The 288,358-nt window shown below is 39.3% G+C and overlaps 6 protein-coding genes and 1 pseudogene across 24 annotated transcripts; 5 read left to right on the top strand and 2 right to left on the bottom strand.

Annotated features, from left to right (window-relative positions):
- Positions 1-29,329: 29,329 nt before the first annotated feature.
- Positions 29,330-29,471, bottom strand: LOC118995621 (uncharacterized; annotated as a pseudogene).
- A 35,113-nt stretch (positions 29,472-64,584) lies between these two features.
- INTU (inturned planar cell polarity protein) lies at positions 64,585-111,953 on the top strand. The gene is made up of 16 exons (XM_037058571.1): positions 64,585-64,796; positions 71,463-72,004; positions 78,852-78,937; positions 83,485-83,691; positions 87,951-88,069; positions 89,725-89,814; positions 92,298-92,375; positions 95,599-95,788; positions 98,836-98,889; positions 102,454-102,516; positions 103,238-103,459; positions 104,082-104,555; positions 105,886-105,983; positions 107,494-107,683; positions 110,008-110,165; positions 111,077-111,953. The coding sequence occupies exons 1-16, from the start codon at positions 64,654-64,656 to the stop codon at positions 111,186-111,188; spliced, it is 2,826 nt and encodes a 941-aa protein (XP_036914466.1). The 5' UTR covers positions 64,585-64,653; the 3' UTR covers positions 111,189-111,953.
- Positions 111,954-116,385: 4,432 nt separating this feature from the next.
- SLC25A31 (solute carrier family 25 member 31) lies at positions 116,386-135,799 on the top strand. Its single transcript, XM_037058214.1, has 6 exons — positions 116,386-116,656; positions 125,373-125,500; positions 126,320-126,437; positions 128,963-129,117; positions 131,213-131,338; positions 135,599-135,799. The coding sequence occupies exons 1-6, from the start codon at positions 116,413-116,415 to the stop codon at positions 135,797-135,799; spliced, it is 972 nt and encodes a 323-aa protein (XP_036914109.1). The 5' UTR covers positions 116,386-116,412.
- Positions 135,800-142,975: 7,176 nt separating this feature from the next.
- Positions 142,976-193,061, top strand: HSPA4L (heat shock protein family A (Hsp70) member 4 like). Of its 3 annotated transcripts, none has more exons than XM_037058569.1 (19): positions 142,976-143,352; positions 154,386-154,443; positions 156,481-156,621; positions 159,808-159,930; positions 165,354-165,453; positions 165,920-166,053; positions 167,823-168,067; positions 168,192-168,268; positions 169,400-169,551; positions 170,014-170,120; positions 172,317-172,450; positions 174,276-174,472; positions 177,840-177,935; positions 180,461-180,598; positions 182,291-182,416; positions 182,707-182,814; positions 185,097-185,216; positions 186,649-186,810; positions 189,277-193,061. In XM_037058569.1, exons 1-19 carry the CDS (start codon positions 143,246-143,248, stop codon positions 189,466-189,468), a joined length of 2,517 nt encoding a protein of 838 aa, XP_036914464.1. In that variant the 5' UTR covers positions 142,976-143,245; the 3' UTR covers positions 189,469-193,061. The 3 variants fall into 3 exon arrangements, with proteins under 3 accessions (XP_036914464.1, XP_036914463.1, XP_036914465.1); XM_037058568.1 differs by having other exon boundaries at positions 142,977-143,352; positions 174,276-174,475; XM_037058570.1 differs by lacking the exons at positions 154,386-154,443; positions 156,481-156,621 and having other exon boundaries at positions 143,267-143,352; positions 174,276-174,475.
- Positions 193,062-198,442: 5,381 nt separating this feature from the next.
- PLK4 (polo like kinase 4) lies at positions 198,443-220,958 on the top strand. Of its 4 annotated transcripts, none has more exons than XM_037058566.1 (16): positions 198,443-198,453; positions 204,370-204,465; positions 205,188-205,279; positions 205,359-205,473; positions 208,513-209,536; positions 210,280-210,380; positions 212,111-212,478; positions 213,286-213,390; positions 213,763-213,865; positions 214,916-215,065; positions 215,639-215,772; positions 215,863-215,954; positions 216,096-216,228; positions 217,261-217,401; positions 218,491-218,597; positions 220,329-220,431. In XM_037058566.1, the coding sequence occupies exons 3-16, from the start codon at positions 205,199-205,201 to the stop codon at positions 220,429-220,431; spliced, it is 2,757 nt and encodes a 918-aa protein (XP_036914461.1). In that variant the 5' UTR covers positions 198,443-198,453; positions 204,370-204,465; positions 205,188-205,198. The 4 variants fall into 4 exon arrangements, with proteins under 4 accessions (XP_036914461.1, XP_036914460.1, XP_036914459.1 ...); XM_037058565.1 differs by having other exon boundaries at positions 198,449-198,453; positions 205,184-205,279; XM_037058564.1 differs by lacking the exon at positions 198,443-198,453 and adding an exon at positions 203,611-203,735 and having other exon boundaries at positions 205,184-205,279.
- A 5,779-nt stretch (positions 220,959-226,737) lies between these two features.
- MFSD8 (major facilitator superfamily domain containing 8) lies at positions 226,738-245,781 on the bottom strand. 2 transcript variants are annotated; one of them, XM_037058547.1, is made up of 12 exons: positions 245,585-245,781; positions 243,439-243,530; positions 242,441-242,484; positions 239,221-239,461; positions 238,304-238,417; positions 236,040-236,184; positions 235,257-235,312; positions 233,997-234,105; positions 231,714-231,848; positions 228,868-228,971; positions 228,536-228,780; positions 226,738-227,678 (listed from the first exon to the last, which is right to left on the bottom strand). In XM_037058547.1, exons 1-12 carry the CDS (start codon positions 245,647-245,649, stop codon positions 227,472-227,474), a joined length of 1,557 nt encoding a protein of 518 aa, XP_036914442.1. In that variant the 5' UTR covers positions 245,650-245,781; the 3' UTR covers positions 226,738-227,471. The 2 variants fall into 2 exon arrangements, with proteins under 2 accessions (XP_036914442.1, XP_036914443.1); XM_037058548.1 differs by lacking the exons at positions 242,441-242,484; positions 245,585-245,781 and having other exon boundaries at positions 243,439-243,524.
- Positions 245,669-281,403, top strand: ABHD18 (abhydrolase domain containing 18). 13 transcript variants are annotated; one of them, XM_037058552.1, is made up of 14 exons: positions 246,041-246,125; positions 247,659-247,803; positions 253,510-253,618; positions 255,933-256,017; positions 258,680-258,780; positions 261,678-261,756; positions 261,856-261,940; positions 263,756-263,783; positions 267,288-267,426; positions 271,002-271,091; positions 271,949-272,050; positions 276,632-277,010; positions 277,861-278,023; positions 280,379-281,403. In XM_037058552.1, the coding sequence occupies exons 3-14, from the start codon at positions 253,527-253,529 to the stop codon at positions 280,428-280,430; spliced, it is 1,395 nt and encodes a 464-aa protein (XP_036914447.1). In that variant the 5' UTR covers positions 246,041-246,125; positions 247,659-247,803; positions 253,510-253,526; the 3' UTR covers positions 280,431-281,403. The 13 variants fall into 13 exon arrangements, with proteins under 13 accessions (XP_036914449.1, XP_036914448.1, XP_036914445.1 ...); XM_037058551.1 differs by having other exon boundaries at positions 253,497-253,618; XM_037058554.1 differs by lacking the exons at positions 246,041-246,125; positions 247,659-247,803 and adding an exon at positions 245,669-245,743.
- Positions 281,404-288,358: the final 6,955 nt, after the last annotated feature.

Genomic DNA, 288,358 nt, shown 5'->3' with positions numbered 1-288,358 from the left:
TGGCATATACTGTATTTCACCCAAGACTTCAGCAACTTTAAGATGCACCTTGATTTTAGAGATGTTTGCATGTGAGAGAAAAATACGTACCTCTCAGAGTCAACAAAATACGGTGGTGAACACCTCATACATATCAGGTGTGTTATCGTCACATATTAGCTCATTTTTTATGAGTCTGGTGTTGAAACCCAGGAGCAGGGATCGGGAAGGTCAGCAACTTTAATCCTAGAAAGCTAAATGACATTAGGAGAGAGAATGCTATGGCCACGATATAGCATTGTGATTGGGGTAACAACGGAGGCATATCCCTGGTGTGGAGACGATGGAGAAGAAGCCGTGATGCACTCTGGCCTAGGATTGGGGCGGGGAATGGGGAAGGTGAAGATGGGAAGGAAAAGCTTCGCTAAGACTCAAATCGTAAATAAGGTTTGGGAGAACGAAGAATGAACTCAGTGTCTAACAGCTAGAAGGGGACGTGCCAGGCAGAGGGGAAAGCAACGGAAAACTCAGCAAATATTGGAGCAACGCAAGATAGCTCTGCATTAGTGGAATGCAAATCATTTTCCTGCTGGATGAGAGAATTCACAGGAATCCACGTGGCCAGCTAAGATAAGCCCTCTTTGTTCCCGAAGGGATGGCTTCTAAGTAAAAAAAATTTAAATCCACTCTGAGAGGAAACACAAAATAAATGTACCTAAGCATCTAACCCTGCAGGATAATACAGGAAAGATGAGTGAAATCTCTAGGGCAGAGAGAAAAATTGACTTTGAGTTTCTGCTTGCTGAAGAAAAGTATGTACTAATCAAAGAACAAATGATGGCAAATTTGAGTATCCTTCATGTTCCCAAGAAAGGAGCCCCAGAGAGATCCATGAACAAATAGGGCATTCTTAAAAAAAAAAAGAAAAGAACAAAAATGCTAATTTAAGCATCTTTTATGTTCATTCTGAATTTTAAAATTTACTATGAGTACAAAGACCCCATGGTCTTAAAGGGCACTGAGGCTTGTTTCAGTTCTCATGCTAATACCAGTTTTTAAATCACGATTGGATTTCGTACATATATGCAGTTACTACATCTCTGACAAATGTGTGGGAGGTAAGCTGACTACCAAATTATTTGGAATCAGTAGATAGCTGATCTTTGAAAAGTTCCCATCAGAAGAGTCAAGATAAGAACATATTCTCATATCAAGAAACGAGTAATCCTCATTTGGCTGTTTAATGTATAAGATAGGGAACCAACCCCCCCCCCTCCCGAGTTTCTTCTGCACTGTTGAAACACGACACCCTCAGGCTTTCATGGGTGCCCATCTGACCACTTTGCATGTAAAATGAAAATTCTGAAGGACTAAGCAGCAAATGGAAATTGCTAGTCTTGCGCTTATTGACCGATGGTTTGGTTGCTGAATGCCTCATTTGGCCTGTCTTCTGAAGGAGGCGCCGAGACCCTCGCTGAGTCGGGTCAGGGCCACGTGTGGGGAGGTACACACAGTGAGGAGCCCAGGAGACGTGACACCCTGCTGTCGGGAAGGGTGTGTGGACCAATTCACGCAATGAAAACCAGCAGCACTAAACTGTGAGAATAAAGCCCACCCTGCGGAGTGTACTCCCTGCCTCCAGCCTGCTTCTCCCATTGGAGCCTCCTGGACCCCCAAGCCGCTAACACCAACGGTTCTACACAGCCTGCATCAGAGTTCGGACCTACCCGTCTGTTCCTGCCGACTTCGCTCCTCGACCTGGAAACACAAATACCCAAAGGGACCAGCACCATTTCTAACTGCTCTTGACTATCAAACTCCTGGCTGGGAGTATTTGATCGGTCACTGTGAAAAAGAGTGAGACTCGGTGGGGGGTCAGAAAGGCAGAAAAGGAAACGCATAGCAAGGCGAGGCCTCATCCAGCTCCGGGCTTCCCTTGCCAGGGTCAGGAGCCAAGTGAAGGCGTTCTCAAAATGGTCTTTCTCCTTTAAAAAGAACCGGCTCCCCCTTGGTTTCCTAATCCCCAATCACAGGTTGAGGTTTTTCTATTTCATTCTANTGCTCTTGACTATCAAACTCTTGGCTGGGAGTATTTGATCGGTCACTGTGAAAAAGAGTGAGACTCGGTGGGGGGTCAGAAAGGCAGAAAAGGAAACGCATAGCAAGGCGAGGCCTCATCCAGCTCCGCGATGCTCAGGTCCTTCCCACTCCAGGCTTCCCTTGCCAGGGTCAGGAGCCGCGTGAAGGCGTTCTCAAAATGGTCTTTCTCCTTTAAAAAGAACCGGCTCCCCCTTGGTTTCCTAATCCCCAATCACAGGTTGAGGTTTTTCTATTTCATTCTATTCCTTTTTCTTCTCCAAAAGAATATCCTCAAATTCCCAGCACCCTCCTTTGTTATGTTGAGATTCCTTAGCAATCAGTGGGGGTGGGGGAGCAACATTTAATGATTTACAGCTTGGCGGCTTTCTTTGCAGACTATTTTAGGCTAGAGAGGGAGATTTTCCTGTCACAGAATTGAGCTGTTACAGAAATAGAAGGAGGGAAAGAAGGTAACACCTTTCACTACACCCTGCTGTTCCAGCCCCTGTGTCTGGGTAGCAGCTCTCTCCCCAGAGAAATGGCAGGTCTGGACCTGAGGCCCAGGCAGCTGAGCAGGCAGGGAACAAGGACACAAGTAGGCAGGAGGAATTAGCAGGGAATTAGTAATAACGAACCTCTCCCTCCTTCCCCTGCCTTCTTGGTCTTCTGAGGGCACATCCATGGCTTAGGAAACCGTTTTCTAGAAACAATGGTTGTGCATTCAAAGTTTTAAAAAAAAGGATTTCTTTTAAATTTTCACTTTCCAAAGTGGCAGTAAGTTTTACAATGGAGGCACAATGAATAAGCACAGAGGTGAGGAGACGGGGCACCCGGGGCAGCGGGTGAAATGCTGTGGAGGCGACTTGGCCAGAGTTGCTCCTTGAACTTGGGAACAGAAAATGCTGTTGATCTCTCGGTAGATACTGTTTTAAAATTCTTTGTCCTTGGGGGAAAATATTATCTTCCTTGGTATGAGTGTCCTTACCCTCTTTTCTGGTGCCCTTAAAATACGATCACACTCCCACAGTCTGAGCCTGCACCTCGGCCTGGCCCTCAGAGGCTGCCGAAATAGCCCTGGCTGAGTGTTGAACTTGGTGGTCCGGAGCAGGTTAAGGAAGGCAAAGGCTGAATTACGCAAACTGAGAGTATGTGTGTATTTGCAGAATCCCTCAACCCTTTCATTTGTGGTGTGAGGGGCAGCACAGAGGTGAACACATGGCAGTGTTTCCTAATTCCTTTTTCCAGAGACCTCTTGATCTAAGCACCTCGTATTCCCCACCCCTCCCCATGAAGGAGGAACACGTGCCGAGAAACATTGGGTCCTCTGATAAGTATGTACTTATGTCCTCTGATAAGTATGTACTCTGATGGAGCACAACGTGTTGGTTTCGGGACACCTCTGCCTTCGTAAAAAGTATCCAGGGCACCAAAGAGCTTTTGATGTTTGTTTGTTTTTGTTTGTTTTTTTGTTTGTTTTTTATAGTAAGTGGAATTAATTTTTATTTTTTTATTTAATTCTTATTCAAGTACAGTTTTCTGTTTTATATTCCCAGCCCTGGCCCCCCTCCAGTGCTCCCCACCTCCCTCCCATTTCCGCCCCCCACCTTAATTATTGTCCATGTGTCCTTTATACTTGTTCGTGTGAGTCCTTCCCTTTTTCCCCTGTGATTCTCTCCCTTCTCCCCTCTGGTCCCTGTCAGCCTGTTTCGTATTTGAGTGTCATTGGTCATATTTTGCTTGCTTGTTTGTTTTGTTGTTTAGATTCCTGTTAAAGGTGATATCATATGGTATTTGTCTTTCACTGCCTGGCTTATTTCACTCAAGCTTTTGATGTTTGATGTTTACCATACTGGCAATTAAAATTGAGAAAATTTAGATTTGTATTAATTCACTTAAAAATGAATATAAACTTTTTTACATGCTAACATAAATAATATTTTCCTTTTTAAAGATAACTGTATTTTCCCAAACAAAGATATCTTGTGGGAAGATTGGCATTGTCTCTTCAATCTTTTGCAATTTTTTCTTCTTTTTTGCAAGTCTCTTTAATGTCTGGATTAATAGAAGACAACTAGATCCTCACAGCTACTTCTGCATCCCATCTAGTCTGATAAGTCATGTAGTTTCTGGAAAACTCCAAATGCACTCGTGAAAGAATAAGAGTGGAAAAGACATTTATGAGTGTCTACCAGATGCTAAGGAACCTACTACAAATTGATTAATATTCATTCACTTCACTTAGAAACCATTTCAGGAGGTAGTCATTCTTTCCTTTGGCTATGCAGGTGAGGAAACAGACTCAGAAGTGTGCCAAAGTCAGAGAGCAGGTGACAGGCAGAACTAGTTCGAAGCCGATTTAGGGACATCAAGCTATCTTAAGGAAAGAATTTTCAGTATTATGTATTTCTATTAATTTTCTGATGCTGCATAATAACTTATCGCAAATTTAGCAGCTTCAGAACACCCACTTATTCCCATAGTTATGTAAACCTGAAGTCCTTCCTAATGCTGCTCAAATGGATTCTCCCCATGTTTCACAGTCAAGCCTGAGCCCACCTGAGCTCCCACCTACAGTTCCTGGGGAAAAAGTGCTTCCAGCCTCTGGAGACTTTGGCCACTTCCTCACAGTTGTCAGACCGAGGTTCCCCTTTTCCTGCTGGCTGCTGGCCTGGGGTTGCTCTCGGCTCCCAGAAGTCATTCTGAGGTCCTGGCAGCCTGGCCCTGTCTCCCTGCTCACCCCAGCAATGGGAAACCGTCTTTGCACAAGAGCTCTGCTATCTCAATGCTTCCTTCTTCATGTCCTGGCTTTCCAGAGTCCTCTCCATTCCGGGATGAATGCATCCGTCTACGGTCAGGAGCTTGGTCCCCGGGGCCAGCCTCCCAGCGCACATCACAGGGCCGGGCAGATAAAACCCTGCCGCTCACAGCACCTGAGCCTGTCCCCATGCACCTTCCAGATTCAGGAAGTCAGCCAGCCTTGGCTTCTCCCGCTTTGGTCCCACGTCCCCAGTTCTCTATGAGGAGGGGATTCACTTCTACGGGTCACGATGCCAGCTCCTCTTTCGCCTCCTCTCAGAATGTCTTTTCCCCTTTTTCCTACTCTCCCGGTACGGGTCGCTTGAGGCACTCTGCTGTCCCTCTTCCCACCGAGTACTAAACTGAGAGATCAGCTCTAGAGAACATTGCTGCAAAGCCAGCTTCATCAACTGTGTGATACATGCTTCTAGGAGCAAAGGCTTTGGAATTCCACAAATCGACACGTATTGTACTTCGAGAATTTTACAAGAGAGTTATGGAAAGCTTTTGAGCCACTGAGACTGGACTCCATCCGCTTTCCCTGCAGGGCGGCTGTAAAATTAGCGCCATCCAAAAAGGGTGTCAAGCTTTACGGGCAAATGTTGGTCTTTTGTTTTCTTATGGCTTATGTAGTTTTTCACTTGTAAACTTTTTAAGGGAAGACATTCCCAGGATAATAATGCTAATTGTTTTCCACATGCACATACAGCCACTGGGAATGGCATTAGCAACAAGGATTCATGAATTGCATTGCAGCAGTGACAGACCATGCAAGGGACAGGGACAAGGAGACGGGAGGAGAGAGCGGCGACAGGCAAGGCGAGGCAACAAGAGCCTGGAAGAGCCCTGGCTGGTGTGGCTCAGTGGATTGAGCACCAGCCTGCAAACCAAGGGTCACCGGTTCGATTCCCAGTCAGAGCACATGCCGGGGTTGCAGGCCAGGTCCCCAGTAGGGGGCGTGTGAGAGGCAACAATGCATTGTTTTTCTCCCTTTCTTTCTCCCTCTCTCCCCCTCTCTAAAAATAAATAAAATCTTTTTTGAAAAGAGCTCTGAAGAAAAAGAACAGACGACAGAACATTCTCATGCCATAAAATGGGCAAAGATACTGGAATCGGTATTCCTTGGCTAACCAATTAATAATATTTGTTGGACAGCTTTAGGAACTTCTATTTGTATATCTAGGGACATACACATGACATAAATACAGTCATAAACCTACCAGTCAGACCTTTAAAAAAGCCACATACTCAGCCCCAAGTCACTGGTCTAACTCTCAAGGTTTGGGTCTGAGAACCCTCTCTGGTAGCATCTGAATCCACAGTCCGTATGCAGCTGCCTTTTTTATTTATTCCCATGCATAGGTAACCATAATAGGCTAAAGAATAGAAAAATCATTCTTTTTTAGGCAAAAAAAAAATTATGTGCTGTGCTCACAGGGTAATGTGATTATGGTTACTGAAGAACGAAAATCACACAAGGTCAATGCCATCTTTTTGGCAGCCCTTGCCCTGACTATTCTCAGAGGAAACTAAAGGTACAGACCTTTTCCTTAGTGTGTTCCTTTCTTGTTCCAATCACTCACAGGTCCCCCATTTTTTCACGAGCCTGCTTTGTCCTCTCAGTAGGTGTTTTGAAGTCGGTGTGTTGGGGCAGCCATTGCAAAGTGCTGCAGACAAGACGGCTTAGAGAACCGTATTGGGTTTCCTCGCCGCTCCGGAGGCAGAAGTCCAAGATCAAGGCGTCGGCAGCGTTGGTTACTCCTGAAGGCCTCCCTCCCTGGTGTGTAGGTGGCTGTTCCTCGCTGTGACTTTACCCGGTCCTCTCTGTGTGTCTGTGTCCTAATGTCTCTTCCTTCAAAAGTAACAGTCATACTGGATTAGGACCCACCCTAACGGCTACATTTTATGACAATTACCTTTCTGAAGACCTCATCTCCAAATGTAGCCCCATTCTGAGTAATGCAAGTGAGGCCTTCAGTACATGAATTTGATGGGGGGCCCAGGGTGGGGGGGTACACAATTCAGCCCATAACAGTGATGTTTGAGAAACTTTGCTGTGTTAAAAGAAATTCTTATCAGTGGTTGTAAGTCATCTTCATCACCTGCTGCTGTCATCTTTAAGGCATCTTTTGGCATTAAAAAGAAAAAAAAAAAAAGGTTTTCACAAGTAAAAACTCTGAAAGGAAGCTTTCAGAATGGAGAATGGACAAGCCGAGCCTCATTCCTTCCCTTGAGTTTCAGCTCCTATGTGTGACTTTCTCACAATAATTCCAACTACCACCATGCCAGCCATGAAGTAAACACCCCTGTGGTCTTTTCATTTCATTGTTTGAAGTTTCATTTACTGACTTTAGTAAAAGGGGGTCGGAAAACATTGGAAACCTGTGGAAACATAGCTATAAACTCAGGTGAGCCCTAAAAAGGCCCGAGTGATGGATTACAGACACTAGTGTTTAAGTCTCACTTCTGCCACTCATGAAATGCTAGGTGGCCTACCATTTATTTCACTTTGTGCCTCGGTTTCCTAATCTGTGCAATAGAAACAGACATTCCTCTGTGGGGACCTGGTCTGAAAGAAACGCCCAAACCTGGCTGTTTCAGGTACCTGGCACTGGCGCACTCCTGCCCCCTGGTGGCAATTTTTTAGAAATATGTGGGAAGTGACAAGGGCAAAAATAAACTGGACACTGAGACAAAAACCACGCATGTCTTCCTTGTAATGCACACTAGCTTTTTAATGGTGAACTTTCTTGCCTACTCAGAGCTTTTTCTCTTCTACTATAAAGAGTCCAAAACAAACAAGGCACAAAATCCCAGGAGATACCCAAGAGAAACTACAATCCACTTCCTCAATGTCATTATTTCTCCTTTTATCCTCTAAATCACAAGGATTTGTAGCGGATATCCATGTCTTGTATCATTAATGAGGCCTCTTTTTAAAAAGGTGATGAAATGCACATAACATAAAATTTACCATCTTAACCCTTGTTAAAAAGAGCACACAGTTCATTTGCATTAAGTACATTTACATGGTTGTGCTCACTGAAAAGAAAATAATTTTATAGTGGTTTCCTAATTCAAAAAATAATTATGATCATTGTAAATAGTCCACAGGGATGTAAAAAAAATTACCCCAAATTCCACCAACAGGGAAAAAAACACATTTTTTGTATTGATGAACAACTTCCATGAATATCTAACCTCAATATTCACTACAGCCCTGGACTGGAAAGAGGACCCCGTTCCAGCTCTGCCCCTAAGTGCACTGCTTCCCCGCCTCTGCTCTGTGCTTTTCCACACGGGGACAGGGCTGGCCCTGCCCTGCCCTGCCCCTTCACGGCTTCCTAAGGCAGTCTGTGCGGCAGATATGACTGACAACCACTGTGGGGCAGCGGAGGAAGGAGGTCAGTGTGCAATGACATCTTACACACCTGTTCTCACAAAGAAGTCTCTCAGCCTTTTGGGCCCCAGGGAAACTTTCTCCCAGCCCCATCCCCTCCCCCCCGCCCCTTGCATTTCCCCTCACCCCACCGCCTCTAGCTAGCATCTAATCCCAAAATCCCACTCAATTTCCCGGGCAGCAGAGCTCCGCTGTTTACCCCTTCCCTGCTCCTCCCAGGTGTGGTGAAGGCGGTTTATTTGTATAAGCAAGCACACCCATCGAGCACGATCACTGCTTTCACCCAGAGAATTCTGAGGTCATCATTTAAAATTATAGTTGTCTGTCTCTACAAATATATAGATTTTTTTAAACGGCAACAACAAAACAATAGTACCGCGCTATCAGGGCTGCTACCTCGCAGTATACTGGGACCACCACCCACATCCCAGTCTGTGAGGATGGGACCCCGGCGGTCATGTGGCTCCGTGTTTCTGCAGGAAGAGACACCCAATGCTCTGCTCGTTACTTTGTAACTCCCGGTGCCATGGACATTTCTCCCATCGCCAAAGACGGTTATGTATCATTACTTTCAACAGCTACATAGCGTCCCATACTAGGTAAGATTCCGTTGTCAGCCACCAACATATATACCTGACCCTTGATTCCTCATTCTTACCAAGAACGCTGCGATTAACTCTTCAAACAAGCCTGTGTGAAGAAATCAGATTACGTCCTTAAAAAAATTTCCTAGATATAGAATAAAAGGTATATACATGATACATTTATGCCACACGTGCCAAACGGCCCTCTTACGAAGTGCTAGATTTTACTACCTGGAAGTTGGTTTTCCTACACCAGGTTTCCACCCACGGACATTATTATATTCTTTCTCCTTTCTTAATATGATAGGTGAAAATGACATCTTAATATGTTTTTCTTTTCTCTGATTACAAGCAAAGTTGAACATCTGTTTTATATATTTACTGGTCACTTTCATTTCTTTTATGAATAACATCTTTATCTTTATCTTTTGGTCCATTTTTGTATTGGTGGGTTTATCTTTTTCCTATCAATTTATAACAGCAATTTAAAAATTAGCCATGTACTTATCTACTGCTGGTTTTTATTTTATTTTGGAAATTCCCTTTCCCTCAAGGCCACTCCACCATTAAAAGTGGGCCATGAGAATGAGGTATGACTTCAATAGAGGGAGGGATAAATGGGGGAAACAGCAAAGAAATTCAAATTCTTGACTTCGAGTTCCAAAATAAGCATTCGATATCTACAGTACAGGATGCAATTTCAAAAGTCAAAACCTTTAACTGCAAAAATTAAAATGTAAAAAAATTTCCTGGCCAATATCTATTATATATGTTGCAATTTTTTGCTGCTGTTGTTGTTGGCTTATAGATATTTATTTTCTGGATTAGATATCATGCTTTGAAAAGTTTCTGCAGGCCTCACATCATAAAAATATTCAACAATATTTTCTCCATTATTCTTATGGCTTTATTTCTTGTAATTAAAACTTTGGTGCATCTAATTCATTTAAAAGCAGAAACTGAAAAAAGAAATACAGCTATTTTTTCAAATGATCATCAGCTCTCCTGATATGATTCAATAAATAGCTTATATTTTCCTTACCACTTTTAATGGAAGCTTTATCGTTAATTTCTTTTCTCTATATATAAAAGTTTACATCAGAATTCTGCTTCATTGATCCAAATCGCTGCTATTATATCAGACAATTTTAATGGCTAAAGCTTCATAAATTATTTTAATATGTGAGTGACCAAGTGTTACCTCACTTTGAGAAATGTCCTGGACATTTTTCAAAGGACACAAATGTCCTGGACAAATTCTCACATATTTCTTCTTTCAGATAAAATTTAAATTTGTCAAGGTTTACCCAAAATGTACTTTAACCTTTTTATTTATATTTAATGAAATTATAGATTATGGCACTCTTGTGACTTCCTATTCCAAATAACTTATGAATTAACACGTGGAAATTAGTAGTTTTCACATAAACAACCAATAATCAATGAGATGCCATAAGGGTAGAAAAAAGCCCATTTACAATAGCAACAAAGAAATTTAAGTACTTGGAAAAATTTACCAAGAAATATGCAAAACCTGTATTATAAAAACTTTAAAACACTCCCGAAACACGTCAAGTCGAGCTGAATAAACAGAAAGCCATTCTTTGTTCTTTGCTAGGAAGACTTAACATCTTAAAAATGTCAGTTGCCCCTAAGCTGATTTACACATTTATACAATCTCTCAATTAAAACACCAGCAAGCTGTTAGGTGAAACTAAACTAGACAGTTGATACTTAAAATGTCATTTCCGTTCACTATAGAAAAGTGGACTTTTTCATAAATGGAACAGAAATGACTGTCTAGCCATTTGGAAAAAAAAGATAAAATTAGATCCACACCTTGTGGTGTCACAATACACACGCACTTGTGCACACACACACACATCTCCAAATGGAGTAGAGAGCTAAGTGTAAGAAATAAAACTCTGCAAGTACGAGACAAAAACACAGTTGAGTTCTTCATTAACCTGGTATAGGAAACAATATTCCAACTGCAACTAAACACTCAGAAGGAATTTTTAAAAGATTGACAAATTTGACCCCATAAAAATTAACAACTTAGCTGAAGGGGAAAAAAGGCAAAATGAAGACAAATGACAAACTGAGAACAAATATTCAAGGGCTAATGCCCCTAACATATGAAGAACTCTTAAAAATGAAGGGTGATAGATCAAAAACACTATAGAAAAGTGGGCAAAAGATGAGGACAGAAAATTCACACACACGCATACACACACACATATGATATAAAAAATGGCCCTTAGCTTTAAGAAAAGACATTCATCCTCATACATGATACGAGAAACGGAAATGAAAACACCGGCTCTCCTGGTGGGGCTGACCAGTCACTCTCGTCCTCTGCTGGTCAGAAAGCAAACACAGCAGTGACAAGAAGGACATTGCCGAGAGGGAACAGCCTGGCATATAAACATGAGTAAGGCACACTCCCTGCCCCGGCACACTCTGTCTCTGTCCCCTGCCTTGGAGAAGAAACCAGTGCAGGAGACCTGGACACACAAAATATAACTTCAGTTCGGTGTGCAAAGTGCCAGTCCTGAGCACAAAGGGGAGGGAGGGCACTTCTCAGACTAGGAAGGGAAGGCTTCCTGGAGGGAGTGGCACCTATACTAGGCAAGGGAGCCAGGAGGAGGAAGGTGAAAGGGAAAGACTAGTGCATTGAACTTGTGTCTCATCACATCAGCAAGACGGAGCCTTCACTGTCCCTTAGGAAAAGGGGGAGTGCTTACTTCCACAGCAGATATAATCCTGCCGATGGGACCAGCACAGCTGGTGGCCAAGAGGCCATCATTCCTCAACAGCGCAGGCTGACCTCTCACTCTCCTTTTGCCGACTTCCAGGACTGCCCAGCGTTCTCCGTGAGTGGACACATTCCATTGGGTTGCAGTGATATCTGCCTCTCCTGGGGCCGTGCAGATTTTCACAATCTGATCATCTATGTTGGAATTAAAGTTTCCCCCCCAAAGTGTAACCTGATTTCCCAACTCTTGGGAACACCTCACCGCAGAGCCCATCTCCAGGTATAAAGGGTCGTGTGTGCATTCCAATACACGTATCATTCTCTCCGTGATGTACATAGTAGGTTGCAGAGAGCAATGACTGACCACCATGGAAGCCAGGTAGCGGAATGCACTACCAGGTAGTGGAATACAGAAACGGTCCAGCAGAGAGGTGATGAGGGTGCAATGAGGGCAACAGTGGCGTGGATGGAGACCAGGCGCCAGAGTCGCCTGCAGTCACAATCCTTCACCCACAGACAGAGGAATTATCATATTTCAGGCTGAAGCCTGAAAATACCTCAATCTAGCATTAAATGAATACAATAAAAAAATCATGACTACAATAAGAAGGCTTTATAACCTCACTTTTTTTTATCAATTCAGAATTTGAACACTGTTTTAGTATTTTTCTTAAAAGAAATAAGCAGCGTCAGTGATAACGTTCATCGAGGTGGGATTTACTGGGCAGCAGAAGCGTGCACACCTCCTGTCGATCGTGTGAGGTGGCAGTGAAAACACCACCATGGAAGTGGAAGGATTACCGTGATGACCAGATTTCTTACTGTGAATGAGCCCTGTGAAATGAAGTCGGTCACTCCTCCAACAATGGCTGTCAGCCCTTGTCATGGGGAAACTGGAAGAGCACAGAGCGCCGCAGAGAAAACTGAGCTTCTTTTATTTTCTCTCAACCGTGCTATTTTCCAGAAAGAATTTTCCCTCTTCTCTTGTTTTTCTTGGCAGCAATCTGTCCACATTGCTTATTGTAATAAATCGGAAATTGCTTTCTATTTACCTACTGCTTAAATTAGTTTCTTCAGTTATTTTCAGGTGAGATTCTTCTCTCTCTTACATTAGTGCTGTTCTAATGTGTGTGTGTCGCATACATGCATGCATGTACACACATATGCACATATACCATGTGTTTTGCAGCACTACATGTCCGGTGAATACATAATATAGGCACATCACGAAAAGCAAGATTTCTTCTGTGACTGTGTATTTAGCAGCTTTAGTAAGTGATCCCTGCAAATGTCCACACTTGCTATTGAGTTTCAGAATCCACAAGAGGTCGAGTTGCAGGGGCAATAGTTAACTCCCACAGCCAAGAACTGTCCTACATGTGTGAGATAAAAATCAGATTAAATCTGCAAAAGTTTCCCTTTTAGAAGAGATATGCATTTTTGAAACTTAGCTATCTGGTATTTTACGACTTGCTTGAGAACTGCTTAAAGTCCCATATCACGACAGGCCTTTAGATTTAACAGTATTTGCCTCTTCCCTAATGCCATCTGGTGTAGATCAGCTTATTATATATCGCATCATCCCCAAAGAATTCTCTGTATTATATATAAATATTATAATATGGATTGTAATAAGTTATGAAAAATGCAAACACATCTGGAGGTCATTTAACAAAAAATCAATAAACCCTTTATGAATCGAAGCATTATTCATATGTTAATCTGATCGGCTCATTACGTATCTTCATTGTTTCACCGAACAGTGTGGGTGTGCGCAAGCATGCCTCGGGGTCGATCAAAAGGCTCAGTGGCTGCATAAAACACCCAGTTCTTCATAGCGCCATTCCTTAGAAAGCTGTAACCCTCTCGCATTGGAGGGTCTTGATTTGGGGAATAGAAATGTGAGCCCTTCCAGCTACCCCAGGGGAGGGAATGCAGTCAGAGAGGATTACAGCGGTCTCTCGTCTAGGCGGTCCCCGTACGAGAGACCACTCATTAAAGATGACTCTGCTCAGGTTGTCTAGATCATTACTTCAAACCTCCGTGTCCCTTCGTCTATGCCAATATAACCAGTAGAGATTTCCATAAAAGGAGTCCCTTACACGTTTTCAGGCCACCAAAACCGCAGTCACACACAGTTAGAGTCCCGAAGGACTCGCCCTTGCAAAACTCCTACTGATTTCAGCAGGGCACACCCCGACCCCAGAGTACAGTCAGCTTTTCTCATCTCTCTAATGAGAAAAAGCATTTTATTAATAAAGCAGGTGGCAACCATTACAAATGTCTTATGAAATATTAAATAGTGGAGGATTTCTCTGAGCCAAGAAACGGTAATAGGCAATATCCATTATGTGTACTGTACTGGCAAAGCCGTTCTTTTATAGACTCTGGCCAGAGCTGCGTGGCTTAACATTGCACCCTAAAAGACAGGAAGGTCACTGTTTCTGACAGCCGACCTTGTGCCAAACACAGCACGAGGTATGTCATATGTGAGCACATTATTATTTTACAAGGCGTAGATAGACAGGTAACGAGGTTCTTACGGATCACAAGAAATCGCCTCCTGAAGGACACATGATTGGGAAGGGTCGGGCTGACTTCAAAGCCCAAGCCCTTCCCAGTTTATCACACAGCACAGGGCCCTGACTCTGGGTGTAAAACACAAAAATGTAAAGGCGTTCTCAGTGAACTCTCCTATCAGCCCAAGTGGGCAGAGAGGAATAGCTCCCCAACTCTGAAGCTAACATGGTTTTTCCAGGAGCCCCCTGCTCTGTGGGTTGTACAGGGAAGGCTCAATGTCAATCTGGTTCAGACCTCAGTCCAATCCAGGAGTGGGCGCTGTCTCCACAGGTAGCACCCTGTGGTCCTTCTACCATAGAGCAGCGAGACTCATGCTCTAGATTGTTCGAGATGACCTGGCAGTGCCATCCCTCCCCAACGGAATGCTTCAAAGTTGCCCCCGGGTATACAAAAGAGGGAGATTACGGGACTTCACAAAACCCTTTCTTGTCAGTAGCCTGGCTGCCAGGACTGGGGTGTTGGTGCAATTTTTTGCTCAGGAGCTATATTCCTGCCCTTCCTTCTCTCCATCCCCACCCCAAGGAAATGGGTTTCTAGACTAGATGGAACTAAGGTTTTATATTCTGGGGCGGAGGGAGAGAAAAGCAGATTCATAAATTTCAAACTAGTTTTATCAGTCATACAAGCATGGCTGAATGCAACTAGCGTACTAGAACCCCAATTTCGTGAATTTTTTTTATTTGAAATATAAACTTTTTATTACAAACGTATTATATACATTATTTAAATAAGATGGATAATAAATTGTTATAAAATCTTTTAAAAGAATTTTCCCTCAAATTTCTTTATTAAAATGCTTAACTCACATAATAAATAAAAATGTATATGAAATCATAATAATTTCCCTTGGACCCCACCCCCAGTTAACAGGAGTAATGCTCACTGGGGTCAGTGTGGATTTTTCCACACCTGCATCGGCGCTCACGCAAACGTGTACAGACAGGCAGGCATATGAGTGAGGATTTCTGCATCATCCAATACATAACCTATGCACATCACTCTGCGACTTGCTTTTCTCACATAACATAGTTGTTAAGACCTAATTCACAAACCGCTGACAGCAGAGCCCCATGCGGAAGTAATGGCCACAGGTCAGAGTTTCATGTGGCTCATGAAGGAGGAGCTCAGCAGAAGGATAGCACTGGTTCAGTCTGGCTATGAGAGACTTGGACTTACACAAACAGCAAAAAGAGGAATGCTATAAATAAGGCTGCTGGATTAAATGTAAAATTGGTCATTGTCCTACAGGGAAATAAATCATAACCTTTGGGGTTATCTCTTCTGCTACACAGAAAAAAATCACTGCCCCTTATTAGATTTATACACGTTAAACATTACTGAGATGTAAAACGCTGGGCCCTGGTCGACTGTGAGCATTACGTCAAGCCAAGTGTCTCCACATGCCCCTCAGACTGGCTTGTTAGAAAATGCTACAGCAGGATATAAAGATCACGCAGTCATCTTTTTTTGCTTCATTTCCGAGTTTTGGAAAATTTTCCTAGGTATAATAGGCATGGCTACGCCTCTGGATGAACAGATATGGCTTCAATTCATTTTTAATAACTGCCTTATCAATCATCTATAATCTATAGTATAAACGCTCTACAAATAATACAACAACTCCCCTACTGAAGGACATTCAAGTTTTTCCCAACATTTTGGCCACTACAAATAATGTGTATGTTCTTAGATATGGGTCCTTCTATTCCCAAAACACAGTCCCCAGAACAGGGCCATCGAAATCTGAGAAAATAGATCTTTTCATTGAATAGCTATCGTCACACTCCTCCATGCATTCTAGCAGTTCGGGATGCAGCCTCTGTCCGAAGTTCGGGGCAGCTGTGCCTGGCCCTGTGGTCACAGCCTGCACGACAGCCTGCAGGAGAAAAACCAGGGAGGTGGAGGCAGCAGGTCAGGGACTTGCGTGTCTGAAGCCTCCTTCACTTAACTCCACTCTTTCCTCAGTCCGCCCGTCTCCCTCAACACACATCCACAATGACTGCATTTGTAAGTCCACATTTATTTTGATTACACATTCGTTCGACCTGTAAAACTATAAACTCTCCCAGGCCCGAGCTTCGGGGTTTTTCACACACACGCCCCGCATTCAGGGTGTATTCCTTGAGCTCTCACCAGCCCCTTGCTCACTGAACCTCTAATGAGGCTCTAGCCCTGGTTTCAGGGGACTGGAAGCTGAAGAAGTAGAACCTCGGCCAGCACAAGGGACAGCCTGCCCGCCCCCACCCCCACCCCCACCCCCGAAAAAAAACAGCGATCTGCAGTGCTCTACTCCTCCGATTTCTTCTGGTTTTGAGTTTTCAAAGAGCTTACCATTTCAAAAACATTCCCAGTGTGGCTCTCCTCAGCAGGACACAGTAGCCTCCCTCCACAACACCCAGCCCAGCCCTAAATCCTTCTGTCCCCGGGTCACAGATCAGCTCCAAGATCTACCCAGAGTGATGCAGGCTGGAAACAGAAGCCAAACACAATGCCCCTCCCCCCTAGTACTTTCTCCTGAGTGCGCTTCCTGCTGTTAAACAGCTAAACTGAGACACAAAAACTCTGAAGACTTTGAGTAAAATTTGATTCAAATTGGGCAATGCCAAACCAGATGTGGTCATGAGTTCTCCACCAATGGCAGCTGAGGACAGATATTTATAGAGAAAAGATGGAAGCCATGTAAGGAAATTCTTCAGGCCTAATTGGCTGCCTGCAATTGGTTGTCTTTAGGTTTTAGTTTTGTAACATTGAAGCATTTACGGGCTTAGATTTAGGCTTGCTTACGCAGGACACGGTGCCATTGAAGCCACCCCCGTCTAACGGCCTCCCTATTTAGTTGTGGCTCTCTGAGAAGACCCCTGCATATCTGAATGAGAGGTTCCAACAGTAGAGTAATTATCTGGTCAGTAGCAGTCTTGAATGACGTTTTGCAAACTCTCACCCGATTTGGAAGTACTGGCCTATAGGTTACAACAGCTTCCCCCATATGTATGGGTCCTGACCACTAACTTGAGGAAAGTGCCTGCTCTGTGTAGTTCACAGGATCTGGTCGGGGCCATAAGTTCACACTCAGCTGGTGAGGAGGGTTTCTCCTGCTTCGTTACACATGCCACATTGTTATTCTGCATTTTAAAGTGGGGATGATGAAGAAGCATGAGATAAAGAACAGACTGACACTGGGAAGGGGGATAGTGGGGAAGAAAAGAGGGAGAGTCGTCAAGGGACGTGTACGAAGAACCCAATGGACGAAGCCAAAGACGGGTGGGATTGAGGGTGGGAGGTGGGGAATGAGTGGGGCAGAAAGGAGTGGTGAGGGGGGAATGGAGACAACTGTGCTTGAACCACAATAAAAAATAGAAAATAAAAAGAATCCCATGTTATGCCTGTAGCTCAGAGGTGCTAACTAAAACTAACAATAAAAAATACATATTAGGGAAAAAAGTGAGTAAATACAAGAGCCCAAGAGACAAGAGAGCTTGAATAAACAATAAAGATTGCCATGTGGGCATGGAAGCAACTGTCACTGGCCCTGTGGCATGCCCATCTCTTCTACTTCCGCTACTACTTCCTCTCTCCAAGCTTACGGAAACTACTGCCCTCTTTCTCCAAGCTATATTTGGCCAACGTTCTGGGAGGTCAACAAATACAGGAACCGAATTTAGAATCCTGGGCAGATGAAATACTGTGGAGTAGTGGAAGCCATCCCATACACCCTTCGGTGGCCTTTATCCTTTTTGTGCCCTTGGCCTGACCTCTGTATCTCTTGGCCCAAGGGTTTTCTCACACGGGGAGAGGAAGTATCAGGGAATTAACACCCTCTGGCAAAAGCCTTTGTCCGAGAATGGATGAGAGTGGGTGTGTAAATACCCAGCTGCTTTGCCCCTTGGGTGGGATCCCTGAAGTATGTTTGTTCTACATTGGCTCCCTGCGTTCTCCATTCTCAGGTGGATGGAATGAAGCTCTGGTTTTCCAGGAAGGTAACCTGCTTGTATCGGCCACCTTCCCTTCCCTATTTCACATCCTTATTTCCTTAGTGGTGTTTCCTGGGATCGACGCCAAGTTAAACTACTTGCTATCAGATCTTTCCTTCAGGGGTGACAGCTAGTGAACCCCAATCCTGACATATGGGAATAGTAACAGTTATCAGTCATTTGGTACATGCCGTGGGGGAGACGCAGTTCTAAGAGCTTCGTGTGTATGAAACCACTTCACTAGCACACAACTGGCTATGGCAGAGACTCTGATCGTGGTCCCAGATGGGTTACATACCTATCATTGGAACCCAGCACAGCTCTGGAGCCTGGGCTCCTGTCCTACCCTATGCTACTCGCCACCTCAAGTGGCCTTTTAAAAACGAATGAATAACATCTATCCATAAATAAAATCAGAAATCCAGAAGTCACAACAATTTGTAAACTCTAAGGGCCTGACAGAGAAAGAACCAGCAGCCTTGGGTGCTTACTGAGTAAGAGGTAAGGAAGAGAGAGGAGCAAAAATTAACAATTTTTGATGACAGGAGCAATGATAACAGGGGGCACCCCGAAGTACAATCATTACACTGATTCGGAACACGCAGGGAGGCTGCAACGGCCTCGCTACACCTCTGTTGAGAGGTGAGGCTCATTTCCCTTCTCCTTGGATCTGCACTAGACTTGGAGACTTGCTTGACCAACACAGTGTGTGGAAAGCAAAATTTTGACCTCCAAGGCTAGGTCCAAGAAACCTTGCCACCAGCCCTGCCTGGGGTGTATAGAATACCCCTGGGGGGAGGAGGGGCCTTGCACCACCTTGTGAGCAGTCTGGTCAGCCTGTGGCTGCCGTGCTGAGGAGGCCGCAGAGGGTGCTCCCATCAAACTGTCAGATGAGCACAGCTGTCCAGCCTCCCTGAGAAGGCCCACCCTCTCGGACCCTCCAGACCTAGAGCGTGCCAGTCTGTCCCAGATGCAAGCAATGAAGGGGCTCGTTATATGTACAGACTTTTAAAATAATAATAAAACAAATAAAACGTTGGTCTGCTTTTTATCACCATGAGCTAACAATTCCAAACAATGTCAGTAATAAAATACTACTACCTGAAAAAAATCTTCTGTTGGTCTAATTTCTGAACAGTTTCTATGGTTACTGTTTAATTTTAATAGTATGCATGTGAATTTCAAATTAGCACATTTGCATTACTTATGTTTATATAAACATTATACTCTACATGGAAGTTAATGTGGAGAACTTCCAGTTATTTTTATGATTTCATAAATTGATTATTGTGACTTCTCAATTCCTGATTTTATTCTTTTCTCATTTTTATTATACATATATACACAAATATTCATGGCTGATTTTTTTAGAAAGGTACAAAATTAATTTAGTTGAGGGAAGATAACTGTTAAAGGGTGTAGAAGCAACTGGATATCCACAGGCAAAAACAAGAAAAGTTAACTTAGGCCTAACCTCACACCTTACACAAAATTTAACTCAAAATGGATCATACAATTAAATGCAAAACCTAAAACTATAAAACTCTAGAAAATAAAAGCATAGGAGAAAAATTTTGTGATCTAGGTTAAAGCAAAGAGCTTTGAGACTTGACAGTAAAGTCAAAATCCACAAAAGGAAAAATCGATAAATTGAGCTTCATCAAAGGTAGAAGCTTTTGCTGTGCAACACACCAGTGGAGGGGATGAAGAGATACCACACACACACACACACACACACACACACACACACACACACGGGAGTGCAAGTAAATCTAAGTAAAATCTGTGGGGTACTTGTAATATTATCCCATAGTTTTGGAAGATACTGCCATTAGGGAAAACTAGGTAAAGGATACCCAGCATCTCTCTGTATTATTTCTTATAACTGCATCTGAATCTACAATTATCTCAAGATAAAAAGCTTCCTCTTGAAAAAGTTTCTCTAGATTTTAGTCATCAAAATAATGCAATCTACTGGAACTAACTCTTAACCCATGAAAGCTGTCGTGAAGTTGGGACAAGGACCCCAGGTTGCATTAACTCTGCCCAGCATTTTATTATATGATTACAATCAAGAGAATAAAGTCACCTTGGTTGGACTGCGTGTTGCCGAGTAGGGAGCAAGCGGAAGGGGAAAAGGGAAGCGTGTGTTCCTGACTCACCAATTGGCGTCCAGCAAGTCAATGATTAGAAGGCAGAAGAGGTCATTGTCTGCGGAGGAGCAATGGCCTATTCAGAACAAACCAACAGAGACGAAAACCCTGGGGCTGAGCCTGTTGTTCACCATAATGAAAAGCTACCACTAGTCTGAACGGCCTTGGACTGGGACACTGTGCTGCTGTTCCGCACGCCCACATGCAGCGCAGACTTGTGGGCGCAAATACTGCAGCTGCCTCCTTAGAACAAGGCCCAGAAAGCCATCATTTTACCCATCGAGAAACCGAAGGGCAGGAGTGGGAAGTGCATTGCCAACATCCCCGAGTTAGTAAATGACAAAGCCAGGATTCCAAACCAAGTTTCTGAACTCCAAGGCCAGTATGCCTTCCAAGGCCAGCTTCAGACAGTCGTTAGCTAACAACCCTCCTGAACGTCTCAGCTGGCCGAGAACAGCTGCCTGATCAAACTGAACGTTCTTACCTTTCATCATGTGGATTCTCAATATTAGCTGCAGAGATAAACCCTTGGGTCCCTATGCAGAAAAAAAAAATGTGTTGCCTATGAATATTTCATTTCATTAGTAGCGTAGTAAATGTGTTCAAGCACATATGACCCTCACACAATCCTCTAAAATAGGTAGGGTTTGTTATGGTCATTTATTAAAATGGAAAAAGTCAGGCCCAGGGAGAGATCTGCCAATGATGACAGTTTTCTAGTAGAGGTGGAACTGGAACAAAACGCTTTCTCTATCCGCACGGGTTTTCTGTACTTCTTTCCCTATTTTATTTTCTCTTATATACAGAAGGGTACATATTATGATCAAGCACTCAGCTTAAGAACCTGAACCTTACCAATGACACTGAACCCTCTGGGATCTCCTCCCCAAGGGCCAGGCAGTGTCCCAGCTCCAGGGACCTTCCTTCCCACAGGATGGGTGAGAAAGGAGGCCCCGGGCGGTGCCCCGCCCCTTCTCCCCTCTCCCTCCGGTCCTGGACCGTGCTTACCCTGTCTCCCTTTTCTTGATAGTTCCCCGCATATCTGCATTGCTCTAAAAATGTATTGTTGAAACAAACAAAATAGAGACAGACTCATCGGGAACAGACTGACAGCTGTCAGAAGGAAGGGGGGTTGGGGCTGGGTGAAAAAGGTAAAGGGATTAAGAAGTACAAACAGGCAGTTACAGCATAGTCAGAGAGATGTAAAGGACAGCGTAGGGAATAGAGCCAACGCCATCTTAATAACTGTGTGTGGTGCCAGGTGGATGCTTGAGACACTGGGGGGACCACTCTGTAAAGAGATAATTTTCTAACCACTATGCTGTACATGTGAACCTAAAACAAAATAATGCCAAATGTAAAGTGTAATCGAAAAATAAAAAGATATATCAATGCATTGTTGAATGTTGCCTGGTTTGTTTTGTGTTTGTTTTTGTATTTTTCAAGACTCACACTGTTCATAGTCATCTAGAACTTGTTCTTTCACTCCATGGTTTGTGTGTGAGCTGCACCTGCAGCTGTGAGTGGCTGTACTTCATTCATTGTCCACTGCAGTACAGTATTTCCCATGCGAATTTGCCACGGTGCGTTTGTCTAGTCTCCTGCCATTGAACCTCTGGGTTGCTTCCTGGGCGGGGCTATCATCAACAGTGCGGCTATGGACATTCTTGCACATGCCTCCTGATCCACACACTGGCAAAAGGGTTTCTCCTAGATACAAAAGCGGCGGGCTCATTGCTGACTTGTCAGATTTACACATCTTCCACGTCACTAGACCATCCCAAAATCGTTTCCAAGGTTTCGTACAAACTTATATTTTAATCATCAGTGTACAAGAATGTCTGCTTTATCCGCATCTTCAGTCACCCTTGGTATTATGCATCTTATTATTTTGCCACTCCAATGGGTATAAAACAGCACCTCACTGTACCTCATTGTGGTTCTGATTTGTATTTCCTGGATTACTAATGGAGTTGAGCATCTTTTCACCATTTTATAATCATTCCTATCTCTTCTCTGTGTAATGCCTGGTCATGTCACTGGCTTGCTTTCCTGGTGGGTTGCTTGCCTTTTTCTTATTGATGTTTTCAAAGGAATTTTTATATTTCAGGCAACATTTCTTTGTCAGTTATATATGTTGCAAATTTCTTCTTTCAAGTTAACTCTTGCATGTCTCTTCATGAACAGATCTCAATTTTAATACAAGCAGGTTGCTCAATCTTTACCTCACGGGTTCATGTTTTCACCTGTAATATATGGTATAAGACATTTAAATGTAACATTATATAATCTATGCACTATACTTTTCATACTACTGGATTTATGAGTCTGTATAGAGCTTTTACATTTATTTTTATGACTAAGATTAGTCTGCAATTTATTTTTCTCCCACTCTTTGTTTGGTTTGGATATCAAGACTGTAGCATCCTTATAATATGAATAGGACAGGATTTGAAAGATTGGAATTACATCTTCCTTGCATGTTAGCCGTGTCTCAACAGAAAAACTCTCTGGCTTGGCGCTTTCTTTGTGAAAGATATGCAGCTACTGAATCAATTTCTTCGATGGTTATAGGTTGATTCAGGTTTTTAAAACCTTCTTAAGTCAATTAAAATAAATATTTTTTTAGGAATTTGTCCTCTTTGTTTTAAAATGTATTGGTACAAAGTGGTTTGTAATTCTTTCATCTTTTTAAATTTCTCCTGCATCTCTACTGAGTCATTTTTCATCCCTTATTGTTTGGCTGTGCCCTTCCTCTGTTTAATATAAATCTTACTGTGTATTTGGTAATTTCACTAGTATTTCAGAGTCAACTTTTGACTACTTGATTCCCTTTATTGTATTTATTTTTAATTTTATTAATTTTCTCTTGCTTTTAATATTTCTTTCCTTTTTAAATGTAAGTGTACATTCCTGTGCTTTTTCTAATTTCTAAAGTGAACTGATTAGATCCGTATTTCTTTTAAGTTTATTCTTTAATAAAACAAATATTTAAACCTACGCATTTCTCACAAGGTCTCTCTCATTCATTCCACAATGAATTTTTCTCATTCTCATTATTTCCTCTTTGATCCATGAACTACAGAGTGTTCTTTTAAGATCTCCAAATATAGGGGGTTTGTTTTGTTATCATATTGTTTGATTGACTTATTGATTTCTAACAATTGTCTTGAGGTAAAAAAAGTAATCTATATGACACTGACTTCCTGAGTTCTTGATCTATGACCCAGAAGAAAGTCAGTTTTTATAAATGATCTATGAGCTTGAGAAATGTATGCCAATTGTAGGGTTCCAGTAGATTTAGCCTGGCAATTGTGTTATTTGAATCTTTTATATCTTCACTGAATTTTTTGTTGCCTTAATATAGAAATTACTGAGAGAATTAATAGAATTTTCCATGGTGATAGAAGATATTTACCAATTTGATAAAGGGTGGATACATACGAAATACATCAGTGTCGAGGTACAATTCCATTAACTTTTTAAAATATTTTATTAATTTATTTTTAGAGAGAGGGGAAGGGAAGGAGAAAGAGTGGGAGAGAAACCTCAATGTGTGTTTGCCTCTCATGTATTGCCTGCTGGGGACCTGGCCCACAACCCAGGCACGTGCCCAAGGAATCAAACCAGCGACACTTTGCTTCACAAGCCCTTGCTCAATCCACTGAGCTACGCCAGCCAGAGCCAATTCCATTAATTTTTGCTTTATATAATTAGCTATATTATTACATACCTATAAGCTTGGAATGATAAATTAGACCTTTTAAAATTAGTTATGTGATCTATTTCACTAAACTTAACATCTTAACACATTAAATATTAACACATTTAACATTAATAGACTATACCAGCTTTTTCACTAATTAAATTCTATTTTGTCCAATAGTAATATGGCTATACCAGCTTTTGTCTCTTACATACTTGCTTATCCTGCCCTTTTATTTTCAACATGTTGGTATCCTACACTCTCATACCTTCAACATGTGTGTGTGTGTGCGTACATGTGTGTGTGTGTGTGTGTGTGAGAGAGAGAGAGAGACAGAGAGAGCGGGCATGTGATCTGGGCTGACAGTGTTTGCTTTTAATTATAAAATTTAACTGATTTATATTTATTGAAAATACATATATTTATTGAAAATATATTTGGACTTGTTTCTTATTTTGTGCTTTTATTTTATCCTGCTTTATCTAGTTCCCTTTTTTATGTCTTTTTGGGGATTCCCCGCCCCTACTTCATTTCTTTATTCTGCTCTATTTATATATATATACTCCATTTTTACTTTTCTTCTGCCTCCCCAGACACTTAAAATACATATTTAATCTAACAAAATCTGGTGTTAATGAATGTATTAACTGTCACTCAAAGAACACATGGACTTTGGAGAGCTTTAAATGTGATGATCACCATCTCACCCACCACTTAAATAATAACACATTGTCCAGTGGGATACACTAGACCACAGCAACAGGGATCAGGAGTATGGAGAAGAATACAATTTTAAATTCAACAGTTAGTTCAGTCCTCATTGAGAAGATAATTTGAACAAAGATGCAAAAGAGATGGAGTTAGCCCTGTAGAAACTGAAACTTAGTACCCTTTGGCCAGTCTCCTCTCATGTGCCCCACTCCCTAGCCCCTGGTAACTACCCTTCTACTCTGTTTCTATGAGTTTCTCTATTTCAGTTTCCACCTATAAGTGATATCATACAATATTTGTCTCTGATTTATTTCACTTAGCATACTACCTTCAAGGTCTATCCATGTTGTTGCAAGTGATGGGATTTCCTTCTTCCTCGTATGTAATATCTTTATCCATTCATCTGTTGAGAGACACATAGGCTATTATAGGTTCTTTCTATATTTTGATTATTATGAATAATGCTGTAATTAACATGGGATGCAGATATCCCTTTGAGATCATGATTTCATTTCTTCTGGACAGATACCCAGAAATGTAAATTCTGGATCATATGGCATTTATATTTTTATTTTTTGTTTAGGAACCATCATTCCATTTCCCATAGAAGCTATTCCAAATTAGATTCCCACCAACAGTGCACAAGGGTTGTATCTCATTTAAATGTTTGGTAGAATTCACCAGTGACATCATCTGGCTCACAGTCCAGTACTTCGATGGGCCTAGAGAAAAATACGTTTCTCATGGCTCCTATAAAGGCACTATTGTCCACAGTTGAACGCCAAATTATTGGTGTGGGGAGCAGGACAAAAATGAGGAAAATCTTATTTCACCATGATGCTTATATCACACACATAATTTATTTCAAAAACATTTTAATTCCCTACATGTTCTTGTATATGTTTGTTTCCTAATTTTGCTATTATAAATAACTCTTCAATGAACAAATTTGCATTTATAACTTTGTTTACTTGTTCTATTATTTCCTGAGCATAAATGTCTAGATGTGGTATAGCTAAGTCAATTTTCTAATTTTCAAAACTCTTTAACTCTTTAGAATCTTCTTGCTCATTTGAATTTCTGAAAAATGATAGCATACATTCTTTTGACACAGCACTCCCCCAACCCGTTGGTCCATAAATCCAAGTACTGCCCTGAGCTGTATTGTGCCAAAGAGTATTTAGCCAGGCGTAGACAGAGAAAGAACAAGCCAACTATCCTGAGTCCTCTGGGAGGCGTGCATAATGGTCTTCTCCCATAAGAAAAACAAAACAAAGACACAGCAAAAACTCAAAGAAAGCTCCGGAAGGCTGTAACCTGCCAGTCTTTGCTTTCAGCCTTCCTGATGTTTCCTATGTCATATGCAAATGTCGGTCCAGGTTATTCTGCTCAGATCATGCATATTTCTCTTCTCCAAAGAGGTGAGCCTTTCATGCCTTCCTTCTAAAGGTTCTTTAAAATGTTGTCTCTGGAGAAAAGAATTAAAAACAAGGAAGAACGTCTGGCAGAACAGCATGATCCGCACCATTAAATGTGTTCTGTCTCTCCTCCAATTTCCCCCCTAGTTAATAACTCTTCAGAAAAAATCACTGATAGAATTATTTTTCCCATGTAGTTTACTTTGGAAACATTCTTGGACCAACAGCCAAACTACTTTACGGCAAGTGCAGAAGGTAAAGTTGACCTTGACCAAAATTCAAGCAATCACTCATGCTTGGTTCTGTCAGGGGACCTGGTGATTTGAAGACAGGGCTATGGCAAGGCTTGAATGTGACACCCCTTGCCCTCCCTGAGTGGTCCCTGACTTGATTGTTGGGGAAGTGGGGGCCAAAGGTATTCGAAGAGTGGGGTAGCATCGTACAAAGAACACCAAACTGGGAGTCGGATGGCTGTGGTTTATGATTTGAACCCAGCTATTCCAACTACCAACTTGGAGCATATTACCACTCAGAAGCAGTAGGACATATTGGTCAAAAGCCCAAGTTTGAGTCAAGCAGGGGGAAAACAGAAGGCCTTGTCCCAAAACTCAAGCAGCCTGGATACTGGGATGTTTTAGGATCTAAATATAAAACATCAGTTGTCCAAAAGCTTCTGCCAGGCAAGAGGGAGATTGCATCTGCCTTTGACTCGTGGCTCTGCTGCTTAGTAGGGCTCTGATCTGGTCTAAGTTTCTTCACTTCAGGCAGCCTGGGTGTCCTTAAAATGAGGGTGCCGATGCCTATCCCACAGGTTTGCAGTGGGAGTTGAATGTATAAAGTGCTTGGCAGAATAATTGACATAGTAATGATTATATATTATCTTTTTTTCTGAATCACAATCAACTCATCTATGAAACAAGATGTTACCTGATGATTTTTTTACAGTTTCCTCTAATTCAATTCTAATTCAAATACCTCACATTTAAAATACTGTGCGAACACAAAATCCACTTCTCCATTTAAGGTTTGATCACAGTACTTTAGATTTAAAAACATGTGTGTTGTTCACTTATAATCCGTCCTCACGTAAGATCATCATGGTTAAACACCTGCCTCCATGACTAACGACTGAGCCCCCCATTCCCCGTACCCCAGAGAGGTACAGAGCACACACTCAGACATGTGATCTTGACCCACACCTCCCTGAGCTCATTTCCTGCAACATTTCCTCTCCCCAGACTCACTAGTCTCCTTGTTGTTCCATTGAATACTCAGTGCACAGTCCCAACTCAGCCTTTCCACTTGCCGTCCCCTGTTCCCGGAGTGTCCTTCCCCTAGGTGTGTACACAGTTTGCTGCCTCATTTCACACATGGGTCTCATCAGAAAGGTTTCCCCTGCCTACAGCCGCCCCCTGCACAGGCTACCCGTCTCTACGCCCATACTCTCAGTATTGACTGCCTGCATCTCACACGGATGTTTGTTCTTGTTTATGTCTCACAAAAAGAGGTATGTCCCATGAGGGAAAAGGTTTGTTTATGCTCCTACCTTGATTCCCAGAGTTTAGAAGTATGCCTGATATATTGTGGCAACTCAGTAAACATTCAATATTTGACAGCTGAATGTATGAATGAAGGAAGGAGAGAGGGAGAAGGAAAGGAGGCAGGGATGGAAGATAAGAAAGGCCCGTGCAGAGCAGATCATGTATTAAAAGGCTAACCTATAAACCTCTCTCTTTAAAGAAAAGTGTTCAGTCTATTAGGAGTCTTAACTCCTTAGAATGAGAGGAACCACCCCCTACCTTGTTTCCTTCTAGCTTTATTGAGCAGGAACATTTTTAATGCAGCCTATGTTTGACTGGCTGTAGAAACACTGGGAGGAAAGATTTTAGGCTGGGCCAGAATGGACTCCGCCAACTCTGTGAGGACCCCCAACTTGAGAGGCCCTGCTATGGAATAAAGAGGAGAAAATAGGGGCTGTGAGCTTTTTGGACACATGCGAGCCCTTCTCCCGGCTGGCTGCCTGCCTGGAACCCTGCTGTCTCCCTCCCTTTCAACGGGCCACTCACTCTTCTTTGAATGGCAAGCTGGATGGGAAACGGCTTTCAACATTTCTTCTTCGTCTTCTTCACTTTGAGCTAAATGAAGATAAGGACTGACTCATAGCATTGAAATACACTCACTTTTGCCTCTATTCACAGTAAAATGTTCTAATTTCTTTTTTAAGTTTTAAGTTAATGACCAGGGATTGAGTTCATTTTGCTGTAATAGTCCACAAGAGTTGTACACTTAATTCCAGGTCCAAGGATAATTTGTAACGTGAACTCCTTTCACTGTGCTCCCAAATAGAGAGCTGATTTTATGATGTCCCTGCTGGCCTGAGAAAGGTCAGAATCTGGCAGGAAGACCCCATTTCAGTGGGGGGGGGGGGTGCATAGTCTAGGGGAGAGGGGGCCAAATATATGGCGATGGGAGATGATTTGACTTTGGGTGGGGGGCACACAGTGCGACATGCAGATCATCCTGTATCAGAGAAATGTACACTTGAAACCTATTTGATCCTACCAACCAAAGTCACCCCATAATTTACCTAAAAAAAGAATTCCTGGTACCATGATCTAGTCCCATGGTCCTTGTATCTTTTTGTACTGCTCCTGCTAATGACTCCAACAAAGAACAAGAGTTCTTGATGTTGAAGACAAAAGGAGCAGTCATAAGGGGGAATATTTATGTTTATGGACATAAACATAATATGTCCTCTGATATTTATCATTTTGACAAAAATAAAGGCAACAACTTATTTCAGCTACTCCTTACTAAGTACCAATATGGTCTAAGTTTTGGGCCAGATGCTAGAAACACTGGACAGATCTGAAGCTGCCCCTGCCCATGGGAAGTGGTCAGCCCAGGAGGTAAAATGGGAGTGTGGGGTTAGAGGGAGGGACAGGGTATGGACAGTAGTCACAGGACTGGAAGAAGGTGGCGCGTCACACACGCAGGGGCATGTGGAGATCATTCACTCATTCAGCACTTCGGATGGCTTATCTGCAAGTCATTGTTATAAAACAAATATTCTCAGCTCTTGTTCTAAAAGTCCTGAGTCCCACTTACAAGATACAAACAAGCTCATCATCTTTTTTTACACAGTACTTTATAGATGCTTTTTACATACCAGACACACACTTTAAAAACTTTATGCATGTTTTTAAAAGTTATGAGAATTTTTAAAGCCTACTTTTAAAGCACGATTATATAATTATAACAGTAATACACTCGAATGTTTGGAAAGTAGAAAAAAATATACTACACTTGATCTTAGCCAAAAGGCCGAGAAGCGATGGAAAGTAGAAAAAAATATATAACAATAATTTCATCACCCACACATAATCTCTAACAATTTCTTATACTACACACACACACAAACACATGCATGCACACTTACACACTCTTCATACATAGTTGAAATCATACATTTAATGTATTTCCATTTAAATATGAGATATCTTAAAGGGGTACACACAACCTTTCCATGTGACCATGTCTGTAATGATATGATCCATTTCCAGGATGTCTTTGTCATTTCTAAGAAAGTAGAATATGCATTAATTCCTCAGTTATAACTCTGAGGTCTTCTCCAGCAGGCTTTCTTAAAACAGAATGCATTTGTACAAGTAAGTTACGCTGAGAGGTTCTTGTTTTCACCTGTGATAAAAAACACCCGCCAACCTGAGATCCGTATTTTGTTTCTGTCTTTCTTAAAAGGTCATCAAGCAAGTTATATCATCCTGCCCTAATTTATCATAATGGTCATGCATAAAAGTTTAAGCATCTTTATTAACAAACTTTACAAACAAATTAACTGGCAAAAGTAAATTAGAAAATCAACTGGCTTAATGGAAATAAAATGTCCTTGACCCAGCATGATATTTTGAAAATTCAGAACAAGCATTTTTAGAACATTTAGTCTTCCTATTTAGAGATAATTTGAATAAAGTTAGCAAATAGTGTTACCATGCCAAAATACCTTTTCTAACATTTTGCTGATGTCCATTTTTTTCATTCACATTATTAAAAAGTTATAATCACATTTCATGATTTTTTAATTTTGAAAATTTTAAAATACATATAATTTAAAACATTTTAACAACATAACAACCTTCATGTAAATGTATCGTAATTTAACCATTTTCCCATTAATCGGTACTTTAGGTTTCCAGGTTTTTTAGCGGAAGTGAACAGATGAACAGATGAAGCTTTTCTGTATTCAGGCTTATTTCCTTTGGTTGATGTGATGGTCTTTTTGCTATAGCAGCCTGGCTAGGCTCTAGTCCCCAGAATTCAATCAAACACTGATAGTCTGGGTGTCACTGGGAAGGCATTTTGTAGATGTGATCGAAGCCCCAATCACTGGACTTAAAGAACAAAAAATCATCCTGGGCAACAGGGGTGCGCCGCATCCAATCAGTTAGGAGGCTGTGAGAGCAGAGCTGAGCTGACCCCGGAGAAGGGCCACCTGTGGACCGCAGCATCAGCTCGTGGGCGCCAGAACTTTCCAGACGGTCCTTCCCTACAGTCTGCCCAGCCAGCCCCCACCACCCCTAAGCCAATCACTTGCAATACATCTCTTAAATCTTACATCCTGCCAGTTCTGCTTCTTTGGACGACGCCTGGCAGATGCACTCACATTCTCAGACGTACACACACAACATCCCAAGGCTCACCCGGTTGAAAAGCCCATAGCACCACTACTGTGGGTCCTCCCTCCCGACTCCCTCCATGGTATTTTAAATATTAAGATGCTGTCCTGCGTGCTGACTAATCGCACATAGCCTAGAATCGAGCAAGTGGCTGAGATCATGTTTGACTGAAGACCTGTTTCATGGCTAAGAAAAATTATACTCAGAATCAACCAGATGGGTGGCATTTGTTCAAGTGGTGCGCTCAGCAAAGTGGAACCAAGACTCGGTCCAAACCCTTCCCCAGCACAGTTGGCATCTATTCCGAGTGTCTCAGCTAACACTTCATTATCCAGGCAATCCAAGGACTGCTGTGATACCACTCTCTCCCCTGGACTGATCTTTGAAACGGACGGTTTCTGTTTATAATGTAATATTAAACCGGTGCCAAGCAAAAAGATCTCACATACACCTATGTGCATATATATATATATATATATATATATACACGTGTACCAACCCAAACACATATTACCTCCTACATGTTCCTTATTCACCTTGTCTTATGGGGTTTCTGTGGTTTTTCGATCATTCTTTACAATCTCTTTTCAGACTTCATTTAACTTTATATATGAAGAATTGCTTAAATGACTTTAGGGTATTCAGGAAATGCTACAACATTTAAAAATTCACATTGATGAATAGTATACACACTGATTTCTTATAAACTGCTGCCTATTATTCTTATTCTGGAAACACGATACCACCATCACCACAAGACTTAATCAGTTTATTGTTTTTCTGCAGAGTGTATGTAACTGGCCCTGTATTTCCATCAGGAACGTGACCACATAACCACACAGAAGAACCTCTAGAGAACTGGGGTTCAGGTTTTAAGAGTCTAAGTGTTAACAATTGGTCTTAAATAAAAGAACTAAACCATTCGTGAGGTGCCTCCTGTTTTCTGAGGAGAATGGTTTTACGCACTTGAAATCATTCAGGGGAGGGAGATGGGGATGGCTTGGGTCGGGGGAGTGGTAAGGGTGAAATGGAGACCACTGTCCTTGAACAAAAATACAAAAAACTTTTTATTTTATAAACAATAAAATAAAATGAGTAGGATCCTCTATCTGCCTAAGACAATAAGCAAAGTGAGGAACGAGTCGCCATGAGATGGTTTATAAATGTGATTCCATCATCACTGGAGCCTAGGTAGCCAGAGAGTGGACAGACAGGAAACCGAAGCCGGAGAGGCCTATACTGCACACCAAGAACGCCGTGCAGACGCCGTGTAACTGGCAGCTAGGCACTTAGACAAGGACTGCAAAAGTGAGGTCGATAGAAGTGGGATTGTAATGTGCCTACGTGAGGTGACGCGGTGTGTTTTAGAGTCCAAAGGCCCCAAAAGCATGACCTGCAGACACCAGTTCATGTGCAGAATGACTGAATCCATCTTTTTTCCCTCTGCTGAGCAGTTTGTGCTACAAAGAGCAGATGATATAGGAAGAAAGCCCTTTCCACTAAGTTTTCCCCATTGGGACATATTTTGTGGTCTACATGGATTTGGGGGGGGGGTGGGGAATTAAAGGAAAAGACTTCAGAAAGAGGGTGCCCTGTAAAATTAGTGGAAAGGTCACAAGTATCCAGAGCTTGACAAAATTCCTTGGGATCATCTCACTCATAACAAGACCATGATCTTCGAATAACTGCCCAGTGCCAACTTGATTTAGGACATTTTCCTACTGAGAGGAGAATAAAATAACCAGTCAATAATGTCAAGATTTCTAGCCATGTAGGAGTTACATTCTTCAGTGTACACACGGGCCTCCATTTACAACTTTGATTTAAATCTAGAAGTGTCCCCACCTCCCCAAAGGTGCGCTAAGGAATTCAATATTCGATGGAGACCAAAGTCCGTGATGGAGGACACACCGTGTGCCTGAGGACTACACCGTTCCAGCACAAAGCCTGAGCTCAGTGATGGCTCCTTTTACCATACGGTTTCCAGCACCGCAATGTATTTTTCTAAGTCAGTCTTTAAAGTCACCCCAATTAATCAGAGAATAATGCAGAAAAATTCATTTCTGATTGCAAAATGACAGTAAAAGGGGTTCCTCAAGAACACATTTTTTCATGAATCATTGGAATGCATACTTTAAAAGCACCTGTAATTTCAGGGGATTTCACTAATCTAAATGTATGGGAAATGACCAAGTAGGTAGTTCATGGGTAGATTGGGGAGTTAACCTCAACTCAACAAATATTTGTGGAGCACATACTAAGAGCCTAGCCCTGTTTTTGATACTTCATGAAAAGATAAAACTATAGATAAAACACCCCTTCTGTCCTCAAGGACAGAATAGCATACAACAAATGGAAAATAACCACAGTATGAAACATGTCATAAGACCTAGTAACGACATAAGCTAAATGCATAATTCAGAAAAGGGAGGTATCACATCCAAATGAGAAATGGGGGGGGGGGTTTCATCAAGGACTTGGTATTTGGATGCATCTTGAAGATGACAGAACTTTGGCAGATGGAAATGGAAGAGAGTATTCCTACTGAAGAGAAAAATGTGTGAAGGTAAGAAAATGTGGCACAATTTTAGGGGGAAAAGGGAAATCAATGAGTTTGACAAAAGTGTAGAGAATGAATAAAAATACCTGAGACATTATATTGAACAAGTTATATGAGTATGAGTATTTTTGGAGGGCCCTAAATACCAAGCTGAAGGATATGTACTTGATTTCGGCTTAGCTGGTGGGTCATGGAAGATTTTGGTCAGGGGTAAAGGGCAGGCTGAGGGTAAGGGAGGTTCAACACGACCTTGGTAGCTGTAAAAGACAGAACGCTGTCTAAGGATTCTGGGAGAAGCTGTGGTGTTGGCCCCAGGCTGTTTCCCTACATGCCTCATTTTCTCTGGTCGTTATCAGAGCTAGGAGTTGCCCAGCACATTATCAAGATGGAAAAAGAAAATAGTTCCAGATATGCCTCATTTCCAAAGTAGATACAGTCCCTCCCCAAAGGTGGATAAATAAAATGTTAAAAGATCAAACTGTATTCCGTTTGCCCAGGAATCCTGCAGTGCTCTCATTTGCAAAACAAAGGACCCTTTGTGCTAAGAAAGCTGCCCACAATCCACCTCTCACCCTTTTTCTAGACCTGTGGCCCCTCTCTAAAAAGACTTAGAAAGGCTCAGCCTCTTCTTAAATGTTATTTGAAATCTCAATGTAAAATAATAAATGAGAATACATCAAAGTAATTATACATTTAGCTATCCTTTTTTAAACTAAATATGCTTGTGTGGATTCCAATGTCTCTACCAGCAACCTCCCAGAATACACTCCTCTGTCCCACACCAAACGCATCTACAATACTTGAACAAAATACTGACTCTAAACCAGAGCTATCGTTTAAATAAGCAGTGCTTTGCTGTCTCAGACCTAATTCCACACTCGAAAAAAAGGGGGTAATTTATTAAACTTCTTAATTATTTATACCAAAGGCAGGGGAAAAGTGAATAATCCAAAAGTTGTTTTTCTTTGGAATGTTAACTGCTACACTTTTCTAAGTATGTTTAACTTAATCTGTTATTGCATTTCCTAATCCCGTACTAATTTACAACCAGGAGACAGACTGGAAACAACACTGATTGTAAGAAGCCAGTGGACATTCCAAACTGTGTGGGAATTAACTATAAAACAGATAACCCTCAGACAGAAATGTGATGACTGAGATACTGCGAGGGTAGTGATGTAAAAGAGATGCCCCTTTGTCCCTTTGTAATTTTTTGTCTTACCTTTTAGGTTGGGAGTATTACATTACAATCGAAACAATCATTGTCACAGTGCTATCAGTTTCCCTTGTTTGACATAATTTTCCCTTGCTTTTATCTCTCTTGTTCCTCAGGTGAGGTACCCAGACACTATACATCGACTGGACTGGCATTTCTCGGGCAAGTACTGAGGCAAAGAGAGAGGAGGGAGTCCCCAAATACACTGTCATCCCCATTTTTACAGAGGAAAACCCCGAGCTTGTACATATCCAAGTCAGAACTCAGAGCCCAAAATGACAACTTCTTGCAGATAAACAGTACTTTCTACTTTTTAAAGGATTTCCTACATATAATACTCAACTATCATTAGGCTCTTCCTTGGTCTGAAACAATGAGTTCCTAAAGGCAGGGCAGGATATATTAAGATTTATGTGTATGACACTTGGAGTAAAAAGGCTTTCTTGGCTCCATAGCTCAGGGGTTGGAGCACTGGTCTTGTAAAAAAAAGACTTTCTTCACATATAAACACAAAGATTTGGGTAAAAATGCTAAGAAAGTGTTTTCTTGGATCTTTGTTAAACCATGTGTTTTTTTTTAAGTTACTTCTCTATGAAATTGAGTATTGTTATATATATTGTGGTACAAAATCAAGCAAATAAATACTTAGCCACACATATAGTCTAACACAAACCTATCCAAAAGACATTGAGGCTAAAGAGAGCGCTGCTTTTTTCAGTTATCTGCACGATAAAAGTTCATGAGGATCTGTACTTAGTTCCCGTTATTTGGGATCATTTCACGGTGGCACAGAAGCAACATTTTGAGAATTGCAGCGCCCAAATGAATACCTGTACAAGGAGAATATGCCCAATAAGTGAGCTGAATTCATAAACGAGTAAGTTAAGTTGTAGAGAGAACAAGGTTAGGTGTAGCAAGACAGACTGAGAATAGAAATACAAGTGGGGCCATTTGGTGATACTTTATAATAAAGTGATTATGAATAATGTACAAATTCATTGAACTTGAAATTACCTCAACCTCATAATTTATTTTTGTATTTTTTAATTCTGTGTGCATTTAAATAAAGGTCTAAAGTTATGTCAAATTTGTTTTTCTATCTATGCTAGAAATTTTACAAGCTTGATATTTTGTATTATTCGATGATGTATTTTAAGAGAAATTAAGTCACATTAAAGATTATTTAAGGATTTGTTTTCATTCTGACCTCAGTGTATACTGGGTATTCTTGTGCCTCATGGCTACTTATCCATTTTTTTGTTTTTGCTTTTGTTTATTTTTGGATTATTCAGTGACATATTTCAGAAAATGCAAATTTTCATATTTTATCTCTCCAGCATCTGAGCAAACTACATTGGAAGGTATAAAAATAAAGTGCGCAAATGCCTTTCAACAGAGCAGTGAATGCCCTCTAGTGTTTCTTGCTAGAATGTCAGTTTTAATAGTAAAAATAAATTGAATATGTAAACAATTTTTTCACAACTACTCAAGAGGTAAACTCATAAACAATAAAATGTAAATGTGGATGATGTTTTCAATGTTACCAAAAAATGAAGTGTCAGGACATCTGGTTGAGTGCTGCCCCACCTAAATAATAGGTATCGTTGTGATGTGCACACAGAGAGGACAGAAGCCAGAGCAGTTCTGAAATGGGGCAGCTGACACCCCAGAAACACACCTTCTACCTTTTAGAACTACCTCCCTAGACAACTTCAAACCAAAGAAATTACAGGAGTCATTCCTCAAGCAGAACACACGGCAAATTAGTCCCCAAAGCCACATTTGTGTGGCATCCTCCCGCACGCACAGGCAGACACAGAGCTTCTGTTCCTGGAAGAGAAAACCTGTTTCCATGGGCATCTTCTGCCTCTGCCCAAGTCCCCCTGTAGGCGTGCCATGGTGAAACCAGAACGCAGTAAAGGCACACAATTCACCTGGACACATGTCTCACCTGCAATGTTCCTGTGCGCTATTACATCCACCAACCGCGAGAACAAATGTCGGAGACTTTCGGGGTTCCAAAAATGTTACTTTATTGGCCAAGTTTAACCTGCACAGGGGTGAACTCTCAAAGTGTCCAGCGACACAGTGCCCACAAGGGCTGCAAAGGAGAGTCACACCTAGCGCTTACAGCTAAGTCCTTATATAGAGGCAAGCAAGCAAGCATTACACAGATGATGTGGCAGTTAGCTATTGGCTTACAGATCCCGCGCGCGCGGGAACAGGGTGGGGCCTGTCTCAACTGAAGGGAAAATTTTGAAACTAAACAGATGGCAATCAACTTACAGGATGTTTGCTAGGGACGCAGGCTCCTTGGGGCTGAGACTATTTTTCTTGTTCCCAACATGTGCCTTGCCTTAACGTTACACAGCAGCACTCATACCAAGAGTAAGAAATGCCCGCATGGTCACGAACCAGCGCCTGGCCTACGGAGGCAGCATTTGCTTAGAGAGACGAAAGAAACGGGATCCTCCAAAGCAGGTTATGGACACCCGAGCTTGTCCCAACCTAACAGATCACTGCATATCATCACAATAACTAGGAAAATGATAACTATCATAACCAAAAAAAAAAAAAAGGCATTGGACCCTGGCTGGTGTGGCTCAGTGGATTAAATGCCCACCTGTGAACCAAAGGACCAGTGGTTCAATTCCCAGCCAGAGCACATGCCTGGGTTGCGGGCTAAGTCCCCAGTAGAGGACAAAAGGGAGGCAACCAAACACTGATGTTTCCCTCTCGTTCTCCTCCCCCTCTCCCTAAAAATAAATAAATAAATAAAGTCTTTTTTTTAATCATTGGGAAAATCTTAAGTTGAATATGTCACTTAGTGGGTATTTGTTCCTTTTGTCTTACGCAGTATCCTCTTGCCTTCTTTTGGGGGCAGCCCCTCTTCTAGTGTATGGAGTTGGTGTTGCATGGGGGTCATTTAGAACCTTCTCAGGAGTGAGGGATGAGCATGGAACACCACCTTGACCAGACTGAATCTGAGGAAGAGGAATCTGGATGGAGAGAGGTGGATCAAAGGTCACTCCCTAGCTCCCCAGAACTGCCTGTTCCTGCACGTCCACGGCCTAGGTGTTCAACTCTCCCTTGGAATCGGTGTGAGGTTCCAGTATCTTACCATTTTCTCTTTTTGGTTAAGGTAACCAGAGTAAGGATGCCACATTGAAGGACTTCGTGGTAATAATGTGACATATTTATGGGTGCATAAAACATGAAGACTAAAGTTGAATGTCATAATTATGTTGTGTTTTCATTATAAATGAATAATTTATGGGTATTTTGTTATAGAATAACATTGTCAGCTACAGCTTTAAAACAGAATTTGTGGAGAAGTTACATTTTAATGTACTTTCATAATAAACTCTACAAGAGAATAATAAAAAAATTAGAGCAAAATATTTTATTCCTATTGTTTACAAATCAATAAAATTTTCTTAATTCTTTAATTGTCAGGTAGGTATAAATAGGTCTCTTCTCTGTCACTACCAGACAAAATCAAAGAGTGAGAATTATTTCTCTATCTCATCCAAACCCTTCAATTTAAATTTATACTCACTTTTGTTTTCTACTTTTAGTCTTTCATAGGATAATTAAATGATAAAATTTTTTTCTTTCTTATTAAATAATTTATATATTTTATGCAAAGGAAGCAAAGTAAAATGAGGTCAATTTTGTTTATTTAAATAGATTCAGAAACAGTATAGAATTTTCTAAGAAAACTAAAAATGAACATGCCTTTTGACCCAGCAATTCCACTGTTAGGAGTATATCCTAAGAACCCTGAAACACCAATCCAAAAGAACTTATGCACCCCAATGTTCATAGCAGCACAATTTACAATAGCCAAGAGTTGGAAGCAACCTATATGCCCATCAGTAAATGACTGGATCAAAAAACTATGGTACATTTACACAATGGAATTCTATGCAGCAGAAAGAAAGAAGGAGCTCCTACCCTTTGCAACATCATGAATGAAACTGGAAAGCATTATGCCAAGTGAAATAAGCCAGGTGGTGAAAGACAAATACCATTTGATCTCACCTTTAACAGGAACCTAAACAACAAAACAAACAAGCAAGCAAAATATGAGCAAAGACACTGAAATACAGAACAGGGACCAGAGGGGAGAGGGGAGAGAATCAGAGGGGAAAAGGGGGAGGATTCCCAGGAACAAGTATAAAGGACACATGGGCAAAAACTAAGGTGAGGGGGTAGAAATGGGGGGAGGTGGGGAGCACTGGGGGGGGGGGGGCAGGGCTGGGAATGTAAGTCAGAAAACTGTACTTGAACAATAATTAAATAAATAAGAAAAGGTTTTTATTTAAGAAATCTCTTAGCATGGACTGTGAAATCCATAACTCCTATATAAGGTCAAAACACCCATTTGCCTACTTTAGCGGATAATTTCATTACAAATACAATTAAACAACCTGATAGGTGATGTGCTTTAGCTCACCTGATGTTTCCGTATGCATTATCTCATTTAACCCTAATGACTGTGAAAGAGTCAGAGATTTGCGGCCCCATCTGACAGACAAGGAAGCCCACGTGAAAGAGGGTTATCGCGCAGGGAAGCCCACTCTGCTGCAGACACTCTGTCTTCCAGGCCGCGTTNAAGGCATTGGACCCTGGCTGGTGTGGCTCAGTGGATTAAATGCCCACCTGTGAACCAGAGGACCAGTGGTTCAATTCCCAGCCAGAGCACATGCCTGGGTTGCGGGCTAAGTCCCCAGTAGAGGACAAAAGGGAGGCAACCAAACACTGATGTTTCCCTCTCGTTCTCCTCCCCCTCTCCCTAAAAATAAATAAATAAATAAAGTCTTTTTTTTAATCATTGGGAAAATCTTAAGTTGAATATGTCACTTAGTGGGTATTTGTTCCTTTTGTCTTACGCAGTATCCTCTTGCCTTCTTTTGGGGGCAGCCCCCCTTCTAGTGTATGGAGTTGGTGTTGCATGGGGGTCATTTAGAACCTTCTCAGGAGTGAGGGATGAGCATGGAACACCACCTTGACCAGACTGAATCTGAGGAAGAGGAATCTGGACGGAGAGAGGTGGATCAAAGGTCGCTCCCTAGCTCCCCAGAACTGCCTGTTCCTGCACGTCCACGGCCTAGGTGTTCAACTCTCCCTTGGAATCGGTGTGAGGTTCCAGTATCTTACCATTTTCTCTTTTTGGTTAAGGTAACCAGAGTAAGGATGCCACATTGAAGGACTTCGTGGTAATAATGTGACATATTTATGGGTGCATAAAACATGAAGACTAAAGTTGAATGTCATAATTATGTTGTGTTTTCATTATAAATGAATAATTTATGGGTATTTTGTTATAGAATAACATTGTCAGCTACAGCTTTAAAACAGAATTTGTGGAGAAGTTACATTTTAATGTACTTTCATAATAAACTCTACAAGAGAATAATAAAAAAATTAGAGCAAAATATTTTATTCCTATTGTTTACAAATCAATAAAATTTTCTTAATTCTTTAATTGTCAGGTAGGTATAAATAGGTCTCTTCTCTGTCACTACCAGACAAAATCAAAGAGTGAGAATTATTTCTCTATCTCATCCAAATCCTTCAATTTAAATTTATACTCACGTTTGTTTTCTACTTTTAGTCTTTCATAGGATAATTAAATGATAATTTTTTTTCTTTCTTATTAAATAATTTATATATTTTATGCAAAGGAAGCAAAGTAAAATTAGGTCAATTTTGTTTATTTAAATAGATTCAGAAACAGTATATAATTTTCTAAGAAAACTAAAAATGAACATGCCTTTTGACTCAGCAATTCCACTGTTAGGAGTATATCCTAAGAACCCTGAAACACCAATCCAAAAGAACTTACGCACACCAATGTTCACTGCAGCGCAATTTACAATAGCCAAGAGTTGGAAGCAACCTAGATGCCCATCAGTAAATGAATGGATCAAAAAACTATGGTACATTTACACAATGGAATTCTATGCAGCAGAAAGAAAGGAGCTCCTACCCTCTGCAACATCATGGATGGAACTGGAAAGCATTATGTTGAGCGAAATAAGCCAGGCAGTGAAAGACAAATACCATATGATCTCACCTTTAACAGGAATCTAAACAACAAAACAAATAAGCAAACAAAATATGACCAATGACACTCAAATACGAAACAGGCTGACAGGGTCCAGAGCGGAGAGGGGAGAGAATCACAGGGGTAAAGGGGAAGGACTCACATGAACAAGTATAAAGGACACATGGACAATAACTAAAGTGGGGGGTGGAAATGGGGGGGAGGTGGGGAGCACTGGGGTGGGGGGCAGGGCTGGGAATGTAAGACAGAAAGCTGTACTTGAACAATAATTAAATAAATAAGAAAAGAAGGTTTTTATTTAAGAAATCTCTTAGCATGGACTGTGAAATCCACAACTCCTATATAAGGTCAAAATACCCATTTGCCTACTTTAGCGGATAATTTCATTACAAATACAATTAAACAACCTGATAGGCGATGTGCTTTAGCTCACCTGATGTTTCCATATGCATTATCTCATTTAACCCTAATGACTGTGTGAAAGAGTCAGAGATTTGCGGCCCCATCTGACAGACAAGGAAACCCAGGTGAAAGAGGGTTATCACGCAGGGAAGCCCACTCTGCTGCAGACACTCTGTCTTCCAGGCCTCGTTCTCACCACTACACCACGGGGGCCCACAGCACTTGGAGTCAGTCTCATCAAAAGGGGCGTGAACCAAGGGCGGGCCAGGACGCAACCCCCCTGGGCGCTTTGCAGGAGTTAGAAATGACTGCCTCTCACTGCCTCCCTGTCAGGAGCTGCGAAGTGTCTCTCACGCCAGAGTATGGATTATTTTCCAGAATATTCCAGTAACAAATGTCCCTTTTCAATGGCAAAGTCAAACAAATCCTCACCAGCACTTAATACTGAAATGTAATGTTGAGTATAATTTAGTGTGTATACAACAAGGACACTGAAGTCCCTCTTCCCTCTGTATTTTTTTAAATCCATGAAGGTATTTTTTAGAAGCGGTGTTGGATTTGCCTTGATTCATACCACTCTTCCCTAAATATCCCATTGACTGCTGCAAACCACAAGACGGTGGGCTCATTCGGAGGCCGTGGAGCATTGAAGAACCAAGCGGCCTCACAAGACACGTGCCTTTTCCCACACATGCACCCATCATCCAACTAGGGGACCCAGACCTGAGTTTCCTGTCTCCAAATCAAATTCAATGCATAGGAGCCACACATTAGACAACCCAGACACACGAAATGAGACAGCCGTCTCCATTTCCACGTCTTCCCTGACAAGTCCAGAACGATATCATGTTAGTCTAGGGTCCCCCAGGTGCCAAGGCAGGATTTCAGGAGAGGAAAATGAATGCCTCAGTGAAAAAAACAAAACTGGGGGTGGGGGATGCTGGAAAGGCTGGTAGAGTTGTCAGGCTGCGTGTGAATCTAATTCAAGGGAATGCGAGATTGAGACGTGGTTTAGTGGACACATTCCACACTGCTGCGCAGTCAAGAAATGGTCTGGCAAAACCACGGGAAGTCCTGGCGCCAACGTGGGCTAGCAAACGAGTCCTACCTGTCTCCGAGATCCTGGTGGGCCCCACTTTATCACTGCACTCATCACTGCGGGGAGCAGCCAACGGGGGGTGTGGCCTACGTGCAAACCAAGGGGTGGATGGATTTTAACACACAGCCGCGGGCCCAGGGGTCTGTGAGGAGCCTTCTTACTGCTCCATTCACAGAGAAACTAGTCTGAAACACTTACCACTGAAGGGAACACCGGTTTTTTATCAGAAATCCTTAGTTCATAAAAGAACCAATTTCACATTATTCAGGAACAATATCAATGGCATCGCTGTAAGTAGAACAGAACCCTGACAAAAGCATTCTGAATTACAATTTTTACGAAAGGAACAAGTGTAACTCATCAAAGTTATTCAGTTTTGTTCAACACCAGGTGGAGCTCTTTTGCTTTTTAAAACAGTGAGCGAGAGAATACTTCGTTCTTAAATGTAATACAGGCCTAGACTTAAAATAGCTTTTAAGCCATCTTTTAAAACCACCTGAGTGCCCTCACGCTGTATTTGTTACCATTGTAAACCTGGTAGTTGTTCCCAAATACCACAGACTAGTTCAAACTACAATACTAATAAAATAAAACCAAGACTAAAAATATTGTTAGATCTCAAAATAAAATTGTGAATAATACCACCTCAAATGTGTGCATCTTTTCAGAGGAAAAAGTTAAGAACCTAATTTAAATGTCATGAAAAATCCTTAAACAAATTAACAACTATGGAAAATGCTCTCCCAAACCACCACCTGGCTCACATTCATTCTTGTGGACCCAATACACCATCTCTGTGGGAAAGATATTGCTTTAAAACAGGTTTCAGGCTATAAAGATAACGTATACAATTTTTAACATGTTTTCTATGCCCATTCTCAAGAGAAGCTAAAGGACTAAATTAACTCTACGACGTGGATGTGCTTTTTTACAGGTGCATTGTAGCAGCCGGGAGGGGTCATCGATTCTGTGCCTACAGAACCTTTCCTGGGAATTCTTTCTTTGGCATTGCAGGGAGACAGACACAGATACAAATAAACAAATGTTTGCGTCCAGAAAACGGTTTTTGTAATGACAGGGTTGGTGTACCTTAAAGGAACGCACAGTCAGCCCTCCGCGTCCTCGGGTTCTCCATCTTCGGTTCTGCATTCGGGGTTTCCACTGACTTCCAATTAAAATAGGAGGGAAAAAAACCTTTACACTGTCGCTAAGTAGTCAGCACTACGATGGTTGCTTGCATCTTTTACTGAACATGTTTAGATTTTTATTTCTAGTCATTATTTACTAAATGATGCAGTGTAACAACTACCTACATAGCATTTGGATTATTATTAGGTATTGTAAGTAACCTAGAGATGAATTAAAGTGTACCGGAGGATGGGTATAAGTTCTACACAAATAATACACCGTTTACGCAGGGGCTTGGGCTTCCCCCTTTTGGTATGAAGGTGTGTGTGTCTCAGAACCCATCTCTTGCAGATAATGGAATAGTTTGTGTACCTACTTATTTTTTCATCCATTCTAAAATAGGTACAGAGAGCTTGCATGTGCTGAAAACAGAGGAATGAATAAGACGAACCGTGCCTGCCCTCCTGGAGCCTGAGAGATCAGAATGCAGACAATGAAGCAAGCAATTACCTGAAGGCTGCTGTGAGTAAGGAACGCAGAGAACTGTGGGTGGGCGCACACACCGCCAGGAAACCTCGTGAACGGCTGACGGGGGAGCCAGGGAAGACGTTCCGGAAGGATGAACGTCCAGCTGAGACTCCTCAGGAGGAGAGAACAAGATGAGAAACAAGACAGGGGGTTTAAGGTGAAGACACAGATTTCAGAGGCCCGGAGGTGGTCACTTCATATGTTATATAAACGTTTAATCACTGAGTTCTAATACCTGAAGCTAATATAATATTGTATATCAATTGTAATTTAAAAAATGGAAACTTATTTTTTTTAAAGGCATTGTAATGTTTACTTTTTATTTTTCTCTGAAGGTGCTTTTAGTTGCTATGTCTCTATTTTTAAGTGCAAAATAATCATGAGCTTCCTTAAGGTAAAAAACAAAAACAAAAACGAAGAAGACAGTGAGAAAGAAGAACGCGCCTTCCAAAGAGTGACTCCCTTATGCCTCCTCCACCCGCTATGGGATCATCTCTTCCTCCTTCGAAGAATGTAAGAAATCCTCATTAAGCTGTATTTTATGTACAATCTGAATTTATTTTCTTGCAAGATTCTTTTATTTATATTTACATCATTCAGTTGATATTTTTTTCTACCCATGAAAACTGTTTCTCACCCCATTGTAATTTTTCCATCAACATTCACAGAAATGTCTATAATTTATGGCATGTTTTTAATTTAATGTTAGGGTCTTCGGGAATAAAATAATCTCACTAATGAAAAAATAGGCATTCATCAAAGGACAGAGTTGAAACCAAACATTTGAAGTGTGACAGTAAATATAAATAAGCTTCCACAAAAATAAGAAATTATGATGGGGAAATAACCATTAAGAGAGGATAATGTTGTTAAATTCATAAGAGATTACTTTGTAAATGAGTGTGGAAACCGAGGTGAACTGAATAATTCCCCAGGAAAATGCAATTAGCAAATTGATCTCAGAAAAGGCAGAAAGTTTGAAAAGATGTATAGAAAAAAAGTAACATTAAAAGTTATGGAGGAACTACCCCACATGAAAGCACTAAGTGCAAATGATGTCACAGGCAAATTTGACTGAAAACATCAGACACCAGCCAACCCCAAGGGCATCTGTGCTGCTCCAGTGTGTGGGAAAGACGCAAAATTCCAGGCCCTGCTCACGGAGGGGGTGAAACACTGATACCCACACGGCAGAAACATGGGACAAAAAAGTAGCAGACAAATCTTAGTTATGAATTGCAATGCAAAAATCCTAAATAAAATATTTGCAAACAGAATTCAAAGGTACACTAACAGAATAATACATGGTAATCAAATTAGATTTGCTTAGTAATGTAAGAATATTAGAAAATCCATTATTGGAATTTCTCTGGTTATGTAATAAAGACAAAATTATTATTGTCTCTGTGAATGCTCTTAAAAGGTCTTTGAGGCCCGGAGGGTGTGGCTCGCTTGGTTGAAGTGTACTCCCATGGATGGACAAGACACAGGTTTGATTCCCAGTCAGGGCACATGCCCAGATTACAGGTTTGATCCCTGGTGGGGGCACGTATGAGAAGGCAACAAATCTCTCTCTCTCTCTCTCTCTCTCTCTCTCTGAGCAATGAGAAAATGTCTTCAAGTGAGGATAAAAAAAATAATTTAAGTCTTCAAAAAGTTCTATACCCTCTCCTCATGTAGGTTGCCATAGGCTTAACTGTGTACCCCCAAAATGCATATGTTGAATCCAGCCCTACCCTCCAAGAGTAAATTAGAAATAGGACTTTTAAAGAGATATTTAAGTTAAATGCATGTTTGGGTGGGCACTAATCCTGATAAGAAAAGTGTGTTCTTGTGAGAAAAAGAGATTAGGAAACAGACACGTGGACCGAAGGACAGCTGTGTGAGGGCACAGTGAGAGGGTGGCCATCTGCAGGCCAAGAAAAGAGGCTTAAAACAAAACAAAAAAGTGCCAAACCTTCATCTCAGACTTCTGGCTCTCAGAATTGTGAGAAAATAAATTTCTGTTAAGCCACCTAGTCCCTAACAAACTAACATAGTTTGCGCCACCCCCCAAAATAAATACAATATGATTTTATACAACTCAGTCTGAAAGCCAGAACCTTGTTGACTAAAGCAACACTCAGGCATTCCCACAGGGACCAAGAACCAAGGCAGGATGCCCGTGGCCTCCACTGCTATTCAAGATCGTATTGCAATGAAACCAGGCGATGGGATGCAAGCAGAGGTAGCACTCGGAAGAGAAGTAAAACAATTTCTGCATGCAGATGGTACGATGGTATACCCACTGGCCCAGGAGAAGCCCCAATAAAGCTAACCCAGACAACAAAAGTGCTCAATGATACAGCAGGATATACAAGTGGCAGGCCAAAATCAACAGCCATTGATTATTAGTCAATAGGCAAACAATAACCAGTCAAAAGAGCACCCTCGCTTTGCTCCAGGTCTTTGTGGCAATGACTCTACTGTTCCTCTGGCTATAAAACCCTTTATTTATTTTAGGGGTGTGGAGACCAAAAATGAGTATAAAATTATGTCAGTCTTTTTTGGGCATTAATGGCTCAGTTGGTTAGAATATAGACAGGCCAAGGTTCAAGGTTTGATCCCCAGTTGGGGCACATACAGGAATCAACCAATGAATGCAGAAATAAGTGGAACAACAAACTGACCTTTCTCTCCCTGTGTCTGTCTGTCTATCTGCTGCTCCCTTCTCTCTCTCTCTCTAAAGTTGATTTTTATAAAAACTTATATTTTTAAACACTTATAATTTTAAACTTAAAATTTTTAAACACTCCTAAAGAATGCAAAAACAGACCTGAACTAGTAGACCTGTCTTCCTATTGGGTAAGACGAGTAAGATGAGACTACATAATAAAGATATCAATCACTGCTCCCCAAGTGAATCTATAAATGCAATGGTTGCCAATGAAAATACCAAAAGTTAGTTTCTGTGTGTGTTTAGTTTTGTTTTTAGAGCTAGGGTATCTGACACTAAAGCTCAAAAAGAAACAGGAACAGGAGGCCCCACACTGCCCCAGCCACAGGCCAGGTGCTGGCTATACCTCTACAGGCTGGTCCTAGTGGACACGGGCCATTGGTCAAGGCCACCATCCTGCTCACAGAGAGCCAAGGTCAGCATCCCAGGGACTGGAGGTCGTGACCTGCTGCTACCTGACTCTCCTGGACCAGGCTATCTCGGGAGTGGAGAACAAGCACCCCAAGTCCTGCCTCCATGCGCAGCATGACTGATCTGACAACTTCAATGTGGTGGTGCCCTCGCCCAGCCTAGTGGTCCTGTCCCAGCCTGAGGCAGCTCCAGCACCTCCCTCAGCCAGGTCCAGGCACCCAAAGCAAACCAGGCCTTCCCCAGTGACTAGACTGCTTCCATGGGTACACAGAGCACCCCACTCATAGCCCAGGTCATGCGGGCCAGCCTCTGTGACCACCCACCCTTGACCGCCTGTGCCCCTCCAACCAACATGCACTGTAGGAGGGAGACCCCCAACAGAGGACCCTTGAACCAGAATCTCAGGACCAGCCAGGGAGACTGCAGTAATGGCTGTAAAGGAACGTCTTCAAGAGGGGTCCAGAATACCCAAAACCACAAGTCTGGACATTTGGAGCAAAGCTCCCTCGAGATACCAATGTGAGTGGGATTTGGACCTTTGATGGGTTATAAGAACTCAGAGCTCCCACCAGCCTGTCTGTACCATGGGTCATGCCCGCAGCCCTGCCAACTTCCACTCCACAGGAGGTGTGCCCACCAGAGCCACCTGACTTAAGATGGACACCCATTGCTCCGCCTGTGGCCCAGTCAGTGATAGGGGCTTCCCACCCATGCTCGCTCTGTCCCCTTCCAGCCTGTGAGCTCCCACTCTCTGGGTGTAACCTGCTCATGACCACTGGCTTATTGGGTGATCTCCACTAGCAAACCTGGCACTGTGGACGGTCACAAACAGGTGTGAGAGGTTCCTCCCGGGGAGCTCCCTTGCTCTGGACACCTGCCCACCGCCCCTCACTCCCCCAGCGTCTTGCAGGAGTGGGGGTGCCATACCTGTGCACCTGGAGGACCACTGACCCAAGACCACTGCCCTCCCCTTTGGGCTTCCTTTACATTTCCTCCTTTTAGTCTGAGCAGTGAATATTTTCAACCCTGTGCATTCAGCCAGCTCTCCTGATGCAGGGACTCTTTTCCCAGGGGGTCCCCAGCACTGGAGGGTGATTCTGTGCAGGTGTTTCCAGACTCAAGCTCTGATAGACCAAATAAAAAGGTTTTGTTTTATTATATATATGACTTACATATATTATATTATATTATGTTATGTTATGTTATGTTATGTTATGTTATATTATATTATATTATATTAGATAGATAGAGAAGTATACATGGCAAAATGAACTAGAAAACTCTGAAAAGTAAGAACGAGGAGAACAGAAACTGAAATCCAGTAGAAGGCCCTAGAACGGAAAGAGCGGAGTGTCAGGGATCGTTTGAAAGAGGTAAAATTAGATCCATATTTCTCACCACACACCAAAATAATCTTCAGGTGGATAAAAGATCAAACCAAACGTAAAGAGAAACAAAGAATCCATACAAGTAGTAGAAAAATGTAGGTAAATTCCTTTATAATCTCAATGTGGGAAAAGCTTTCTAAAAAGGATTTGAAATCAGATGCAACAAAAGAAAATGTGAAGTTAATCTGCATAAAAAGAAAAAGCTTTTGCTTGAAGAAAAAAAAGACACCATAAGCAAAGTCAGAGGATAAATAAGAGGAAATACTTGAACAGATGTCATAAAGAGCTGATCTCACCAATATGTAAAAAAAAATTACGCAAGCTAAAGAGGGACAGTCCCCATGATGGGTACTGTGGCCATAACAGGGCAGAAGAGGCTAGATTACCCTTCCATCTCAAACAACTGAAAAACCAGACAAAACACACGAGAGAATGGTTTTCAGTCATGGTTTCAGAGAACGGGCCACGGGCAGCATAGGGCATGAGTCCTGAGAGAAGCAAACAAATGAAGTCATGTCTTTGATGGCTGCAGTTCACTGCCTGGTGGGAGTGTCCAGGCCACAGCAAAAGAAAGGGAACCCAAACAAAGCCAGGCTGCCTCCACTGAGTTGCGGAGACAGGCTGAGGAGGTCCAGGTGGGGCAGAGTACCAGAGAGGGGAAGGAAGATGCAGAGGAAAGGGTTGTGCAGCTAGAGAACTCCAGACACTGTAAGGATTCCTTTTTTTATTGATTATTTTTTTAGAAAGACATTGACTTGTTGTTCCACTTATTTGTGCATTCATTGATTGATTCTTTTACATGCCTGACTGGGGAGTGAACCTACAACCTTTGTGTATCGGGACAATGCACTAACCAACTAAGCATCCTGGCCAGGGCCCAGAGGATCCCCTTGAGTCTTCCACTAAATACTGGTAAGAACATACATGTGAGGAGACCTCCAGAGGCCAGAGGAAGACCCAGGGGAAAGGAGTGGATGAAACAGTCCTCAGAGCTTACGCCGCACTGGGAATAGCTGATGTCGCCACCAGCAGAGTGAAGAATCCCGGAAGTGATCAGTATACCAATCTGCAGTGACAGAAGGGAGGTAACCAGGGATGGGAGTGCAGGAGAAGAGAGAGGGGCACTTCAAAGGGCATGAGGAGACTTTGGGGGTAATCAGTATGTGCATCACACACGTACACATGTTAAAGCTCGACAAATGGCATAGTTTAAATGTGCGCGGTTTATTGTATGTTAACTATACCTTGATAAAACTGTAAGGATAAAAGGTTTTTTAAAAATTAAGAGGGATAGAAAAGAGACCAAAACCCCCATAGAAAAATGGGAAGACCTGAGTAGTCAATAAGTAAATAAATAAATGCCCTTGAACATATAAAAGGTCATGTAATCTCACTTCCCATAAAAGAAATGCAAAATACTGATGCTATTTTTTTTTACCTTCCACGTCGGCAAGACTTCAGGAAGCTTTCACTACACGCTGGAAGCTGCGCAGACACATCCTCACGGGCGCTCTCAGACTTTCCGGGTGGCCGTGCACAGCGGTGCGGCCCATCGGGTGGGCGGGGAATGACTGTGTCCCCCGAGACTGTGCGGGTGTTCGTTCTCTGTTCCGGCATTCTCACTTCTAGGGATTTACCCTGAGGATGTGCCTCAAAAAAAAAAAAAAAAGACCCAAAACAACTCACAAACCAACAAACGAAAAGACAAGCCAACAGAAGAAAAACAAAACAGAAGTTTGTTCAATGTGCCATTACAGGTCATAGCTAAATATCAGGAATAATCTCAATGCACATGGGTAGGAGCCTGTCTGAGTAAACTATGGAACACGCACACCATTGAGTATTATGTAGTGCTACAGTTGAATCTTAATATAAACAAATTAACTGAACTATATATTGCACTGATAACATAATCATAGAAAAGGGGAATTAAAGTCTCTTTGACGTACGACAGTAACCTCACTGTATCCTTAGTGTGACAAACTCTATGGACAAAAAGAAGCGCTTCGGAGATTTGGCTTGGGTAGTGGACCTGGCATAAAAATTCTAATCTCAATTTATACGAATTGTAGGGGAGAGCGAAGGAGGGAATATGTTGATGTTTTCTCCCCAGGGGAGAAGAGAGATATACCTATGGATTAGGGGAAGGAGAGGAAGAACCTGTGGCGTTGTTTTGGAATAAGAGGTACTAGTATATAGACTTGTTTTTTTAAATATATGTATTTCTCAGTCTTTTCCAGGGGGAGGGCAAAGCAGCAACAGCACACTTAGCAGTGAACACACCTAGTTCCCAGTGTCGGGAACTGTATAGGGTCTGAGATGTTTATTCTACCTGCAGCCTCATCAGCTTACCTGACACAGTTTCACGGATGCTGGCAGGACACAAGATGCTCCTGGGTCAGCAGCAAAGGACTTGATTGCTCTCAGTAATCGCAGTCGCCAGAGTGTCAGCACTTGTGGCAACAGCCCAGCCCTGATCCCACAGGGCAACATGAGGGGCCAGGTGAGGCCTGGACACACAATAGGTTCTGCTACAGGACCCTGCACTGCGGGAAAATCAGAATCCGGTGGAATGGGAAGACTGTCTTAGGTTTAGCCCCAAAGGGAGTCATTATCTTTGTTACACTGGACAGTAGGCAGACCTGTCCTTCGATCTGGAGGGAGACAGTATCAGTATCTTCTAAAGCTGTTCACTCTACATCCTTGAGAAAACGGTTCAGAACAAGGGCAGTTGCTGCGTCACTTGCCAGATGGACTGAAACACGAGAGAACCATGGAGCATTGTCTCCCAACACCCAGGCCCTGGTGTCTAAATACTGTACCCCACTTAAGAAAAAAAGAAAGAAAGAAAAGGACTCCTTTGATAAGTAGCTGATTAGGGCAGAGAAAGTATAGGTGAATCTGGAATATCTTACTGTGTCAGAAAGCGAGGGAATCCTGAAACACTGATGAAAACATTCAAAACAACACAGGAACTAGAATAATATGGGCATCAAAAAATTGTTGTGGGATGGATCATAAGATGGTATATATTTAAAAATCCAAGAGGCCATAGTAATCCTTCAAAAGGGTGTTGGAGGGAGCTTGTGTTGACAGAAGGATGCCAGCTAATGGGTGAAGAAGCAATGAAAGAAAGAGAAACTGAGTATGGCTCATCAGTGGGTGCTTCTGGCTTTGCAGACTTCCCCCTGCACACAGAGGGCAAGGAGAGACTGGACAAAGAGACTGAGCAGTCCAGACTGGTGGTGGCAGGTTTCATAAGCAAGGGAACTTATGAGGCTTGTCTTGGGCATCTGCAAGATGACCTCTGCACCTGCCAACCAGAACCTTTGGAGCTTATATAGAAGCCTCAGGGGGTTCAGTCATCCTCAGTCAAGATAGCTTCAATACTGCATGGCTATCTCAAGACTGTGCCCTTGGGTAGAGGCGCATCTACCTGGAGGGAGACAAGTGGAATGCACATTCCACGGACAGCGGTGGAGGGGACCCTTCCATTGCCAGGGGACCAGCTAGAGGGCCAACCTGAGGTCATATCTTCTATTGACCTATTCCAACAATGCCAAAACTCTAGTTAAAAAAGAAAATTGTTGTAGAACAACTTGACACATCACTCCAAGGATTGTTCATTGACTACAAGTGGGAAGAGTAACCTTCATAGCGAAGAATTCTGACAAGCTCCACCTCACCCGAGTGATGGAACTTGAGAGCACCAGTGAGGAGGCAAACCGACCCTGCACGCCTCCGGTTGCCATGCTCCGACAGCAGTAGCATCTCTGCAGTGCTCATGGCCAAGGTGTTTCATCCGAACCCAGGCACAAGGAGACTGCAGGTAAACCCGGACCGTGAGCCATCCTCCAGCACAACTGGTTTGGACGCTTCATAAATGTCAAGGCCAAGGTAAAGAAAAAAACCAGGCTGCTATTATGCTCAAGATAAAAGATTGAAGAGACATGACAACAAAGAAGTGTTGTTTGGGTCCTGTTTTTTTTTTAACAAAGCTATTAAGATATTACTGAACAATTCGGAACTATGAAGACATTTATTAGATAATAATGGTGTATCAGTAACATCGTGACAAAGGTATTATGGTCATGAAAGAAAATGTCCTTTTTTGGACATACATGCTAAGCAACATGCTATCTGCAACTTATTTGCGAAACGATTTGGAAAAACAGAGTGCAAATGTGGAAAAACACTAATTGATGAATCCTAAGTGAAGGAGATATGGGTGTGGATTGTACTGTCCTTCCGATTTTTCTGTAGGGTTTCAATTTTTCAAAATAAAAATTCAAAAAAACAATGAATTAATCATATTCCCTGGCCATCTCCCCAAATTGCAGTCCTCATCCCTTGAAAACTTTCAACCTGCCCATCTTCAGGATCATTTAAAGTGCTTTTTTTGGAATTATTTGCTGTTTTTCTCATTACTTTACTAAAGAATATCATCCAAAACTGTGCATGGAACTCTCTTAGAAGAGCATCCTACCTTTGACCTAGAACTGATAATAACCTTTATTTTGTATCCAATATTAACATATTTCTGAATCTTGCCTTTCTAGACTATACTATACACATTGAGAACATAATCTTAATTGCCTGTCTGGTCCCTTGTCTGACTTGTAACTGACGCGTATAAATAAATGTAATTTGGGCAAATTTCCCATGTATTTTCTATCAGTGCAATTTAATATGCCTTTTCTAGTCTCTTTATATAGTTATCAAAATATTCTTACACTTTATTCCATAGTCATTAGAATTTGCAAAATAGCTTAGCAACAAGTGGTATCTTCTAGTACAAAGATATTGGTGCCTGTGCCTATTCTCTGTTATTTATAACCTGTTCAACCCAACCAGCCTTAGCTCTGCTGTTGGAGGCCCCTACTGTTCAGTTCCCTTCCCAGAGACTACCTGTTATATGTCTCTAATACTATTCTTTACACCTTTGAAATTGTCTACCATGAAGGGATTTTTGAACATAATGAATTATATATTGTTTCTGTGTCCTCATCCATCTACACCCCCATGACGTAAACAGGAGCCAGGTGTGATAACCACTGACTACCTGTGCAGCCATTACCTTATTTCCTTTCAGGTTTTTGCTCTTAGGTTTCATCTCATTTCCCTAATTCTCAGTTATGTGGACACAAACTCCTTATTTTTCCCACTTCACCATGCCACTACTTATACTTGGACCCCAGCGGACTACAAGGCACTTACCAAAAGCAAGGGGGGCTCTGTAGCATTTCTGTCTGCTCCCCCTTCCCACACAGGCTCTTACACATGATTATGGCAAACGTCACTTGCAGCTGTGTGATGCCCTCAAAAGGCGAAGGGGTGGTACAGTCAGCAGCTCCCACAAACACGCAGAAGAGCATGTTCAAAACACATCCCTGTATTCTAGGACCAAGTTGCATCTTCCACCTCAGTTGCATCTTTCCACCTTGGAAATAAGGTGTCATTGGTGGTCTCCATGACACTCAGCTGATCCCCAGCTCCTGAAGAGAGGTTACATGGCAGGCCCTAGGGAGAGGACTATGTGGAAGAAAGGTCCCTTCTCCCTTGTTTTGTTTGTAAGATTTGCACACAAAAAGGATTTAGGTCCAGGCAAATCTGTTGTATCACTCCACATATGTATTAAAATGTTTAGGATGAAAACAAAACCTAAACGTACACTCAGTGGTCTGGGAAATGGTAAGGGCATATGAACAGGTTAATAGTGGTGGAGACACAGATGTTCCCACTCTGCACTGGCGGAGTGACAGTGGGGACAGTCTGGGATAGGGAAGAGTTCAGCTGCTCAGAGCTTCCCAACTCCTCAGGAAGTGAAACAAGACGCCTCCACTCACTAGGAAGATGAAACTGGAACCAAGTGATAGAGGGCTTTTTAAATCATGTCTAAATAATAGCACAGTGATGTGCACTTAAGAGTGATCATTAAATATTTGTTAGGTAAATAAGAAAATGTCAGAGATGCTACGTTGTTACCACCTTGTCATTATGCCCCCCAGTGTCTGGAACAGTACCAATTATCAGCAGAAGGAACACAGTCGTGACCACGGATTCCAGAAGGCACCGGTTTCCTACTTACTGCCCACTTTCCACAGGCTGTGCGTGCCCGGAGCCCTGTTCTTCTTCCTTGTTCCTCCTCGGTCTCCTCTGCACCTGCCTCTCAGTCCATCCTGCCTCTGACTAATGTCTGCTGTGGTCAGAGTTTTGAGGGCTGTGTTTGTTCTATTTTCTAGTGTAATGGTGGATCCTCAAATTCTTCCTAAAGGAACACCTACTCAATAAGTAAAACCTTCCTGCTAACTGATAGTAATTTCAACCTGCCTTTAGGCCAAAAGACCCCTCTTAAATGATGAGGTGTAAATGAGATAGAGAAGCCTGTTCTGTCCCTGGTAAAAAGCAAATAAAGCTAATCTCTTTAAGAGTGAAGACCAGATCAAGGTATTTCTGTCACGTAAAACATCTAGCCATCCTATGTATGCGTGCTCTGCAGGGTAGAAAAAAGACACTATTCCACGATTCTGCCCATGTTGTATCTTCTTTTTATCTTGACAGCATCTTTTGAACAAGGGAAGATTTTAATTTTAATTTTAATTAAGTCCAGGTTTTTTCATGGATTGTACTTTTGGTGTTTTATTTAAAAAGTCATCACCACACCCAAAGTCACCCAGATTTTCTCCTATACATCTTGTGTAGGGTAGAGTGTATTTTTTTTAAGCCAATAGATCCCCAAAGGAGAATATAGAGTCCACACTAGACAGGTTGGCGACCACCTTTTAGTCATCCTTTTATAGACAGAAACTCAGAAACTAGAACTCAACCTGGTACATAGGTAATCAATATATTTACATGGATGGATGGATGGATGGATGGATGATATGGATATGGTATCTTTACGCAGAATTTAAATTCCCACCGAGAACAGACACCTGAACTCATCTCTCTTTCCCACTCACTCTCCAGTCTTCCGAGGAGCCCCTCAATATTCCTAGCCCTCCAGGCTGCAGGTGGGAGCTTCTTTAGCTGGGGGCGGTGCCTGACGCCGCGTCCCGGAGCCAGCACTAGGCGGCGAGAAAGCGCAGCTCTGGGTAACCAGGCCAGAAGCGCCCGTCGGTGGCTGCTGGTGCGCGGTTCCTTCCGAGAGCGATTGGACGGTAGTGGAAGGCGGGTACCTAGACTCGGAAAAGGGGCCCTCTGGACTTGGTCAGCCCCGGCCGGGTAGCGGCCAATAAAGCACCTATCTGCCTTTCTGTCTTGGGACTCCGGTGCCAGGGTGGCTGCGCCCACTCGGGCTTCGCGTGGGTTATCCAGAGGGCAAAGGAGATGCCCAGCCGCTGCCCTCCAGTTCCAGGTTGTCTGGCATCCAAAGCTTCCCGGCTTTTCCATCAGCTCCTGGGTTACCAGCCGCAGACTGAGCTGCGTCCCGGGCAGGCGGCGCCACCAGCGCAGGGGTGAGAGCTGGGCGCCCCCTCGCCTTCCGCCCGGTACCTGCGGTGGGCCTTCGCAGCGCCGGTCCAGCCGGCATGTTTCAGGCGGGCAGGTCCAGTGTCCCCAGACCTGCGCCCCGGAGTCTGGAGGACCTGGACTCAGTGCAGCGCGTCCTCCTGCACAGGTCAGTGCTGGCCGGGGCTGGGGGACAGACCGCCCTGCCTTCCAGGTCCCGGGGAGGAAGGGGCAACGCTTCCCGGGATCTTGCGGAAGTCTCCTTGGGGTGCTCCGGGTGCGGGGTTCGCGTGGGAGAGACGGTGGGATCCACGCCCATGTGTTCCAGAATTCAATGCTCCCGACCTGCGGGCTCTCATTTCGGGGACTCTGGTCCCACGCGGTCCGTCATACCCACCCACCCACCCAACCTCCGCCAGAAAACACCACTTTCTAAAGAAGAGAAAAAATGATTAAGCAGCACTGTTCTTTAAACATCTCTAGACTTTCTCCAGGAAAAAAAAAATAGTCAAGAGTTTTGTTAGGAGTTTGGTTGTGTTTGGCGTTAGAACGAGCCATTTTGGAGAAATCTAATTTTAACACCTCCCCACCCCCGACACCGCACGCACACGCGCGTCCACAAAAGAAATTTTGTGCACAAAAGAAATTTAAGAGTTCCTCTGGAGGGATGAGAACCCCAACTTTCCGTAGACTGCTGGTGTATTAACTTACTGCTGGTACCTTTGTCCAGCCTTACCCTTTATGCAAAATAGACCAACAGTAAATTCCCTGGTAACGGCGATGAGTTTATAGAAGAGGAAGAAATAAGAATCCACAGGGAAAACAAGTTCCTTTTCCACTTTGAGATGGAGAGGAGGGATGAGGCGCAGGCATGTAAAGCTGCTTTAACTGTAGCAAAGCCCGAGCTCTGCAAAACGTTACGTGGGAGCAACTCTTCCAGAAACACAGCAAAAGCATCTGAATACGTTTGTGGTGAGAAAGAGTGAGTGGCGCTTAGTAACTGTCTGGGAGGTTTATGCGAGTTCTCTCATCTGTAAACGTTTCAAGTGACCCTTTTAAGTCTGTGCAAAACCGTATGAGCCGTAGAAACCCAAGGGTGAGGCGAACAGAAACACATCGTGCAAGGAAGGGACTGCGGCTCTTCGGCGAAAGAGCTGAAAACCCACAGTTTTCCACCGGTGGCTTCCTTCGCCCTCGGCCCAGGAGAGCCCCTGCCATACACAATAAAATATTACCAAGTGAGCCGCTAACGGGGGATTCTGCTAAATTCCCAGAGACAGTTTCCCCTGCGAGTGATAAAATTACTGTCCAGAAATAATCCCCCAGAAGTATTAACTAGAAACTCATTCACAGTCTGATAAAGCTGGAAGGGGTGTTTGTTTCAAAAGCTGAAGACCTTCCTGCAACAGAATTTCTTCACGTTTTAAAGGTCAGGTGCCAAAAAAAAAAAATTCTTAACTGATAACACTACAGTGTTTCAGATCCAAAGCACAGACCTGTCTGAATGAAACAGGGCAAAAGAATATGTTTGAGATGTACTCATCGAGATGATTCTTTCAGAAGTAAGCAGTGGCCAGTTTCTGGGGGGAAAAAACCCTGCTTGGTAAATGAAAAGCTACTTTATCTGAATTACAAATAAGTGCTCCCACATGCTATAGGAACCGATGGAATCTGAAACCATAAGTGCGTGTGTGGGTATTACAGTGAGCAGTGCTTTCCTTTTAACAGTATAGGAAAGCCTTTGTGCAATGCATTATTTTTTATCAGTGGTTATTTATTTGTTACCTAATGTTTTCAAACACAGTTAAAAATTTTAATACACCTATAGAGGTTTTTCTTTCATTTAATGGAGCTATATTTTCATGCATGTTCAAGTATATTTAATCAAATACCTTTTGCTTGTAATATGAGACATAACATAATAGAAATTAGATAACTTTTAAACCACACTCATCTATTCACCATAATTCTCATTGTGTAGTCCAGTACATGGCCTATTATTTTAGATAGGCTTAGCAAAATGTTTATATTTTTCCATTAAAACATCCCTTCTAAGACTATCCACAAAATGTTGGAAATTGCATTAAAGAGACCAGGAGCCTGGAGTCATAGAAAATTTATAGACAAGAGAAACTAGCAGACAGTTCTATTGGATTTTTATGCCTTATTTTGAAGGATGTCTTCTGAGTGTTTATTTTTTAATTATTTGTATATTTTTCTGTTGCAAATATGGTTTTCAAAATGTAAAGCATTAAATTGCTATGCTTTTGAAAAAGATACATCAGCCAAACCAAAATTGAAACAAAGTTGCAAACTTTTCTCTGCATGTGGTGTTAGCTTTAAAATATGTCAATGCTAAAATAACATCTTGGCAAAAAAAAATGTTCAGCTATCCTACTTTTTGATAAAAAGTTACACATAGGTTGTCCAAGTCAAGGAAAAGTTTTTGCATTTCTCAGTTACTTTTTCTTAAGTAAAAGTAAAATCATTAATGCATCTGTGATCTTGATTATAAGAAGTACCCAAATACAATAATATCAGCACTCAGTACTTTCAACGATTTTTTAAAAAAATTTTGCACAAGGCTATTGCAATTCAATCATTCCCTTGGAGTCCTATTTCAAACTTGGTTGTGTGACTTGGCACGATATTTAACTTGTCTGTATTTTCATGTTCTTCTCGTAATAAGAAAAGTTAATACCCACCTTACTGGGTGGTGGTGTGAATTTCAGATGACATATAAGTGCTCTAAATATGTAAAGTTCTAGCCCTGGCTGGCATGGCTCAGTGGATTGAGTGCCAGCCTGTGAGCCAAAGGGTGGATGGTTCGATCCCCAGTCAGGGCACATATCTGGATTGTGGGCCAGGTCGCCAGTTGGGGGCACATGAGAGGCAACCACACATTGATGGTTGCCTCCTCTTGTGCCTCTCTTTCTCTCTTCCCTTCCCCTCTCTAAAAAATAAATAATCAATTAAGAAATGAAAACATAAATGTGAACCTAAGGGATTATGTTAACAACTGTCCTAGATATTAAAATGAAGCACAAAGATAGCTATCCTAAAGGCTGAGAAAATTCACCTAAGTGACTTGCAAGGCCTAATGGCTGTTTGGTGCCAGTTCAAGCCAGAGTGCTGTTGTGTTCTGACACCTAAGCCAGTGGGGAAAGTGGGCTAGAAGTGAGCCTCTGAAAACGGTCGATGACCTACATGTCATTCTTTTGTCAACAGCAAAATGTGTGTATTTATTTATTTTAAAGATTTTATTTATTTATCTTCAGAGAGGAAGGAGAGAGGGAGAGAAACATCAACGTATGGTTGCCTTCCATGCGTCCCCTGCTGGGAGTTGGCCCGCAGGGAACCAGTCTGCAACCCAGGCATGTGCCCTGGCTGGGAATCGAACTGCGATCCTCTGGTTCGCAGGCCCGCGCTCAATCCACTGAGCTACACCAGCCAGGGCAAAATGTGTGTATTTAAAATACCTTAAATAGGTAGAACTCTCAGGGGTAAAGGTTTGCTCCATTAGATATTATTACTGATAAGCAAAATATCCTTTTATATTCAAAAAGTATTTTAATTGGGCTTTGGTTGAATCTATAAATTGCTTTGGGTAGTATGGACTTTTTGATGATGTTAATTCTTCCAATCCATGAACACGGTATATGCTTCTATTTATTTGTATCTTCCTTAATTTCTTTCTTCAGCAATGTATAGTTTTCTGAGTACAGTTCTTTTACCTCCTTGGTTAGGTTTATTCTTAGGTACTTTATTGAAACAGCCTAAGTGCCCATCAGTAAATGAGTGGATAAAAAAACTGTAGTACATTTTCACAATGGAATATTATGCAGCAGAAAGGAAGAAGGAGCTTCTAACCTTCACAGCAGCATGGATGGGACTGAAGAGCAATATGTGAAGTGAAGTAAGTGAGGCAGTGAAAGAAAAATGCCATGTGATCTCACCTTTAAGGGGAATCTAATCAACAAAAGAAACAAGCAACCAAAATGGAACCAGAGATATGGAAATACAGAACAAACTGACAGTGATCAGAGGGAAGGGAGGAGGGGGATAACGGGGAAAGCCGGGCAAGTGTTGTCAAGGAACATGTATAAAGGACCCATGGACAAAGACGAGGAGGGATTAGGATTAAATGTGGGAAGTGGGGGTGGGTATGTCGGAGGAGAGTAATGGCGGGGAAATGGGGACAACTGTAACTGAATAAGAATAAAAAAAGAAAGAAGTGACAATTCAAAAAAACAAATTCAAAAAATAAAAACTAAAATGAATAATGGACTCCAAACATTTAAAATATCTAGCACACACTGCTCTATTTCTTAGGGTACAAGGTATGCCGTTCCGAGGGTTGTCTCACTCGGTTCTCCGCAACGCTGTGTAGTAGGCAGGGATTCTTATCCCTGTATTCCGATGAGGAAACTGTCTGAGTTCAGGTGGTTTAGTGCCAGAATCAGGATGAGAACCCAGCTCCTCGGACTGGGGAATGCACAGCACTCATGGCTGGTCACACATTTTCTCGGCTGTCATCAGCTTACTGTAAGGTTACACATCTCAGTGACCTTCTCTTTTTTAGGTGCTACTTCGGGCACTTAGCACTCATTTACAAGCTATGATTTTTTTGGTAATACATCTGTCTTCTTTTGTTTCCTACTTTCCTGTTCGTTGGCAGATGGTCAACCGTCAGCAATTCCTGCCGCTGTTGTCCCCCTTCGTGTCCGAAGGGGGCCTCCCTTCCTTCTGGGTGGCAGCTAATGATCTCTGGCTGCACGACACTTCGCTGGATTTGTTGTCATTTCTAAATGCAAATGCCAAGCGAGGATAATTAGGAGTAAATGCAAGGTCTGGGGCTTGAACTTTGTGCCATCTGCTTCAGTTCCTTTTCTGTTTGCTTCTGCATTCGCATCTAGATTCCATTATTATTCAGATGGAAGATGCATGATCTTAGAACAAGTTTCGTACATTTTTACAGATCACTCCATTTTATATAGGTGAATGATAATTTTAGATCATAATGTAGCTCTATAAACTGATGATTGCCAAAATGTTACTTTTACATATTATGTCTCTACCCCAGATTTCTAAGATTCCATATTACAAGTCTCGGTTTTTTTAATGTAATTTGCTGACCTACCAAGTTATTTATTCATGATTTTAAAAATTGTTTGATTGTCAGTGTTACCCCATAGTTCATGAATTATTATTTCCATGTTCACAAGTAAAGCAATATTAATTAATCTCTAACAAATTTTTTAATTTTTTGATGGCCATGACCTCCTTTGGCCTTGTTTGCATTTACTTCTCAATGCTAGCTTCTATTATTACTAGGGAAAGAGCTCTTGAACCTGCTAAAGGTACTAAATATTTAATTATGTTCTTATCTGGTGTATTTTATGTCAGAATTGTATTGTTTGCCTAATTCAGATGATAATCTATGCAAATAAGGACTTTAAGTCACATATATATGCAACTTAAACTAAACATTTTTGGGCCTCAGAAGATGGCTGGTCATTTGTGAGGCAGAAAACGAGACTATACCCCAATCCAACTCCTGTAAGTCTTCCTGCAATTGCCGATTAGGACACAGACAAATGTAGTATCTTTAAAAGGCCCTGAAAATGGAACGTATTCTTTTCCTTTCTTTATCTTCTCCAAACATCTAAGGTTGTTAAATATTAATTTAATTAGTACAAATATGACATCTAGAGTTAGAAATCTGATTAGCTAATACCATACCATGAAATAATCATTTAAAATGATGGCTATTATTTCTTCTTTTGGGAACGATCACAGAAAGTGGTAACTTTATGAGTAGAGAGTATGTTGTCTATTAAACTAACATATAGAAATAAATTAGCCAAGGAAGTTGATAGATCTCGGACATATCTAGTGTGAAGGAATATTTCTTAAAAGATATTCTTTTCTGTGGCATTCCTTGCTCCCGTTCAACCTTGTATAAGAGGAAGATTTTTTTTTAAAAAAGCGATCCAGTCCTTTTTTTCCTGGAGCTCGTCATTTGGCAGCAAAGGCAGACCATCCCTAAATAATTTAGACACTAAGCACACTGGTACTTGTTATTAAAGAACTTCATGGGCTCCATTGTGAGGGAAGGTGGAACCAGGAATTCTTACTGAGATAGGAAAAGAGTCTGGGAAGGCTTCTTGATACTATTTGAATTGGATCTTGAAGGGAAAATGTGGTGTTTTGGATAAGTAGCATCCCACAGTGAGAAACTGTGTGAATTAAAAGGCCCGTAAAATAGTTTCCTGGACACTTTCTGTGCTAGGTATTTAACATGTGTGAACTCACTGGACCCCACGCAGTCCTGTGAAGCAGGACCCAATACCCACACTCACAGATGAGAAGTGAAGCTCGGAGAGGCTGCTCTGCTCAAGATGACACAGATGATGGCTTCTGGAGCAGGCAGAGGCACGTCTGCTAAACTCAAAATCGGGAGGTGGGCGTGGGGCCCAGCTCCTGGGGCAATGGGCAGTGGTGTGCAGCACAGAGCTGAGGACAGGCTTAGGGCAGCGTTCCCAGGTTGGCCTCCACCCAGGCACCATGGGGCACGTGTTTAAAGTATAGGTTTCCAGGTGGATGGCCCTGGAAACTCAGATCCTGCTCAAGCAGGGCAGGGTGTTAAAACGTGTATGTCTGTCTAACAAGGACCCTCGGTCATCTTTTAATCAAGCAAGTTGAGTACACCTTGATTTAACCCGATTTAACCCCGTTTAACCCGATTAATGTATAGCAGGAAATAAAGGCATCTAACTCTGTAATTGCTGCTCCACTGTTTGTAAAGGTGTACTTTAAAAAAATGAAACTACACAGTTTGCACTTCGTGCTCTAATGGGGTAGCACTGAAGGTTTATGAGCAGGGTATATAATTATTAGGTACCTATAGAAGAATGAAGTCTTGATTATAGGAATAAAATGGATTTTTGTTTAAACTTAAATATCCTTTAAAAATCCAATAAGGTGCTTTTAAAATGAGGAAAGCTTAACTTATTAAACAGGTACCTAAATAAAAATACTTTTTTTATAAATTTTACAATGGAATCTTAAGTAATTTTTAACATTTGAGATTGTGGTGAGAATAAGCATGTATGTTTTAACATGAAATATAATATAACTACTATAGCAATTCCAACTTTTAAAATAATATTGTTTCTCTGATTTTACAATTAATATCTTTTGGGGGACCTCAATCCTAAAAATATTTGGAAATACTTGTTTCTCTTGCTTCCGGGACCCATTCTCCTCAAACTTCTGCCCACCTTGCTTCCTCACTTTGAGCTGGCAAGGTTGCTCCACGCTCCTGTTTACCAGAGGAAAAAAAAACCATCATCTCATGGAGACTGGCTCAGCGTCCTTACTGGAACGGGCACGTGGACATCCATGCCTGCACCCTCCTTTGGGAAGTAGTGTTGAGGAAAAGGTGTCAGCAAGGTCATACCATCTGTCGGTGCCTTGAGTGCCATCCCCTCCTGTCACCTCACACACTTCCTTGGGCCATTATCCCTTTATGAATTAGTCCCTTGGTTCTCCAGTTTCAGTGATGTGTGGACCTCTTTTAAGGGAAATGTGCTACGGCGCTACACACCCTAGTTTGTTTTCCTTTGGGTGTTTCTTTAGAAATCTGTGCTTATCCTGTAATACTTATCACTGTGTGTTGTAAAATGCCCATTCACCTTTCAATCTCCACCATCTGCCCCTGTACTTCAAACCAAATCCCCAGCACCTATTCAGTGATATCATAAAATAATGTTACGGTATATCCTTCACTTTCTTGTTGTAATGGGAATATTTTCCTTATGCATTCCTCTTTTTAAAAATTTATGTTAAGATCATAATATTCATATATGTAAGTGTATTAAAATTTTCCCACTATTGCTGAACATTTAGATAGCTTTCAGTTTTCCCCTTTTATAAATTTTATTTGCACTCCTTACAGTCCAGTGGTTATTGACTTTTAAGTTTGATTCTTGGTTGGATTTAGTTTGTGTAGGGTATTTACTTCATAATATGTGACTACTTAGCACAGTATGTAAATAGAACAAATAATTAGAGCAATGTCTAACTCAATAAATGCTAGCTATTTTGTGCTTAAAAAAGTACCTGGTGTAGGTTTTTGCAAGTGACAGGTAAAACTTACTTGTTTTAGTGATGAGAACACTTTATTACATTTTAAAATTTTTACTTAGAAGATGAACACACAGCTGATTTCACAATATTGTCACCTTTTGAAGTACCTGTGTACAATGTCTGCTTGGGAGAACTGTAGCAATGTTTACAAATGCAAAACAATAAGAAAACCAGAGAAGCAATGGCGCGTATGCATTGCGCATAAAGCAATGTTTGCATTAACACCTGGAGAGTATTGCTTAACAGCATCTCTTCCCAGATCAGACGCAGAAGCCCTGAGGAAGGCAGAAAGTAATTTCCTTTATCTCAAAGGAAAAGCAGGCTGAGCGTCTCTAATGTTCCGACAGCTCTTCGGCGAAGAAAAAAAGTGCTAACCGGAGGGGGGAAAAACTGGATCTCCACCTGTTTTACTAATTGCACTGCTCCAGAGAAGTGCGCTCAGAGGAGAGCATGAGGAATTTTAGCTACTTCCATCCTCCGACACGCCCTCCCAGAAGTTTCAGCTCATTGGCTCCTTTCAGTCTTCCTAGCGTTCCCGGGGAAGCTTCCCCGTCTCCCTGGCAACCTGAGCTGCCACCAATTGCAGCCAAGGATTGTGATCACGTGGCCCGTGCCGCGTCTCTAGCGAAGGAAACATGGCGGCCCTGGCAGGTACTGGGTGTGAAATTTGAGTTGCTCTACTGTGGCTGCTGCATCTCCGCTGATGGCGACTGCGGCTTTGTGCGGTTCCGGTCAGAGCCCGGAGGGGCTCCTTGGAGACCTCTCTCCGCAAGAAGATGAGGACTGTGATCCTGAAGATGGGGCGAGCGACTCGGGTTCCTATTCGTCCGCCAGTAGCGATTACGAGTAAGGCTCTGGAAGAGGGACAATGAAATCCATCCCTTCGGTCCCCAAAGTGGAGTGTGCACCTGGGTTTGGGGGACTGCGGAGTGTTGGGTGGTTGGGACTGAGTGACCTTCAATAGCAGCAATTTTCCACCGTTTTCATGTCATGACACACACAAACTAATTGCTAAAATTCTGGGCACACAAAAATATTTTTTTGCCAGTCTGATTTAAAAAGTAGGTATGATTTTGATTCATTGACGCTGGATGGCTGTTGTTGTGTTGGCTGTTGTCATTTTTTTATTTGGCAGTCCGAGGGAAAGAAAAGGTCAGTGTCCCTGGCTAAATAATCAGGTGTTGAAGGTTTTAAAAATTCTTGCCGCACATCTGTTGAAGATCGCTGTTCCATAGTAAACGGGATTTATTTGTGCCACGTTACAGTTGTGTGATATCATGAGCCCAAATGAGGTGCCATTCTTTGCTACTGTAGGTTTTTTAGGATTCTCAGATGAGGAGTCTCTCCTGTTTCTGGTGGATTCCATAGTGTATGAGGGTTTGTCTTTTAGAGCAGGGGTGTCAAACTCATTTTCACTGAGGGCCACATCAGCCTTGCAGTTGCCTTCAACAGGCCAAAATAATTTTGGACTTTATTAATGTAACTAGTCCTTAACTGTTGAGTTGAAATCACATTCGGCCCTCTGAAGGCAACCGAGGCTGATGCGACCCGTGAAAATGAGTTGACACCCCTGTGTCAACTTGCCTTTTTAGCATCATGGTGTTTGTGACTTCAACCTCATTAGTCTTGAGAGCGAAAGGACACCTTATACATTTTGTAAGACAGCTATTTAAAGTATGTAGTTTTTCCTGTTATAAAAATGAATAGATGTGTAAAAGAAAGAAAATCCACCCATTGTCTCACAGTGAAGGACGACTGCTCTTACCATTTTTGGAGTGTTTCTCCTATATTTTCCTATATATCCTCGTGGTTTTCTTGTTCGTGTTCTTTTACCATAATGTAATTTTTAAAATGCAGAATACCTAAGTATTGCTTTCCACTTTTTTTAACCCTAATAATAATGAAAAAGTTACTTTGCTTCACAGTACTTTGTGCTGCCTCTGTTTTAAGGGAATCTCTATCCATTATTACTATGGATTAAGGACTTGTTGGAAAAGTCAGTTAGCGGTAGCTTGAAATGACAAAGACTGAAAGGTCCAGGTGCCAAGCATCAACCAACCCACCCTATAATGGACTGCCATGTACATCAGTTTTAGGATGACATTTTTTATGTGTATTAGGAGTAACAGTTACATGGCAATTACTGTCATCTGTAAGTTTGTAAACATTTTTCATTGTCTTTAAAAACATGGAGGGAAATCATTACTAATAGCTACTTAATATACTCTAGAGCAAGGGTGTCCAACCTGCGGCCCATGGGCCACACGATGCCCAGGATGGTTATGAGTGCAACCCAACACGAAATTGTAAATTTACTTAAAACATTGTGAGGTTTTTGTGTGTGTGATTGCATNGGATGACATTTTTTATGTGTATTAGGAGTAACAGTTACATGGCAATTACTGTCATCTGTAAGTTTGTAAACATTTTTCATTGTCTTTAAAAACATGGAGGGAAATCATTACTAATAGCTACTTAATATACTCTAGAGCAAAGGTGTCCAACCTGCGGCCCATGGGTCACACGATGCCCAGGATGGCTATGAGTGCAACCCAACACGAAATTGTAAATTTACTTAAAACATTGTGAGGTTTTTGTGTGTGTGATTGCATGTTGCAATGTATTTATATGTGGCCCAAGACAACTCTTCTAGTGAGGCCCAGGATGCCAAAATGTTGGATACCCCTTCTCTAGAGGCTTAATGAGGGCAGACCACGTTCTTGAAGACTTGAACAAATTTAAGAATATCACATATTTTGCATAATCTAGTGCTCTCGTTATTTTAAAATAATTAGAAAATTCATGGTTATCAATCGAAGCTGCCGGAAGGAAGTCTGAATTTCATGGAACCCGTTTGGTCTTGCTATGGGAGCTACAGGCAGTGAGACTCAAAGTATTGGTTTGTCTACATCTTAAAGTCATACATTTCTAGCTCAGAGAGACTCTGTCACTTGCTCATAGCCACGCAGCTGAGTGTTGTCAGTATAGGAACTCAGGAGACCTGATTTCAACTGGGGCACCCTGATTGGAATAGAATTGAAAGATGAATAAGCTAGTCGTGTTTCCTAGAAAATGAGCCATCTGAGAACCTTATGTTAGGAAAATGTGTTACTTCAAAGTATTTTGTAATTCAGAAAAAAAATATATATATCCATCAAACTTGGAGCAGACTATAACTATACAATAATTTCTGGTTAGAGCCAAATAGACTAAACAAAATAAGAACGTCACTAAGAGGCACGTACACAATGACAACTTCGCAGCTTGCACCATGGGCATCTCAGAAAAGAGATGAAAGAATATTTATATTAACATTGATTATTGTGACCCATATTTTACAAAAATCTGAATTAAAACTGCTAGTTTTAATTCCTTTTTTAAAGGAAACCTTTTGTTTTAGAGTGAGTTTAGATTTACAGCAAAGTTGCCAAGATAGTAGAGTTCCTTCATGTCCTTTGGTGGGTTTGCCCTGATGCTGATAACATCTCATGCAGTCATGGCGCATTATTCAACACAAAGAAGTTAGCCCTGGTACTGTGCTGTTGAGTAAACTCCAGGCTTTCTTTGGATTTCACCATTCCCCTACTTGTGCCCTTGTTCTGTTCCAGGATCCAGTCCAGGATATCGTATTGCAATTAGTGATCAAGTCCCCTTAGTCTCGTCTGGTCTGCAGCTGTGCTCGGCCCTCCCTTGTTTCATAACCTGCATCTCTTGGTTAGGGTGATGTCAGCCAGGTTCCTCCGCAGTGGTTGCTGTTTTTCCTTTCCATGCTCTGTTCTTTGGAAGCACGTCACTAAGTCCAGTCTGTGCTCAAAGGGAGGAGAGATTAAGCTCCCTCTCCTGGAGTAGAGACTCTACGCAAAGAACCAATGTCTCTGTGTCTTCTTGGTTCGTTTTCTTTTCACTGTACCGTCTCCTTCTTTTGCAGAGACTCAGGTTTATTTCCTGTCATTATTCCTGTCTCTCTACTTCCTTCCTGTAATTTTTCTTTTTTAAAAAATTTCTTCTTCCTCTTAAAGTGAAGTGTTTTTACCCTAAAGGTTGAGGAAATGGATCTCATGCGTTGTGTTGGACGTGTGGATGGGTCTTTTGGACAAAGGTCTCTGCGTGCACAGACGTGTAAAGGTGATTACCGTATTGTTGTCCATGGTGGGGGGTGGGGCTAGAAACCGAACACAAAGCCCATCAGTAGGTGAATAACCAAATGTGTTACTGCACTGATGTGGACAATTAATGCAGCCATTAGGGATTTCTAAATTGTATTGTTATATTGATAAATGAAAATGATACAAACATACATTTCTACTTTTTAAAAACGATGACAGAACAGCCCTATGTGCTTTTATGTGATTATAAGAACATAGATTTTTAGCACTGTTTCTGTCATGAAATGTAGGGAGGGAAGATGCCGTGTGTGGTGACTGCGTCCCATCTACGTAGAAGGAGTCTGTGCATCTGTGGACGTGCGTGAAAGGTGCACGAAAGCCGTCGCCAGCTAGAAATGGTCAACATTCATCCTTTCCTCTCTGTCATCCTCTCACCTAATCAGTCTCATAGTCTGGGTGATTTTCCAGCATTTCTTAAATGTTTTTCCTGTTTTTCATTTTTTTTCTGCCTTTGCCTTCGTTATTGTCTCTGCTTGGATGACAAAAAAAGCCCCCTCAATGGTTTCTTGTCTTGAGTCTCAGCACCTCAAATCCTTCTCTGCCCCCTTGTCAGAGCAGATCTATCCAAGGATAGCTGCTGTGTAAACCTGAACTTGATCGATGCCCTCTTACCTCCACTACAAAACCCAAACCCTTTGTCATGATCCAAAGGCCTTGCAAAATTGGGACTTGGCTGCTCCTCCTGTCATCCCTCCCCACCTCCTGAATTAAGCTCCGGCCACCGCAGGCTCGCTTGAGTGGCCCAAGGCCTTTGCTTACGCTCTTGCTTGTTTTTGGAGTTCTCTTCTCCTTTTGCTCCCCTGGCTCCCTTCCCTGCCCCTTATTCTTTTAACACTTAAGTCCAGTGGACAACAGTGTGGTGATTGCTGGGGTGGGGGGGGGGCGGGGTATAAGGGGACTAAATGGTAATAGAAAAAAAATGCAATGAAGATTAAATCAGTGAGAAAGAAAACCTCATGTCTGGGGTCTCATCTACCAGAAAGTCTCCCCGACACCCCCCCAGTCTCTGGCTCAGCGACCCCCTTCGAGTACTCACCATGTGTGTCGTCACGAACTCTTGCTCCTTCCCCACCAGACAAGGGAAGGGACTGATGTTTTCGTTGCTGTGGTTCTAGATCGCTCTTGTGCCTGGCTCCGATGATCTGTTCTGTGGTTGAATGCCACCCCCTGAGCACACCCCCCCCCCGACCTGCACAGATGTTTAAATCATAACCAAAAAGTGGTTTCACATTTAGATTTTAGAGATTGAAATAAACTTCACATTTAATGGACAGGGGGAAATGTTTCGTTTGGGTCTTGTATTGTACCTGTACTGCAAATAACAGCAGATTAAAGAGTGAGATTTGGGCCCTGGCTGGTGTAGCTCAGTGGATTGAGCGCAGGCCTGAGAACCACACGATCGAGGTTCAATTCCCAGTCAGGGCACATGCCTGGGTTGCAGGCCAATTCCCAGCAGGGGACGCACAAGAGGCAACCATACATTGATATTTCTCTCCCTCTCTCCTTCTCTTCCCCTCTAAGGATAAATAAATAAAATCTTTAAGAGTGAGGTTTGGGATTATAAAACACACATGTTCATTCATTGTTGAAATCGGTCTATATCTTCTTTAAGTAGTTGTATATAATCATGGTATTTATGTTGTGGCTTTTAAAATTATGGTACCATTGCTATCAGAAAGTTTAATGGTGGTGACACAGTTGTTTAGATTGCCCCTTCAGAGCGAGTGCAGTTATGAAATACTGACTTTTGCAGGTACACATGGGGGGTTGAAACAACTGATGTCTGATTAATAACCTGCCGGAGGTGGTGCCTAAACGATGCCACACACCGGCAACCAACAAGTGCCAAAGAAATACTGGGTTGGATATTTGGGGCTAATTGTGCCCCTTTTGCATCTTTCGTATATAGTTGAAAATGATGTATTAATTGCCAACCACAGACTGAGGCAGCGGTTAGTTTCAGCATTCAGTAATAGAGAAGTGCATTTTGGACCGATTTTCACAGTACTTAGAAGGAGACTCAAGTTAAAAGAATGAGAATTGCTGGTACACACCAAACTGTCGTCTCTGATTGAACTATTAGGATGCAAAGTACATCCTTTCATGCCAGGATATTACAGGTCATGTTTCCAAAAAGGCTCTCTCCACTAGTGGTTTTTCCACTGTGGCCAGTTTTGCTTTAGAGAATGGCAGTCTGAAAAGTGCTTGTAACATTGGACAGGGAGGAGTATATGATTAGGTATGTTAGCTTAAGATGAGTATTTTTGTTTTTAATGCTGTGTCGGTCATTTTTAGTGGCGATAATTTTATTTCTTTCAGTGGCCTGCTTCTCAGTTAAAAGGTTTATTTTTACAATCACATGATGAATTATGTGATATGTGGTTTACTTTTCCTACTACAATTATTTGTAAAAAGTGTTACAGAAATTATAGGTTCTAGAAGAGATTGATTGTAATTATAAACTGGTTGTTTTCAGCAATGATTTCTATTAACAGTGAAGGGAATGTTTCTTGTATTACTAAATAAAGTCTATCAATATTTGTCTTCAGCCTTCATTTTAACATGACAGCCACACTGAAAAATTTCTCTGCAAATAGTGTATTTATGTGTACAATTTCCAAGTGGCTTATGTCTGTGAATAGAATTGCATAATCAACTACTAATGTTAATTATTATCCAGGGACATTGTGTGATGTGAATAACAACCACACAGGGGCTAAGTGAAATTTCTTTTTTTTTTAATTCTTATTTTTATTTAATTCTTGTTCAAGTACAGTTTTCTGTATTATATTCCCAGCCCTGCGCCCCCAGTGCTCCCCACCTCCCTCCCATTTCCGCCCCCCACCCTAGTTATTGTCCATGTGTCCTTTATACTCGTTCATGTGAGTCCATCCCGTTTTCCCCTGTGATTCTCTCCCCTCTTCCCTCTGGTCCCTGTCAGCCTGTTCCGTATTTGAGTGTCATTGGTCATATTTTGCTTGCTTGTTTGTTTTGTTGTTTAGATTCCTGTTAACAGTGATATCATATCGAGCAAAACTTCTTTAAAAAACGAAAACTTAGATTCTAGAAGGGGACCATCTCATTTTTTTCTTTGCTTTTCGGTCCTTTTAGATTCCTTCTCCAAAACCCACTCTTCAAGGTGCTACAAAAACCATCCTCCAGAATAAACTACGGGTGCTGACAACAAGTTGGGGATAATGAGATTCTAATGATCAAGGGACTTTTACGGCTTCCACCTCCCTGCACCCTGCCCCCGCCCTCACCCCTGCGCCAGGAGGACATCGCTGTTTCTCGTATGTTCTGCTACTCTTCAGATTATCTTTTCTTTCTTTTTTTCCCCCCGCAGTGACCTTGAGCCCGAGTGGCTGGACAGCGTGCAGAAAAATGGAGAGCTGTTTTACTTGGAACTGAGCGAGGGCGAGGAGGAAAGCCTCCTTCCCGAGCCGCCTGTGGTGAACCATGTCCGGTTCAGTGAAAACGAGATCATCATTGAAGAGGATGATTACAGAGAAGGAAGAAAGTATGAGCTCAAACTCAAGCGGTTCACCAACATTTTAAAGAGTAAAAGACTTTTACCCAAGCGCCACAATAAGAAAAACAGCAAAGACAGTGGGCCCGTCTCCATCCTGAAGCATCAGCCCCACCAGAAGACGGGGGTCCTCGTCCAACAGAGGTACAAGGACGTGAACGTGTGTGTGAACCCCAAGAAGCTAACGGTCACCAAAGCCAAAGAGCAGCTCAAGCTTCTGGAAGTGCTGGTTGGGGTCATCCATCAGACCAAGTGGAGCTGGAGACGAGGCGGGAAGCAGCAGGCCGGCGGGGAGAGGCTGGTGGTCCACGGCCTGCTGCCGGGAGGGCCGGCCATGAAGAGTGGGCAGGTGTTCATCGGTAAGTGCCTCTGCTGACCGTCCGGGCTTGTTTGCAGCGATGCGTGGGTAGTGACGCCCTGTGAGGCCCGTGATCAAACAGAGTTACCGCCAGCGTCTGAACAGACCCTGGGCTGCCTGGTGACAGGGGGGACAGGAGTGGCATCGTTCAGGGCGCTGTGCGGCCAGGCACAGTGTTCCGGAAAGAAACGAAAGTGCTCAGTGCCTTCAGTGTGCATGTGCGCCTTGCTCAGGCCAGGGGAGGGCTTAACTGACTTTTGAGTTATAAATTATATAATTTTAAATTATATAATTTAAATTATATAATTTTATGTCAATTATATAAAATTATATAATTATATAATATAATTATATAATTTTATGTCAATTGGTTATATTTGCTGACAAGTAAAAGAAAATAAGCTGATTGCACAGTGATAATTTAGGGTGGAATGACCTATATCCAATAACATGACACAAAAATACATAATTTATGAATAAAAATACTTGAAAATTGTATGTTTGCACTTGAGTACACTAAGATCTTGGAGTGGTTTTAACTGTTTCATTTGGCATATTTAGCAACAGTGGTGTTGTACAGAAATTTCCTTTTTCGGGTGCTTGCCATAAAATGTTCCTCCAGTTTTGAGGAGGAAAAAATAAATTCACAAGTTATTCTGAATATATACTAAGATGAGCATTTGGTGTTAGTAGTAACACCAAATTCAAGTTAGTAGTAACTTTATTACTTAAAGATACATTAGGCAAGTGTGAGAATATATTATTAGTAAAACTTAAAGGTATTAACAATGCTAAAAGCTCACAGTCTTAAGTTGATCTAGCCTAAGAGATTTAGACAAAGGAACTTTTGTTGATGCTTTAGAAACATTTGAAACTATTTTTAAATTAAGTCTAAATTTGACATCTGTGTTCACTGATTCAACAAACGTTTTTTGAGCATCTGCTGAGTGCCAGGAATACAAAGGCTAGTGACCCGAACACCCCTGTCCCAGAGCTCGTCCTGGAGTGGAAGGGTTGGGCCGGAAATCGGCTGGCAGGTCCACACAGCAGGGCAGGTGCCGTGATGGGGGTTTGCAGGGACCACTCGTGTGGGAAGGGCAGATGGGCAAAGTGTGTGTTACAGTGGAGGGTTGCGACAAGATCCCCACACTCTCCTCTTACAGTGTCACGCTGATTCTCATCCCCTGGAGAATTATGGCCTGCGTGTCTCCCCCTGTCCAGCCCCCTGAATCTGGGTGGGCCTGCAACTACAGCTTAGGTGCTTCTGGGTGACTTAGGAGGTGGGACCATAAAAGCAAAGGTGATGCCGCTTCTGCCTGGTTTTCTTGGAACCTGGTTGCCCTTCTGTGAGAGAGGCCAGGCCGCGTGAAAAGGCCATCAGCAGAGTCCCGTCCAGTGGCCCCAGCCACCGTCCAGCTGCCACGACAGGAGGAGCCCCGAGTGAGAACCTCAGCGGAGCCCAGTTGATCCCAGAACCGGGAGAGATGATAAATGGTGGCTGTTTGTTTTGTTTCGTTACTGAGATATGGTGATGGATAACGTGATATCAGTTTCAGGTGTCCAACGTAATGCTTCGATATTTGTGAAGTGATGACCCCAGTAAGTCTAGTTCATACCTATCACCACACGCAGTTAAAAACCATTGTTGTTTTAAGCTACTGAGTTTGGGGGGAGTGATTCATTATACAGCAATTTACATTCTCTCAGATCCTCAACTTTCTTTTTGGGATATGATAGGCCTGGGCCAAAATATCTCTACAGTTGTTTCTTTTAGTTCTGTCAGAGGAGGCCAGGATTTGTGCTTATGAAGTCCTGCCTGGCTGTCGCTGACCCCATAATTTTTGGGGTCCGCGCGATGGGAGTTCCCAGCTAATGCCTTCTCTCTCTACACGCAGCCCTTCATACCATGGGTTCCCCAACTGCGGATCCAACCAACCTCTATTGTACCCAGTACTGCTAGTACCCCAGTCCTCCCAGTACCTCTACTGGGAGGTACTCCAGCAATGGTTACTTTGTTGCTGATGAGTACTGTGTCGTTGGGCCTGGGGTGGTTGTATCTGTACGAACATGTACAGACTTTTTTCTTGTCCTTATTCCCTGAATACTACAGTAGGACACCTGTTTACAGAGCATCCACACTGCATCGGGCACTACAAGTGATCTAGAGGTGGTTCAAAGTGTGCGGGGTGAGGTGTACAGGTGTGCAGACAGCCCGCCGTTTGTATCAGGGACCTGGGCATCCACAGAGTTTGGCAGTTGTGACAAAGACCGTATGGCCTGCGGCACCCAAAATACTGATCTTACCCTTTATAGAGGAGGTTTGCTGACCCCAGATATAAAAGGAGGGAAAACTGTGCTAGAAATGTTTGTCGAACCATTTTTTAGTAATAATAATACAAAGCATGAAAATGTCAAACAAGGTTATTGTTGTTTAAATTATAATTTAATAAATCTATATGTTACTCGACTGGTAACAGTATAATTATAAAAACTATGTACCAGTACAAAAGTTTCTGTTTTTTGAGAGGCTTAAAAGGACAAACGTCTTTGATGCCTCATTTGTGTGAACACAGGTAAAGACTAAAAATAATTTGCAAGCATGATCGTGGCAATAGTGCTCGGGTCATCGATGATGTTTCCAACATGTCTGCAGTATTTTCTGTTTCAATGAGAAATAAAAGCTGCATTACCTTGCGCAGCTTCACCAGCGAATGGAGTCAATTTTGCTGAGTCAGATGTCCCGATTGATAGCTACAGTGTATGAGCTGCCGTTATTCAGGAACTTCTGGAACGGTAGAGCGGAGAGCCCTCTGTTCCCTCTGCTTTAGCACTTGCATATTATAGATGAGGGGTTGCTACTCCAACTCAAAAAATATAGTAAAAATCATCTTAAAACTAAAGGATTTGTCAGTAAATGCATGGTAAATGCATTAACTTAAATGTGTAGAATGTCAGTATGGTAACTATGTTTCAAAACCCAGGTTCTCTTCCCCCTGAAGTCCAACTGGGCTTAGTTTAAAGGCTCAGTGTAGAGTGGCAGTCTGATCCCACCCCGCTGTTCCATGCCGCTTTCCCAGTCCTGTGCGGAAGTCCCCCCTTCTAACCAGACTGATTTATGTTTTCCCCATGACCACCAAAGGCACCTTGTGTATCCATCTCTGTTCTTTAAACGTTCGTGGTCGCTGACTCAGTTCGTGCTTAGCCAGCATTGCTCTGTGTGTCCAGGAGGCTGTATTCATTTCTATTGCTGCTATGACAAATCACCACAAACTTAGTGGTTTAAAAAGGCACAAATTCATCATCGGGCAGTTCTGGAAATCAAACGTCTAGAATATTTCTTCCCGTGCAAAAAAAGTGCTCACAGGGCTGCATTCCTTACAGAGATCCCACAGGGAATCCCTTCTCGTGGCCAGCTTCCAGAGGCCACGTGCACTCCTTGTCTTGTAGTTTTCTTCCTGTATCTTCAAAGCCCATGGCGTAGCACCCTCAAGTTTCTCTGACTCTGACCCTCCTGTCTCTTTCCTATAAAGACCCTCAGTTGGGCTCACTTGGGTCTTCTCCCCACCTCAAGGCCCTTAACCTAACTAAGTACACCTGCAAAGTCTCCGTTGCCACGGCAGGGTAACGCATTCACAGATGGTGATGTGGATATCTTTGGACGACGGTTACTCTGTCTGCCACAGTGGGTTGGTGTTTTTTTGTGGTTTCTGTTTGTTTTGGTAAGATCTATTCTTTCTTTTCCCTACATTTATGTGTCATTTTTTCCAAAGTAATTTCTTAAGCTGTATACTCATTTCATGTAGTATAACAGAGCAGGACACAAACAGGGTGGTAAACAAACTTTTGCATATTTTCCTAGCCCGTGGTGCCTCACGTAGTAGCCCTTCAGGACACATTTGCTGTTTGCCAGATGGTGAGGAATTGATAGGTCTTCTCAAATGATTAACTTTACATTGAGGAATTGATTTAAGCACTGTGATAATAAACTGATCTCACCTCTTTATGCTTTATTTGATTCTCGACTGTATCTCCTGATAAATATTTCTTCTTTTTTCTACCCACCACTAATCCCTAGACCATTTCTTATTTAACAGTTGAAACCAGTTCATGCAGCTGGGTTCCTTTCAGCCTTTGAGATGGGACAGTGCGTCCTGGCGACTCCCTTGCGCTTGTGGAGAAGGAACTTTCCACCAGTGCAGCTGCTGGGATGTGGCGCCTGGGACACCTGCCTTCTCCGAGTCACCTCACAGCAGGCTCAGGACACTGGAAGAGACAAATCTCTAGAAGGAGAAGCGGGTGTGACACTGCTTCTACAGAAATAAAACTTTCCACTTGAAAGTATTTCACTACACTTACTCTGAAATGTATTTTCAGATCTTCTATGCTGATGCCAGTCTCCTACTTTCAAAGGCTGAGGAGACGTGATGCTCTCAGGGGACACTCAGCTGCAGAACTGAGTTTGTCACGGTTTGGAGAGGAGTCATTTGGAACATTATCCAATGGAGTTTTGCTTTAAAGGAGCAAGTTTTAAATGGTGTCACTGTGTAGGTGTTCTGATCATCTTATGGACAACGGAGCCCATGGATAGGATGGTCTAGAAGTGGTTTTGTCTTGTGTCCATACTCCAGTATCCTTCATTGTTTCTTTTTAAAAAATCTACAGTTACAAATCATTTGATATAGGGCACTTGTTTAATCTCTTATTTAAAAAAAAAAAAAAATGGGTGATGTGTTGCTTCCCACTACCACCGGGTTAAACTGAAGTTGGAAGTTTAGTTTGCAAGTTCCTACTTTCAAGAGAAGTTACCAGGCTGCTTGGAGGGCTGCGGTGGTCGGCCATCAGACTGCCTCAGTGCCTTCACCTGCTTCTGCAGGTGGAACCCTAGGGCAGGCTGTTGACGGCCCTCATGGTGATGACCTGCAGGGTCCGCTGCTCACTCTGCACCTGACCCCTTCCCCTGTCCTAGAGGGTCAGGGAGAGCACGGGAGGCCAGCAGAGAGGGAGGAATGGCAGGGCTAAAGGGACAGCATTTTCACCTGTCCTGTAACCCTCACTCCAGGGCAACGTGAAGAGGGCCAGGTGGCCCTACACACATACCTGTAGTGAGTTGTGTTAGAGGGAGAGGGACTTTGACCTTAAGGAACATGAATCTTCTGTAAAGAACAAGTACTGGTAGTAAGAATATTGAGAGAACACTATCTTTATAGTGTACATTGAACAAACTTGACCTTTTCTCTGGAGGGAGACACTACCTTTGTCACCCAAGGCTGTTCATTGTGCAGGGGGGGGAGCACCCAAGCACAGAACTTATTTATAAAAAACTGTGCACTCACATGTTTACACTTCAGTCACCTTCAGAGTCCTCTCCATGTGATACAACACACCTATCGAGACATTTTTTCCACTGCTCAAAATGCTTTTTGAACTCGTCCATTTTAATGCCTTTTAGTACTTCTGCCTTTTTTGGTTTCACCTCTTCCACACTGGCAAAGCACTTCACCTTGAGGACTTTTTTCATTCAAGGAAACAAGAAAAGTGGCTTGGGGTGAGATCAGGTGAATAGGTGGGATGGGGCATAGGGGTCATGCTATTTTGGGTCAAAAACTGTGGGCAGGTGCACTTGTAAATCACCCATCATGAAATGGGCAAATGTGTTGAATGAGTCTCCAAAAAAAAAAATTCAGTGAAGCCAGACACAGCTTCTCACAATAACGCCAGCTGGTACACAGATACAGATGGGTTCCCAGAACACTTACCTAGTGGAGGAAGCCTGTATCATAAGAGGCCTGCCCTCCAGAAGGTAATTCAGGGTTTTTGGGGGGTGGGGGGTCCCGCTCGTGCAAGCATCCTTAAATGATAAACCAGAACAAAGACTCTCAGTGCTGTGGGTTGCAAGATATGCAAACCATGAGACTCCAATGGAGAATTGTCTGTCACACTATTTTATCTATATACATGTTTATTATCCATCTTCCCCAAAGAATATTAAGCTTCATGAAGAGATTTATGTCTGTGTAATTCAGTTCTCTATCTGCAGTGCCTGGCACACAGTAGGTGCTCAATGAATATTTGTAGGATGAATTAATGAGTGGGTAAGTGTGAATTATTTGATCAGACTCATAATGGTACATCTATGATGAGAAATAACCTTGTTATATGTGTATTTCTATTACTATAGCTTACTGGTGTTTTGAAACTACTTTTAATTGTGATGTGAAAGTAAATTTCCATCTTAAGACTGATCCTTTTTATATCAAAGCCCCCAAATTTATAAACATGCAAGTTTAAAGAAAAACCATTTCAAAGGAGATTTTTACCAAAACATGCTGTGGATTTTGATATGGGGGGGGGGCCTTTGAAACACAGAGCTGTGTGCAGACGCAGATCGGTAACAGCGAGCACCACAGCATATCAAGTTACCGTGTGCCACAAGGATTCATTTGAATTGCTGCTGTACTTCTTTTCTTTACTGTGGATGTAAGTGGTTAGATTCAGTTTTGTTAGGTGCAGATGCTTAGTTTATGCTACAAATTTTCCACTTGTCATCTGGGCTTACATAATTCCTCCACTTGTCTCAAAGATGAGAATATTCCTGTCTTTAAGTCCTCATAGGTTGTATTCAGTCGTGGTGCAGCGTTGGCTGTATTACAGTTTAGGAAAGCGCGGAGTCAGAGATTTGCTCTGCCGCCAGTGAGCTTTGTAGCCCTGGACAGGCCCCTGAGTGTCTGCACCGTATTTCCCACGGTCCTTCAGAGAGGCCGTAACGGATGCTTTGTAATGCTCCCATTCTAGATCTCTTTGGTGTGGGGGTGTTCACACAGCTATCCTCTGTTGTACGTTTTTTCCAGGCGATGTCCTTGTTGCTGTGAACGATGTCGATGTGACTTCTGAGAACATAGAGAGAGTCCTGTCTTGCATTCCTGGACCTATGCAGGTATGGACGCTCTTTGGGTCTTACGATGAATTACATAAATTAAGTGCATCTTGCACTATTTTCTTTTTTTTTTTAAGTTTCTAGAAATTATCATGCTTAGTGGGTGAGTTCTACTTACATACTTGGGTATTTAAAACGTTTTAGATCTTATTAACATTTTTAGGTCTTGGGGAATGTGCTTAAAAGAGAACAGTATGCCCTGACTGGTGTGGCTCAGAGGGTTGGGCGTCGCCCTGCAAAGCTAGAGGTTGTTGGTTTGATTCCCAGTCAGGGCACGTGCCTGGGTTGCAGGTTCAGTCCCTGGTTTGGGGTGCATACAGGAGGCAACTAATCAATGTTTCTCTCTCTTGCATTGATGTTTCTTCCCTTCTCTTTCTCCCTCCTTTCCCCTCTCTCTGAAAAATAAATAGATAAATATTGTTTTAAAAAAAGAGTGAGAGATAGGATTTTCAAATAAAACTTATCCTAAGTAGCCCTGGCTGGTGTAGCTCAGTGGATTGAGCACGGACCTGCGAACCACACGATCGCAGTTTGATTCCCAGTCAGGGCACCTGCCTGAGTTGTGGGCCAGTTCCCAGCAGGGGGCTCATGAGAGGCAACCATACATTGATATTTCTCTCCTTCTCTCCTTCCCTTCCTCTCTAAAGATAAATAAATAAAATCTTTTAAAAAAACTTATCCTAAGTAAAGCAGGAACAAGAGCAAATAAAAACATACATATTGACCAACTTGTCGTTCTAATACCATTTGTGCTGATGAAAAGCCAGTTCCTAGAAAAGTCATTTTAAACAGTCATGGAACTGTCTGTTCTTAGACTTGGTAAAATTATTATTGCTATCAAGTTTTTTTTCTGTGGCTTTATTTGTTTTAAAAACCATACTCTCCTCTTGATTTTTCTGTTATCTAGTTTAGCCTTACTCCTGAGTTTTTGTTTAGCTATTTAATGAATTATGTTTCATTTCTTGCAGGTAAAAATAGATCTCTTTCATAATTAAGGGGTTTTGATACTCCAAGCGTTGACATTTTTGTATCAGAGATGGCATTTTCAGGTCATTAGGGGTATTTTGAAAGTGCTGTACCTCCTATGTAAGAATGTTCTGCTCTCGTTGGCCTCAGGAATTCGCTTTCTCCCTTTCGAGGGGTAAGGAGGACATACGTCTCTGATAGGTGACACAGTTTGGGGGACCGATCAGGATGAACAGACTCCCCGACAAATCAGAATCTGATCTGCATCTGGTCTGAGATTCCGATGATGAGGTTTCTTGTTTTCTAAGAAATAGGGTTTCCCTATACTCACTGCCTTCTCTTAGATCAGTCTCCCTCTCCTTCGCTCTGTCTGTTTCTCTCCTATGCTCCCTCCATCCCTCTCTCTCTCTCTCAATTCAGCTGTCTTTGGAAATATAAAATTAAAAGTTTAGCAGATTTGCATTTTAGGAGTGTATCGCTCTGGGCGGGACTGGAGGCTGGGCACCAGGTGGTCAGCTTTGGAGCTGGAAGAGAGGTGATGATGGCTCAGGTGAGGTGTTGGCTGAGGGTGTATATATGCGAGAGGAGGAGACTGCATTTCAGACATGTGGGAGGCGAAGAGGATAGTTCCTCTGCAGGACAGGGAGGGTCCAAGGTGCCTTCCAGGTTGCGTCTGGAGTAATTCAGAGAGACTGACCAGAAGGGCAGAGGGTCAAGGAGAGGGAAGGCGCTTGTTAAATGGGATGAGTTGCAGATAGACGTAGAAAGAAGGAACATTAAAACAATGAGATTTTGGAAGTGATGAGTTGTAGAGAACCTGTCCTCAGACCCGAGGAAAGGCATATCTTCTCCTGAGCTGGGAGAGGAGGAGAGAAAGGACGGACAAACTGGGCAAATCCGAAACCATTTTGAGGGAGACAGGAGGTGGGGAACCATGAAACCGCTCATGGTTCATGTCTGTGCAAGAACAACAGGAACCTCTTTTTATAAGAAGCCTCATGTAAACTATCTTACATGAGATGTTTTGAAAGGTTTCTTTTCCTGTAAAACACATAGTATCCTAACATTTACATGTATCAACCCCCTTTTCAAAAACAGCACTTAACTCCTTATTTGGTTCTCTATCTCCCTCTTTATTATTTTATCAAGGCAACCAGGTCTGCCAACACAGCACTTAGCATGTAAGCTCCTTCAGAATGTCTTGCTGAAGCGTAATCATCTTTGAGTTACAGAGCCAACCTGACTTAAATCAGAAGAAGGGTAGCTAAAATAGTTCCCCGAGGAACTTTAATGGCTGGCCCTGTGGTGCGTGTATTGGTTGGAGTCTGTCACGGTGGGGAAAGGTCCTCGCACCACAGAGAAGCGCTGCTGTTTGCCAAGTGTAACCTTGACGCTGGTTTTCCAGAATCTAGTCTTACGTGTTAGGTTGCTGCTGCTGCCTGAAGTAAAACTGGTGAAGTGTTACTTTAAGTCTACAAGTCATTTCCTTTTGTCTTTGCTGGGGAATCACTGCCTTCCCTGTTCCGAGGTTGCAGTCTCCGAGGACCAGCTATCTGCTGCTTCCCAGTGCTGCACCCGCAGACCCAGCCCATCTCTGACACCTGCTTCACTAGGGCATTGCTCCTCTGTGCTCCCAACAGCCAGGTTCCCCTGCCCCCGGGCCTTTCCGAAGCCCAGCACCTGAGAACCGATGTCAGAGCTCCCGTCTGTCCTGTCTGAACTGTCACAAAGTCTGGGCTCAGGATCTCCCCGAATTCTAGATTTCTTACATTTCCACGGAATACCCTTGGAGGCTCCGGTTAATTTTCTTTTGGACACTCCCAAATCATTCACAGATAAAAGAGGCCCCCTGACCACCCAGCCATTTACTTCATCAGAGCCTGCTCAAGGGTTTTATGTGTTCACGACTAGGTTTATATTTATATTCGTGCGCACAAATATTGAGCATCACCGACCACAACAGATGCCATCCTCAGAGAATGGTCTTTCGGGCCACATAATGCTTACATGTTGCTTATTTGGGTCGAAACCACATACCAAACACTGTTTTCCCGTTCTAAACTCATTTCTGAAAGTGTCTTCAACTTTTCCTCACCTTAACCATATTTTAGTTTCCATCACGTACATCTTGATTGTTCCCATGGAGAGTCTGTATTTTTATTTATTTTTTTAATTTGCCTAATATTTCCCCCCCCCCCCCCCAAATACACTAATTCTATACTCAGCGTTCTAGTGAAAATTTCTTTTAGTCAAGGCACACACTGGTGCTTTGAGAGAAGCGGGCGATCTTTGGCCAACCCAGCGACATGCCTCCGTTTCCAAGGAAAGGTGACTGGGGAGTGGAGGCCACCTATCAGCAGCGGGGAAAGGGCCGAAACCGGGCCGCCCACCAGTCCAGTTTGACATCAGGCCTGGAGATGAAAACCGCCCTGGTAAAACTGACAGAGGATCTTTCTTAGGGCCGTGGGCCAAGTCCCGGCTCGCTGATTGTTCTTGACTGTCCTCAGCGCATATTCTAAAGGGCATCTAAGAGAAGAATACTTGAGTCTTGCTTCACTTGGAAGGAGTGCCAGTTCTGGTTGTGTGGGGTCGCTTTTTTAAAATAATATATTTTACTGATTATGCCGTTATACTTGTCCCATTTTCCCCCCTTTATTCGCCTCCACCCTGCACACCTCCTACCACCCACATTCCCCCTTTAAGTTCATGTCCATGTGTCACAAGTTCTTTAGATTCTATATTTCCCCTACTGTTCCTGCCCTGCCCCCTATTTTCTACCTGCCGTCTATGCTACTTATTCTCTGTACCTTCTCCCCCCTTCTCCTCCTCCCACTCCCCTGTTGCTAACCCTCCATGTGATCTCCATTTCTATGGTTCCACTCCTGATCTAGCTGTCCTCTTAGTTTGTTTTTGTTTTAGGTGTGGTTATTAATAGCTGAGTTGGCTGTCCTTTCACTGTTCATATTTTTTATCTTCTTTTTCTTAGATAAGTCCCTTTAACATTTCATATAATAAGGGCTTGGTGATGATGAACTCCTTGAACTTGACCTTATCTGAGAAGCGCTTTATCTGCCCTTCCATTCTAAATGAAAGCTTCGCTGGATAGAGCAATCTTGGATGTAGGTCTTTGGGTTTCTTGACTTGGAATACTTCTTTCCAGCCCCTTCTTGCCTGTAAGGTCTCTGTTGAGAAGTCAGCTGACAGTCTGATGGGGAACTCCTTCGTAGGTGAGTGTGAGGTCGCTTTCAATCCCGAACCTCCTCCGTCACTTTCCCCAGATGAGTCAGTGCTATCAGTGCCTACAGTGTTGTGGTGCTAGCCTTTCTCACACTCTCAGATCACACTGATTTTTGTCTTTCTGGAGCATTTCCTGTTTGTGGGGTAATGTGTGTGGGACACTGGGCCAGAGCTGAGATACAACCGTGAGCAGAGTGCGCGGCCCCTGCCCCCCAGGAGTCCACACTGTAGGATGGCGTCGCTGTGCGTGCCTGAGAGTGTGTGCGTGTACAGATCCTCCTTTGCAAAAACTATGGCTGATTTCCCCTTGGTGACACGTGAACACATGGTTTTAATGTGTAAAGGTGAAACTGACGTTTGAAAATGCGTATGCTGTGAAGAAGGAAGCGACGCAGCCAGTACAGAAAAAGGCACAGCCCAACACAGAACGGGATCTGGTCAAGCTTCTCTGGGGAGAGGAGGTCGAAGGCGCCGAGCAGAACGAGCTCCGCACACCACACGTCGTCCTGTATCTCACCCTGGAGCTGGACTCCGAGGCTTCGAAGGAGGAGGTGAGTGTCTGGTCCAGGTGCTTCTCCAGGTGCGAGGGAAACACGGAACGACGACCTGTGTGGTCTCCCAAGGGAAGAACACGCAATTTCTCAGTCATTCCCTGTCTTTATGTCTTGGTTATGTTTCTTCTTCTAACTGACAAGCTCCATGAATCTATTTGTAGAGATGTGAATTTGTTTCTGCTGTCTTCTTTAAAAATTCGGTTTGAACGGACTATTTCATGGTATTTTCGTTGCTTGTGTCATTATTATTTTTGTTCTATACCCTTTCTATTTTTTGCGTATACTCTTAAAATTTTATTATATTTGTCTTTGTACATTCTAAAGTTAAACATTACCTTTACCCTTTTCAGAATGAGTCAAGGCCTTTAAAGTGCCTCTGCTCAATCATCCTCCTCTGCCCACACGCTGTTGTCTTCGATATTTTAGTGCCGTCGCTTTTTAAATTTCACAAATTGGGTATAATTGTACTATTATTAATAATATTATTATATTTTACACTTTATAAAATATAAATTGTATATAACTTATCAAATTCATGTTTCATACATGTGTTCTGGAGATGGAACTTCTTTAAATTTATGTGCATGCTTACTGATTTCTCCACTCACTACTCTTTCTCACATCCCAGACTGTGCTGTGCTCACTTGATCATTTTTTCTTTTTCCCAAAACATGTATTTTAGGAATTTCTTTGTGTGTGATAAGTTGTTTTTGTTATCTACCTGTTGATGTGGTTTTCACCCCTCCTTCCACATTGAATCAGTCAGAAGAGGCCACTCGCCCTCCTGTCTCAGTGATGTACGCACAACTAGCGTAATGCGAGTTGACTTAACACTTCAGTGTGAATGTTCCTGCCGGTGCAGTTCAGTGTTTGAGCCCTTCATCTAGTGGTTCCCTTGTTCCCAAGAACTTCCGAGTCCTCCGCTGTGACTGTGGCCTCTGGTTGGCTGTCACAAGAAGAGAGGAAGCACGCAGTAGCACGTGGCACATTTCTGAGGCTGCCTGGCTTCAAAGTAGCACCATCACTCGTGTCCCAGTGCCTAGAGCTAGTGACATGGTCTCCCCTGATGCAAGGAGGTAAGAAATGTAGTCAGTCTTCCTGTGTGGCCAGGAAGGAGATGAGGTGAAGGCGTGATCTTGCTTATGCTGAGCAGGCAGAAAGTGCTTTCCTCCAATCTGTTCAAAGGTAGTATTCCTTTGTCCTCTGACTTCCATAATTGCTGTTAAGAAGTCTACTGTCCATCATTCCTCTGTAAGGAATGTCTTTTATTTTCGTCGTTCAGTTTCTTGATTCTGCTCTGTTCATACTGTTTTTTACCTCTCCATTGTGTTTTCTATTTTAATAGTCACAGTTTTATTTCTAGAAGTTTCTGAAAATCTGCAGTACTATTCCTGGCAGTCTCATTGCTTGCTCATCTTAGTGAATCTCTGTTTCTCTCAGCATTTCATACAGAGTTCTTCTCTGTTCTGGTTCTGCCCATCTCACTGTCTCTGAGTCCTGAGGGGACTCTGACTTTTGGTGGCATGTCTTCGTTTGTCCTTGGAGGTCATTGGCTGAACTTACTCTTGCTTTCATCTTTGGGAGTCCTGTGTTTCTAAACTGGGAATGCTTCTAAACTGCTGCTTCTGCCACTGACCTGGGCACTTCAGCCTGACTCAAGGATCTGGGTTTAACACACGGGTCTTAGGCTTCGCTCACCTCCTGAGCCACTAGCCCAACACTCAGGGTCTTGATCAAAGCTATTGTAGGCACCCACCCTTGGGACAGCCCTGCCTCTGCCTTTCTGGCCCACTCACCACTCCCAGCTTAGGTCCCAGCTTGCTTTGCAGTGGTGGGGAAAGGGGCGTGGAAGGGTGTGGAGAGGGCGTCCTTGGAAACCTCTCTACTTCTTCCATGCCCGGCAGTTCAGACAGGCGTGTGCTGGCCATGCATCTAGTTGTTTCATAGCACAGGGGTCTCTCAAAGCACCTACTTCACCATAATGATTCTGCTTGGAGCAGAAGGGAGATCTGAGAAGTTTCTACCTAATTGACATTTCTTTGTTTTTGAAATCCTTGCAGTCTGTATTCTCAGTGCCAAAGCCATTTTATCCCAGCGTTGTATTTTCTTGTGTTACTTCTTCATATGTCAACATTTAGCCAGTAACTGAAGTGGGAAAGAAGGGATTCACTCATTCGTATTTTTGTTACTTTTCTGTGTTCTGAAATGCGCAAAACCTAGAGTTAATTATTCTGATTTCTTGCATGCATGATTAATCCTTGGTATCTCTAAAACAAATGAGAAGTTTAAACATCTAGTATATAAAACACAGCAAATTTCTGGGATGGCAGCACCCCGACCCTTCCCGGGCTGTCCTCAAGAAGGATACTGCTGAGGCCTTTTGTCATCCTGGCCTGTCTTCCCATGGGAAAATGTGTAGACGGTTCCCCATGAGCAGGTTTCTGTCTGTGGACGGCCCTGTATCAGCACTGTGTTCAGCAGAGGCTTTCTCTTCTCGCTGAATAGAATGGGAGCTGCTGCAGCTGCGTGCTGCTAACAAGTGCTGGAAAACGCAGCTAATGAAGCCGGTTAGAAATTGTGGGGCCAGCCAGGCCTTTCACGGCCAGGCTCCTGGGGCCGGCTGCTGCAGGCAGTGGGAATAGAGGTTTTCTCAAAGGACCTTTTTTACCAGTATGACTTATTTTACAATAAAGTGTCATAGGGTCCTTTTGTTTTCACATGAGTTACATATTTCAGAAAAGCTTGTGTGTTTTGAGTTACATGATTTGGAAACTTAACCAAAAAAAAAAAATTATCAAAGGAAATACGGTTATTTGTTTCAAGTGCTATTTGTTATTTGGCCAAATGCAATAAGTTTATTGACTAGCCAAGTTTTAAATGCATTACATAGACATAACAGAAGATTTAACTGATATTCGACTTAATTTCTAGAGATAAAGCATTTAACTGTTTTTGCACTATAAACACTGTGAAGAGATTGGAGTTGTTAGGCAGAGTTATATTTGGCCAGCATATTCCATAGCAATTTGCATATATTGAATGTGCTTATTATTAATAAGTATAAAAAGCAGATGTGTACAGTTTATTTATATTTTTCCTAGTGTAAAAGTTGCCAAGACATACACACCATGTCACATAATTAGTTCTTGTAAAAAGAGGCCAGAACAAGATATAGAACACTCAGAGAGATAAAGAACCAGGGGAAAGATCTGGTAATGTTTTAGGAGATTGGGCTTTTATAGTGGCTATATTGATATTTATGTACATTGCCATTTAACTGTGTTAGTGGAAGCTACTCTGAATTCTCCAAGGCTTCTATCTGGAAGTTTTTGTTTTGCCTTCTTTTTATTTGCCTTGTAAGAAAAACGTCGTGTTGCCTTAAGTAACAGCAGGTAAGTGAGGTCCGGGATGATTCAGCCCTTTGTGTAAAAGCGCGGGCACAATGCACATCCTGATTTTGGAATTTGTCGTTTGGTTAAAACTGCATGTTTCCTGGGAACGTGCTTTTCTTGAAAGCAGAAAAGTAGTTAGCATTTTGTGATTATCTTATGGATCTAGCATTTTTCCATAATTTGGAATGTGCTGTCTTTTAAAGATTTCTTTCAGATTAATTGTAGTGTGCAAGCTCTTTCAGATTTAAGACAGTACAATTTTATAACATCATAGGCTTCTTTCTCCGTATCTGCGCTGCTCTAATGTGCTTCCATGTTCTCACTTTTTAATTTCAGTGTTGTCTTGGGTTTAAATAAAGATTTAATAATTAATAATGAATTCACAAAAAATGGCAAAAATGATCTTTTCAGAGTGTAAAAGTAATTAAATTTAAATATTCCTAAAAGTTACATGTGGTATCTATGTGAATATTGACTACAGAAGGTAAAAATATTTGTATAATGAAATATAATAAAAAGTACTAGAATTTGTTATAGAGGAGATTAAAGTTTAAAACAGTGTTTGAAATCAGTTGACATTATTCCAATTAATTAGTGTCCCGCTCAGTATATATTTTGGTATTGTGACCAGCTTTGATATTCTCTAACTTATTTTCAAATGTAATATTTTAAATGCTAATTAATGTGTTAAAATTCCAGGCATATTTGTCTTCTTATGTTTGAATAAAACTCCCATGGAAGCTGAAAGGATTCTTTCTGTTGTTGCTGTTCTTTCTTAATACAAAATCTGAATTTTGCATGACAACAAAATAGCGGTTGGGATATTTGGGGAGTGTGGTCATGTTTGTTTGTTTTCATTCGCAGCAGGAAATTCTTTACCGTTACCCGGTATCCGACGCGTCTCAGAAACTGAAAAGTGTGAGAGGGATATTTCTTACACTGTGTGACATGCTGGAAAGTGTAACTGGGACACGCGTTACTAGGTGATGACTGGCTTTTATTTGGCTTCAGTTCTTTTTCTTTCAAGTTCTTTGTCTTGATTCTGACAAAATGCTATAGAAGTATCTATTATCCAGATATGCTTATTACATATTATACAAATATGCAGGTAAAACTACATTGCGTGCTTGTGTATACAATAGCGTGTACACAAGCACGCAATGTAGATTTATCTGCAGATACTTTGTTTTTCGGCCAAGTCATTTCAACCAGTCGCATGTGTGAAGTGCAGGTTCGCAGCACCACTTTTGGGCTGGGTGTTTTGGTGCATTTTCAGTCGCAAAGCCGGGCCAGCGACCTGTACTTTAGAATCTGTTTTGTGTTTGTGATAGATATCTCTGAAGCTTGGCATTATAATGAACCTAGGCTTTTTCATGTTTTTATCTTGATTGTTAACTTTCTGGGTGGGTAATACCTTTGTGGTTGGTAAGAGTGACTAAATGCTTATTCTGTATTTTTCTGTCATAGTTCTTACCACAATGATAGAGAAAACAGTATCCTTTAGGAGGCCTACTCAGAATGTAGTATCATCTGTGCAGATTATTTCAGTGATGGATAAGCAAGACTGAGGTCAAATCATTTTTGGAAAACTAAAATACATCATGTCATCAGTTATATAGCGAAATATCCCATTCCACGGGTCTTATGCAGCCCGGACCTTGAAATGCCAGAGTTAACTTACAGGAAGAGGGGGCTCAAAACTCTTAAGTTTTATTTAGGGGCTGGTTTCTCTTTTCATAAAATAAATTTATGAAGTACAAAATATTCCTTAATATTTCAACAGTTTTTGACTTTACAAAAAAAGTTTGTCTCAAAGTTTAAGAGCCCTCAAATACTGATAAAATATCAGATTTTCTATGCTTCAACTTTACTTTTTCATTTTTCTGGCACCTCTATGGTTTTACAAGAAGTGGGATCTGCAAAACAACAGGAAGAAACATTTTCTTATTTTTCTAAACACAAGTCATGTTTAGCTGTAGGACTTTTACTATAGTGTATATGTAGAAAATACTAATTTTCAAGACACTAGGAACCAAGGTTTATTTGGTGTATACATTTTGTATACATTCGCGTTCATAAACTCATGCTGCAGGTGCCCTTTTTTTTTAAACAGCCTTGTTGAGATCTGGTCCATATTTCATACAATTCAGTGGTTTTGCATATTATCAGATACGCACAAGCATCCAGATCTAGTTTTAGACCATTTGGATCACCTCAGACAGAAGCCCCAAGCCCTGGGCTGTTGGCCCGCAGACCCTTCCCTGAGCCCCAGACCACCACTCACCTGCGTTCTGTGTCTGTGGATTTCCCTTTCCTGGACATTTTGTGTGGATGGAATCATGTGGTTATTTGTCACTTCTCCCACTTAGCATAATGTTTTCAAGGTGCAGGGATCCTGTCTAACTTCTTTTTTCTATAATAGGTCTACCTTTTTTTAGTTTTTGTGGGTTTTTAAAAAATATTTTGGAATATATTTTTGTTGTCATACAATTCTTTGGCAGCTAGGAATATGAAAAGAAATATGCTTATTCATACATTTCTTAAATCATACCATATGCAGTCTTTTCTGAATGACTATTTATAATTTTATAATGTTTAAAGATGTGCTAAATTTATTTTGACTCTATTTTTTTCTTAGCTCATCCCTTCTTTTAAATGGGAAACAAATCAATGTGGCTTATTGGAAAGAATCAGACAAGTTGTTGTTAATTGGCCTGCCTGCTGAAGAGTAAGTTGAGATTTTTATTTACCTTAAAAATCACTTCTCAAACATTGCTTACAAAGTCTGTTTCATTAAAATTATGGCATTTTTGACATTTTCGTGAACTCCTTAAACAGCTGTACCATCTAAAGGTCTGTTGCGCTGGTGTGATAGCTGGAGTGTTCCTGTGTTAAGAACCATGAAGACAGGGCTGGGAGGGCCCCCTGGTGAAGGTGGGAGCTGTCAATCACTCTTTTCGGCCATATGGCCGGTAGAGGTAACTGAGAGACGAGCTTGTCCTCTGGCTGACTTTGGACGATACCATGATTAGGATTTTGCCTGTCTACAGTTTTTCTGCCACTAAGACTTTGAATTGTGGTCAGCAAAAAGGTGTTTTGCCCTGGTCTTGAGCACCTTTGGCAAAATAAGGAATATTTAACCCTAAAGTGACTTCTCTAATAGTACATCCTATAATATTATCATGGTCTCCCTCTTAACTTGTTTGGATTTTTAAAATATATCTTTTTCATTTTAATAGTTTACGGTAAGAGCAGGGTTAATATCGATAATGATCTGACCGTGAACCTAGGGACTGCGTTAGGTATTTTACATTCATACGTCAATCTCCTTTACTCTTCAAAATCAGCTCCAATGGACTTGATGATTGCTGGCCCCATTCTATAAATGAGGAAAGTAAAACAAAGAGAAGGTTAAATAACTTGCCAAAAGTCACATAATCAGCAAGCAGCAGCATTGGAACTTGAACAGGTGTCTGAATTCTTAGTGCTAGGGCACTTCCTAATGTCTTATTAGCACGTGGGAAGCAGGGGAAGGAGGTGGGACTCTGGAGCACAGCCCCGAAGAGGTGGATTTACCTCCTGGCAGACTGGTCTGTGTCCCTGTTCAACGATTTAGAAAACTTGTAATTTAGACGCTTGCCCACTTTAAGAAGCAATTGGGCAATGTCTGGGAAACTAATTTTTTTATTTAATTCTTGTTCAAGTACATTTTTCTGTCTTATATTCCCAGCCCTGCCCACCCCCAGTGCTCCCCACCTCCCTCCCATTTCCACCCCCACCTTAGTTATTGTCCATGTGTCCTTTATACTTGTTCATGAGAGTCCTTCCCCTTTCCCCCTGTGATTCTCTCCCCTCTCCCCTCTGGTCTGTCTGGGAAACTATTATGTGGACTTTAGTTTCCCATCTTGGTCCGCAGAACCATCATATGATGTCTAACAATTAGGAATCAAGTGTAAAATGGATAGGGTAGCATGTAACTGACACAGCTTCAGAGAACACCATTTTGGACAAATTTTCCAGTCAATCTCTACACAAGTATGACTATATTCTAGTTACTAATGACTGTTAACCAGATTTCTTTCATTATATAACAGTGTATTAGTTACTTATTCCTGCATAACAAATTAACCCAAAGCTTAGGGACCTAAAACAGGAACCATTTATTATCTTGCAGGAATTTTTGTGGGTAGGGAGTCCCTGAGCAACTTGGCTGGGTGGTCCTGGCTCCGGCTCCCTTTCTGCAGCTGCCGTCGAATGGGAGCTGGGACACAGCCTGAAGGTGCCTTACGCTCAGGGCCACCGTCAGGAGGCCTCGGCCCCGTGCCACGTGGACCTCTCCGTGCAGCTGCTTAAGCCTCCGTATAACGTGCCAACGGGCTTACCCCAAAGCAAGATCCAAAATAGAGGGGGGGGCCCAAGACCTTTTATGACTTAGTTTTACAGCAGATACCCTATCATTTCCACTATTTGCTATTAGCTAAAGTGAGCTTCCAAGGCCTGCCCTCATTCAAGGGGAAGAAATTAACTCCGTCTCTTGTGGGGGAAGCCCATCAATTTATGGACGTGTTTTAACACCACAAACAGGAGCTCCAGAGTAGGCGACAGTGGAACACATTGAAGGGGTGGGTTTTGAAGGTGACTGCAGCCTTCACCCGAGATCTGATCAATCGTAAATGAGGGTTCACACTTCTTCACATGAAGGGATGATGGTGCTGTGGCAAGCCCTAGATGGTAGCTGTCTTTGAACAGCTGGTGTGTGCTTCTCTGTCAGAAAGGGAGCCATAGTCGTCCCTTGACATCCCCAGGGGATTGGTTCTGGGACCCGACATTGGATACCAAAATCTGCGGGCATCCAAGTCCCCCACATGGAATAGCATAGGACCCTTCTAGGAGGCTGCCCAAAGCCCGCAGGCTGGGTTGTGAAAAGCTAGGTTCAGCTAGCGTGGCTTTACAAGGATTGTGGAGCATCCATAATGTGGCCCTTCAGGATGCAGTGGCGGCAGGAAGCATTTGTCTTTAGACTCCCGGAGAAGCCCACAGACAGAAGACAAATGGCATGCGATGGCAGGTACAGGCACCATGGGCAGTTGGAGAGGGAGAGGAAGGCCCAGCCTAGGAACGGAACAGAGGCTATACACTCGATCTACTTCTTTTAGATATATGTCATGTGGTTATGTTACAAATACACAAATGTGTTTATGCCTTTTTTAGAGTTCCTCTTCCTCAGCTAAGGAATATGATAGAAGATGCTGCCCAAACCTTAAAATTTATGTATGGTTCTTTAGATAGGTAAGTATGTCTTTGAACTGAACCTCAAGTTTTAAGTGTGTGATTCTAGATCAGCTTTTGCACTTAACTGCTATTCCTCGCTTGGCAAGTTAGTTGTTTGAATTGCTCACCCATCCCCCACCTTTCTTATTTACAGCTCTACGCAGTTTTTCATTTAATCCCATACTTTTTCTTTTTTGGTCTTGTATGTTACTTGTTACTTTAGTGAAATAAAGATGTAACCTTAATTCTGACTTGATATATTTCTATAGGGGCAAATATAAGAACATTTTCATAACAGAAGATTTTAAATATTTTTGTATGTGTGTGTGTTTCTCTGATTATAACACTATTGTCAGATTCACTATTCTAAAATCTGATACTTCCTTCTAAAAAATGTAAGTGAAAAAGTATGCACTGTTAAAACAAAGAAACGACACAATACAGAAGGTATTGACCAGTTTCCTGTGTATACTTCTATATGTTTTCTATGTATATATGAATATGCATGCTCTCTTTTTTTTACACATGGGTTCATACTGTACATAAATTTCTGTCTCTTGCCTTTTTAACCTTACAACATAATATGATGCATCTTTCTTTATCTAAAGAAGGATTTTTGAGGAAACTGTTCAATATTTGTTCACATAAAACTATGGGTGGAAAATAAATTTTTCTCTTTGTGAGATTTTTATAGGTCCCAGTATTTCAGAGAGCTATAGTGATACCTGTACTTTCAGGGCCTTAAACATGTATCAATATATGAATCCAAGAACAGTGTATACATTTCACCAAACCACAGCGGCGTCAGCTCTCTATTATCTCTGTGGATCTCTGCTGTCACTGTTCTCAGCACAGCCGCCAGGAACGTTCTGTGACTGTGCCATCTGGGAGAGTCCTCTGGTTTGCAGTGTCCTCCCCCAGAGCTGTTCAGGAGACACTTCCTCTGAAAACCAATCACTTACTCATTAGCATTTTCCAAATGTGTGAGCCACGAAAGGCCAGGCAGCTACAGACAGGGCTTTCACCTGTTACTAGTAAGGAAATTTTAGCCAATGAAATGTTAGGGTGTGGTTATAAACTACCCCCTTAAATTTATACTGGATAAGCAAACATTACTCTGTTTTGCCCTGATTGAGCTTTGTATTTTCATAAAATGAGATAATCAAAGAATATATTCTTGCAATGACTTCTGTTCAGAAGATAATCAGTTGGAGTTATGCAAATTTCAGTGGAGTAGGTTGGAGGCAGAGCGTCCATCGATTTGGAAGTATCTCCAAGTTGGCAGCCATTTAACTGGTTTCTTCTTGTTCAAGTGAGAATTTGAAAGGCAAAACTAAGCAATACATGTGAAGATACATTGAGTTCTTAAAACCAAAAAGCACTATGCATCCAATATGTTGTTAAGAGTCATTTTGCAATAATTTTTTAATAACAAGGATTTTTTTCTGATCATGGAAGATATGAAAGGCCCATTGAGCCACAGAAAACTGATCATACATGAACAAAGATTAGTGTTGTGACCGAAGTAAGGATCGCAGTTTCCCTCACCGTTCTCAGCCAATCCACCAGCAGGTCCGTCCGCATCAGCCCATCACCCATTTCTCCTCGTCTTCACTGTCTGGCCATAGCCATCTCTCACCACTCCAGTAACTCCCAACTTGTTTTCCTTCCCTGCATTCTTGCCACTTTAACTCGTTTATTTTTTTAAGCCTGATTTTTTATTGAATTTATTGGGGTGACATGGGTGACTTTTATAGGTTTCAGGTATATGACTCTATAACACATCATCTGTACATTGTGTTGTGTGTTCACCACCCCGAGTTGAGTCACTTTTATTAATTTCCAAATGCAGTTTGAGTGGTCTTTCTACATTGTCTGGCTCCTGTCCACCTTCCCAATTGCAGATCTCAAACCCCACCCACCCCTCTGCACCGGTCTGCAGGTGTCCTGGCCCCCCTTGGTCCCCCTTTGGCCTTTGCAGTCTTTCCTCTCCTTGGACCTTCTTACATTAGGATCTCATTCTAATGTCGAGAAGGTTGGGGAAAGAGTCCTCCTCAGGGACTCTTCCCCCACCATTCAATCTAGAATAGTCAGCTGAGGCCCTGGCTGGCGTAGCTCAGTGGATTGAGCACGGGCCTGCGAACCAGAGGATCGCGGTTCGATTCCCAGTCAGGGCACATGCCTGGGTTGCAGGCCAGTTCCCTGCAGGCCAACTCCCAGCAGGGGACACACAAAAGGCAACCATACATTGATGTTTCTCTCTCTCTCTCCTTCCCCTTTAAAGATAAATAAATTAAATTAAAAATAAAATAGTCAGCTGGTTACATCACATGTTCACACGGTCCCGTTCTCTGCAGAGTCCATTGTCAGAGTTCATGTTCTTACTGTTTGTTCACTCGTCTTCCTCCACTAGAACATGGGCTCCACAGGAGCAGCGGCCTTGTCTTTTGTCTTGGTATTTTCATTGCTGTACCTCCAGCAATGAGAATAGTGCCTGGAGCACAGCAGGCGCTCAAGCAATTTGTTGAATGAATCGATAAATAGTATTCTGACATATACCAGTTATTGTGTTATCCAGTGGGCTGTTCCAATGCGTGGTTGCGGGTGATGCTCTATTAACTTTTACATGGCTAAAACCAAGGCTCTCTCTCCCCCTCTCAGAGTTTTCCAATAGTTATGCCTTCATTAGTAAAGAGGGGAGGAAATAACTTAGGCTAATTTATGTGCTTACTAAGTAAGGGGCCTACTATGTGCTTATACTAATTATATACCAGATACTTTAAATGTGAATGTAAAATGCAGAGAAAGCTTAGATGGTTATCCTGTGATAGCCACCTTGTAAGTGCGATAAGATTCAAAGCCAGATCTGTCCTATTACAAAGCTCACAATCTCTTTATTTTTCTATATTGCCTGCAAGATATTGAGAGTTGTAAATGGTTGATAACCAGAGGTAAAAACAACTTACACTTTTTGCAAAAAGGGTACCTCAGCCCTTTCTGTTGTAGATAAATTATTTATAATTGTCCCGTGGTGCTTCCATAGTACCATCTACTCAGCGCATTTGAGATTAAATTTTAGGGTAGAAACTGTGACAGGGTGGATTTCTTAACACACTCCAGCAGTAACACCATGGCGGCAATCTTAGGGATGTGGTGGGAAAGACCCAGTCCCCTTAGCAGTGTGCAAAAGATTGCCACCATTGCCATGTGCCGTTCTAACTCAGAGCTCTTGGTCCTTCAGTGCCTTCGGCCAGGTTGAGAACGCCCCTCGAGTGGATCACTTTTTCGAACTGTTCTTTCAAAGAGCACTGCTGCCTGCCAGGCCGCATGCCAGGGCCAGTCCCGAGGCGCAGCAGTACGAGGCCTCCAGTGCGGTTCTTTTGGATGGTCTGCCCGGAGTGCGGTGGCTCCCACTTCCGCAGGAAATCAAGGTAATCGAAGGTGTCACAAAATAAGAATCAGAACCAGCTGTCTTTTCTTTCTCTGTCTTCTCCCTTTTTCTTTTTCCCTTAACTTCTTGTTCTTTTCAAGATTGTGGGTCAGTGTTAGGAAGGCGTTAGATGGTGAAGAAGGTGGTCCAGTGAGTGAACTTAAACAAATTTGCTTTTCTAGATAGAAGTGAGCTCTTTCATCTTACTACACTATTTAAGCTTTGTCCAGACTTGGGATACTTTTCAGAAATCATAATTGTAGTATGTATCTTACTTATGAACTTTGTGACTTTGATTTTGTAATGCAGGGTTTTATTAGGGTTTGTTTATCATAGATTAAAGCTAGATGAAATGATTGGTTAACAAACAATATTCTTAGCTAAAGTACAGATCTCCACTAATGAGAGCAAAATCTTTCTGTGACTACAGGTACTTACTGTTTTGGGGAGCAGTGTCTTTAGACTTTTGACACATTAAGATTAAATATTATCTTACCCTAAGAAAATTGAACACACTTTAAAATGTAGCCTGTTTTAGTCTTATAAATTCCATGTGAAGGCTCCCTCTTATATTCGGGTTTCTTTTTTATTGTTCTTTTTTCTTAATTTAGCATGCATTTGATTAAAAAGACTATATGCTTTTATTTATCTCAATGTGAAAGAAGATTAGACTGAGAAATCACTCTGTGAATTCTGGTGTGTATTTTTTAACTTGTTGTTAATTTTTTAATTTAATTTAACTAACCCCAAATCATACCAGTTGCTTATCTCACCAAAGCTTTCATTGCTTTGACCCTTGTCAAGTTTAACGCTGCTGTCTGAAGATCAGTCGTCTTGTGCCAGGTTCTCGGATCTGTGCTGTGCTTTGGGGAATCTGAAGTCATCCCCCCCCCCCATGCTCACAAGTCAGACGGGCAGGCGAAGTTCATACACAGAAGACACTGAGGATATAGCTGAGACTTTTTCTGTATTTTGTGGTCTAGTTAAGAAAATTAGGAACAAACTTTCTGGAAAGAGAGAGAGATACCTTCTATAAAGTGACCTAAAGGTCTCTGGTGAATGTAAGGTTTTGATAACTGATAACTCTTGAAGTTTTTGTTTTTGTTTTACCAGCAAACTCAGAGAACTTGCACTCTTTCTTCTCTTCGCAATTGCTTACTGTGTTAAAAATAATAGGGTTTGGTGACTCTGTATCTTCTAATGAAAAATATTAAGGAGTTTTATGTGTTAAAAAAATCAAGTTGAGCCCTGGCTGGTGTGGCTCAGTTGCTTGGAGTCTCCTCCTGGAAACTGAAAGGGTGAGGGTTTGATTCCCCGTCGGCCCAGGCTGCAGGCTGCAGGTTCAGCCGCTGGTCAGGGCACGTGGGAGACGCAACCCGTCCATCTTTCTTTTGCTCATGTCGGTATTTCTGTTCCTCTCACTCTCCCTCCCTTCCCCTCTCTCTAAAATCGATGTCCCTGAGTGAGGATTTTTTTAAAAATCTAGTTGAAAACATATGTATGCGAAGTTCCTTGTGCCTGATAAATTTTAGGTAGAAAGTCATTTTACTTGGAATAAAACTTGCTCTGAGTTTAGTATACAATGAGGTCTTCAGTTTTCTTTCCCAGGTGTTTGAGGACTTCTTTATTTTGTTTGTTTGTCAGATGTTCTCTTTTTCAAAATTCGTTTTTCCTAAGTTACATTGGAATAATTAAGAGAAAAGACACTCTACCTTTTGTCTTAAAGAACATGAGGGAACACTGATAGCAACCTCGTACATTCACCTATGGAGTCCTGTAGCAGGAACAGCAACTCATTAAACAGTAACGTTTCTGAAATCAGAATCTCAAGTGGGTAACTTCCTTTTTGTCCTATAGTTTTTCTCAAGAGAAACTGTAGCTGCCCAAAGGAGAACGTGAAGTATTTGCTGGAGGCAGAAAAATGTAGGTCACAGAGGAGTAATAAGCCATACCGCGGGAAGCGCATTGAAAGGCATGACCAATGTGTCCAAAGGGTCCTCATCTCAGACACACACAGTTTTGGAGCAGCCTTGCGGAGAGGGCCTCGGACTGTAAATAAGATAAAAAATTTTTAAAAAAGGACTCTTTTTGCAAATAGCATATGTGCTACAAACTATAATTACCAATCATTTTTAATTGATGTATGTGCATTACAGATTAAACTGCTGATCCTATTTACTATTTTTAAATTGTGAATGCTTTAGAGAGAAAAAAATGAATAAAGGAGTTCAGACAATTTCTATAGAAACAAGAACTAAATCCTAAGTAAAAGATTTTTTCTAATAACTCTGTAGGGTGGTTAAGCTGTGCCGGATTCCAGGGGGCACTTGCCTTCATGTTTCAATTTATGAATAAAGATTAATAATCCTTTTAGCCCTTGCTGTTATAGCTCAGTGGATTGAGCACGGGCCTGTAAACCAAAGGATCACGGTTCAATTCCCAGTCAGGGCACATGCCTGGGTTGCAGGCCAGGTCCCAGCAGGGGTCCCACGAAAGGCAACCATACATTGATGTTTTCTCCCTCTCTTCCCTTCCCCTCTAAAGATAAATAAATAAAATCTTTTAAAAAAAGATTTTAAAAAAAGATTAATAGACCTTTTAAACAAAACATAGGCGAGAGACAGGGAAGAACACTGATATTTCCCAAGAGTCTATCTATTGAGAAATATAGAAGAAATAAAAAAGCAAAAACTCAAAATAGATAGGCTATATTGTGATTGATTTTTTTTCTAACAATTTTAATACGTTAAAATTTTTTTAACTTAAAACTACAAGCAATTTGTTGGTCTCATAAATTGTTTTATATTGAGTACAGAGTGAAACTCATTTTGCAATTGTGCTTTAATCAAAAAATGCCTATATGTTAAATTAATTTTTTTGTATTGGAAAGTTTAAAAATAAGATGTTCTGTTTGGGACAATTGTTAAATAATACACAGAAGAAAGGCACTCATTCAACTCTTCAAGTAATTATTAAACACTTTTATATGGCCATCATTAAAAAGTAACTATGAGTTGAATGATTGTGTTACTCTTTTATTCCTCATAGGTGGAATTAGACACAGCATTGAGTGACTTGGAGGCTGCAGACTTTGCAGAACTGGTAAGAGAAGCAATGAATTTTAGGAAAGACTCGATGTTGATTTGTCATTTGCAAATTAGTCATCATTCTAAATATTTTGTAAGTGGGAATGTAATAATCTTGAAATGCAAAACACTAGGTCTGTATCTTGACGAGGACAAAATCTGTTTTGCTTGCCTTAAGATGTTCTACTCAGTTAAAAATAGTTGTTATATAATGTATATGTAATGATTAATTACAGTAGTATCTTAAGAACTGGGCTTTGTGAGGCAGGACATACATGTAATGTGGATTAAATCAATTAAAAACCCTGTAGATCTGAATTTAAATGGAAAGTATTGATATGATTTGTTTTGTTTTGTTAAATGTATAATCTTTATCATATATCTTCCCATCACCATTTCGTTTTCTTATGTCCCCTTCCCCCAGTAATCACCATACTGTCGTCCGTGTCCTGTGTCCGTGAGTCCTTTTTCCTTTTTGCTCGATCCCTCCAGCCCCTAACTTCTCCCTGCCACTAGCCATCATCTATTCTCCGTCTGTGAGTCTGTCTCTCTTTTGCTTGTTAGTTCAGTTTGTTCATTAGATGTGTTCAGTTTGTTCCACAGATGAGTGAAATCATATGGTATTTGTTTTGCTTTGAGTGGCTTTTTTCACTTAGCATAATGTTCTCTAGGTCCATCCATATGTTGCAAAGGGTAAAATTTTCTTCTTTTATGGCCAAGTAGAATTCCTTTGTGTAAACGCCCCATCGTTGTTTTATCCACTCATCAGTTGATGGACACTTGGGCTGCTTCCATATCTTGACAGTTGTAAATAACGCTGCAGTGAACATAGGGGTGCTTAGGTTCTTTCGAATTAGTGTTTTAGGTTCCTTTGGATATATTCAGAAGTGGGATCACTGGGTCAAAAGGCAGATCCATTTTTAATTTTCTGAGGTATCACCAGACTGCTTTCCACAGTGGCTGCACCAGTCTGCATTTCCACCAGCAGTGCAAAGGGTTCCCTTTATTCCACATCCTCGCCAGTTTTTAATACTTAAAAAATGTATTTCCTAGCTCTGCCCAATGAAAAAGCGCAGACATTGTGACCATCCCGGCACTCATGAGCACCACTAGCATCCAGGCTGTGGTGCATCAATAATATTTCTTGCCAAAAGGAGCCAAGACTCCAGAAAATGTAAATGCCGACAGGAACTAGTATAAAGGACACATGGACAACAACTAAGGGGGTGGAAATGGGAGGGAGGTGGAGAGCGTGGGGGGATGGGCTGGGATGGGAGTAAAAGACAGAAAACTGTACTTGAACAACAATTAAATTTAAAAGATGTAAATACCAGTAACTGGATATTAGGTGAGAGTAATCCTTTAGATGTGGTGATGGTATTAGGGTTATATATGTATTTTTTTAAGTCTTTCTGCTTTAGAGACACCTTATGAAGTATTTACAAATGAGATGACGTGACATCTGGGGTTGATTTTGAAAGGATTCAACAGGAAGCAAGAAGGAGGAGAAGGGGACATAGATGTGACAGAATTGATTGTGTACTGGTCACAGTTGAAGCAGGTGGTGAGGGGTACATAGGAGCTAATTACACTATTCTAGTTTTATATCTGCTAAAACTTTTAATAATAAAAGTTTATAAAAGCACATGAGAAGTTAGGGAGTCGAAGCAATGGGGGTGGATCATTCTTAAGAAGAATACTGTAAAAGTGGGGAAAGGATGTTAATTTGGAGGGGTGACTTAGTCTTAACTAAGATCCTGAGCAAACGGAAGGGTATTTTGTGAAGATAATGGAAATTTAAGTATGTGAACTCTTTATACGTCATAATTTTTTTTCACCAGTGGAGATTGTTTAGATAGGTGCTAATCACTAGGAGCAGTTTAGATCTAAAGAATTAAAGTTTCTGGGTTTTAAGAACTTACATCCAATAGGTTTAATGAAAACTCTAGTCTCTGCCTTTATTGGACATCATTTTGAGGAGCAGTGGAACTGGCAGTATTTTCTGTGGTTAGAAAAGGATCTGTTGTGGGAGAGGGGAGAGAATTTCAGGGGAAAAGAGGAAGGATTCACAGGAACAAATATGAAGGACACATGGACAAAAACTAAGGTGGGGGGGAAATGGGAGGGAGGTGGGGAGCACTGGGGGGGTGGGCTGGGATGGGAATATAAGACAGAAAACTGTACTTGAACAATAATTAAATAAATTTTTTAAAAATTAAAAAATAAAAAAAAAAAAACAGCATGAAGACAGCCTGTCCCTAAAGTAACATGCTCGAAGAGAAGGTGATTAAATAACATTGATGTGAGTTTAATTTGGAAGCAGTAATAAATTACCTTCATTAAAAAAAAGAAAAGGGTCTGTTAGGATTCCTTGGATATAATATCAAGACAATTCATTAAAGAAAAAATGGTAAACTGAGAATATAAAATGGTACAGCTACTTTGAAAAACAGTTTGGCAGTTTCTTAATAACCCTTTTAATGGTTATTTGCCTGGTTTTTACCTTTTCTGCAGTGTCGTATAACTCAGATCACGCAGGAGGTAGTTTGAGGAGTTTGACTTCTTTCATTTAGTATAATGCATTGGAGATCCACTCACATCACTGAACGTATCAGTACTTCGATCTGAGGAGTATTCCACTGTGTGAGCGTATCATTGTGCTATCCATTCCCCAATTGGAGGATATTTAGATCATTTCCAGTTTTTAGTCTTCTTTAGGTTTTATTGTTTTCTTAATTACAAAATTAATGCATACATATTAGATAAAAATCCAAACCTGGTTATTAAAAGCAAATGTCCTCTCTCCTCATCCCTCTACCCAGTTCCATTCCCAACTGTAACTGCTCTTACAGTTTTGAGCATGTTCTTCCTGACCTTCTTCTGTACACATCCCCACACACAAGCCAACCCATGTACACATACACACGTGTGTCATCAGGGCTGCTGTTACTAACGAAAAGTGCACCATGGTGGTGTTTTGTTCTGCAGCGTGCATTCTTTGCTGAACAGTGTGTCCTAAAATATTTCGTACCTGCTCATATAGATCGGCCTTAGTTTTCAACAAAGGTATGATATTCTCTTATGAACATCCCTAATTTCATTAACCATTCTCCATTGTTGAAACTCCCTTTATCTTCAATTTTGCATATTACAAATAATTAATTATATGATTAAAGAGTATATATATTTAAAAACAATTTTGCATACTACTCAGTGGTCTCCAAATAGGTTGTGCCAATTTGTACTTTAAAAAAATAGTATATGGTAATATTAGCTACTCTAAATGATATATAGTGTAGAAGCTCTTTGTCTTGGTACATTTGTTTAATGGTAATTCCTCCTGGTGTACCAGATCTTAAGTTTATTCTCAGGTGTCTCTAATCAACAGTTTCCTGTAAGAATCAAAAATAAGACTGCTCTCAGAGTATTTATTTTGTACATTATCTTTCACTCTAATGTCCTAGATTATTGATTTCTAACAAAGGTACTATAAAAAGTTCAGTGACTAAAGAATGTAATTGCCATTTTAACTGTTGTTGCTTAACTGGGATTTTTAAATCCACTGTGTTTTTTCCCCCAGTCTGAGGATTACCACGACATGAGGCGGCTGTATACGATTTTAGGGTCTTCTCTATTTTACAAGGTAAGTTGAAGCTTGAGTCTTTTATGAATATCAGAGTGCTATATGAACAGACCTAAATTTTCTCAGATTTTTACAGCATGAGAAATACATCTGTTGTTTTCTTCTGAATGTAGGTACCCTAACACTAACTTCTTAAAACTTATAGCTACATATTTACAAGTTCAGTGACCATTCTGGGTTCATTGTGTTCTAAAGCATTTGAAAATTTGTAAAGGAAAAACTGTACTCAAAGAAGCAAGTGTGTGAGAGAAGAGAGAGTACTTTCTGAATTTCTTGATGTATGGGTATGCTGGTTTCTTATTTTCAGACATAGCCGTGTATCTTTTTAATAAATCTTTTAACATTAAATAGTTGACTTCCAAGTAAAGCTAGTTAAGCATCAAACGAATTTAAGTATTTTTACTTTTCAACTCCTGATTCTCCATTTTCCATCCTCAGAGTTCAGTTCTGTTCTAATTTTGCCAAACACTCAGGTTTGACACTACTCAGAGGTAATCTTGCTTTGTACTGCTGCCTACCTGTTGTAGATGTATATTATCATAAATATTTGATCTCTAGTTGACCTCGAGGGAAAACAATTATTTTTATTATGTCTTTATTCCATTTGGGACTGGAATATTTTAAGCCAACTGAAGGAGCACCTATAAAATATGACAAATATATTATGGGATTATTGCTCAATGCCTCTGGTTGACTCCTGTTCTTTGTGGTTAAATTCAAGGGCTATTTGATCTGCAGCCATTTGCCTAAGGATGATCTTCTCGATGTTGCTGTATACTGTCGTCACTACGGCCTGCTGCCGTTGGCAGCAAAACAAAGGATCGGTCAGCTGGTGATGTGGAGAGAAGTGTTTCCTCGACGTCACCGCCAGCCTTCCACAGACTCGGACCCTGAAGCCTTCCAGGAGCCTGAAGGGAGATATTTTTTGCTAATTGTTGGCTGGGTGAGTTCACCTTGGTTTCTTTCTTAGTCTTTTTTTTTTTGCCTTTTACTAGCTAAATACACAAATATTAGGATTTAAAATTACGAGCTTGTCAGTTACCAGTATTTGAGAAATATTACATGCCCTTTATTTCTTTTCTTTAGCATCCATTTCATTCATTTAATACTCATGGAGAACCAGTAATGAAACCCAGGATAAGATTTTTAGCAGGTTCTGTAGTCTTTTGTTCCCATTTCTATAGTGGTTTTATCCCCTGGTTTGTTTTGGGAAATAGAGGGAAACATACAAAAAAAAATATAGAATCAGAGTAAGTATGTGATTATAAATGAAAGGACTTCTAGTAATTGAGGCTCTTTGAAAGCTACGTTAGAGAATTCCGTGTGCCAGAAGTAGTGACTGATAGATAGCACGTCAGGATAAGGCAATATGAGATTGTTCTCCAGGGTGGTCAAGAAGGACTAAGAATTACTAAGAAGGAAATGGAGGGAGGAGTGTTTAATAATTTTCATGTGGTTATGCCATATGCCCATATGTCTTCAGTACTCATAAGTTGATACAAGCTTATTGCATACAAATATCTTCATGTAGCTAAATGTATCCTAATAGCTCTTTCTTCTTATAGAGGCATTTTATATTGTGTGTACTATTAGAAGCTGGAGGCTGTGCCTCCAAAGCTGTTGGCAATCCCGGACCAGATTGTATATACGTGGATCAGGTCAAAACAACTCTTCACCAGCTGCAAGGAGTGGACTGCCACATAAATGAACAGCTGGAATCCTCTCCAAGCCCCTGCTTGTCTTGTGCTGACTGGTTCCTTGCTGGGTCCCATGAAAAATTGGATGGTTTGACAACCTCACCGATCCTCAATAGGCTCCAAGGTACTTCCAAAGTAGCGACCTCGCCGACGTGCAGAAGAACTCCCTTTGGTGACTGTTCCCTGAAGACACGTAAGCCCAGTCCTTCCCGAAGTGGTGGAGGATCTGACAACGGTTGTGAAGGTGGAGAAGGCGGTGGCCCGAGCCCCCACACGACACCAGATGCAGAGCGGAAGCAGAGAGAAGCTGACGGCTCCGAAGAAAGTGGGGCCTTGCTTAAGGTGTGTGTGCATTCAAGTGTGTGCCTTCTGGGAGCCGAGCTTTCTTTCCAGTCCTTATTTTATAATCGTGATTATACAATCTAGGATTCTATAACAATCTAGGACTTTTAATGGCAGATCATTCTTCATTTGAACTGGTGGGGGTTTTGGCCACTGTTGGGAAACCAGTGATTCAGAACCAAAAAGAAGGAGAAATAGCGGGTGATATCCAGGACATCTGCTTGGACACTACTTACAAGAAGGGAATTCTTTAGTCCTGCCTTCCCTGTTCATCTCTTTCTTCTCTGTTCAGTGTTAACAGGGAACAGCCCAGTAGCGGGCATTTAGTGATCTGACTACATAGCCAATAAAAGGTTCAGCAGAAACAAAAACAGAATCAGTAACTTAAAATATATGTGAGTGTCTTGTTCTATTTTTTTTTAATCCATACCTATGAAGATCGGGTCTCCATACTCAAGAACTGAAAGTGTGACTGTTAAGGGAAGAGAATGTTCGTTTCTCAGACTGCTTATCTATCATTTCCTATGTGTGTTTTTCCCCATGAAAACGCCGTACTGTATCCAAATGATTATCAAAGTAATCACCCCAAGAGGTGATTCCTGCCTATTCTAGTAGTCTTGCATTTTTGAGACAATTTTGGAAGTTATCGTTTGGGTGGATAGAGGTGACAAAGCATGAAGAAGGAGGGGTCGGAGAAGGGCCAGGAATGACCTAGGAGATTCTGAGTGCCGTGGCATAGCCAGCCGTAGACTTGACCTCCCAGTTCCCAACAACAGAGCCTGAAGTGCACGTACTGAGGAAGTGCTCACACTGGTACTGTGCTTAGTGATCCCAGTCAGTGAAATGGGTAGGAAATAGAGTTTAAGGCTCTTTGGAAAGCATTAAGAAGCCATGAACAACTCCTAAGAAAAATTGAACTAATCTCTAACCTTTAGCCATCCAACAAATATTGAGTGAACCCTACTCTGTGCCCAGGGCTATGTGACACAAAGGAGATATGACGGTGACTAAGACACAGCCCCTGCCTTCGAGGAGTGCCCTCTGGAGAGGGAGACAAGTACATAAATATGTAATTATAATGGAACTTGGGAAGGGCTCCAGAGTGGCCCTGGGAGGGAGGGAGAACGTTCAGGTCTTCTTGTGACATGGCCCCGGGGGTCCCTGACAGCAAAGACAGCTCAGGAGACACAAGTTAGCATTGAAAGTGTTAAAGGTAACATTGCAAAGTAGCGAAGAGTTCTCTCTTAGAAGGATATTTCGTTTTTACAGTATTTCTGCTATTTGACTCCACTCTTAGATATAAACTGACCTACTTAACTGTATTTTTCAGGTCATTAAAAAGAAGTCTGCTCTTCTAAATCCATTTCATTTGGGGAACTTGAAAAAGGACCTTTCAGAAAAAGAATTGGAAATATATAACACAATGAAGTAAGCAACTTCCCTATACTATTCTTTTCCCTTAAACTCTGCCTTCAAGGAAATTTTACAATGAGAAAGTACAAACCTATAGAGATTTTATTCAACAGTTGTAGTTACAGTGTTTCTTGCATATCAAACGTAATATCTATGCTATTTCTCTCACGTTCTTCATTACACATATAGGAAACATAAGAGATAAAAAACACACAAAGTAATAATTCAGATGTGAAAGCCGCCCTTTCTCTCTCTCCCACAGGTAAGCTCCCCTTTGCGTGTCTGATTTTTAAAGTAGAGTTTGCTATTCTCAGACGGGGTGCCGTGGTGAACTGCCCGGAGCAGGACACTCCTGATCCGGCAGCGCTGGCTCCCGGTGCCCAGCAGGCGCGACCAGGGCAGGATCCAGGCTCAGAGCGGAAATAGGCCTCTTCCTCGCCTCTGCGGCCAGGGCTGAAAAAATAATCAACTGAAGGAATTTTTTACTGTAGACATTAGAATCAGAATGGGACAGCTTGAGCGTTTGAGTTGCCAATGGGAAATTGCTGTCGATATATTTTTAAAGACTGCCAATCAGAAGTCAGCGGTGGAGAGAAAAAAGCGAAGTTCAGGGAAGCGAGTTTCAGGGAAGTGAGGTTCAAAGTCAGCAGAGCTCCGCCACTTTGCTATGGGACGGCCTGGTTAAAACAGGATGCTACTGTTTAATACGTGCAGGGTCAGTGGGAGAAGTGAGACCCAAGATATTTTAAAGTACCTGTCTTCTCACACAGAGGGCATTCAGCATATTATTTTGTTGTTCTTTGGCTCCGCTCACTAATGGTAGAAACAAGCAGTACGTATAAGTTCTGCTGGCCTGTCTGAGACCTAACCAGGGGGAGAAAGGATGGAGAAGAAGAATGGAGAAGTGAAAATAGCAAGAGAACACAGAAAAAGTAGACTGCAGTAATGAGAGATAGACTGCAACTAGTAATTGCCATGGTATTTGAGAATGTTAACCAAGCTTTGCAGTTGGTAGTACTTTTATTTTTCTTCAGGACTGTCAGTTTAACTATCAGGGTTTAAGGCTTTAATGCTGCTAACTTAAATGTGTTTATGTGTTTAGTTTGGAAGATTTTTTTATGTATGTGATCTACCTTCGACTGGTAGCATGTTTCTGACCTGTAGAGATCTGAGCCAGGTGTGGGCTGAGTTACTCAGTACCAACAACGGAAAGAGAGGAAGTTGGCCAGTTTGGATTGTTTTGCAAAGGGACGATTCGGTTACTTGCGAATGAATTGGTGTTTCTTTATCCTTGCATAGTATGCAATGCTTGTCCCCATTAAGGGAACTGATGATAAGCCTAGTCTGTACTCCAGTTAAGGAGGAAGAGGGAATTCAGTGTTTGGCTTTGTTTCCTTTGCCTAATTCCCCTCCCAATATTATATTGTAGTTTTTTAAAAAACTCATTAGGAGTCTTCGCAAGTTAAAAGGGAGCAATATTTGTAAGTTGACTTCAGTATCTTTTTTCTTGTACTTTTTTTTCAAGATTGACATCTGGTCCAGAGAACACACTTTTCCACTACGTTGCCTTAGAAACAGTGCAGGGGATCTTTATTACTCCGACCCACGAAGACGTGGCCCGGCTGGGCGGCTCTGTCCACCCTGAGCTAATAAAGAATTTCCATCAGTGCTGTCTCTCCATCCGTGCAGTTTTCCAGCAGACCTTGATGGAAGAGGTAGGGCACTGCTTGAAATACAGCGTTCTGTCAGTTTCATTTCCAGATCTCCAGATATTCTCTCTAAAAGCCCTTTCTTTGACTAGTATGTCCAGTAATGACTGTTCTCATTTAAATTTTTTTTAAGTCACCCACTCTCACTTGATGGCATAAGGATTTTTATACTCACAGTCCTTAACTTCAAAGATCTGTTTTATAATGCTGAGTTTGATGTCCTAGATTACCGTTTCAGGAAATGGTGGGCCTGCACTTTTACATGGCAAAGTAGCGTGTGGTAGCTTAGAATGTAAGTTAGGCTCCCGTGTTTGATATCTGTGACTCAGCCATTACTGGGACAGTAATATCTACCAGTTGGCAACACTGATAATTCCCTAAGTAGTCAACCAGCAGTGTAAGGTGTTTTGGAACATAATGGGATAAGGTCCAGCAGTAGACACAGTACTGTTACAAATGTTTTAGCCACTTGGTTGATTGGTTGCTTGCTTGCTTTTCCATCCAGAATGAAATTTCATTTAATATTGTACCTTCTGGATAAGTAGTAATGTGTATTAGTTAAAGATAAGTATTAATTTCTAGAAAAAGATAAACTTATAGAGGTTTAGTTGTGATTCTTCACTATCACAGACTCACCCCCCAAAAAACTCTCTGAAGATGATTATGATGTGTATAGCTGTATGTGTATTCAGGATGCAAATTTGTGAAGAAGTGGGGTTGAAAGGTGGAAGAACATTGGGCTAGGAGTAGGAATCCCAGGCCGAGCCTTGCCTTTTCCTGTTCCCTCAGCTATAAAGTGAGTAGACTCAGTTATATAATTTCTTAGGGCTCATTTAGCAGTAAAATTCTGTATCTTACAGGATTTCTTCTTCAAGCTAACAGAAATTGGTATTCAGCAAAATGTTATGTTTAACTGGATGTCCATGTGCATTTTGCATTCTTATGTTCCTCCTTTCCTGTTTAACACAACTGATAGAGTCTATAAGGGAACATTGCATTTGCTTATTCAATAATATTTAGTAATATAAATTAGCCTTCCCCATATAATTTAAATATCGGGGCCCCCACTATTCACCAGGCACTGTTCTGGGTACTGGCAGTGAACAGAACAAAGTCCCTTTCCTCACGAAGCCTATATTCCAATAGGGGCCACTAACGAATTAGCAAGTAGTGAAATATGTCAGGTAGGATGAGTTTGCAAATGAATAGTAAATGAGGATGAGAGGTGTCACTGTTTCGGAAGATCCCTCTAAGCATGTCAAGTCATATGTGAACAGACAGCTGAGTGAGGTGGGAGAACGAGCCTAGTGGTGAATCTGGCGGCAGAGCTTCCAGACAAGAGGGAACGGCAGGCGCAAAGCCACAGAGGCCAGAGTAGCCACAAGCACCAGCGCGGCCAGGTGGGCAGGAGAGTGGTGGGCGTTGTGATGGCCAAGGCCGCAGGGCCGATCATGTGTGGCCTGACAGGCGTATGGACTTTGTTCTGAGGGAGATGGGAGGTTCTCGGACAGTTGTGGGCAGAGCAGGGACTCGATCCTCGGTTCTGAAAGGATCACCCAGGCTGCTGTGGGAGAACAGGCGCTACAGGGTAGCAGCGGTGGCAGCGGGGACCAGTCAGGAGCTATGGAAAATCTCGAGGCAAGGAACATAGTGGCTTCTGGACTCTGGATGCATCCCGGAGGGTGAGCCCAGAGGGTTTGTCGTTGGGTTGGGTCAGGGTTTGGAGAGAAAAAAGACCGAGGACCACTCCACTGTTTTGGCTGTAGCCTTATGAAAAGTCTTGATATTCCACAGAAGTCATTGTTTTGCTAAGGATTTAATCAATGGGAAATCTAGAGAGCATGCATCAGAGGAAGAGAATGTACTGCTTGAAGGTGAATGTGTTTTAAGTTTTTATAAAAATGATCTATTTAGTAATCTACTCATTATGCTCCTACTATGTACCAAGCACTTTTAAAAAATACAAAGACTTTTGTATGTTGTGCATTGTTTTGTACTTTGTGTATTGTCTCTGCCCTGAAAAAGAATCGTATGTGCTGGGGAAGAAAGACCTATAAACTGCTAATACAATGCAATATAAATACTGATTTAGAGCTATGACCAAAATGTTCCCTGGAGAGTCAAGGGATGCTTGCTCCATCAAGTCTCTCTTAGCAGGTAGTATTTGAAGTAAGTATGAGGAAGAGGGGAAATCTGCCTGCAGGTTAGGAGGAGAATGTCTTTGCAGGCTCTTAAGTGTTAGGATCGGCCAATTCAGACATATATGTGAAGACATTTTAAAGTAACACTGTTAATACTGGCTCACATTAATAATGCCTATTCACTTACAGAAAAAGAAAGCACCGAATGTTGCAGACCGTTCAGACTCCACGGATTCGGCCTCTGCTCCGAACGCTGTGAAAGAGCACGGGGTGCTGTTTGAGTGCTCACCGGAACACTGGACGGACCAGAGGAAAGCGCCACCGATCGTGGCGTACTGGGTGGTCGGGTGAGTGGGGAAGCATTGGAGGGGGAGGAAAGTGCTAGCAAAATGAAAGAAAAGTAGTAAAGGAGAGAAAGTTTTAAGACGTAGGCATGTAATTATTAATCTAACTGTCATATTTTACTATATTTTAGAATTTTATTTTATTTGCTAAGTATGTCCTTTAAATTCTTCCCAAGTCGTCTTCTACTAAAGACAAAAGTGTACTCAGTTACAAAATTATATTAGTAATAATCTAAAAAAAAACGATTTCACAGTTTTACTGCTATTTCCTTCCTCCTGTCCCTACTTCCTTCTCTCCTTCTCTCTTCCCTCTGATCTCCTTTCCCTCAACCCCACCAGCTGCAAGCCCCTGCCCGGCCTGGCTCCTGCCCACCTCTGTTCCCACTGCCCGCCACTCTTCTCCCCCATCCCATATGCACAGCACATGGGCATCATCGAATCTCATGCCTGCTATTCGTTGTGTGCAGGAAGTTCTGCCTCTTAACCTTTGCATGTGGCTCCTTGATATTCACACCGGTGCCAACAGGTCACCTCCTCAAAGAAAAGATCCATACTCTCTTCCCTGCATTAAAAGAGCTACTCAGTGAAACTCTATTCTATAACCTGTATTATTTATTTTCTTGTTGGTTGTGGTCTTCCTCCCCCTCAGACCAGAATATCAGCTTTATGAGGTCTGCCTTGAATGCCACTGGCACCTAGTGATTAGACTGATAAACATAGAACATTTAGTAAATGGAGCTGTGCCTGGCAAACTGTGGTAGCGGGTGGGTGGTATGGCGGACAGAAAAGTGAAGTCACACTCATTGTATCTAACGGTTTGACATCTAGCAAAAGAAAAAAAATAAAAGTGAACATTTTTTTCCTTTGTTTTTTTTTTTTTTTTGAATTTCTAACGTAAGTGTTTTTCTCTGCAGGAGACTCTTTCTTCACCCCAAAGTTCAAGAACTTTATATCTGTTTTCATGACTCAGTCACAGAAGTTGCTGTTGAAATGGCGTTTAAGTTGTTCTTTGGGTTGACCTTGTAACTGTGTTTTCTTGCTGCACAGCAACACTGTGCGTGGAGCCCTTGGCAGCCTTAGGATTACTGAGATCCACACACAGATGATAAGGGTGGATTCTTTTCACTGTTCAGTGTTGAACATAACATTGCTGAATATCAAGAGCATTTCCCATTGGATTTTATACACTTGATCTTGTGTAGTATTGTGAGACTTTTGAAAAAAGATTCATAATCAAAATAGGAAGAAGGAATTGTTAATTTATTTCCATTTTGGTATATAACATTAATTTATTGACTACTTTGAAATAATATTAAGTGTTTTATATAAGATTAATATAGGAAATATTTGTCTTGGAAAAGTACTCAATTCATTGTATATTTATCTCAATACTAATATTGAATTATGAAATTGGGGAGCGTGACCAGGTCCCGAAACTGCGTAGTGCCGTGACCGTGATCAAGTCTTTGTACCTCTCTGAGCTCAGGGCATTGAGGGATTATGGGTGTGAGGCACTTTGTTTAAAAGTATTTATTAAATGTCTTAAATTCCTTGATGTTTTCCCCCAAATGCCATGACCTAATTTAATATTGAGAATTATTAATAAACGCAGCAACTGATCACCTGAGATTTTCAAACAGACTGAAAGCTATCATAAAGGACTTTTTTTGTATGTGCTTCATTTAATGAAATTTCAGTCTGTTGAACAGCTTTTCTGGTGTCAAAGAATCATATTGGCCACCGCTAAATAACTGAAATAAAAAGACAAAGTAAGCTCTGGCTGGTGTAGCTCAGTGGACTGAGCGCAGGCCTGTGAACCACATGATCGTGGTTCAATTCCCAGTCAAGGTACCTGCCTGGGTTGTAGGCCAGTTCCCAGCAGGGGACACACGAGAGGCAACCATACATTGATATTTCTCTCCCTCTCTCCTTCCCTTCCCCTCTAAAGATAAATAAATAAAATCTTAAAAAAAATAAAAAAGACAAAGTAAACTACCAGTGTTAAGTAGGGGAAATCATTTGCTGTACTATAGGTATATACTGTAATATCCATGCTGTAGTTTTTTTAAATGAAACCAAACATCATCTTGGTTTTAAGTACACATTGCAAGTAAATTTAGCAGACTATTCCCCAAATATGGTCATAGCCACATCTGAAAGTAGATCAGTCTGTTACTGGGTAGTAAATGCCTATCTACCACCACCTCATTCAATAAAGTGGACACAGCGACGGTGCCTGTACCACAGAAGTGTATACTCTTTAGCAGGTACAGAAACATTCTGAAGTTGGATTTTGTTAGCATCCTGCAAATGGTCCCTTTCACCAAGATTATTAATGCAAAAGATGATATAACAACCATTTTTTTTAAATATTAAGTATTGTCTTATCACCATGTTATGTAATATGTTGTATATATTGTATTATCTGCCATATGAACAGTTGTTCTTATGGCAGATAATACAATAATCAACAAATAATAATATAAGAATAAGCTGTGTTTTGTTACTCACAACTGTAAACCTACTTTTGCCCCACCCTGTATTTTTAGTCCCCCCAAATCCCCTTTTAGTGTCTCCTTCTTTTCCTCCCTCCTCCTCCTTTAACTGTCATTGGTCCATTTTTGTGGGGTTAGAGAACTGTACTTAGCAAGGGAGAGCTGTTTATTTGTGCCAAGGGACTGTTAATGATGATGCATACAGGCAAGATAGTACATTTCCAGTGCCTGCTTTTTTATATTTCTAATACAAGGGAAATGCCTGTGAAATCAATTTAGTAGGTTTGTCTGCTTTGAACATTCTTGAAAATATTACGAATAATTGTTTGTTGTGTGTGTGAGTTCCCTCTAAATAGTGCCTGGCACATGTTATGTGCTGTAAAAGTGTTAGCTGCTGCTACTGGTATCACCAAATACCCATTGGTTGAAAACCAGTGTTTTCAGCTAAATCATCCCTGCTACTGCGCACGAGATGTTGGAAAGAAGCTGAGGAAAAATATTCAGCATTAAACACTTTAAAGAACAAGGATTTATACTTTGCTTATTTTTAAACATATTGTTAAATATTATCAAAACTTTATACAGTAAACTGTGTGAAAGTAATTTAATTTGTATAGCTATATTTCTATATTCTATATCATCGAAGCTATTTTTATACTATATTGGTAGTTTTTAATAAAGATGGTTTGGAGATTTGTTTGTGGTTGTGTTGCCTCTTCATGCATTGGCCCAAAAAATTTTTATTGAATTTGTACTCTGTGCCAAGCACTGTTCTGGTTGCTGGGGATGCAGCAGTTGGGAAAAAATTAAAAAAAATACGAAAACAGCTAAAATCCCCTCCCCTGTGAGAGTGAGGAGCACAAAGGTCCTGAGACTCTGTATTTTTAATATTAACATTAAATCACCAGCACTGTGTTTGTCCCATCAATTAGTCAATAAAATGCAATGCAGCAAGTTAAAGTAAACATTTCAGTTCAGTCTATTGAAAAGAGCTGATCTAAAGCATTTAAGGTAAAAAAAAGCTACATTTCTAGGTACTTTCATTTCTGTTGTCTTCTAACAATGAATGCATATCATAAATCAGCTTGAGGATATCATAAAGAAATATGTTGTAAACATCCTCAACCACTGAGTCAAATTCTGGGGTAGGGGAAAAGGAGGCAAGGAAAAAAAGAGGGAACTGCCCTAAGGAGTAGCTTGTCTGTCCTCTGAGATATTCACATTCTGTTTAACCAGAGATGTTGCCTTTGACCTCTCTTGGCCCCTTGGAGTAAGATTTAAGTGATCACCCCCTTAAGTTTCTCCCTATGTACTTGTTAACGTTTCAAACTCCCTTTAAGGAGATTGTAACCTTTCATTTTTCAGATATTTGCAAATAAAACACCAATCATTCATTTCTCGAATTGACAATGGATTTCACAAAGGATTTGGAAGTCAAGGCAATGAAAGACTTTAAATTTTTTAAGACTAGAAATAGTGAGTAATGCAATTGCTTCAGAAAGATTAATCTGGTGGCAACACGTAAAATGAGAGACTCCGGCTGAAAAACTAGCCTCCGCGGAAAGGAAAGTAGCAGGAAGCACCAGACCAGCAGGATGTGCCAGCTTGTTTCGTTTGTGATCAAAATAGTGACAAAATTCCTACTCGAATCCTTTTGGCCTACAGATTTGGTTTTTTACTAGCATGAAAAGTGTTGTAACACACTTAATGAAGGAAAAATTAAAACCCAAGTTCAGAACTGTCAATAACTCAGGTTTTCTGCAGGTCCTACAGAGAATGAGTCTCTGTGAGAAACCATCCAACAGGCTAAAAGAGGAATTGGGAATAGTTACAGAGGGATCGCTAGGATACACGAATTTTTAAGAAGGAGGGAGAAGGACATGATGTACAGAGTATTCTTGCCCAAAGAAGTCACACTCAAGTCTGATCAGCCTCAGAGGTTTCACAGTACGGTCAGCAAGAGGCCTCGGTGTCACCAAGACATCTGGGCCTCCATGAGCTCAAAACTTTCCTTGGCATGTAATACTGAGACAGTGGCTGCCAGTTTCATTCTCAGCCTCTCATTCTCCTAAGTGGAGTTTTCCAGCTGCTGCATGAGGCGTGACATTGCAACTGCCTGAAAAGCAGTTATTAGGGGGACCCCCAAAACCCTGAAATGTATTTATTAAAAATTGTGTATTTATTTTTACATGTTTAAACTTCAGTTTCCTTTAAAGTACTCTCCATTGGATGCAATCCACCTATCCAGACATTTTTCCCACGGCTCAGAACACATTGATTTTGATACTTGCTTCTACCATTTTTTGACTTCATTCCTTCCATATTCGCAAAATGTTTCCTTTTGAGTATTTTTTTCCTTCTGGCGAAATAAAGTCACTCAAAACGAGATCAGGTGAATGGGAAGGGTGGGGCACAGGGGAGTCATGTCATTTTTGGTCAAAAACTACTGAATACAGCACAGTGTGAGCAGTTGTGCTTGTAAATCACCCATCATGAAATGGGTAAACACTGTGAAAGAGTCTTCAAAAAAAATTCACTGAAGCCAAACACAGCCTTTCACAACAATGCGAGTTAGTACATTTGGTACAGATGTACCAACCTGGGGGTACATCTGAGGGTTCCCAGAACACTCACCTAGCTGGGGAAGCCTGTACTTGAAGGGGCTTGCCCTCCAAAGAGTAATTCTGTTTTGGGGGGGGTTCCCCTCCTATGTAAATCTAGCTGTCCCTTTTTCAGATATTAAAGAGATTTCCAAAAAATATCAAACAAGGCTATTCTCACTATATATTTTTTGTTTTGATAAAAGTTTTAACTTTGTTTAATTTTTGTTAAGTACAGTTGTCTCCATTTCCCCCCACCATAAGTTATTTTAAATGTTGTGTATTTTTAAATGAATAGTTTTAAATTATGTTTCAGTTTCTGAAATGGGACATAACAATTTATGTAACACAAAAACAGAAGCTTCTTTGTGCTCTTAATTTTTAAGAGTGAAAAGGGGGTCCTAAAATCCAAAAGTGTGTAAACCCCAGTTCCAGAATGGGTCACTGGTAACCTGCACATTAGAATTCTCCCAGTCCAAGCATTAAAATTAAACGCTATTCCCCCGTCTTCTTTGATGGTGAAGTCTGGACAGAGAAGCACTGCGGTTGATAGAACACCAATTTCAATAAAACAAGGGAGCAAGAGGGGCATACTGAATTATGCTTTCTGGGTGCAATGATGATGTGAGTAAACGACCCCTGCAAAAGAAAAGAAGCAGAAACTAAAGCGGTTTCTAAGAAAAAAATTCAGAGTTACCCTGGGAACACTCTGTTATTAAATAATAACACTCTGTTATTAAATCTACACTCCATTAACCCCACACGTTCGCTGACTGCCCTAGTTTGTACACTGGCGATACTTATACGAAATAGCTCTGCCGACTCCCTTTCTGCATCTTCCCAGCTCCGCACGCATGGGCTCCGCACGCATGCATCAAGGAAAAGCCAGCGCTTTTTGGGCCACACCCATACAACACCGAGCCGGGGCCGAGTAGGGAGTCACATGCGGGCAGTCACGTGGCCACCACCAGGTGGCGGGAGGCGGTTGGAAGCGCATGCGCAGCTTCGTGACCCTCACGCGGTGCACTATTTCCCAGCTTCCTCAGCGCCGATTTCCCGCCAGGACGGCGCTGAAGCGGTTTCGTGCTCCCTGGGTGGTTTCTCCGGGCTGGTTTCAACCCGCGTGCGTTGGTTTTTCACGGCCGACGTGCCACCATGCAGCAGGACCCTCCGAAGAAGAGGCCGGAGAAGAAGGCGGAGAAGCGGCTCCTCGATGCCTCGTCCTTTGGGAAGGACCTGCTGGCCGGCGGGATCGCGGCCGCTGTGTCGAAGACCGCAGTGGCGCCCATCGAGCGCGTGAAGCTGCTGCTGCAAGTGCAGGCGTCGTCCAAGCAGATCAGCCCCGAGGCGCAGTACAAAGGCATGGTGGACTGCCTGGTGCGGATTCCCCGGGAGCAGGGTGCGTACGGGCGGCCGCCGCGCCGCCCTCTCCCCAGGGTGCCGGGAGGGGACGCCTGCGGGAGCCTTGGCCGAGTCTGCCTGTGAGTGGGTGATGCACTTGTTTCTTCCCCTTTGAGAATTCTGTTACCGGAGCCAGTCCAGGGCCAAGAGCCCTGGACATGACGAGTCCAGATGCGGGGGAGGCCGCCACCTCCTCTTTGTCTCAGTGTCTCTGTCGCAGCCGGATTTAGGTCTTGGCACCCTGTGCCTGACTCAAGGCAGTTGGGTGGCTCCCAGGACTAGGGGAGATGCTATTAGGTACTTTGCTGCGTTAACAAATGTCCAAGTTGCTTAAATAATTGTTGAAATAATATGTTTGAGAAATACTCCAAAGATGGCAGCTTTGGAGCCCCCCAGTGCCCTGGTCCATATTCGCTGAGAAGAGGCCCTGACTCTTCTTAAGAACGGGGCTGAGACCAGGGCTGAGCCTGGAGAGGCGCACACCTATGCACAGAGTTGAGGGGGACCAAAATAATGAAAACACATAGTGTTTTAATGCAGTTTTTTTTTTAAATCCAAGGTGAGCAAAATAAAATTTTGGAAAAAGACAGGATCAGTATTACCATTGTTGAGGTGGGGTTTTTTTTGGGGGGGTGGGGTTCAGACCCTGTCTTTATTTAAAGTTTTAATTTTTTGTTTATTGTTGGGTTCCCCCCCCATTATTATGGAAAGATGTCAAGGGATAAATAGTGAAAGTGCTTTGTTAACCACTGAGGGCTGTCCTATTGCAGAATAAGTCCTAAGTTAGCTCAGTGGATAACAGGATAATTTATCAGAAACTTTCTATGATCCACCCATATAATTGAATTCGATTGAAAACTTTATACGAACTTTGAAAAGGAAACAGGCCTATTTGATTGTGTATTCTGAACAGGGAGGGAGGTGGCTTCAACTCCAGTGCAGTCTGTCCTTCCACTCCTAACTGTAGGGCAGGTCACTCTCCCATAAAAGGTTTTCTCTCCTTAGGGATGTGGTAGCAACTCTTCTGGATCTGTCGAGAAGAGTTGAAAATCTGTCAGAATTTCAATAATTTGAAATTGCAGTATTCGGAGTCCGAGGTAGACTCTTAAGGCATTATCTAAACTGTGAATTTAAAATGCCTTCCAAGAGCTGAGCCCAGATGCTCCAGGGTGAGTGGTTCACATCTCCGCACCCCAGTTATTTCAGCAGAGCAAGCCGCTCATTTCCCCCAAGGTCTTCGCAGGAAAAGTAGGAACTTCTCTCTCCTTGGTTTAGATTCTAAGATCTCTTCAGAGAAGCAGGAGCTGCTTTATAATTAGCTACTCTGGTTTAACTATTTTGTCTGGTAAAGTTAAATATTCTGGTCAGGTTGTGTTGACCACTGCTAATTTATTTTATATTTTAAGTGTTCTTTTTAATATTTAAATCTAAAAATACTCAGTGTGGCTCTTACTAATCGAGATCATTCTGAATTGTTATTGCTGTTCCTGCTTTCTGTGCCTTCAAAGATGAGATGGTAACAGCAGAACTTTAAGATGTTTTCTATTCTTATATACAGGGCTGCCTTATGAATACAGTATAGACCACGGTGTATATTCTATGCTCAGAGGTTAGTAATTCACAACAGGGATTATATTGCCATCTAGGGGCTTTTATGGAAACTTGTGGGGAATGTTTTGTTTAGCACAAAGACAGGGGTGTAATCTTTTTTTTTTAAGATTTTATTTATTTATTTATCTTTAGAGGGGAAAGGAGAGAGGGAGAGAAACATCAATGTATGGTTGCCTTGGTGTGTCCCCTACTGGGAGTTGGCCTGCAGGGAACTGGCCTGCAACCCCAGGGGTGTAATCTTTAATTGCAATAATTTGAAAGGCAGAAGCTGGGGAGGCTAAACATCTTGCTGCTGTACATGGCCAGCCCTGCACAACGAAGACTTAACCTGCAACCTGAAAGACTAAGGTCTCCCACTGGACTTTCAGGCAGCAGTAAAACCTGTGCTTGATTATCTTAGCTTTGAACCTAACTCTGGTTTACTCATAAACACAAACTCTCTGGGCATAGTGCTAGTAAACATTGATTCCAGCTATGCAGCCAGCATGTAAGCAGAGGGAAGATTGTACTTTGCTTTGTTCATGATTTCACTGAGAGTTGTTCTTCATAGTGAAAACTCCTAACAGCCACTCTGCTTGTGATGTTGGATCACCGCTTACATCATCTGCATTTGTAACTGCTGAGTCCATGATCATTGAACATAGACATAAATATATTTGTTAAGCCCTGTTTTCAAAATTCAATATGTGCCTAAAATATAATGATTCATTATGAGTAGAAGCAAGCATCTATTATGTCTATAGTGGGTCATCCGTCACCAATTTACTGGTTAAAATACACATTTTATTATAAATTCCTTTAATTTCTCTTTTATATAACAGTGAGGGCATTATGTGGATTTTTAAAAAATTGCCGAAGAGGCCACTGTATTCTGTTCCTAGATAGTAAAGTATTTGTAGTAGATACTTACATAGAGAGGACATGAACCTGGTAGGGTTTAGATCACCATGCTAGATCATTTTGGAATTTAGTATGCAGTCACATTCTGAGGTTGTTATTTTCTGGAATTTACCTTTTTTCTCCTGTTTTTTTGTTTGCTCTAACTTTGCTAACTTTTCCTTTCTTTGGGTAACATGGATGAGTCCGAAAGGCACAACTTTCAGAAGTCGGCACAGCTAGCTCTTCTGTCACTGCTTCCTTACCTGCTCTTTTCTCTCTTTCCAGCCCAAGGACGAATCTCTTTATTCTTGCTCTGAAAATAGCTTTAAACATCTCTTTGGATGTTTTTGATGCTTTTTATAAGCTTTCCTTGGATTATAACAGCTTCTGGATCTATCCTAATGCTATTTTTTAAAGATTTACTCTGTGCTGTAGTGTTTTTTTTAACCTTCCAACTTGTATGTGCACTTTTATTTAATACTGCTTAAATCTTTGTAACACACGTGATGCACATTTATTACAGAAAATTAGAAAGTATAATAGAGAAGTAAAAAGTGAAAACAAATCACTGCTAAAATTACCACAGTTAACATTTTGGTGTCTACGCTGTGATTTTTCACTGAACAGAATATGCATATGTGATATATATTTTTAATTAAAACAATTGTTGTATTTAATATATTATCAAATAGACTTTTAAAGATCTGAACTATGCAGCCTCATTTTTAAGAGCCCACCAGCACTCCTCATTTAAAAGTTCTGGGCACTATTTTTAATCTGAACTTCTCCAAACCTTTTTTGAAGGCTAAAGCAGTGAGGTTTTTATAAAAACCTTGAAAATTGTGTTTTGGGGTATGAAAATAAAATATTAAATATTCACTTTATTTAAATAAAATGAGAAAATAAACTTTATGGATATTTCATATGGGAATTTACACTGGCACTTACGCTTGGGGCAAATGTTAGTTACTTTTCACAGGACACTAAGGCATTCTGAAAAAGAAATAGGAGTTACACTGTGTAGAGAGGATGACAGGCACTAATCCTCAGCTATTATATAATAAACATTATGTTTGCTCAATTAAATGAATTTATAGAGACAAGAAGACCATTTGAATAGGCATTAAAACTATTTGAAATATAGATTCATGTACACTACTCTTTTTTAAAGATTTTATTTATTTTTAGAGAGAAGGAAAGAGAGGGAGAGAAGCGTCATGCATGGTTGTCTCTCACACACTCCCAACTGGGCACCCTGCCTGCAACCCAGGCCTGTGCCTTGACTGGGACTCAGACCTGGGACCCTTTGGCTCGTAGGCTCATATGCAGTCCACTGAGCCATACCAGCCAGAGCCATGTACACTATTCTTAAGAATTAGCCTTGCCCTAAGGATGCCTTGAGATAATAGCAAAAAATGTCATGAAAATGTCATGATTAGCAAGATATCTAAAAATATTGCTCAAATAAGGACTCATTTATGCTCTAATACCTTCTAACTAGAAGTTTTCCCCTAGCCCTGTATCTAAGTAGCCCTTTGTCATTCTCCATCTCTATTTTTGTTCTTATGACCACCTGACATATTTGTATAGTTCTTATGGTCACCTGGTACTTGTTCATTGTCTCTTTCCTTGGCCCCTTTCCTAAAATGTAAGGCCTATAAGACCCAGAACTTTGTTCCTGGTGCTATCCACAGCAGGTATGCTATGCGCTAGGTACCAAATAAAAGTTTTTTAAATGAAGAATCTTTATCTGATTTTTTAATTTCTATTTTGGGTATATCTTAGAAATTAGAAATGTACAGAATAAGATTAATAGCAAAGGCATATAACTTTTAAAAATATATGTATACATATTTATGAGACATGCTAACTACATACTCATATTTTTTTACTGATAGGCATCTGTCCGAATATACTGGGGTTGGGGCTTGCTGCTCTAGAATATATATGCGCCCAGCACTCCCATTCTTGGCTGTATGTTGACCAGTGAGTGGCCTGGTAATTTTTTCCTATTTTTTCACCAGTTCAGTTTTAGTTTTTTCTCAGACTTAGGTTCAGAGTATGTTTTTTCCTGCTCTTAAATTTTGAAGAGATTGTTTTTTTCCTAGCAGTTAAGTCAATAACTTAGCCATTCAGCTGTTATTAAACATACTACAGTTGCTATGTTTTTCTCTACCAATTTTGTGATTATGTGTTAGAAAACTGTTTTTTTATTTTGTATGACTAAAGAATCAAAATACTACTGCATTTGTACCACTCTTGCTTTTCCCTTGTTTTTGATTCTGACCAAAAAGGAGAAAGACTACTGTTTTTTATTGAGAATGGATTTTTATAGAGGCAGTAGAGACTTTTTAAAATACATTTTATTGATTATGCTATTACAGTTATCCCATTTCCCCCCTTCATTCCCTTCCAACCTGCACACCCTCTCTCACCCACATTCCCCCACTTTAGTTCATGTCCATGTGTCATAAGTTCTTTAGCTTCTACATTTCCCCTATTATTCTTGCCCTCTCCCTGTCTATTTTCTACCTACCATCTATGCTACTTATTCTCTGTACCCTTTCCTCCTCTCTGCTCCTCCCACTCCCCTGCTGCTAATCCTCCATGGGATCTCCATTTTTGTGGTTCTGTTTCTCTTCTAGTTGTTTGCTTAGTTTGTTTTTGTTTTTGTTTTTGTTTTAGGTGTGGTTGTTAATAATTGTGAGTTTGCTGTCATTTTTATCTTCTTTTTCATAGATAAGTCCCTTTAACATTTCATAAAATAAGGGCTTGGTGTTGATGAATTCCTTGAAGTTGACCTTATCTAAGAAGCACTTTATCTTCCCTTCCATTCTAAATGAAAGCTTTGCTGGATAGAGCAATCTTGGTGTAGGTCTTTGGATTTCATGACTTGGAATACTTCTTTCTAGCCCCTTCTTGCCTGTAAGGCCTATTTTGAAAAATCAGCTGACAGTCTGATGGGAACCCCTTTGTAGGTGACTGTCCTCTTATCTCTTGCTGTCTAGGATTCTCCCCTTCATTTTAATCTTGGCTAATGTAATTATAATGTGCCTTGGTGTGTTCCTTCTTGAGTCCAGCTTCTTTGGGACTTTCTGAGCTTCCTGGATTTCCTGGAAGTCTATTTCCTTTGCCAGATTGGGGAAGTTCTCCTTTATTATTTATTCAAATAATTTTTCAATTTCTTGCTCTTCCTCTTCCCCTTCCCCTTCTGGTACTTCTATAATTCATATGCTGGAACGTTTAAAGATGCCCTGGAGGTTCCTAAGCCTCTCCTCATTTTTTGAATTCTTATTTCTTCATTCGTTTCTATTTGGTTGTTTGTTTCTTCCTTCTGGTCCACTCCATCGATTTGAGTCCCAGTTTCCTTTCCATCACTCTTGGTTCCCTGTGCATTTTCCTTCATTTCACTTAGTGTAGCCTTTATTTTTTCATCTAATTTGTGACCAAATTCAACCAATTCTGTGAGCATGCTGATCACTAGTGCTTTGAACTGTGCATCTGATAGGTTGGCTATCTTTTTGTCACTTAGAAGTATTGGCTCTGGGGCTTTGATCTGTTTTTCTGTTTGAGCCATAATGTTTTGGTCTGGTCGTGCTTGTTACTACGAAGGGCAGAGCCTTAGGTGTTCCCCAGGGCGGGGCAACCCAGTGGTTTGGTTGTGATGCTATGTGTGGGGGTGGGGTCAGAGAGGGAATAGTTGTGCTTGCTCTACTCTGTGTCATATTTCAGTCCCTTCTGCGGCTTCCTCCAAGCAAATTGGGCCCTTCTGGTGCTGATTCCCCGGTGGGTGAACTTGTATACGTTCTAGGACCCTGTGGGTCTCTCCAACCAACTCTCCTGTGAGGCTGGGATTCTCTCCCTGTGCCTCAACACCCACAGGTATTTTCAGTTGGTGTTTTGAGGCTTTATTTCCTGGTGCTGGGACCCTGGGTTTTGGGGTCTGTCTCATTCCCCAGTTTCACCTGGTTCATCTGCACGGGAATGTGGGACTGCCCAGTCAGCCAGCTGCCTTGCATGCAGTGCCTCGCTTCACAATCACCGCCTCCCTGGGTCTGCCCATTGCCACCCTGCGCCTAGGGTCTGCCAGCCGCTGCCTTTGTGCCCAGGGTCTGCCCGCTGCTTTCTTGCATTTCTGAGCCTTGCATGCTCACTCCAGGTGCCCCTGCTTTTTGTGCTGAGACCCCTCTCCACCCGGCTGCCCGACTCTACCTCGCCTACCAGTCTGGATGAGTGAGTCTATTTTATCTCCTTGGTTGTCTGACTTACAGTTCAATTTTCTGTCAGTTCTGGTTGTTATTTTGTTTCTAAATTGTTGTTGTCCTTATTTTGCTTGTGCAAGGAGGCACAGTGTGTCTGTCAATGCCTTCATCTTGGCAGGAAGTCCCATAGAGAGGCAGTAGAGATTCAGTAGCTGTAGGTCTGCAGTCAGATCTGGAATCAAGTTGCAGCCTTTCCCTTGTGACCTTGAACTTTTTTTCTTAATTAATGACGTGAAAGAGGGGAAGACACAGAGAGAGAGAGAGAAACAGCAATTGTTGTCCCTTATTCATACATTCATTGGTTGCTTCTTGTATGTACCTTGTCCAGAGATGTAACCTGCAGCCTTGCTGTATCTGGACAATGCTTTAAGCAACTGAGCTACCAAGCCAGGGCCTGAACTTTTTTAAAAAATTTAATCCTCACCTCAGGATATATTTATTGATTTTAGCTAGGGAGAGGGATGGAGGGAGGGTGGAAGAGAGGAAGAAACACATGGATGTGAGAGAGAAACACCAATTTGGTTATCTCCCATACACACCCTGACCAGGGATCAAACCTACAACCTTTTATGGTGAATGTGACATTGGTCCAATCAGCTGAGCTGCCAGGACTGAATTGTTTTTATTTAACCCCTCTCAGCTTCAAGTGCCTCATTTGTATGCTGCAAACTGGCTGGTATGGTCATTGTGAGGGTTAAACAAGATAATGTCTATAAAATATTCAACCATGTGTTTATTGAATAGTTAGTGCTCAATACATTTTAAGTCTTTAATCATCATGTGTGTATTCCTCAATTTGCATACATGTATTTCTGATGTTCATTTCTGATTCACTGTGTATCTGGGATAAACAATGTAGGAGAGGAAAAATTTTTCATCTACCTTTCTAGGTTCTTTGGGTGTTCTAATAATCAAATGAATAGAAGACAGATTAACAGGAGAAAAACAAATTCGATTGCTTGCGTACAGGCCCCTATAAGAATCTGAGAACCACAGGCGGTTGGACAGTTGAGGCTTACGCTTTTCTGAACTGAGAAGACGATAGAGGTCTGGATCTTCTAGGAAGGAAGACAATTTGTAGGAAGATGGGGAAAACAGATGTTTGTAAACAAATGTTTATTGTGCTGCCCCTGAGACAATGGGGCACAGAAGGAACTTTGGACAAACAGGTCCTGCTCAGCTCCCTCTAGCTTATCATACCTCACCCATCCTCTTTGTAGTTATCTCTGGTGATAGTTTTCTTTTTGGACCAAGCCTTATCTCTAAATTACCTCTGGTAGTTAAGGAGAAGGTTAAAAAAAAAAAGATACTTCCTGAATTTCCTGTTTCTTAAAAACAACCCAAATAATCTATACTCCAGAGATGCATTTTGGGGTGGCTAATTTTGCTCCTCTACACTTACTTGCATTACACAGAGAGTAAAGTTTTGAGATCTGAGGGAGCTCATTTCTTCAAGCTTAAAATAAAGAGACTAAGAGTACCTATTTCATGGGTGATTATGAGGAGTAAATGAATAAAAACCAGTTCTTCCAGAGTAGAGCTTTGGAATCAAAACAGGCAACTTGATTCTAAATCCTGGTTTGGCTGTTCGGTAACCATGTCCTTTGAGAGTTTTCAGATTTTTTAAAGTTTCAGTTTGTGCATGTATAAAATGGGTTCTGTAGGAGAACCTACATCATAAGCATAATGTGATGACTAAATGAAATATACATATAAAGCCCCAGCCAGTGAGTGGCACATATCAAATGGGTAGTAAATGGTAGCTTTTGCCATTACATGTTAAATGCACTGGTAAAGACTGAATCAGCTGTAAGTACTAAGAAGGTTATTTCCTGGCTATTAAATACACTTTTTAATTGTCTTTGTGCAGCTGCTTTATATTCAGCTTAGGATTCACAAGATTCTGGAGTTTTCACCCCACTAAATGTACTTAACTTATATTTAGTATGTTTTCTTTTGTAGGTTTCTTCAGTTTTTGGCGTGGCAATTTGGCAAATGTTATTCGGTATTTTCCAACACAAGCTCTAAATTTTGCTTTTAAGGACAAATACAAACAACTTTTCATGTCTGGAGTTAATAAAGAAAAACAGGCAAGTATATTTTAATATCTCTAAAAACCTTAAAGAAATAGTTGGATTTGTCTTACCTGTGATGTTGGGAGGATGTGCTCAAGTGGAGGGAAAAATAATAATTTAAATATAGTAACTGTTAACATATAATGTATGTTAAGTTATAGAAATTACATATGAAAACAATTATAGTAACTTTTACACATTTCTCTAAACCTTTTAACATAGTTTTAATAATTAAGGGATTTTTTTTGTCTCAGTATTTCTCTAAGTAAGTATTGTAATGTAAATTATATTTTATAATCATTTTACTACACTAGGAAAATTCAGCATTCTATTTAATAAAACGCTTTTGCTTTTCTTAAGCCAAAGAAAAAAACCACAGGAGATATGTATTTCTACCTCTGAAGTAATTTATTCTCTGAAAAGTAAATTGTTTCTTCTTTATGACTGAGGACATATTTAGCTGAGATTAGAGTGCACAGTGTATAGAGATGACTATCTCGTGTGGCCACTTCCACTGATCTAGGCTACTTTTGCTGGAGGTCATTAAAGTATTTTGGAATTTCAGCATGTCATCATCTAAACTGCACCTCCTAGACTGCCTGGTAAGAAACAAAGGCTACATGGGCAGGAAGAGGAGCATTCTGGGTAGTGTGGTGTGTGATACTACAGATGTGTACTACAGAAAGCTGTTTGTAAAGCTGGCCTTTTAACCTTGAGAAAAATAAGACTTTTACACAATCAGGTCCTGTAGTTTAATAACCACTTTTTAATTTTGTATGTTAATTTAATTCTGTAGTTTAATAACCACTTTTTAATTTAATTTTAATTTCATAGTTCTGGAAGTGGTTTTTGGCAAACCTGGTTTCTGGTGGAGCGGCTGGGGCAACATCCTTATGTGTGGTATACCCACTAGACTTTGCCCGAACCCGATTAGGTGCCGATATTGGAAAAGGTATGGGGTTTTCAGAAAGACTAACTCTTCTTTCTTTGTGTTTTGATCGGTGTGTTATTTGTTGTAGTTATGCTGTAACAACAGTGTTCATTACAGTCTACAAATTTTATTCGCAACTGAATGGTAGAGTCATGGGGCCTAAAGATGACTACTGTTTTCTTTTCCCTTTAAAGAGAGAAAGGGATGGCCAACACTGTCTTAACAAAACAGAACAAAGGCTGCTAACTTACTTACATTTTATTCCTTGAGAGACAGCTCCTAGATCCCTCATACACTTTCTTCCTGCCTCGACTATGACTCCTGTCTAGGTTCGACATACAACCCTCATCCTAGAGGTTTCCTTTTCCTCTGTTCTTACTCATTTCATTTATCATGTCTTTTTGTTATACCCTTGTTTGGGTAGATTGTGATCTTTGGTGGTTTTCTGAGAAGAATAGAACAGAATATAAATTTTGATCTTGCTTGTCTAAAAATGTCTCTCTTTTACCTTCTTATTTTGGCCATATAAAAAATTTGGGTTTAAAGTTCATTTCTTTCACAATTTTAAAGTAGTACTCTAGATTCTAGTCTCTAATATTGCTCTTAAGAAGTTGCTGTTACTGCTGATACTTCTGTACATACCTTTTTTCCTTTTTAATCATTCTCTATCCCTGACGATCTGACATTTCACAAGATATATCTTTGTGTGAGTCTTTTCTTCAGTGACAGCGGAACCCATTCAGTCTGGAGGCTTGTGTTCAGTTCTAAGGATGGCAGAGGAGAGAAGCTGTGCATGCTGCACATTCAGGTGCTCCTTTCCTTTCACCACAAAAATAGAACTTCTCCTAATTTCCAAGTTTTTCTGAGGTTAGAGTCCAATGGCTCATTTCTCAACAGTATCTCTCTCTTCAAGAAAAGAAGTTCTAGCCTTGGGTGATGTGGCTCAGCTGGTTGGAGTGTCATCCCATAGCCAAAGGGCTATGGGTTTGATTCCCAGTCAGGGCATCTGAGTTGTGGGTTTGGTCCCTGGTCCAGACGCATATGACTCCCCGTATAGGCGTGTTTGGGAGGCAACCAATTGATGATTCTCTCACATCGATGTTTTCCTCTTTCCCTTCCTCTCTCTCTAAAAAGTCCTCGGGTGAGGGTAAGAAGGAAATTAAAAAAATAAAATAGCCCTGGCTGGTGTGGTTCAGTGGATCGAGTGCTGGCCTGCAAACCAAAAGTTCACCAGTTCAATTCCCAGTCAGAGTACTTACCTGGATTGCCGGCCAGGTTCCCAGTTGGAGGAGTGCAACAGGCAGCCTATTGATGTATCTTTCACACGTCGATGTTTATCTCCCTCTCTTGCTTCCTCCCTTCCCCCTCTCTAAATAAATATATAAAATCTAAAAATAAATAATAAAATCTTAAAAAATAAAGAAATTAAGTTTCACCTTTTTCTGCTTAGTGAGGTTCCACTTCACCTTTTTTCTATCCTGCTAAAATATGTGGATTTTATTCTTTGTCACATACTCCTCTTTACCTATATGGCTTTAAACCTGTTTTATTTCTGTACTTTAATAGTATGTCTTAAGAGAGCAGAGATTCATTTAATAAATATTTCTTCATTGCATACTGTGGACCAGACCCTGCCTCTGATACAAGATGTGTGTGTGTCTCACACATATACACACACCTCACATAAAACATGGAGCTCATGGTTTCTGGACCTTATAGTTTCATAGGGGACACAGGTAATAAAACAATGAATGAACAACAAAAATATGCTGTCACTTAGCAATAAATGCCATGAAGAAAAGTTAGGAGAAGGGAATGACATCAATTTTAAATAAGTGCTCAGAGAAAATACCTTACAAAGGGTAGCAGTCTGAGAAAACATGAAAGTAGGAGTTTCATCTTACGTTTAGCTGGCAGTCCAAGTTTTCTTGTTATTGCTAAGAAAGTGAAAAGAACTCATATATCTTGCTTTAAATTCAGTATCTTTGTTTTCTCTCAAAATTGGGAGAATTTAGTTTGTATTGAAAGATTATATTCTACATATAATATTTTAAAAATATTGTCAAAGAATTTAAGTCAAGGGACAATAAAAACAGAACCATAAACACTTGAAAAATATGACACTCCATCTAAAATGTTAATGATTCATAAGTTACTAGTTTATAGCATTTTCTTTTTGCCTTATCTGTCTTTATGCTCTTTAAATGAAACTAGTCATGGAGTTTTTCATTCCTAATGAAAACTAAAAATTTCTACATCCCTAGTAACTATGTTTCCAGTAAATTGTGGTAATTTTATTGAAATGTTTTAAGCCTATCATATTGCTTGAATTAGATTGCTTCTATAAGAGATTAACATTTTAAAAAATTTTAAGATACTACTTGAAACTTTAACTACTTTTTACTGAATGGGAGGATCTTGATGTGTATTTGTTTTGTTGGAAATGTTTCTAAGTGGCAGTTCCAAATACTTTAAATCTGTAAAATGTTTAAAGTATTTATCTGGTATATAATGATGCTAATAAATTTCAAATGGCTTTATTTTAGGTCCCAAAGAACGACAATTCAAGGGCTTAGGTGACTGTATTATGAAAATAGCAAAATCAGATGGAATTGTTGGTTTGTACCAAGGCTTTGGTGTTTCAGTACAGGGCATCATTGTGTACCGAGCCTCTTATTTTGGAGCTTATGACACAGTTAAGGTAATTGGGTCTTTAACTAGTATGTATTAAACATATGGCTTGTTTTTTAATTGTTCTAATTAATAACATGTTCAGCAGATATATTTACTTTTAATTATATAAATCAAAATAAATGATGGAATAAGGGACATTATAGAATTCTGTTTAATCACAACCTTGCCATAACCTAATCAATTACAACTCTACTGTGAATCTGACTATACATATAAAACACAAATTTAAATGTTACATTTTTGTGCTTTTTGCACTGCAAGACTGTTATACATTATATGCAAATATGAAACATTATATTTAGTCAAAATCTTCGATCTATAGAAAACCTCCTGACAGAATTTTCTGATTTTGTGTTTACTTTATCACTCTTTTTTTTATATACAAATAAGTTCTCATCATTCTTTGGAAAGAGGCAAGGCTAATTAATTAGTTAAATGTAATAAATGATACTATAGCTCAGTTGTCTGTTGTATATCATTAGATCCTTTGTTGTATTCTCCAGATTGTTTTAGCAACTTGTCTTTTCATTTCAGATTTTTTAAAAGATTTTATTTATTTATCTTTAGAGGGGAAGGGAAGGAGATAGGGAGAGAAATATCAATGTATGGGTGCCTCTCGTGTGTCCCCTGCTGGGAACTGGCCTGCAACCCAGGCATGTGCCCTGACTGGGAAGCGAACTGCGATACCCTGGTTTGCAGGCCCGTGCTCAATCCACTGAGCTACACCAGCCAGGGCTCATTTCAGATTTTAATAGCATTTTCAAAAGGTAGGGAAGAGAAAGATTATAATTACAGCTACCATTTTTTGAGCTATTACTTAGGTCTAGGAACTTTGTTAAATCTTTACATCCTCACAGTGTTCTAGGATAGAGGATTCTCTCTTTAGGATTTTACTTATTTATTTTCAGAGATAAGGGAAGGGAGGGAGAAAGAGAGGGAGTGAAACATCGGTGTTTGAGAGATGTGTGAGATAACTGTCTATCTGCTCCCTCACGCACAACCAATACCGGGGGTCTGGCCCACAACCCAGGCATGTGCCCTGACTGAGAATCAGACCAGTGACTGTTTGGTTCGCAGGTCAGCGCTCAGTCCACAGAGCCACACCAGCCAGGGCTAGGATAGCTTTTAATATCCCCATTTTAAACATAACTAACCTCAGTGAATTGAGTGATGGCGGTGAAAGGCTGCTGGTTCAAATCCCTGTCGGGGCACATACCTGGGTTGTGGGCCACGTCCCCAGTTGGGGGTGTACAAGAGGCAAATGATTGATGTATCTCTCACATGACATTTCTCTCCCTCTCTTTCTCCCTCCCTTACCCTCTCACTAAAGATAAATAATTAAATCTTAAAAATACAAAGATAACTAACCTAGAGGTGGTTAAGTAATTTATTTAAGTAGCAAGCAAAAATCTTACGCTCTTAATCTCTATATCATAATGCTTCCAAAGTGAAACAGTGAAATTAATATCAGTATTATTTACTGAATAGGATTAAAAGTTGATGGAAATTTTATAATAGTTTTGTAAATCATCTTGACATTCCATCAAATATACTTGAATGTTGTTTTTATTGTGGTCTAGAAATAACTTAGAATTTGTAGTGTATTTTTTCTTACATATATTTAATCACTGAAAAATTTATGTGTATTCTCCTTTTCTCTATTACTACATGTAGCGGTTGTGAAATTTAGGAATGTTTCTTCATTAAGTTAGAGCTTTAAAGCTATATGTCAAATAAAATATCATCTGTTGATGATAATAGCAGGCATTATTTCATTTTTTTCAAATCTGCAAAAAGCCATGGAAGAACTTTTTTGGTCACTGGCTGCTATCCTAGTTTTCAGTGCCATTAATGATGGATCGATTAAATATATGCTTTTCTTTTTTGTATGTTTTTAAAGTATAATCATGTATGACATTCTCCTTTCTTACTGCTCTCCTGCTACTATTTTAATTTTTCCACATTAAATCCAACTATTTTTAATTGCACTTTTAAGTATAATTGAGTCCTCTTTCATATATTCCTTAGAATTATTCTTTGACTTTAGGATTTAAGATATTTTAGAAAGGCAGATGGTTACTTTATACATTGTTCTTTTGTAGGGCTTATTACCCAAACCGAAGGAAACCCCATTTCTTGTCTCCTTTTTCATTGCTCAAGTTGTGACTACATGCTCTGGAATACTCTCTTATCCCTTTGACACAGTTAGAAGGCGTATGATGATGCAGGTATTTTATATTAATTATTTGAAAGTTTGAGTTTGCCGCTATCTCTGATGCTCAGTTATACTTTATTCAAATTTTAGAGAAATTTTGACTGACAGGCATAGGTCATTTTCTAATTGTGTATGCTGTAAGAGTTGGTCCCATTTTTCCTCCCTTTTCTCACCTCACCCAATCCCACCCTTTCCCTCAGTCAGTCCCCGTGTTGTCCCTGTCCATGGGTCATGCATGAATGTTCTTTGGTCAGTCCCTTCACTCGTTTTCGCCCACCGCCCCCTCTGGCAGCTGTCAGTCTGTTCCATGTATGTGCTTGTTTCCATTTTGTTCATTACTTTATTGTGTTCATTAGATTTCACATATGAGTGAGATCATGTGGTATTTGTCTTTCACTGACTGGCTTATTTCACTTAGTGTAATATTCTCCAGGTCCATCCATGCTGTCACAAAAGGTAAGAGTTTCTTCTTTTTTACACTTATTTAGTATTCTGTATGTTCATAGCAGCACTATTTGTAATAGCCAAGATATGGAAACAGTCCGAGTGCCCATTGGTAGATGAGTGGACAAAAAAGTTGTGGTACATTTATTTTTATTATTTGTTTTTATAGAGAGGGCAAGGGAGGGAAAAAGAGAGGGAGAGAAACATTGATGTGTGAAAGAAACATCAATCAGTTGCCTCTTGCACATGCCCCAATCAGAGACCAGGTCCACAACCCAGGTATGTGCCATGACTGGGAATTGAACCAATCAAAATGGCAACCTTTCGTTTTGCGGGATTACACTCAACTAGCTAAGTCGTGCTGGTCAGGGCACTGTGGTACATTTACACAATGGAATACTGTAAAATAAATGCATGCTGTGTTTTGTATTCTTCCCTATCTCTGAGCACCCGCCATCCAGCAAGGCTTTTTATTCTGCTGCCAGACAGAAATGCTTTCCACTACTGTAGCATAATTGTGTGAGGGTCTTGGGGGGTTGTAGGGATTGGATGTGTGTGTCTATCTTAACTGAGTATCAGACCAAGCAGAATAAGCACACTCACAAGCCATTGACATATATAATATCATTTGTTATAGTACATTTTAATAAAAGTGAATAATTTTAGCTTCAAAGATGAAAATTTATTTATAATGATCTATGTTCGAAGTATAAATCCCCAAGTCAAAATTTGATACATTCAATATGTATTGCTGTTACTTGTTATATCCATTCAGCAAATATTTGACTGCCTAATCCATGCTAAGCTGTGCTGACACAAATAAAATAAGGCAGAGGCCAAGCCATAGCATAGTCCTGAAGGCACAGAGTTAACTGTTTAAGCAGAAATGCGCATAGGCTCCAGGAATGCAACAGAGGAAGAGGGCCCAACTGCCTAGAGCAATCAGATGTGTCCTCTGGGAGAGAGAAATCTCAATAAGTAGGCTTTTTCTCCAGTGAGCAAAGTTTCTAAGCAGAGTGAAAAAAAACCTAGCACATGGAGCACTTGAAAAGTGTGGTTCGGTATACCCAGATGATAGGTTTCATGAGGACAAGTGAAAATAACGAGGTCAGTAAGCTAGCAAAGTGCAGTATTGCTTGGTGTGACAGATCTGTCCTAAGCAATTTGCAGTTTGACTCAATTCTCAAAACAATGCTATGAGGTGTAGTTAGTATCATTATCCTTATTTTATGTCTATGAAATGGTCCTAAAGAACCCCCTAGGCCACCTGAAAGGGTAAAACGTATATAACCTATTACCATCCTTAAAGCTATACCATCCTCTTGGACTATCCTTGAAGTTATTCCATTTAGATCTGTGTTTCCTCTTGATCTATATCTAGTTCTAGTTTAATACACTGAAAACTTCTTAAAATGGAAAATCAATTTGCATATAGACTTTGGATTAGTAAATAATACTGTATCAGTGTTAAGTTTTCTGATTTTGATAACTGTACTTCAGGTATGTTAGAAAATGTACATTGGAGTGTTTAAGGATAAGGTCATGATATCTACAATTTACTGTCAAAATAATTGTGTTTTAGTGTATGTAGTGTATCTAGGGCTGCCATAATAACGTACGACAGACTGGGCAGCTTAAACAACAGAAATTTATTTTCTTACAGTCATGGAGGATCAGCGTTCATGTCGAGGTGTCCAGCAGGGTTGTTCTCTTCTGAGGGCATGTCCCCTTGACTTGTAGATGGATGGCGTTCTTCTACCTCTGTCTCTTATGGTCCACTCTGTTTCTCCTCTTATAAGGATGGCTATATTGGATGATGTCTGACCTAATGAACTCATTTGACCTCAATTACATTTATAAAGACCGTATCTCTAAATATAGTCACATTTTGAGGTATACTAGGGATGTAGACCTCAGTGTATGAATTTTGTGGGGACACAATTCAGTAGATTTTTTTGCATTTTTGTTTCATATCCCACAACCTTCTTAAATGCTGTAACCAACACTAGTCTATGCATACACTCTTTCAAGATTTCTTTTTAAATACAGGTTTATGATCTGCAAAAAATACCAGGTTCACCACCACCCCCTTTTTTAAATAATGCTTAAACACTTTATTTCCTTTTCTTGCATTTATGCACTAGTTGAGACCTCTGATACAGTGTTATATTAAAGAAGTAATAACCAGCAATCTTTCTTATTTCTAATCTTACAGAAGTGCCTTCAGTGTTACATAATTTAACGTTACCCCTGGTTTTTTTCTGTAGGTATCCATTGTCAAGCTGTGGCTCTTCCTGTCTGGTTTTGGGTTATAACACTTATTAATTATGAATGGCAGTTATGTTTTTTATATCTATTGAGATGATATCATTTTTCTCTTTTAATTTATTAATATCTATATTTCATTAGTCTATTTTCCAGAGCCAAACCAACCTTATATGCCAGGAAGAATCCAATTTGGCCACAATGCATTATATTTGGTGTCCCTTACTGGCTAATTTCTGTTCAGGATTTTAGCATTCGTGTTTCAGTGATGTTGGCTTGGAATTTTTCCTTCTTTTATTGTCCTTACCTAAATTGGTATCAAGGCTATGTAAGCTTCATAAAATATGCTGGTGAATCTTCTTAATTTCTCTCCTCTAGAGTAATTTATGTAAGGTTAGAATTAAATGTTTATTGAATGGCCCTGACCGGTATGGCTCAGTTGGTTGGGCATCAGTTCTGCAAAGCTAAAGGTTGCCAGTTCAGTCCCTGTCAGGGCCACGTGCCTGGATTGCAACTGATTGATGCATCTCTCTCACATTGATATTCCCTTCTCTTTTTCCCTCCCTTACCTTCTCTCTAAAAATAAATAAAGGAAATCTTTTTTAAAATGTTTATTGGATGTTTAGTAGACCTTAACATATAAAGCTATCTGGATAGGTGGTTTTCTTTATGAGAACATTTTCAACAACTGATTGTATTTTTTAATTCATTTATTATTCCATTTTTTTCTACTCTGTTGGTAAATTATGCTTTTTTAAGGAATTTATTAATTCTGAACATTCAAAATGATTTCCATGAGTTTGTAATATCATCTCTTATCTCTAGATCATCTGCAACAATGTTACCTTTGTCATTTCTAATAACTTTGGGGCCCTTTTTAAGTTCCACTAAAATTTTGGTGCCATTTCTGATCATATGGGAGCTCTTTCTTGTTCTTTCTCCTCAAACAGTGTTTCTAGGGATTTGTCAAATTATTTCAAATAACTAACCTTTGGCTTTTTATACTTTGTTTTTTTTTTCTATTTCCTTTATTTTTTCTGGTTTATTTTTATTTCTACTTTATTTAGGTTTATTTGTTGTCTAAAAATGTTTAGATTGCTCATTAATTTTCAGCCTTTGCTTTCATATATTTCAAGGTTATAAATTTTCTTATAAATTACCACTCAGACAGCATCTTAAAAATTTAGTTGAGTATTACCATTATTATTAGGTTTTAAGTATTTAAATGTTTTTCTTAATATCCAAACATGATATTTTTCTAGGTATCCTTTTTTACTGTTGATTTAGCACTTAATTGCATTGTGAGGAGAAGATAAATCGTGGTGTATGGTGCCATCTTTTGAAATTTGTTAAGCCTAGTATCTAGTCAGTTTTCAAGTGTGTTTGTGAAATGTGAGTGTTCTCCAGCAACTGCTAGATGTATAATGTTTGATTCGTGCTCATTGACCCAACATACACATACCCAACACAGTGTTATTTTTATGTGTCTTTAGTGCTGAATAAAACCTATCTTAACATAAAAGCTATTAAGATAATGAGAAACTCTTTGTCTTTCTTTATGCAGAGTGGTGAGGCTGAACGGCAATATAAAGGAACTTTAGACTGCTTCGTGAAGATATACCAGCACGAGGGAGTCAATGCGTTTTTTCGTGGGGCCTTCTCCAATGTCCTTCGTGGTACAGGAGGTGCTTTAGTATTGGTGTTATATGATAAAATTAAAGAATTCCTTAATATTGATATTAAAGGTAGTTCATCAGGAGATTAAATTGAGAAATGCGTATATTTAACTTGTTAAATATACAAATTACATAGCTGCCATTTGTATAAATTTTGATAGTTATCACTGTCAGTATTTAAATGGTAATTCTGCAATAAAGTCTATGCTTTTTCAAAGATTTAAATACTAAAAATCCTGTAAATGTGGGTTTCTTTCCCACTTAGTCTCAAACTCACTTTAATGAGACATTTTACCGATAATTAGCTTGTGTTATTTTTATTATCCTTATGTTCAAGGATAATAAAATGTTTAAGTTTAAAATTCTTATGTTTGTGATGAAAAAGTGTATAATGTTAAAATACAAGACATGAAAGTTCTTTTAAAGTGCTATTCTTTTAATGTAATTGTTTTCCCATCTTTTAAAATCATATAATATAACAAGTATTTCTTAAAAGCTGATTGAAAGATGTCATCATTATACCTGTGGGCATAAGTAAGCTTTCTTCAACATCCTTAAGACAGCTCAGTTTATTTCTAAGTATAGTGTTTCTGGCATTATACAGCTTTTAATAAACACAGATTCTAGATCTTATAAAACACTGATGAAGACTTTAATGACACTGTAAACCTGTAGTTGGAAATTAAAAGCTATAAAATGGCATATCTACTAACTTTTATTTTTAAGATAAATAAAGTCTTGCTAATGTGAATATATCTTGGAACAAAAAAAGTCCCCTTGAAAATTAGTTTGTGTCTTATATTGATAATAAAGGAAGTTTAAAATTTAAATATGAGCTTTCTTGATTCTAACTTTATTAATAAGCATAGAGGAACAGATGTTTGTCAGAATTGGGAACTGGCTTAAAGACAGAAAACAGGGTTCCAAGGTCTGGTACAGGAGCCTGTTTTGTTTTTTCAGAAATGTTGTTGAAGATAGTACATTTAAAACCCCCAAAGTTTTAAAGTTCTGGTGGGTAAAGGAGTGTTAAGCTAGTGGGGATAAACTACATAAAGATGTTGTGGGCATATGAGTGAACAAAACTGGGTGAGTAAACTTCTTGGTGCATCGGACCAAACAGAGTATGTTTCAAAGAAAATAGTAGAAACTAGACCTTAACATACAGGGCGGAGCAACCAAATCAAATACTAGGAATAGTCACTCATATAAAGATTAACTAAAAAATATGAAAGTTTTACATTTCTACAGAGACATGCACAGAGGAAAGAAGTCTTTGCAATCCAGAATGGCTTAGGTAGAGGACAATCTGGAATTTAACTACTAAATCACTATCCAAAGGCCTATTCTGTGAAGCCTGGAAGATACATAGATATGACAAAAAAATGTTAGTATCCTGGACTAAACCAAAACTGTATTATGACTCAGGGTGAGCAAAATAATAATGAGATTACATAAGGAAATAATGTTTAAATGTTAACTCAATGTTTGAAAAATGCCTAAAGAATATTTAAATGTGTACATTTTTCGTGTGTTAAATTACTAAGGCTGCATCTTCTTGGATAGGATTTTTAATTTCCTATCCTAAAACTATATTCCAAATAATGCCAAAAGTTTATTCTTAGAGCTTCATTCTTTTATTTTATCTTTACTTAATTCATTAAAATACATCCTCTATAAAAAGATAATCTTTTAAATTTATAGTCATTTATGCTTACTGAAACTACCTTTATTTTGCTGAATTTCACATTGTTTTGCTAGATAAAGAGTCAAAACAAAACAAACAAAAATCATGTACTAGGAGGCCAGAAGCTCCTGAAGACATTTTTACTATTTTATATTTCTACTCTGGATCCATTCTCTACAGCACAGGTGGCAGACACAAGGCCCACTGGCTAAATCTGGCCCTCCACTTTATTCTGTCCTGCCTGGCACTTTGTTTCTACCCCAAGGCAGCACGGAGTTCTCATTTAACTCTTAAGGAGTAGTTACAGTCCTAAAATTAGTAGTTATGGTAGTTATAACTATAGTAGCAATAGTTATAGTAGTTAACTACTATAGTATAACTATTAGACTACCAGTAGTCTAGTATTTATAGTAGTTACTAGTAGTTACAGTATAATTTTACAGTCCTAAAATTCCCTTCGGCCCTTTGAAGGCACCCTTGAGGCTGAAGTGGCCCCCAGTGAAAATGAGTTTGACATCCCTGCTTTACAGTAATAGAACTTTGGTATGCTTGAACCCAGACTTTTGAAATAATTCCTTTGTCCATATACAGACATCATGCTCTGAATAGTTCCTTTTTTTGTATACAAATGTGCTTGAAGTAAAACTTCTGAAATATACTTAGTTCCTTTGTTCATATACATTGTGTTAGCATAAATAAGAAATGATTCCTGTGTTTCTCTTTAGTTGATTAACCTAACTGTAAATTCGAAGGTCTCCTTTTCTTTCAGCATTATCTTAAATGTTAGGATCCCACAGGGGCTAGTAATGTTAGGATTCCACAGGGGCTAGTCATAAGCCTTTTTGGTACTTGACATGTGATCCCCAGTTCATTTCCTCTCTATACCTTCAGTTTCAGATACTGTCTATATACCAGTGAAGCTCAGATTTCTCTCTAGCCTGGCCCAGATTCCTCTAAGAGTTTCCAAATGCAATTTGATAGTCTTTTGCACTCTTTTCTCTGTATGTATAAGAGAATTCTCTAACCCAGCATTTCTAAAATCTAACTCATTTTTTTCAAATCAGACTTGCTTCTCTTTCCATAACCCTTATTGATTAACAGTACATAGTGATTCTACCCAGTCACCCACAATAGAAATCGGGAGTCATCTTTGCTTTCCCTCTACCTCAGTTCATACAGCACATAAATCACCCATTCTTGTAAATTCTACTTCCTAAAGTTTCTTACCGTATTTTCTTTCCATTTTGATTGCTATTGCTTTAATTTAGGACTCACTAATATGTGTTGTTTGAATAAGCTCAGTGAGGGTAAACACTGAGCTGCTATAACAAAGAGACCCAAAATACAGTAGCTTATAGCATGGAGAGACATAGAGGGTATTATGCTAAGTGAAATAAGTTAAACAGCGAAAGACAAATACCATGTTATTTCCCTTATATGTGGAACCTAAAGAACAAAATAAAACAAACTCATAGTTACAGAGAACTACTGGTGGCCAGGGGGGAAGGAGGTTAGGGGACTGGGTGAAAAGGGTAAAGGGATGGAGAAGTACAAATTAGTATTTATAGTCACAGGGATGTAAAGCACAGCATGGGGAATATACTCAATAATATTATAACAACTATGTGTGATGCCAGGCTAGTACTGGAAATACTAGGGGGAAACACTGTAAATAAGATGATTATCTAACCACTATGCTGTATGCCTGAAACTAATACAAAAAATAATATGAATGTAAACTGTAATTAAAAAGTAATTTTTTAAAAAAGAAAATACAGTGGTTTAAGTAAGATGCATTTTTCTTAAATAATAGAGAAGTAAGCAGTCACAGATAGCATATGTCTCATGCATTCCTTCAGAGACCTCACTGCCTTCATCTTTTTGTTCCAACCTCTTAAAGCAGGTGTTCCTAACCATTTGTATGCCATGGGCACCTTTGTAAAGCCTATGAATCCAGTGTAATAGTTTTTAAATGTCTAGAATACATAGGATTATAAAGGAAACTTTGAAATATTGTTATTAAAATATTAGACACAAATTTTTGTGAAATGATAGAGGAATGTGTACTTCTTAACATTTATAAAATCCAGTGTTCCAATAACTACTATAATTTCATAGTATTAATAACCATCAGTATGGTTTGAAATAATGTGTGTAACAATTACAATGTAGTATGATAATATATGATTTCTGAGAACCTAAGGTTGCTAAGTCAGATGGTCAGCTCTTCATGTATCTGAGTGGCAGTGATGCATTACAAATGAGACCCAGAAGCCAAATGGACCCAAATGTATCTTCTTAAAATGACTCTTTTTTGAGTCAGAGGCCTCCTTATCCTCAGAGACAAGTACTCAGTCCCAGAAAATCTGATTCCTAGCATGGGAGTTTGGATGACCGGTAGAATTTATTATTTGAAAGATTGTTACCTAAGGAAATGTGACAACTGGCTTAGAGCCCAGGTGTATTAGGTTTAAACCTCTGGTTGAGAACAGAGGGCATAGGGCAAAGGACATAGGAGGCAGATCTGAAGAATCAGCCTTTTTGGGTTTCACTCTCTGCCTCTGTGAAATGGAGTGACTGGATTAGATCATGTTGAGTTATTAAATGTGTTCAAAGTAATTGAAAATTAATAGTGAAAATATAGAACTGTGAGAATTGTTTCTGAAAAATAAGAACAGTTACACATTATAAAAGAAAATACATGATTTTTATTGGTGAGAAAAATCATGTACTAATACTATTGTGATTTGTATCTACATTCACAATTGAATGTTAAATTTTAGTTGAAGGTTATTTTAAGATAATCCCTCCTTAAATTTATCTGTGTATTCCATGGGGATCTGAGGACCCGAGGGAAAGAACCCTCTGGTTCTTAACATACTAGAGATTGTTATATCTGCGTAGTTAAAGCTGGGTATCTGGCTAATTGTTTATAACATACTAGAGATTGTTATATCTGTGTAGTTAAAGCTGGGTATCTGGCTAACCTATATTACCATTTGCAAGGAAAGAAAAAACAACCAGGGCAGGTGGAAGGGATTTTAACCAGGTGAGGTGGAAGTTGCACACGTCACATATACATGTAGGTAAGACTTTAGTTACACGGCCATTCTGGAAGGCTGGAAATGCAGTGTGTAGTTGAGCAGCCACATGTACAAGACAAAATAACAGATTTTGAAAGACAGCCAGGAGAGTGCCAGTCTCCTATGTGGTCCTTGTCTGTTCAGTCTCACTCTTACCCATTTTTAACCCTATCAAAATATGTAAACTCCAATCTGATCGTATCAGTTTCCATCCATTTCAGTGTTTCTAATGAAGCAGTACATCCTGACCTGTAGGTCATCTGAATTGGGGGATATTGGGGAGAAGTTTTTACAAGTAATTTACAAGTTGATATGCCCACTAAGATTAAAAATTGGATTTTAAAATTATATGTATTATTTTCATATAAGTACAAACCTTGGGGATTAATAAAATACAGGTATATGACTTGTTCTTGAACTTAATGGTAGTATGTAGACATTCAGTAAATGAATTCTTTTATTTTAAAAAAGGGTCCTCATTCTTGAAAAGTTAAATTTGCATACAGGATAAAGACTTCTTATCATGGCATACATTATCCCTCATGATCTAGCTCAACTTCAGCTGCACATCATATCTGCCCTAGGCATTGCAGGCAAATCATTAAGTTCTGATTCTTCAAATCACCGTGCTATTCGTAAAGTAACGTAAGGTCCTACTACTAGTAAGTTAGGCAAGCCTGGGACTACAAACCCAGTCTGTGTGATCCCAAAGCCTGTCATGCTTTTAGCCACTGGGTACCCTCATTTCCTCCCAGTAATTGTAAAGAACGTGGGGATGATCCCTTGCTCCCGACCTTAACTGTCTTAAACAGGTATTTTGTGTTTTGAATTGAAAAATCATTCTCACACCCTCAAGTTTTATAGATAGAAAGCATGAATAACTATATGGCCCTAGGAGAGTTTCAGGATAGTCTGTCTGGAATAAATCTATGTGGCGGGGCCCTAGAGGATGATGGCTGCAGAGGCCACTGTGGGTCGGAGGGTCGAGGCCACCGACCAGCGCGTGGGGCTGGGGGCGGGGTCTGTGGGGAGCTGGTAGCCAATCCCCTTTGTGCTCGCGCACTGCCCGCTGGGAGCCCCTCCACCGTGCCCACGTGCTCCTCACTGGGGCCTCGACCCACAGCTCCTGCTAGTCCGTGTAATTGGGAAATGGAGGAGAGGTGTGACTCTTCGATGTAGGAGGACCAGAGCCAAAACAATACTGTACATTGCCCTCGAATATGGACTTCATGGCCCTCGTAGAAACAGCGGCAGGAGCTATAGTCACACTTGCTGCCGCTGCTGTTGCAGCACTGGTAATAGTGAAAAGCATAAGTTGTTTTACGAGGTGGACAGGTAGCGACAATAAGAGCACTAAAGTACCCGCTACAAAATCCGACTTCAACACGGCAACAAGTAGGAACCAGGATGAAGAATCAGTTGAGAAGGAACAGAACACATCCGAGCAACTGGGTGAGAAGGACCTGGGGCAGTCGCGTGGACCAGTGGGCGAGGAGGAACACGAAAGCCACCAGGACTGGTACGGGAAGGAACAGCACAGGCAAACTCCGTAAGTGTCAACTGGGACTTGGTTAACCTCAGACAGACAGACGTCGGTGCTGATCGAGCGGACGAGGCCGGGGCAAGAGCTGGGCCGCCCTGGGCTCCATCCAGCCGACCACAAGGCAGATGCTGGAGGCGACGCTCAGACTTGCCGGGTGTCACGGTGACAGGGACAGACGTTAGGCCACTTTCCTGTGAAACCGGTTTTCCGAGGTTAGTGGAGGGGGCCGCATCTCTAGACCAGTGGGAAGGGAGTTATGTGAAGAGAAAGCCGTGGGGGTGCTGGTTCCCTGAGAGTTTGGGTTTGGGGACTTCGAGTCCCTGATAAGGACAAAAAACAAAACCAAAAACTGCCCGGTCGGCTCTGACACAAGGCATTGGAGCGAAAAGGCCGCCTTTCCCCCACTGGCCGCGCAGCACAATGGGCGCCACCTCACAGAGCCCCGCTCGGCGGCGGGGGGGCGGGCGAGCCCAAGGCCCCTGCAGGCGCACCTGCGGGCAGCACATGGGCCCCTCGGGGCGGCGAGGCCGCCCGGTGGGTGCTGGGGCCGCGGTCGGCCCGGGGAGGCGGCGCCGGCCTGCGCACCGGGCCGGGGACGGGCCTGGGCGGCACCCTCCCGCAGCGCCGGGCGAGGCGCGGGGTGCCGACGACAGCCCAGGGCGCCCCCGAAGCCGCGGGCCGGCCCCGGGCAGGGGGCCGCCTCTCACCGAGCCCAGCAGCAATCCTCTCGGCCGCCGCGCGAGGGCGAGCGAGCGAGCCGGCCCGTTTTCCCCTCCTCCCTGATCCTCCGTGCTCCGCCTTCCCTGCTCTCCCACCCCGCTGCTGGCTCAGCCGCCTCCGTTTTCCAGATCTTTCTCGAACCCGCAGCTCCTGGGGCAGCCGTTGCCCGAGCGCTGACGGAAGCGGCCGAAACCGAGGTCCGGCGCAGCCTCGGCTCGCGCACCACCCCTGCGGCCGAGTGCGCAGGCGCAGAGCGCAGTAACTGCCGGTTGGAGGCGGCCGAACCGCAGAGGAGAGATCCCGGCGACTGAGCCTGCGGCGCGGTGGCTTCTACCTCTCCCGGTTGCTCCAGACTCTGCCCCAGATTCAAAGCATAGCAACTTCGGGTCTTCTCTTCTTTGCTTGTTGTAGGAGTCGCTTTTCCAGGAGCAACAGCCCCGAAGAGACCGCGTCGTTCCCCCCGCAGGAGGCTTCAGCACCAGCACCCCGACCCTCCGGCGGCGGGATGTCTGTGGTTGGCATTGATCTTGGCTTTCTCAACTGCTACATCGCTGTAGCGAGGAGTGGCGGCATCGAGACCATCGCCAATGAGTACAGCGACAGGTGTACCCCGTAAGTGCCATGTCCGTTCCCAACCCTGGCCCTAAGGTTAGATCCCGCCGGGTGGCACCCGGAGACGCGCGCGGATCCCTGGGATGACAGGTGCAGCCCACCCGCTGCCATCTCGAGAGCCCGCCGGTCGGCGGGCCCAGGTGGGCACCGGGCTGCCGGCTCCGCGAGTCTGCTGCTTCTTCAAGGATCGGGGACCTAACTCTAACAGTTTGCCCGGCCCTCCTTTCTGTCCCCGCACCGCCCACCTCGTCCCCCATCGGCCCTGCTACAATTTCCATCAAGGGGCTGGCGTGGGACCTCCTCCACTTCCCGAATGTTGGAGAAAGAGCTCCGGCCACTTCTAGCGGGGCTTGCGGGAAATTCTCGGCCCCAGGCGCGCATCCCCCGCCGGCGGAGTGAAGAACCCTGCATTCATTCTGCCCTTCCTCCTTTCCCCGTCTCTGTCTGCGTGACAGCTTTTTCGGAGAAAAGTCAAAAATGAAAGGTTAGACTGCATACATGAGAAAATGAGTATTAGGCCCAGAAAGGTTTTTTTCTTCTTTTTTTTTTAAGTACGTTTTATTTGTTTTGGCGGAGCGGTTGAAATGTGCAGGCTTTTACCCCAGGGTCCTCGAGAATTCCAGGTAATGGGACCGGCTTCCAGGGGCGTGCGTTGATGGTGCGGTATTAGGGGGAGAGAATCGGGGACGCGTGTCCCCGGTCTACGGTGTAGGGAGCAGACGTCCTTCAGTCGGGGCTGGTGGGGCTGGAGCCCGGCCGAAGCGTCTTTGCGCAGAATGGGTTGTCAGGGAGTCGGGAGCGGCTGTCCTGTGTCAACACGATTGTGGAGTGATTCTGTTCGGAACATTGGTGAAAGACTTAACACGAGAGGCGTTGTGTCTTGAAACCTGTTCCCACATGTTCCATTGTTTCTCTGGTCTGAGAAGTTGTTGGCAAAGGATATAATTAAGGCAGGGAGATGAAAAATTGGCTTATTGTCGACTCCTGTTACCTGTAAATTTATGAGGAAATCTAGTTTCCACTTCTTAACTTCTATGGAAAGGTAACTAAATTATTAATTTGACCCTTTGGAATGGTGCAAAATACAGTGCTTTAAATATAAGACTAATCTTAACCTACATCAGTGTTAAGCTAACTAAGCCTTTTAAGTGATTGAATTACTATAGTTCTATGAATAATTTTTAAATGTGTCAAAATGTGGAAGAGTAGCTTACTTGAAGCAGTCTGCTTTGGTTTCTTTGAAGAATATTCCAGAAGGTTCTATATGACTTTTTCCAGAGATATGCATTGTATTTCTATTGAAGTTTTGGATCTTTATATACTAAAAATATAAACGTAGGTCAGCTAATCTACATGGTACTGGTTAGAACTCTTCTTTTTACATCTTTTTCTGGTTTTTATGTGTGATGAGAGGCTGAAGCAGTAATGGTAAACTATGACCTCATCTCTACAAGATTTTTTTATGGAATGAGTCTCATTTATTTAAAACAGTACTTATCACTTTTCTCAAATTGAAGAGTTCGAAATAATAAAAGCAGAGCCTGAGTTGTCATTGGCCCTGGGAACAGTCTTGCCGTGTGTCCGCACTCTGACGGTGCCTGTGAATCCTGCTCACACATGCAGAGATGAGCCAGGAATATTACTCTTCCTTTTTCAGCAGAGTAGAGGGTAATTGGGGACAGCCTTTGGCTTCAGGGACTTAACCTATGGAGAAAAAATGAGAGGTAAGATTCCCCTAATCCTTAAAACTTTATCCTAAAAGGTCAAACCAGAACTGTAAGACATACTGCCTTTCCGGGCTCAGAAACCTTAGTAGTGAGTCCCTAACTCTTTCAAGATCCTGGCTAGACTTACAAAGAGAGTTCTTTAAGAATTAGACTGCTCATTTGAGTCTTCTAGAGGTCTCTTTGTTACTGTTCTTAGGCGCATTGGCTAATTCTATGTGGCTGAGATTTAATGTATTTCTGGTTTGTCTGTGTGAGAGCCACTACTAGTATCTAGATTTAGTGAGCATAACAAACTAGAAATTTCCAAGGTGGAAGGATGGCATTCTTTTTTTAATAAATCATTGTAAGTGATTAAATTTTTTTTAAGATTTTATTTATTTATTTTTAGAGGATATGGGAGAGAGACAGCGGTAGAGAAACACCAATGTGTGGTTGCCTCTCATGCCCCCAACTGGAGACCTGGCCCACAACCCAGGCCTGTGCCCTGACTGGGAATCAAACCTGCAACGCTTTGGGTCTCATGTTGGCACTCCAGCCAGGGTGGATCATATTCTTAATTAGCTTGATTCAGCAACTCTGCCCTTCGTTCCCTGTCTATGTAGTATAATTTACCTCAGTAATGTATCTTTATTGTTGATGAATTAATATTTCACTGTAGTTCAGTGCTCTTATACTGTATACTTATTTTTGTGGAGCTTAAGTTATTGAGTGAAAATACATCCCTTTCTGATCCCTGGATACTTATTTATTGAATAGCTATCTTGCAAAAAGCATTATAACTATTGGGACATGTAACTTTTTAATATATCACACTGCAAACTAGCTTTTCCAAAAAAAAATGTTTTCTATATCCCAGTTGCTTACATCAAGGTAATATGATACAGGTATTTCTAAGATGCAAATACATTATGAGAGGATTCTTTGGGAAGAGATTTTTGCTTAGTTGGTTTCAGCATCCATACATTTTCACATTTGATTCGTTAATGTACTTGATGATGTATACATGGGAGGATACTATGTATAGACCAGGGACAGTTCCTGAAACAAGTAATTGCTTAATTTTGGCCTACAACTAAGGGACCAACACTAGGTAATTTAACCTATGAATTCTTCAGATTTCACCTCTGTGAAGTGGGAGTGCTTGTACTAGTCTCCTTGTCTCATAGCATAAATTACTCTGCCATGGTAATTTGTATGGAGAAAGAAACTAACATGCATAAAATGAAAAGAAAGAATAGCATAATTTTTTCTGAACATTCTCTTACTTAAAAAATAATTAGACAGATAGTACATGCTCATTGTAGAAAAGATTAAATTAAAAAGTATAATTCTTTTACCCCAATATAAAACTTGTGTGGTTTTCCCCTATGTGTAGCTTCTATTTTCTTTTTATAATCCATGTGACAATAACTATCTATATAACCAAGTTTTTGATCTTTAATTTCTTCAAATAAATTTCTAGAAGTAGAATTAGTATGCACATTTGAAAGGCCTTAGGTATGTTTGTGTTGTTTAATTAAGTGTAGATGTGGGGACTGGAATTCTGTTCCGGGCTTAATGATATGAAAGTGAATAGTTTCACACATAGGACAGATACGCAGCCAGGGATTGTCATTTCATATCAGATTAAACCGTGCAGTCAACTAAAATATGTTGATAGTGGATAGTAGATCGATAGTAGAGTGCTTGCATCCTCGTACATGCCTCATTAATTCTGTGAGTTTGGTATTCCTACTTAACTTTTTCCCATAAGTAACCTAAAGCAAAGTTAAGTATCTTGACCCAGAACTAGTAAGCAATGAAACGGATTCAGTTTTAGGTCGCTTTGACCCCAGAACCCCACTGTTCTCCCATTACCGATCAACACAAGGATGGTACAAGGATGGTAGTACAGACGAGGTTAATGGGGATGTAACAATCAACGGGATAAATTACCTGGCTGGGCAGTTGCTATATAGAGAAGCATCTTTGCTTTGAAATCAACAAACTCGTTTATTTTTTGATAGTTTCAAAGAAATATCATCTTGTTTTAATATACTTTAATATAAAATTTTGTTTAAAAATTCATTAGAAGCATATACTAACACGAGACATGTTAGTATAAGCATTCAGCAAAGCAGTGTAGAAGATTATAAACTATTAACAATGGATGTCTCTTAGAGGTAGAATTATGGAGGGTGTTCTTTTAATCTGTACTTGTAACATTTTGAATTCTTATGAACATTTTACAATCAGGAAAATTGACTTTTTGAATGAAACTTATTTCAAGATCTTTTTAAGGGGTGAAACAATAGGTATATTGTTTTATCATCAGAATCCTGTATGATCAGACAATATTCAGGTCCCTGATTTTTTGTCTTCATTATTTTCTCCTATTTTTTTACCAGTGCATGAATAACCTTGACAGCATGGGAAAATATTATTTTACACCACATAGCAGATAGTTGAGATGTCCTTTTCAATGCACAAAATTAGAAATCAACTTCTATTGGGGTATTAAAATTTTTTTTATACATCAGAAATTCCAAACTCAATAGGCCAACAGTGGCCATAGTTGTATAGGAGGACATTTTAGGGCATTTTGGGGAAGAAGAGGAGGCTTTTACTTTTTTTTATTAAATATTCCTTGTGCTATATGAGTTGCTTTTGTTTGCTTTTGTTTGAGTTGCTATATGAGATTACATGAACTTTGGTTTGAAATACTGAAAAATTGCGCAAGTAAATGTCCCAATTCGTCCCTTTTTCTAACAACAGCCTAAACTAATGTGTACGTTCCTAGTTTTATGCAAGTGTGTGAGTATATGTACATAAATGGAATGTTTTTGTTTTTTCAACAAATGTTTTTATATTACACATATTTTGCGATTGCTTTTTAAAAATGTATTTTAACATCTCAAAACTTGTACACATGGCTCTGATTTACCTCTTTCTTTTTTATTTTTTAAATATTTTATTTATTTATCTTTTAGAGGGGAAGGGAAGGAGAGAGGGAGAGAAATATCAGTGTAAGGTTGCCTCTGGTGTGTCCCGTGCCGGAAACTGGCCTGCAGCCCAGGCATGTGCCCTGACTGGGAATCAAACCACGATCGTCTGGTTCGCAGGCCCGCGCTCAGTCCACTGAGCTACACCAGCCAGGGCATACCTCATTCTTTTTAAAGGCTATACACATACACACTGCTGTTAGTGTAAAATTTTAAATATTATTTTGCTGTTGAGAAACAAAAATTCAATGAACACTTTTCACTTTTTATTAAGTGAAAATTATACTGAGATGGGTGGGAAGGCAGACATCTCACGCTTTAGCATGCCAAAGCTAAGACTATAAATCTGAATATCATCTACAACAAAACAGAATGTACAACAAAACAAAATGAATCTACAGTCATTGCCTTGAATTTGTGGGAAATTCTAAAAGGTTTCTAGAAGGCAAGGAATGATAAATACAAATTGCATAATATCTGAGTTTAAGGTCTTGAAAATGCCATTGGTAGTCTTGTTGGTATTTGGTCACTTGAGTACAAATTTATAAGCATAGCTGTGTTCTGATAAAACTTTATTTATAAAAATAGGTGGGCAGTGGTAATTGCTAAACCCTGATCTAGAATTTTCAGTTTATTGGGCACTGTTTTTCTTTGAACTGGTGAATTTTAAGTAAGATAATCAGCTTTTTAAATAATATTTCTAATCTAATAATAGTTAATATAGCTAATTTCATTATCTAATCAGCTTTTAAATCAATGTGTCTAGCTATATAAATATTTGTGATTTTTATTAATGATTTCAAGTTGTAAACTAATTTATTTATGAATTATGCTTACTAAAAGCGTAACAATAAGTCCTGTGAAAACATTCTTCTCCCACCTCCTCCTAGAGCAACTTTTTTCCAGAGAGTTAAGTTTGGAAAATGATAACCAGATGTTTATTTTGTTTGTTTTTTGTTTTTGTTTTTTTGCTTCAGAACTTCCCTCAGATCCCTTAATTTACCTATGGCCATTGAAACACTCCAGGAGTGTTTTTCCCAACTTATTTGAATGTCTGAGGAATTACATTCCACAGAACAATATTTGGAAAATGATGCTATAGGTCGGTGGTTCTCAACTGGAAGAGATTTGCCCCTTCCCCTACCCCCAGGGCACACCTGACACTGTCTGAAGATATTTTTGGTTGTCCCACTGGAGGTGAAGAGGGGAAAGTGCTCCTAGCATCCGGCAGGCAGTGGCGGGGTGTTAAATCCTGCGCTGCACAGGATAGCCCCGTTGTGCCAGCAAAGGATTGCCTGGCTCAAAATGGCATTAGTGCCATGGCTGAGAAATCCTGCTTTATGGACATCTTGGCAGCCATAGCTGAAACTGGTGGTATAAAAAGCTGACTCCTTAATTTAAACCAATTGATTGATTGCTCTCTTCACTTACATCATTGTTAATTGAGCTATTGTGTTTCTTAGAGTCTACTCAATGGTAACAGAAGGGACTATAAATAATCATTGTGATCTTGTGGAAACTGGCAGGGGAAAGCCAGAATTTTTTAAACAGGGCTATTTTTAACATGTGAGTGGTAGATTCGAGGGGTTTTGAATCCCTAGTGGAGATTGACAAAGAAGCAAACAAACTTAGAGGGCGGGCCTCTTAAGTGAGAAGTCTGTTAGTCTCCTGACAGTGTGTTTTCTCCAACCTGATCATGCTTGGCCTTATGAAAATAGGCTGTACAAGAGAGACAGAAAGTTAATCTTAAACATTAAGGGAAGGTATAAATGCAACTTTTTTAAAGCAACATACTGTCATTTGATTTTATGCCCCCCCTCTACTGACAGTGATACAGAACATTTAGAAGCCCCGTTCGTTTAGAGCTCTGTGGCATTCTCTGAGGCTCTGCAGCCTGCCACTACAATGTGACGTTAGATTGAGTGTTTCAGATTTAAACTGCTCTGTGAACGCCCCCTTTTAGGTATAAAATGGAATTTCTGAGTAGTAGTTGAAATCCATAAAAGGGTAATATAAATAATTATATATATTTGGATAAGTTATATATATTTGGATAAAAAGTTGAATATCCTTTCCTATAAAAACTTTTATATCTGCCTAATATGTGGTATGAGGTATCTATTTCCATGGATATTACTAAAGTTAAGTAAAAGTTTTGAGAGAAGATAGGTATTTAACTTATTTTAATTTTTCTGAACATCCTTGGCAGACACTTAATTTTAAACCGAAAATTGAAGAAACGAGTTCGAAGACCTTTAGTTATATAAGGAGGATGGCTTTCTGCATATTGAAACTGGATATTTCCAACCTGTAACATTAAATTATTTAAACTTTGTATGTCTACTCCTAACTAAAGAGAAAACCTGATAATGGTAACTACTTAGCTTTCTCTGTGAAGTGATATGTGTGTAAAGTGTATTTCAAAGAACCTAGTACTTAATAAGTGATAGTTGAGTCAGTCCTGTTTGATCTAGTGTTCCACCAGAAGTTAAACTCTTGAGAAGCAACCTAAGAATGGGGTTTTCTGTGCATTCAAGTGATGGTAGACAAGTATTGAAAAAGTATTCGGTAGTGTGTCCAAATAGTGAAGTAGACAGAAAAGGAGGTTACAAAGTTGGCCAAGAAATGGCAAATACATATCTTCTCTGATGAGTGTTAGGGTGGAACGTCAGTCAGCCACGTGGATTGCCGTGTTGGGTATGCAGCACTAATCTGGCAGAGGGTATGTCGAGTCCCGGATTTATTTGCAAGAGATAGGAAGGTGTCACTGGAACCACTGATTTCTGCTCTGTTTTTATTTTCCTGTTTCACCAGCTCACAATTAGAGAACAGTGACTTTCATTTCCTTCTGTGTCTGTCCATATTTCAACATTTTAGTTCTAACTGTGTCTTGGATGTCTCAAAGGTTCCTCAATCTCAACATGTACAAAATAGCACTTGGGACAGTCCCTCCCCAAACTTGTGCTTCTTACGATGTTTTCTGTCTCACTGAATGACACCACTGTTAACCCTCTCAGATGAACTGGAAGCCTGGGTGTTACTCTCAACACTCCTCTAGTATCTACTCCAGCACTGTTCAATAAAATATAATGCGAGCCACACACGTGATTTTAAGTGTTCTACTGGCTACACTAAAAATGTAAGGAACAGGTGAAATTAATTTTAATATGCTTGATTTAACTCAATATATCTAAAATCTTATTTTAACATGTAATCAGTATTTTTAAATTAATGTAATATTTTACAGTCCTTTTTAAATACTAACTCTTCAACCCTCACTGGAGTGGCTGTTAGTTGAGCACCGTCCCTAAAGGCAAAAGGTCCCTGGTTTGGTTTCCTGGTCAGGGCACATGCCTGGGTTTCAGGTCTGGTCCCTGGTCGGGGCATCTGTGAGAGGCAAGTGATCAGTGTTTTGCTCCCTTTCTCTCTTCCTTCCCCTCTCTCTAAAAATTAATAAATAAAATATTTTAAAAAGAAATACTAAATTTTCAAAGCCCACCGTTTGTTTCACACATATAAAAAGTACGTCTCTGTTCAGGCTAGCCACATTTCATGTGCTTAATAGCCACACGACTCTCTGGGCTGCTGTTTTCAACATTGAAGATCTAATCTATCACCAAGTCCTTTGAGTTTTATCTTCTAATTATCTTAATCCCTTCTCCTCCTGTCTCAGCTGACACCATCCTGATACAGATTACTGATAACTGCTAGCCCTCCTCCCATCTGCTCACAGTGTAGTCAAAATGATCTTCAGCAAATGTTACCGCTCCTCCTTTTCATCATCATTTACTCTTCCTTCAAATGTTATCACTTGTTCGGGTAAACCTTTCCTAATGCTCCTCTTGACTGATGCCTGCTGTTATCTATTCTTTTAGCACTGTTTGCACCCTCTGTTGTAGCACCTGATGTATTTCATGTGTGTGGTACTATACAATGAATTCCAAGAAAATGAAAACCGTGTTGTTTATTTGCTATCTGTTGTACCTCTAGTAACTAACAGAGTACATAGTCAATAAGCATCTGTTGAATTGACTAAACAAAGTTAACTGCCTGACTGCTCTGAAAATCATTGGTCCCCAGTATAACAGTATTCTGTTCAGCCCTTAAAAATCACTGTTCTGGGCCCTGGCTGGTGTGGCTCAGTGGATTGAGCGAGAGCCTGTGAAGCAGAGGATTGCGGTTCGATTCCTGGTAGGGGTGCATGCCTGGGTTGCAGGCCAGTTCCCAGTGGGGGACACATGAGAGGCAACCACACATTGATGTTTCTCTCCCTCTTCCCTTCCCCTCTTTCTGAAAATAAATAAATAAAGTATAAAAAAATCACTGTTCTGGGATCTTTCCTCATCAGTTTGTATTGTATGTAAACATGGAGTGTTCTTTCCATTATTCAAGATCCTTTAATGAACCCCATTACCTATTGAAATAAATTTCAAATTTATAATCTGTCATTTGATACCTTGTATAATTTGGGCCTGATACTATCTATATTTATCAAAATGTTCTGTGAAATTAACCAAGTTATTCTTCCTAGTCTCCAAATAAGTATCAGGCATAGGAGCCATCTTTCTATTCATTCAGTAACTACCTTTATTACGTAGCAGATACTGTTCTTGGCCAGTTCAATCCAGTAGAACTTTGTGTTCTCATGTATTTCTGCTCTGTTCTGTGTATAATCTGTTCTCTCTGGCCACATGCAGCTGTTGAGCACTTGAAATACCACTAATGTTGAAGAACTGATTTTTAACTTTAACTAACTTAAATTTTACTAGCCACATATGGCTAGGGGGTACCACATTGGATAGTACCAGATCAAGGCAGTTGGTATACATTCTTACCTTCGTGGAGTTCATACCTAGTATGGTAATACAGTCGGTAAATAAATAAATTACATCAGATGGTGACATATGGAGAAAAATAAAGTTGGTTAAACAGTAGGAGGTGATATATGTGTTGGAGAGGAGTAGGAATGCTGTTTATATAAGACAGAAAAGGTGTCCCTGATGAGTTGAGCAGAGCTGTGAAAGAAGTAGAGCAGAAGGCCATATGGATATGTTCAAAAGTGTTTCAGAAAGAGAACAGTAGGCGCAAAGGCCCTGAGGCAGAAGGGTGCTTTCCCTGTTCTAGAAAGAGCAAGGAGACCAGCATTCCTACGTCGAAGTTACGGGGTAGAGTAAGAGCTGCTGGGGGGCTTAAGTTTTTACTTTGTGAGGCAGGTTATCAGTGAAGGGTATTGAGCAGAGAAGTTTCATAACATGAGTCTAAGAGTTTTATTCCGGCTGAATATCCTATTGAGAATAGACGTGTACCTACATATCAGAAATGTTCTTCTCAATTAAAATATTGTTTTAATACTTAAAACAATTAAATATTAAAATGCTTTCTCGCCCTGGCTGGTATAGCTCAGTGGATTGATCGCGGGCCTGTGAACCAGAGGATCGAGATTTGATTCCCAGTCAGGGCACATGCCTAGGTTGCAGGCCAGTTAAAAAAAAAATGCTTTCTCTTCTTTCAAGCCTTAATTCTGAAATCACCTCTACTACTTGCTTTTTCTAAACTTTATTATATAGAAGTGATTAGTTTCTTTTTTTTTGTTACTATCATTTATAATCCTATTCTGGTTTTTTTTGGTAGACTATAAATTCTCCAGAGAGAGTGATTGTAGCTAGTATATATACAATGCCTATAATTATTTGTTGATTGAATGAATAGTTACCTGCAGTTACAATGGAAATCATGGGAATGCTTTCTTGAATCATTACATGAAATGGTATTTTGATGATAATATTACTCTGTACTTGCTTTTATAAGCAGCATTACATGTAAATGAAGAAATAAAAATGGTGATTGTACTGTTGAAAGCATTTACCTATATTCACTCATTTAATCCTCACACAACCCCTACGGGTAGGTACTATTATTATTATCTGCCAGGTGGGAAACTGAGGAAATAATGGCTAAGTTATTTCCACAGGGTTATTTATCTGTTATGTGGCAGAGACATGATTTAAATCATAGCAGCCTATACTTACTGAATACAGTTCATTTTATTACTGGGTCATAGACCAATAGAATTTGAAAAACATTTTGGGGACCAACATAGTGTTGCTCCCTATTAGCAAGTTTTTTAAAATTATAACATTCTAACCACTATTCCATTACTTATGAAAGTTTAAAATATGTAAAATTCTGATTTTAGGTAACTTCTTTTTAATATAGTACATGATTACATTAATCCTTTAAATTTATTTTTGTATAAGGTGAAGCAGAATAATAGTGCATTGATAAAAAACAGCATGGGAATAAACTCTATTTTTCCCCTGTTTAGGGCCTGTATATCTTTGGGATCAAGAACTCGAGCCATTGGAAATGCAGCTAAGAGCCAGGTAAATTGTTAATGTAGATGTTTTGATTTACAGGAAAAATTCACTGCTCTTGGTAACTAAGTTCCAATTTTATGTAATTAAGAGTGAAAAAAGAGAGCGCGGAAAATATGACCAATCCTAAATCTTTGTATTTTAGGTACATTTTGCTTTAGTTTGTAAAATATTTTTCAAATGTTATTTATTAAAAACCTTTAATTGTGAAGTTAGGATATGCTATTGTATGGCACCAGGTTTTTCTTGAATGCTCACTTTCCATCTAAAATATGCCCTTCAATGACAAGTGAGTGATGTCTTGGTAAAAGAAGGTGGGGAAAAAAGGAAGAACTAATTTCCGGAATAATTAGTGACCACCAGCACTTTACATGGAATCTGTTTAAGTATTCAGATTTAAACAGATTTAAACATATTTATGGTAGCACATTTACTTTTAATGTTCCAGGTTGTAGGTTCATTTTCCTTGGACTTTGTTTATTGCCTGAACCAATACCCCTTAATAATTACATTTTAATATATATCTGTTTTTTCTTTTCTTCATTACAAGATAACTTGGTTTAATGGGGCTTTTTTTTTCTTCATGACTTTGTAGGAGTAATTGACTCATACAGGAATTTTGCTTACAGTTTCTTATCAAGGTTGTCTTATAATTTGTCTATATATAAAGACACTTCTACTTTCATTTGTACATAAGCAAATGTTGAGTTGGTGCCAAAATGAGCCCTTCACTAAAGTTTACATCTCATATTCTGGCTGATCTTCTAGGCATATCATGAGATATTAGAGTCCCTAAAGAAAAGCGAAATATAAAATTATTTCTCCTAAAGAGCTAAAGACCAACATGGCAATTCAGTATTCTTGTAGGTTTCATCTCATAGTTGAAAATAAGGTCTGTTTGGCTTTTAAAGGTCACTAGGGCAACAGATGGATCTCAGTAATATTTTGTAGTTGTAACTATATGTTCTAGTTAAAGAAAAAATTGCTTTGCCAAAATACAAGCTACATGGAGGAAATTTTAATTTACTAGCCTAGGAACAATTCTCCCATCCAAGTACTAACCAGGCCTGACCCTGCTTAGCTTCTGAGATTGGACGAGATCAGGCGCGTTCAGGGTGGTATGGCCATAGACCCTAGGAACAATTCTTAGCAATGTAAACAACACAGTAGTACATGAGAAATTTCACAAAGAATCAGGTATTCGGAAAAAAAGAAAAATAGGATAATAAAAACAGTTTAAATAAAAACACAGAAATGAAAGTGGAAAGAAAGAAGAGAAATCAAGATACTAATTTTCTAGAGCAGCAGTTTTCAATCTTTTTCATCTCATGGCACCCATAGACTACTAAAATTCTGCAGCACACCACAAAAATACATGTTTTGCCAATCTGACAAAACTAGGTATAATTTTGGTTGACTTACAAAAAATAATAATAGTAATAACCTACCCTTTTTCCTCCAAAATGACTTTTTAGAAAATCAGGAGCCTATACTTCTATGTAAGAATTTCTGGTACCAAGAATTAACCAATCAGACATAACCTTAATATATATATGATGTGACTGATAAGGTGCAACTCTTATTATATGGCCTGTATATTTACAGTTCAAAACAGGGCATTTACACCAGGCAGTTGTTGGTGGATTGGCTGTTGTCATTTGTTTTATTCAACAATCTAAGGGAAAAGAGGTATTGCATGTTTTACAAATTCTTGCCACACACTGGTTGAAAATTGCTGTAATAGAGCAAAAGTGTTGAGGAAAACCAAGGCATAAATAGTAGATAGGTTTTTATCTGAAAAATTTTAAGTTTTATTATTTATTTTTGAAGGCATTAAATTTACATCTAATATTCCTAGAAAGGAGAATTTGTAGGAGCGGGCAATAATATATGTTCTCATGGTATAATTTTACTGTTTGTTGGAAACTGGAAAATGAAAGCTTGTGTGTGATTCTGAGCTTGGATATGGAGATTGGGTTCTCAAGTATTGGCGTAGTGTTTATTTTGCATTCATTAAGTAATTGATAAAGTGTTTACTGCCAACAGATAGTCACAAATATAAGAAATACAATTCATGGCTTCAAAAAGCTTCATGGACGATCATTTGATGATCCTATTGTGCAAACTGAAAGAATCAGGCTTCCCTATGAGCTGCAGAAGATGCCTAATGGAAGTGCAGGAGTTAAGGTAAGCTTTATGTTCCCTGAGTGCAAACATGTGTTTAAATTAAAAACCAAATATGATAATATTGCTTACTAGTAATTTAACTTTTTTCTTCTGGAAGTAGTTCAAATATGGCAAGATACAGGCAGTTTTTTTAGTAAGCTTTAGTAACTGCAAAAAAATTATAATTTACATAATGATCTTTTTAATCCACATAGTACTTTTATTACCAAGGAAAAATATTATTATTGTGTGAACATTTAGGGGTGAACTATTTTTAACTGATGAAGGCTGAAGTGGCACATGTGATTTAGAAAATTGGCCCCCAAAATGTGTTCATTGTCATAATGAGTTTTTGCTCATTTAGAAGGATCCTATAACATATTAGAAGTATTAAAGATACTCTACTTCCAAGTAAGAGATGAATTCTGGATTTTTTCAATTCTGGATTCTGGAAATTTTCTGAAATTTTGAATTTTGAGCCTTATATGTAGATTCATAAGAGATGAATTCTGGATGAATTCTGGATTTTAATTCTGCATCCTGAGATAGTAAGTTATATATTTGTTAACAAAAACAGGTTTCTGTTGATTTTTAAAAAACTGACAGAACACCTCAAAGCACATAGTTGCCACATGACCCAGCAATTCCACTCTCAAATACATACACAAGAGATTTGAACCATATGTGCACACAAAAACTTAGTACGCAAATGTTCATAGTAGCATTGTGCCGATAATAACCAAAAAGTAGAAACAACTCAAGTGGCCATCAGCTGCTGAGTAGATGAACAAACTGTGGTAAACCTCTACAGTGGACTGTTATTTGGTCATAAAAAGGAGTGAAGTGCTAATATGCACTACGACCTGGATGAACCTTAACATGCTAAGGGAAAGAAACCAGATAAAAAGACCACATATTGTATGATTTTATTTATATGTATATTTATAATCAGGCAAATCTATAGACACATCAAGTGGTTGGGTAAAGAGAAAGGAGGAATGGGGAGTAACTGGGAATAGGTGCAGAACTTTTTTTAGGGTGACAAAAATACACTAGTTAGTGGTGATCAGTGTACAACTTTGTGAATATTCTAAAAACCACTGTAGTGTACCCTGTAAGTATAAACTTTATGCTATATAAATTATATCTCAAAGCTGCTTTCATAACTAGTTTTAAACTTAATGTGTGTTTCAAGACTGCACATATTTTCATTTTTATAAGAAGGTTCTAAGTACAAAATGGATGATGAATTGTACAGTAAGACCTGAGGCTATTAAGGTGGCGGGGGAGATAAGATGGAAAGAGGGGAAGGGCCTGGGCAAGGAACGTGTGTATGAATGAGCCATGGACATGAGCATGGGGACTGACTGTGGGAGCAGGGGAGGGGTAGGGGGGCCGGGCAGAGGAGGGCGACGGGAAAAATTGGGTCAACTGTAATAGAATAACAATAAAATATTCAATAAAAGTTGAAAATAAATAAAATAATTTAAAGAAGACTCCACAAGAGGTTGAAGACAAAGACAAAATGTGAAGCCAGTGTTTTAGGTGACATTTGTGAGTCAAGGGTTGCTGACCAGGAAGTTGGGTGGGTTATAATAGCAACAATTGAGATAAAGAATAATATTCAGAGATTTCTGGTTGTTGACCATGTGAAGCAGTTTTATTTAAAACAGCTTAAATTCTTTTGCTTTTTTTCTTTGAAAGGAAAATTAAAAATTTGTGCTTTGTAAAGTAGTTTGAGAAAAAGAGAGTAAGATTTTTTTCAAGAAGGTCAAACCTCATTTTTGAGTGATACAATTTTTATGCAGTCATAGTGATTGCATGTAAGAGGCTTTGAAAATATCAATCAGTCCTGTGTTGAACAGTTTCCTCATCTTTTGAAGATTGCAGATGTTTAGAATTTGACCCCTTAATCATTTTATCCATTTTTTGATACTTGTTTGGGTATACTTTGATGTTTATTTTATTTCATCCTAGTTTATATTCTTATAAAAAAATATGGTATTATCCTGCTTCCTATAATCAGACTAATGTCATGGTATTTGTTCACTTCCTGGGTATTGATATCTTCCCACATTTATTAATTTTATGTAATACTTAATGTTGAACTTGCTTTTAAGTTGATTAAATGGATATCAATTTTAGGTCTGTTTCAAAGTAAATTTTATATCATTATATACACATTTATAAACATACATTGTGCTGCTTGCAAAAGAAGTTCTTTAAAGCACTTCCAGATTTTAGTGTCATAGAAAAAAATGTGTTCACTCCACTGGAGTTATGTAGGTAAAGAGACATTGCCTTTTCGTCAGTAAATTAAATGTAGTCGTTAGACAGGTTCTAAGGTTACTTTGTATTGCTTGTAAATTTTGTGGTTGTCATTATGAAAGGGTTTGATATCTTGAGTAAGCACAGGTCTTCTGCTATTCCTTGGCCAAGAAGCACCATAAACTTTTACTTTATGTGCTTAAATGCAACATAGTCGTAAACCTGTGTATAAGATGAAATAGTTATTTGGTTAAAAATAATTTTTAAATTTAATCTCTACATCTGTAATATTTAATACATAATTATCTCCAGAAACTTTGGAGTAATGCATATTTTTTAAATGGAAATTTTCTTTCCCCTTAATGTTCTTATTTCCTTTCTCAAAACCATATGACTAAAACTTTCATTTTAAATCCAGGAAGAGTTATAATTTTCAAAAGAAAGATTATTTGATCTTTTCTCTTTGTTGTTAGCTAGGAGCTGAATGATAAAAAATAGCTTTTTGGGGGAGGTGAAGGTATGGAGCAGGTAAAGACACTTGTGAAAATAATTTGGTTGTGGCACTCTGTGTTAGACACTGAAACTCCAGAACTAAGAGGTTGCAATACTAAAACAGTCTTTTGGGGCTGTAACTTCCTTGAGCAAGGACTTTGCCTTCTTCACTGTTGTTTATCCATCATGTATAGAGTAGATTTTCACAGAACATTTGTTAGATGAATAAATGACTCAATAAAAGTCTTAACTTTTAGCCCTGGCTGGTATGACTGGGTGGACTAAACACTGGCCGGCAAACAGAAAGGCCACTGGTTTGATTCCCAGGCAGGGCACTTGCTGGTCTCACATGCTGCTGTTTCTCTCCCTCTCTTTTGCCCTCCCTTCCCCCTTCTCTAAAAATAAATAAATAAAATCTTTTTTAAAAAGCTCAATGTTTGGTTTTAGGTGCGGTACCTAGAAGAAGAGAGACCTTTTGCTATTGAGCAAGTTACTGGAATGCTGTTGGCCAAGCTTAAAGAGACTTCAGAAAGTGCTCTGAAGAAGCCAGTAGCTGACTGTGTGATTTCAGTAAGTTTTACTTCAGTAACAAATACCCTTGGATCATATTTTTCAGTGCACAGTAGTCCTTTCTTATCTACATGTGTTGAGTTCCAAGTCCCCCAGTGGACGCCTGAAACCGTGATAGTACCAAACCGTATATCTACACTGTTTTTCCTATATATTCGTACCTTTAAGTCTTAAAGAATGCACTTCACAGCTTCTCTTTGGTGTGTTCAGATTGCCAGCATCACTACTCCTGCACTTTGGGGCCATTACCAAGTAAAATAAGGGTGACTTGAGCACAGGCATGTGATACTAACCACAATAGCAGGTCTGGTAACCAAGGTGGCTTCCTAGGCGGTCCACAGGCCGGTAGTGCATAGAGTGCAGGTACTCAAGACAAAGTGGTGATTCCCCAACCAGGGCAGGACAGAGAGGGGTAATGCTAGATTGCATCACCTACTCAGAACAGCATACAATTTAAAACTTGTGAATTGTTTATTTCTGGGATTTTTCTATTTACTGTTTTTCAGACCTCAGTTGACTGTAAGTAACTGAAACTGTGGACCAGGGAGGCCTACTGTATTAATATTATATTAAAATTTTTTTCTTCCCTTTACTCATTCTGCCCTTATCCAATAAAGATAACCTAAATTAGAGGGAGTGGTGGAAGGAAAATGGAGACAACTGTACTTGAACAATAAAAACAATATGAAAAAAATAGAAAAATAAAAAAAACCTAAATCGATTTTTACTTTTCATTAAAAAGAAATTACCTTATTTGATAAAATTCAGGATAACCACCAAAAGTTGGTTGTGATCATCAGAGAATCTTCAAAATGTATATGGTTAGTGACTGCCGTAACTGCCACTTACCCCAGAGAGTCTTTCCAGGTAGCACTGAACTTCCCAGCTCTAAGGACTTTTAATATTTTATGGCAAAGTCCAAAATTCCCATCTGGAACTTTGAAAGTGTGTTTATTGCATATCATTTGGAAAAGATCTTTCTTTTAACATATTTAACATATCCAGTACTTTCAGAAGTTTGGGCATATGCATACACCCATGAACCATCATTACTATCAATGTAATAAACATTCATCACCACCCAAAATTCCCTTATGCCTTTTAAAAATAAAAATTGTACATACGGTATACAATGTGATGCGTTGATATACATATACATAGTGAAATGATTAGTGCAGTCAAGCTAATTAATATATTCATCTCTTCATATACTTATGTATGTATTTATTTATTTATGTTGAGAGCACCTGATACCTACTTTCTTACAAAAGTTTCAGTATACAGTATTATTAACTATAAACTCCATGTCGTACCTTAGATTTCTGGAACTTATTCATTCATTCATATAACTGAAACTTGGTACCCATTGGCTAATATCTTTACATTTCCTCACCTCCCTGCCCCTCACCATTCTACTCTCTGCTTCTACGAGTTCAGCTTCTGTAGATGCTACATATACGTGATATCATGCAGTATTTTCAGGAAGAAAAGATATTTCTTTAAGGAATCTTAACAAAACATTTAATTATCTTAGTCTCCTGAGATCCCATTGTATATTCATAACTAGTTTTTAAGTTATGTGTTGTTACCTAAATGTGAATGTATTTCTAATACTATTAAACATGACTATGTGAGTTCAAGAGCCTTATATCCTCAGAAAAATAGAATCAGATTATGAACTCTTTAGTGAATTTAGTAGTTAGATTTTTTTCATAGATATTTGGAACTTTTTAAATTAGAAATATTAAAGCTCAATAGTTTGTTTTCTAGACATTTAGTAATAGTACATAATAGTTTACCATTGGCCAGGCATTATTACAGACATTTAATATATATTGACCCATTTGATTCTCAGAACTTAACTAAGAGGTGTAGGATATTATTAACCCAAATCCTATAGAGTAAAAGCCTGAGGCACAGAGTTCAGTAACTTGTCCGAAATTTACACAGCTGTAAAAACAGAAGTCAAACCCTGATGATTCTTTCCCAGACGAGCTCATGAGTCTCCCATTGTGCTGCCACTTGAAACTGTATGTCAAATTGGTAAATTTTAGAATCCTTTTTAAATTTAAATCTATCCCAATTTATTTAGTTTTACTTGGTTTACTTTCGTGTCAGAAATTGGTGCTAGCAGAGAGCATTATAAATTTCTTGGCCATTATTAACTTTATAGTTAGTGCAATAGACACATTGTGAGCTACACAAGGGGAAGTATTTTCTCTGTTTTACATATTACTATATTCCTAGTGGCTATAAGAAGGTACCTGGTGGCCCTGGCTGGCGTAGCTCAGTGGATTGAGCGTGGGCCTGCGAACCAGACGATCGAGGTTCGATTCCCAGTCAGGGCACATGCCTGGGTTGCAGGCCGGTTCCTTGCAGGCTAACTACCAGCAGGGGATGCACAAAAGGCAACCATACATTGATGTTTCTCTCCCTCTCTCCTTCCCCTCTATAAATAAATAAATAAAATCTTTAAAAAAAAAAAAGAAGGTACCTGGCATGTAAGTTCCCAATGAGTATTAAGCCATACATACAATGTAGTATTTGTCAGAGGGATAATACCAAAATCAGGATAAACAAGCTTATCAGAAATCAAGTTCTTTCTGGTTTTTAACATCTGTTAAAACAAATTTCTAAATTCAAAAAGCAATAAAATTTGGAGGAGTGTACTTACTCAAAACTTAAAATTGGAAGAGCCTTAAGTCATTTTGTACATAAATATACTTAATTAGCTTTGTAGAAAGCTGCTTGTAGACCAAATCATAGTGCTGCTTAGTTTAATAGAACCAAGTGTATATAAATTTTAATCATAAGTTTAAGCCTGAATTTTATTTTTGATAGAAATATATTTAATATTTTTTGGTGATCTTAAAAGAAACATGCTCATCATAAGTTCCCTGAAATCTAACCCCCCTCTCCCTTTGAAATACAACATTTAGTGTTACATTCTTCTGGTAGCATATACATACACACCAAAAAAATGTGTTATACATGCCTTTTTTCCAAAAGTATTAGAGATACTATTCCATGACAATTCAGTTCTACTTGATTCTTTCTAAAAGCTGCATAGGATTCCATCAAATAGGTATACCATAATATATTTAATCTCATTTTACTGTATCCTTTGATTTTTACTTTTTCATTATTGAAGATGAACATAAATATATTTTTTCATAGGTTAGACCAGCATAAGAAGGATTTAGACTAATATACTTTGGAAATCCTGCAGTATTATTCTATCTTTTTAAAGTATATTATTGATTATGCTATTACAGGTTGTTCCTTTTTTTCCCTCCCCTTTATCCCCTTCTGCCCTGTATCCCTTTTCCCTTAGTTCTTAGTTCTTTCCCTACAGCATTTCCCCCCATAGTTCATGTCCATGGGTTGTGCATAGAAGTTCTTTGGCTTCTCCAATTCCTGTACTATTCTTAACCTCCCCCTGTCTATTTTGTATTTACCAATTATGCTTCTTTTCCCTGTAACGTTTCCCCCATTCTGCCCTACACCCTCCCTGCTGTTAACTTTCTGTGTAATCTCCATTTCTGTTATTCTGTTCCTGTTCTAGTTGTTTTTTGAGTTTTTGTTTTTGTCTTTAGGTTCAGTTGTTGATAATTGTAAGTTTGTTGTCATTTCACTGTTCATAGTTTCTGATCTTCTATTTCTTAGATAGAAATAGATGTTAATGTCCCTTTAACATTTCATATAATAAGGGGTTGGTAATGATCAACTCCTTTAACTTGACCTTATCTGGGAAGCACTTTATCTGCCTTTCTATTCTAAATGGTAGCTTTACTGGATAGAGTAATCTTGGATGTAGGTCCTGGCCTTTGGTGACTTTGAATACTTCTTTCCAGCTTCTTCTTGTCTGTAAGGGTTTTTTTTAGAAATCAGCTGATAGTCATATGGGAACTCCTTTGTAGGTAACTACCTCCTTTTTTCTTGCTGCTTTTAAGATTCTCTCCTAATCTTTCATCTTGGGTAATGTAATTATGATATGTCTTTGTATGTTTCTTCTTGGATCCAACTTCTTTGGGACTCTCTGAGTGTCCTGGACTTGCATGTCTGGTTCCTTTGCCAGATTGGGGAAGTTCTTCTTCATTATATTTTCAAATAAGGTTTCAATTTCTTGCTCTTCCTCTTGTCCTTCTGGCATCTTTATGATTCAGATGTTGGAACATTTAAAGTTGTCCCAGAGGTACTTAAGCCTCTCCTCATTTTTTTGAATTCTTGTTTCTTCATTCCGTTCTAGTTGGATGTTTCTTTCTTCCTTCTGCTCCAAATCATTGATTTAGGTCCCAGTTTCCTTCCCTTCATTGTTGGTTCCCCGTATATTTTTCTTTATTTCACTTAGCACAGCCTTCACTTTTTCCTCTATTTTACGACCATGTTCAATCATTTCTGTGAGCATCCTGATTACTAATGTTTTGAACTCTGCATCTGATAGATTGGCTATCTCTTCATCACTTGGTTGTATTGTTTCTGGACCTTTGATCTGTTCTTCCATTTGGGCCATATTTTTTTGTCTCGATGTGCCTGTTACTTTGTAAGTGGCAGAGCCTTAGATATTTGCCAGGGTGGGGCAACCCAGCTCTGGCGCTATATGTGGGGGAGGGGTCCAAGAGGAAACAATGCCACTTGCTCAGCTCTCAGCCAGCTTTCTGTCACTTCTCCTAATACCCAAACACAAATTAGGCCCTTCTGGTGCTGATTCCCTGGTGGGTGGGCTTGTGTACGTTCTAGGACACTGCGGGTCCCTCCAAAGGACTCTCCTGTGAGGCTGGGAGTTTCTCTCACTGCCACAACCCTCACAGGTTTTTATAGCCAGAGGTTTTGAGGCTTTATCTCCCCGTGCTGGAACCCTGGGTTGCGTGGTTTGTTCCTTCTGGCTTATCCACACACAGATATGTGCCAGGCGGCCCACCAGCTGCCTCCTCGTGCCTCCTCACCAGCCAGGTCCCTTGCCTTGCTTTGTCCTCTCCACCTGGCTGCTCGTCTCTGGCCCTCCTACCAGTCTAAATGAATGTTTCTTCTTTAACTCCTTGGTTGTCAGAATTTCATACAATTCGATTTTCTGGCCATTCTGGTTGTTTTTTTGTTTTTAAATTGGTGGTTGTCCTCCTTTGGGTTGGGCTAGGGAGCAAAGCATATGTACCTACACCACCATCTAGGCTGGAAGTTTTTATTCCATCTTATTAATTGCTTTAAATTTGTGTTTTACCTTACATTGGCATTTTATAGGTCAACATTTCATGGTATAGAAATGATAAACTTAAAAAGGAGTATATTTTTTCATTTATTTAATTAAAACACCATTCTTTGCCTTAAGCTGTATACAAGTTTTAGTGTAATTTTTAGTTTTTTGGCTGATGAAACTTTTAAGCAAACTGTATCAAATTAATAAAGTAATCATTCTTAAATACCAGATTCCAAGCTTTTCCACTGATGCTGAGAGGAGATCTGTCATGGCCGCAGCCCAGGTTGCAGGGCTAAATTGCTTAAGATTAATGAGCGAAACCACTGCAGGTGAGCTCACGCCACGGTTTGAAATCACTGTTGGAAGAATGCCATCGCAGTGTGTTTATAATTAATGCAAAGCATTTGTTTTTTAGCTGTTATGTATTCTTGTAAGTTTATCATTTTGGGGTACAACATTTTTCAGAAGTTAAACATGTCTTTCGTTGGCTATAAGAATCACTAATGTAGAGTTACAGATAGGTAATGAAAAAATTAAAAACATTAAGCAAGTTATGAAAGGTAACTTTGAAATTAATAACTTGTATTTTACTGTGTATTGTTTTTTCTTTTTAATTAAACTTATTGGGATGATATTGGTAAATAGTATAATGTAAGTAGTAATTGTACATTTTTATGATATGTGAGCTGTATATGTACTCTACTGCATATTAAAGTGTTCAGCATTAATGTGATTTATCTGTTTTCCACATGATTGCTATGCTGGAATTAACCTAATTTTTTTGTTCTTACACAGTTGCGCTAGCATATGGAATTTATAAACAGGATCTTCCCCCGTTAGATGAGAAACCAAGAAATGTAGTATTTATTGATATGGGACATTCTGCATACCAAGTCTCAGTTTGTGCTTTTAACAAAGGAAAACTTAAAGTAAGTAAATAAATGATTTGCAGTATTTTACTTTTATGGTTCAGAACATTGAAGACTATGCAGAAGACCTTAATGCCTGGGTTTAAATCCTGGCTCTGCTACATAAAAACTGTGACTTTGAACAAGTTACTTAACCTCCCTAAGCCTCAAGTTTCTCATCTGAAGGTAATATAAGAAACAATCTCAGAATTTTTTAGCACAAAATGAGTTAATGTATATAAAATGCTTAGAATGCCACATAGTAAATAATATAATATGTGTTAGCTGTTTGTATCGTTGGTGTTACATCAGCTATCATGGGGTATAAATTTATATATTCATCTCTAAATATACTTAGGAAACATTTTATAAAATGATTCTTTTGTTTTTAGAAACTTTTGCACCTGGAGTCCTAATCAAAATGTTCTACAGAGTGACATCATTTACTTCTATGCGCTTACCTTCTTGTAGTTTGTGTTTGGTTTTATATTCATTTTTACATTGATTATCTTATCCAGAGGTACACATTCTCTTTCTCTATTGTGCACATGTGTAGAATTCACATGGAAGATGAATTGTTTTGGGTGATCCAACACGTTTTAGAGCCTTCTATGTTACAGTTTATGTTACTATAATGTTCTTGTAATCAGAAAAGTAAGTGGAGGTGACTCAAGTGAATGTGGGGTAGTTTTCGGTAAATTGGTTTAATCCCTGGTAGTCTTGCATTTTAACTTAAGGAAAATTAAAAGAACATTTAATTTTCCTTAACGGGGGGGGGGGGGAGGTCAGGTGAGCTTTGCTGCTGGTTCCTAACTGGTACCTGCCCAGGTCCCCGGAGTTGGGGACCTGTGCTTTAGAGTGATCTATAATTTTGAGATCATAGAGACGTTGGAACATTTGAGAGAAGCTGTGGTCCTCCCTCCAAAAGGATGCCCATTTGCACTAATTGCATGCAAGCAGTTTTACCTTCATTTTGGATAATACTGGACCTTGTGAGAAGTCTGTGGGAAGACATCCTGATCAGATTGTACTCATGTACAACCATCATGTTTACCAGACAAAACACACAAACAGTGGGATTTTTTTAGTAGTCACTTTTGTAAGTAGTCATTTCTGGCCTCTGCCCTCTAGAGAGAGATTAGATGTCTTGGTCCTATAATCTCCAGAGCTCTCGTGTTGAAGTTCAACCCAGTTGCTAGGTAGGCTTTATCGCTCAAGAAGCTTTATCATATCTAATTCTTGTCTCTTTTCCTCACACCTAGCTCTTTTTTCCTTTTTGACCTCATGTATCCTTTTGCTTGTTCTGTATTTTTATAAAAATAGCTGAGTTGTTTTTTTTTTTTAATAATTGAAGGCCTAATCTCTGGTCTATAAATTGACCAGTTACACTATAGTGTTTTAGATTTAATCCTTGGATCAGGTTTTTGGCTGCCTTGTTTTTGGTTACATGCTTAGGACTATTTCTTCGTTCTGTTAAACTTTTTTGCCTACCTATTCAGTGCTATTGTAGAGTCAGAGGATGTGTAATGGTAAAGTTTTAAGTTATAGCTCAGTTACTTTAGAACTGGAATTATTCTTAAATTATATGTTGATCTGTAACCTAAAGCAGGTTAATTCAGAGTGGGTAAATATGTTGGCTTATATAAATTATAATAAGTATAAGTGATTTCAAAATTGGCCCTCACATGGTTTTTGACAAGTTGGCTTTCATTTTGATTTTAAGAGGTTTGTTTATTTGTTTGAAAGCATCTATTTTTCTGAAAATTCATTTTTGGTTTTCAATTAAATAGGTCTTGGCTACTACCTTTGATCCATATTTGGGTGGCAGGAACTTTGATGAGGCTTTAGTAGACTACTTCTGTGATGAGTTCAAGACCAAATATAAGATAAATGTGAAAGAGAACTCTCGGGCCCTGTTGCGTTTATATCAGGAATGTGAAAAACTAAAGAAGCTAATGAGTGCGAATGCCTCAGATCTTCCACTGAACATTGAGTGTTTCATGAATGACCTTGATGTTTCTAGTAAAATGAACAGGTACCGTGTATGTTTTCAATTGGAAAAGTGTTTGCTCATTTTATACTGTTAGATTCTGTTATTTGAGAAGATGTGCTCAATTTTTAGATCTCAAAATGACGGATTTTGTTTGATTTTCCCACAGGGCTCAATTTGAGCAATTATGTGCTCCCCTCTTTGCCAGAGTTGAACCACCATTAAAAGCAGTAATTGAACAAGCTAGTAAGTGGAGATTATTAGACTAATTGTCAAAACTGCACCATGGCATTATTCACATGAATGATACAGGACAGTGATTTTCTCTTTTTTCACTATTTTATTGAATTTATTGGGGTGACACTGGTTAACAAAACTATACAGGTGTCAGGTGCACAATTCCACAACACATCTGTACACTGTATTGAGTGTTCACCATCCAAGGTCAAGTCTCTGTTCATGACCATTTATTCCTTCCCCACCTTCCCCCACCCCAGTCACCATGTTGTCCTGGGACAGCGATTTTCAGTCATTGTGCCTCGAGAGTTTTCAACACATGCAGTAACTGACTATTTTGTTAAAGGCACCTCTTTTCCCTTAGATTGTCAAAGAAAACAATGACAACAGGCAACATAATGATAGCTTTCTGGTATTTTTTTCTTAGACTGGCAAAAAAATGTATTTTTTGGTGTGCCACAGAATTTTAGTAATTAATTCGTGTGTGCCATAAGATGAAAAATGTTGAAAATTGCTGGTGCAGGAAATGGTAAAAATTATAAAACTTAATGTGTTTTTTAAAGATTTGTATTTCTCATTTTAGAAGAGGGGATTATAACTCTTTATTCTTAAAAGTAGGGCACTAGAAATCTAGGTTTTTAAGAACTACTGATTTATATTGTTTACATCATAAAACTAATACTAGTAAAGTCTGAGGTGTCTACAAGATTCTAAGAATGAAAATAAAGTAGAAATGGGGACATGGTTGCTTTTTGTTAAAGTTTTTGGTGACTAATGAAAAGTAGCTTCTGTAGGAAAAAATGTTAAAATTGAAAACTATTTCCAAGGAAAGAAGTGTATTTTGTCCTTTAAAAATATTACTTTCTGTAGGGATTTTTGAGGTGGAAGTTAAAACATTGAAGGGCTCGGGAGAGTCACTTTAAAGCCTATGAGGTGCTGTCTTTATTGCCACTCCATCATCGGGACCAAGTGCAGTGCCCAACACATAGATAATTGGTATTTATTAAATTTCACCTTTTATTCTTATTTTGAGCAAATGAAAAAACCCACTTTGTGAAAAAGTACTTCGCAAGTTCAACTTTTCACATTGTTGTAAAAGATTATTTTATTTTTCTCAATTAAATACATTTTGCTTTCCAGACTTACAACGTGAAGACATAAGTAGTATAGAAATTGTAGGGGGAGCAACACGAATTCCTGCAGTGAAGGAACAAATTACTAAATTCTTCCTTAAAGAGATAAGCACCACGTTAAATGCTGATGAAGCTGTTGCAAGAGGATGTGCATTACAGGTATGCCTATTAGTCTTTTGTTAATGGGTATTTTACTGGAAACATGGTGATAGGCCTACAAGGAGTTTAAATATTATCTGTTCTAACCATTTGTCAAAAGGCTAAAAATAAATTGAAATTATTCCTGAAAAGTAAGTCTTATGTCTTTCCTCTTTGTATTTTTAAACTATCATAAGGCAGTATGTCTCTATAATGCTACCAAAAGAACATTTTTATTTTACAAGCCTATAAGTTTATTCCCCTTTAAAAACTCTTCTTTTGATATTTTAAAATATATTAATTTTTGTAAAGTCACAGAAAGAGTACTCTGGCACTTTTAAATTTTAACTAGTTACCATTAAGCAGTAATTTTTTAAATGCAACAATTTTATTATAGGGACTTTATGAAGCAATTTTATCAAGGGTAACCTAGGGTATACTTTGTGTGCCTTGATTTAAATATGGTGTACATCTTATTTGCAGTGTGCGATTCTCTCACCAGCATTTAAAGTGCGTGAGTTTTCCATAACGGACACTGTGCCCTATTCAATCACATTAAGATGGAAGACCTCTTTTGAAGATGGAACTGGGTAACTTACTTTATAAAGCTTTGATTAGAGCTTGTCATAAATAGCCAGTTGAACCTACTTTTGTAAATTAAAGGAATTTACACTTCTTAAAGTTCTCAAACACATTACATGAAATCTAAGAAAAAACAATATAAAAATGATATACGATATGTAAATCATAATGGTATATTTTATAAAAGTAAAGCATTCTCATTTTCTAATAAAAATCATAGCATAGAAATATAAAAATTAAAAAAAACTGCATTTGTCTTACTCCATCTTCTCCTTAGCCCATTTGCAGAGGTGAGCATTACTAACAGCTAAGTGTATCTATGCAATATTTAATATCAAAGAATAAAAGCATGCACTTTTTAATGCATACATTGATCGTCTGTCTTTGTATCTCCGGTGCAACTTGCTTTTTAAAATATGTTTTATATTACCTTTCCTCACCAACAGACAATAACTTTTTTTAACAATACATATGCCATAATTAATTTAACCGATACATTTTAAAGTTATATTCTTTCTGTTTTGAGAAGTGCTTTTAGAAACATCCTTGTTTAGTAATATTTGGTATATCTGTAAGATAACTGTATAGGAGTGAAATTGAGTCAGAGTGTGACCTTATCTTAACTTACACTGCCAGATTATTCACTAAAATGATTTATCAGTTTATATTCCTATTAACAGTGCCTTAGATTACCCATTTTAGCTTATTTTCTCCTATACTTTTAAATTTACTACTATTCTAATAGTAAAACTATGGTACTATGTCATTATATTTGTATTTCCAACTATCATAGACTATATTCTTTTCATATGTTTACTGAATTTATATTTTCTTTTCCATGAACTACCTAGGATTTAAATAGCTGGCTTATCTATAAAAATAATTTATAAATTCAGTAAAATTTATACTTTATTTTACTATTTTCAGAAAGATAGCTTATACAATAAAGTAAACTTTCATTTAGGTTTTGAAGTTGCATTTAAAAGTTTGTTCTATATAATATACTATATACTCATACATCCACACCCCCAAGAAATAGAAATTTTTGCACAAATTTCAAAAATATGGATTATCAGTCTGATCTGAATGTTTTGCAGAACATTTAAATGGCATGCCTTTTATGTCAATATTGAGGCAAGAAATACTTTCTTTAAGCTAATTCAGTTAAAGGTATAGGTGATCTAGAAAAACAAATTACAAGAAAACATAGGAGAGTTAAATTAAAAATTAAATATATTGTAGTGACTACAATTAGAAAGTAGAAAGTAATGGTGGTAGATTCTTGAATACTTGGACAGAGGGAAAAAATCCATGAATATGAAATTTTCAAATCTTGCATAATTAATAGGATAATGCTATGTATTAAAGAGTGACTATGTATTTCTGCAACACTATAAACAATAGTTATAAACCTGTTACATTATTTAAGGATTAGGAATTGCTTTGTAAGTTTTAAAAATTTGTTGTACTGGAAAGAAGAAAATAGTACAAATGACATTATTATATCAACTGAAAAAATTGAAATTTGGATCATAGATTAAAGTATCAGTATAAATTTATAGTTGACAGTTGCCCTGTGGTTATATTGGAAAATGTCTCTGTTAGGAAATACGCATCGAAGTATTTAGGGGTAAAGGACCATAAATGTATCTGACACCTTCAGTTCTTTCAGGAAAACCATGTAAACACAGACAGACAGTGTATGTGCACTCAGATGATGAAGCAAATGGGATGCACTGTTACCAGTAGCAAATCCAGGTCAAAGATGCATACGAGTGTTACTTGACCTCTAGTTCCTTCTGCACCTATCTGTGAATTTGAAATTATTTCCAAATACAAGTTTCTTTTTAAATAAGTTAGAATAAAAAGGATTAGATAGGACATGAATTTTGGAAACCAGTGGGTAGGATTTGGTCCTCAGATGTGAGCAAAAACATAATCCCTGTATGTATAGGTCTTAAGGATACACCTGTTCTCAGGTATCAATAATTCTTTTCTTTTTTGTGGAATTATTACTGTAAGACATTCTAAAAACATTAAGCCATAAACCTGTCAGGTTTGTAGTACAGTTTCTTTTTTTGTACTTGTGTACATAGAAGTCTTTATGATTGCTGTTTATGAGTTAATAATGAGATGGAGGCTGTAATTATTTTCATAAGCAACTTCCTGTCTGTTTTGAACTGAGTTTTCCCACTCCACTTTAGGGAATGTGAAGTATTCTCTAAGAACCATCCTGCCCCATTCTCAAAAGTCATCACTTTTCACAAGAAGGAACCCTTTGAACTAGAAGCATTCTATACTAATATACATGAAGTGCCTTATCCTGACCCAAGAATTGGTAAGAGCACTCAAAAAATTTTTTCACAAATTTCTTATTTCCATAAATAACATGGTAATATTTGAATCAAGGAAAAAATAAGATGATATTTAAAGTACAGATTTTAAAGAGTTTATTTCTGGTATAGCAGCAGGTTTGTGCATTTTTAATTCATTTTGACATCTGTATTTAAAATGTTCTGTAATTGGCCTGAAAGGTTTGGGTAAGGATTATGTTTTATGGAAAAACTGTAAATCATTGAGTTGAAATTGTGCTGCCATGATTTCAGGATATGATTACATATTCTGATTTTAAACTTAACCTTGTTGTCAACTAACAAAATGAGTATCATTGAATTAATATGAAAGTGAGAATGAGAGACTGTAGTTGAGTAATCTTTTTAGTAGATACAAAACAAGCATGATTTTCTATCATTTAAAAGAGAAAGAATAATTTTTAAGGTGTAAGATTCTCTAGGTACTTCTTTACTGGCAGGCTAGAAAGGGGATGATATAAATATTTCAAGTCCATTATTTATTTATTTTAAATTTAACATGCCTCCTTTCTTCTTTAAGAGATTTTATGAATTTACTTTTAGAGAGACGGGGGAGGAAGAAAGGGAGAGAAACGTCCATCATTTGCCTCTCACACATCCCTAACTGAGGACCTGGCCCACAACCCAGGCGTGTGCCCTGACTGACAGTTGAACCCGTGGCCTTTTGGTTCACAGGCAGGCACGCAGTCCACTGAGCCACACCAGCCAAGGCTCAAATACATGATTTAAATCAGTAGATACAAATTATTGAAGGAGGTATTAGCTTGTTAGGGTTTCTGTAACAAAGTAGCACAACTGAGTGGCTTAAATAATAAACTCTGTCTTACATTTTGGAGGGTAGAGGTCTGAAATCAAGGATTGCTTCCTTCTGAGGGCTGTGAGGGAAGGATGCATTCTGGACCTCTCTCCTTGGCATGTAATAGATGGCCGTCTCAGTTTGCCTGACATTCCCACTGTCTGTGTATCTGTCTCTAAATAAACATACCAGTCACTGGATTAGAGCCCATCCTGATAACCTCATTTTAACTGGATCGACCTTGGTAAAGACCGTGTCTTTAAATCACCTTCGGAGGTACTGGACAGTAGGACTTCGTGTATGAATGGGGTGGGGCTAGGGGTGGGGCTAGGGGAGGGACACAGTCAACCCACAACAAAATCAGCTAGATTGTTTACTACTCAGTTTTTCTGCCTAGTATTCTCTCTCCATGATGGATATCATTATATATTTGAGATTTTTTAAAAATGAAACATTAGTAGATTTCTTGAAGTGAAAAATTAATATGACCTCTGTAGGAATTAGTGACTGGATGGATAACAGCAGTTTTGCGATAGGAAAAATCCAGAAAAGTTTAAAATTGCTTTATTTATGAAATACCAAGATGATTATGATTTTTCAAAGCTTGTAGCAGAAAGGAGTGATTTTTATGTTTAATTTTCAAACCCAGAAATTGAATTTTGTTATAAAACAATATTATAAAATGTACTTAAAACTTATGTTGCTCTGAGTCAAATTGTCCTTGGTTAAAATCCCAACTCTTTCTCCTAGCATCGATGATTGATTTGGAGCAGGTTGCTTAACCCTTCTGAGTATTAATACCAAGTTTGTTAAGATATGAAAATGATGATCTGGGGAAAATGCCTGTCCCACAATAGTTAATCTGGATATGGTAATAATCTGACAGTTATTTGCCAGCATTGGAAAGGTGATAGTCAAATTATTGAATTTAACAAATTAGTTAGAATGAGTTAATCTGAGGCCCACATACTAATCAAAGCTCTTTTTTCTTTAAGGGAGCTTCACTATTCAGAATGTTTTTCCACAGTCTGATGGTGATAGCTCCAAAGTGAAGGTTAAAGTTCGCATCAACATCCATGGAATCTTCAGTGTTGCTAGTGCATCAGTAATTGAGAAGCAAAATATAGAAGGGGATCACAGTGATGCTCCTATGGAGACAGAAACTTCATTTAAGGATGAAAGCAAAGATGATGTGGTATGTAGAAATTCTCGTTCAAGTTCCCCTAACAAAATATGCAGTATTCTGATCATTACTAGTACTTTAGTAGTTGAAAACATTAACCACTCAGATTTTGCTCTGAAGTTCTCTTGTGGGAATCAGTATAAACTTTTTAAATAAAAGCACTGGAGACTATTTCTATTTGAAATGCTGTACTCTTTGACGTTGTAACAGACTTCATAGGCTCTGCATCTCTCATAGTGTTATTTGGAGCACATGCATTTATGTGTTTGAAGTCATCTTTCTTCAGTCCTTCTTCATTTCCATTAAAACCATGTACTCTGGCTAGCCTGTACAGTTTACAGATAAAACCAGTTCAGAGTGATAAGTTTTGAAACATACACACGTGTATTTTTAAATCAAAAATACATGCTTAGTAAAGAATTTTTCAGAGCTCACGGGATGCCTGTGGCAGTTGGCAGAAGAATGTGCTGTGCATTTAGTAACACTAAAATACATGTTTTTGACAGTTTGTTTCTTTATGAAAGAGTTGGTGACCTTAACACTGTATGTACTTTTGGTGTACTATAGATGGAGGAATCTCAGGAGAACATGATTATGTTCCATTACACAACGTTTTCGTCTTGTAATGCACACTCTTTGTGAGATTTTTTTTCATCTTAATTAGTGATCCCTGAATTTTTCATGTATTTGTGCATATTAAGAGTGGATTTTTGGTGTTAAATGGGTGCTAGACTCATCAGGGTGATACTTTGTAAGTTATATAAATGTCTAATCGTTATGCTATACGCTTGAAAATATAGTACTGTATGTCAACTGTAAAAAATATAATGGATTTTAAAAATCAATTTCAAGACAATTTCATCCTTATAAAGGTTGTCTTTTGTCTGTTTTCATTAATAACTACTGTAAAATCTTCCACATTAGATCATCTTTCTACCACGACTCTTTAAAAGTGCTGCATTTGAGAGTATTTCTCCCTAAGGATATATGTTATTTAGGATATGCATTTAAGGGACCATCATTGTAAAAAAAAACAATTAAAAAAAATAAATAAAAGTGCTGCATTTAAGGACCATGACATTTTCTTTCATTCTACCTGTGTGTTATTTTGCTGTTATGTCTTCATCACTTGAATTGAGAAAGAAATGCCCTAATGTGTTATGAAGATAGTCATTTTTTCATAAATTAACAAGAATAATGGATAAAAAGTTAATTTTCTTATAATTCATAATTTTCGGCGGACATGAAAATTTATCCATTATGATTAATTTTTACTAAAATTGAGAGCACACTGTATACCTTCTAGAATGAGTTCTTTATAACCATTTTACTTCCTTCACTTTTTCTGCTGAGACTTTAGTTTTCTCTTTGTAAAGTTAGTGAATCCTGGGCACCAAAACAAGAACAGTGTAGCACCCATTTTCTGCTTCCCTAGCATTTCTGATTTGCTGTTTCTTTTTAATGTACCTGAAATTTGGATTGGTCTTGCCAATGATGACTATATATATACTCACTATTGCTATTGGGAATAATAATGACATTCTCATCACCTGTGCAGTGTGAACTTAGTTGTTATTCCTAATGGCAGGAGTAGGTAGTTGCAGCCCCTTGACATTTTAGTCGAGTTGTGTCAGGACTGACCACTCAGGGAAGGAATACACATTCTGGTTGTTGTATGAAAGCATCTGCTGACTGCTGGTAAAGAAAACACTATCATAAAACTTGCAGAGTAGCTATCAGTAGTGCATAAGAAAATGAAATGAGGGGCCCACACTGGAGCAGTTTTTAAAACAAATGGTCTTTATGGCAGAAAGGGCATTATTATATAGAAAAATGCAGACATTAACAACTGAACTGACTGATTTAGAAACACTGGATTCTGAATGGGAAGTTTTAGAACCACCTTAGCCACTTTATTTGGTTAATTTTCCTTTAGGTATATAAATACGCACACAGTAGAAGAGCTCTTTGAATAAGTATAAAGTGAAAATGCTAAGTGACAAAGCATTTTGGCCATTTAATTGGCAGCATTTTTTTTTGTATTACATGAAATAGAGTTAATGTATTTGTGTCTTCCTACATTACTTCAACTCACATTGTCACTTTTTTCACCTCTTCTCACTCACAGGGTTGGAGAAACTGTAGAGTTGGAAGAGGTGGGGGAAGTTGGAATATCAGAAGTAATTGACCTTTTAACAACAAAGAATACTTCCAACTTGTTTTTCTCTTTGGCACAAATAAGCATTTATTCAAGATAGCCCTCTGAGTATTCCAAATGTGCTTAACTCTAGATATATTAGAAGGACTAAATTATGCTGCTTCCTGAATTCTAAGCTTTCTTCTATTTGGGAAGATAGTTGAGAATAAGATTAAGAAAAAACAGCCCTGGCTGGTATAGCTCAGTGGATTGAGCACGGGTCTGCAAACCAAAAGATCATGGTTCGATTCCCCATCAGGGTGAATATGCCTGGGTTGCAGACCAGTTCCCAGCAGGAGCCAGTTCCCAGCAGGGGATGCACAAGAAGCAATCATACATTCATATTTCTCTCCCTGTCTTTTCCCCTTCCCTTCTAAAGAAAAATAAATAAAAATTTTTAAAAAGAAAAACCAGAAAAATCTAATACTTAGGGTTGTTTGCCAAGTGGAGAGTCCATTTTGGCACTCTTATCTGGTTGGAAGTTTGTCTTTTAGACACTAAAAACATTTCAAGTTTATGTTGTAATAATTCAGAGACAAATACTTGGACGATTTTGATGTATTTCCTTGAGTATTTTTCTACGTTTGTAAGATATAGTTGAATTTATGTGATACATAAAATGCGTATCTTTTCCCCACATTATTTATTAACATTTTTCTTTTTTAATATTTTTGTGCTTTCATATTTTTATTTCTTTTTAAAACATTTTTATTATATTTTTCATTACCACTTATGCCCTTTATATCCCCTCACCCCATTGTCTACATCCATGAGTCCTTTTTCCTTTTTGCTTAATCCTTCCAACTCCTCACCCTGCCACAATAGCTGTCAGCCTGCTCTTCATCTGTGATTCTGTTTGTAGCTTTATTTACTTTCTTCATGTCATGTTTAACATTTTTTTATCATAAGTTTACTTTTGTGAATTTGACTTGAAAATTTTCCATTTATTTTGCAGAGGGGCATTTTGGCCAAAGATAAATGAAACGAGTTTTTTTTTCACAGCACCAAATAGATCTTTTCATTTTAATTACCTGTTATTTGTAGTTATTCTCATTGGAAAAATGAGCTTCTCTTTTACTATGTTCACAAAGTTCAAAACAAGCTTGAACTCTAAGATGTGGTTTATTAAAATGTAAATACAATATGAATATTACCATCAATCACACACTTTCTTTTCAGGATAAAATGCAGGTTGACCAAGAAGAAGGTCATCAAAAATGCCATGCTGAGCACACCCCGGAAGAGGAGATTGATCATACAGGAGCCAAAACAAAGGTTGGCTTTCCTGTTTTTATGGTTGTGTCTATTTGAGATTGATAATTCAAGTTCATCTATTTACCTTATAATTCATGCTTTCAATACACTTGATATTTTTATTCTTACTGTTGAATAACTAACTGTATAGAAAGCATGTAGACAAGAATCAATACATTTCAAAAATTTATATTATAGAGGATATTTTAAAGAATGAACTCTGATAATACTATAGGTAAAATAAACTTTTGGGTCAGAAAAAATGTGTTTTTTGGTCATTTCTTTCCTCATTAAAAATCATACAGTCTTGCCCTGGCTGGTGAGGCTCAGTGGATTGAGTGCTGGCCTGGGAGCCAAAGGGTCACCCTTTCAATTCCCAGTTGCACATGCCTGGGTAGTGGACCAGGTCCCCAGTAAGGGGCACATGAGAGGCAACCACACATTGATACTTTTCTCCCTCTCTTTCTCCCTCCCTTCCCCTCTGTCTAAAAATAAATAAATAAAACTCTTAAAAATCATACAATCTCAGAGAAAACAGAAAATGGAATAAGCCAAATGAAGAAAACTTAAATTAGCAATAACCCTGCATCTCAAAGTTAACTACTACTGTAAGCATTTGGCCGCATATCATATTTTTCCTTTGTGCAAAAACAAATATTTTTTAAAGTAAAAATTTAAAGGATGAACAACTGTTATTGAGAGTCGTCGTTTTACTAAGACATCCTTTCCTTTCTCATCCTTAGTGAGATAAGTCAGATGGAAAAATTCAAAAACCTTATGGTTTCACTCATGTGGGATATAAAACTGAAAGCAACAAATGAATAAATAAGACAAACGAAAACTCAGACACAAACAACAGAGGGAGGGGTGTGGGTAGAAAGAAAAGGATAAAGGGAGTGAGATACATGATGACGTAAGATGTGACTTTGGGTGGTGGGCACACCATGCAACATACAGATTGTGTATCACAGAAATGTGTACTTGGAGCTTATAAAATCTTACTAACCAATGTCACCACAATAAATTTAATTTAAAAAATTATATCATTGCCAGTGAAAGAAGAGAGAGACCCTACCACAATCACCTAGATAAAAATGGCTACTGCTCTAAGCTGTCATCTTCAATAGGTTTTCCTAACCTGAACAGAATTTTTTCTGTGTGGGTTAGCCATATAGATTCTTTTCCCAGAGGTTTTAAGGTTCAGTTATAAATCCTAGGCTCTTAATTAATTGAAAACCTGCAACTCCTTTTTCTAAATTTTTAATTTTACCCACTTTTTTTGCCTTTAACAACTTTATTAAGTAAGATACAGTTTACATACCATGCAGTTCACCCATTTAATTCAATTCAGTGGTTTTTAATATACTCAGACTTTTGTGACATCATCACAATCAATTTTACAACATTTTTTATCACTTCAGAAAGAAGCCCTGTGCCCATTAGTGGTCACTGTTTTCCCCCAGCCCTCTCCCTGCCAGCCCCCGCAGCCACGATCTATTTGTCTCTCTAGATTTGCCTGTGCTGGACACTTTCTGTAGATACAATATGTGATTGTTTGTGAACGGCTTCTTTCACTAATGTTTTCAAGGTTCATCCAGGTTGTAGGATGTATCAGTACTTCATTCGCATTTATAGCTGAATAATTTTGCATTGTATGGATGCATACCACATTTTATCTGTCTGTTCATAAGCTAATGAACATTTATGTTGTTACCACTTTTTGACTATTATGAATAACTCTCTTATGAGCAATCATGTCCAAGTTGGTTTTTTTTTCATGTCCAAGTTTTTATGTGGATCTGTATTTTCATTTTTCTTGGGCATGTACCTAGGACTGGAATTGCTGGGTTATATGTTACGTCTATGTTTATTATTTTGAGAAACTGTTTCCCAAAATAGTTCAATATTTTACAGTGTTGCCAGCAATGAATGAGGGTTCCAGTTTCTCCACATCCTCACCAACTCCTGTCATTGTTCATTTTTTGTATTACAGCCCTCTTAGTGGGTGTGAAGTGGTATCTAATTATTCCAGCTCAGTACTTTTTATGTCGAAAGACTTAGTGTGTACACAGAGTATAAATTACTGTCAGCATTTAAGTAGTATTTTAAAGATTTTATTTATTTGTTTTTAGAGAGAGGGGAAGGAAGGGAGAAAGAGGGGGAGAGAAACACAGATTGGTTGCTTCTCATACGCATCTCCACCAGGGACTGAACCGCAATCCAGGCTTATGCCCCAACCAGCTGAGCCACACCAGTCAGGGCCAGAACCGTAGTTTCAAGTGAAGTGTAGTAGGTTAGATGTTTTGTTCATTTTACTTTTCTATTTTATCCGAAATTAGTTTTCAATCCGTTTTTTTACTTTTACGTTTTTATTGTTGTTCAAGTGTAGTATCTGCATTCCCCCCAGCACTCCCTCTGACCCCAGTCATCCCCTGATCCCACTCTCCTTGGTTTTCTCCCTGTTTCTTTGACAGTTGTTTTAGAAACTTTACGTTATTATTAGTTTTAGAAATTTCCATTATTATTCTCTTGCATTTCTTTTGCAGTCAGCTCCTTCAGACAAACAAGACCAATTAAACCAGACCGTTAAAAAAGGAAGAATCAGGAGTATTGATCTACCTGTCCAGAGTAACCTGTGCAGACAGTTGGGCCAGGATCTTCTGAATAGCTACATTGAAAACGAGGTATAGAAATCTGAGTTGATGTGCAGATAGGTGGTAGTAGTTCTGAGGTTTCTGTAGAAGTCAGTGATTATCCCCCACATGGGGGAACTATCCTATTTGCCTAAGGAATTTTAGATTGTCGAACCACTTTACATGGAGCATAATATCAAGCTATATTTATGTCATGTACAATTTAGTTTTCATCTTAGTTATATGAAAAACATGATTGTCTCCGCTATAGAGGAAGACCACTCCAACAGTGCTGATCAGCAGTATCGCCCAGCCGACGTCACACGGGAAGGTGTTAGCAGCTCCCCTCTTCAGATGTGCTGCCCTGAAAGACGCAGGGTCCATCTGGGTGCTTTCTCACTCTCACTTAGTGCTGTCTAATGTCTGTTGACGTTCTTGAAATTTCTTTACACCTCTAAATGTTTAATTTTAGTCTCTTGAAGAAGAGTTTTGTTTCTTTACCAGTAGTTGTTAAGAAGTAATTTACTTTTATTTTTCAAATTTGCTTTTAAGTAATGGTTTCTAGTTTCTACAGGCTTGGCTGGCATTAAAGAAGGTCAATTTTCTTTGAAGTGCCCTAATATTCTTCCATCTGCTGCGCATTATTCTAAGAATTGATGTCAGTGCTTACTCTTTTTAGTACCAGCCTGTATCAGAGTGATTCATTAATTATTGAAAGCTGCATTTTATATGAATAAAGCATTCCTGCAGACCCTGATAAATTCAAAATTTACATGTTTTGAGATTAACTTCCCAAAGGAATGATTATGGGGAAGCACAATTATGGCAAATTTTGAGTATAAAATTATTTCTAAAGTTTTTAAGTATCTCACTATTTTAAATTCACAAATGTCAGTTCACTGAAGTCTTGCGTTTAAAATGCTGCTTTTGTTAAAGTGAAAATTTTGTTCTTTAAGTATTATAATTCCCAGATCATATTTTTTGCTTTTGATTATAATCAGTCATTTTTGCTGACACCTTAAACACTTTGATGGCTTATTTAATCCTCAGAACAGCCCTACGAGGTGATGTACTGCTAGAGATCTACATTTTACAGATGGGGAAACAGGGACAGGTAGAGTGAATCACCCAAGGCCAGAGAGCAACCTTTCCTTTGAATCCAGGTAGTCTCTCTCTAGAGCTCAAAACTACAACCACTAGACTGCATCCCTCCCAGAGCTGACACTTGCTTTCAGCACCAGATGTGTCGGGTGCTGGACTAAATGTTTCCCATGCGCTGTGTCAATTTTACTGACATCCCTATGGGCTAGTTACAGTTACGCTGTTTTAGGGTAAGAAAACTGAGGCTGAGAGGCTAGGTGACTTTGCTGAGATTTCATACCTAATAAATGGGGAGCTGAGGATTTGAACCTCAGTGTGTACAATGACATAACATAGTCTTTGGGTTTTTAAAATAAACTCTAATCCACTTTCTGTTTCTATGAATTGGCCTATTTAAATGAATGTAATTATATAATATTTATTGTATAAATATAATCATGCAATATTTGTCCTTTTATGTCTGACTTAATGCACTTAGCAAAATGTTTTCAAGGTTTATTCATGTTGTAACATCTATCAGAACTTTTATAATAGAATAATATTCCTAGTAGGTGTACAGTGATGTTTCATTGTGGTTTTGGCTTGCATTTCCCTAACTCCCTAACATTCTTATTGTCAACTAATCTGAAACTTTTTGAATAGGGGAAAATGATAATGCAAGATAAATTGGAGAAAGAAAGAAATGATGCTAAGAATGCTGTTGAAGAATATGTGTATGATTTTAGAGACAAGCTGGGCACTGTCTATGAAAAATTTATCACTCAAGAGGTAAGTCTCAATTGTACAATTTTAGAACTACTTAAGCATTTCCTTGATACTGCTAATACAAATTATGTAAGTGTATTTAATGCATTATTGACAATCTTGTTAAACACATTTAGGAATACTTCTTAGTTATTTTTCCAATTTGCAGAAGTATGATGAATATGTTTATGAATTAAAAAGTCAGAAAAATATGAAATTTAGTTTTTTATACTTGAAAACATTGTGTCCTTCACTGATGTCCTTTATTTGTAAGGAGAGGATTTTTCATCAGTGTTTCTTAAATGTATATCTAGGACTTGAAGAAGCTGTCTGCAGTGTTAGAAGACACAGAAAATTGGCTTTATGAAGAAGGAGAGGACCAACCTAAACAAATTTATGTAGATAAGCTTCAAGAACTAAAGGTAAATTTTTTAAAGTCTATGTTAATGTCAAATAGAATATTAAGTTTTCCTAAAAATTGGTTTAAGAACACACTGTATTTTTTCATAAATATGTAAGAAACTTCTAAGGCAGATGTGTATTAAGAGGAAATGTTCTTCCTCATTTTAAAAGCACTTTGAGAGGTGAGTAGTGCTACATGTAATTGAAATCAAATAATGTACAATCATATCTGTCCATCATGATATTCAGATATACATATTTATAAGATGACTAGTGTTAGTATTACTTTAACAAACTGTATATTTCTTTCTTTTTAAGTATTTATTTATTTTGATAGAGAGGGGATGGGAAGAAGAAAGAGAGGGAGAGAAACATCAGTGTGTGGTTGCCTCTCATGTGCCCCCAAATGGGGACCTGGCCCGCAATCCAGGCATGTGCCCTGACTGGGAATCGAACCAGCAACCCTTTGGTTCGCAGGCCAGCACTCAGTCCACTGAGCCATACCAGCCAGGGCACAAGCCATGTATTTCTGAGATGCCATTGAGAAGTGATTTGTCAGCCTGACCCCTTCTTATCAGAGGAGTAACACTTCCTCAGCCCCTTTCCACCTTCACTGCTCTGAGTTTGGAGGGTAGTATAGTGCCTGCCCCTTTGTCTTTTCACATTGCAGCTGATAGGGACACCTAGCCAGCAGAGTAAGTACAAAGTAGGATTCCTGCTCTCTTTAATGTACTGCAAAGAAGTAGGAGAAGTGGTCACTAGGTTCCCTTTTTCTAGACCAGTGGTGTAATGTTCAGAAAAGGCCACTTATTAATTCTTTCCTCCCACTTATGACCCAGCCCTCTCCCTACCTGGAAAAAACCAGTTTGATTAGAAGTTCAGACAGGACAACAGGGAGGCAGGACGACGGGGGGTTCCAGTTTGTCCTTCGTGGTGTGGACCACAGCAGTGCTTTAACGTGCGCATGGAGTACTGGGGCTCTTACTGAAGTGCAGACTGTGATTCAGTACCCAGAGGTGGGTCCCTGAGTCCACACTTTCAACAGGCTTCTGAGGGATTCTCGTGCTGGTGGTCCCTGAACCATTCTTCGACCAGCAAGGGAATACATACATGCTAAGTAATGACAGTAATAAGGGTTTCTAGAGTTAAGGGAGAAAGCAGCCCTTCAGCTGGAGAAGAGAAGAAGGGCTGCAAAGAAGTTGATTAAAAGTGAAAGAGTGAATATCTTACAATTACTTTCATGCTAATAAATTATTTCCAAATTAGAAAGTAAGTAGAAAAACTAAGTTTGTGGTGGCAATACTAGGCTTTCTCATATTTTATCTTCTTGGTGGTTTTACTCCCCATCTCCCTAAGAGAATGTATGTATTATGGGCCATAGGAACAGCCAGTCAACTAAAGCCAATAGGAATAACTGGAAAAACCTAGAACCCAAAATGGATATTTTGTCTCAAATGTATAAGTGACCATTAAAAAATGAATGTTACAGAATTTTATAGGCTCTACTATTGTTTTGAGATGGCTTTTAGAAATTAAAAAAATAGACACAGTACTTGCTTCTCTTTCAAAAACATGTATAATGAGCCCTGGCTGGTGTAGCTCAGTGGATTGGTCACGGGCCTGCAAACCACACGATTGCAGTTCGATCCCCAGTCAGGGCACATGCCTGGGTTGCAGGCCAGTTCCCGGCAGGGGATGCACGAGAGGCAACCATACATTGATATTTCTCTTCCCCTCTCCTTCCCTTCCCCTCTAAAGATAAATAAATAAAATATTAAGAAAAAAACAAACATGTATAATGAAAAGTTTGATGTAAACAGACTAAATGCAGTAGGGTGTCCTGGAATGGAAGGGATGAGATCAGACTAAAGTCGGAGTTCAGTTAATAGGGAAGCACCAGGGTTGGTTTCTCAGTTTTGACAAACGTGCCCTGATGGTATAACATGTTAACATCAGGGAAAAGCAATGGCAGGTGCTTGGCCTCTTGTATTATTTCCTTTGTAGCTTTTCTGAACATCTAAAATAAGCTGATTTTTATTTAACTGTGTAAAGAATTCAAGAGAAATAATTATTCCTTCTTCCAGTGCATCCCCCTCCCCAAAGTTATAGAGATTGTTTCAACATTCAGGAAAACTCCCCATTCCAGGGCCCAAAGGCTTATTTTTTAAAGCTCTGCATTTATAATACAGTACACATTTTAATGTAATGGATAAATATAATGTACATAATATTCAGTGTCTTCTGTTAAAAAGTTCTTATATGTTAGTAACCTTTTCTTTAAAAAAAATCCTTATGTTAACAGAAATATGGCCAGCCTATTCAGATGAGATACGTGGAACATGAAGAGAGACCAAAAGCTTTAAACGACTTGGGGAAAAAGATCCAGCTTGTCATGAAAGTGATAGAAGCATACAGAAACAAGGTACTGAGCTCGTGAAGCCGCCTGGCGGTGGGGGCGTGTGTGGTACGTGGTGAGCGCAAGGCGGGGCCAGAGGTGCTCGGCCGCAGAGCTACAGCAACAGTTGTTGCCCAGTTGGAGACACGGTGCATCAGACTTGGGTCTTAGTTTTCTGTCGGATAATTATCAGTTACGATACTAATACATTTAAAATACAGTGTGGGTGTGTGGAAACAGAGACTAGTGAGCATTATTAGAATCATACAGGCCAGAAATGATGGGAGGTTTGAACTTGGATATTGGTGGAGAAGAAGGTGTTTGTACTTTTGCTGCCTGTATTTTGAAGGCAGGGTTAATATGGTGTAATAGATTTTATATACATATAACACAAAGGAGTCCAAAATGACTCAAAGGATTTTCATCTGGAAGGATGAAGTTACCATTTCCTGAGATGGTGAAAGCTAAAAAGAGTAGGTAGGGAGGTAATCAGGTGTTTCAAACATAGGTCGTCACTTCAGACTTTGCAAATAGAAATTCAAGTTGGAAATTGGACTTAAAGTTGAGTCTTCAGGGCAGAGGTTCAAGGCTAAGGATTTTTTTTAAAGTATGCTGGAGCATGGATGAAGAGGAACTTAATAAATGATCCATGAAATTATGAAGGAATTAAAGAAAATGCGGGCACCCAGAAACTAACTCAAAGATAATGGATACATAATTTGTAAATTATACAAGTGGAAAGATGAGTTGAGTATCTGATGAAGCTTTGTGGTTTTAAGCATTAACATCACCATCCTCTCAGTTCTTTGGCTTTGGAGTGTTCTTTCATTCTTTTTTTCTTTATTTTTCATGTTCAGCCAGTAATTTCTTTCATGTGTTGCTTTTGCTTTTTTTTCTGACTCTGTGGCTACAGTCTAAATCATGACTTCTTAAATTGTCTTATGTGTGTGGTGGCTGCATTCCTCTTTTTCACTCAGAATTTTACTATGTGATCCTTTTACTATATTTTGTTTTACTGTATTATTTTTTATATTCACAGTGATGAGTATAAAATGATTCACTATATTATTTGATTTTATGTTCACACTGTACTATATTATTTTGTTTATATTCACAATTTCCTGTTTAGTTCTGTATGCCTACGTCCCTTTTTTCCCTTTACTCTCTACCAAACTCAATTCCATAAGCTTCTTTCTTGGCTAATTACCTTTCCTTGAATATTCACTACTAGTCATTCTTTTCCAGATCTGAATCCTTCAGAAAGCCTTTTCTTTTGAGAACCCACACTGATTTTTTTCTTTCTCCCAGTCTTCAGTTTTATGAATTCTGTATGTGGCTTCTTCACATGGGTACGTGCAGGGTGCACACTCAGTAAGAGTCTGAATCTTTTCAGTAAAAATTACTAATATAATCTACTTACTAAAAAATATTTTCCATTAAGTAAAGCTTTTTTAAATAGGATGAAAGATACGATCATTTAGATCCTGCTGAAATGGAAAAAGTTGAAAAGTATATAAGTGAAGCAATGATTTGGCTGAACAGTAAGATGAATGCACAGAATAAACTAAGTCTGACTCAAGATCCAGTGGTGAAAGTTTCAGAAATAGTTGCAAAGTCAAAGGTAAGAAACCATACAGTACTCTTTTTAAGGGGTTCAAGCATGAAAATTGTTTTAATTGGAGACAATTTTTGCTTTGGAAAAGAGAAGATAGTAGGTGGGACATCTGTGTTCCTTGGCTTCATTAGTCACATACACACAACTGATTTTTAAATTCTAAGTGTAACACAGAATGAAATAAAAGAGCTTGACAACTTTCGACTGTCAAACAGGTCAGACTTTTCTGTGCTGGGCAGGACTTCTAAGTCTGCCTTGTAAAACTGGGCAGTGCAGGTCGAGGTCTGTCCTTGACACAATTCAAAATGTGTTTCATTCTATGGTAAAGTCTTATTTCTAGTAGTTTCCAGTCTAAAAATATGGCTGATGAAAATGTCAAAGTTTGTCATAGAAAACATGAAAAATATGGGAACAAACTTTTTAATAAAGATCAACATCAAAGCAGGAGTATGAATAAAGACACTGGAAAAGCAGCTGACAAAAAAAGAAATGCACATTTGATAAACATATAAAATACAAAAGTAGTATTTATCCTCATCACTAAATCTACAAAATACAGTTCTCTTTTCACCCATCTAATGTGTTTACATTTACAATCTTGGCTGTAGTTACTAAGGGTGTGAAGAAATAGATTCTCTTCCTGAGCAAGTTGGTTAAATTTGCTACAACTCTTCTAAGGTATTGTTTCCAAATATGTATAGAAATTTTAAGTGAGTAGGCCCTTTAACTCGGAAATCGCATTTCTAGAAATTCATCCTAAATTGATCACTGCACAGGTATATGCAAATTAAATACCTTTGTTTACGATAGCAAAAAATTGGAAAACACCTAACATATACCTATCAGAAAGCAACTCAAATAAATTGATACATCCATATAACACGTTATTGTCATTAAATATTTAAGATAGAGATATATCTATTTAGACATAAAGAAGTGTGCAACATAGTGAGTGAAAACAAAAGATTACAGAATCTAAGTTATCTCACTATATAAATGAACGTGTTTGTAGATTTATGTATTTGTATATGTTTGTGTGCCTGGGCATACATCTAGAGGGGTTTTCACCAAAGTGTTAAACATCTGTAGGATATGGAATTTCAAGTGAATTTTTAAATCTAGTTCAGTATGTTTTTAGGTGTCTGATTTTTTAAAAGAAACAGGAACAGGTATTTTTTTAAAATCAAATAGAGCACTAAAATAATCCCGTTTATTATATGTTTTACAGAGAAGCTGTACTCCTAATCAAATGAAGTAGAGTGTGATGAGAACCATTTATCATTAAAACATTCCTTCAGTATGTTGCTCCCTGTCTTCCCATCCCCGTCCCAGTCTCTGTGACACAGGCCTTGAGAAGGCTTTAATGACCCTTTTTTCCCCTACAAATGACATAGGAATACACTGTATATCTTCTGAATTACTAAGTTCCATTTGCTTTTATGGCTTTATTCTTCCTTCAACAGAAAAGCCTACTCACCTATTTTCAAAAAGTCAAGTTAATATGTTTTCTTGTAAATGTTGAGAAATATTAATTTTTGAAATAGATGTTATTTGACATAATTCTCATAACAGAGCACTAGGCAGATTTAAAGGAATTAAAATTATTTCCAACAGTAATTCGAGAAGATAAATGCACCCCTATGTTCATAGCAGCATTTTTACAATAGCTAAGCTAGGGAAGCAACATAGGTGTCTGTTGATAAATGAATGGATAATGAAGATGTGTGGTTTATATACACGGTGGAATATTAGCCATAGAAAAGAATAAAAAATTGCCATTTGCAACAACATGGGTGAACTTAAGGGTTTCATGCTAAGTGAAATAAGTCAGACAGAGAAAGACAAATACCATATGATTTTGCTTATGTGTGGAATCTAAAAAAACCAAACAAGGTAAGATAGAAACACTCACAAATACAGAGAACAAAACCGATGGTTGCCAGGGGAGGGGCGGGTAGGTGTAAAAAGTGAAGAAGGGAAATAAGAGGTACAGACTTCAGTTACAAAATAAAGAAGTCATGGGGATGTACTCTACAGCATAGAGAATATAATCCATGATACCACAATGGATGATGACGGAGAGTTAACAGATTTATTGTGATGGTCACATCATTAGGTATATAAATGTTGAATCAATGTTGTATACCTGAAATTAACAATATTGTATGTCAACTATAATAAAAAAAATTTAAAGAATGTTTAAAAATACATACAAATTATTATTGATGAAGTAAACTGGAATAATTTTTAGGAAAATTAGATACAAAAAGCATTGAATGATTTCTCATCACCACTGGCATGCACTAGCCCAGAAGGTAAGTCCTGCATTGAGGTGCCAGAAGAAACGTTTGGTTATCTGACTGAGCTACATCAATTCAAGAATGTGAATGTTGAATTACCTGAAAATTTAGAAAGTCAACATGAAACTCAACAGTAATATTTTAATGTAATCAAAATTCTTCATGTTTTTAGGACCTGGATAATTTCTGCAACCCCATCATGTACAAACCCAAACCAAAAGTAGAGGTTGCAGAAGACAACACCAAAGCTAGTAGTGAACACAATGGACAGACGGATGGACAGAGTGGGGCTGAAACTAAAGCAGACACAGCAAAAGACAGCTCACAGCACGCTAAGTCTTCTGGGCAGATGGAAGTGGACTAAGGCTTCGTTTTACCTTCGTGCGGCTTAAACAGTGCGAGTAACCACGGGTCCATCCTCCTTTTACGTGTGGTACCCACAACAGATGTTCAGCTGTTCTTAACTACTTTTGTCATTTGTTTTTTTGGAGTAGTTTTGAGAAGTGTTTTATATTGAGTGCACATCTGTTCATTTCTGTTGCTGCTTATGTGAAGCTTTAGCTGAATATAGAGTTACAAGTCAGTTTAAGCTTTCCTAATATATTTTATGTCACATGCAAGATTGATACGTATGTAGTTGGCAACAGTCCACCTTATTTAAAGCTTCTACTTGGATAAACTTCAGCTCCTTATTCAGGAAAAGATACTGTATTGCACTATTGTTCCAGAAGTGTAGATATAACTAACAGATCATTATTTTGAAAAACGAAAACTGAAATTGATGTGGTATAAAGTCACTGAGGCACTGACCTTTTTCTAGTGATTGTATTGTTCTAACTTAAATATTAAAACAAATACGAGGTTCCTCAACAAATTAGTCCATCTCATTGGTGTGCCATGAGAACTCCAAAACTTTGCTGTTAATCACATAAATGAACAAATCACGTGTTGAAAGGCACAATGCACAATGTTATGCTAAGGTGATGCCAGTAGTTTTCCTCTTTTATAATATGGATTGATGTTTTCTTAGAGTAGTTCAGTGTCATTTCTACTTGAAACTTCTGATCTCGTTTTCCCGAAGACCTGCTATGTAATAGTAGCCTAAAGAAAAGAAAGCATTTTTGGTGAAAAATCCTAAGTAGGAAACACTGTTGACCTACTCAGACATGTATCTGTGACGGTGATGGCCTTGGTTCAGTTTTGATAGTTCCTTTTGTTTTAGTGATTGATTTTGTTCATATCTTAACATAGGGTAGGGGAAGACGGCACAGAGTATTGTATGAATGTGCATTTACCACTGAAGTACTTAATGTTAAGATACAGATAAACACTATTAAATAAGCAGTAATACTTGAAAAGAAGCACTTACGCCGTAAGTCTTAGGAAATAATGCTTGTAATAAACTTCACTGTGTTACATATCAACAGGCAAAATACAGAATTGTTACGTAGTATAATATCCTTTGGTGTGATTAAATTATAGTCCCTGCTGTTATATTACCTGTTCAGACCTTGGCTCCAGTTTTAGTGCTTCTTATATAAATGATATGGGACAACGGACTGTGAAATTAAGATATTTTAAGGACTTAACCTGTGTTTCATCACCAGACTTGTTCACATTGTTCAGTTCTGTCCAGAGGCTTGAAACTAACTGGGAGCAGACTGAAACGATTTTTAGACCCATAAGCAGAGCATAGACAATGCATGGGCTCTTGTGTTTAATGCCAATCAGCCAGATTGACCTAGTTTTGAAATTGTGAAAGACTCACTTTTTCCCAAAGCTAAATCTTTATATTGAGAAGAATTAATACTGACTATTTTTAAGTAGTAAAAATTGAGAGTTTAATATCTTTAGGGATAGTCATTATTTCTCACAACTAGTTCTCTAAGAGAGATTTCGTTTCTACAATGTAGTTTGCACTGAAAGGGGAGTATGGAAGAGGAATGCATTTTCCAGGGATTTTTATTCATCCTTTTTCAGGGAGATGTCCCTTTTCTGCATTAAAAAAATCATACATCTCTAATACATTTTAATGTCTAATAGCCTTTAACTGGTCCTTGTAATACTCGTAAGATGAAATACTCATAATTATATCCATTAGTAAAAAGTGATGAAGTATATTATGTTAAAAAGCATGATTCAGTTATTTTTTCACTTGTATGTTGAATATTTAGGTTCATTTCAGGGAGGGCAAAAGTATTAAAGGGAACTCATAACAGTACAAGTAAAGAATAGCTTTTTTTTGAGTTGATAAGAGGACCTCTCCACTTTTTTTAGGAGCTATATAACTCAAAAACTTCTTGGGAATAAATGTGGGAACAACCCTTTCTTTATCTGAATTGTCCAGCATATCCCGACATTTTCCATTTCTTTTCTTAAATCAGTTTATGTAGTTCTGCATTTTGGTTAAACCTATAACATTCCATTCTTAGCTGTTATGTAACACTTAATAAGTTAAATATATCCAAAGGTAATATGTATACTTTTTACCTATTTATTCAACATACATGATATTTTCAAAAGCTCTTTGACTTTATAATGTAATTATTGACTACACAATAAAAGCGAATGTTCTCCTTAATATAGTTTTGGTTAGGTGGTATGGTTTAGTTTAACTTAATGACTGAAAAAATTAAAGATTTTTTTCAAAATCAAAAACCACTATTGCTCTGACTGGCTGGCTGATTTATTGGTTGGAGCTTGGTCCTCCACACCAGAAGGTCTGAGTTTAATCCCCAGTCAGGGCACCTACCTTAGTTGCGGGTTCAATCCCTGGTCAGTGCATGTGCGGGAGGCAGTCATTCAGTGTTTCGCATTGGTGTTTCTCTCTCAGTCTCACTCTCCCCATCCCCCTTCCCTCTCTCTGAAATTGATAAACCTTATCCTTGGGTGAGGATTTAAAAAGATAAAGCCACTATTTTAGAAGTTATTTTAAAAGATTCATAGCAAAACAGACTTTTCCTAGAGCAAGCAATAAAAACTAAGTATGTACAGACATCTGGGATGATTAATAAATATTAGTACACTTCAACTCTATAGAAAAGTATAAATCGTTTGGTTTAAAAAACCAGTTCCCAATAGTTCATTGTACTGTAATTATAAAAACAAAAACTGCTAAAAATATATAACATTTTAATGCCTTAGCAGTATACAGAATTCTTCAGTTTTAAAACAATTAGAAACAGCACACCAAAGAATGAGACTATTGGAATAACAGATAATCTCAGTTTTTAAAAGCCTATTGGCTTTTATTAAGAAGGAATAAAAATTTCTTAGACTTTTGTGGAGGGGTCAGTTTTTAGTATGTTTGTGATTATTTCCTTGATACAATTCTTAATTTAAAGTGAATTTGGGGACTCAGTGATCAATTTAATAAAATGGTAGTGTTAAAGCATTTTATCCGAATTAGTAAATTTTTAACTGTTTAAAAAAATTTTCATATTTAAAGGCAATAGACATTTGAATATAGTAATCAAATTAGCTGACTTCAGTTTGACCCGAAATAGATCCATAGATCAGATCTAACCCATCCATTTTCAGAAATTTGAGTTCTAATAATAAGTCTATAAACATTCTCATTAAGATTTTGTTTTGTTTTTCATATTAATTTTTTTAATTTGCTTTTTGTATGTGCCCTGACTGAGGATTGAACCCACAACCCTGGCACATTGGGAGGATGCTCTAACCAACTGAGCTACCCAGCCAGGGCAATGTTAATTTTAACTAATAAGCCAATGAACGGTCTGAGATTCATTGAGAGAGAACCTGAAATGACTTTCTCTTTAATAGTTGGTATTTGGTGGTCCACAACAGTTAAAGCCTTAGCATTAATTTTACTTACTGGATTTATAAGGCTTCTTCACTGAACAGGAAAATAGAGCTTCATCTTTCTCGCCTTTTAGAATTGCATAACAAAAGAAACTTCAATTCTAAAGTAAATGCTATTTTATGGTTAAACTATGGAAGTTTTGAGTTTTATGTGAATATTGGTTTTGTGATATTTGATCAGAGGCATATCTAATTGTATTGCTCTATCAATATTTAAAATCTGGTAGCATTGATTAAATAGCTACTAATGACTTTTTAAATGACAAAGGTAGGGATACTTACAAAGTTGGATTCTAATATTTTATTTTCCTCTTAACATGCTTTCTAACCATCAGTGATTCTTAAAACAGTCATTCAGTTTCGGATGATACAGACTTTTTATGAAAAAAAGAAAAACAGGTTTAAAATTACCTTTTTTTTTTTTGTCAGGGTCTAAAGTATCATTTGAAAATAATTCCCAGGAAGCATGTAATCTTTTCTTTTGATAAAGGTAACAAATTTAGTATAGGTAAGAGACTAAGACTTTTAATCAAAATGATCAAAAAAGAAATGAGCTATTTTACTTTCACATTTATAATTTAAAATACACCAGAATTAATATTCTTCCATGGACTCATATGTTGCCCAAGAAAACAGCTTTGGGTTTACAATTAAGACCAGAGCTCTATTTTTTTTCCTTACTAATAACTCAAGGGTAATTGTTTCATGCAATAAATGGGCACCTGGAATTTTTAGAATAACAAACTGAAACTGTTTAGAAGAAAAGAAGAAAACCTAAGTCCACAGCAGTGGTCTGTACCTGTAGGTGGTGAGGGCTCCTTCATCTTTCAGATCCCAAAGAATACCTCCAGCATATTGTTAGAGTGAGGATGGAAAGAAAAGGCATGTGTGTTAAAATACATTATTAAATGACCTGGAGCTTTCAAGTCAAAAAAATAAAAGTTGAATCATGAACATTTTATTCAGTCTGTCAAATAGATCAACATCCATAACAACAACAGAAATTAATAGTATGGTTTTTGCTTTGGAAATTCTAATTTACTGTCATGTTCTAAGTCACAGGGTAATCAGGGAAATGTACTGATACCTGAAAATGACCCATCCTCTAAGGAGATGAGTGAAATTCAACATGTTTTACATAGCTTAATTATATTATAGTGTGCACACTATAAATGAAAATGGTCTTCAGTCTTTTCTGTCTTGTTTTATTTATCCTCGCATCATTTCTAGACTCTTAAATGATCATTATATTTTTTCAAGTCTATTTTGATTTTTAATTTTTTATTATTCTTTAGATCTTTTATTTCATGGATTTTTAAAATTTAAATCATTTTTTAATTTTTTAATCATAGTTAACATACAGTATTATATTAGTTTCTGGTACATATTCCAGCAATTAGGTATTGTGTAACTGACTAAGTGATCATCCTTATAAATCTAGTATCCATCCGACACCATGCATAAGTATTAGAACATTATTGACTGTATTTCCTCCCTATGCTACCCTTCACATCCCCATGACTATCCTGTAACCAGATTGTACTACTTAATTTCTTTGCCTTTTTCACCATCCTCCTAAGTCCTCCCCCCCATCTGGCAACCATTGAAATGTTCTCTATATCTATGAGTCTGTTTCTGTTTTCCTTGTTTGTTGATTTTTTGTTAGATTCATTTGTTGATAGATGCTATTTATTGACATTTTATTGTTCACATTTTTTGTATTTTTTTCTTCTACTTGAAGAAGACTCTTTAACATTTCACGTAATACTGGTTTGGTGGTGATGAACCCCTTTAGCTTTTCCTTGTCTGGAAAGTTCTTTATATATCCTTTGATTCTAAATGGTAGTTTTGCTGGGTAATCTTGGTTGTGGTCTTGCTTTTCATCACTTTGAATATTTCTTCCCATACCCTTCTGGCCTGCAAAGTTTCCATTGAGAAATCAACTAACCATCTTATGGGAGCTTTCTTGTAGGTAACTAACTGCTTTTCTTTCGCTGCTTTTAAGATTTTCTTTGTCTTTAACCATTTGCATTTGAATTAAGATGTATCTTGCTGTGGGCCTCTTTGGGTTCATCTTTTTTGGGACTCTGCACTTCTTCGACTTGAATGTTTATATATCTATTTCCTTCACCAGGTTAAGGAAGTTTTCTGTCATTTTTTCAAACAGGATTCCAGTTCCTTGCTGTCATCGCTCCTGTGGTGGCACCCCCATGATGCACGTGTTGCTGTACTTGAAGTTGTCCTAGAGCTCCTTACGCTATCTTCATTTTCTGTTTTTGGATTTGTTTCTCTTTTTGCTGTTCAAATGGGGTGTTTTTTTTGCGTCTGTGTATTCCAATTCGCTGCTTTGATTCTCAGCTTCATCCACTCTACTGTTGATACCCTGTAAATTATTCTCCATTTCAGTTAGTGTATCCTTTGTTTCCGACTGGTTCGTTTTTATGGGTTTCATGTCTTTTTTATGGTTTCCATGTCCTTTTTTATGCGTTGAAATTCTCTCTAAATTCAGCTACTCTTCCCCTAAGTTCATTGAACATCCTTATAACCAGTGTTTTGAACTTTGCATCTAGATGATTGCTTGTCTCTCTTTTGTTTAGTTCTTTTGTCTGGAGTCTTATTCTTTCCTCTCATCTGGGACATGTTTCTTTGACTCCTCACTTTGGCAGCCTCCCGGTGTTTGCTTCTATGCACTGTGTAGAGCTGCTGTGTCCCTGGCTGGGTAGAGTGACCTAATGTAGTAGGTGTTGTGTAGGGTACAGTGGTACAGCCTCCCCAGTCATCCCATCTGGGCACTCCAGGTTACACTCCCCCACAGCTGTGTGGGCTGTGTCCACCCTCCTGTTGTGTTTGATGCTTGATTGCTTTTGGCACCTCAATGGGAGGGCTTTACCCTCAGGCCAGTTGGCTGCGAGCACTGGCTGCAACCACAGAGCACTGTGGAGGATCAGCTGTGCAGGGCCCTCCCCACAGAGCAGTCCTGACTTCCGCAGGGCTCTGGTGCCCACTGGGTCTGCCCCTTGAGTGTGTTGCTGTAGAGGTAGTTGGGTGGTGCTTTCATGGGGTCTGAAATTATCCACTGGGTGTGCAGACTCAGAGCCTCCTGGGAGCTGCAGGCCAAGCTCCGCTGCTGCTGCTGCTGCCTGTGTTCTGCCTGGGGCCAACTCCCGACTTGAGCTACAAAGTAATCTGCAGATGGCTGCAACCTGTGCTGGGCTCGGAGGTGCCCAGGAGGGGCCCAAGCTGCACACCATGGCTGGCTGCCCCTAGTGCTGGGCCTGGAGCCACTTAGTGAGAGGGAGGGGGCACACTGAGGCAACATGCTGCTTGTTTGAGGGATTTTAGGAAAGTCTGAAGTGTGAGCTGCAACAGGCCATTTGTATGAATAAGCCAGTGGAAACAGCTTTGGTGGGCCCACGAGTTTGGTGGGGCATGGTCTCAGGGAACTGGGAATCCCCAGGGTGGCTGAACAGTGTGAGCCAGGTTGATGGAGACTCAGTTATGGTGCCGCACCTGCAGTCCTGGGGGTGAGGGGGCTCATCAAAGGAAGAATGGTCTCTGCCAGCACTTTTGTCTGGGAGAAAGCTGCTGCCCTACCTGATGCCAGACAGTTCCGTTTGCCCCCACACGCTGCCATCCACATGCTGGCACTGGACAAAGTGAGTTAGAGTAAGTCTGTATGCAGGCCCTTTAAAAGGAGCTGCCTGGGACTCCAGAAGCACTGTCTCCCTCAGCCCTAATCCCCACTCGTTTTTACAGCCAGAAGTTACAGGGACTTCTCTTCCCAGCATTGGAACCCTAGGCTGCAGGGCCTAGTTTGGGGCTGGGACCCCTCACTCTTTAGGGAGCATCTCCACAGCCAAGATAACCTCTCCTGAATTTTACCTACCACACGGTATGGGGCCAGCCTGTTGTGTGTCTCCACCCTTCCTACCAGTCTCGATGTGGCTTCTTCTTGAAATCTCTAGTTGTGGGACTTTTGTTCAACTAGATTCCAGGCCGTTTCAAAATGACGGTCGTTCTGTAGTGTAGTTGGAATTCTGCTGTGGTTGAGGGAGGGTGCGAGGACCGTGTTCACCGTTGCCGTCTTGACTGCAAGTCTCTATGTTACGGATTTTAGAAGTAGTTTCGTTTGTTATCCTATCACTTTGATAGCTAATTTGATTACCTTTGTCTCCTTTTTAATATCGAATCTTACTATTAAGAATTTTCACCTTAGCTTATTTGAAAAGTTATGTTATAAATTTCCATATATAATATCTTTAATAATGGCTTGGTCAAATAGATTCTTCACATTGACCTTAGAATAGTTTTAAGTAGATCTGGACCAAAAGAAGTCAATTTTGTGAGTATTAAGCAACCAACATCCCTCATTTTTAATCCAAATATCAGTGTGAGAAAGTAAGAAGGGTCAGAAGTTCAAAGTGGTTCTCAAAGATCAGTCAGTTCTTTGCTGCCTTCTCATTACACGTGTGTTGTGCATCTTCCTTGTTTTAGAATTTCCTAAATTTTTGGCTCCCAAGAACTTGAATATAAAATGATAGTGAAATCATATCAGCCCACCCAGAATTCAGATGTTAAAAATGGAACTAGAGGTGGAAATCCAGGTAGTGGAAGCTTTAAACTGTTTTGCTTTTTCCCCTGGAGTAAACTTTTTTACCTTAGTGTCTTGGAAGGAGACTCACATTAAAAGCAGTTACCTTTTATATTTGGTAGGACAGAGCCATTGTTATCTAATACCACACACAGTTTATAGAAGCAACATTTAATGATGCTGCCAAATTGTTTAGTACTAACAATATGGCATCCGTGTCATTTTTTCTTTTCTCCAACCAATATTAAAATAATTTATGTACATAGTGGCCCTGGCTGACGTAGCTCAGTGGATTGAGCGTGGACCTGCAAACCAGAGGATCGCGGTTAGATTCCCAGTCAGGGCACATGCCTGGGTTGCAGGCCAGTTCCCCAGCAGGGGACTCATGAGAGGCAACCATACATTGATATTTCTCTACCTCTCTCCTTCCCTTCCTCTCTAAAGATAAATAAATTAAAAAAATAAAAATAAATTTAAAAAAGGGGAATCAGTAACATTCCCTTTTTAAAAAAAATAATTTATGTACATATTGACTTTGACTGTAGTTATTAGTGTAAAATAAATTCAGGCAGTTTAATAGTTACTAGATTATAATAACTTTTAAGAAAACTACATTTGATTTCTCAATGTCCTGATCTGTTTTCAATACAAAGAGTGGCCAGCACAGTGCAGAAAACCAGAGTCAAGTGTGCTGCATCTGTAAAAATGCCTGCGTTGTGCATGTAAAAGGCCCTGGCTTTGATGAGTGCATGAGAGAATGGTTTGTGATGTTACATTGGTAACATCCTACGAGTGAATATTTGGCATACAATTTTGGTTCACAAACATATCCATAAAATGCTTTCATATGGCAGCATCAAAATACATGAAACAGCCCTGGCTAGTGTGGCTCAGTGGATTGAGCTCGGGCCTGTGAACCAAAGGATCGAGGTTCGATTCCTAGTCAGGGCATATGCCTGTGTTGCAGGCCAGTTCCTAGCAGGGGACGCACGAGAGGCAGCCATACATTGATGTTTCCCTCTCTTCTTCCCTTTCCCTCTAAAGATAAATAAATAAAGTATTTAAAATATATATGTATATATATGAAACATTTTTATGTATGTAAATTGGCATCTTCATACTAGTGAGCAAACAAATGACAATCAATAATAAATGCAGTTCATTTTGGATGGTAGTGCACATTGTCCAGAAGCTATGTAATGATAATAAACTCATATCGGCCTACTCCTTTAACCGTGAGCTGCACACCTGAGGTCTAATTTTTACATACTGAATTTCATTAACCTGATGGTGGTTTGTGGACAGAGTCACTTACAGAAACTTGCTTGGCAATGGTGGGTTTTTTAAGTAAATTGGCAAATTTTTCAAACCTGCAGATATTATTGATTCTTAAAACTAAAATACAGTTGACTCTTACACAAGAATTAAGGGCACCAACCCTCTGACATACCTGAGAATCCACATATGACTTTAGACTCGCCCAAAACGTAACCACGGTCATGCCTCAATAACTTTTAAGAAAACTACAATATGCCTAGGGGATTGGTTCCAGGACCCCGTGCACACCCGCATCCATGGATGCTCCAGTCCCTCACATAAAGTGGTACAGAACAGCGTGTACAGTTGGCTCTCTGCGTCTGAAGATTCCCAACTGTAAAAGAGAAGTTCTGTTTTTAATCCCCAGGTGGTTGACTGAGGGTGCAAAACCCAAGGACAGAGGGCCCACTATATATATTTACTGAAAAAAAGTCTGTAGTTTTCAGGGGTCAACTGTAGTAGTTAGCTAATTTTGGAACTGTTACCAGAGAATATCTTAGCTTTATATTGGCAGAGATGTAGGAATAAAGGAATGTGAAGATTAGAAATTTTAGTAGGCAAAGAGGAGCTCCTCCCCCAGTGTCTCATAACAGCTTCTCTGTTTGAGAATTGCTGTTCCTGATGAAAATGTGTCAGCCTAAAATGTGGGGGTAAGGGCATGATTGCGGACTCCTGGTCCAAACTGGAGCATTTGGTGCTTAATCTTCCAGGGGATGAACAATTCATGAGAACTTGACAGATAATGGACCTTCGATCCAGAAATAAGTTTATGCCCGATGCACTTGACACTTTCCAGTGAAATGCAATTGAATACAGTCACACATTGGTACTACTCATCAAACCCTGTGCTCATCTAATTTTGATGAGAAAATGATGTTTTAGCACTCGATATTTGCTAGGGACTCTTCACACTTGCTAGAATTTCTGAGTCATGACACCACCCCACAAGAGAAAATGCTCCATCTTTGTTGTGTACTTGCTTTCGGCACTTGTTTCGAGTTCCGGAATGAATTAATGAGTACTGAGGTACCACTGTATTTCTAGTGTCCGAGAGGCTGATCGGCAGTTCATGCCTAATCATTTTATCCTGTGTTTGGAAAACTGAAGAGGATTTTACGTGTTCTCTTTTAAAACCTGAGTCCCTAATAATTAAATAGGAGAGAGATAACATTCCAGGGGTGAAGGAATGTTTGTTCAGTGTTACTTCCAGTACTTTCTCAACCTCCCCCCCCCCGCCCTTTTTTTAAGTAGAAAATAGTTCTAGCCAGTGGTTCAGATGCCAGAAAAGAGAAGTTGAACTGTTTGTGTCCAGCAGCCCTGCCTGACTTTCTGCATAATTACATTTGGTCACCTGTTTAACCTCACTGTGGTGGTAAAGCATAAACCTGAAAGAATTGGTATATTGGTTTTAGAGATATAAAAGGGCCAGGGTAAATTAAAATAGGAAACACTGTATAAAGAAAAACCTGTTGAAGGCAAAGCATAAAGAAATCATACAAAAGAGATCCAAATATCAGTAGTTTTAAGTAAATCTAAGTACCTTAAACTTGCCAGTTTAAAAACTGTATGTGGCCCTAACTGGTGTAGCTCAGTGGATTGAGCACGGGCCTGTGAAGCAAAGGGTTGCTGGTTCGATTCCCATTTAGGGCGCATGCCTGGGTTTGTAGGCCAGGTCCCCAGTAGGGGACACATGAGAGGCAACCATACATTGATGTTTCTCTCCCATTCTTTCTCCTTCCCTTCCCCTCTCACTAAAAATAAATAAAATAAAAATAAAAACTCTATGTGGTTTCTACAAAGACACTTCTTGAACATAATGATGTGATAGTTTAAATTGATGCGGAAAATATACAAAGAAAATGCCAATGGAAAGAGAATTGGAAACTTAATCAGATAAAATTGACTTTGAAGTGCAAAAGGGAATATTGGATAAAAAGTGAATTTTAATAATGATAATAGAGCAATTCACAAGGCAGATAACTAAAACAACAGCCTCTGACTATATAAGGCTATTAACATCTACAAAGAAGGTGTACAATAACAGTGATCATTGATAATAAATATAAAGAATACAATTTTAAGTTGTAGACTTACAACTTTTAGACTAATAGACTTACATAAACTGTCAGTCAACAGGTAAAAAAAAATGTTTCAGTACACATAGAATATTTGCCAAAACTGATATATCATAGACTACAAAGTAAATCTCAATAAATAACAGACTGTCATATATATTGACAAAATTAACTTCCAGAAATGTCAAATCATGTAAAAAATGAGCCTAATACCAAAACCATGCAAAGACATTATAAGAAAACTACAGACCAATGTTGCTTATGAACATAGATCCAAAAAATCCTTAACAAAGTAGTCGAACAATATATAAAAAGCATTGTACACCACAGCCAACTTGAGACTTATTGCAGATGTGCAAGTATATTGTGCTCCTGGGCCCAATTTCCAGGGAGAGGGTAGGAGTGCTGCTTTACACATCCAAGCGATAGTCTGATCCAGCTGAGTGTCCTGTAACTTGACTTCATTCCAACACTGTCGTCCTGGAGACAGCATCATACTCTCCTGGGCTCAGAGGGCTCAGTCCTGCTTCAGATGCCATTTGCAAACCAAGCTCATAGCCTGTGCTTTCCACAGCCTGCTGATAAAGTGGAGGTTCTAACAACCCTCTCCGTGGACTTGTACAGAAAGTTCAGTTCTTACACTTCTTACCAACTGGCCATAAATCAGAGGTTCCCACAACTCCCTCTTTTGGCCTAATGAATTTGCTAGAGCAGCTCACAGAACAGCCGGATGGGAGAAACGCGTAAGGCAAGACCTAAGGAAAGGGTGTGCCACTGTCACGCCCTGTCCAGGCATACCACTCTCCCAAATGGCCATGTGCTCACCAACCCAGGAGCTCTCGGAACCCCACCCTTCTGTGTGTTTAGGGAGGCTTCGTTATATAGGTATGACCCATAAAATCACTAGCCATTGTCAAGTGATTCAACCTCATCTCCTCTCCCCCCCCAGGAGCTCTGGGGGTAGGACTAAAAGTTCCAACCTTCTAATCACATGGTTAGTTCTGACAGTCAACCCCCATCTTTAGGTGTGGTCCAAAAGTCCTCTTACAAACAGACACCTTTAAGCTATCACTGAGAAAATTCCAAGGGTTTGGGGAGCTGTGAACCAGGAACTGTGGACAAAGACCAAATATATATGAGAAATTTGGGTATATTTTCATCATTTGAATGACCCAATATGTATTTCTTATAAATCACATCTCCTAAAGACAGATTCCCTTCCAGCATAACAATCGCCTAAGTCAAAAGAACTGGCATGCTAGTAGAATCTCATTCTGTCTTTAATAACTCTCCAGTCCATCTCATGGAAATGTCTCCCAGGGTGACGCCACGCAGGTTTGAAGGCTGCCATTTGATCTCGTCGGGTTCCCAAAGCAGGCGTGGTCTCAGCAATATACGGCTTCATCCTTTCAGGCATCTGGTATAACTGCACTAAGAGACAATATCACTTCTTCCTCCGAGCCTCTTCCCAGGTTGTTAATACTGGATTTCCCTCACTATATAACCTACATTTACTCATCCCCTTACCCGCAGCTCTTCCGCTTCTCTCCAAACTTTCACCTTTGGAGGGGACGTCGGGTTCAGCCACGGTGGTCTAGATTGCAGGCGGCAATAGAATCTGGCAAGTACCCTTCTCTGTCCATTCCTCTTCACATAAGGTTACTGAGAGGCAGAACTAGCGGCCTGTGTAACCATCGACGCAGCTGATCCTAATGGACTAAGGGATAAACAATCCCCCACTCAGAATCCCGCGGTGGTGGTGAGTTCGGGTATTTCTGGACATGGAATAGCAAAAGCAAGTCTAATCCGAAGAGTGACTTTCTAACCCACTGCTCCATCATTATTATAACATAAACTTTCCGGAATGATTTCAGAAATGAAGGAAAAGCTGACTTCTCTGGACAGTGTGCCTAGTTTTGTTTTACAGCTTGTAGGCAGACAATGATAAGTGAAGAATGTTTAGAAAGTGAAGATCTAGGTGTGTGTTGTACTCCGCTCGTTGCGAAGGCGGAGCATCACACTTTCCGCACGGCACCAGCCGGCTCAGCCCACCCTCGCAGAGGTCTCTCTCCATCAAAACGGAGCGTTGCACGTGTGACGGCTCACGTTGTTGCACAAAAGGCATTATTATACCTAAGAAGCATATACCAAAATAAAAGAGAGAACATATTCATTGCAGTTATGAAAACGGGGGTGGGGGGAGTAACAAAAAGGTGTAAAGGGCGTTTAAGCCAGGGAATGTTACCCCCACCAACACGTGCTGCCCTGTCAAGTTTAAACATTTAAAAATTTCAAATTAAGCCCCTTACAGAATTGGACGTAGTTTTTCAGACCCTCGGGTGAGTAACGGGCGGAAACGTCAGGTTAGCGCCTCCCCGAGTGGCACACCGTCTCCCCGGAGCCGGAGTGTCCGCACTGGCCAGGCTAGCTTCAGGCAGCCGAGCAGTTCCGGCCCCCAGGCTCGGACACCCGCGCGGCAGCCAAGGAGACCCCATCGCGCATGCGCGCCCGGGCGCAGCCTCTGAGAAGCCACCCGAGGGGCTACGTCACCGCCGGCCTCGCAGGAACTGCAACGGGCGGGAGTTTTTCAAAATGGGAGCGCGGAGGCACCGCCCAGGCCTCGGAAGGTGCCCGGGAGACCTTTCGGTGGCTGTGCTGTCGTCGCCGGGAGCGGCGGCCTAGAGAGCCGAGCCTGATGGGCGCCAAGAACTGCTGGCTGCTTGGAGTCTTGCCTCGAAGGAACTGCGTGAAGGCGGCTGAGCCCAGGAACCCCGGCCGGGGCCTGGAAACATGGCGACCTGCATCGGGGAGAAAATCGAGGTGAAAAGACTCCGGGGTTCTCAGCCGGGCGGGTGGGAGTCGGAGTGGCGGGACTCGAGACCGGCAGGGGCCCCTGCGAAGCTAACGGCTGCGGGGTGGGCGTCGCTGCGGTGCCTGGGGAGGGCCTCAACGGCCCCGGGCTCTGCTGTTTGGGGCGGAGCGGCCCGCCCCTCGGAGCCCGAGGTTAGCGGCCCAGGTGAGTCGCTCGCAGCCCCGCCCTTCTCTCTTTCTACTCTGAGGCTTCTTGTCAGCGATCCCGCCTGAGCTGCCGCGCTGGAGCGGGGTGTCTCCAAGGGGATGGCGGTTACCTCTGGCGGGAGCTGCGGCGGGATCCCCGCCAAAGCCGCTGACTCGCAGCGGGTGGCCGGCGGTGGGAGGAGGGTCCCGAGGCTGCACTGAGGTTGAGGAACCAGATCACTAGGGCACTCGATCTGGAGTCCAGCCTGGAAGCTCAGGGATCCCCGCGAGGCGTCAGCATGTTTTCCACCCCAGACATCTGCTGTATCGAGGTGCAATACCTGCTTAAATTGTGAATGCAAATTCCCCTCTCGATCCATTTCATGTTCTTTCCCAGTCCCTCCCTCTTTTCCTTTCTACTACCATGAGTCATTACACATATTCTTTAATTTTAAAGGATTTTAAAGTTGGAAATCTGCTTGGTAAGGGATCATTTGCTGGTGTCTACAGAGCTGAATCCATTCACACTGGTTTGGAAGTTGCAATCAAAATGGTAAGAATCTATTTATCGACTTCTCACCTCTCCTAGAGAAGTGCATTACTTGCGATGATAGAAACTCCTTACCTACCAGCCTTGTCTTTGATTATGGTGCAAGGAACCCATTGCTTAGGTAGAAGAAAATAGTTTCAACACCAGCAATTGTATTAGGAGATCCTTGATCATGATTAAATAAGTGTTTTATCTTCATTAATGTTTGGTAGAACTAGCATCTGTTCTGATTTTACATACTTGGAGTCATTTGTAGAAATCAAAGAACAAATAATGATTTGTTTTTGATAAGAATACACTGGTGCATAGTTCTGTAGTACACTGTAACAATCTGAAGTACTGTTCTTGTTAGAAGTCAGTCTAATAGGAGTAACAAGAGGAATCAGGAATCACTTATCTAAACCTCTAGGGGAAGGGAGGGGAAATTTTGTTTCAAAGCTTGGCAACATTTTTGTTATTATAGATGTAATAATTGTGCTATTAAATTCTGTGAGTTGGAAGAGTGTATTAGAATACATTGGACAATACATTCTGAATGGCCACTCTGCCACGTAATCTGCTAGGTGTGAGGGGCAAATGGACAACAGTAAATCCATCTTATAAAAAAGAAGATAGAAGGAGTTAAGAATAAAGTGCATGTTCTCTGTTCAAAGTTAACTTTTGACAGCTTCACAGTTGAAAGTTCATAATCAACATGTAAAACTCTCATGTTATTTTTTAGATAGATAAGAAAGCCATGTACAAAGCTGGAATGGTGCAGAGAGTCCAAAATGAGGTGAAAATACATTGCCAATTGAAACATCCTTCTATCCTGGAGGTAAAATACACATTTTATAAAAGTTGCCAGGGATGTTGAATTTGTACATTATAATTTATTCTGTTCTTCTACATTTCAGCTGTATAACTATTTTGAAGATAGCAATTATGTTTACCTAGTATTAGAAATGTGCCATAATGGAGAAATGAACAGGTATCTAAAGAACAGAAGGAAACCATTCTCAGAAAGTGAAGGTAGGCTGCTTCTCTTTTTCTTTTTCTTTCTTTCCTTTCTTTTGTAGATATAAATTTTACTTTTTGTAGTTTTGAAGAATGTGCTATTTTGCAATATTTAATAAAACTTTTAATTATTACTTTGGGCTACAAAAGGAGATGCCCCCCCATTATAGGAGCCATGAATTCTTATAAAATATGCAAGCATTACATGAGTAAAGTAAAAGGAGAAAGTTGTTAATTTTCCTGAAATTACATTTTAAATTAAATTGGTAACAATTTAGGAGGTATCCTTTCAAATCTAGAAGAAGCTCTTAAGAATGCTGTTGATGACTGTAAAATAGTTTCTGCCCTGGCTTGTGTGGCTCAGTGGATTGAGTGCTGGCCTGTAAACCAAAGGGTTGCTGGTTTGATTCCCAGTCAGGGCACAAGCTTGGGTTGTGGGCCAGGTCCCCAGTTGGGGGCACACAAGAGGGAAACACAGATTCATATTTCTCTCCCTCTCTTTCTCCCTTCCCTTCTGTCTAAAAATAAATACATAAATAAAATCTTTTAAGAAACAAAATAAAATAGTTTCTAAGTCAAGCACAAAATAGTTAAGTTATTGAAATGACTTATAATAGAAAATGTCAACCATAAATAGATAAAGTAATATAATGAGCCCCCATGAAGTTAAACCACTCAGCTTTCAAAACTATCATCTCATGGTCAAATTGTTTCATTTGTATCCTTATTCTCCAAGCAGAGTATTTTGAAGTTAAATCATAGACTCCTTTTTACATATAGATATTTTGGCATATATCTTTAAAAGATACAGGCTTCTAAAAAAATTAACCACAAAGTTAATACCACACCTAATAATTCCTTGTTATCAAATACATAGTCAGTTCCAACTTCCCCAATTTCTTATAAATAACTTTCCTCAGTTTAGGCTCAAGTGTAAGGTCCATAGATCATTTCATAAAAGTTTGTTTTCAGGTTATCTTGTCCTGCTGAGATTGCAGGCAAGCTACGAAAGGTGGTTGCTGATAGACTTTGTACTTTCAAATCTATATAACCCACTTGGAAAACAATTTGATCATCTCTATTAGGAGTTATGGAAATGTTCATATCACCCTAACCAGTGTGGCTCAGTTGGTTGGAGCAGGACACTGTAAACCAAGGGGTCGCAGGTTCAATTCCTGGTCAGGGCACATGTCTAGGATGTGGGTTCAGTGCCCAGTAGGGACGTGTATGAGAAGCAGCCTATCCATGTTTCTCTCCTACTCTGCCCCTCCCCCTCCTTTCCCTTCTCTCTAAAAATCAATAGGTATGTCCTTGGGTGAGGATAAAAATAGAAAAAGAAATGTTCATATCCTTTGACTTAAAATAAGGACATAAAACAAGTTGTAAATAAATCCTTATAAGTATTAATGGTGATTACAGTGTTTCTTTAATAATGTATATAATAGTGATACCTTTATAAATGAGACAAAGCTTCAAAAGCAGTAAAGGAAAAGAATGATTAATTTACTTAAAATTAAGAATGGTTATGTCAAAAAAGACTGCTAACAAGTTTAAAAGACAAAGGAAGAAAATATTTGTAAAATGTATGGCTGACAACTGCATATTAAAAATATAAGTCATACCTGCCCTGGCCAGCATGGCTCAGTTGACTGCATTGTCTTGCAAAGCACAAGGAAGGCGGTTCGATTCCTGATCAGGGCACATGCCTGGGTGGCGGCCTGGTCCCCTGTCAGGACATGTGGGAGGGGCAACCAATCAATGTTTCTCTCTCACATTGATGTTTCTTTCCCTCTCTTTCTCCCTACCTTCTGCTCTCTCTCAATAAATAAATAAAATCTTTAAAAATATATGTCATGCCTAAAAAAGAGATAATTAAATAGTAAAATGGACAGTTAAAATTTAAGTTAAATCATAGATTCCTTTTTACATATAGATATTTTGGCATATATCTTTAAAAGATACAGGCTTTAAAAAAATTAACCACAAACTTAATACCACACCTAATAGTTCCTTGTTATCAAATACATAGTTCTAACTTTCCCAATTTCTTATAAATAAGAGATAGAAAATACAAATGGCCAATAAATGTGAAAGATGCTCTAACTCACTAGTAATCATTAGAATGCCGACTTAAATAAAGTGTACCATTTTTTTTTTTACTCATTGGATTGAGACTACCTAATATTAACAAGGATGTGAATAAAAATACAGTCTTTTTTAGAGAGCAGTTTGGCAAGGTATTAAAATACTGAATTTTAATCCTTCAACCCAGTGATTCTGCTTCTTGAATTTACCATAGAAAAGTACCCTATAATATGCATGAGAAAATAAGCATGTACAGAAATTTTATTGGTCTGTTTTTTGTAATCTTAGAGTATCAGAATGACCCAGATTTTCATCGGTAGCAATTAAATAAAATGAACTCTGTGTGCTGAGAGAAATACCTTCAAGAAATAATGTGAAGTGGGGGAGAAAGTAACTACTGGTCTATCTATTTTTATACCATTTTTATACTTGAAAAGCAATGATTACAATTTGTGTAGATTTAAACGTATGTAAGCACACAAAAAGTATAAATATATATACAAACTGTTAGTAGTGATTGCTTTTCAGAGGGCTTGTTTGGGGGACATCAGAAGAGCTTTAGCTTTTAAAAAAACAATTAGAATGTATTTATGAATTGGTTGTTCAGTTATAAATATTTTCTCTTAATTGCTAGAGACTTCTGGTTAATGTACTCTTTTTAGTTCCAAATGCTGATAAAATGAAGCTTCGCTTAAGTGTATATGGAAAACTCATCAAGGATTGATGAGTTGAATTGATGATTGATGAGTTGATGATTGAATCCTTGTCCTCATCAAGGACAAGGATTAATTAAAAGGAGTGCCTAGTTGTCTTAAAGGGAATTAAAGAGTATTATGAACTTATCGGTGTTATTTTGGTTGGTCAAACTAAGCTGCAAGCCAGCATGTGCACTGGGTTTCATAATGTATTCTAAATACTGAATTTTCCAGATTTCCTGAAACATAGGTTTTATGTTTTGCCTTCTAACAGCTCGGCACTTCATGCACCAGATCATCACAGGAATGTTGTATCTCCATTCTCATGGTATACTTCACCGGGACCTCACGCTTTCTAACCTCTTACTTACGCGTAATATGAACATCAAGATTGCCGACTTTGGGCTGGCAACTCAACTGAAAATGCCACACGAAAAGCACTATACGTTATGTGGGACTCCTAATTACATTTCACCAGAGATTGCAACTCGAAGCGCACATGGACTCGAGTCTGACATTTGGTCCTTGGGGTGTATGTTTTATACATTACTTATTGGGAGACCACCTTTTGACACTGACACAGTCAAGAACACATTAAATAAAGTAGTGCTGGCAGATTATGAAATGCCAACTTTTTTGTCAAGGGAAGCCAAGGACCTTATTCACCAGTTACTTCGTAGAAATCCAGCAGATCGCTTAAGTCTGTCTTCAGTATTAGACCATCCTTTTATGTCCCGCAATTCTTCAACAAAAAGTAAGGATGTAGGAACCGTAGAAGATTCAATTGACAGTGGACACGCCACAATCTCTACTGCAATGACAACTTCTTCCAGTACCAGTATAAGTGGTAGTTTGTTTGACAGAAGAAGACTTTTAATTGGTCAGCCACTCCCAAATAAAATGACTGTATTTCCAAAGAAAAATTCAAGTGATTTTTCTTCTTCAGGAGATGGAAGCAGTTTTTATGCCCAATGGGGAAATCAAGAACAAGAAACCAGTAAGAGTGGAAGGGGAAGAATAATCCAAGATGTAGAAGAAAGGCCACATTCTCGATACCTTCGCAGGGCCCATTCCTCTGACAGATCTGGCACTTCTCATAGTCAGTCTCGAGCAAACACATACACAATGGAAAGGTGTCACTCGGCAGAAATGCTTTCAAAGTCCAAAAGATCCGGAGGAGATGAGAATGAAGAAAGACACTCCCCTATCAATAGCAATGTCAATGCTTTTCACTTCTTTGAAGAAAAGACACCCAGTAGTTCTGGGCCTTTGGATAGACCTGATAACGATCAAGCACTGTAAGAATAATTCTTTCAAAAGCATTTTACTTTTTCAATAAACATTATTAGTATCAGTAATGAAGCTACTTCTGACTAAGGGGATTTACCTTTTTCTAACATTATCAGATATTCCTGGGGTACTTCTTTACTGTGATTTATATTTCTTAGTAAGAAGAGAATCGGAATGATGATTTTAAGTTGTGGTTGAGAATCTCTTTTAATATGAGTATATGTGCCCATGAATATGTTTGTAGAGTGTGTTTAATACTTGGGAATTTTTAGTTAATTTTTTATATAAAGCAGGTCTCCAGTGCAAATATCTATTAAATATGTTTGGTCTCTAAAGTACTGTGTTAGTAATTATTAATACACAGACATATGTAGAGAAAGAGGGAAGCTGAGCCTAAGTGATAAGCATTTGCTTTATTAACTGCTCACATAAAGGCTAGTTTTGTAGTAACAACTAGTGTAGTAAACACTATTTTTGTACTGTTTTATTTTTTTTTCTGATTTTTAATTTTTATGCTTAAATTCTAAGAGGGCACTAGCCATATAGAAACATTCTCATAGTACTGTGTGGATTTTGGCAAAGGAGGTGAGCTTCTTAGAAACAATTTAGTTGGGCAAATACTGGTTTCTGCAGTTACTTTAAATTTTCAGATATTCAAATACGAGATCTCCCTTTTAAAATTCTTGTCTTAAAAAGTTATTACCTGATGATTTTTATTAGCTTATATGAATGTATTTTGTTTGTTGTTTAGCTCCAGTCATCCTTGTCCAGGAAGAACCCCTTTTCCATTTCCAGACCAGACATCTCAGCCTGAAATAGCGCAACAGTGGTTTGGAAATCTGCAAAAGAATGGTGAGTTTTAAAGAAACTGTTAGGTAAAAAATTTATGACACGGACACTTAGTAAGCATTGCCCATTTCGATTTGTTTTCTTTAAAATATTATGTGTTTTCAATAAACTATGTTGCAGTAATAGTTAATAATAACTATTAATGCATTTTGAGTATTTACTGTGTCAGCCACTATTCTTAATGCTTACCATATATTATTAACTTCTCACAAAACATAAGGAGGGTATGATTGTTAGCCCCGTCTTGAAGGAAGGATGAGGAAATCATGCACAGGGAATAATTTGCCGAACTACACTGCGCATAGAGGGGTAGGCGAAGGGTTCCCACCCAAGTGTTCTGGCTCAGAGACTTTACTCCCCACCCCTCTGTTCTTGCAGCCTCCCTGCAGTAAGCACCTGCTGTCAGTGCTTGTAAAACCGTCAGCAGGTGGTTGGCCAGATTTTGAAGAAGCTGATGTGGACATCATGGCTACTCGTGGGACCTCACATACACCCATTTACACACCTACTAAAAACCTCAGACAGCTGTTATCCAACTCATTATTTTCTTAGAGAGCGAGTCTGAAAGTTAAACATTCCTCCTTAATGAACTTGACAGATGCACAGATGAGAGGTTGGGAAATAATGATGTAAATAAGAGGATAGAAGTGAAACATATGGGAAGGAGGGAATTATTTTTTACTCAGTATTATATACCTCACACAAAGAGTGCACAGTATGGCTGTAATTTAAGGAGAAGAGTCTGTTTTTTTCTTTTTAAATGTATGGTATTTTCAAGAGCCCAAGAGAATTAACTTTTTAATGGTACTTGTTGAAGATAATAATTCAAGTGTATGTTTTTATACTAAAAGTCCAGATACTTAATCTTGCAGTTAACCTGTTATTGCATCTATAGATATTTTTATTTGGTAGCACAGACATTTCTGAGATGACCTATCTGAGATTGTCATTATGTTTATAACCTATTAGTGCTGCTGCAATTTTAAAGCACAATATTTGTTATAAAATATTCCTGTCATAATAGAAATAGAGAGCAAAAGAGCACTAAAAAGTAATTTAAGGGGAAAATTGCCATATAAATTTCTAGAGCTTAGCATTTGAAAAATTGTCTTACTGCATTTTATGTCATGTAATCATTTTTAGAGCTTTAAAAAAATAATGTTTTCATGTGAATGTTAAAACTGGAATATAAATGGGTAAAGTTCAATAAGAACTTTTAAAAATGTGGATGCAAATACATTTGTGATATTAAATATTAATTTTAAAGCTATTTTATATATTGTGGTTTTTGCTTTTAATAAGGATGGAATAGAGAGCTTAAAGAGAATACATTTGCATATTATATAGAATGATTGCCTGGGAAATCCTACCATTTTTGTATTTATTGCAGAATTGGCAGGGGCTTGTTTCAGAATTAGGTGACTCTAGAATGACTAGTTTGACTAAAAAATTACTTTGAAAAATTAATTTCATAATAATATATTTCCTTCTTAATGTTAAGAATACTAAAGGTATTATTCCTTTGCATTATGGCTTAAAATACCCTTTAAAATTGCTATTTTATTATGTCATATCTTAAACTGCTTATTTCTTAGAGAAATAATGTGCTTTCTTTTTTTTTTTGCCAATTTCTTTTTTTCTTCAAAAAAATATCTATTATAAGGAATAGGACATTGTTTTGTGTAGGCTTGGCTTTTTCATTATTCCACTGATTTATTCTGTATGTATTACAGCTCATTTAAGGGAAACTACTGAGCACAACAGCATTACCCCAAACAGAAATTTCCTGGGCCATCCAGATTTGCAGGACACATCAAGAAATGCCTGGGCTGGTACAAGAGCCAGAAAGAGCCCGGATGCTTTTGATAATGCACATTCTGCACAACAGCTGAATCCTGTGAAATACATGGCTGCGTTTCAAAGTAAACCTGAGACAATTCAACAAGAACCTATTCTTGGCTTAGAACCCGTTTCTGAACAAAGCAAGACAAGGGTTTTGGAGCCACCAGTGGGTTATCAGAAACGTACCTTACGAAGCATTGCGTCTCCTTTGACAGCTTACAGGTTAAAACCAATCCGACAGAAAACCAAAAAGGCTGTGGTATGTCTGCTGTCTTGCAAAGTTACTGTGTGATGTTCCCTTGTGTTAATAGGTTTCTGGTATCAAATAGAATTTTTTTTTGTTCCCTATAATGTTCCTGTACTTTTGATGTGAGTAATAAGTTCATTTAAAAGAAAATAGGCTGAGTATTTATGCGATAATGGCTTTTGTTTCCTTTTACTTTAAAAATTGTGACTCGATACTGATACGCTTTCAGCTTTAAATTATTGACACAAAATTTGCAAAAAGTACTGGTCAATTACCACGTTAAATATTTATTCACAATTCCACTCACTAAAAGTGATATTTAATATTACCTTGTGCTTTTGTTTAACATATAATCCAGACGCAAAAAGATAAACTAGAAAAATATACCTTTTTTAAACATCTGAAACTATTTAAAAGAAAAGGAGTATGCACAACAATTAGGTTTAGAGTTTAAATAAATGTCGTGTGTGATTTAAGAAGTGATTTCTATTTGTTAATTTCACCCTCATCCTGTTTTCCATTTGGCCCAGTCTTGTCTTTGTCTGGCATACTATTGTCTTTTCAAAGTCTTTTTTCTCCACCCTGCCTTCTGCTTCCTTTCTGCTCATATCATTCACACTGCATTACACCTCCTCCCCCTCGCTCCTCGTGTTTCACAGTTGAGCTCAAATACTCCTGTGGTCCAGACTGTTGCAGTCTGTTTTATTTTGACTTTGACTTGTATTTCTGCCATGGTTAAGTACTTTTGTGTTAAGTATTACATATGTCAGAGGTATTCTAGTAAACGAGAATTCTTACTGATTTTGGATTTCTTTGTAGGTGAGCATACTTGATTCAGAGGACGTATGTGTGGAGCTTCTAAAGGAACATTCGTCTCAGGAATATGTGAAAGAAGTCCTTCATATATCTAGTGACGGAACTATGGTAATGTGGACCTGCTGTTATGTTGTTGCACCTTTGTCACTCAAGCATTTAGCCTTTCAATTCATTCTTTCACTTAAATATTTTTAAATCGGTTTTTATGATAGTGGTAGTATTTCTGGAATTTAAACACTGAGCTAGGATACTACACATATTTAGATAAATTTGTGTGGATTTAAAAATAATTATAACTAGTAACAAATCTAAACTTTAGGCTTAAGATTAAAAAGAAAAAAATTTACTTTTAGAGCATATTTAGCATTTTTTGTAAAATAATATTTATTATTAAATGTGAGCTCTTCATAATTTTAGTAACAAAATATAGTGTTCTAATTTAATGGCATATAATTAAAATTCTTAAATTTTTTTTGACAGATCACTGTTTATTATCCATATGATGGAAGAGGTTTTCCTCTTGCTGATAAACCGCCATCACCTACTGATAACATCAGTAGGTACAGCTTTGACAATTTACCAGGTATGTAAATTTACCAGGGAACAAATTTAGATAACAGACTTCCTATGTATGAACTCTATATATGCAGTTATCATAGGTTGTAAATATCTGGTGAAATGGGGTGTACCTTACTACTCCAGTAGTTATTCCTGTTCTATTTTGTAATGGTAAAAACTAACTCTGTAATATTTGTCTTGAATCATGTTAAAAATTCAACACATAGTATCTAGTTTTTGACCTTTGAAATTATGACTGTGCTACATAAATGATCATTTATATTTGCAAATTTGACTTCCATTTCAGCTCCTAGACATGGACTGGGGAATTAATTACCAAATAGTAAGACTTCACTTAGGTGACAGTTAGAAACAAACAAGAAAACCTGTGTCATATATCTCTATTAGACATCAAAGCAGCCCTGGCTGTGTGGTCAGTGGATTGATCGCCACCCTGTGAACCAAAGGGTTGATGATTTGATTCCTGGTCAGGATACAGGCCTGGGTTGTGGGCCAGGTTCTCAGTAGGGGCAGCATGACATTTCTTTCCCTTTCTGTCTCCCTCCCTTCCCCTCTCGGAAAATAAATAGAAAAAACATTAAAAAAAATAAAAACAGGTAGATAAATGACAACAGTTACAAGGAACTGCAAAAATTTACTTGTGTAAGGTAGGACCAAAAAATATGTCTTATTAACATAAAAAGGGCTGTATTTCTTTTTTTGGAAATCATTTGGTTCTGATATCTCAGGTAGAAGTCTTTTCATATCACTTATAAAACTTTCCTGGAATTATTACCTTACTTATAAATTATAAGGAGGTGAGTCAAAGAGATTTTTTAAATAATCATAATACTACTCAGATTTTGTTATATATATTTCTTGGAAATTTTATTATACTATCTTTAGTTTTTATTGAAATGATAGATTTATGTTCTAAATTTTTTTTCCTTGGTACCAGGATTGCAAACATATCAACTTGAATTTTTGAGGCACAATAGAAATATTAAATTTCATGTAATTTATATGTCAAGTCAGCATTTCATTCTCTTATAATATATAACTTCTTTTTTCCTAGAAAAGTACTGGCGAAAATATCAGTATGCTTCCAGATTTGTACAGCTTGTAAGATCTAAATCTCCTAAAATCACTTATTTTACAAGATATGCTAAATGTGTTTTGATGGAGAATTCCCCTGGTGCTGATTTTGAAGTTTGGTTTTATGATGGTAAGAACCATTTTTAAATGGTAATTTTTTTCTCTTTAGTTTATAATTTAATAGTTGCGGAGTTTTAAAATTCAAGGCAGCAAGATTTTAAGAGCGATATATACACATACATATAACATATGTGAGTTGAGAAACTCCAATGGACACATACAAAATTGAGAATTGTAAATGTTTAAAAGGATGGGATTGAACCAGAGAATCTTATTTTTTAAATCTATTCTATAAAAATGATTTACTGTTTAATATGTAAAGCTCCCTTCTTCAAGGGTGCTTGCACATAAACTTACACAGTATACATATAACTATAGCTGCCCTTCAGTTGTGTTTTTGTATGAGAGGAGTGACTTTTTAAAAATATTGTAAGTGTTTCAGACTTAAGCCAGCTATATGCAGAAAAGAAAAATGGATAACCTGTATTTACTGACTACTTTGAGAGCCTCATTTTATTAATGGTCAATAAATGAATATAAATGATACTGTGATCTAGAAGCCTTTATGTACTGGTATAGTAATGAATGTAAATGTAGGAGTATTTAGAAAAATGAGAAAAGAATAGTTTTCTTCTTTTTTAAGGAGCAAAGATACATAAAACGGAAGCTTTGATTCATGTGATTGAAAAGACTGGGAAATCTTATACCTTGAAGGGTAAAAGTGAAATTAATAGCTTGAAAGAGGAAATAAAAATGTATATGGACCATGCTAATGAGGTATGTACCTGCTTATAGGGTTTCATACCAAATAACTGATGACAAGTGACAGGGGAAGTCATGACGGAAGGCACTCTTCTTTTCAAACAGGGCCACCGTGTGTGTCTGGCGCTGGAATCCGTAATCTCAGAAGAGGAGAAGAGAAGTGGAAGTGCTTCCTTTTTCCCAATAATCATAGGAAGGTAAATGCTTGAAAATGTTTCAAATATACCTACAATATAGAAGTGTTTGTTAGAAAGTTTGTTGTTACAGTATGAACCTTCTTTACCTTCCTGTAAACTGAGCTTTAAAGGACTATGCTTGGACATTTCTTCCTCCTGCAGAAAACCGAGCAGCACCAGCTCGCCTCAGGCCTTGCCAGCTCCTCCTCCTCCTAAGGATCCGAACTACCCGACGAGTAGAATGATGGTCAGTAATGCTGCTTCTCCGAAACAGGCAGTAGCACTTAATCCTTCTGTAAGTGTTAGAAATATATGTCCCTTCTGTCCCTACAGCCCTCCAGTGATTGCCTGATGCCCTTGACGTCAAGTTGAAACTCCTTTATCACCACCTCCCGTGTATACCTTACATACTCTATGCTCACCTACCTACTTTGCCAGCCTCAGACTGATCTACTTTACCCCACCTCACCCCACTTCTTTCTGTGTCTGAGCCTCAGAAGCCTTCTTTTGATTGGGTGATTTAGGTCCAACTCTCAGGCTTTTCACATGCTGTTCACGTGACCGGGAACTCTTCTGTGACCCCTCAATGGCTAATTCATTTTCATCTTTCAGCTCTTACTTTAAATGTTACCTAAACAGCCTACCCTATTTTCCCCTTGGGCAAAAGCTAAATATATTAAATTACATTTTGTTGTTTTATTTTTACTTATAAAGTATCATTAATTACCTTTATATCCAAAATAGGCTTATGGTTAAATAGATGTGTGTGTATACATATGTGTGTGTACTCACACACATGCACACATACATACTATAGTTGCCGCTGTGAAAAATTATACCTTGGGGGAAAAGGAAAAGATACGTACCAAAATGAAAACAGCAGTTGTGTGATTTTTTTCCTCTGTATTTATTTTTCTCATATGTGCTTTTCTGATTTTTCCATAATATGATCATGCTTTAATTTTAAAATGTTGTTTAAAAACCTATGTAAGCTCATAAAAAATCCAGTCATTTGCCCTGGCTGGTATGGCTCAGTGGATTGAGTGCCAGCCTGCAAACCGAAGGGTCACTGGTTCGATTCCCAATCAGGACACATTGCCTGGGTTGCAGGTCAGGTCCCCAGTGGCGGGGGTGGCGGTGCTTTAGAGGCAACCACATGTTGATATTTCTATGTCTTTCTCCGTCCATTCCCCTCTCTCTAAAAATAAGTAAAATATATATGAACATTTTAAATATTATTAAATATTTAAATCATTTTCTACTTTTGCTAAAGCTGGCTTCTAAAAATGCGTTAGTACAATATCTTCCTGTCTTTTACTGTTTGCAGATGGCTACCGGTGAAGGACTTGGCTTTCCTGCTGCAGCTTCTGCAACAAACGCCCCTTCCAGTGGTCTGAAAGGTTGTCTTCCTGAATCAGCGCAGCTTTTGAAATCCGTTTTTGTGAAAAATGTGGGTTGGGCTACACAGGTGAGAAGTTAATAGGAAAGTGAATTTTCTCATAAATCTCTTTAATTTCCACAGTGATTAGACAGTTACCCAAAAATATAAATTAAAGATTTCTCTTTGCAGGAAAGTTTTTACACCTTTTTTTGCATTGGTTGTATCATTAAAAATGGAAACATTTTTAATTTATAGACAGTTGGAAAACTCTAGGTATTGATAACAAATTGCCTGCCAGGGCCTGGGTGGCCTGTTTTTGCCTTTGCTTTTTAAAGTACAGGTCATGATAATGGGTAAAGGCTAGGACTTTAGAATGATGTTCAGGGCATTTTAAGTTTTAGAAACTTGGTAATCTTTATTACTAGAATAACATTTATTTGGCCAAAGAGGATTTCTGCATTTGAAAGTTAAATGTACCCTGAGTTTCAGACTTACAGAATTTGGTTCAGGTGTGAAAGTGTATGTGTGCACTAACAGCTTGAAGCACGGGGGCTTTTGAGCATAGCACATGCAATTTTTACTTACCAGTGAAGTACAGTGCAACCTAGTCCTTTGTGGAAATAGGAAATAAAGGGAGGGGAACTCAACATTTGCTGACTACTTACAATGTATTGTCTCTTTATTCTTCCAAATAAAACCTCACATTGATGTTATCTTCTTTGATACACAGTTAAGGTATGGCTCCAGTGGCTGACTGGCTTTTGCTGCCCTATTTACTTACTCGGCAGAGTATGGGTTTAAACCTAGGTCTCTGACTCCGAAGTCCCTGTCACCTTCTCTGTACTCTGGAGGGCGCGTCATAAATATCAGTGACTAAAGGAACATGTTTACAACCTAAGATAGGAGATCCTTCGGCAGAAGAGAAATTCAACTACTTCTATGTTCTAATGGAAACAAATGGGAAACAGGATTCATTTAGAATAATTTTAATATTCTAAAACCCTAATTATTTAAAGAATAGTCTAAAAAAGACATGCATTTTCTCAATGCTACTACCCTCACAGCTCCTGAGAAGGGCACTGTTTTCTTTTTTTAAACTATAACCTGTTAAACATGAGTATGTTTTAAGAACCTAAAATCCTCTATAGTGACTTCTGACACTTACTGTTTTTCTAGTTAACTAGTGGAGCTGTGTGGGTTCAGTTTAATGACGGGTCCCAGCTGGTCGTGCAGGCAGGAGTGTCTTCTATCAGTTACACATCACCCAGTGGTCAGACAACCAGGTAAGTTTTTAAAGCACTGGTTGAGATCCAGGTCTTTGCTCCGAGTTTCTCTATACACTGAAATAATGATTTATAAACTTACTGTTTTCACTTTGACAATGCTTATGCTGTTTAAACTGTTAATTATTCTTAGGAGTTTTTTTATAGTCTATTTAATGCAGTCTATAACCTACATGAATGCGGGGTAATTGTTATGGAAAATCCATTCCAAGTGGTTAAGATTCTTTGTAGCCTTATTCCACAGCCTTACCAGGTTGGCTGGCTCTTCTCAGAAATAAACAGACTTCTAAGTTCAAAGTAATATACCTAAACGATTTATGTTAAAAACCATAGAAGCTAGAGTTTTTTTAAAAGAGATAACCAGTTTTTTCCCCTCAAATGAAAGGCTATATTCTTATCTAATATAATTAATGTTTGAAACATGTTTTTGAATGTATATGTTCATTCTGTATGAAAATATGTGCCAGATGCCATGCAAAAAAATGGGGAGTCAGTCAATAGCAAAATTAAGCCATGGTTTGGTTTCCACATTTCAAACCGTAACTTCTAGAAAAGGTAGGGTGATGATGGTGCTATTACAACGTGATCCTGCATGAGAAGTGCGTATTGTGAAGGAGTTGAGACAAATACAACTGGCGGTTACCTACCAATTGATTTTTTTTTTTATTAAATGCGTACACATACAGTGATATTTAAAGAACTACTCATGAAGTTGGGGCTTTCTTTGGTAAGCTCTTCCACATGCTCCACAAAGTGGAAGGATGCAGATCTGTGAGGGAGGACCCCCCCAAAATAGAATTATCTTCTGCAGGGCGGGCCCCTTGTAGAACAGGCTTCTTCTGCTAGGGGAATGTTCTAGGGACCATCTGTATCAGTGGACCAGCTGGGGTTGTAGGGAGAGGCTGCATTTGGCTTCAGTGATTTTTTTTTTAAGACTCTTCAACGCTTTTACCTATTTCATGATGGGCGATTTACCAACGCATCTGTCCACACCCTGCTGCGTGTTCAGCATGACCTCATGCCCCAACCACCCATTTCACCCTGTCTTGCTCCAAGCAACTTTTTTGTTTCCCCTGATGAAAAAAATCTTCAAAGAAAAGCATTTTGCCCATGTGGAAGAGATGAAACAAAAAATGGCGGAAAGACTAAAAGGCTTCAAAATCGGCAAGTTCTAAAACTGTTTTTGAGCAGTGGGAGAAATGTCTTGACAGGTGTATTGCATCAAATGGAGAGTACTTTGAAGGTGACTGAAGTTTAATAAACAAGAATAAATACACAATTTTTTATAAGTAAATTCTGGGTTTGGGGAGGTCCCCCCATGTTCCAAAGATAAAAGTGCAGTTTTACTTGATATAGTCATTTGGAAGTTGTTTAAAATTTGAATAGAATTTTCAAATTCTCTTTATACCTGTTTAGCCTATTATTTTTCTTTGATTAAGACCTGCAATTTAATGAGGAATCCAGATCTTCAAGTTGCTTTCGAAATTATAAAGCCAGTTTAAGTTTTTCAGTCCATTTCTTTTTACTATTTAAATACATTTTAGTCTGTTTTGAAAGGAAACAAATTGGTTATGCATAACTTGATTTAGGTATCTACTCTAATAAATAGTTTTGTATAATTTTTCTGAGATACCTCTGCCTATTGAATTTCTGAAAAGTGTGAGTTTTGGTCCTCTCATATGAACTAAGTAATTAAGTAATGTTTTTGTCTTTTTTTTTTGCTTCACTTAGATATGGAGAAAATGAATTATTACCAGAATACATCAAGCAGAAATTACAGTGTCTTTCTCCCATCCTTTTGATGTTTTCTAATCCAACTTCTAGTTTTCACTGATTAAAGCTCTTTTTAGATATATGTTTAATAAATAATGTTTTTGTTGGCTTTCAAGGAAAGTGACTTTTTCTTATTTAACTTCTTCAGAAAGCCTCTCCATGTAAGAGAATTTTAATCTGTACCATAGTGGATGCATTCCAATGAGAGAGCAAAGCAGAATGAAGCCTCAGCCACTTACAAAATGTAGTGGCCATAGGTTAAAACAGGACACCTAACTTTGCTCTTAACACATATACCCCGAACCGTACTGTGTTCATATTTGTGTTGAACTGTCTTTTAAAGGCAAAAATATAAATGGTGTGTGGTATATTTGTGCTTCTGTTGTTTTCCCTACTTCTCAGACATGTTGAATCATGAACAAAACATGGACTTTTTAAATTTTTGAACATGTAAATAATGTATATTTATGTTATAAGTAACATATGTAAACATGTATATTTGGTTTTATATTTATTTTTGTAGTACCAGTTTCTGGTGAAGCATTTCTGCCAATGCATTTTATATAAAAGTGATAATAAATACTGTGATAAGTTACTTCAGCTTTTGATTTATTTAATTACTTATTGTAAAATAAGTTACTAGTAAACTTTTTAAATTTTGTTACCTGTTTGTTTAGGAGGAGCCGATTAAATTTTAAAAATTAATTTTGCAGATGGTAAATAGTTTTTCTACCCTTACCTGAAAATATGTGTATATTTTAACACTGAAGACCTTAATGCAGTTAAGTAACAAGGAATGCCTGATAGTGGGGCAGTCATGCTTAAATATGATATAGACTATTTAATGTTTCCTGCTGACTTTTATAATCAGAGAAATTGTGGAGGCAATCCCATTAAGTTGATAGGAATACCCAATGACTCATTTATTCAACATTGTTTTGAAGCTTTTTGCCTGAGGCAATGAGAAAAACAGTTTGCAACATAAATTGCAAAGTTAACATTAATAAGAAAAAGACGAATAACCCAGCAGAAATCTGGACAAATGATATGAACAGATGATTCACAATGGAAATCCATATAGTGACTCCAAAGGATATATGCTCAACATTTATAGTTAAAGAAATGCAAAATTAAAACAAAGTTATTTCCTTTTATTGAAGATAGATTAAAAATAATAAATGAGCAGGGTATTCTCATGGTGTTGATTAGAGTGTAAATGATAGTCTAATAGATATTTGGCAGTACCTATTAGAATTAACATGTTAATACATTGCTAACCCAACTTTGGTGAAGAAAATTATACAGGCCTTTCTCTTAGGGGGAAAAAAACCCAGCAGAAATGAGTTTCCCTTTAAAAGTGGAAATAAAAGAATTCCTAGCTAAGTTTTGAAGTCTAAAAACTCAAATATTTGCTTTCGCAGAATTTAAAAGTAGGTATATATTTTATAATATCTTTTAGTCTTAATGGGTCTTTATGTTTCAGGTATTTCTCTAATACATAACATATAGCTAAATTTTGTCTTTTAATTCAACCTAATAACCTTGTTTGCATTGTCATTTTTATTTTACTGTTTGACATTGCATTTCTATTACATTGATGTCTGCTGTCTTATTTTGTGCTTTCTACCTTAGTTTCATTTTCTTTCCTGCCTTTAATCCCGTTGATTCTTTCCCGATTTTCTTCAGAAGAGGAGCATGGTGGTGGTTTATCAGTAGGTAGTGTTTACAGGAGTCCGACCAGGACGGCACGCACAGCCGCACACATCCGCGTGCTCATGCTGTGTCGACCTGGAGCCACGTGATGCTCGCCCACTTTGAATGCTAAGAATGCGCGGTGGGTTCGGGGCCTCATCCCTCCTTTACGAAGTCCCTCTCTCATTCCGCGCCTAGTTTTTAGCGCTCATTCATGACTGTTTGCCTGAAGCTGCCATTTCACCAAGGGTTGCTAAATAGATATTTGCCTAATTCTGTTACTCCATTTGTATTTACCAGCTTGGATTACTCTAAAAAATAACTCATCGATATTTGATTACCCTGAAGTTTAGGTACAAGAAAGGCAGAGTAGATGCTTGAGTCTTTATTTTCTAGTTTTCAAAATAAAGAATTAGAGCTCTAGCAACCTCCAAGGGCGACCGAGGAATTTACTTTTTATGAACTGAGATTCTACACACTTGATGTGTTTAATAAATGGCAGATATTATTGTCAGTGCTTCAACTGCTCTATTTTTGGCCAATAGGAGTCCCTTTATTTGACTGTCCTTTGGCAAGACTCTAAGCTTCGAGAGTGCCCTTGCTTTCTGGCACAGGATTCTTCTCAGAGACCATGTTACCTTAAATGCTTTCCCTTTTCTCTTAAATAAAGTACAAAATATTTAACATGGCGCAGTACCCTACTTCCTGATACGATTTCACAAACGCATTGTCTCTGTAAGTGGGAAACCGATCCCTTCAGTCCTCGGGTTATTACTGGGGCCTGTGTTGCATGAAAAGCTGGGCACACGCTGCTTCCTCTGTTTCCCACGATGGTGCAGGTAATACTTAATAGGGCGCAGTGATACGAAAACAGCCGAGATGTAGGGGTAGTGGATAAATAGTGTATTTGTCAGCTTAGCAAACCTTTCTTTGGTGAAACATCCCCTTTTCCTTCTAGTTATAAGTCTGTTTTGTCCATGTAATTGAGAAGGGCCTCACAGGGTTCTTCCCCTCTCCCTCCCCCACACAGACCGAACGCATGATCCAGGCCTGGCTTATTAGGGGATTCCATCCTCTGCCCGCCTGGTCAGTTCCGGGATGGGATGCAAGCTACATTGGCTGCTTGGAGCCTTTTCTAATCCTTCTGCCCTAGCCATTTTTCTCTGAAATTGTGAGCTATCCAGACAGATTTCTTTGACTTTCCTGTTCAGGACAGACACCCTGTTTTTCACCCTTAAAGCGCCCTCTGCTGCTCTTTCATCGTCCTTCCCTCAGGCAGAAGCATCTGTGTAACCGTTGGGCTGACGTCTGAGCTTCAGTCCCAGGGGTCCCAGGGGTTTGTGTTTTGTTTGCTGCTGTTCCCAACAATGTCATGGTGATTAAGTATCTATCGGAAGTGTGAATAAGTAATACTTCAGGGCTTATGGTAGATATATAATAATCTTCGTTAGAAAATGTACATTCACAAGGTAAGATACATTAAATTCCAAATAAGTCTGCAACAGTCAAAAATACCCAAAATATCCTCTTAAAATAATTTATTCTTGAGCAGATAGTTTATCCTCATCAGAACAACAAATTACATACAGATTTATTTTACTTATCTAACAAAAGTTTTATACAACCGAGTTTATTTTAAATATAGACAAACTTAGGAAGGTAGCATGAAGTTTTGTGAAATTACAAATCCCTACAAAATATGATAATCACTCTTAACAAGTTTAGGTTTTCAAAACATCTTTTCTTAAATATATACTACTTTTAGGAGTTTTTCATACCTTTGGGTTTCCTATCATTTTTTTCCGTTTATATTCAACCCCACTTAACACCTCAACTAGGTGATTTTTTTCCTCAAACTTGACCTCCCTGCTCTCTCGTCAACCCCATGTTACTTCCTCATCTGTGCCAAGGTATGCACTGCTATGATCCCCCAGAGAAGACAGCGTTCTCAACAAAAACATCGTAGTCATTTTTGTGAGTGTATAATTTACCTGTAACAGTATAAACTTTTAGAAGTTGGGAAGCTTTTCTGTCATATTCCTGCTTGGAAACAGCCTAATCATTGACCTAAGACAAGAGCCTGTCATGAGCATCAAATTGTATTTGTCAAATACTTATGCTAATCAAGAGTCACTGGTACAGGTAACTTAATTTACTCTGTAATTAGCAATCAATTACCTGTTACTGCAAACTGGGCTGTTTCCCTCACTATGAAAACCAGGTCAGGAGTGGGGGCTCCGAAGACAGACTCTTACTTAGACAAGTACTTTAGCTTTTCTGTGCCCCTATTCCTTCACCTGTAAAATGGAAGTCATAATACCTTTAATCTATAAAACTGAGAAGTAAACTGTACATTACACATTACCTGGGAGATGAACTCTATAAATCTTCACTGTTGCCATTTTTTACCGTTACTGTAGTCCCACCATGCACATCACCTACACCAAGGGTGGACTACAGCGCCCCAAAAAGGTAAGACAGGAGCAGCCGTGACACATCAGGGGAAAGGGGTCCCAGGATGTGACCAAACAGCCAGAAAACTGGCGAGCGCTCTGATTAACCTAGCCGAGGCAGGGTCTTGCTACAGGAGGCGGAAAGGAGTGACGACAATCTCTAAAAAGTAATCAGGGTTTCTGCCAGGTTCAGCCTTCTATTACAGCTGAAGAAGTTGGATTTAAGAGATAGCAAACCTCAGCAGCAAAAAAGCCAAAACAATCAGAAAATGGGCAGAGGATCTGAAAAAGCATCTGCCCAAAGAAGACACACAAATGGCCAACAGGTACGTTAAAAATGTGCTCCCCATATCACTAATCCTCACGGAAATGCAAATCAAAACCATCACAAAACACCACCTCACACCCATTTGTGTGTGGTCTGCATACATACGTACATATTAATACATAATGGAACATCATTCCACTAAGAAAGCAGACCCATTTGTGATGACATGGGGGGACCTGGGAGCATTATGCCAGGTATGGTATCACTGGTATGTGGAGTCTCAAGGAGCTGAACGGTTGAGGCAGAGAGCTGTACGACAGCTGCCAGGGTCTGGGGATGGAGGGAATGTGGAGATGCCGGTCAGAGAGGACAGGCTCGCTGTGATAAAATGACTGAGTTCTGGGCATCTCAGAACAGCCTGGAGATTACAACTAATAATACTGCACTACACAACTTAAAAGTTGCTGGGAGAGTAGATATTGCATGTTTTCACCACAAAAAGGAAACGGTCATTGAGGAAATGGTAATAGTGTGATGTGATGGAGGTATTCGCTAATGCTGATAATCATTTTAAAGTCTGTAAGTGTAGCAAATCAACATGTACAACTTAGACTTACACAGTGCTGTATGTCAATTATATCTCAATAAAGCTGGAGACAAACAAGACACAGGGAGAATATACCCATCTACAAGCTGAGGAGAGAGGCCTCAGAAGAAACCAACCCTGCCAATACTGGACTTGGACATCCTACCTCCAGAACTGTGAGAAATAAGTTTCTGTTGTTGCAGCCAAAAACGTTTTAAAACAACACAACACAGCACCAGAAACTTAGTATAAAGTGCAGATCATAGTGCTTACTCTCAGATTTGAAAATATTTCTAAGTTACAGTAGAAAATATTTAGAAAAATACTTAGAAACAGCTTTACTTTTTTTAGTAGTCCTGATTATGCATGCACATATTTCTGTACTAGTTCCTTTTATCAGCACCCAACTTATGTAGTGGTAGAGATGTGCAGACCTGGTCCTAAACACTCAGTAAACTGTAAGATGAAAGCCATCTTGCCTCAAGTATCTGATAGCCTTGTTACAGAACACAGGTCCAAGGAAGGGGGGGGGGCAATATTTGGCCCACCTAGGGACACCAAAAACTGTTAAAGAACAAAGGGGCCAAGGTTCGTTATGTCCACTGCCCTATAGGAAAGACATCTCTCAATGCCAGAGAATTGTGGAAAGGAAAGGCTTATTTAATGCTATAGAGACTTAAAGTAGTGACCTAATGTCTTCATTAAAATATCAAAGTCCTTTTTGGATACCCACAGACGCACACAGTGCTTCCTTCTCCCCCTCCTCTAATTTGAGGTACTGTAACTCAGGAAAAGAAGCAAACGTCCGAAATGCAGGCTCCTGGCATGGTCAGCTGTGTGGCCGTCCAGGCTGGATCTCTAATTAATCCAAAGCCATGTGGCACCTTCTCATAGCCTACTGGCAAGGTTCTTTCCCTGGAAGAAGGGTCAGTTCTTACCCTTCTTCCAGGCAAAGTCTCTCCTGCTTCCCAGGCCACGTGGCCAAAGGGAGCACCCCAAAGCTGCGTGGTCCTCTTCTACCAAAGCCGCAGGGGTCTGAATTCTGGCCAAACCACGTGGTTCCCCCCGGCAAAGCTGCAGGGAGGGGAGGGGAGAGTTGCTACTCTAGCAAAGCCGAGTGGCGATTCTCTGCTAAAGCTGCAGGGTGGTCCTCTCTACCCTAAGCTGTGGGGGTACCCACTCTGGCAAAGCCGCATGGTACTCTCTTCAATGCTGCTGTGTCTGGGTTTAAATCCCCGAGCCAATCTTCCTCTGTACCCCCATTTCCAACTCTTCCCACAACCCATTACACCTGCCAGCATTCCTGTATTATTACAAGTTTACTGGGCTGCCATTGTGAGTCTGGGCAGGTATGGCCCCATGTCTTGGAACCAATCTTGTCCAAGCTCTCACACAGAGATTAGAAAGAAAAAAGTATCCCCACTAAAGGCAGTGAAATCCATCTTGATCTCTTCATCCTCTTTATTGCTCAAATGTTAGAATCATTCTTACTCATCTACTAAAACTAGGGGTTACTTAGTGAGATAAGACAGAAGGTGTATTCAAAATAACAAAGAAGGTAAGGTGGGATGTAGTCACGGTAAGTAGAAAAATTAGAGTAATGATATTTGTTTCATAAGGAAACTTGACAGAATAGAAAATACATTTAAATAAAAAGTATCTATCTTGGAATAAAAGCTATTTAGGTGAACAATTTCTATAATTTCATTGTTGTAGGTAATTCTTTCAAAACTCTGTTATGGCTTCACCACATAGATATTCATTCTCATTATTTTAAATGATGCCTCTGCAGTTTGAATTAAAGATACAATTTCACATTTTTAGGCCATTGTTCATTCACTCATGAGTTCATGGAACACCAAAAAGGTGTTGAATGAAGAATATTTCTTTTTTGAGAAAAAGAAATTTTGATCCAGGATGTTTATCTTCCTATTCCCAATAACTCATCGAGTTCCCTCTGTTATCAACATACGTTCCCACTACTCAAAGTATCCAATCCCGGAAGCCGGGCCTTTGAAGCGGCTCAAGCTCCGTCTAGCAGAGCCCTGGTACAGGGAGTCCCACGCAGCAAGCGCTTTCCATGCCAGTGTTGGTTAGCGAGGTTACTCCTGAATATTCCCGTGCCTTACAGAAAAAGCAACGAATCTTCTGTAAAGCACTCCCAGGAGTGTGATGGTGAGCACCACTATTCCACAGACAAGGCTGAACGCCCATCGTGGGCCCCAGGAAGTGTACACCTGGCTGATGTACACAGGCCCGAGGATCCGCGCCGCACTGCCAGAAGCTGTTAACCAGCCCATGTACACACCCTGTGAGGTGGGGAGGAGGGGGAGCAGATTATGTTCAGGTTTGGTTACAGTAAAAACAAGAGGGACGCTGTGGGAAACTCACAGGAATCACTTTCTCCATCTTTTATTTGTGAATTAAATATAAAATGACTTGCTATAAATAGAGCAAATAATGAACAATAAACTTATGTGATAGAGTCAGGTCCGGGAAAATAACAGTAGTGGAAAGGAACAAAATACCTGCTGAAGCCCTGGGAATAACAGAATTTATTAATTTACCTTTAAAGGCATTGATTTTGTACTTGCTATCTTCCAAACACTGTTAGGTGCTTTATGTATGTTTCCAATGTTCACAAATGCCTGTGGGCATTACCTCGTACAACGAATGAGGAAGCTGAAGCTCAGAAAATTCAAGTAACTCTGACAAGAGGTTTGAAGGCAGGTTTGCCCGACCCCCGGTCCCCCCTTCAACTACCCACGTGCCGCTCCTCCACCAACGAAACCCGAAGCCGTAACCCATACAGGCTACCCAAGAATGTGCGGCATTACTCTCAACCATGGTTTCCCAACTGTTGCCTAATTTAAGAATGAGTTTCACAGCTTCATGCTTCAGATATTTTTTCTATGAAAATGATTTTGAGCTCATAATCTCGGAGTTCAAGAGATCTTTAAGTTCTTACTTTATGTTCAGTTTCAGCATACAAGTCCTGTAAGTAATTTTAGAAAGTTGTGGGCTTTTTAAAAATTCAAAATGCTAATAAATGTGATTTTTAAAAATCTCCCATATCAGTTTGTGTGAACACAGAGAATGGTAGCACAGAATGTGGGTGCTTACAAGTATATTTCACTTCATTGCAATGACAGGGCAACTGACTCACCTGAGGCTGTGGTCCCAGAAGTTTTGAGTATAATATATAGGACATAACATTGCAGGACGGATAGCCAATTCCAATAAGCACAGCTGATGTGAAGAACTGGGCCAGATGGATCATGGGGGTGTAGAGGCACCAGGCTTGTTCAATGGGGCAACCAGTTGGTTCTTCACTGTGATCTCTTGGAGCCTTCCAAAGAGCAATAATAACTTCCCCAAATGTGGTGTTAGGGATTGAATTATTATGCAAATCTGTAAAAAAAAATGTAGTGCAGTGTATTACTTGTCAATTTTAGGTGAACAGGAGAGGCTAAACTGTAGAATTATGTATGGCTGTACCTTCCCACTGTATTTTGGGAAGCTGATTTCCCCAAGGTAACAAGACAAAGAAGCCAGCGCACATGATGATGAGTCCTCCCAGGAGAATAGCACGCTCGCCAACCCTGTTAAAGAGCAGAAACTCTGTGATTTAAAAACAAAACATTACCTAGTATAACACAGTTTATCATTTTAAATGATAAACTTTTATCACTTTTATCATTTTAAAAACTGTAAATAAAATATTTTGATTATTTTAGTGATACACCAATTTATACGAATGCTAAATATAACTTCTTCCCAGTAAAAGGAACCAGTACTCTAAAAACCAGCTCATTCCAGGTCTGGGACAGAAAACACACAAGATGAGCCGGGGGCATCAGTGACTACTCGGTCATGATAAAAGGACTTGGAGCTGACCGGAAGAAGCTGGCCCAAAACATGACAATGTGAACACCAGAAACAAGTGATGATAACGGAATGAAACAGATGAATATGTTATGATCTATGAATTTATACTATACTAAGGTAAAATACTTTGGGTCACTTTTAGAGGATGTTAGGGAACCAACTCTTTATTTTAAAAGTCGGTCACTAAGATAAAAGGAAAGAATCCCCCTGTCTTTCCTATACAGACTATACCTCAGGATAACCAAATAGCTGGTGACAGGAATGTTCTCTTTATAGAAAATGTTGCAGGAAATAAATAAATAAATAGAACAGAAACTTCAGCATTTTGCAATGACCTATTACTGAATTAGTGGGACCTAACAAATGTCATGGGCCACTAACATGATTAAAAGATTAAGTAAACCATGACATTTCTCCTGATGTAAGCATATAATACCACCTATAGAGTGAGTATTCCTGCAAAAAAAAACCTGAACACAAATCTCATCAAGCTTTTAGATCTAAGTACTAATTTTGGGGAAATATATTAGATACAGGAAAATGTTTTTTAAAAACATTTTCAATGTTTTAAAAAACATTGAATTCCTCAGGAATTCAATCAGTGAGGTCTGCAATGTGGAAAACTACAAACATCCTGGGTTCTTCAATTTGCAAAGGAAAAACAGCTCAGTGGAAAAGAAACAGATGAAAAGAAACTTAAGATACTCAAGAGCCTCAGTCAAGTGAGTAAGCTGTGAAACCCCCCCGCCTCCAAAAAAATTTGGGAGAGTAGAGAAAATTTGTATGCTTGTGGGTATTTGATTATATCTAAAGTCACATAATTTTTGGATGTGATACTGTCATCATTAACTTTTAGAGATACACACTGAAATGTTCATGGAAGACATGAAATGAAGCTGGGATGGACTTCAAAAGAATCCAGGTGTAGGGGATAGGGAATGTGGAGTAGGTGGAGGAACAGACATTGGAGATTATCCTAGTGTCTGTCATTGTTGAAGCCAGGTAATGGATATGAGAGATTCGGCACACGATGTTCTCTACACCTCTGTATATGTTAGAAATTCTTCATAATAAAAGTGAAATATACAAACGAGACCAAAGCATTCTTAAAACAAACCCAGCCCTGGCCAGGTGACTCATCCAGTACACCAGAAAGGCTGCGGGTTCAATCCCTGTCGAGGCGGATACAGGAGGCAATCTTTCAATGTGTCTGTCTTTCTCCCCCACACCCCACACACGAATCAATGAATCTATATTCTGGTGAGGATTAAGAAAAAAAGAAATCCAAACACTTCCCATCAGATGCAGAACACCTAAGGCTTCACATTGTTCCAACCTGATCTACTGTATTTCTCTCTCTCTGCTCAGCGAAACTGGCCCTCCTGCTTGTCCCTTGAAACCCAAAGCTCAGTCTTCTCAGAGAGGAGACTTCTAGGCCACTGCCAGGCTGCTCTCTGACTTCGCTGACGTCCTCCGCTTGGAGGAGGCTCAAGCATGCCTTCCCCTCCCTCCTAACCCTGCCCTGCCCCTCTAGTCTGTTCTGCTCCTCTGCATAGTACTTAGCACTACCTGACTTCCCCTTTGTACTGGCTTTCCCCCCAAGAGAATCCAAGCTCTCTGAAGGTATGGAATCGGACAATCGGCAAGAATGCCAAGTAGAGGATCACTCTACCCCTGCAGCAAGATGTAATGCACCCACTACTGTGTAACTCTGAACACGAGCCTGTCTCTGTCTACATCACATCTCGGCCCTCCATGTGGCTCTGTAAGAATCCCCCACAGCACCTAACCCTACATGCTAACTCAGTATTCGTTCATTGATTTCAAAACTTTATTTAGAGTTCTAAAGTATTAAAATATTTTAGGAATAATAAAGCTGTTGGAACTGTCTAAATTCACCTACTAATGTCCCACCCCAGATTACATGAATGAACTAAATTTTATACAAGTATCTCCCCCCAAAATGTGTTCTTGACAGTTGTACTTTGACAAATGCTTCTTTAGAAAAAGTGTTCTGTGGTCAAAATTACAAATAACTTTTAGAAATGCTACATGCTGTATTTGTCATGATGGTGATAGGATATGTATATACTGAAGATTTAGAAGTTTTAGAGTAAAGAAGTGTAGATATTTTAACCAGAATTTTCCAATTTAACCATTGAATCTTTGTTGTAACATATTACCATACAGCAGAACAATGTTTTATGAAATAGTTTTAGAATACTTTAAGTAAAATTACAAATGCTACATTAGAAGACAATTATCCACTTTGTAAATAAATACCTTGCTTTCCTAAATATGCCATATGGTAGAGAAATATGCTCTCTTAATGAATTTTAAATCTGATAGAAAAGCTTTAAATTATTTCACGAACACATTCATTTAACACTGTCGAATGTTTCATGTTTCACTTTTAAAATACAAACTTGGAACAAAACCTAAGACATATAACTTACTTTTCGGAAAGTAATTTCATCCCCATGAAAACAACAATGGCCTGGACCCCCATAGCAGCAAGGATTATCCCATCATATAACACAGCTTGTTCTCGGGTCCAGGCATACATATCCATCGTTAAAGGAGTAAGGATGCTGAGAAAAAAATATATTTTATTTAAATCGCAGTCATTGTCACCTAAAGTTGATCCTGAAGCTTTAAAAATGCTATTGACACATTTAAAAATCTATTCCCTTTAACAATAACACCCGACTACATAAACAAAAACTTTTACACATTTGTAGCACATTTTAAAAAAATTCTCACTTGAGGAGATGTCTATCGATTTTAGAGAGAGAAATGGAGAGGGAGTGAGAGAAACATCCATCAGTTAACTTCCACACGTGCCCTGACCAAGGATCGGACCCACAGCCCTTTGGTGTTCACATGACACCCTAACCAACTGAACTGCCCAGACAGGGTTTGGGGCACCTTTTGATGTTACATGCCCAAGCTAATAATTTTGAGTGTTAGTGTTTTTATTTTTTAACATTTCATTATAAAGTAATATACCTACATTATAAAAAGTTTGATAAAAAAATAAAACCAACCAAAACTATCACTCTACTATAAGTAAATAATCCTGGTTATATTTTGGTTTAAATTGGCCTCTTTTCAATGAAATTATGTTACTATCATTAGGTTATTAGACTCTTCAGGGATTTGTTTTCTTTCCCTCAGTCTCCTTCACCCCTATCTTGGTGTATATTTTTCACCCTACCTCTGAATGTTTCTCTTCCTTGACTGTCTCCTTCCTTGCCAATCTTCTTTTCCTACTTTGTCTCCTTTTGTTAACTAGCTACAAAATGGAATTGAAATGTATTTAAAATGTCATTTATTAAGGATATTACCATTTTTTAATTTTAAGGTAAGATGATCCTTCATCTTACCTAACTTACCTAACTATGGAACATAGTTAGGCTGTTTGCCAATGAGTTAAACACAAAGTTACCACGTGATCCAGCATTTCCACTTCTGGATATACACCTAAACGAACTGAAAGCAGGGACTCAGACCGACACTTGTACACCAATGCACATTGCAGCATTATTCGCAATAACCAAAAGGCAGACATAACCCAAATGTCCATGGACAGATGAGTGGATAAACAGAGCTGGTACAATGGAATGTGATTCAGCCATAAAAATTCTGACACATGCAACAACATGGATGAACCTTATAAATAGCATAATAAGTGAAATAAGCAAGACACTAAAGGACAAGTGTTGTACCATTCCACTTACACAAGGTACCTAACACAGGCAGATTCATAGAGAAAAAGCCAAACATGGGTTACCAGGGGCTGGGTAAGGGGGAGTGGAGACTTATTGTTTCATGGGTGCAGAGCTTCTGTTTATAATCCTGAGAAGGTTCTGGAAATGGATACTGGTGATGGTTGCACAACACTGTGAATATACATAATGCCATTGAACTGTACAATTAAAAGTAGTTAAGATGTAAATTTTGTTATGTATATTCTATAATTTTTAGTGCTCAAAAAGTCAGATAAGCTGAAACTTTCATATATATCAATAATTTTTAAAATTGAAAAAGTCAAGCAAATCCACATGGACTAGCATAAAAATGTGACAGTGTATTGATAAAGGAATAACCAAATAGTCAAATGATAATATCACATATTCTATGTTGGTTTAATACACATTAACACTCCCAATGCTTATAGAAAAAGTGTCCAGAAAAAAAACACTGAAATATTAGTGGTGATTACCTCCAGGGGAAGGAGTAAGGGTTGAAATACAATTATAGTGTTTAGGATATTTACAAGAATATACTATATTTTATAGTGGAAAGGCATTTTTTTTTAAAGCCATATGATAACTAAGGTCTATAAAGCCTACACAAGGCAGAGATTTTGTGAGTCACTCACTTTTTTCAGGATCAGGGCTTAAATAGTTAAAACTGCCAGAGTGAAGCCCATACCCATATGTAGGGAGTTATGCAGCTTAAAGTTTAATCATGACAAATTAAAGTTTTATCATTGTATTTATCATAAAACTCCAAAGAAAGGGAGAAAGAATAATGAAACATTCCTTTAAAAGGAAGTAAGATTATAGACAGAATTAACTACATTTAAATTAAAAAACATAAAACACTTTTTACATCATGACAAGAATATATCTTACATAAAATTTTTGAGAACATCTATGTGCCTGAGTAATACTGCATCAAGAAATACAAGTGTTTACATAATCTGATTTCAATGGAGACAGAATAAAACTTACGTTTCAAAAAGGGCAAAGATAAACAGGACCATAAAAAACAGAACATTGGTAGCCACAACAGCGACTTGGTCAATATTTCCTTGGGGAACCTGAACTTCATCTGTACTTGCTAGAGTGAACAGGAGAAAAACTGTATTACCTACATGTGTTATTTTTATTATGACACCTACATGTCATAATTTTTATTATGACACACTAAACATTTCAAATCATTTTTAAGCTTCAGAACAGTTTAAAAGTAACAGAATTTTTATGACAAAAATAACTTTTAAAGATTTTTATTTATTTACTTTTTAGAGAGAGGGGAATAGAGGGAGAAAATGGGGGAGAGAAACATCAGTAATGTGAGAGATACATCAATGGGTTCCCTCACACGCCCCCAACTGGGGGCCTGGCCACAACTCAGACACGTGTCCTTACTGGGAATCAAACCAGTGACCTTTTGTTGGCAGCCTGGCACTTAATCCATTAAGCCACACCAGCCAGGGCACAAGTATCTTTTAAATGGCATTTAAAAGTAAAGTAACTTTTCCCAGGAAGCATGCTTCGCTTTTTTTATCTATAGGAGATACTCTGTCTGATGTCTCAGTCCCAAAGAGGAATGTATTTAACAGAATTCTATAAAATGACCTCATAATAAATACATTTGCTTTAAATTTCTATCACATGGTTTTTTATCTTACCTAAATCTTAAATTTATGAGGATTTCATGCAGACCTGAAATAGTTTATTAAATCAGTTCTCAGTTCTATGATTCACTTCAATATATATTTTATTTTGAATTTCAATGGTGAAATTAGTAGTAGTAAATATCCTCATGTTATTAACACAATTTTTAAAGTCCTTATGTCATTTATATTCTTGCAACATATATTTTGCAGAGAACCACCAAGTTAGGATGGTATTCTAAATTAGGAAGACAAAAGTGAGGGTACTGACTTATCTTGAACAATGCAGTTAAGCTATACACTCAGTACAGACTATTCCTGATATAACTGGAGAAGCATGAAGCCATAGTTTTAACTCTGCCAGTTAACTCTGCCAGTTAAAACAACGGTTTTAACTCTGCCAGTCGTGAACACCTAATAGCTGATATGAGTATGCCTTTTTAAAAAAAATCAATGTAGGTAACTTTGAACTTCGAAGATCTGCCCTCAATCACTGTATTGTCCTCAGAGGCAAAATCTAAGTAAATACCAAATAGGATCTTAGAAACACTCCAATAATGTCATAATATTTAGTCAAACAAGTTAATAGTACCTTCTTCAGAATTAATATTTTTACACTGTTGTCCTGAGTCATCCACGCGATGTTCTCTTAAAAAGAAAAAACAAAAATATTATATCCATAGTAGTGTAATAGGAAAATGGTTTAAATTTACTATAGGCATCTATTTTTTCATATTCTGACACAGTTTCTTTTACTGGCTTCTAAGTAATGAAATTATTAGCAATGAGATTTGATAAATAAAATTTAAAGATGCAAGTCATGAATCCTGTTATATTATCATAAAATGTTTTAAAAATTCATCCAAAAGTATCTTTGATCTACCTTAATCAGTATGTGAAGCTTTATAGTGATTTTCAACTTTAGTTATGTTTTTGGACTCTTGGAAAAAGCACCCCAAATAAATACAATCACATTTTTAATAATTTTATGAAATTTCTTGTAATAGATAACAGAGATACATTCAAATTAACTTCTATGTTTAAGGTTGATACTAATCATTACTCTAGCTAAAATGTTGCTTTCATGTCATTTCCCTACTTAGAATCCTCCAGTTAGTAAATCAAGGAACAAACCTTAACTCTTCAAAGACCTCATGATCTGTTCTCGTTTATCAGATCATCTACTATTTTAGTTACAAATATGTGTATTAGCTAATCAAAAAATATGAACACAACTACAGACATCAAATACCATAGGAATAATTTTCCCCAGGAATAATTATCTATACAGATATACATAAACTACATAAATAATGATAGTGCTTATTTAATTTCACAATGTACAAAAGTAGTTTTATCATTTCTACCTACCTACCTTAATATAATAAGGATGAGAATAATATTTAAAACTCCCAGGAAGGCACCAAGTAAAACTGGTGCTGTGTACATGTTTATCTGAAGTCGTATAGTCTCCCATGTCACGCCCTTTTCTCCAATGAGTGCAAAACAGGTCTGAAAAACTTATTAAAATAAAATGTACACAGGTGAATTATTATACAGAAGACAGAGACTAAAAAAATGTGAAAGATGTTTACCACAAAATTGGAAGTCACATTATGAAATGACTCATCTACATCACGAATCTCAAAAGAGGGAAGAAAATTGGTTCTGGAAGAGGGGACAAAAAATTTACTTTTAAAGCACAGATATGCATACAGTACATAAACAATATACAGTACATCTGTGGTATTAAATTTTATGGCATGGAGTGATTAGGGGGAAAATGTCCAAAAAGGCTCCTTAGGGGGTCAATAATGAAAAAAAGATTGAGGAACAATGGTGTATATTAATTCACAAAGGGTCATATCTAAAGTTACTTGTCAGTAATTTCAGCTTTTTCCTAATCTCTATAAGGAATATTTAGAAATTAGACAATTTTTTCCAGAAATCAATTACAAAAGTTTAATCAACTTCATTATAAGAATCACATTTTAAGTAAATATTGTGATATACTACTGTGTATAGGGTATTAAAGTTATATACATTTAGTAGTTTAAATCTGGTTTTGCAGCAAAAATCAGGTTGGAAGAATAGTGGTTTGCTCTCTTGATTTAGATTCTGTAATCTGGCTCCTCAAAAAATTTAAATGTAATTTTAAGGTGAGAATTAAGTAAGATACTGCACCTAAAGCACTTAGAACTGCACCTAGTACATACCCAGAAAATGTTAGTGCTTGCTGATATGGTTATTTTTGGAAAAGTCATCTAATCTTTTCAGGCTTACATTTATTCATCTATAATATAAAACATTTAAATGAAATAATCTTGAAAATACTTTTTAAGTGGTCAAAGTATTTACTGAGAACTAAGTGTATACCAGGTGCTGTGCTAGATACTGAGGGTAGAGCAGTAAATTACAAAGGCCCAGACTCGGTCTCCGTATTTCATTATTATGGCAGTAGATCCGATTCTACATTTGTATTTATATTTTACTTCAGAATACTAAAATGAAACATTAGATATTGATGAATGAATTAGATTCAAATCTGTTCAGCCTTTTCCTGGTTAAATAGAAAGAAGTAATAGAAATTGGGGTGATAGTACCATGCTGTAAAGTAATGAAGTGATGATATTCATAACTTCAATTTTCTTTTTTTTTTTAATTTTTATTCACTTATTTTTAGACAAAGGGGAAAGGAGAAAGAGAGGGAGAGAAACATCAATGTGTGGTTCTCTTGTGCACCCCCTGCCAAGGACCTGGCCCACAACCCAGGCATGTGCCTTGACTGGGAATTGAACCTGTGACCCTTTGGTTCGCAGACCAGCACTCAAACCACTGAGCCACACCAGGTAGGGCTTAGCTTCAAATTTCAATGCATGAGCCAATTATATGGTTTCAATGTTACTGTAGGTGTAAAACTTACTAATTTCTCAATTCAGCAAAAAATAAAATTTATTGGCCTTGGGGAAGTATTAAATATCATTACTATTTTTTTATAGTCAACTAAAGGATGAAAACTTTGGAAGAGGAAGAAAATACTAAGTCTTTAAAAAATTCTCTAATTTTTTTCAACCTCAGAAAAGTCTTAAATGTATAGGCAAAAAGCAAAATAACTTTCCTTAAATCCTTCAGTCAAAAAAATTTGTTTCTAATAAATTTTTAAAAAGCAAGCTCTAGCAGACAGGTCAAACTAAATGGTTATTTCACAAAACATATATTTTAGAGTCAGAGAGCATTTAATTTGAACCTTAGATTTCCTCTTTACTATCTGGCTGACACTGGAAATTTACTTAGATTTTCTATGCCTTGGTGCTCTAATTAGAAAAAGGGACCAATATTACTTAACTGAGAGGACAGGAGTTAACATATACACAGGGTGGAGCAAACACAGGTTTACAGTTGTTTGTACGGAAAATAATTAATAAATAATAATACAAGAATAAACTGTGTTTCACATACAACTGTAAATCACCTTTGCCCCCACCCTGTAAAAAGCCTGGCTTCACTGCTAGATCCAAAGTATCAGTTCCCCTCCCTTTCTCTTTAGCTGTGAGGTTTTATACTTGGATTTCATTTAACATTTGAACCACAGAAATGTTCCCAACTCGAATTCAAGTTATGAATTTGAAAGACACCTACCTGGACCTAGAATAAAACCTAACGCTTGGCATGCACTTGTGTTTGCCATGGAGCCTGTTCTTTCCTGAAGGGAAGTAGCACCAGCAACATAGGATCTAATAACTGCCACATTTCCTAAGAAAAGACACAATAAAAGAAAACATCCTTCAGTTGATGGAAGTCAATTTAGTTTGTCTTTATACAGAGGAAACATTTACAGTATAGTCGTGCTTCCTCTTTATGTTCATAAAAAGCTTATTAAGGAAGTACATCAATTAGCAGAAAACACTACTTACAGTAATATGAAAACAGTTAAATATCTAAATGATTAAAAATGGCATTTTAAGAATGTTAAACTATTTTTCATCATCTCAAATACTGAGGAAGCACTGAGTGAATGGCATACTACTGATTGCTACAACTATTTTTAAAAGATGTCACAAACTGAATGTTTAGATCTGTAATATAAGAAACAGAATAAGAAATCCACTAATAACCTAACTCAAAAATTCATGGAGCACTTATCGTGTGCAAGAGACTTTGGCAGGGGCCACAGAATACTATGAATAAGTCAAACTGTCTCTAATTACAAATGTTTACTTTCTGATTGGTGATACAAGATGAAAAAAAAAACAGCAACGGTACAAAACAGCTTCTAAGGGGCAGGATGGCCTAAGAAAGTTCATGGAAGATATGAAACGAGCTAAATATTGAAGGATGAAGGATGATGGGAACATGAGAGAAATTACAGGTAACGGGAACATCATGAGCAGAGGCAAAAATGACAGGAAGATACCTTCATGTTGACAACCGCAGATCTATGTACTGAGCCATGGGATGAGACTGAGAAGGGGTGATATCGGGTGAGATTGGGCCATGTATGTCAGGATGAATATGAATCTGACACATACATACATACATACATACATACATATTACCTGCTCCGAATCCCACCAATCCACGAGCAGCCAACATGTAGTATTTATTGTGAGAAGCTGGGACGTGCACATATGCATACAGGCAGTTGGCTACCACCGAAATGAAGATGGAGACAATGAGAGGTTCTTTTCTTGGTCTATAATTAGACCACAGACCAAATATAGGTGAGGCTACCATTTGGCCAAGACTAAAGGAAGCAATAACCCAGCCCAAAAAACTTGCATCAGCTGTCTGATCAATCTGCAGAAAAAAGCACAATGCTTTAAGAATTATTATCCAAGAAAAGTCTAATTTAAAACATTAATACATTTTTCTATGAAATATTTCCTATTTAAAAAATAAAAACAATTCTGTAAGTTTTTTAACACTATTATTTAAGTAAGTGATTTAGATTTCTGACATTACAATTAAATATGCTAAAAATTCACTATACACAAGGAAAAATGCCTGCAAAGCTTTCATCTTTTGGAATGATTATGGAAATACTTGGTTCATAAAAATATTGTTAAAAAATAATCACATTAACATTATAAAAATAATATGCCACTCTTAATTCTTATAAATTCTTATAATAGTTTTCTGATCGATGGTTTTCAAGACAGTCTACCTTACAAGCTAGCCACTCTCTCCCTCTCCACCTTCTTCCCTCTGCACACTCACCCCTCTCCCAATTCACTTCTAGCCAAGTAGAACTCTCTGCCTCTGGGCCTTTGCACTGGCTACTCTACTGCTCTTTCCACCAGCAACACCTTCTACTTCCTGGCCCCCACCTTGCCTTCAGGTAACCAATTTCTTAAACTTAGTTCAGGTGTAAGTGATTTTGGAAAGTCTTCCAGGTTCTCTTTAGTATGGATTAGCAATATCCCCCTCTCCCCTGTGTCTGTCTGTCTGTGTGTATGTGTGTCCATATGTCTTCTCTCTCTCCATCTATCTCTCCCCCTCAACACTACACACATACTTCTAGACCTTTACCCATTTATGTTGTATGGTTATTATCTGTAAATGTATTTAGTTTAGCACATGTCAGTGAAAGTTGGGTCTACATCTCCTCTAAAAAACAAACAAAAAACAATGCACACCCTGGTCGGTGCAGCTTGGTTGGAGTGTCATCCTGTAACCAAAAGGTTGCAGACTGAATTCTGGTCAGGGCACATACCTAGTTTTTGGATTCAATCCCTAGTCTGGGAATGTTCAGGAGGCAACCAATTCACGCTTCTCTCTCTCTCTCTCTTTTTAAAAGCAATGAAAAAAATGTCCTTGGGTAAAGAATGAAAAATTTGTTTTTTTTAAATGTGTGGTATTACTGTATTTCAAAACATCCTTCTCTAAACTGGTTAATCAACAAAGTCGAAGTTCTAGAAATCTTAATGCTTTTCTATGGGAGCAAAGATGAAGAGAGGTGTTCCAAGCCCCCTCCACTATTTACTTACAGATTATTCATATCATTCAACTGATGGTCACTGAGCCTTCACTGTGACACCAGTAAATAGTCGCTGGCGTCAAGGAGTTCCCAAACCATGCTCTACTTATCTGGCTCTGAGAAGCCCTGTATATACACTTTAATTCTTTATCTGTCAAATGAGGATATCTTGGGGACTTGTTAGAATTATATGATACATGTACAGTGCTTAGGGGCTATGGCAGCATATAATATACTCTAAATGAACGTTACCCAGTATTTCTTAGCATATTGTTTCTACTAACATGCCACTTACTGTTTTATTGCAACTCATGCGTGAATATCCCCACAGTCCCCCTGGGCCTATAACCTACCATTCCTATTCAAAATCTGGGTTTCGGTCCCACCTCTGAGTAACACAGCCTCAAGAACCACTTGCTGATGGCTGTCTATCAGCTAGGGCCAGAAGTACAATTGAGATTTGTAGTAGTGCCAGATTCCTTTGACAGACAATTGACTCAGTATTGTTTGTTTTCTGCAGGTTTTTGGCCTAGCTTTTTATCCTTCTCAACAGATGGATAGCTAAGCTAAGTAATATACTATCTTCAAAAAGATAGTAACCTTAAATTAAGAATTAAAATTTTTAAGGTAGTAGGTAACATAGCGCTGTGGTGAAAAGTCAAATTTTGGTTTCAGATAGGCTTGGCTCTGCCATTTTGTAGTTGTGTGACCTTGGCAAGCTACCTAACTTCTCTCAATTTCTTTACCCGTCAAACAGGAGTGATAATTACTTCCCAGGGTTATTATGAAAATCAAAAGATAATTTGGGCAAAAGATTCAGTATTGTACTTGGCACCCAATGAACTCTCAATATTATTATGAAATAATTTGAGAAAATGTGTTTTATTTATTGATTTGAGAGGGAGAAATGAGAGAGTGAGAGAGTGAGAGAGAGAGAGGGGAGCGCATCGATTTGTGGTTCTACTTATTTGTGCATTCACTGGGTGACTCTTGTACGTGCCCCGATCCGGGATGGAACCTGCAACTCCACTGTACTAGGACAACACTCTAACCCACTGAGCTACCCAACCAGGATGAGAAAATCAAGTTTTTCTGGTGAAAATGGTTTTTTTTTATATTACTAAAGAACTAGTTTTAAGTTCATATACTCACTACATTTAAATGAGCTTTCAAATATCTGGAGAAAGGAGTGAACCTTTCCATAATTTAACATACTGGACTGAGTTGATCTATTACAAATACCTTCCTTTGAGAAGTCTGAGGTTAATTAGACTGGATACAGGGACCACACAAATCAAGAACTGTGACACATAGAAATATATTTTCAGCAAAGTAGATGTTGCTCTAAAATTGTTAAATATTATTTCAATTCCAATAACTGTCAGTATGGAAAGAATTTTTAGTGTAATGGGTAATAATTTTTAAATTAATTCTCAAAGTAGCAATGCAAATATGACACTAAATCTAGTTTAGTTTTTTTTTTAATTGGGGAAGTAGTATTGCTGGGCTGTAAAAGTATCTAATAAGTAGGTGTCCATGCGTGCGTGCATTCGCCTGGGACTCTCCAGGCCTGACCCTGGTTTCCTGGCGCAGCACTCCTTCCACTTCAAGAGCGATCTGGTTCGCAGAATAAAGCACACGATCACCTTACTTATAAGCCTCTTTTGAGGAATTACTATCTTGAGTTATTCTATTGAAGATTAAATCATAGACTATAAGAGATTCTAGAAAACTCTTAACTACACAAGGTTAATACTACCAAAGTTACTGAAGAGAAAAATAGATTGAAGTGTACAAACCTTTTGGAGATATGGCCATATTGACATTATCACAATAGAAAATCCTGTAAAAGGCAAACTCTGTTATTTATTCTTTCAATGTTTTCATTACTATTTATAGATAAATTTTTTAACTATAGCATGGATTTAAAAATATAATTCTGAAATTACAAATTTATGCCCCAAAATGTCTATTTTATCAATGTTGTTTTATGCTTGAAAAGAATATATAAGTATAGTCCCTAGCCATAATTAATATAATAAAAGCCAAGCACCTATTTTTTCTTACAAGCCTTTACTATAAATGGAAATTACTGAAAACTTTAGATTTTTATAGCACAATCTGTGCTGTGTGGGAGAAATAACTAACTGTAGGAAAGACTGGGAGGAAATAAACGATTATCTAAAGGGGGCAGTGGTTATAAAAAACCGGGATACTTCAAAGATCCTTAAAAAAGATTCATTATTTCTGAGGCTTTATTGATTGATAAACTCCAATGCTATTTGTCAATTTTAAACGTTAGGTACATCTAGTCAAAATTTTTTAAGTTTCTTTTTAAAAAGAAGCTTTATTAAGGTACAATTTCCACATACTATACAATCTCTACATTTAAAGTATACAATTAAGTGATTTTTAGTATAATCACAAATATGTGAAGCCATTACCAAAGTCAATTGTAGAACATTTTAGTGACCTCAAAAAGAAACCTTGAGCCCTTTAGCGATTACTCTGCCACCTTCTGGAATAGTCCAATTCACAGAAACTGGAAGGAGAATGGCAGTTTCCAGGGGCTAGGAGGAGGGGGAAATGAGTTGTTTGACAGGCAAAGAGCTTCAGTTCCGCAAGACGAAAATACTCTGGATATAGATACACTTAAAACTTCTGATCTTAGAAACAGTTAAAGATGGTAAATCTTACATTATGTGGTTTTTACCACAATAAAAAGTTTTTTAAATTTAAATGATATTACAATGTATTTAATATGCATTTTTAAAATTATTTATTTCGTAATACTTACCTACACTGCTGAGAAACATAGTAAGATACAGAATCCTAATAGATCTCCATCGGCTCTTATACTGCTGTTCAGTTTCCGTAATATCCCATTCTCTAGGTGTAAAGAAGAAAGAAGGAGTACAAAGCTACCTCATTATATGCAGATCTTTCTGTGACACTTTTATTTTCTCTTTCCTGAGGTCAGGAAAAGTGGTATGATAGAAGTATAATTTAATAATAATTGGTTTTTGCTATTACTAATCCTTCTATGACTAAGCTTTATTTCTTCCAATTTCCATGGGTAGTATTTATGCATCATTGTACAAATTTATTATTCAAAAGAATGTTGAAATTGGTTAAACTGACAAAATGAATAAAAGTTTATCAAATAAATCAAATAAACTAGCTTCAACAATTAGATCTCCCACAGGTGGGATATAAAACTACTAAGTATTTAAAGATAATCACTGCCATCATTATGACATGCTCTAGTTGATGACAGCAGATTAACTTTCCTGTAGGAAGCTGTTCTGACTGGGTACTCACAGTGACATTAATGTGGAATGATACCTGTAAGGTTTGATGTGACCTAAGGCATTCCAAGCCTGAGACCTGCTGGAACACTTACCTTTGCTCTAACACAGATTCAGTCAATGAGACCATGGCCCCTCCAGACTGGGCTGATCGTTCCCGCAGGCCTGTGACCTGGACTAACCAGCATGTATGCTAACCGGACATCCTGCCTCTGTCAGGTGACATACATGAGTGTGTGTGTACTCATTACATTTTCACACACCCACAAAGAACAAATTTACCTTAATATGAGAATTATGTTTGCAAATAATTAAGACAAGCAAAACAGACAAAATACGTTCTTATGCTCCAAGATTATTTTCTAAAATAGACTTTAGACTCAAATTAGTCTTCAAAAAAGAAACATGTGACGTGACTGGGAGCGGTACAGACAGAAGGAAAAAGGAGATAACATTTATTAGATCTACTATGTGTCTGGTATATTTAGTCATTTGTGTGTACAAAGTTCTTAACACTATATATGCCATTACATAAAAAAGAGATCTTTAGGCCTTATTCAAACTTCCATGTTCTAACTTCACACAATTCTATGAGTTTATATATGATTTTCAAACCAGCACCAAAATAAAAGTCCCCCACAAAAAAGTTGAGAGAAGTTGCTGATAATAACAAAAACACGGGTTGTCAACAGAAAACAAAAACACGATGAGTGACATCGTGTCTTTGTCTACCAGGAACAGAGTAGGCAAAAAACTTAAAAGGCAGACATAAAACTTTAAAAGTACAACAGTGTAGAAAAAATGAATATCAAATGGTCCAGAATGCCTAAATAGACCAAGAACATCAGTCTATTATTACATTACTTTAGCACTGATATGAACAGTAATCTCAAGATAAAATTTCACTACATATATTGCTTAGTAAATTGGGGACCAGTGAAATACATTTTCCAAAGCATTTCAAAGTGGTTGCTTAAGAGGGACAAATGAGCAAAAATTAACGTAGATAGCTTAAATTTAACTGTGTACTAGTTGTTGATAAATGTTGATAAAAATAAAATGATACTTGATCACGTTTTCCTAAAGGCAAAAATTCATACTTGAACAGTAAGAGACAAACAATTCTGAATTATTCAGAGGGGCAAAACAATAAAAATTATAAGGACCAAAATACATTTAATCTCTTAAAGGCTAAAAATAAATAACTCTTCTATTTACATATTTGGCACAGGACAAAGGTGAATACATTTCAGACCGGTTCACTTGGCACAAAGAATCAGCAATTAGGTCAATACTAAAGGCTGTGTATTGAAGTAACCACTAAAACCACATTTCGGGATTTTTGTGAATGTGCGAAGCGCTCAGCTCTGTAAAGGGCCAAAGGCTGAATGGCTGGGCAGCTGAACCTGCAGGATCAACCTCCAAGAGACCGAATACGAGCCTGCAACATCTTCACTAGAACCCGCCCGCTCACGCACGGACTTCCGCTGTTTCTCAGAGGTGGAAGACCAACTTCCGGTCTGGCACCTCCGACTGCCGGCTCCCGCCGCTCAGGCACAGCCTGGTTCTGCCCGGTACGGAGCCAGTCCCAATAGCGCAAGAAGGTTAGGGTGCTTCCCCCCCACATCCGCTCACCTGCTTCCGGGTGTGCGGTCGTCTAAGAGCGGCTCCTGCTCAGACTGGGTCCCCAGACCCGCCATAGTTATAGCTCTCACAGGAGCTGTGAGGCTAACTCTCGCGACATCTACTATTCCACAGCCTACCCGGCCAAGGAGGTCAAAACAATCCAGCCAAGTGCGCTTGCGCGCTCCTCGGCCAAAAGTGGGCGAGACGCCCCGAGTCTGAGAAAGGATCACGCGGGACTCGGGGCGGGGCGTGAGGGCTCGGGGGCGGGGCTCTGTGTCCCCGTCCTCTTCCTTGGGTCCGCGTTGTCCTGTTCGGTGGACAGGGTGGAGGAGAGCTGGGGAGGGCTTAGGGCCGTCCCCAAACGGCCACCCCGCCCAGGTTCTTGGGTTTCCTTGGGCTCCTGTCACTAGCGTGAGCTTCTGCGTTCCAGGAAAGGCTGTTTTACCCGCGGTGGGAGCCCGGACGGAAGGAGGGTACCGGGAGGCACGGCAGTGGCGGTGTTGGGAAACTCGGCCGGCTGAACAGCAGGCACCCGCCGACCGGCCAGTGAGTAAGTCGCGGGTCCAGGCCGCGTTCCCTGAGCCTATTGACGCGCGGCGTACGTGCCGTTTGTCCGGGACCGGGGTCGCACTGCCGGGCTGGAGACACGGGGGCCCGGCGCTCGGGGCGAGGTCGGTGCAGGTGAGGTGGGTTGGCGCGCCGTTCTTTACCCCCACTGGAAGATGAAAGTGGCTGCGCGCTCTTTTTCTCGCTCGGCTACCTGCAAAGGCGGCGCGCCGGCAGTACCTAGTTAGGTCCTGGATGGGGCCCTGAAGATGGGGTCCAGCCCCTGTTCATCTCCTGATCCCTAAATCTGCACTCCACCGCCGCCTGCGCCGTCTGAGGTCTTCCTCAAAGACTGCTGCTGTAACCTGGGGTTAGAAAAGGCACAGCAGCAGTTTAGCAATGGCCAGCTCTTTTCATCACAAGAAAAATGACATTTTTAGAAAATATGTTCTGGTCCCCCTCCACCCGCCGTCCCAGTTGATCTTGATGCTGTGTCTTTCCTGGTGTTTACAGATTACCATCTTACCCTTGCAAGTAGGCTTATCAGCTAATTGGTAGCTGTGGCCATGTTTGTCATAATTACTGTGTTAGCGAGGTTATAGTACATTCTCATATGATTTCATTTAATCACAACTGTCCTATGCCACTTCTCCATTTTTTACAGAAGTAAGGTGCAGAGAAGTTAGTACCTTACCCAGAGTCACTCGGTGTGGTAGTGGCTGAGTTGGACCCAAATTCAGTTCTTTTCGATCTATGTTTCTGAGCACTTACCCTATGCCGGGCCCTGTGCTAGTTATACGTTGCGTGGTGTGTGCCATCAGTTCTGGTCTTTGTCTTGTTTGTGACCTTCCGTGTATTCTGTCAGACACATTCCGCTGGGGAACAGTGAAACTTGGCATGTGTTTTGTATTAGTTCAGAATTGTCTTCTGAATCCAGAACTGATATTTTGTACTTGGATTCAGTCTGGCAGAGTTGTTTGATAATAGCTCACAGAAACATGTCAGATTCCTATAACTGGTTCCAAGAAAGTACATAGGTTCAAAAAAATTTTTTTGCTATAATGTTGTTTTACTGTATTATCAGCTTTTCTTTTAATCTCTGGAGTCTAGTACAGTGTATGGCATGCGTGTGTGTGTGTATGTTTATACAAAGGGATTTTTAACCTCTGTTGCACCAAGCAAAATAGTTGTTGCTCATTGAATGAATGCTTATAGAGTTACCTCATTTCATCCCTATAACAATTGTTGGAGTGGGGTTGTCTCAAGTGCACAAGGAATTTGAAAGCATGGAGATTAAGTAATGTACCTAGAGTCACACAGCTAATAAACAGCTAATAAAGAACAGAGCTAGAATCCAAGAAATAAAGGACTTCTGATGGTAAAGCCTGTACTTTTCACCACCAGCCTTCCTGTAAAAAGAATGAAAAATCTTTTCCATTATCTCTTGAAATATATCAGAACAGGTATAAAATCAATTTTATATAAGTGAAATAATTTGCTATTATGTATCTGGTCTGGTATTATTCCCCTTTTATAGATTAAGGTGGCTTACTCAAGGTCACACAGCTAGTGGAAGAACCCCAGGCCTTCTGACTGTACTATTTTCCACTGCTGCCTCCAAGTGATGACTTTGGGTCACAAACCCGCATGGAATGGAACGCACGTAACCTGGTGAAATCTAAGTAAGCTCTGTGTATTGTACCAAATTTTTTTAATGCAAGAAAAAATTATTTCTTAGGAACACACATAGCACCAAACAAAGTAACCACTTTTAGAAACCCTTTTAAAAATGTATTTTTAACAGCCTGTGGAAAAGAGGAGCCAAGTTTGAAAAGAGATTAGATTATTTGCTGAGTGTGCCACATAGGATCTGAGACAACCCACCCCGTGGGTTCCCTTGGATGACTGCTTAAATAGGTGTTCACCCCTCCAAACAAATGAACACATGAACTGCCAGTTTTCCTGCTCTTTGGTATGAGACTAAAACAATTGAATTTGTTGATGTAGCCTAGTAGATTTTAATAGTGGATATCTGGGATATCTAAACTCTTTTCTGCTACTTATATTGAAAATAAGTAATTTAAAAGTAAAGGTATAAGGTAAAAATTAGGTCTCTATTTTTGTGGAATAAAATTGTACATGGTGGTCTTTTTCTAAAAACTCATTTGTGATTTTGAGCTATGTATCAACTATATGAAGATAAAGTCCAGAAAAAATTCGGGTTGCATTGTTTAAACGCTCATGTATGAAAGCGATAGGAGATAAAAGTACTAGATGACGTAGGAACTGCAGAGCGCCACTATCAATGGAGCTCATTTTTAGGAAAGGCTTTTCATTCTTTGGCATTGTGCAAGAATTTCTATTTTTGTTTCACTTGCTTTTCCCCTGTTTCCTTGGCTATATCAATGTATAGGTGACAGGTATGCCAGTCTGTTTTGATACATACTTCAAAAGTGGGTCCTGTTTCTGCGGAAGCTCACTAGTGTCAGACTAGCCTGATGCGGGGGCTTTAAGGATCTGGCGTGGCTCCAGATGGTGCCTCCTAAGGTACATCGGAGTGTTCTTTACCCTGGGCTTGGATTATTATCTCTTCGTGGTGGTGCTGGATAGCGGCTAGCCCTGCCCAGAAAGATCTATGTATTTACAGTATCCCAGGAAACCTGGTCTTTATACATTGTTCTTGGAACCGAAATGAGATTTAAGAAGATCTGTGTAAGTTAAGTGTGTATTTATTTGCTGTCTTTTTCTCCTGGTCCATTGTTTGCTGGCATGTAAATACAGCAAGGGATGTGCTGGCTCTTGATTTGGAGCCTGATGACCCGTATTACATGGAATTAAAGTGGTTGGGAAGGCTTTTCTACTATAGGGATAAAAGTTAGAAATGACTAAACAATTTTACTAGTAGTTTACAGAACATTTGAAAAGTTCATTGTTCTCAGGTTCTTTCCTATTTCCCTTATAGCCTTCTACTTCTATGTTTGTCTTACTTTTTTTTATCTGTTACCAACCTTGAAGAATATTGCCTAGAAAAATGGGATGTCTCATGACCAGTTTAGTGCTTCTTACTGTTAAAATAAAAATGTTCCACTAACATGGAGTCTGCTTATTGCCATTGATGCTGTGGATGTTGCAAAGGAAGACATTGACCCCCTTCCTTTTCCTGCCACTATAGAGAAAATAGATATTCACCCCCCACTTATAGGCCTGTAAGTGGCCTATAATAGTTCAAAAGGACAATGAAGTCCTGTATTCTAATGACATGCCACTGTTCTTCTGCAGTATAGTAAATGTGCACAAAAATGTATCAGTGATACTTTTTAACAATTCCAGAATGACACAAGGAGTGAAATAATTATAAGTCCCATTCATGTCTCAGAATTATCTTTCCTTATGCTATAGAACCCCCCGAATAGAGTTACATACCTAAATTTGTTTTTTAAAACGGGGGATTTGGCCCCATAATTACGATGTGGAGCATTCGTAATTTTGGTAAAGAGTAAACCGTTCCATTTTCACCCGGCATACTTCAGAACTCTGGCACTGATCACTCCCAGATCACACCGCAGGAGGCAGTGCAGATCCCACAAGCCAAGGGCTCAGTGCCCCAGGGCCATTACTTCTGATGCCAGCCACACTCTGACTTGGCTACCAGTTGGGGGGTTGCTGTGTCTCCTGTGGATTGATAGTTTGCTGGAGCACTCAAAGAACTCAGGGAGCCGCTATGCATATGATGACAGCTTTATTACGAAGGAAACAACTTAGGAGTTCACTACACTTTGTTGTAGTTGTTGCTCTTTAAGTAAAAAAAAATTTTTTTAAACTTTTGATTATGCACAAAGCCGATCCTTTTTTTCTTTTTCTTTTTTTTAAATTAATTTATTTATCTTTAGAGGGGAAGGAGAGAGAGAGAGAGACATCAATGTATGGTTGCCTTTCGCACATCCCCTGCTGGGAGTTGGCCTGCAGGGAACTGGCCTGCAACCCAGGAATGTGCCCTGACTGGGAATCGAACCGCGATCCTCTGGTTTGCAGGCCTGTGCTCAATCCACTGAGCTACACCAGCCAGGGTTAAGTAAAAATTTTTTAAAAGTAAAATATAACTTAAAAGTGTACAAGTCATAAGTATAACTTGGTTCATTTTCACAAAATGAATGACCTGTGTTTTATATGATGAGGATTACAGTGAAAGGTGCTGGCAAGGAGCAGGAAAGGCCACATTTTAAAAGAATTGAAATTTTTACAGTCTTCAGAGATTAATCAGATCAAGCAGGTGGAAGCTATGTGGACACAAAAAGGAAGATGTGAAAAAAAAGTGACATGCTGAAATAATGGAGGGGGCTCTGGAGAACCTGTAAGCTAAATATGTACCCTGACCAGGAATCAGACCCACAACTCTTTGGTGCAGAGGACAGTGCTCCCACCAACGTAGCCCCCCATCCAGGGCAGTAGATAAGTGTTCTTAAAGCTCATTGATGGGAACACAAGTTTCCATTTTTCATTTTTTAATTATAATAAACCCAGAACCTGAATCAGGTTTTTCCCCCAAATCAGAACTACACCATTCAATTTGAAAAGACAGACATAAATATTAAAAAATAAAGCAAACAGAGGACTTCCGCCAAGATGGAGGCATAGGTGGAAACACTGTGCCTTCTCCCACAACCAAGTTTGAATACAACTAAGGTTTGGAGAACAAAGACACAGCCAAAGGACAGAAAATTGAATTATACGTAAGTCCGACTACATCTAACCGTTCAACGGGGACGGTAAGAGGGGCGGAGCCAGCAGAGAGCAGGGTCGGGCAGGACGGATCCCCCGACCTAGGCGCGTAGGCAGCCCAGACCCAGTCAGGGTGTGGGGCAGATTGACCATGGTCCCACATTTGTGCACAGTGAGACGGACCATGCAGGCCCCAGGGGGCGATGGCTGACGGCGGTGGCACACTCGTGTGCAGTGGGACGAAACGCTCGGGCTGGTAACAGTGGCAGCTGCAGCACCTGTGGGGGCCGCTGCGGCAGGTGGGCAAGCGGCAGACAGGACGCCATTGTTCCTCTTTGACCCCGCCCCCACATATAGCGTCACAGCCCAGCGACTTAGCTACCCTGCTCTAGTGAACACCTTAGGGCTCCGATCTTGCTATGGAACAGGCACAAACAGCCCAAAAGATGGCGCAAGAAGAACTCAAAGTCCCAGAGCCAATAACTCTCAGCGACCGAGAAATTGCCAGACTCTCAGAAGCACAATTCAAGACACTGTTTATCAGGATGCCCACAGAACTGGTTGATTATAGTCGTAAATTAGACGAACATATGAAGGCTAAACTAATTGAAATGAAGGGAGATGTCCAGGAAACCAATAGCGATTGAAAGGAGACTGGGACTCAAATCAATGGAATGGACCAGAAGGAAGAATGAAACATCCAACCAGAAAGGAATGAAGAAATGAGAATTCAAAAAAAATGAGGAGAGGCTTAGGAACCTCCAGGACATCTTTAAACGTTCTAACATCCAATTATAGGGGTACCAGAAGGGGGAAAGAAACAGCCACAAGTGGAAAACTTATTTGAACAAATAATAAAGGAGAACTTCCCCAGTCTGGCAAAGGAAATAGACTTCCAGGAAATCCAGGAAGCTCAGAGAGTCCCAAAGAAGTTGGACCCAAGAAGGAACACACCAGGGTACATCGTAATTACATTAGCCAAGACTAAAATGAAGGAGAGAATCCTAGAAGCAGCAAGAGATAAGGGGACAGTCACCTACAAAGGAGTACCCATCAGACTGTCAGCGGATTTCTCCAAAGAGACCTTACAGGCAAGAAGGGGCTGGAAAGAAGTATTCCAAGTCATGAAATCCAAAGACCTACAGCCAAGATTGCTTTATCCAGCAAAACTTTCATTTAGAATGGAAGGACAGATAAAGGCAAGTTATATAAGTTAGATAAAGGCAACTTGCCCTTGCTTCTCAGATAAGGGCAAGTTCAAGGAGTTCATCATCACCAAGCCCTTATTATATGAAATGCTAAAGGGACTTATATAAGAAAAAGAAGATGAAAAATATTAACAGTGAAAGGACAGCAAACTCACAGTTATTAACAACCACACCTAAAACAAAAGCAAACCAAGAGGACAGCTAGATCAGGAGTGGAACCATAGAAATGAAGAACACATGGAGGGTTAGCAACAGGGGAGTGGGAGGAGAAGTGGGGGAGAAGGTACAGAAAATAGCATAGATGGTAGGTAGAAAATAGATAGGGGGGAGGGCAAGAATAGTAGGGGAAATATAGAATCTAAAGAACTTGAGACACCTGGTTATAAACTAGGGGGAGAATGGTGGGGGAGGGAGTGTGCAAGTGGAGGGGAATGAAGGGGGGAAATAGAACAACTGTAATGGTATAATCAATAAAATATATTTAAAAAAATAAAGTTATTGGTGAAAAAAATAAAATGAAATAAAAAATAAAGCAAACAAAAGTTTTGGAACTACTTGGGAACGGGGGATAAGTGGTACACAGGCAGTAGCGCTGATTAATCATTACTTTTCCTGCACTGGAGTGTAGCAGACAGTGTTTATGGTAGTTAGATCTTGAGCTGTGTGCCTGGGATTCAGTCTTAGTTCCGCCTCCCAACTGCGGTATGACCTTAGGTAAATCACCTGCCCTCTTTGTGCCTCAGTTTCCTCATTTTAGGGAAATCAGTTCTTCTTTATAAAGTTGTTGGAGGGTTTAAATGAGAATGTGTGTGGATGTGTACGTGCGTGTAGTTTTCTGAATGGTTCCTGGCAAATAACACAGTACTGTATACCTCTTAGCCACTACATTTTTGTTTGTGCTTTTTCTTTTTTTCTTCTGGCCACTACCGTTATTACCCAACAAATGTTGAGTGTTTCTGTCTGTCACTGTGCTGAGGATGGGAAGTCAGTGCACTCGAGGAATTCAGTTTAGTGAAGCTGAGGGCTCTGTTTCACCTTCTGTTTTCATCCGGTTCTTCTACTCTGTGTCTCGTGTCTTACTTCCAAAAGAATAAACACAGGGTTGGTAGTTCAATCTCAGTATTTAATTTTTCTTCCCAGCCTCACTGAGATATGATTGATACATACTATTGTATTAGTTTAAGGATGTAACTGTGGAATGATTACTACAGTAAGTTTAGTTAAACTGAACTTGGAACTTTTTCCTTGTGGTGAGCACTATTAGGATCTATAAGGTAAATAGTGCTGGGGATATAATTTATAGCATGGTCACTGTGGTTAGCAATACTGTATTATATATTTAAAAGCGGTAAGAGAGTGGATCAATCTTTAATTTTTACCTGATATTTAAAGAGAAGGTTAGAAAACTGACCTGCTGCATGAAATAAAATATTTTAGAGTAATTTCAATTCTATTTCATAGATGTTTGTTTACTACTGATGGGTGTGAGCAAGTTAGATGTTCTATACCGGAGACTTCTTCTCACAAAACTTTTTATCAGAGGATGGGGAAGGCCAGAGGATCTTAAAAGGTAAGCGTTTTTTCTGAATGCTTGTTCTGACTTTGTTTCAGTAAACTTTTAAACTTTTATTTTGGCTATGGCCGGGAATCTCAGTTGGAGTGTTGTCCCAATACATCAAGGTTGGAGGTTTGATCCCCAGTTGGAGCATATACAAGAATCAATCAGTGAATGTGTTACCGAACAAGGGTCCGAGGAGGGGCAATACTTGGCCCACCCAGGGATGCCAAAAACTGCTTCAGAAAACAGGCCCCTCCCAAGGACGGTATACTAATTATCTATTGGGCTCTTCTGTCCACCGCCAATTGGAAAGATGTCTCTCAATGCCAGAGATTTGTGAAAGGAAACAAAATGTTTACTTAATGCTATTCAGGCCTAATGCCTTCATTAAAATATTAAAGTCTTTAAGGGTATACACCTACACACACACACACAGCTCTCCCTTCTCCCACTGTCCCAACTCCAGGTACTGAATAAAAATCAGGAAAAGAGCACACGTCCATTTTTCAGGTCGCTGGCACGTGAGCTGTGTCTCCTGTCCAGGCAAGATCTCCAATTAATCCAAAGTCATGTGGCACCTTTCAGTGGCAAGAGTTCTTTGTACCAAGTTCCAGTCAAAGTCTCTCCTGCTTTCCAGGCCACTCGGCCAAAGGGAGCACCTCGGAGCCCCGTGGGCCTCTTCTACCAAAGCCGCACTCCACCAAAAGTGCGTCTTTCTTCTTTACCTGGCTGCAGGGATCTCCATTCCGGCAAAGCTGCGTGGTCTTCCCTTTCACCTGGGAAAGAGGGGGTCCTAACTCTGGCAAAACCACATGGCTCTCTCTTTCATGACTAGAAGAGGGGGTCCTAACTCTGCTGAAACCGCGTGTCTCTCTCCCTAATGGCTGCTGTGTCTGGGTTTAAATCCCCTTTGCCCATCTTCCTCTGTACCCCTATTTCCGATTCCTCCCACGATCAGTTACACCTGCCAGTATTTCTGTATTATTACAAGTTTACTGGGCTCCATTGTTAGTCTGGGCAGGTATGGTCCCATGTCCTAGAGCCAATCTCCTCCAAGCCCCCACGCAGGCGCTGTAACTCAGGGGATCTGCCCCCCAGTCACATCTTGGAGGGAAGTGACTTCATTCCCCTAGCTCCAAGCATGGCCACAGTCATTTAACATATCCAAGTGACCTGCCAAAGGCTATAGATATGTTAAATGACCAGGCCATGGATTAGCTGCAGGGCTGTGGCTTTACAAAACAGCCCTGCATGTTCCTGGTCTACGTGTCCCTTCCCCCAACTCACACCTGTGGGGGGAAGGGGTGAGGACATCTTATATGTCTCTCCAATATTCCTATACACTTTGAGTGCTGGACACCATTCCAAATCTTTCCTGGGCCTCGCCTTGGCTGCACCCTGTATCAAATGCACAAACAAGTGGAACAACAAATCAGTGTTTTTCTCTTTTTCTTTCTTTCTCCCTATCTTCCTGTCTTACTCTCCCTGCTTCTTCTCTCTCTCAAATCAATTTTTAAAAAGAACAAAAATAAATAAATAAAATTTTATTTCACTTTTAAAGTCCTTTGAAATATACATATGAAAATTAAACATTAAACAATATAAAAATGAAATTATTTCTTTTTCTCTCTTTAATTATTTATCTTATTTTAACCCATATAAATTGAACTATTTTAAAAGTAATTAGTTTGTAAAAAAATAATAAAGAGCTCTTAGAAACACAGACTAGATTTTTAACTTTAATACTTTTGCAATGCTTTTATTTTAGAGAAAGGGGAAGGGAGGGAGAAAGAGGAGAGAGAAATCAGCGTGAGGTTGTTTCTCGAGTGCCCCCTGCTGGGAACCTGGCCTACAACTCAGGCGTGTGCCCTGACTGGGACTCAAACCTGCAAGCCTTTGGTTCACAGGCCAGCACTCAGTCCACTGAACCACATCAGCCAGGGCCTTAACTTTAATAATTTTAAAGTTGATTAGAATTTCCTGGGACTGAGCATTCTTGGGTAAATTGAATTTGTAATGACTACAAAGTTGGGATATACTATAGCTCATGGAATATCTGGACTTAAGAAAATAAATTTTTTAATTCTGTGCCTTTAATTTTGAGTCTTATATATGTTAATTACTTTCTGAACAATGATATTTCTCATATTTTTAATGAGGTAAAATGTCCAGCTTTCAAAAAGGAAGAGCCTAATTTTTTTCTTAGATGATTAAAACTAAATTTTAACATGTTTTATAAACTGGACTTGCTAATTTTTACTCACTATTTATCAGTTTCAACATATGGCTGCACTGAATTTTTTCCTTTTTCCCCTTACTATAACAGACTCTTTGAATTCAGGAAGATAATTGGAAATCGAGAAAAATGTCAGAATCTGGTTTCAAGTGATTATCCAGTATACATCGATAAGGTATGCAAATAAAATAAATGCAATTATAGAAATTCTGGTTTAATGTACATATGTGGCAAGAATAGATTGAATGTTAAGCATGTTAAGAATAGATTGAATGTTATTAAGAGTATAATAACAGTAAACATTAAAACATGAATACAATGTAGATTTTTTTCACTTAATATTTTAAAATGCTGTATATGTTCTAACAGGATGCTTATAATAGCTATATTCATTTATGTTTGAGGGCTGGATCTTTTCGAGCCTCATTTTTTATCTTTAAGTTTATAAGGGTTAAAGTAAATTATTCAACATTTCAGACAAGTAGAAGTAACACAGGAAAGTACACTAGTTGGATAATTACTACGTGAAAAGTTATTAGCAAAAACAACTGTTAACTAACATCAAGAAATGGCACGGGGTATAGTTAATTGCTGAGAGAATGGTAGAAAGAAAAATGCTGTAAAATTAGAGGAAGATGAGAAAATATACAGCAGGCCTTTGAATAATGTTATTTTGTTACAATGTTATAAGATTGTAGAAACTTAACTCTTGTCGATATCATTGCCTGGGGTAAAATTGGTTTTCTTGTATATTGTTTTGCTTAAAGTCACAGAACCTATCCATGACATTAAATGAGGGCCTACTGTATTTGAAATAGTTTTGCTGTCAAGCAACCACATGTTTTTCTGTGAAATCTTTCTGGGTTTATGTACTTGGGATACTTTGGGGGAAGTGTCACAGATAGTGGGCTTCACATCCCTCACTGCCCTCAACCACAGTAGTCCTACTTTTGTCTCTTTTATATACTGAATATGCTTAGACGATTTCAGTTCTTGTGTCTGGCTTATTTCACTCAGCAAAGTTTCATGATTCAATGAAGCATGTACCAGTATATCATTCTTTTTTATGGCTGAATTATATGGCTATCTGGCATTTTACTTACCCATTTAACAGTTGGTGGACATTTGAGTTGTCTCTGTTTTTTTGACTATTATGAATAATAATGTATGAACATCCTTGTAGAAATGTTTTTGTCGATATATGCTTTTAATTCTTTGGATATATATTGAGGCGTGAAGTCGTTGGCTGATTGGTAACTCTGTTCAACCTTTTAATGAACGGCAGCTGTTTTTCCAAACTGCACCACTTTACATTCCTGCGAGCAGTGTTTGATGGTTCCAATTTTCCCACGTTCTCATTACTTTTGTACTTCTCTTGGCCATCCTAAGGTGTGTAAAGTGTATTTTTTTGTGTGATTTTGTCATGTTTTCCCCTACTGATCAATGCTGAGCATTTTATGTGCTCATTAGCCATTGTGCATCTTCTTTGGGGGAAATACTTATGAAATACCTGGCCTGTTTTCAATTGGGTTATTCGTCTTTTTACCACTGAGTTGTAGCTTACTTTTTAAATCTATATTATATATGGGCCCTGGCTGGTGTAGCTCAGTGGATTGAGTGTGGGCCTGCGAACCAGACGATCAGGGTTCGATTCCCAGTCAGGGCACATGCTTGGGTTGCACGCCAGTTTCCAGCAGGGGCCAGTTCCCTGCAGGGGATGCACGAGAAGCAACCATACACTGATGTTTCCTTCCTCTCTCCTTCCTTTCCCCTGTGAAGATAAATAAATAATAAAAAAATATTTAAAAAAAATAAATCTATATTATATATGGCTCTAAAATTACTTTGTTTTCTTACTAAGTTCCCTATTATCTCAACACAATTTGAGGTCACTGGGAATTTGGTAAAATACCAATTTAAGGAAGACCTTAGAGGTTTCCCTTTACATTAGTTTGTACTGGGTCCTTTAATAAATAATTTGTTTTTCCAAAACACATAAGAAGAAAACTTTAAAACTATACTTGCAGGCACAATGGATGACTAAAAGGTAAAGATTTCTTGTATTAAATCTTCATATTACACACATCTTAGATCTTCTTACCATTTTCAAAAAATGCAGTGCAATCCCAATGAAAACAGTGAATTTAACTTTAGACCTTAGGTCCATAAACACTCCTAAAATTATTTTGGATGAGCCATTAGAGTACAATCAGATCAGGAATACCTGAGAAAGAACAGTAGTGAGTAAAAACTCGTTTGGTCATATGTCACTGGGTGTTAGGAAGCTTCAGCATGACCAACACAGAGTGATATGGGTTCAGAAGTAGAAGGCTAGGAAGAGCTTACAAGGGATTGGAAGTAATATGTCAAAATTTATGAAACTTACCTCAGAGTAAATTAGCATTTTATGTCACTTGGAAAATATGTGGATTATTTAATACATGGGGTTGTCACAAAGGATACATACTAGACCTTGGAAAAGTTTTTAATTGAAATGGAAATTTTTTATAAAAACCATCTATCTGCCCTGGCTGGTATGGCTCAATGGATTGAGTGCTGGCCTGTGAACCAAAAGGTCCCTGGTTCAGTTCCCAGTCAGGGCACATGCCTGGGTTGTGGGCCAGGTCCCTGCCTGGTTGAGGGCGTGCGAGAGGTAAACACTCAGTGTCTCTTTCCCACATCAGTGTTTCTCTCCCTCTCTTTCTCCCTCCCTCCCTCTCTTTTTAAAAATAAATTAACAAAATCTTTTTAAAAAAAAGAAAGAAAAGAAAGAAAAACATCTATCTACTAGATACCTGAGCTTCCGTGTATACATCTTGGTTTTGCTGTTCTTTTAGATTGAAGAGCAGTCAGACTGTAAGATCCTGGATGGACACTTTGTCTCCCCTATGGCCCACTATGTGCCCAATATCATGCCAATTGAATCTGTTATTGCGAGGTAAGAATTTTTATTCAGAATTAAAGTACTTATTTGTTTACATACATTTATATTATAAAAATATCAATGCCATGTTATTTGAAATTACTTAGTATTAGTTACAACAATTATTTAGCATTATTCCCATTAAACATGGGGAGGATGGAGATTGAAATTATAGAGCTTTGGTAAGAAGATTTTTAAAAATAACTTGAGACTAGTGAAAATGAAAATACAACATACCCAAAGCTTATGGAATGCAGCAAAAGCAGTTCTAAGATGAAAGGTCATAGGGATAAACACCCAAATTAAGAAAAAAGAAAGATCTCAAATAAACAACCTAAGTTTACACCCCCAAAAAATAGAAAAAGAAGGACAAACCAAGTCCAAAGTTAGTAGAAGAGAGGAAATAGTATAGATCACAGCAGAAAGAAAGGAAATAAAGACTATAAATGTAATACAGAAGATCAGTGAAACATAAGAGCTGGGGTTTTTTTTGAGAAGATAAACAAAGGAGACAAACTTTCAGCTAGACTTGCCAAGAAAAAAAGAGAAAAAGACAAATACCATATGATGTCATTTATATGTGAAGTCTTAAAAAAAAAAGACCGCAGACTCCCAGATAGAACCGACTGGTAGTTGAGAGAGGTGGGGTGTGGGGAGGTTGGCAGAATTGGGGAGGGGGTCAAAATGTACAAACTGGCAGGTGTAAAGTAAATCTTAGGGGTATAATGGACAGCGTGGCGGCTGTAGTTAATAAGTCTGTATTGTATTTTTGAACATTGAACATTGCTAAGAAAGTAATTTTTAGCTCTGGCTGGTGTAGCTCGGTGGATTGAGCATGGGCAGTGAACCAACGGGTCACAAGTTCAATTCCCAGTCAAGGCACATGCCTGGGTTACGGGCCAGGTCCCCAGTGGGGGCCATGTGAGAGGCAACCACACATTGATGTTTCTCACCCTCTCCTCCCTCTCTTCCCCTTTCTCTAAAAATAAATAAGTAAAATCTTTTTAAAAAAGGAAAGTAATTCTTTAAAGTTCTCAAGAAAAAAGAGGGCAAGAAAAAATTTATAACTATGTGTGTTGGTAAATGTTAACTAGACTTGTGATCATATTACAATATACACATATATTGAGTCATTATGTTATACTCCTAAAACTAATAATATCTTAAATGTCAGTTATGTCTTAAAAAAACAACAACAAATATTTTGAAAGCTGGAAATGGGAAGCCATCAAGATCTATATACAAAAGGGAACCCCACAAAAACCCTGAATTTATTTATTAAAAAATTATGTATTTATTCTTATATGTTTGAACTTCAGTCACCTTCAGAGTACTCTCCCATTTGATGCAATAGACCTATCAAGATGTTTTTCTCCACTGCTCAAAACAGTTTTTGAACTTGTTAATTTTGATACCTTTTAGTGCTTCTGCCATTTTTGGTTTCACCTCTTCAGCACTGGCAAAACATTTCCTTTGAGAACTTTTTTTTTATCTGGGAAAACAAAAAAAGTCACTCAGGGTGAGATCGCGTGAATAGGGAGGGTAGGGCATGGGCATCATGCCATTTTGGTCAAAAACTGTTGAACAACTTAGTGTGGTGTGGACAGGTGTGCTCATAAATCACCCATCATGAAATAGGCAGTAGTGTTCAAAGTCTTCAAAAAAATTTACTGAAGCCAAAGGCAGCCTCTCACCACAATGCCGGCTGGTCCACTGATACAGGTGGGTTCCTAGAACACTCACTTAATGGGAAGACTGGGCTGCAAGGGGCCTGCCCTCCAGAAGACAAGTCTGGGGTTTTGGGGGTGGTCCTCCCTATAGATACTTCCTGGGTACATCATGGTACCTTATCTCTGCTTTATGACCCTATGTCCATGTCATTTTTCTGTGGTTAGGCTATTTCTCTGTTTCTCATGCAACTAACAAGAAAATAGCTGCCACAACCCCACAGAGCTCTAATTAGTGTCTGTCTTAACCCCAAATTACCAAAAGAACAAATCGTATCACCCTCATTTGGCCTATACTTGACCCAGCCATTTGTGGTCGAGGGGCTCACATGGCCTGTACCGTTCCATCATGTATTCGAATGAGCACAGGCCATGTGAGAAGACAATATAATTTGAGCAACCTTACCAGTGAGCCTGTACTAGATGTGTGGTCAGTTATTACTATAATGAAAAATTCCTACTAACTTAAGGCTATTCTCCAACAATGAAGTCTCTAAATCCTTTACCACAGGACAAAAGGAAAGTACAAATAACTGCAGAGATACCCCACTTTATGTGGAAAACATTTTTTAATGTTTTCATTTCCCCCAAATCTTCAAAATATCAAGAAGTGGCATCGTGCTGAGTGCAAAATGAAGGAGAGTTGTTAATATTGTTAGTTTTCAGTATGAGATTGAAAATTAAGTTTGTTCCCATGAGCACAAAACAGAAATAATTATTGAAACCATCCTAAATGTAGTTGTCTATGTTCTAGTCAACAGCTTATTGACAGTAGATTACTAGTGACATTGTCCCTTGCCCAAGCAAAGTAACCTCAGAATTGCAGTTCTTGTAGTCTGAGATGCAGCCACCTAAGAATTATGTTTTCTAAGAATAAGTCACATACACTGATATCTCTCCCATAAGAAAACTTCCCTATGCATTTAGAAAGTTGTGGTATTGAATAAGGTAAAAAATCATGACAGTAAGTTCTGTGTTTATATTGTCACTGAGTACATAAAGCAAATTTATAATATTGTTGTCGCTTTTAGGCAAACATTAGTTTAATTAGTCAATTATAATTTTAATATAAAAAATCTGGAGATCCTTTCTTCCAAATAATTTAATTATGAAATGTTTAAGAATTGAAAGCTTGTATTACAAGCCTTTTAAAGATAATTCACTGATGTGTTTCATTTTAAATAGGTTCCAGTTCATTGTGCCTAAAGAGTGGAAGAGCAAATACAGACCCGTGTGCATTCATCTCGCGGGAACAGGGGACCATGTAAGCCCTGGTCGTACGTCCAGCCCACCTTGTCGGCGTCCTCTCCTTAGCAGGCGTGGCGGCCAGGGCCTCTGAGTGTGCCCTCTTTTCTCTCCTCAGTATTACTGGAGGCGACGGACCCTGATGGCTCGTCCTATGATTAAAGAGGCCCGAATGGCTTCCTTGTTGTTGGAAAACCCTTATTATATCCTTATGCGATACGTAGAAGTCCTTCATCTTATTTATTTATAGATTCAGTCATCAAAAGAAATGACAGGTAGTAGCCAACTTTTCTCGACCAATTGAATTTAGTCATCAGCTCAGAAAATACTTAAGAATGAAGTGAAAATTATTTCATGCCTTTTAAAAACCAAAGTAAGGATGATGCTTCTGTTGTATTATATAATAAAAGTAAATTGTACTTCTGTTTCCTGTGAGACTTAGGCTGCATTTTAATATTAGTAAGTCAAATGTTTGTTATTAAGAAAACCCTCATGTTTTAAATGCTTTGCAGTTTAGTATCAGTGGAGGTTTAGAACAGTTCTTAACTTGATTTTCAAGATGACGTCAGTGTGTGCCCAGAAGAAGAAACGAAACTGATGCACAGCTAATAAAGAAATGCTCAACATTGCTGGTAATAAGAGAAATGTAAAGTTAAAGCAACGATTAACAAAGATTTAAAAACAAAGCAGTGATTACGAGGTTTTTGTGAAACGGGCACTCTCATTACTGATGACTATGAAAATCAGCCCAGGCCTTTGGGAAAGCATTTTTACCTTATTGCATCAAGAGCCTTAAAAAATTTTATATCCTACCCTGGCTGGTGCAGCTCAGTGGTTTGAGTGCGGGCCTGTGAACCAAAGGGTCTCGGTTCGATTCCCAGTCAGGGCACATGCCTGGGTTACAGGCCAATTCCCAGCAGGGGACGCACAAGTGGCAACCATATACATTGATATTTCTCTCCCTGTCTCCTTCCCTTCCCCTCTAATGATAAATAAATAAAATCTTTTAAAATTTTTTTCATATCTCTTGACAGTGATTTTCATTCTGGGAAATTCTAAGGATAAAATACTAAAAAAGGAGAAAAATGATAGAAAAGAGAAAAGCTATCTATATAGCTTTATTTATAATAGTAAAATGTTAGAAATAGCTTGAATGTCTAATAGTAGCAACATGGTTAAGAAAACTATTGGGAAATATGTTGAGAAAACATAATATTGGAATACTGTGCAATTTGATGTATCATGTTTATTGCTTACTACCTGTATAATCTTGAACTTATTACTTAACCTTTTAGTACATCATTTTTTTTTGTTGGTAATGGGAATAATGTCTTAGATTTTTCTGAGTAGTTAATACTGCCTGGAACATTGCCTGGTTGCCTGGTAAATATTGTGTTGAGTAAATTTTAACAGTTATTTAAAAGTTTACATCAATGTATTTATGCATATGTATGCAAAAAAGCTAAAAATAGAAAATTTGTTTTAAAAAAAACTGTGCCAAAGAAAAATACTGGAAGGAAATATACTGAGGTGTTAATATAATTGTCTGTAAATAAAGTAGTTTTTTTTTCCTAATAAGCCTTTCTGTATTTTCTAGGGTTGTTTTTTTTTAATTTTTATGAGTTTATTTGAGCCAAACTGATGACATATACTTGGGAGCAAGATCTTAAATGCTCTCTTCTAGGTTATCTATCATAAATATATAAATAAGAAAAATGAACAAACTGAAGTTGTAACTTAAACTAGATACTAGTTGTGAATAGACCAAAAACATTGAGTTGTGCATTCCAGAGGGTAGAATGTGTGGTATGTGGCACTATCAGTAAATCTAAAACGAGAATAGTTACCGATTCGATTGGAGGAAACTGAGAACTTCTAAACAGCATGTTTGGGGTAACTAGACAATAGTTATTTCAGTATTAGCTTCTCTGCAACTTTCATTATTTTAAGTTAATGTTTTCTGATACACAGAGTATTTTTAATTATTTTAAAACTTTCTCTTTGACCCATATTCTCAAATGGCTGCAGGAAACCCAAGGACCAAATGTAAGTATATGTCACCTTTATTTTTGCAGTCTTTGTACTGAATTTTTAGTAGTCTTTGGTTAACCATTTCTCGGTTTAATCTCCAAATGTTATTATGGGGAAGTTCTGTCATAAAACTGTAGTAGAAATTATCATTAAATTTTTACTTTAAGCTCTTTGTATTTTAAATGGTTGCCATGTGGAGGGTTTAGAGAAGCTTAGACAGGTACAGAGGGGATAAACGGTGATGGAAGGAGACTTGACTTGGGGTGGTGAACACACAACCCAGTGTGCAGGTGATGTTTGTAGGATTGTGCCCCTAGACTGGTAGAATGTTGTTCACCAGTGTCACCCCAATATATTCACTAAAAAGGAAAAGCTAAATTAATGTAAAAATAAAGTACATTTACTTTGTGAAATTAAACACTATTCTGTTTATTCTTACAGTGCATAACATAGGTAATCTGGAGATAAGCTTTCTCTTCCTGGTCTTTTAAATTGAATGTTGAAGGCAGTTTGGGGTTTGGTTTTTTGTGTGTGTTTTTATAATTTCTATTTTGTTTAATTTTGGTTCATTCCAGATATATTTCACACTAGACACTGGGAAGACAGCAAAAAAAGACAATGTCCTTACTTTAATAGAACTTATATTGTAGTCTGGGAGATCAAAATACATAGGAGAATTTTAGATACTTATCAATGGCATGAGGAAGATAAAGAATAATAGAGCCTGGGGGCAGGGCTGAGCCCTGTTAGATATGAGGACAGGATGTGATGAGAAAGAGCCATCAGGGCAGAGACCTAGAGGAAGGTCAGCCTCAGAGAAGGAAGCGGAGGTGCAAGGCCCTGAGTAAGCACGGGGGGGGGGGGGGGGGGGGGNGGGGGGGGTAGTGAGCAGTGCAAGATGAGATCAGAAAGGTCAGCTAGGACGGAACGGGAGGAGCTGTGTTAGAGTTTCACTGTAAGTGCAGTGGGGAACCTTTGGAGTATTTTAAGCACTGGAATGATCTTATTTATGTTTTTAAAGGCTTATTTTTGCTTATTGGGACAAGAGTAGCAACAGAAATCAAATAGGAAGTTATTACAATATGCTAGGAAAAAAAGTGACTTTAAGGTGGTGGAAGTAGAGATGCCAAAAAATTCTGATGGATTTGAGATGTATAGTTTAGAAGCTGAAATGATAAGACGTTGATAAACTGGATATTGTAGGTAGCACATCAGAAGGTCTGACTTGGACATACCTGTGATGCCTGTTGGGCCTGCAAGTGGAGAAGTCAGGCAGGAATAGGAAAGTGGCGGAAAGGTAGGTTTAGAAGTCACACGTCCATGTGGTCATAAAAACGGTCATGAAAGTGGGGTGTGGTGGAGGCAAACCTATGTCCTATGGTTAGATTTAGAATGAACTTTGTGAGAACTGGTGAAAAATTAAGTCCGGCCTAAATAGTTCAAGAATTCTTACTTTTAAACCAGACTAGTTGTCAAACCTTACATGAATTAAGGTTCTTTGTTTTTTTTTTTTACTAATAATCTTGGAGAGAAAGAAAGAGACAGGGGTTGCGGGGGTTAGGGGTTGAGAATGCGAGAGAAAAACATTGATTTGTTGTTCCACTTCCTTATCCAGTCATTGGTTGCTTCTTGTATGTGCCCTGACCGGGCATAGAACCTGCATCCTTGGCATATCAGATTGATGCTCTAACTCCACACTACCCAGCCAGAGCTAGATGAATTGTTTTGAAAAATAGATTCTAACCTGGCCATTTTAGTAATACAACAATAATTTTTTTATCTCTATGTGCAATTGGTTCTGGAATCTAAAAAATGTATTTAGGTACTTCACGGTTCGATTCCCAGTCAGGGCACATGCCTGGGTTGCAGGCCAGTTCCTTGCAGGCTAACTACCAGCAGGGGATGCACAAAAGGCAACCATACATTGATGTTTCTCTCCCTCTCTCCTTCCCCTCTAAAGATAAATAAATAAATAAAATCTTAAAAAATGTATTTAGGTACTTATAAGGAAATGTATTTTCATATAAAATCAGTTTCTAAGAATTAAAAAATCAGTTAAATTGGTCTTTTTAAAAATTAATCAAAACGTATTTTGCCCTGGCTGGCATAGCTCAGTGGATTGAGTGCGGGCCTGCGAACCAGATGATCGCGGTTCGATTCCCAGTCAGGGCACATGCCTGGGTTGCAGGCCAGTTCCCAGCAGGGGCCAGTTCCCAACAGGGGATACAGGAGAAGCAACCATACATTGATGTTTCTCTTCCCCTCCCCTCTAAAGATAAATAAATAAAATATTTTTTAAAAAAAAGTCCCACCAGATCATTGGTGTTAGTGAGAATTTAAAAAAAAAACAAAAACGTATTTTTATAAAAATTTATTTTTCCAGTATTTTATTATAAATTGTGTATTTTGCAGAAACAAGCAACATAAGATTTTGGTAATACATGAAACTAATATTAGGTTAAATTCTTTTACATTGCTTTTTTTTTTATGTTATACTCTAAGTCCTATTGTAGTAAGTTTTTTCTAAGGGGGGGCAACTATAAATTTGTTTTTCCTTATATTTATGTCAGTTATGGAAATTTAAGTAAAAATTGGCAGCATATTATTTTCAGCATATATATTTCCAAAATACTATTTTCAACCCTGGCTGGTGTGGTTCAGTGGTTGAGTGCTGGCCTGTGAACCAAAGCATCACTGGTTCGATTCCCAGTCAGGGCACATGCCTGGGTTGCAGGCCAGGTCCCCATAGGGGGCGTGCAACAGGCAACCACAGACTGATGTTTCTCTCCCTCTCTTTCACCCTCCCTTCCCTGCTGTCTAAAAATAAATCAAGTTAAAAAAAAAGAAAAATATTCTTTTCCCATTCAACATTTTAAGTTTTTAAACGCCATTGAATAAACTATTCTTTTTTTCTGAACTTCATAATAGTTAAATAGATGAAAGTCAATAAAGATTACATGCTATAGAGTATATATGCCATGTTTAAAAATATGTTTTAGGTGAGCTCTGGCCAGGTAGCTCAGTTGGTTAGCACTTTGTCCCAGTATGCCAAGGTTGCAGGTTTGATGTTTTGCTCACTCCTCTGTTTCTTTCTCTCTCTCAATCAATAACTAAATTTTAAAAAATAAGTTTTGGTGATGGTTATGTAGAAATATATTACCAGTACTTTTTTATTATTTTTTTTTAGAGGGGAAGGGACGAAGAAAGAGAGGGAAAGAATCATTGATGTGTGGTTGTCTCTGTCACATCCCCAACTGAGTGCCTGGCCTGCAACCGAGGCATGTGCCCTGACTGGGAATCGAACCAGCAATCCTTGGGTTTGCAGGCCGGCACGCAGTCCACTGAGCCACACCAGCCAGGGCAACAGTACTTTAATTACATCACCTCAGTCCAGTATTTTAATTAGCTATTGGTCCTTTAAAAGAAAAACATGAATTCTGGCTGTCTGTCTTAAATTTGCAGATATTAAAATGTAAATGCATAAAATAAATAATTTTCTTTTTTGTTTTGTGAGGCTAGAAGGTCCAGCTTAAAAAACGTGTCTGACCTATTTGTGATGGGAGGAGCTCTTGTTTTAGAATCTGCAGCTCTCCTGCACTGGCTAGAGAGAGAGGGCTATGGACCACTGGGAATGACCGGAATATCCATGGGAGGACATGTAAGCCTTTCCTTTCAACTGGTGTTTATTTGTGGTTGTGTTTGAGACCTAGGGAGTCTAATTATTTTCAAAATTCCTGTATGTATAGAGTTAATTTTAGTTTGGGCGAAAGCAGAAATAGATTAAACTTCCATTCCAATTAGAAAGTAATGATTTTTTTTATGATTTACATAGATACTGATTGTGCTTACCCCACAGTTACATCTCAGGTATTGAATTTAATACTTTATTAAAAGTAGATTATAAAACTTAACTCTAGTTTAAAGTATAAATGTCTTATGTTGGTAAAAATAGCTGATTTGGAAAATACTTCTCATTCACCTCTTATCTCTGTTCCCAGTACCACAAACCTATTTTACCTTTATCTTCTAGAGTGTATTAAAATGGCCTTCTAATTGGTTTCCCTCTCTGTATTCTTGTCTCTTAATCTTTTTCTTAACAGTTTTTCTCCACACCCTAGTCACCTTAGTCTGATCTCAGCTCTGTCCTGCTGAAGACCTGCCAAAGGCTTGCTGTTGCACTGGCTGTAACCGTGCCAGGTGCTGGCATCCTTCTAGTGCCCCTCCATGCCTTTTCACCTGGTTGAGTAACAGCTTGTTCTCTGGTTCCAATTTAGAGTTTACTTCCTGTGAGAAGCTGTCCCTGACTCCCAGCCTTACTCCACGCTATACTTCATCTCCCATGAGTACTTATTTCACTGTATTTATTCAGCGGTCTGTTTGCTCCATGAAGCAATCAATTCATTGAGGACCAGGAATATGCTCTGTTTCATTATCTGGACATGTTAGTCACTCAATGCATTAAAAATACGTGGTCTGTCCACAAGGTACTCAGCCACATAATATGAAAAATCAAAACATTTATTAAAGAATATATGACACACAAGAAACATTGTACATAGGAAAGTAATGCCTCAGTCCCCTTCAAAGTAGGCACCTTGGGACCTCACACAGTTCTCCCAATTGCTGTCAGCTGCCCTGTCATGTTTTCCTGAATCTCATTGACTGTCTGAAATCTCTTCCCCTTCAAAAGTGATTTTAATTTGGGGAAAAGCCAGAAGTCCCAGGGTGCCAAATCTGGGCTGTAGGGAGGCTGAGTCACCTGAGTGATTTGATGTTTTGCAAAAAAACTGCACGAGACGTGATACATAAGTGGGTGCATTTGACACGGACACCGGCCCACAGTGTCTATGGCATTATAGATGAGATGAAATAAATTCACAGGGACTACCAAGTCCTGTGGAGGAAAAGGGACCATGAGACTTCTCTCTCAAGGGGAGAGCAAGCCTGATCTTTGCCTTGAAAAGCTTTTGTTGGATTCGATTTGCATAGGAATACAGGGTGTATATGTAAAGCTCATTAATCATTATCAGGCATTAAGAATCAAACAATAGATAACATACAAAGAACTCTAAGGGCCTATTTTGAGCCAGGTTCAGGTAGCTAAAAGTCCATAAAACTTTGGGGTACAAACTCACTTCCTGCTTGGACCCTTATCATTTAATTGAGAGCATCCTAAACAAAGCAGGTTTCACAGGATTTTACTTATTCTTCCTTAGGCCTGATCGCCCTAGGGAACCCGCCCTTTCCAGCACAGGGCTACACCCACCACTGGCATTGTTTCAGGTTTAAGACATTGTTTCAGGCTGAAGTCAGGGAGGGGTAGTAAGGCAGCCAAGAGATTAGGAGACTTCTTGCAGATGGAATGAGGACTGAGGCTGTGTCAAAGCCAAGGGGTAAGGATCCATCACCCCTTTTCTGTAGCCCCCAAGTCCTTCCCTGGGGGCCCCCGTGATCATGCCTGTCTTGGGTCCTCCCTCCCTTCAGGAATCTCACCCATCATTGGCTAACTGATCGTGCACTGGGGGCCAGGCAGGGTGAAGTAAAAGGAGCAGAGGCGGCACCCCTGCCGGGGAGGTAAGCTTTGTCTCCTTAGTGGCTTATGGTCCGAAGGTGCTCACTCAGCCTTAGCCATGGGGGGATTACAGCTCCTGAAACCAGGCAGGGTGGTTCCCAACAAACATTGTCATGGCTGCCAGTCACATGGCTGCCAGTCACATAGCTGTGGCCTCTGAATCCTCCGAAGAGTTTCTATGGAGGAATGTCTAAGCTTGATGCAAAATGTGATGTACTCAGTCATTTTGAGTGCAGCAGCCACGTAGTACACATGCTCACTCAGTGCTATCTACTGCCTCTGTTGACTAGTACAGTGAAGTCATCATTGTCCACGCATGTGCATTCCAGTCCACTCTCCTTGGCTGCCAGGTTACATTGATGCCGCACAAACTGTTCTTGTTATATTAACAATGGTTGGACTCTCTCTGGATAGACCTTCTATGTATTGTTTGCTATAAGGCAGTTGAATGATAAAATTAAGTTCAAAAACTCAAATTCAAAGCAGTTGCCAAAGAGTGAATCTGGTAAAATTAGCTTCAAGAACTTACTCAAATTCAGAACAACTACCAGACAGTGAACGTGAAGGGTGGGAAAGGATTTGTTTTCCTACCTAGTAGTGTTTCCATTGTTATGAGGTGGGGACCTTCTAATTTCACCTGGACTACTGCCTCTGAACTAGTTTTCCCACCCAAATCTCATCCTCTTTAGTCAGCCCTCTAAACTACTATCACTTTTGCTTTCTTGAATCAATTCTTTGACAAAGCCAGTCCTTTCCTCAGGCTTCTTTATTAATTCCCCACTTATCTATAGAAAAAAGGGACTTCTAATCTGATTCTGATTGATTTTTCTAGTGCAGCCTATCTCCTGGACTCCACTGGTCGCATGGGCATTATTGACCAGCCAAGCTGAAGTACAGGGTTGTGCAAAAGAAAGTTTACTCATGAGTATGTTAAACACAGTTCATTCTTGTATTATTTGTTATTATATTATTTTCCATATGAACAAACATAAACCTACTTTGCCCAACTCTGTACCCCTACCAGACACACTCTGAGCTTTTTCACCGTCTTGCCTTTGATCATGCTGCGTATTTTATATGGAAAACAAGGCCCCATCTTTCATTTTCCCCAAAAGACAGCCATTTCATGAAGCCGCCTGGGATTCTTTTAGCCAAAAATAACTCTTCCCCTCTCTAAACGTACATATTACATTATTTTGTATCGCTTATATATTCTGCTTTGTAGCTTACCAACTTCTTGGCACCCTTCAGTCAACTCCAAGGGCCTGAGATTCTGTAGTGGGGATTTTGCTGTACCTGAGTCACTTAGGTAACGAGTGTCTTAGCCTGACACGCAGCATCTGCTTCGCCACACGTTTGCTCTATGTTTACCCAGTAGAAAGTAGCTCTCCATGAAAGGTCTGGAGGTTACTTAGAACTTTCTGATACATTTTATTACTTTGAAAGGGGGGAGTTACATGCTGTTGGATTTACGACTTTGGAAGTTTGAAAAGGTTTCTAGACATTCTCATAGTGCTTAAAGACTTGGTGTTCATGTCTTATCTCACCAAGTACTTACTATGCAAAGTGCTTGTTAATATGCTTGTTAATATTAAATATTATTATAATATATAGAAAGTTTAAACAGAAGCTCTCTAACTGACTGTGTTAACATATGACAGATGGCTTCCTTGGCGGTATCCAGTTGGCCTAAGCCCATGCCATTGATTCCGTGTCTGTCTTGGTCCACAGCATCTGGTGTCTTCACTACGGTATTTAATTACAATTGATATTTTTTAAAAATTTTAGTTGACTGATTACGTGTGTGTGTGTGTGTGTGTGTGTGTACATACACAGAGAGAGAGAGGGAAATGTGGATTTGTTGTCCCCTTTCTTCATCTATTGATTTCTTCATTCTTGTACGTGCCCTGACTGGAGATCAAACCCGAAACCTTGGCATGTTGAGGAAACGCTCTAACCAACTGAGCTACCTGGTCAGGGCACAGTCAATATTTAGGTAGCTACATATGCTGACACTGAATTGTTTGGGGGGCTCCCAAAACTACTCCCGGGTTGGGTGATTCACTGGAAGGAATCACAGGACTCAGCATGTGATTGTAATTGTGACTAAGACTCATTGCTGCAAACAGGTACTATACAAAGTCGGCAAAGGCAAGGCACCTGAGGGCAAAGTCCAGGAGCGGGCGTTCAGTGGGGTCCTGCAGGACGGGTTTGATCCCCACAGCTGTGAGTTGTGGACAGTATATGCAAAGTGGTGTCCACTAGTGCAGCTCGATTGAGCCCAGAAGTCCAGGGTTTTTATCAGGGGTCAGTCACGTAGGCACCCTCTGCCTAGCATGTTCACAAACTCCAGAAGGAAAGCAGGTGCTCAGCAAAAACTGCATTGTTTGCACACGCATTTTAAGCTCAGAGACCCACTTTATCATGTAGAGAGTTTCACATGAGGGGAAAGAACGGTTTACCAGTCATGTTCCCAGACTCTTGTCAAGGCCTTTCTCAGGACAGAAAACTTCAAGCCTGCTGTGTTAACTTCTGCACAGTAATAATAATTTTTTTGACAAAAATGGTGAACGGTATGGTTCAATCTTAATTTAGTTTGTTATTTCAGGGTGTGCTGAGCAAATCGATTAACTGGAGGGAACTGGAAAAGCAGTATTATACACAGACGGTTTATGAGGAAGAAATTATTCACATGCTTGAATATTGTGGAGTAAGTAATTTTAATTTCTGCATGATGTCAGGGGAAACATTGATTGTTTAATGATTCCAATGTTTAAAAAGAATTGCAAGTTTTTTAAAAAGCAGTACTATTTTTTACTTTTAAATATTTGTTATTTTAAAATAAAATACAGATATAAAAATAAAATAAAATAAGTAACAGATACAGGAAATCATGCAAAGCAATTGTATGGCTTACTACCTTTATTAAATAGCAAACACATTTGTAATAGGTCAGGAGAAGAACTTGACCACCCAACTCAAAAACCACTGCCATGTCCTGATCTGAAGGCCTTCCTCCCCCACCATCAGTTATCATTATCCTGATTTTCATAGTATTTACTTCCTTCTTTCTTTAAAATAGCTAATTGTCCAAATGTACATCTCTGGACACTATAGTTATTCTATGTTATTATTTTATTTTTGTGGTGACAGTGTCGTTGATGGAGATAAGAGAATTGGATGCAAACAAGGGGGAAGGGATAATCATTACATTTCTTTTATTTGATGTTTCTTTTAAGTGTCTATTATTATTATTATTATTATTATTATGGTGTACTCTAATACAGTTGTCCCAGTTTTTCCCCCTTTGCCCTCCTCCACCCAGCCCGCCCCGCCCCCCACTCCCACAGTCTGTCTCTACCCCGTTGGCCATGTTCAGTCATACGTGTCAGTCATACATGTTCTTTGAACCCTTCCCCTTCTTTCCACCACTCCCCCTCCTCCCCTCCCCTCTGGCAGCTGTCAGTCTGTTGTAGTTTCCATGTCTCTGGCTCTGTTTGGCTTGTTAGTTTATTTTGTTCATTAGGTTCATTTTATAAGTGAGATCATATACTATTTGTCTTTCAGTCTGTAAGTTCCTTTCCACCCCTGTCTTTCCCTTAAAATTTTTCTGTTGAAAAATTTGGGCTCTTTATCTGTAGAGTTTCTCACAGACAGAATTTTTCTGATTGTTCTCACAGTACAGTTTAGCATCTCCCTCCATGCTCTATATCACCTGCAAATTGGCAACCAGGTCTAGAGGCTTGATTAAATTCAGTTTTTACTTCCTTGGAAAGAGTCTGGGAAGCAGATAGTATCTTATCTGGTTGTCTCTTTCATGGAGTAAGCCTCCATTGATGCTTTAATGTATATGTCAGTTAATTTGTTGAGGGTTGCAAAACACTGGTACCCTCATTGTCAATGGTTTGTTTGAGTACTTTTATAAAAAGGTACTTCTCTCATCTACTATGTGGTTACCTTTTAGTTCCATTCATATAGGAAAGGCAGGGTAAATGCTTGATTCTGTCCCTTAATTGGCCCATTTTTCAGGAATTGGTTCCCTGTTACTCTCCTAAGGTAGCCAGTTCTTTTCATGAATTTTAAAATGTTAGCCCTGGCTGGTGTAGCTCAGTGGATTGAGTGCGGGCCTGCGAACCAGACGATCGCGGTTCGATTCCCAGTCAGGGCACATGCTTGGGTTGCAGGCCAATTTCCAGCAGGGGCCAGTTCCCTGCAGGGGATGCATGAGAAGCAACCATACACTGATGTTTCTTCTCTCCTTCCCTTCCCCTCTAAAAATATAAATAAATAAAATATTTTAAAAAATAAAAATAAAAATAAAATAAAATGTTGCATTATTACTTTGAAAGTTACTGAGAATCTCAGAAAATCTCAGAAATAAAAAGAATCCTTTTATCAATGAGGAATTTTATTTATAATTACATCACTATTATAAAGTAGATGTACCTTGCATAACCTCAAAGGGTAATTACTTGCCTACAGAATTCTGTTACAAAACAGCTGTACCTGCTACTTAGGTTCCTTAGGATCCATACATATAATCAGAAAGATACCTATATTTGAGAGCTTATGAGAAAACTTGTAACATGCATTTTTATAAGGAAGGTTCATAAATTTTGGTCATGTGAAATGGCAATGTATCCTTCATTTTTTTTTTTTTTAAAGATTTTATTTATTTATTTATCTTTAGAGGGGAAGGAGAGAGGGAGAGAAACATCAATGTATGGTTGCCTGTTGTGAGTCCCCTGCTGGTAGTTAGCCTGCAAGGAACCGGCCTGCAACCCAGGCATGTGCCCTGACTGGGAATCGAACCGCAATCGTCTGGTTCGCAGGCCCGCGCCATTTTTTTTGAGACTTACTTTCTCCTTGTGTCTGTCCTTCCTTCCTTCCTTCCTTCCTTCCGGGGAGGCAGGGAGAAAGCAAGAGAGACATTGATGTGCATGAGAAACATGGATGAGTTGGCTCTCACATCCCCCCAAATGGGGAACCTAGCCCGAAACCCAGGCATGTGCCCTGGCCAGGAATCAAACTAGCAACCGTTCGTTTGGCATGCTGATGCGCAGTCCACAGGGCCACTGCAGCCAGGGTTACAGTGTATTCTCAACCAATACTTTTTTCTCTGTGCCTCTGACTTGGTGGTTGTACATAGGAGTTTTTGTTTGTTGAACTAGTTCAGAGTAGTGAATATTCAGGAAATGTCAAGATGGCTTCCCTCTTTGTTTTAAAAATTGCATTTTCCTTATCAAAAGGAGTTAAATTTGTTGGTGTGCCACTCTGAGTAATTCTAGGATGCTTTGATCTTACATTTCCCAATATAACTAAACTTCTTCATCTCCTCTTTTATATTTCTGTGGTCTAGATGGCTTTAGTGACTTGTTCTGTTAACCAGGTTGTTGAGGTTTTTTTTCTTTCCTTCAACCAATTTTTTACTCTTTAGTTTTTAAGATCGATTGTATGTCCATGTAGTCTAAGTATCAAAAAATATAAAAAGATATATAACAAAATAGATATTATCCTTGTTCCCAGTTTGCCTAGGTCCTGTCTCCTTCAACAAATAACCCACCATATTATTGTTTAATACTTGAAGGAATTTTTTCAAACCAATAGAAATATGAATTTTTTTTCCTCTCCCATGATTTATGGACTGTGCACAAATGTTTCCTTTTTCATCCTTACTGCTGCGTAATGGTCTGTTACAGGAATGGATGTACCATGATTTATTAACCATGGTACCCTGTTAGTGGGCATTTTATGTTATTCCCCATCTTGCACTGTTAAAAACCAACACTGGCCCTGGCTGGTGTAGCTCAGTAGATTGAGCACCAGCCTGCAAACTAAGAGGTCACTGGTTTGATTCCCAGTCAGGGCACATCCCTGGGTGGCAGGCCAAGTCCCCAGCTGGTATGTGAGAGGCAACTGATTGACATCTCTTGCACAGATGTTTCTCTTCCTCTCTTTCTCCCTCCCTTCCCCTCTGTCTAAAAATAAAATAAATAAAATCTTTAAAAAAACCGACACTGCAATGAGTAACTTTGTACATACGTTGTTTCACAAATGTAAATTCCTAGAAATGTTGTCACTGAGTTGAAGGGCATATGCATCTGCAATGTGGATTTTATCTAAGCCTAGTTGTATCAGTTTATGCTGCCAACAAGTGTCTTTTCCCAGATTCACAAACCCAGTGTGTTATTAAACTTACAGGGGGATTTCTTACTGATAGTGAATATTGGTATAGTTTTTGTTATATTAATTTTTAGTGAAATTGAATATGAGTTTAAGAGCCATTTCTATTTTATTTTCTGTAACCTTATATGTATATCCTTTGCTCATTTTTTTCTGTTGTGATTTTGGGCTTTCTTTTCACTCTAGCATTATTCAGAACAATTAGCGGTTTGTCATATATTGCAAATATATTTTCCCACACTATCAATTTTGTCTTGACTTTGCTTTTAGTATGTAACAAAATTTGTTTTTATATAAATTATGTTGTATTATTTGTCCTTAAATTTAGTTCATACTTTTGAGCGTATAATAGACAATATTTATTCCCTGATCATTTTTAATTCTCCCTAGCTCCACCTGAAAAAGGAGTCTGGAGTGGTTGTTGTAACTGCCAGGATATACTCATAAGACTATTGGGAGTTCCAGCAGGTCAGGGATTTCCAAATTTTGACCATAAAAACATGAGACAGACTAAATTATACCCTTTACATTACTATCCAGGAGGAAATATTTAGCAATAAAATACAGATCTTAGTCCTGAGTTAAATTTTGACATCTCTTTTCTCTAAGTTGTGATAAAGTTTATACAACATAAAATGTCCCATTTTAACCGTTTTTAAGTGTGTTGTTCAGTGTTATTAGTTACATGTATTCACACTATTGTGCGACCATCGCCTCTCCAGCACCACCCTCCAGTTGCAGAACTTTTCATTGTCCTAACTTGAAATTCTCAACCTGTTAAACAATAACTCTCCATTCGTTCCCTCCACCTCCCTGCCCTGGCAACCACCACTTACTTCCTGTCTCTGAGAATCTGACTGCCCTGGGCTCCTCATAAAAGTGGAATCATACAGTATTTGTCCTTTTGTGCCGGGTTTATCCGTTTAGCTTAATGTCTTCAAAGTTTATCCATATTTTAGCATGTGTCAGAATTTCACTAATAATCCATTGTATATATACATTCTGTTTTTCCATTTATTCCTTAATGAATATTTTGATTTCTCTTTAACAAGATTGTTAAATAAAATTGTATATTAAATAATGTTTTCTCTTTTTTTCATATATTCAGACCGATTCTTTCAAAATGGGACAAGAGTTTGTGAAACATTTCCCTAACACTACAGACAAGCTCACTAATCTCAACCTCATTTCTAGAACTTTAAATTTAGACGTGACAGACAAAGTTGTGTCCTCAAAACCTGCTGAGTGCCATAAATCCAGTCAAACATCTTTTAGTGCCACATCAGATGGACTCTTGTTGCAAGACACCTCTAAGGTGGAGCGCTTCAATCAAACACTTTCAACCAACAAAAGCTGTTTTACAAGTTGTAGTCCTCAGTCATACCACCTACTCAGTAAAGAACAAAGAAGAAAGACTCTTCAGAAAGAATCTTTACTCTTTATGAAAGGGGTCATGGATGAGTGTACTCATGTAGCAAATTTTTCAGGTATGAATTTTTACATAAAATTGAGAATACTGGATGATGTATAAACTTGTGAAATATTTTAAGGATGTTTTATAACTTAATTTTATATTTTCCAGAGTATATTTATTGTCGGCTCCAGAATGTGTTTTCCCAGAAAAAACGGTTATTTAAATGTATCATATTTATCAATGAAAATCTAAGACCATTTTTAAATTTTTATTATTTTTTAAAGATGTTATTTATTTTTTGAGAGGGAAAGAAACCTCAGTATATGGTTGCCTCTCACACCCCCCCCACTGGGGACCTGGCCTGGATCCCAGGCCTGTGCCCTGACTGGGAATCAAACCAGTGACCTTTGGTTTGCAGGCTGGCACTCAAATCCATTGAATCGCACTAGCCAGGGCTAAGGCCATTTTTTAAAATATTTTATTTATTTTTAGAGAGGGGGGAAGTGGGGAAAAGGAAAGCAAAGAAAACACTGATATGCCAGAGAACATCGATCAGCTGCCTGCGACAGGCCCTCAGCCGGGGCCTGGCCTGCAGCCTGGGCGTGTGCCCCAGTGAGGGTCAGACTGGCGCCCTTCTGATTCATGGGGCAACATCCAACCACTGAGCCACACCGGACCATCTTATTAATTCATTAAAAACATTGGATTTTGTATCTTCCTTAGAATATTTATCTCACTGTATTAGAGACAATTATTATATATTATGGTATACTATAGTTGATTTTCAACTTAATTCACAACAGTTCTGGTTTGACAAATGTTTCAGACGCATTGTGTGATGCATTTAATTTTCTAATACAATTAATAGTACTTGAGATTTTTTAAAAGTATATATGTTGCATTTTTAAAAATCTTGTACCTAGTTCCAGTTGACCCAAGCCTCATTATAGTGGTTCAAGCCAAAGAAGATGCCTATATTCCACGAACAGGAGTTCGAAGTCTACAAGAAATTTGGCCTGGTTGTGAAATCCGGTATCTGGAAGGGGGTCATATTAGTGCTTATCTTTTTAAACAAGGACTCTTCAGGTAAGGTGATTGGTCTAAACAGGTGTCTACTTATTGTTCATTTTTTAAATATTTTTTAGACTAACAAATACAAAAATGTGGGTGTTTTTATTACATGTTTTCATTCTCTTATTTCCTCCCTGCTTTCCTGTGTTCTCATGCGTCCTCTTCCAGAGACTAGGGAGGTACATGCAACTGTCATGCCTTGTTACATGGTTTTGCCCTCCTCACATGTCAGTGGCCAGGCATTGTAGGAATGAAGAGGAGCACCAGGGTTTGTAAAGCTTGCTGTGGTTCACCTGGAGTTTTTCACACTACACTGGTGTTTTTCTGTTGGAATGGCCTGAGCATGTTTGGAATACTGTAGCAATGATTTTCAGCAGCAAGTAAATGTTGAACTTTAAAATGAGAAGAGAAATATTGCTTTTAATGTTAATAACTTTTGTGACTCCAGTATTTGCTAGAACTTATAAAAACTTTTATGCTATAACTTGTTTTTTGGTATCCTGTTATTTCTACTTTTATTCAAATTGGATATTAAAAGGTATCACTGGAATGTGTTTATCATTAATGGTTAAATAAATTACTTCACATAAAGTACTTAGGTCAGTGCCCTGTGTATATATAATAAGCATTCCAAAATTTCCAGCTGGATAGCTATACAATAGAACAGTTGAGTGTGCATTATATGTTTGACATTTTTAATTCTTTGTAGTCTAAGAAATAAGTCTTTGTATGTTGTTACTCAATTAGTTCAACTTATTGATGTCACCTTTTTTGAGGTACAGGCTAATCCTTTAGGTCTCTAATGTCCTGAAGTATATAATAAACCTTTCATTTTCTTGTATGATCTTTTAAAGAATATTTATTCAGAATTGAGTCCCTGTTAGCTGGTAAGTGAGTAGACTGTCTACCTACCCAGTGTGACTTTCTGGCACAGCAAAACTAAAACAAACAGAAATTGTGAATACTAAGGGTTGCTAGGGTTGCTCAAGTCTAAAGTTCTATTGTATTTGTGGATCAGAGAACCCACACGCTTGCTTTAGTAAATCAGTATCAAGTTTCTTTTCTCTTTTATGCATTTCAGTGGGAGTCTGGCTCAGAGGAATTAGGAAGAATAGATAGAACCATAACTGTAAAAACTCAGAAGTGCTCATTTAAAGGCTTCATTTGAGAAAGAGATAAATGTTAGCTATTACTGTGTTCCAAGTACTAGAGCAATTGCTTCATAAACATAAACATATTAATCCCTTTACACAGAAATTTAGGGGCAAAAAAGAGGAAATAACCCGCACAGGTAGAGTCATTAGCTATTTGGCCTCCCTAAACCCCGCCAGTCACTTCAAAATCTAACAAAGTGTAGATGACACTGGAATAGAATTTTAAAAAATTCATTCTTTTCACTCACCAGGTGTAACACAACACACTCCTGTATGAGCTCTTATATTTTGTGTTATTTAGAACTAGTTGATAATACAGGTGAATAAGAGACTATTCAAATGATTAAAAAGGCATATGTATACCTTTCTTAACCCTCTCTTATACCACGTACACAAGGCCAGGGTGCCACCTTAGAAGTGAAGAAGTGAAAGAAATTCATTCAAGCAGAGCCAGTATCCAGGACTAATGCGGGGGGGGGGGGGGGGGGGGGGGGGGACCGTGCAGTGTTCAGACATCTCAGGGCCTTCACTCTCTCCCACCTGCAGTCAGTTAGTGCTCTGATACCTGCCCAAAAGCAAAACTGTGTGTCTACACCAACAGCCAGGTGTTCGGCTTTACTTTGTTTCCCTTCTCATTGTGTGTTACATTTCACAAGGGACAAGTTTCTGAGACAAACATACAAGTGGGGTGGAAAACTGTCTTCCCAACATATTGACAGTCAATCTCTTAGTAGGCTGCCACTTTTTAAAATAATCTTAGTATCGGATGTGGGGAAATGCCTTGTCAAACAAGTAGGATACAGAATGAATATGATCTGTTATTATTTAAAGCAGGTGAAAGCACAGGTGTATGCATTTAAAACAAAAAACAAGCCTGTAGGCAATATATGATAACACTATAGTACATACCTTAGGGTGATGAGGTTATGACTTTTTCCCTTTCTGTAGTTTTGGACTTTCTGAACAGTCTACAGTGAAAATGTAGACTCTCACAACATGAAAAAAATAAGTTTTACAGATCGTACTTTTTAAACCTAGCCCACGTGAATTTGACTATTCCTTTCTAATTAAATATTAAAATACCTAGTACAATTAATATAGGAAACGAAGGCTTTTAATTTTAAGTTCAGTTGCTAGGAACATTTTTTATTTTTAAAATAAAACTTACGTTCCCCTTTTTTGCTAATTACTTGTAGTTGTTCATTTTTATTTTTAGACAGGCCATCTATGACGCATTTGAACGCTTTCTCCATAAATATGCTAACTAACTGGAGCGCTGTCTGGAACCAGTGTGGCCATCACGTTTCTTACAAAAGGAGTTTTTCACCCTTTGATGATACGGAGAACGAGCGGGCAGCGCTGTATACCTGACCGCTGTCACTGTGGTCTGGCATTCGGTGTTGGACAGGTCAGTCGCCTATAATCTTTAAATGCACTGGAATGACTTGAAACCAATATTTGGATAAAATGATGAAGTATTTTGTTATTGTTTGTAGGGATCCCATGTACTCAGTATATAGTCTGTTGTTCCTACTTATGAAAACTTTTAACTATGAATAATTTACTAATTTAAAATAAATTTATTCATAGAAAGTGTATTGGTTTTTACATAACTGCTAAATAAAAGTTTGTAATACATTAGTTTTTATTGTATACCCTTACATATTTTTACTGCTGATTTGCTTTGAGAAATGTTTCTTTTATGTACCCATAGTGAATTTATAATCTTATTTTCACCTTTAATTTTCTGCTGTGGAAATACTTAGGATACGTGAAATCACTGTTAACTTTGAATTCTAAAAAATACTGAATGCTTTGTATTTAAGTATTTCCAATAATTAAAATGCAGCTGGGGATGCAGACATGATGTATAAGACTTTAAAACTGCCAAATACTAAGTTAGAAAAAAAAATGCTAAATGTATTGCCTTTGCTGAACAACTTTCATTTCATGAAAAGTGGAAATACCTGTTGCATTAATGAATAGATACTACATCTTAACATTTCATACATGTGTATCTACTCTGGGTTTGCAAAACATCTGACTTCACTTTAGGCCAAGTAAGTACGTAACAACATTGACTTTTTAATTTCAAAAATTAATGGTCAAAATGAAATTGTCAATCTGTCCCAAATAAACTTTATTTTACAGAAAATATCTAACTTCTTTAAAATTGGAAGATTATATGGCTAGATTTGGTGCTTTCTTTTAATGGTAAGCTTCTTAAGCAGAGAGCTAAAATAGTCTTAAAAAGTAGAAAATATTTTGGGGTATTGTGTCAAGGCATAGAATAAATGTATTGAGTTTGAGGCATAGAATAAACGTTATGTATTTGAGTTTTATTTATTTGAAACCTGTGTTATCTATAGATTACATTTAAGTTAAATATGTATTGCTACTTTAGTAAGGGTATTTGAATTATAATGTGCCTTTGTAAGCTTTCTAAAGGAGATGTTATTTGTCACTCTAATGCCTCCATCGTTTCAATTTTTAAAACTATTTAAAAATTATTAATGTAAAGTCATCAATGGCATACAGAGTTGTAAACATTGTGAAACTGCTTTAGCATAACAAACCAAAATGTTTACAGCCATTTGAGCTACAGCAGTTTTATGTGTTCAGAGTAGAACCTTTACTTTTAACTGAAAGTATAAAAATCTAAAGTTCTTCAATAACATGACCTTTACAGTAAAGGTTGTTGTCAACTGAATCTTTTGTATATTGTGAGTTAATGTGATGATCCAGTGCTGACTAATGGCTTTAGTAAAACCAACACTTTATTCTCATGTAAGTATTTCTTACTAAGCAATAATGTATTATGTTCTGTGACTTTGTATTGCTAAAAGAATGAAATTTTATTTCATTTTAATTAACTCTTGGGCATAACTAATTTTTCCCAAAGAAATGTGAAAGAAGGTATTTTTAAAATTTTATCTCCTAATATATTTTATATCTCCAGATATTTTAAGAATATATCACTGAGGGAGCACCTGGGATCTTGCTTCCCAGCATATCATCAATTTGGCTGAAATAAACTTATAAAAATTCTAATAAATGTATATATATTATATATATCTCCATATACATCCCTAAGCTGATTAATTCAAAGTCCAAAATAACTTTTCTTAAAGTTTTTATCTATTTCCCCAAAAGAATGACTTAAGCTCCACATGTACACGTGTATATGGGTACACATGCATGTACACATGTACACATACATGTATGTGTACAGATAGGTATACACTTGCACATACAAAGCAGTACTGTCTTGACATTTTGATACTTGAGTACATAAACTGCTAGAAATACCTTTAGGCCAGAGTTGCAAACTGGCAGTCAATGCAGGCCAGCTTAGCCCACAGCTGTTTTAACCAGTGTGCGTAATATTTCAGAATTTGAGATGTGTTCAGATTGGGCTGCACTCCAGTTTGCCACAGTCCGCTGGACTCCCTCGTGTTAGAACGTGTCGCTCCTTTGTGTTTCCTGCTCAGCCTGAAGGACATCTGAGGTTGAGCTCCCTGATTTCGATTTGTGGTTAGAAAAAGTTACATTAGGTAATTCATGAATAGCTAATGTTGTAATTACTATTAAATAATTTAAAACACACATTTTAGATTTTTTCTTATGAATGTAATTTTTAATGTGGTGTTTTCTCTTTTAAAGAATTTGGAATTGTTAATACTGTAACTGAAATTTTAAAAATCATTTAGAAATATTTTATACTTCACAATAAAGGTTATTTTAAAAATTATGTTCAAGAGGTATTACTTTAAATATAGAAAAAGTGTCACATTTGGTTAATTTATCCAAACCTGAAGTGTGTGCTCCTCCTTTGACCCAAACAAAGGCAGGCACAGGTGAGGCAGGGGGGCTCCACCAGAATCATGTTCTACAAGAGGAGCTCAAGTTTCCCTCAGAGTAGCTGTGATCCCAGGGAACCAACATTCTTGCAGCATCGTCACCTGAATGCTGCATAACTCACCATTGGATATGATTATTTATATTACCAAATGGACTGCACACAGTTGAGATCTAGAAATAAGAACTTCAGTCTAGGATACAGTTGGACTGGGAATGGTGGTCTTGGGTAGAGGCTGCTGCAGAAACTAGCTTGGATGTAAAAGGAGAACTTACGGCAGCTGAGACAAAGGGAAAAGAGGTATGTCTGTCCGTTTTGCAGGAGTAGATAACCTAGTTCTAGGAACAGTCATACAGGCAGAGTCCTAGGAAACAAAAGACTGTATGTGAAGAATTTGGAAACAGTTTTAATTAAAAAGTGTACCAAAGGAACCAAAAGACTTTTCTCAGGACCAGAAGAGCTGTGCGGATTCACCAGGCTGGGTTCATTTAAAAAAAAAAAAAAGGTAAAAAATTGAATCTCTGACTCACTGAGGTGAAAACAATTTTCCTATATATAGGACCTGGGTAATTCCACAAAGAAAAAAGCTGTATCCTAGCACTTTACTGGCAGTCTACTGAGTGTGGTCAGTAGATGGGTAGTATCAACAGCAGTAACTTAACAATCGTAATATTTAATCATTTTTAAATGCCCCCCCCAAAATAATAAGTTCAAAGAAGCATAACTTTCTTCTAGTATTCAAAGAACAGGGAATTTCAAGCAATAGGGTATAGAAGTCATCAATGCAAGAAATATCCAGAGTTGTAGGGAATACGTTATGTGTTTATTTGAGTGAAACTGACAACACGTGTGGGAGTAAGGTCTCAAATGCTCCTGGAATGACAGTTTGCAACTTCTTTTATGCATTGGAAATTGAGGGAAGTAGGAAAATTGCCTGGGGTGAAAAAGCAAGGCAGGAACTGGATTACCGGATAGTTAACAAGATTATGTGCTCTCCTCAGGGTTAATACCCCTTCCAGGGGTAATTGCTGGTGTTTCAAAGGTGTGTTAACCCGGAAGCACAAGAACAACAGACAGGGCTGGTTTAAAACCTGTCACTAAAAAAGTCAGAGGCCTGGGGATGTGACTACCCCCTATGACCTGCCCAGTAAGGAATTTATGATCAGATCGCCTTGTGAGGTTACTTCCACAAACCCACCCTCTTTTTTCATCCACATGATAAAAGAAAAAAGTCTATTAAGACTTTTTTCTTAATAGTGTGGCAGGAAAATCCTACCCATCATTGGTGGATAGTTCTTAGGCAAGACAAACATTTGCGAGAGTTCCTACTTCTGTTAAACTGATCCATTAAAACCTACCTACATGGGGGTGGGAAGGGATGGGAGTAATAGAAAACTACTTGAAAAATAATTAAATAAAAAAATTGGGGGAAAAAAACCTACCTACAAGTAAAGAGAACTTTACCTAGGAAAAGCAGTCTGGCAGAAAGGTAACCTAGATTTGTTTTGAAACTGTTAACTCAGCAAGCACAGTGCTTTCTGCCTTGCCCCCGTTTGTATAATACAGATAATTGAACAAAGCAAAATTTCCTGAAGGTGCTTTTACTCTCACTTTATCTAAGATTGTCAGTCTATTGAAGGGAAGGTACATGCAAGGCCTTTCAAACACACATTAGCATGGACCTGCCTTGAAGGTTAGAGATACTTTAAAGTATTTAGTATGCCCTGGCTGGTGTGGCTCAGTGGATTGTGTGCCAGCCTGCAAACCAAAGGGTCGCCAGTTTGATTCCCAGTCAGGACACATGCCTGGGTTGCAGGCCAGGTGCCCAGTTGGGGATACAGAAGAGGCAACCACACATTGACGTTTCTCTCCCTCTCTTTCTCCCTTCCCCTCTGTCAAAAAATAAAATCTTTTAAAAAGGTATTTAGTATTTAAGCATTTAGCTCATGTTTATTATGATAAACAGGGCCCAAGGCTCTGACTTGGAGGTAATGATGTTTTGGTATATCTTGTTGAAAAACTTGTCTCTTTTTAAAGTCATTTTATAGGAAGTTAAACACTCTGGTTCAATTTTTTACCTGGACTGTAGGTAGGACTTTGAAACAGATTATATATAATGCATTCTTTGAAATCTCTCCAGCATAAAGTACAGCTATTTGCAAATTGGGTTTTTGCCAGCCTGAACCTAAATTGCACTGGTAGTAAAAACAAAGGTCTTGATGTACTTGTGGGACATTACTTTCCTGAAACACCAGGGGGAGGGAGAGAAGGAGCGGGTTCAACCATCCTATGATACATTAGCACATTCTAAACAGGAAAAACAAGACTTATCTTTTAAAAGCTCACTGGAACAATTACTTGAATATTGAGTTTGTATACTGATAATTGATGTTTCATAACTTGTGAGGGCCTAGAGAACCATCTCTCTTCTTTGAAAAGGTAACACTATACCTGTGCTCTATATCCAAGTTTTCCATTACAAAGAAAAAGAAAAAGGAAAAAAAATGAAAAAAGATTAAAAAATGAAAAAAGAAGGGAAAAAAACCTAAAGGTCACAACTTTAGGTTCACAATCCTTAGTAAGCCATTCTCTTTGTTCTTTTTTAACGTTCCAGTCTTAAGATCATTTGCCTGGTGGTCAGTGGCTGTGAACATGCATTTAAAACTTTTGGAAGGATACACTGCATCAGGGAGATTATTATGATAACTGTAAGCAGCATAATTCCCAATGTTTACAACGTTCTTCAGAGCCACAATCCTCAAGACCCAAACCAGTCAAAACCAAATCAAACACCGCAGTGAAGGGGTCACCTTTTTAAGCCAAGTGGCTTGCTCAGTTAACCTGGAGTTTCACCTCTCCCGAAGTGTCTGTCCAAGTGCAGCAGATGGACTGGCCACAGCTCAGACACTGCCTTGGCTCAGCTAAATGATAATCAAGGTCTAGTCTATTATCAGGAATAACTTTGGCCACGGAGTATAAGGATCAATATCTTCAATAGTAAAGGAGAGGTTCCATATCATAATTTCATTTACATTTATTCCTAACTAGGGAGGTAGGGCCCTGCCAAAGGAAGCGAATGCTGAATCATGAATGGCTTCTGATAGGTCTCTCTAACTCAAGGATATGAATCCAGAAGAACTGAGGAATGAAGTAGCCTGGTTCCTTTGTGGAAAGTTAGGGGCACAGTTAGATGTCCTAGGAGGCATCGTCTAGTTATATGCCAACCATTTAGGTATTCATAGGCCCAAGGAGAATAGTCACCACAGACACAGATAAATCCTTCCTGTCCAGGCACAAACCACTTCCACAAAGGTGGCACTGTTACTGGAGTCATCATTCACAGAGACTGTTACATTTGCCCATTTAGGCCAGAGGCCAGATATTTTTTAATTTTTAAAGATTTTATTTATTTATTTTTAGAAAGAGGGGAAGGGAAGTAGAAAGAGAGGGAGAGAAACATTGATCAGTTGCCTCTTATGGGCTCCCCACTGCGGATCTGGCCCGAAAACCCAGGCATGTGCCCTGACTGGGACTCAAACCAGGGAACTTTTGGTTTGCAGGTTGGTGCTCAATCCGCTGAGCTACACCAACCAGGGCTAAACAGTAGTTATTAAACATAAAACATGCCAGGGAGCTGGAATGTGGCATGATCAACTCTTTGTATATAAAGAATCTTATTTCTTTAGCTAGGTGTTTGGGGCTTTGCAGAGCCAAACTAAAATGTAAGAGGGCCTATCACAGGAGTCTTCTCAAAGTGAAGAGAGCTCTAACCACTTTGCATACTCAACCTGTGCCCACCAGTGTTTGCAGGAGTTTTTATTTCCAAGATCCCCATTAGCAACTAGCCTTTATTTAAAAGAAAACCGTATTCACCTGAGGTCTCCCATTGGTCACATCTGATCACAAAACCAGTCCGGCATACAAGTTGGACCCAGTCCAGCTCTAGCTGGTAACCACCAATAATTCTCAATGTGGAAAACACTGTTCTAGGCTCTACACGAAACAAAAGAAGTGTACACATTAACACAACAGCAGTAACTAAAGAAATGTTACTATGGACTGGCCCTTAGAAGGCCGTGCACAATACCAGCAGTTTCCATTGCGAAGTAAACCAGCAGCCTCCAGTGAATGGGACCTGCAGACTGGAACTGGGGAGGGGACTAACCCAGCAAACCCCAGTGAGTTGCGACTGGGCTGAAATTGGGAAAAGGAATTCCAGACACCTGGGGAATTGTGGACTGAACCAGAAGCTATGGGGATTTCTGATCTGGGTGAAATAATCAGCCAGTTTGAGCTGACCTGCTAATCCCTGGATTGGAAGGCTAATTAGAACCAGAGCTCCATGAAAAGCCAGCAGAGTTCAGAATACGGGGAGCCCTCTGAAACAGGAAGAAAGGCAGAGCTCAAAAAAGTTCTCGGTCATCAAACCTGTGTTTCTTGTGCCCAAATGGCATCAAAACTCCCCTTTAAATCCCACCATTGCTGTCACCAAATCTGTTAAAGAACAAAAATCCAACCAAGTAAATGTAATGATCTAATTGGACTGAAAGATTTATGAATTGGGCAGCATCCCATCCTGTAAACAGAGGTGCTCCAAGAGGTACAAACGGGAAGGTTTTTATAGGCAGAAACTGGGCAGGACAAGGAAGTTATTAGCAAAAGAAAAGAGAATTGCTTCTGGCAGGGTCACCTGTGCTTAGGAAAGAGTAGCCCAGGTCTTCAGAGGGCAGATTACATCACTGGTGTAGGTAAACTGGACAGGTTTAAGGTGACATTCCTGAGCAGGCTGAAAACTGCAATTAAGTTTTGGTGTGTGATGGGGTGGAGGGCAGGGCAAGTGACACCGCCTAGTTTTTTTCTTAACAATTGGGAAAAAGAGGAGAAAACCTGATTAAAGGATGCAGCTCTCTCACATTCGTATTGATACCTGGCTCTCCCATCCCTATTGCCTTGATGCCAGTGTTTTGAACTAAATAACTTGTTCCTCCAGGATAATAAGGACTCTACCCAAGGACAAATAATCCACAGGATGGACAATGATTTGGGGGGAGTAAGAACTATGACCTGTCTTGTGGCCTCCAGTCACCTGCAGATCCTTCCCACCGCCTGAACCCGTGGAGATGGGAAGGAGGACCAGGGAGTCCAATGGTACAAACTGATACGTCAGCCTTCCCTGGCACAAAAGCAGGAAGAGGGTGGAGAGTAGATACGGAGGGGCAAACAGAAGACAGATGAAGTTGTTTCCAAGAAGCAGTTATGTGGAAGCAGATATATTAATGTGTTTAAAACACAGACAAGTAGCTAAATCCCTTCACTGACTTTATAGGCACTGCACTA

This window comes from Sturnira hondurensis, unplaced genomic scaffold, assembly GCF_014824575.4.
Source record: "Sturnira hondurensis isolate 20B ecotype Veracruz unplaced genomic scaffold, ASM1482457v3 Scaffold0010128, whole genome shotgun sequence".
In the NCBI taxonomy this organism is placed as follows: domain Eukaryota; kingdom Metazoa; phylum Chordata; class Mammalia; order Chiroptera; family Phyllostomidae; genus Sturnira; species Sturnira hondurensis.
This window is presented reverse-complemented; position numbering and strand designations above follow the sequence as displayed.

Excerpts from the sequence above, each read along its gene's own strand:
- INTU (XM_037058571.1), top strand. The coding sequence starts at position 64,654 with ATGGCGACTGCGGCTTTGTGCGGTTCCGGTCAGAGCCCGGAGGGGCTC. Across the intron at positions 89,815-92,297 it reads ATTGGCCTGCCTGCTGAAGA|AGTTCCTCTTCCTCAGCTAA; the intron begins GTAAGTTGAGAT and ends TGCCTTTTTTAG. Across the intron at positions 92,376-95,598 it reads ATGTATGGTTCTTTAGATAG|TGCCTTCGGCCAGGTTGAGA; the intron begins GTAAGTATGTCT and ends TTGGTCCTTCAG.
- SLC25A31 (XM_037058214.1), top strand. The coding sequence starts at position 116,413 with ATGCAGCAGGACCCTCCGAAGAAGAGGCCGGAGAAGAAGGCGGAGAAG. Across the intron at positions 126,438-128,962 it reads AGGTGCCGATATTGGAAAAG|GTCCCAAAGAACGACAATTC; the intron begins GTATGGGGTTTT and ends GCTTTATTTTAG. Across the intron at positions 129,118-131,212 it reads GAGCTTATGACACAGTTAAG|GGCTTATTACCCAAACCGAA; the intron begins GTAATTGGGTCT and ends GTTCTTTTGTAG.
- HSPA4L (XM_037058568.1), top strand. The coding sequence starts at position 143,246 with ATGTCTGTGGTTGGCATTGATCTTGGCTTTCTCAACTGCTACATCGCT. Across the intron at positions 165,454-165,919 it reads AATGAGCGAAACCACTGCAG|TTGCGCTAGCATATGGAATT; the intron begins GTGAGCTCACGC and ends GTTCTTACACAG. Across the intron at positions 170,121-172,316 it reads TCTTTTGAAGATGGAACTGG|GGAATGTGAAGTATTCTCTA; the intron begins GTAACTTACTTT and ends ACTCCACTTTAG.
- PLK4 (XM_037058563.1), top strand. The coding sequence starts at position 204,212 with ATGTTTTCCACCCCAGACATCTGCTGTATCGAG. Across the intron at positions 204,466-205,183 it reads TGGAAGTTGCAATCAAAATG|ATAGATAAGAAAGCCATGTA; the intron begins GTAAGAATCTAT and ends GTTATTTTTTAG. Across the intron at positions 218,598-220,328 it reads CCCAGTGGTCAGACAACCAG|ATATGGAGAAAATGAATTAT; the intron begins GTAAGTTTTTAA and ends TGCTTCACTTAG.
- MFSD8 (XM_037058547.1), bottom strand. The coding sequence starts at position 245,649 with ATGGCGGGTCTGGGGACCCAGTCTGAGCAGGAGCCGCTCTTAGACGAC. Across the intron at positions 242,485-243,438 it reads TATGTTTCTCAGCAGTGTAG|GATTTTCTATTGTGATAATG; the intron begins GTAAGTATTACG and ends TGCCTTTTACAG. Across the intron at positions 228,781-228,867 it reads TCCCAAAATACAGTGGGAAG|ATTTGCATAATAATTCAATC; the intron begins GTACAGCCATAC and ends TTTTTTTTACAG.
- ABHD18 (XM_037058554.1), top strand. The coding sequence starts at position 253,527 with ATGGGTGTGAGCAAGTTAGATGTTCTATACCGGAGACTTCTTCTCACA. Across the intron at positions 253,619-255,932 it reads AGGCCAGAGGATCTTAAAAG|ACTCTTTGAATTCAGGAAGA; the intron begins GTAAGCGTTTTT and ends TTACTATAACAG. Across the intron at positions 272,051-276,631 it reads ACATGCTTGAATATTGTGGA|ACCGATTCTTTCAAAATGGG; the intron begins GTAAGTAATTTT and ends TCATATATTCAG.